We start from the raw sequence: 278,226 nt of genomic DNA, 5'->3' as shown, positions 1-278,226 counted from the left end.
GTGCTTTCATGAGTCTGAGGAAGGCAGGCGGCGTCTGCGGCCAACGTGGAGCAGATGGGCCCCCGACACTCAATCCAGCTCATCACCTCCGATTTATCTCGCAAATTAAGGAAGCTGTGTTTACTGTTAGACATGTGCATTTGCTGTAAATGCATCTGTGTGCGTTCCTGTGTGTCAGGAGGAATAAGAGCAGCGTTTCCAGTTCTTGTCAGAGAGCAGCTCTCCTGGCCTGGAACCTAAAATGTTTTCTTTATCTGTAATCTGACCTTAGAGAGCAGCTGCTCCTTCTGCCGCCAAGTCCTGTTGTTTCCTCAAGTGTGTGTTTGTGTGGCTGTTGCTCCATGTGTGAGTCTGTGTGTGTGTGTGTGTGTGTGTGTGTGTGTGTGTGTGTGTGTGTGTGTGTGTGTGTGTGTGTGTGTGTGTGTGTGTGTGTGTGTGTGTGTGTGTGTGTGTGTGTGTGTGTGTGTGTGTGTGTGTGTGTGTGTGTGTGTGTGGAGTGGGGGTCTCACTGCGATGGTCAACGCTCACTCTACATCTGTGAGCGCCCTTCAACCCTTAACAAGACGTGTGGTTCGAATGCGGAGGAGTTTCAGGCTGTGGATTTGTTACTGTGTTCGGTGGAGGTGTGTTTAACTCTCTGCTGAGCAGTGGGTGGGTGGTTGGGGGGGGGTTGGCTTTTGGCTGCCAGCAGGGGTCTGTTCTCTGCCAACAAGTGTCCCAACTCCAGCAGCAACCTAACAAAGGCTGCTTTTTTAAAGGAAGGGAATAAATCTTGTAGGGTATTGGTTTGCAAACAGATGGTGGTAAATAGGTTCTGCCAGTGGGCTCTGCCGAGACGTTCAAGCACACAACGGGATCAACAGCAGAGGAGACAGATTTGATGGAAATCTGTTAACAATCTGCAACAGGACATGAGTCAGTAAAACTGAGTCATGGAGATGGGGGTGTGCTGAGCTCTGGATAGAAGTAGTGTTGTATGTGATATGGAGAAAAATGAACCTTGATGACAACAAATCATGGTGAATGTCACATTCCTCCGCCAAGGCCCAACAGTCCCGTTAAATCTAATCAAGTTGCACCAAATTTCACACATTCATAGATATCGGCTCCCTCGATGTGCCTGATTTCTTTCGCTCAAGCCCTGTGAGTTATTCCCTTGGTAAAAAAGAGAAAATGTACCAAACGTACCAAAAACAAATTCACATTCAATGTCCTTCCACCAAGTTTAGTGGTATTTTATTCAAGTGTAATCTTGCTTGCAATCAAACAAACCAACCAACAAATGGACAGGAGTGGAAACATAATCTCCCTGGTGGAGGTAGAAAACTACTTTAAAAACTCTAAATCCAAACCAGTGGCAGAAATGTCCTGTTTCTCTACCTTTAAATCTGAAATCTGAAATAATCTGCATTTTCAGTTGAACAACCAGCTACAACAACATAGGAACATAGGACAGAGGATTAAATGATTGATGAGCTGAAAGGAAAATGAACATTGATCCTACATTCATCTTAAAGCCTGACTCCAAATGCAAACTAATGCAGCTTCAAGGTTGTGTTAACCTGTTTGTCATATCAACTTGATAAGAGAGATCAGAACCAGTGCTTGTTGTACTGTCCTAAAGCAGAGTTGGGTGATCTGAGGCTTTTTATGTGATAAATCTCAAAGACGTCCACACAATTTACTTTTCAAGTGGTTCATAGACATTGTTTATATCCTCCCGCTAAAGCTCTGGATGTAAATCCAGAGCTAAACTCACAAACCAACAGAATTATAAGCTGCTAGATGGCTGTGCTGAAATTGAGCCAAATTCTATCAGATGTCTGTATATAGGGTTTCTTTAATGCGCAAAAACGATTCACTGTTATGAAGTTAATAGCATAGTGGATGAGGAGCTGGTGCCAAAGCAGAACTTGATATCAGTAGCATGGTCAGATATATCTATTTGTAAAGATTAATGTTACTATACTTCTTTCTTGGCCTATGTTGCATTCTTCCACCAAGTTTCATGTAAATCTGTTGAATATTTCTTTCATAATCCTTCTTACAATCAAACAAACAAAAGGACAGGTATGAAAACATAACTTCCTTGGCGGAGGTAATTAAAAGGAAAGATCTCAATTTGGATCGTGGATGTGCGTCAAAAGTTATGTACGTTTTTGGGTAGATCGACCACCCTTACCCCCAAGTGGCCAAGCTATACATTAGTGCTTACATTTATTCTTTTTGTCCATTTCATTAAGAATGTGGCCACTTTCATTGTTGTAATTCCATGATTCTGGTCCCACGGTGCAAAAACAACTAGAAGATTTGTGCACCAACCTTTTCTTCTGAACTGGCCTGAGAAAATGCACATATCCCCTTTGTTGTTCTGTTGTCTGGTATTTACGACATGTTTAACGAGTTACATCAAAAAGGTTGTTTTTATGCATCGAGCTCGGGCCGTCTTGACATCATTAAATTTAGAGTTTCTCCGACTTGTTGTGTTGCTTACGAGGAGAAGCCAGTTTCTGGCGGAATTCAGTTGCTTCGAGAAAAACCACAGCTGAATCTGGGAAATATGTAACCTTAACTTAACCTTAACCAAGGCCCCGTCTACACTACTGCTACATGGTTGTTCAGCAATAAACGAGCGGGCAGCGCAGAGTCGAGAACCAACAACAAACATTGCGACAATGGAGAAGGTTGTGTTAATGTATCTCTTAAGAAAAAGACAAAAGCGTCTGTTTGTCCACTCGAGCGGGCGAAGTGAGTAGCTTCTTACCAACCCCGCAAATGTTCCGCTTTTGTTGAAATTTCTTCCTCGTGACCTTTGGTTGTCTTGCTTGAACTATTGGCCACACCGCCCCCTATTGACTTCCGGTGGAACTGCTCCGTTCTGTCAGTTTCACCGTATCCGTAAGCTTTCAGAAGAGGAGCACAAATACGGATTAGGAACGTTTCTGTATGTGTATCTAACGTTGAGCCTAAACGAGTCATTACAAAAACCTAAATTTTAATGATATAAACGCTGTTCTTGCGTGTGGACGAGAGGCCGAAACACGGAGGGAAAAGTTTGTTTCGTAAAATAGTTGCATTAGTTTCCGACAGGTCATTACAGGTCTTCAGAATCAAATAGATATTGTACCTCACCTTCACACATGTCTGGCTTTTCTAGTCTAATGCTCAATGGGCTGCCATGGCTCTCATGGTGGGCTGTTTAATCTCGGTTTCAAATATATTCCTGTGATCCATCCTGTTTGGTCTTAAACCTCGGTAAGTTACACATTGTTTTTTTCTTCCCACCTGTGGACTGGTGAGGAGATGCTGCCAATCGGGCCATAAAAATCTGAGACATGACAGAGTAACTTTGACTCAACGCCTTGCCTCACTTTCAAATTCCACATGTGTAAGTAGAAATCCATGTGGTTGGTCAGTCAGAGAGCGCCATGAGCTCATGTTCAGCGGGAGATGAAAAAAATTGTCATCTCTGCCGTTTATGATTAAGTGTTATTGTGCCAACTGCTGAAAGTCTTGACAGGCCGTGGATTTATTGCTGAAACAAGCAGGCTTTTAGTTTTCCTCCTTAAAAGGGATTTCATACATTCTGTGGCCCAGTTTAAACGAAGGTCTGCGATACAAATGTCTGTAATGGACCTTTCCCTGATTTAGTCTGCACCGACAGCTTTCCTCTGTGTGACCCAGCAGCCTGAGAGTGACTCAGTAGAATTACTGGAATTCACTGGTAGGTTTCTCCACACACAGTCTTGTCTAGGGAGAAAAAGGGGGAAAGGGAGGCAGTTACCGGCGCCAGTAAACACTGGTGAGCTCGTAGATGGAGCTGCAGCAGAGATAAGCCGATTGCTGAAAACAGACTGCAATGCGATCGCCCCGTTCAGGGCTGGGAAAATGGGAAGAGGGATTCTGGTGCATGAATGGCGCCGTTTGAATGAACGGGCGAGGTGCATAGCTCTGCAGCGTTATTTACATTCCTGCTGCACATTGGAATTCTGTAGCATGTTGGTCTTAGAGTCTCATGGCCCAAATCCCAGAAAGTGGGAGGGGAGGTGTGTCCTTGATTTTTGTGTTAAATGTGAGAAAAGCGCGTCATTCAATCAACATCCGAATTAAAGCCTGTCGTCTGGCAAACGCCCAGAGGAGTCACACAAACAGGTTTGAGCATGAGACAACGGCTGCAGCTAATAAACTTACTTGCTTTAAAAAAGAAAAAAAAAAGAAAATAAAAGTTGTTGTCACAAGTTATGTCATTAAATGTCCTTTTTAGTTTGACCCCGAGCTTAAAAACCTGAACCTTACCTAACACCCAGAACAACAAATCTTCCTTTGAACTGGGAATTATTTGGCTTTTTTTGCTTGATATGGTCACTCAGTATTCAAAGTATTTTAAGGTGAATTTTGATTATTGATCATCGAATCAATATTTGTCAGAGCCTCTTTGTATTCTAAGTTACCTGAATAGATTATAGCCAATATGCACCATTTCTCCTGTCAGTGTTTGCACAAGGACACAAGTGGACAGGACAAGGCAGCAGTGGTGGAGGACGTACTCAAACATGTAACTTAAGTAAAAAATTAAAATGTTCTACTTGAGTAAACATAAGTCTGTACTTGTACTAAGTATTAAAAGTAAAAGTATTTGTCGAGTGTAGCTTATATGCAGCAGAGTCTCCTCAGAATTCATTTCAGGTGTTTCTTCACCAGTGATGCGGCTGCAGAAGGAGGCGGGGTCTAATGTTACCTGCCCGCTCTGATTGGATCAGTGGATCGATTCCCCCTCTCATTATTGATTACTTTTAAATATGTTCAAAACTATGTGAACACGAAATGCAATACAGATATTTGCTGATATGTGTCGAGGAGTAACAGTACAGATACATGAAAAATGTACTCCAGTCCAGTAATGAAGTAAATGTACTTAGTTACATCCCTGGCAAACTTTTGACCCGCTACAGCCACAGTGTGTAGTGTGTGTGCAACGTCACATTCAATCTGCTGTGAGTCATTACTATGATATTTTGTGTTCTTGAGTTTCTCCTGCAGACACTCCAGTGCTGCTGATATCAGCTGTTTGAATCTGATCAATATGTTAATCACAGCAGCTTCTCTGTTCAGATGAAGTTCTGGCACAAAGTCCCGATGGAAAAACCCAAATCCCAAAGCTCTTTAAAATTTAAATCAGTTTATTGGAACCCCCCCCCCCCCCCCATTGTCAAACTATTGCCGTCGCATTTGAGTCCATGAAAGTGTCCCTGTGAGTTGATGCTCCGCTCGCTTTCATCACGAAGTGGAGACTATTGTCCTGATTTAAATCCTGTGACTCCGGCCGAGGATGTATTGAAACATGGCTCCGCTGACAGCGCCCTCCCTCCAGTCTGAGCTCTCTGCGCGTCACGAAGCGTGTTCACTGCTGATGTTGCATTCCAGCTGGAACAATCCCACTGTTTTCCAGACCCCAAAGTGGACGCCTAAATTGGACACCCCCCCCTCCCCTCCCTCCGACCACCCTCCCCCTCACTCTCCCCCATACACACACCCCCTTTCTCCCCCTCTGCTCTCCAGCCAGCCAACCAACCAACCAACCCACCCACCCGCCACCCACTCCTCCCATACACGCATCCCCTGGTCTCCTCTCCTTATTTGGGTAGAGACGTTCTGAGCGCTGGGTGGAAGGGAGGGGGAGGCGGTGGGGGTGAGGCAGAGGAGGGAGGGCGTTGGGTTGACACAAGGGAGGCAGGAGGAGAAACAGTGAACACTCGCAGGCTCTTTCTTAATAAGGACATGTCTGGAATTCAGGCCCCTGCTCTCCTCGCCAGCTGAAGAGCCTCTCTTTCGCAGCACCTCACTCGAGCACACTCTTGTGAGCACTCGGGGCTCCATCGAGGTCGTCAGATCCCCGAGCTACACGCTGACAAACCGCGAGCGGCTCTTCACAGCTCGCCGTGCCGACGAAGGTCTGCTGTGTTTTCTCTGCTATAATTGGAGATAAACAATAGAGTGGCTCGGCTGACCCTCCTCTCCCCTCCCTTCTCTCCCTCCTCCTCCTCACTGTACCCCCGCTCTTTAATTGTTGCCCCCAAGCTTCACTGGAGCTGTTGCCCCACAGCACCTGTGCATTCATTAATGAAACACTTCCTGAAACACATTTTCATAACACACACACACACACACACACGCACACACACACACACACACACACACACACACACACACACACACACACACACACACACACACACACACACACACACACACACACACACACACAAGCATCATCTGCAGAGAGGCTGAGACAAAGACGGGCATTTCAAGTTTACTACTACTACTCATTGTTCCTACAGATGAGTCAGACAATGAAATAAACTAAATTACAGTTAATGACAGACTGTCATGAAAGCCATTTGCTAATACATTTAGACTTTATTCGATTTTAATTTTTTTGGGGGGAGATTAGTTCCATCATTGATTAATTATTTGCTTGATTATTCGTCAGGCCAGTAAAATGGCAAATATTCCCTCATCCACATATTGGGATACATGTTTGAGTTTCATTGAATAGTTGATTTAAGTCAAACATTATTGAGGAAATCAAACCTTTTTAGAATAAATGACAACTTTCAGAAGTTTCAGTGTTTCCAGTTTCTCAAATAAGGAGATTTATTGTTTTTACATTGTCTTGTATGGCAACAAACTGAATATCTTTGGGGTTTTGATTTGGTGATTTTCATTTGAATTGCACAAATATCAGAACAGAGTGTTATCAAACTAACCCAAACTCTGGTTGAATATGTAGTTGCCATTGGTTGGGATCCAGCCTTGTGATCTGCACAGATGTAGACGGGTCACTTGAGCCGCTGATGAGTGTTGGGTTTCAGTGTTGAGTTTTAACAGTGTGACCCTCTTGGCAAAGGGTCCGCCATAACCGGTACCCTCTCCGCTAAAATTAGCTGCAGTTTGACTCGGGAGGATATCAGTCAAACTCTCGTTCTGAGTTCTGTGACAACCGAGCATTTCGTGTTGTATGTTACATTTCACTGCAGGAAACAGTGTGTCGCTGGTTTGGTCGACACGTGGACAGAAAGGAAACGTCACTAATCCTGCAGCTTTGCTTTTTCACCACTTTGTTCGCGGAGGATTTGGTGCAACTGCTGCTAACGTGTATCTTTGTAAATACTGACACGTAAACAGAGGAGCGGAGACAAAGGGAGATTTTTTTCTGAGCTGTAATAAACTGCCACGTTTCATTGAACTTATATTTTGTGATTTACATCGGAGACCCTCTTTTCCGTCATGAATATATCCCGATACAATAAAATCACTCTGTTTCACCACAGTTTTGGTGTAATTACACTGTGACATGCGAGCACTACCACACATGCGAGGACCGAAACTTCATTTCTTGGCTGATTTTTACGAGAACCACATTGTTATTATTTTTTGACTCGTGTGCAAAAGAGGTCAAATGTGGCTTTTAATGAAACAAAAAACATCTGAAAACAGATAATGTCTCCTATTTTTTTTTTTTTTTTACATTTTATTATATTTATGTCTAAATGTTTGCATGATTGGATCATTGTAGTCTTTCCCCACAGGAACTCTCGTTTTTTGTACGTTAGTGCATTTATCCATTAAAGTTAAAATGCTGCAGCAGAGACACCAGCATCCTTTGAGGATCATGGTTACCTCATTGACTTCCATCTTAGAAACAATACAACGCTGAAAAGGCAGCTTGAAAAATACTTAAGATCTTTTGCCTGCAGTCAGCCATAAGCCAACCACACTGGAACACAGTTCCCAGACCACAAGAATTCTTTGAGGCCAGTGCTGATTAGTGAGGTCTTTAAACTTAGTTTTATGGAATATCTTGAATTCATTTGGCCGTTTCAGAGAAATTAAATTGAGGAAATTATAGTAATAATTACGGTTAACATTGTTTACTCATGCAAATTTAACGACTGCAATAAAGAAAAGGTCAGAGGAAGACAAAACTGTGACTTATAGATGAACAACATTATTCAAGCTGCATTTTCATTATGTTTGTTATGAGCGAGCACAGTTCTGCTTCTTCCTCTTTGCAGCAAATAATTCACTCTATGTGGATTTCTAAAGGAAAAAGCTCCAAACACACTTGGCAGGGCTGAAGTGGGGAAACTGCTAATTAGGTTGTCGACATAATTGAATTGAGTTTATATTAAATCTCTGCTCCATGTGTTTTTAGTGACACTGCTGGCAGCCTGCACTGTATCATGTACCCGTTCACCGTGCTGACCTCTTTGTCTGCAGGTCAGCGCAGTTCAGTGTGTTGACCTGTCTGCACTGCAGCCACAGATGTATTCCGAGCACACTGGTCCACCATTTATTCAACTTGCTCCACCAACACAAACGGCAAAAGCATTTTCACGCTTCCTCATTCTCGCCAAACGTGACAATTTCCACCTCACAAGAAGGTCACAAATTAATATGACAAACTGTGGCTTGTAATTGTTTTTCAGACACAATCGATGAGTTATACTTTTTCTTTGTTATTCTTCACGTCAGCTGTAATTGATTTATCTTCGAGATTGAATCGCACGACCTGCAGTTCCAGCTGTGGCCACATGGACAACATTGATAACAGCAGTATATGCTGGTATTTTGCGTAATACTGAGAATAGAACTCGCTTGTAATTCAGTACAGAATTTCTGGTTCCTGCTAAAACAATAACTTTTTTTTAATGCTTGACTTTTTTTTGTATTGCAACCCCCATAATATCCTTTTGCTGTACAATTGTGGCTTGTGTGGTAAAGTGGTTTTATTCGGGAAAAATGTAGAATTAGGAGTGATTGTTATTATTTTCCTGTTGGAAAGGAATATATGCTCTTATGTATAACAATGGTCATGTTCTGTTTTGTGTTTGTCAACAAATTCCATGCAAAAACCAAATTTGGTCGTCCATCTCTTAGGTCTCTATGGACTTTCTTACCCTGTCTGTGGCTCTCAGGTCTAAACCCAGTTGTTCCTTCTTAAATGGGTCATAAATATATAAAGTTATTTCCTAAAACCGCTGGACACTCAAACTGGAGTAAATAGTTGACTGTTTTCAGGTGTGTGGTGTTTACAGCATCAGGACGATTTTTGCTACAGTGATTAAGTTACTGTAGTTACCACAATGTAATATGTCGCCATTGTTTTTTTGACCATTGGAAAAGTGTCTTTAAAGAGTCTTATCATCATTGAATAAAATGTTTATTCATGTGACATTGTTCTCCACAGATCTCCCACAGATCTTTTGATATTGGGGCTCGGGGTCGGGCCCAGGGGGAGCCGCCACCATTGCGTCCAACGAGTGGAGCGCCAACGGTAGCCCAGAAGATGGGCTGGACGGGGACATTGATGAGAAGACCATGGAGGGGGACGCCGAGGGCGTGTGGAGCCCGGACATCGAGCAGAGCTTCCAGGAGGCCCTCGCCATCTACCCTCCCTGTGGCAGGAGGAAAATCATCCTGTCAGACGAGGGAAAGATGTATGGTAAGTCGACTGGAAAACAGCCAGAGAAACAACAAGAGAGCAACAATTACATGTAAATCAGTCACATAATGAACGCACAAAGATGAGAAAACCACGCGTTCCCCAGAGACGTGTGGCTGAAAGAAAAACAAAAATTGCCCTAAAGAGAAACTTTTCTTCCTCTTGTGCTCATGTCACATCTTCAACACGGAGGTGAATGTTTTCTTTCCACACAGAACTCTCCTTAACAAGTCTGTACCTGTTGTGCTGTGACCCAGGGGCAGGTTCTTCCAGTTGCACCGGCGCTCTCCGAGCTGGTTTTTGCCGTCCTGAAACCATCTGAGCTGCTCTCCCCATGATTTACACCTGTCTTTTTACTTCACTGTGTTTTTCTTTACAGTCTGTTTTTAATGCCCACTGTTTTATGGCCTCTTTTCTTCCGCGCTACGCTCTCACTCGCCAAACCTGCTTTGTTTTTCTGTTTTTTTCCCCTTTATCGCTGAACATCCTGCGCTCGTTTAACCCCCCACACCGGTATGGCTGGGAGAGTTTTGCCTGTAGGAGACTAGTTGGTGCTGGTTTCTAGAGAAGAGTTGTGTTTGATGCCGGACGGTTCATTTAAATTAGTGTTAATTAGCACAGCGTGCACCGAGACTCTGGAACAAAAACATCACTTTGGCATGCTGGTCTGTTGGAGATTTCAAACATCCACATGGTTTCAGAATAGTTTTAGCTGTTTCCTGCAGCGTGTTCATTAAATTGCAGGTGTTGAGCGCTTAATGTCCTGAAAAACTCCAGATGGACGTTTTTGGCAAGTCCGTCGGTGGAATCACTGACATCCAGGTGTAGGAAGTTGAACGCATTTGTCATTCATTATTTCGATCCCACTTTCCCGTTCCTGTTTTCGAGACAGCACACACTTTCCTAATTAGATTTAGCATTTGAAGCTTTTTTTTTTCGCTGAACAGCAGTTAAAATGTTGATTGACAGGAATTGTGCTGCTTTCTTTGCTGTTTTTCTTGGCTTCGACCTCAACAAACCCCCTTTTGGTTTTTGGGGGAATTATGTTCTTTTCACCATGGTAATTCAGATCCCTGAGGCCACGCTTTGTAGGACTTTCATGCCCTTTAATTATTGTCCATCATGTCTCAAAAACTTGAAATTGATTCCGGCTTCAGTACGACCATAAAAACCATCAATCGTTGGCACCAAAGTCTCAGACAGGATTTAAGAGGCATTAGTGTTTGTTTTTAAAAGGCTGGGTTTTTTTTTGGTTGGCTTCTCTGCAATGGGATTCTTTTGGTGTGATTTCACTGAGATGGAATCTCAACCTCTAATTCGTCACATTTTCATATTCAAGGACAAGCACATACCTGAGATTACTCAGCTACAGTGGCAGCTTCTGAACCTGGCTTAAGTGGATTAGTAGTGAGGAAACAAGTGTGTGAATTGATAAATAAATCAATAATTTAACAGAATAAAAAACATATAATTTGTCAAGTAGTAATGTCAAACATTTGCTGGGTGCAGCAATGACAATTCGCTGCTTATATATTTTGGGATTTGGACTCGATCTGCATTTTTCATAATTTTCTGGTATTTAATGCATAAACAATTGATTGATCGTAAAAACATTTAACATATTAATCAGCTGTGAAATGAATTAGTTGCAATCCAGAGAAACAGATGTGAAAAGTTTTTTTACATATAAAAAAAATTATAAATATCCAAACTAACAACAAGAATGTCACTCAGTAAAGCACATCAGAATCAACAGCCCCCTTATCAAACTATATTTAAATTCACGGAATCACGGTTTTTATTTTGATGCGCACCAAATTGCGCTCACTATATATCAATCTATTAAACATGTCGGATTGTTTTCATCAAGATCCATGAATTATTTTCTGAGAAATTGACAAAATGATAAAAACACCCTTTCACTCAATGTTAAAGAAAGTGAGGAAAGATTCCTGGATCCGGATCCACACCAAAATTTAACGAGTTCTTTCCTGACCTAAACCACATCCTTCCACCAATTGTCGTGGAAATCCGTTCTGTAGTTTTTGCGTAATCCTGCTAAATAACAAATACAGATGAAAACATATCCTCCTTTGTGGAGATTATAATAGTAATGATAACTAACCTAGGTTAAAAACTGAGGAAATGAATAAAAGCAAATAACTAGAAATATAAAATATCAATAAACTTTTTGACTAATAACATGTGCAGTCTGTTTATAGTTAGAATTTTCTTATTTAGTCATGGATGTGATTCATTATATTTAGATTCCAATTTTCATTTTGGGGACAGTTATCGTAAAATAATTTAACAAAATAGTTTACAACCTACTTTAAGCTGAGGGTTTGTGTAAAGACCTGCAGCATGAACCACTGCAGCCATCTTTTAATTAAAGCCCAGATAACTCTTCCAACCCGTGCAGCGGAGCAGTGCAGAGTCCCGAGCTGCGGACATTTGTCATGAGAACGTCAACAAAGAGAGCGGAGCGGCGCACAGACCTGCCGCCTTAGCGACAAACTTTCGGGACCCCTTTTAGAGGCCTGTTTTTTTCGAGAGCAGTAAACACCCTCTCCATTTACACTAAGTCATCTGAGGCTCCGCTGCCAGAGCCAAGGCATGCCCCAGAAGAAGCCCTCTCACAAGGTGATTACCTCAGACATCTAAAAGCTTCCCTGACGTGAGGTTAGGGGAATGTTAACGATTGCACTGTATGTAATACTGTCTACCTTGCAGTCTCAGACTTCCAGTGGCCTCCAAACGCAGGCAAGTCATCCCTCCCATTGGGAATATCACTCTTTCTCTGCCAGGAGTTCTTTTTTATTCTCCCAGTTGGTGGGAAAACCTTTTTTTTTTTGCAAATTTCCATTAGCGCGAGGACTGTTGTATATATGTGTACTTCTCCGCTCCACTAACCTGTCTAGACTTCCCAGCAGCGTTGCCAGTCATTTACGCAGCTCAGGGGTGACAAAGAGTTCAAAAGAGAGAAACGCTCATATTTTTTAATAAACGCCACATGTTAATAATCGCTGCAGTTTGTTTCTGAACATGAGCAACACATAAAGAAGCTAAACTCCAGTTGGTGACGTAATCACAGTTGTAACAGTTTAAACAGGCGACATCTGTTACTGCACGTCAGCTCCTTGTTCTTAACGCACTCTGCTTTATATCATAAGTCCGATGTATGTTATCAGTATATTGTGCTTGTGCACTACAGCCTGAATGAATTGCATTTTTCTGGGCCGATGCTTGTGATTACATGAGGCACTAAAAATGTCCAAATCTGATATATTGGCTAATGTATATATTTAAAAAAAAATTAGCAATGACTCCTACAATGTCGTTATCAAACCCATATGATATTTTCCAGTTAAACTACAATTTAACTTGTAAGTAACTACAAAAAAACATTAAACACAACTAAAACCCAAAATGGAACTTGAATTAAGAAAAGAAAATTGACGTAAAATATTAAAATAAATGCACACATGTAAAACAATCATTGAGCTTTTGATTGGCTGGTAGAAGCTGATTTTGCTACCTATAAGTCAGGCTAGTTTTTTCCTTGTGTTCATGCTAAGCTAAGCTAACTAGCTGCTGGTTGTACTAGGGCAGGGCAATAAAACAATAATCAATAATTATCGCAACATAATTTGCATCATCACCAAATTTCAAATTTTCGGAGTATTTCCATACATCATTAAATGTTTTGTATTTAGTATTAACATCAATGTTAGAAGAAGTTTATTTACATTCAAATTCACATTTGCTAGATGCACATAACAAAGATTTCATACATAAGCTGTATCGCTTTAATGCTTATGCCTCTTCTGAGCACATTGAGATCATATAACACATCATTTATAAAATGTTTTGCTGTTCATCAAGTGTCGTTCTCCGTCTAGTTCGTCCCAGCAACTCCTACATTGTGACATTTAATATCCTGATAATTATACATCGGTACTTATAGTAGTTATGAAAACTATAAATGATTTTGATTTGATTAACGGCCCCATCACTCGTTGTGGCATATTTAATTAGAATGAGAGAAAATAAACCTTTGATTCTTTTCGGTATTTCTCATGCAGCGTGATGAACACTCAATTAGAGGTTTAAAATAATAACTGGTACTGGACGTGATGATCTACGGTGTCGTTTGAAGTTTAAAAAAAACAAAACATTTAGAGCATAGCTGTAGCTCCGAGACTTTTGTTCCCGGTAGAGTGAAATAGTTGGCACATATAAGGCCACTACGTTCAGAGGAAGTGTCTTCGAAAAGATGCGTGTGTGTGTGTGTGTGTGTGTGTGTGTCTGAAAAAATGTGGCCTGTCTTGTTCTGCTGTGGGGCTGTGCTGACATGTTGTTCACCTGCGTTTTCTGGCCTCAACAGGTGTGTCAAACCCCGAGCGCACACACCCCTCTCTCTCTCTCTCTCTCTCTCTTTTATTCTTATTCCCTCTCTCTCTCAGCCCTGCAGCTGTCACTACTCTGCAAAGCATTGTGGGTAGAAAGCAAAGCGAGGGAAGATTTAGGTGCTGGAGAGAGAGAGAGAGAGAGAGAGAGAGAGAGAGAGAGAGAGAGGGAGGCCTGTGTCAGTTGTGACCTTTTGAGAGCCACGGCAAGACTTTAACAGCGGGTTCGGTGCCTGTGAGAAAACATGCGTGGAAAAGGTGCAATAGAGGGAAAAGGGGGTTGATGGGGGGGTGGGGGGGGTCTGTAATGATGACTGAGCACGCCTGGTGCTTCCCTGTCAGCCCCCTCGCTGAGATGCTAGGAATGTTTTCAGTCATGGCTGAGCAGTATGTTAGCAATTTAGGATTACCTCAATGTTATGAAAAGGGAGGTGGGGAGAGAGAATAAGGGTGGAGAACGGGTTCAGGGGGAGAGACGGAGGAGGAGGAGGACGAGGAGGAGGAGGAGGAGGAGGGGGGGGGAGCTCGCTGAGGGTGAGGAGAGATTACCTTTTCGCTCACTATCTTCGCGTGGAAGTGGAAAATTCCAGCGGTCATGTAGTGAAAAAGAAAAAGAGAGAGGCGTGTCCCGTCAGGGGGAGAGGTGAAGAAGGGCAGCCTGCAGCGATGTGAGTGGGTGTTGAGCAATCAACCAGGGAATCATGAGCCGCTCACAGAGAGGGAGATGGAAGTGTGTGTCTGTCTGTGTGTGTGTGTGTGTGTGTGTGTGGGTGTGGGTGTGGGTGTGGGGGGGGGGGGGGGGGGGGGGGGGGGGGGGGGATTAGAGGCAGAGGACAAGCAGGGCTGTGCATGCGATTGTCTTGTGTGTCTGTTTGTGTGCACCTGTCATGATCCCCTGCCGTGTGGGTCGGCCTTTTCACCGTCTCCACGACCCCCCCCCCCCCCCCCCCATGTCGAGCCTGAGCTGGATCGCGGCGGCTGCAGAATGACGACACACACAGAGTCTTGTCCTTGATAAAACAAAATTCTGCTGCGTTGTTGTCATTGAGAGCAGCGTCTAAAAAAGTACGATCAGCTAAAATAACCAGTTGCAGTTGGCAAAAGAAGTGAATTTCCAGAAAATGTGCATGTGTCCACCGTGCAGCTGCTGCTTTGAAGTCCCGAGACCGTCTTTTTAGATATCCTGAAGGTTATGATTTTATTTTAAAAGTGAATAATGTCCAGCAGCAGCTTTTGATTTCTTGGCCCCCTCAGATTTTATTAACCTAGAACTTTTTTATTATTTGTTTCTATTGTTTCTATTTCTCTCTATTGTTTAGGACTGGAACGTTTTATGCAAATCATCACTCTGTTGTATCATGAACCAGTTTGTCTGTTTCCTCAAAGCCAGAAAAAAAGTGCAGTGCCTGAGATTGTGACCTTTTCCATTTCAGTTTCCAAGTCATTATATTGTTCGACTTCATAAAAGTTTATTTGAAACTTCTGAACTCAAACACCGCTTATTTGCAGCGCGACTGTACGTCGCATCAAACAAAAAGCAGCGATTTAACATATCACAAAAGCAACCAGATGTTGTGAGAAACTGGAGACGTCGTCTCAGCTCACGACCGCAGAACTTCACCATCCATCAGATGAACAAAACACATTTGTTATTTACCAGGCAGTACAGAGTCATCACTGAGGCCCATGTTGTTATAATACAGGGGAAAAAAGTTTTTAGTCTGCTGTCTAGAAATCTGATTAATTGATTAGAGATGCTGGCTTTGAATAATCACAGAATTGGGCCCCTTCCTCGTTCTGCATTTAACTGGTACAGCTTATCTATGAATATTGCAATCATTCTAATCTCTTTAGTTTGTTGCAATAAATAATAATTTAGCTGTGACAGTTTCTGTCTTTTCTGTGTCACTCCTCAGGGACAATAATGACTGAAATTCTAAACTAAAAACAGATTTAACTTGGTTTCACTCGGCCGCAGCCAGAAACTGAAACTCACAGTTTGACCAGCTCTGTACAAAACTCCTGTCTTTATCAGTCAAACCTTCACAAACGAGTTCACACTGTATCTCCAGTGCGTTGCAATGAGATATGTGTGAAATTCAGAGCAGAGCTCTGCGGTGGGGACGGGACAATATAATGTTTTTCCCTCTGCCCCTCAGCTGAAGAGATTGAGTCTGACAGTTGGGTGGGGGTCGGACTGGCATTGTTCTCCCTCTGCCATCCTCTGCTGGGATGGTCGACAGCAGGTGCTGCTGTCCGTTGAGCGCAGGGTCACACAGTGGTGTTGTTTTGGGAGAAGGGGCTGCTCTGCTGCCAGGTGGCAGTTGTTGGCAGAGTCAGTTATGGCTTTGTGTTTCTTCTGAGAGTTACTGCAGCAGCTGCCCCCCTCTGACTGTCGACCCCCTACCCCAACCTTAATGGCCCTGAGCCCGGCTGTAACCCCTGCTACTCCCAGGGCTGGAAGGAGTGCATAAGAGCATGTGTGCGTTGGCCCGAGCTCTGGCTGTGTTCGCAGGCCTGGGCCAATCAGACTGGCTAGCACAGATGTGACAGGCTCAGAGGAATGCGAGGAATGCGGAGGCGCTGGAGCGGGCGTGTCCATCCTTGGCCCAGGGCGGAGGGGGAGGGGCCACCTCGGTATCGGCAGACAGCTCGGCCCTGCTGGCTGACCGCCGGGCCGACTGGTTGGAGAGCCTGGCGAGGCCTGCGAGCCTGCTGGAGGTGGCCTTCAGTACTTTTATGGTAATTGCACTAAGGGCCTTCTGGAGGCCAAACGCTAAAGAGTGTGTGAACAAACAGGACTTGTTCCTCCTGTCATTATGTGTCTGGGGACCCAGAGCTGTTAAACCCTAGACGTCCGAGACACTCAGTCTATTGTGAGTGTCTGTGTGTGTGTGTTCGAGGAAAACACATCTTGACCAGTTTTCGTTGGTGAAAAATTTTCCTGTCAGCAACTTTGGGAGAGTTGAGGTCATTATTCATAATGATACAGCGGTTCAACCTCTCCCTTTGGCCCCAACGCTCATCCGCAGAAACCCAGTAAGCGTGACTTGGCAGCGAGGAGACGTGAAAAAGACCGATGGACCGACTTTTCCCCCCTCGAGGCAACATTATAATGCATTTTGCACTTCTCACACACTAAAGATGATTTTCTGCTCGAACCCCGGGCCCGCACTCCGGAGCACATGCTCGGCTACTGGACGTGAAGAAGGGACCCACGGAGGCCCCGGGGAACAGCAGCCTGTTCCCTGCACAACCTGTTTGTGCAGAATGTCGAGAGTAGATGTTATGTCATGAAAAACATGGTTCTGTTTTCTAAGCACTCTCTGTAATTAGGCGACGGGGCCATGTGAGCAGACAATAGGGATGTGTGAAACGAGTCGGTGGAAACGTTGGGGGGGGAAACAGAACCAAAACAGAAACCAGCCTTATATGAAACTTTGATTTTTTAAAAACCTCTGCTGTAGGAGACAGAGGTGTCATTGTGGCTCATGGCCGATGGTCAAAGGCGGTTTGCCCTGGGTCTGAGGAGCTCTGGGAAAAGGTCACACTGCTGCTCCTCTTGACGTGACACACGTATTCCAAGGTTTAACTAGAGCGCCACCTTCTGTCCACTTTAGGGTATTATCACTGATCTGTCTCTCGTTACCTTCGCCTATGAGGTGATGTGTCTGTGTCGTTTGGGGAGGCAGATCCGGTCTTTTTATTCGTTTTTCTTTAACATTGCAAGATAGGAGGGTTTTTTATGACATTTTTCCCAAGAAATTATGAGTCAGATCTTGAAGAATAAATCAGATACACTGGGGACTGATATCTATGAGCGTGTGCAAACTGGCTTGGCTTGATAGAATTTAAGATTTGACCCTTGGTAACCATGAAACTTGGTGGGAGGATGCGATATGAGTCAGGGAAGAACACATTACATTTTTGAGCAAATCCAGATCAGGAGGTGGATCCAAGATACATTTTTCTTTAACATTGCTACACAACATTTTCGTTAATTTCTCAGAGAATTGTGTATTAATCCTGAAAAACGTCTGACTTTTTTAAGAGTTAGTATCAGTGAGTTTGTGGAATTTTGTATGGATCCAAATAAAGATCTGGTTCTAGAGGATTTAAAGTTGGTTTTATAATATTTTTTTATAGCTGCTGCATGGAAGCAAATGGGGCTACAAACCTGTAACTACCACCACCATGTAGCTGAGAAATGTGATGTGGCTTGTTGTAATTTAAGATGTGTACAGACTGACATTCTATTTTGTTTTCTTGTTCAGTCTGAGACCTTCTTTTCTTTTGTTTTTTTGGTTGCAGGTCGCAATGAATTGATAGCAAGGTACATCAAGCTGAGGACAGGCAAAACCCGCACAAGAAAACAGGTAAACAAGCTTTACTCACGCTGATGACTGAATTACAACAGTCATGCATGTGTTTGGTTTAAGTTACTGACATCACCAGTCGAATAGTCGTAATAAAAATGGCACTAGATTAATGAAAATGTGTAACTTCAGCAGCTAATTCCTTGTGCCTCAACACAAAATGTCGGTTTACAAGTTGGTTTAGTTATATGTATTTCTTATTGTCAACAAGTCCCTTTAAAAGCCCAAACCAACACTGTTATTAACTGTCTCTCAGCATCATGTGTGAGGAATCAAAATAAATGTCACCACAAGCACTCCATGAGATTTTAAGAGAAAACGTGTGTCATACATCATTTTAATGAGATTTTGGCAGCAGTCAAGATCCATGGGACAAAGCAATAAGATATATCAGGATCAAAAATGTTGTTGTATCAAGTTATTGTTGGTTTTGGGTTTTTCGTGGGATCTGATATGAAGAAAAATATAGAATATCACCAGCACATCCTTTAAATCATCTATTTTAGTTTGAACGTATTAACACTGGTTGATAAAACGATATAAATCATTTTTCATCACTAGCATTATAACAAAAGTCCAGTAAGTATCAATATAATGTTTATACATATAACACATAAATGATCGACCTCAGATTTGTCAAATGTTTTGCTGTTTATCAAATGTTTGTCTGTCACTGCTCATAAAGAGGAAGTTTAAACTAAATCCTTCACTCAGGAGAAAAAAAGTTTGAAGTTTAAAATAAATAATAACGTGATATTTATCATGATCATTATCAATGTTGACTGATGTGAAAATATTTATCTTGTTATCATGTTTAGCCACAGCATGTACTGATAAGAACTCCTAATGTGTGTGTTATTACTGTAAGTGTGTGTGTGATTTTGTGTTTGTGTGAATACAAGTCTGCGCCTGCATGCATATGTGTGTGTGTGTGTGTCTGTGTGTGTGTGCGCGCGCATGTATGTGAGTGAATGTTGTTTTTACGCTCAAAAAACTGTCTCACACCCCTTTAGGTGTCTAGTCACATACAGGTGTTAGCGCGGAAGAAAGTTCGTGAATACCAGGCTGGTATAAAGGTAGGTGCCGCCAACCTGCCTCACGGCAACCACTGACTGAGCGTCCCTTTCCTCTTTGGTTACGGCTTCTCTCTTTCTTTTCTTCCCTTGTCTTTTCTTCTCCCTGTCTCCTTTTCCTCTTCCCTCCTCTTGGCTATTCTTCTGTGCAGGTTTCTAGCCACTTGCAGGTTCTCGCCCGGAGAAAATCTCGCGAGATCCAGTCAAAGCTAAAGGTATGCGCTTCACCGCGGGCTCGGCGGGGCTTGTATAGGCTTGGCTTTGCACTAACCAGTTAATCTGTGCGTATTATCAGTCTCTGTGCTGATGCGAGGCCACTTCCTGCTGGATAAGTGGACGCAAGCTTGGCAAGCAAGAATCCCAGTGTAACAACTAGTTGCTAAAATCTCTGAGAATAGAAAAATAACCCCAGTCCTGCTCTGGTATCATGCATGAGGTACACAGTGCAACAGTCAAAGCTTTTTAACTTCTACCGTAGGTCTGAGCTGCATTAATTATGGGCCCTAATCTTTAAAGTAGAACTGTTTAAAGTAGAATAGTTGATTCTGAAGCTTCTGCCCACACAGGTTGTTATGATGAGCCCAGTGAAAGGTTGTTCAGCTGCATGATGCTACAGCTCTTTCTCTGCCTCCGCAGCAAACTCTACTTCTCTTAGACTTCTTCTTTCTCTAAAACTCGCTCTAAAACCTTTCCCTAAAACTGTAGTTGCTACTTCAAGTTCCTCTAATGTGTCTGTTTGTAATGTCTTTAGTAAAACTGGACATTAATTAAGATTAATCTTTGATTACCGTATTTCTTCTTTTGACTTCCAGTACTTCTGGTCTGTTCATGCTTATTTTATGGTTTTTGCATATTTCCATGTTCTGTACACAGTCCATAAATCAGACACAAGTAAATACAGAGACTTTGTGGCATTTGTAGCGCTGACTTCAACATAGATTAACCCCTTCATGCAGACTAATGCACCTGGTGTCACACCGAGATAAATTAACCAACCTTTCAGTGGTGTCAGTCCACCAAGTTGTAGTTAGTGTGATGATCTACAAGGAAAGGAAACTGATTTCTCACATCACTTACAAATCATCAAGTAGATTTTAGTTACACTTCTTTCCTCTCTGTCCTGTTAGAGAAACTGTGACCGAATCATTCCTGCTCTTATTTACTTTCAGATCATGGAATCAGAAATGTTTGCAGAAATCAAAAACTGTGTGTTCAGCCTTCTTCATCTAATATGTTATAACCAACAGGAGGCAGTGTTGTGTTCTTAAATCATGTTTTATGTACTTAAAAGGGCCTAAAAATGCTGCGCGGTGACTTTGATCTGCTTGAAGGGGTTAATCATGATTTGTTCTGTTCTTTCTGTGACTACTCTTTTTTTGCACACACATCCTCATTCCTTCACAAAACATGACATATTTGATTGGACATCTGTTTGATTATTTATAAAATCATTTTATCCTCATGTGTTCATCTTAAACTTTATTATGCTTCATGATTTCAACTTGGTCTGATAGTTTGGTCACTGCTGTAACTCTGTTCTTGGAGCTCTTAAGCATTAATCATCATGTGGTGCATCTGGTAATGCCGTTGTAGCCATTGCTCTGCTCAGGGATTTACTCGGCATTTAAGTTGATGTCTTTTAAGATCAAATGGCTCGTGGTCATAAAGTAAATTTGTAGCATCAGCTGAACAAACATGAAGGAAAAATGTCTCAGTGCACCAGCCATCTATATACCACACTGAAGGCTTGTGCAAAAATCAACCTCTGAGGATTTGAATTATTTGACTATTTGCATCATTTTCTTTCTGTTGAATTATTACTCAAGTGGTCCCCAGTTATATACAGAATTTTATCAGAAAGTCACAAAATATGTCTTTATCCTTTGCCTTCTTTTGTGCAAACATATGTTGAATTACTTGCAATTATTTCAACATTTTACTCTTGTCCAATTAAATGTTTTTATATATATATATACATATATACTGCATTATTTCAATCATATATGTCGTATTACATGTGCTGTAGACAATTCGGGAAACTTGCTGTATTCAAAAGTAAAAAAATGTGTGATTAATAGTTTGGAAATATATCTTTAATTTACCGTCATAACGTCTAAACCAGAGCAAACTGTTATTCATGGTGTGAATTATGAGTTTTTAAAAACCATGTCTACAGTTTGAGAAAGATAAGAGAAACTTCAGTTGTTTTTTCTCTTATCTCAAACAAAACTCTTAAACTAATCTTAACTCATCGTTAAAACTGCACAGCACTAATGGTTTCTCTCTTTTTTGATTCAGGCGATGAATTTGGTAAGTGAATCCGACTTGTGCAATATGCTTCCCTGCTCCCCTTTGTTTGGCAGCACCAGTGCACTGTCCCCTTGCTATGGCCCTCTGCTGGCATGGCCTCTCCCCCCCCCCCATCGCTATCCCATAATGAAGCAATGCTCAGGAAACAGTCACGCTTTGAACCCAGTGCTGCTGCGCATCCTGCCTGACGTAGTGCAATCCCCCTCAGCCGCGGCCAAAAGCCAAAGTCTTGCTTGCTTTGCACAAGGTGTCCCTTTTTGATTTGGGGTCTCGCTTCTGAGGCATCTGTCTTTCAATCTCAGAATTAATCACTGAATTAGCTCAAATGCATTATTTAAAAAACATTAAAAAAGAGCAATAGGATGCATTTTTAACGAGCGGGGCTCTGAGTAGGGAGCAAACCGCCGCCAAGGCCCAACAGTCCCCATATGAATTCAGAATTAACCTGATCTGGATTTTTATCTGGATCTGCAACAAATTGCACACACTCATAAATATCAGTCCCCTAAACATGCCTGATTTTTTTATTCATCAAGATCTATGAATTATTCTCTGAGAGATCAGCAAAAATGCTGCAAAATGCCCCATTTTGCAAAGTTAAAGAAAGAGAAAAGAAAAAAATTCCTGCATCTGCACCAAAATTGTATGGGTTCTTCCTCGGGTCATGCTCCACCCCTCTAGAACATTTCAAGGAAATCGGATGAGTAGTTTTTCATAATCCTGCTAACAAACCAACACATGAAGATGAAAACATAGCCTCCTTGGCGGATGTGATGAAGTTTGAAAATATTGAAATGAAAGTAAACTGCTCAGATGTGTTTGTAGATGATAAACTGTGCCGTGCAGCGTGGACATGAATCTGTTTGCTTTGTTGTGCTGCTTATCTCATGACTTCCATCCGCATGGTTAAACTTGAATTTGTGGATATTTACTCTCAGACGTAACGTGAAAACAAAACTGCATTCCATTCCAAGCCAGTGCGTTTACTTTATTTATTCTCTTCTTCCTGTGGTGATTCTGATAACACACCTTCACACCCTCAGTTTGAATCGTTGGGTTTACGTTGCTTCATTTTCTCAGTTCTTCTCTTCGCTTCCATGTGTCCAGCTGCTCTTTGAACATCATTAAAACATCAGTGTTATCTTCCATTTAGAGTTTTTATTGAATTTTACGCTAAACCTGAATTTACTATGACTGTTAGACTATAAAATGCATTGATTTTACAATCAGATGTTTTTCGATAGCTGTAAATAGACTCAACCATTAATCATTCAGGATCATGCAAAGCAATGGATACATGTTTAGGTTATGGCGCCACCTTGTGGTTGACTCCCCTCATCTCTGTTTGTAGGATCAGGCATCTAAAGACAAAGCCCTGCAGAACATGGCAGCACTGTCGTCTGCACAGATCGTCTCACCGAGTATGATAAAGAACCACCTTCCGCCGCTGCCTCCTGCCCCCTACCAACAGCACAGAGTGAGACCTCCCCCAAGGAACTGTTAGGAAATATTAACTTTAATTTGAAGCAGCTACTGACAGTTGTTTATTTTTCACTCTCCAGTTCTGGCCTGGTCCCATCCCAGGACAGCCGGGACCCTCTCAGGAGTAAGTAAACCCCCCACATGTTATCTGGTGGGACCCACCGTGGTGTATATTGTAAAGACTGTTGCTATTGACGAGTAAATGCTTAACCCAGTGAGGTTAGGTGTAATGTCAGGTGGGTATTGGAAGGCATGATTAACAGACCATATTTTTGCACACCAGGCTGGTTCTAGATCTCAACCCGGGAAGGCCTCCTGGGCTTGGCCGCTCCAGCCATTCGTAAGTTCCCCCTAGCCGTGGTCCAGCAATGAGCACACAGTACAACTAACTCCTCCTCTACACTGTATGTTACTGTATGTTTCCTGCACTGATGTAAACCAAGCAAATTAACTGCTTCAAATTTGATGTAAACTTAATCTTCTTTTGATAATTTGAGATCAGGGAAAAAGTAAGAAACTCTGCAAATGTTTAATTAGATTTTATTCTTAATTTTGTTGTCATTAAAACCATAATTGATGCTGTTTTGCATCATTAAGAAACAATGAAGCAGGTGGACTCACGCCTAGCTGGTGCAGCAACACATGCTTACACCGAGACACTAACTGGAAGACTTCTATCAAAAATACAGATATATTAAAAACCCCATGTGCCACAAGCATCAGATTATTATTCAATGTCACTATTTGGTTTATATATCGTTGTGTCATCATGTTATTCACTGTCTTTCAGTATCAAAACTTTTGCACAGCCGCCGTACCCAAGCCTATCAGGTCCTTTACCACAGTCCATACCAAGTGAGTATGCAACCAAACATGTGGGTGACCTGGAAATGACAGCGCACGATCACAGTGACTTATTCCTGTGTGTGTTTGTGGGTGTGGGCGTGTGTGTGGGTGGTTCAGGTTATGAGTCCTTGGCGCCTCCTCCTGCACCATCTGCCACAGCAGTGCCAGTGTGGCAGGACCGGACCATCGCCTCCTCTAAGCTGCGGATGCTGGAGTACTCGGCCTTCATGGAGGTTCAGAGAGACCCAGACAACGTGAGTTAAAGCTTCCTGCAGAGAAAGACGTCACAGGAGTTTTTTTAAAGACAATTCTGGTGTCGGACGAGCATCTCTAATCTCGAGTGTCTCATATAAAGCAAAGTCTAAGAAGGGCAGAATCTTCAAATGGTCTATTGTAGAGATCTCATGTCGGAAACCATCAAAAGTCAATGCAGTGTCTCTTTACAGAACTTTTTGCAGCTCAACCTTGAAACTGCTTGTTTCTTTTGTCTCTGTCCACCACAGTACAGCAAACATCTGTTTGTCCACATTGGACAGACCAACCCCTCGTACAGCGACCCGCTGCTCGAGGCGGTGGACATCCGGCAGATCTACGACAAGTTCCCTGAGAAGAAGGGCGGGCTCAAAGAGCTTTATGAGAAAGGCCCTCAGAACGCTTTCTTCCTAGTTAAATTCTGGGTGAGTCGTCACCATCTGCCAGTTTTTAGATGTTCTTGAACATTTGTCTTCCATTATGTCCTTTGGCTTTTTCCTCACATTGAAATCTTCTTTACGTGCAGCGAACACCCATCTCGAACATCTGTCTCACTTTCTCATGTAAAACACTTCAAATGCAAAAGGCGATAGATTAGATTTCATGAATTCATTGTATCCAATCGAATTTCCTCCTCCTTTGTGAAGTGGAAGCTACACGTCAACACTTCCAAAGACCTCTGCAGCTATTTTCTCACAGTGACTCATGGCTTCAGTGACCTGTGGTAATGAAATACAGCTTCTGAAAACCACTTCCTTTTCCTGCAACACAATGGTGTTTGTATTAGTGAGGGACTCTATCTTGAGGTTGTTGACGAGGCTCTGCACAGTACATTGCTTCATCGTGTATGCTGCACTTCACTTCCTGTTTGTCTCTTGCCCGTGTTGTTTTTTGTAACAGAAACAAAAATAGCTGATAATTCTTCAAGGCTATTATGCTCTGATGTGTTTTTGTCTTGTCTGATCTATCTGTCTTTGATCTTATTGTAAAGCACGTTGAGCTGCATGTTATGTATGAAGGGTGCTTTTGTAGTGTATAGAATGTGAGAAAACATGTAATGCTCTCTAATGATCTGATAATCGAACCGATCTCTCATATAATCTGTGCGCTCTGCAGGCGGACCTGAACAGCAGCGGCATGCAGGACGGCCCCGGCTCTTTCTACGGTGTCAGCAGCCAGTACAGCAGCATTGAGAACATGACGATCACCGTTTCAACCAAAGTCTGCTCGTTCGGCAAGCAGGTTGTCGAGAAAGTAGAGGTGAAAGATACACTGAGGAATGTGATCATGGACCAAACAGGACGGAAACTTGATTTAAACTCACTGCTGTCCTGTGTGTGTGTGTGTGTGTTGCAGACAGAGTACGCCCGTCTGGAAGGAGGAAAGTGTGTTTACAGGATCCACCGCTCTCCGATGTGCGAGTACATGATCAACTTCATCCACAAACTCAAACACTTGCCTGAAAAATACATGATGAACAGTGTTCTTGAAAACTTCACCATCCTGCAGGTAAAACACAGTTGATTATATGATTTGATTGTGGAAAGAATAGTTTGGCATTTTTTGGGGAAGAACAAATATTCACTGTCTTTACCGCAAGTTAACATGAAGCCTAGACCGTAAGTAAAGATGGACGACGCGTCTCCACTTCCTCCCATTGTCCAAACTTATCAGAAAAATTATTATTACAGCATCAGTGCCCCATTCACTAACATGGAGGAGGTAGGGTTAGCATAGAGGGGCTGGTAGGCGGATTTTGCTAAACGTGATTACGAGAGTCAAAATGTCAAACTATTCTTTTAACAAATACTAAACAGAATGTGCGACTTCCTGTTTCCCCTTTGACCTTTTTACGTTCTCGCCCTGCAGGTGGTGACGAACCGTGACACCCAGGAGACCCTGCTCTGTATAGCGTTTGTGTTTGAGGTTTCCACGAGCGAACACGGAGCTCAGTACCACGTCTACAGACTTGTCAAAGACTAACAGCTCTTTCAGGGAGGTTTGGGGAAAAGCCAGACACAAAGCGTGACACAATCTCTCTTCGACCAGCTCAACCATCCAGGAAAAAAACCAGAAGAAAACATTCAAACGATGATAGACCGAACTAACAAGGACAGATTCATTCACGAGGAAACAAAAGAGTGATACTCAACGTGCCGACGCGCAAAGAAATTTTTGAAGAATTACGGATTTTTCGAACAACTATAGCTATTTTTTCCATGTGTTCAAACATGCTTTAGATGAAGTGGGTCACTTTTGCCAAGGTAACTGATGGAGCTCGAAATGTTTTTATTGAGGGAGCGAGAATGTGTTTTGTGGGCGGAGAAGAACCCTGATGTTTTCCGAGGGAATACACTCTGAGCAATAATGGAGTGTGTGTGTGCCAGAATGAAAAGGTCGAGACAACAGAACCACAGAAGGGGGAAATCCAGAGCCAAGTGATGTTGTTGCCGTAGGAAAGCAAGCAAGTGCCTTTTCTCCAAAGATATCATTGCCTGCCACTTTGAATTGCCTTTTATTACTACCTCTTGTTTTTAAATGAACAGAAAATAGTCATACAGGTGTATTTTGTCAAAAAAAAAAGAAAAAAATTGGAAATAGGATGTCCGGAGAATTTGATCCGGACTTTCTCCGGAGGTTTCCTTTCACAGACGAACAACGCAGCAGGAGATTCTCCGCTGAGAGACAACACAGAAATCTCCGGAGCGTTCAGGTGAGGGCTGGTGCTGCAGGCCAGAGGCAGGTAGTAACGTATTAATTCCGCTGTGGAGATCTCTAGTTTTTGTTTACAGCCCATCGACACCGGCGTCGGCCCCTCGTCACCAAAAGCTCTTTTGACATTGTAGTCGGTGTCTTCTACGTGTACGGCTTCGCTTCTTCATCCTGAGATATTTGTTTTCTCTTTAGTTTTTTGTTAGAAACGTCATCAACACACCCGCTCGCTCGTGGTGAATCCCTACGGAGGATCTCCTGCTGTGTTCTCACATCAGGTCCTCCAGACTTTCTGCAGAGTTTTCACTAGCGGGCTGACCCGGAGAAGGTCCGCAGAAAGTCTGCAGGCTCTCACTCGGACATTTGCGTTCACACATACAAGCCCCTTCTGAGAATGTCTGGAGGATCTCTGGAGTTCAGTGCATGTCTGAAAGCAGCTAATGAAACATCAGATTCACACCTATTTCGAGGCAGTTTTTGTATTTGGGCACAAAGAGGAACGGGGTGGGATGACTAATTTTCATGTAGCCTGTTGTTTTACAAAAAAATAGTCCCATGTTTTACAGTCCAAGTGTACAGGGAGAAGGTTTATTGTGTTACCGTATTATTAAAGTTCTGCTTTTTTATGTTTTCTTACACAGTAAAAAAAAAAAAATCAGGTCTTACAAGCATCTATCTATAACTGACTTTTGACACTAAGGATGCCTTGTACCATTAGCGGCCTGACGTGAAGCCGAGGCTTTACCAATCCTTACGAGATCCCCTGTTATTTCTCTGTGTTTGAAGACATGTGCTCGGTTGCACTTAAGACGATCCAGAAGTGGGGTGAATCAACAGCAGTGCTTATTTTCTGCCTTGAGTTATGTAGCCTAATTGAAAAGAGAAAAAAAAAAAAGAATTGTTTCTGTACTGTGAGTCAGTGGATGCTAAAGGAATACGTGTTACATAGGAGTGTTTGTTTTTCTGGAGGGGGACAGGGAGGGTGACCTTTATGTTCATATTTGTGATCAATATTAACTCAGCACTCAAACTCAGACCATGGCTAAAGTGAAGAGAAGTGAATCACTGTTTCTTTTGTTTAAAAAAGAGATCGTATGCTGTGAAGACGGCTCATTTGCTTCACCCGTCTCTCCGCGTAATGTGCGGAGAGGCTGCATCCAGCCAGAAAAGTTCAGTTTTGATATTTAAGACATTTTTACACATGAAATAATTTTGAAATCAAACTTAATAATTATTGAGAGCTATTGTCTCTGTGCTGTGGAGTATGACCTTTGATTGTTATTTATGGGGTTGGTGAACAAATAGCGGGGGGGGGGAGGGAGGGGGCGGGGGGGGGGGGGGGGGGGGGGTCCTGGAGATGTATCGATCATTTTCCACTGTGATGGAGAATGTGTAAGTATTGCAGGACTCTGAACTAGAGACAGGATTCACTGTCGTCCCATGAGTCACTGCTGGACACGTGTCTACTCTATGTGGTTCACTGGACAATTTTGCTATAAAGGTTCAAATTTAAGATATTTGTGCGGTGGAATAATTGCACCTGGCTTTGAATGTCATATTTCACGAGCTAGATACAATAACACTCCTCCTCTAGCAGGTTTTCTCAATCCATCTTTTATACAGACATTTTTTTTTCCCCCATTATCAAGATTAATGTTTTGTTGTCTTTTTGACTTTCAGTGTCCGCCATATGCTTCACTGAAAATAATGTGTGACTGTGCTGACATTGAAAATTAATAATGAGATATCTAATGTATCATATTCTGAATGGTGTGGGCGTTTTTTTTTTTTTTTTCGTTTTGTGTTTTGGTTTAAGGTGGTTTAATATTGTCTTTGTTACCATTGTGCATTGCAATTTTATACTTCAAAGTAGAGGTTGGACTATATAATCAAACAAATGTATCTAACAATAAAAGACGCATGGTGCCTTTGGGGCCATTTTTTCCCCCGAAAACTTATTAAACATGTTTGTAAATTTGTTTTTTGTCCACAATTTTTCTTTTTGCACCAACATATCAGAGGCATATAGTAATAAATATTTATATTAGCGTTGTCTTCCATCCTGTTTTAAACTTGAAGCACAACTTTGCATTTATTTCAGGGTTCTCTCTCAGGGTGTTGCACCAAACTCTGGTGTGGGAATTTCAGCTGCAAATTTGTTTTTAAACTTTATCAGCTGTTACAAAGTTGTGCTTTCAAAGTATTTCAAAAATAATTGCATTGGGCTTTAACAAGTGTATACAATAAATTGACCCACAGAGAAAATCTTGTAAATGTAACTGTAAATGTGAATATTCTGGTCTTTTCCATGCAGTTCATCCTCTACAGGGTCACATTTCAGATCATGAGTTTGGTGTTACACCTAAAACCGCACGGGAAAATCTGTAGTCACTGGTAGAAAAAGTGGAACTAGAAAGTACACGAGAGCATGTGAGGAAGAAAGTACTTGAGGAAATGTAAGAAAAGCAAATTTGGAGAACATTCTATAATAATAACATATATAACAATATATCAATTTGATATATTTTTACAATAGACAATTTTATAATGTTTCACAGGTGGAAGAAGTGTTCACATTCTTTACTTTAGTAAAAGTAAAGATTAAACAATGTGTGATGCTTCCTCAGAAATCAATGAGTCTGCAGTTAGTCCAGAATGCTGCCACTCAGCTTTTGACACAATGGAACCATATCAGCCCTGTTTGTTTTAGGATTGATTGAGACCTTTTATCTCCCCACGAGCCTGAGATCCTCTGGGAAGGCGTTGCTGGCCTTTCCAAAATCAAGTCTGAAAACCAAAGGAGGCAGAGTCTTCGTCGTGAGGGCCCTACACTTTGGAACAATCTGCCACAAGAGACAAGAGGAGCAGAATCAGTTTTATCTCTCATCTCAAGACACATCGCTATAAAATGCTTTTATTGTATGATGTCTAAGACCTTTAATATTTGTATCTTTATTTTTATAATTTATTTACTGATTGTGGATTTTATATTGTTTGTTGAAAAGCACTTGGTTGTATTAAAAAAGTGCGACACAAATAAAGTTATTATAATTTCTACAGTAGGCTATTTATGGCTGAATTGTAATGGGAGTACAAGTATCATGAAATGGAAATACTCAAGTACTAAGTAGAGTACACATATCTCAAATCTGCAGGACAGAGAAGTGCATGAGTAAATGTAAATAAGGGTAAGTTAATAATCCACTGATTTTAATGAAGTTATTTTACTGAAGCTGAAAGAACTCAACTTTCCAGAATGAACCGCGCCTGAGGCGGACCCAAACCGGAAGCCAGGTCTTCAAAATAAACGCTTCTATAAAAAGAAGTGGATTTTAAGGATATTTGAAATCCACTCTTTGTACTTGAGTAATCACAAAGCTTATAACCGAAATGAAAGTGATCCACACGTGCACTCGTGGGCTCAAAATGACCTCAACGCGGACACAGCTCGAGCCTCCGCTTTATTCTGAGGGTAAAAAACTCGACCGGAAGTCACGAACGTATACAAATCCCAGCTGACCGGACACCGGCTCGTATAAAGCATCCATGACACCGACAGAGACAACACGGAGCGATGAGAGCGGATCCACGGCGCTGAGCTAGTGTGTTAGCGGTGCATGCTAACTAAGCACATACACTACATTTATAAATAACCCGAGAGGGGGGGTGGGGGGGGAATCACACCAGCACTAGCAGCTACAAGGAAGTGCTGCGGCTCCACGGTCAGAAACCTAACGCTGCGGTGTTAAACCCACTACGGTCCCGGTTCACTTCGGCGGATTCCACAGGTTCGTGAGGTGAGTTGAACCGGACGAGAGATACAAATCCACGAGTGACGGGAGCTGCAGAGTTTAGCGTCCAGCTCCGTGTAAACACACACGGAGCTAAGGGGCTAGCTGGAGTCGAGCAGCGGGCTGGTGACGTTATCTCCAATTGAATAACGGGCTGAATGTCCCAGTTGCGTGTTTAATGGTGGAGCTGCCGGTTCTCTACTGGTTTCAGTGGTGTGCGGGTCCAGCGGAGGACGTGTTCATAAAGCTAATGGAGCAGGTGGGACTTCAGTGTTAGCTCGAACTTTCTCCCCTCATCTACGAGCTAATGCTGCTCAGCCTCTGCAGCTCTGATTCAGATTTTCTGATTTTCAATTCAGATCTCTGCAGCTGATTATTGTTTTCCAGTATCAAATCGTCTGTGGATTAATTTATTGTTTCATATATTTGACTTAAAGTGTCAGAAAAATTATTAATACTGAAACTGACATCTTCTAAATCTTTTATTTTGTGTCTCAAAGTCAGAGGATATTGACTTTACTGTCATGTATGATAGAGAAAATAATCAAATCATCTCTTTTCATAAGTGAGAGAATTGTATTTATAAAGCACCTTTCAAAAGCAAAGTTACAAGGTGCTGTACAAAACAAACATTAAGATAAAAACAGGAAATAACACAATCAAAGAATAAAAACTACACAGAGGTCAAGCAAAAACAATGGAACCTTAAGGACTAGAACAAGACGGTGAGGTGAAGACAATCAAACCCTGATTATCTCTATGTGATAAGATCATCTGAGAACTAAGGTTCACAACAAGAAATATTGTGCAAAAATATAAGACACTAAAAATATAAAGTAGATGTTATGAATAGTTTGTATTCTCTTGGTTTCTATAGGGTCCCATTGTGGTGCCTTTAAGAGTCTTAAATATGTTAAAATATTATGCACTAAAACTTAAATACTTTAAAAAAGGTCTTGATTAGGATAATTGTTCATTTAACGTTGCCTCCCTCATCCTTTTTAAAATAATTTTTCAAGAGAAATGTTTTGGCGGCATGCGTGTGTCGTCTGTGCTTGACACAGGTCGTAAATTAATTTAGTTATGGTCTTAAAAAGTCTTAAATCTAACCAGGTGAAACCTGCAGAAACCCCCTTTTTTATCTGTTAGCTTCTTACAAACCACATTAAACAGAAAACAAATCAATATTAGCCGTGACCAACAAATTCCACGACACCGCTGCTCGTACTTCTCTCTATGGAGACAGTTCTACAGGAGGCCACTGTTACCCTGGCTATGACATGTATTGTCTGTGCAATCCTTTGTGATTGATGCAGCATCCCCTCAGTACTTTGGATGTACACACACAGATGCACTGTACAAGTTAAAATGTATTTAAGTATTTTAAACTCTGAGGGGAATTGTGTGTTTCTGTGCTGTTTTTTTTCCTCTCTGTACTGACACGACAAATAGCTTGTGTTGCCCGTTACAAATCAACCGTTACCTCTGGCATCATTTGCCCCTGGATTCTATTCACCACACAGTTGCTTCCCCCTCTTTTCTTAAGACAGAGCAAAGCCATGTCAGCACTCTGTGTGGGGCCGGCGTATTGTTGCACTCCCAGGAGAAAGGAGGGAATGCCTTTTGACTTTGTCTCCTTTTTTTATTAACTCTTCATTTCCCCACTGCGCTGCACAGCGAGGCCCGACCGGGTCAGCTCGGTTCTGACACCTCATTTATACAGTGTATATTTCTATCGTTCTTTTGCTCATTGCATAGTTCAGTTTACTTCAACTTAACCTCCCACATTTTCACAGATATTTGCACTGTACTTTTTAATCTAATGAAACAATTCAAGTTGAATGGTTGAGATGTTTTTACAGTTATTGGTTAAAAATGGAAAATGTGCTGAATTGTTTAAAGTACAAGAACTGGAGGTTTAGTTCTCCTGTCTGCTTAGTTTGCACTTTTGAAGCTTACTGTGCAGTCTTTAATGTGCACTGTCTCACTCAGACTCGTGACTTATGTGCCCTTTCATATTGTATATTTTTACATTGCATTTTAACCTTTACTTACTAGTTCCAGCTGACTATCTCTCAAAGTCCCTTTTTTATCAGTGTTAATATGTATTTGCAGGATGTGTTCACCTCATCATGTGTCCATTGTGTGTAATGTGGTTATTTGAGATTAGATAACAAAAATCAACATCTAACATCATTTGTATGTGTCTCATCAGGTGCTGAGTCATCTCTCCTGATCTGAAACGACTGATCCGCTGATCTGTCATCATGACGAACACAGACTCTAGCAGGATCCGGGTCTTCTCTCTCAACTGCTGGTCAGTGGCTGTGGTTTGTTTATAATGAACTTTATTTAACAATGCTACAAAGTGCTTCACAAAGAAGAAATAAAACCAGACAAGTGGATAAAATGAGAATTAGACAAAGAAACAGGAGCAGAGAAACAGAATGATAATGATCAAATAAATCAATTAATCAATATAGATAAGAGCTGATATCAACCTGTTGTAAAACCTTTCACATAGTTTGAATAAGAAGCTGGAGACTAAGTCTGTTCAATGGGTGCTGAGCTCCATGTGACCAGCAGTTGTGACTCATTGCACCGTTTTCTGTCTATACAGATGTTTGCACAAAAAAACATTTTCCATTATTCCTTGCTTCTCTTTTCAGGGGGATCCGTTACAGCAGCAAACAATGTTCCCAGCGCTACGTCATGATTGGAGACATGTTGTGCCGAGAAGAGCACGATATTGTCTTACTGCAAGAGGTCAGTGGTGTGGAGCCTCTGAACGGACTTCTCAGCTCATGCACGTAGTTATATTCTGTGTATTCTATATGCATATGAACAACATCTGTGTTTTCTTTCAGGTGTGGAGTGAGAAAGACTACATGTCCCTGAAAAAGAAACTTGCCTGTAGCCACCCTCACTCTCATTACTTCAAAAGGTAAAGCTTCTACTCCTGTCACAGGGTCGCTGTGCAATCGTTTCTCATCTTGTTACCTTTGAGTTTCTTTCAGTCTGTGATCAGAATTCATGAAAAACGTTTCTCCGTCTTCAAAAGGTTCCCCGAAGCCATGTCAGACAAATTTGCTTACATGGCATTGATCCATCTGTAAAACTTAACTGGGGCTCGGGCCACTACCTGACGGATTAACTTTTGCAGCTTAATTCTGTCTTGACCCTCATACCAAGGCACAAGACTGAGATTAATCAAAGGCCCGTCATCCTTAATCCCCTCTGCAGCTCTCAGAAATGTCAACTTCACTACATAAGTTCTCACATCTCTTACAGATAACACCTACTTACCACAGCATAATGCAGATCTACATGCAGACCAGACATGACTTGCATTTGTTTTTTTTCTGAAGCTAATGTGTGTTTGAGTGTGGAACATGTAACTTGATTCTGCTTTTTCTTTCCTTCTGCAGCGGGGTCATAGGAAGTGGGCTGGCCCTTTTCTCCAAACACAGAATCCACGACACATTTCTTTATCGCTACTCACTGAACGGTTATCCATACATGGTAAGTCTGGTCGGGCTGAGGGAAGGGATTTGAACACAGTTTAAAGACGTAGTCCAACTCTTTTCTTCAGTCAGTAGTAATAGTATAGTAATCTGTATTTAAACAGCACTTTTCAATATGTAGATTCCAAAGTGCTTCAGAACGTAGCAATTAATACATATAAGTCATAAATTCATCAGGTTTAAAAGGCAGTATTTGAAATTTTCAAAAATAAATTTAGAATTCTAGTAAAAGGTTCTCGAGTACAAGTTCGTTAAGAAGGAGCCTAAAAGAATTTACTGAATCAACCGATGAATCTTTCCTGGGTAGATCATTCCAGAGCCCCAGGGCCCGGACTCTAAGTACTCCTTTCCCTTTAGTTTTCAACTGGGGTTTTGGGAGAGATAAAGAAACCACTGCCCAAGGATCTCAAGATACAAGTCACTGCCTAAAAGGTCACATGTAAAACACGGAGATAGGGCTGGAGGAATCTTTAAAGTGATGAGCAAGGAATGATTCTAAAACATACTGGGAGATAGTGTAAAGAGTCTAAATTGTCACAGTGCATCACTGCAACAGCAAAAGACAGATAAACACACCAACCTGTGACCAATGATCCACTGTTGTTTTCTTATTTCCTGCTATACCTGATCATTGTATATTTCCTTTTCCCTTCCCTAAATTCTCTTTCTGCATTTCCCTCGTATTCAGGCTCACCATGGAGACTGGTTCGGGGGTAAAGCCGTTGGGATGGCCGTCATAGGCATCGGCAACGTGACTGCAAATGTCTACGTGACTCATGTAAGGGTTCACACCTCACAGCTCTCGGCTCTCTGTTTATTATATGCTGTTACTGATCGATGATCATGGTAATCTCCCGCCTCGACTACTGCAGTGCCCTTCGGCAGGGCCTCCCTTCTTTTACAATGCACTCCCTGGAGATTGTGCAGAGTGCTGAGACATGTCTTTATGCTAAAAGAGCACATGTCACTCCACTGCTCCCGTGGAGCTCAGAGGACTATCATCTGTCGTTGTCATCCCTGAACACCAGGCTGTGACGGTACAGACAGTTCTCCTTTGTGTTTCCTAGATAGTGGAATGATATCAGAGCAGGAGCATCTCTCTCCGTCTTCAAGAACCTTGTCTCTTCTGAGAGCACCTCCCCTTTTTAACACCTCTCACACCCTCACATGACCAACTAGCTCTTACCTTTTTGTTCACTGATCTCCCGCACTGTCTTATTGAGAAAATTAAGCACTTAATTACTTGGAAATATTGATGGTTTAAGTCTATTAATTAATTTAGTCTTTACTAGTGCAGTGCCCGTTCTAAACCTGCCTGTTTTGAATTGGGCTGTTTGCTTGACCTGTGGTGATGTTGGTTGCATCTTTCTGATACTGTAAAAGTGACCTGCACTAACTGAGCCACAGCAAGTACAGACCTGCTGCAGGACTCAGTCCAGAGAAGCCTGAAGCTGCTCCACCGCTGCTGCACAAAGAGCAAAGATGTTTATATATCAAAGTACAGTGAAGCTTGACTCAGTATACAGAATCCAGAACTGGAGAATGGGTTCTCAACAATGTCAATTATGTTGAGATGTCCCCCCTGCTGCTGCTACAGAGCGCTGGTCACCTGTTTATTCTCATTGAAGTTATTAAATGTCCAAATTCTTCCAAATTCCACACTGCACCTTCTCGGAACCTCAGACATCTTATCGCCAAGTGTGAAGGCGATAAGATGAATAGTTCTGGAGATATGCGAGCCACAGACAGACAGCACAGTTTGCATAGTGTCTCTTACATATTCACCACATATCTGTGTTATGTTACTGAGTCCCCTTATCGCTGTTGCAGCTATAGGAGCCAAGGTTGAGTTTGGAGGCCAGATAACACTCTGACCTTCTTTGAGACAGATAGAGAAGACACCATAATGTTATGCTGAGATGAGCCAAGGTTTAGATCAATGTGTCCAATAGAGTAGCTCCATATGAGGACTAATGATGCAATACAATTTTTAACTTGTTAACTTTCTGTACAGCTCGTCAGCCTGGTATCTTGAGAATAAATAATTCCACTGAAGACACCATCCGTCTCTAGAAAAACTGCATTCCTTCAACCTGCAGGGTTTGTCTCCCTGAGGTCTCGTATTGCATTGAAGAGACTTCAGTGTTGTAAAGTGACTTTGGATAAAAGCATCAGCCAAATGAGTAAAAGTAACAGATCAATTGATTCTGTCCCTGTGTATTGACTTCAGCTGCATGCGGAGTACTGCAGAGAGAAGGACTCGTATCTACCTCACAGAGTGGTCCAGGCCTGGGAGCTGCAGCAGTTTGTTCGGTATTGTCTCTTTGCTTCTTCATTCTGCACAATTCCAACCACTGTTTGTTTGCTCTGCTGTACAGTTTGATATTTTTCATTAATTATCCATTAATGTGTTTTTCTGCATCCATCAGGCACACCTCTGCTGGAGCAGATATGGTTATTTTAGGTGGTGACCTCAACCTGCACCCTCAGGACCTCGGGAACAGACTATTGATGTCTTACACTGGACTCCGAGACTCCTATTTAGAGACAGATAAATTTGATGTAGGTAATAATAATGTTCAGATTTAACCAGTATCTTTGTTGTTGTGACGGCCGGAATTCGTATCCGTTATGATGATATTTTACTTCAGTCACCCTGCGTTCTTCAAGCCATTTTTTTGATAAAAAAGCGAGGTTGACCATGTCTTTAATACTCTGGTATCATCCAAGTTACTTTAAAACGTCTTGCATGCACCAACGTAAATATCATGAAAAAGTACAACTGTATAATTTATCATTGACCAGAGTGTATGTGTACAAAGGTGTTTCCTTACGTGTCATTGTTGAACCTTATCTTAAGAAAAATCTCATCACAACTGACAGAAGTAATGGTGAATTCTGCAAAAGTGCGTTGTAAAGATAGAAATTGATTCCTGTTGTGATTAGACATGTTTTTTCTGTTGCAGGGATGTGAGGATGGTATCACTCTAATAGCCGACAACCCTTTCACCAATAAAAAGGACCTTGTTCCCTTTGAGAAAGGAATCCGAATCGACTACATCTTGTTCAAAGTGAGTGGAAACTTTACGTTGACACACCTTGCTTTGTTTTTATCACTTCCTGTTCATACCAATATGTGTTTTTTTTGCAATGTATTTTATTCTCAGGGTTCTCCTAAAACAGACGTTTTCTGCGACTCCATGTCCACCACCAAAGGCTCCGTCGCCGACCAACCTTTCCCGTACTCCGATCACGAGGCTCTGACCGCTGAACTGAGGCTGGAGACCCACACTCCACCTGGGGCGGGAAGAGACAAGAATTTAAAAGACTCTTCTACAGGTATTATTGTTGGTAACTATGCAGATCAGGTGGCATGGGAATGGTTTTGTTTCTTAAATTGTTGGCCCGTCACTTTCTCAACGGTAATAAAATTTAGTTCAGACTTTCGTGCCCCCTCAGGATGAATCGTAATGAGTTTTGTGATCCATTTTGGTCCAGAAGTTTGGTTTATTAGTCCATTCATTTGGAATTAGAATGATTGCAAATATAAGAATGCGACCTACAAAAATACCCTACATTTAGTTTGTAGCTAAAATTTGTTGTTTTACTATCTGCATTTAAAAAAGAAAATTCATGTTTAGATTTTAAATGTGAGCATGTTGGCATTCTGATGTTTACACTTAGCCCATTATTAAAACTGGGTTTCTCTCTGGGGTGACCTTGTGCTGGCCAGTGATTTTAATCCTGTTCAAATTGTTACACCTTCTGTTCACCTGCTGTTTTGCTTTTATCTTTTCTGTTTTCTCCTGTTCGTCCTGTAATTTAAATTATGATATTGTAAAGTGGATTTCTATGTGTCTTTTTTAATCAACTTCTCACTTTTGAGAACAGAGGAAGTCAGAGAGGTCTTGTCATCAACGTATTAGAATATTTTGAAACCAGTACAATGAGCAAGACATCACAAAAGTTCATTACGTCGGCTGCTGTAACATTGTGGTCTGTGCTAAAATGTCATCATGGATTTAATATCGTCCGGAACAATAAGTTACAAGAAAGACGATGAATATTTAATTTAACGTTGATCCTTCCGATCAGAGCTTAATCACAACCTCACAGTGCTGCTAACCTGCTGCTCTCCGTCTTGTCCTCAGGGAAGTTGGCCGAGCTGGTTGACATCGTGACAGAGGCCCGTACTGAAGTCAAAGTCGGCCTGCACTGCGCAGAGAGGATGCGCTACACAGCGAAGCGCACCGGGGTGATGGGGGTGGCTCTGCTGCTCCTGGAGCTGGCCATCGCTGCCGTGCCCTGGTTGGCTCTGGGAGCTGAGCAGCCTTTCCCTTCCACATCCTTCTACCTGCTGGCCGGGCTCTGCTTCGCCATCCTGCTGACCACCACTATGCTGTACATCTTCTACACCATGGAGGTGAAGTCTCTCCAGGGGGCGGAGGACCAGATGAGGCTGGCTGTAGGAAGTCTGCAGGAGGGTCTTCGGGGCTTTACTTTGGCTCAGGCCCTCAACGCCGCGCGGAAGCCTCCAGGGGGTCTCAGTGCATGTAACCCAGAGGAGTAACGTCAGAGCTAACTGGGTCAAAACTGGCTCCCTGTAATGAAGCCTTTGAAATTAGCTTTACGATGGATGTTTGAGGAAGTCGTCGCTCCTCTGAATGTGTTTTTAAGCCCTAGAAATTTAGATTTGTACCGCAGAATGCAGGAGTTGAGCTATAATCGAAGAACGTTTCAGATAGTCGTGCTGTACACAATCATGCTTTGGCATTTTTATACTTTTTCTACATATGTATACATACATATTCGTCGTTAGCCCTTGATTACCTCTAGATTTCCCTCTATGCAGCTCCACAAGTGTTCTTCCTATTAGACAGTGAGACATGTCTGTGCTTAAACGTCATAACGATGACCTACTGTGTTTGTCAAGCCTCAGGCCCAATTTGCATTCCACCCTCCAGTAGTATCATTGGGACCAGTTGTTTCTGTTTTTGATATCATGCTTCCCCCTTTGTGATTTTTAGAGAGTCCACCGCACAATCGTAGAGGGTCCAGACTGTGGGCAGATTTACTTACAGAGGGGATGCACACGAGACACCGACACTCCGAAAGATTTTAGGTTTACATTCAGATCTGTTACATGTTTTTTACTCCGCAGACCAGATCACTGGGAAGTAAAACTTAGAAAAAACGAGGATGCTCAGGCCAGTTTCGACTTCTCAGTGTAGAATATATATAGTGAAGGAGAAGGGGGCACATTTTACCTGCGTATCTCAGTTCTCATGTTCAGTCACTAACACACCAAAGTAAAGCTGTAGGAATGTGCTGAAGATTCTGCTTTATATGCTCTTAACTTTCACTTAATCAAATCGCATGAATTTACTTTACAAAGCATCTTGTGCTGCAGGAATTTTAAATGAATCACTTAATATATCTTACATGTGCATTGCACTTGGTTGACTAAACTGATATACGACTTCTGTGGATGTTTTCTGGGAGACGACTTAATGTACATATCGCTGTAAAACAGTGTTAAGACTCAGCTGGAGACAAACCACGACTGATTGATTTAATATAAATTCTTAATTATAACCTAGATATTAGAAAGATACTTAAATTTTACTATGAATCTTAGAATTTCAGATGATTCCTGATGTTCATTCCAATTGAAAATTGTGATGGGCATGATAATTAAGCAATAATAAAGATATTTACTTACTCGTGCGTCTGGACTGGTTTTGTATAAATGAGTCCACAGAAATGTTCACTGATGCACAACAGTTCCACTCTTTCACCACAAGAGGACACCCTACGATTGACGGGCAACTTTTCAAATGAAAATACTTCCTGCTGACAATTAACCAAACTGGTTCTTTGGCAGCAATGTGGAGATAAAGGAAAGACACTCTGAGGGAGGAGACTCCAAAGTTACCAGATCAAACTGTCCTGTCAGCACATGTACTCCCTCAGGGGAGGCCCATCCATGGGTGTAGTGCATTTAAAATGTTATAACGAATTTAATAAAAAAATAATAGAGGAATCTTGCACACCATTGCACTCAGTCATTTAAGAACATTTGTAAAGAACAGTTAGAGAAAATCTGTTTTTATAAAGTTTTGTACAACTGTTTTTAGTCTGAGTTTTCAACATTGAACTGTTAATGCAACATAAGAAGAGAGAAGGCTTTGTTGTCCAACATACTATAAGGAATAGACGGTAGATACTCTAATTAACTCTTATTGACGTAAGAGAACCTGTTGGTTTGGAACACAGGCCTTGTTACACATTGTGATCTGTTCTGTATCCAGGAGCCACACGGGCAGTGAATCACCATCATAAATAACGTCAATGAACGTCACAAAGTACAGTGCACATCCAAAAATACCAGAGAATAGAATTCACGTGGTGAGCAAACATCAAACAGAGACAACTGAGGCAGAATCAGACATGTGTCTCACCTCCGGGGAGATGAAGGCACAGAAAGAGAGGAGAGAAGACCAGGGACAGACGTTTAACCATTTTATTTAAGCACTGGAATGAAAATACAGAGAATATGCACATTACGCAAAACCTCTTACCACAGACACCACTACACATACTGGGGTAAACTGCAGTGGCAGAGGATGATTACATGAGGATTTCTGTGACGCAGGCAGAAATATGTTTCACATAAATCCAAACAGGACCTGGAAGATGTTCTGTCATTTTGGGGTGAACAGACCATAATAAGTGTAAATGCAGCAGGATGTGTTTTCGCTGACCTCCAGTGGTCGAAGTTCCTGCTTTGCAGCTGCAGGGTTGTCAAGTTTTATTTATTTTATTTATTCATTTCATTTTCATCGTCACAAAATCCCCCCATAATCCATTCGGGTGCGCTGGATTTCTTTGGAGTTGATGCGATGACTTTATATGACAAGATTTTTAAATGTTTTTTTGTCACATCAGGCTTTAAAACTTTTGCTTGACAATGAACAAAGAAAAGAAAAAGTGCCATAAAAGTGTTCCCTGCTTGAATATCAGTGGCCTCCAGACACCTGCAGAATCTGTTGGCCTGTGGGAATCTTTACTCACCTGCTCGTCCTCCATAAAACCTCAGAGACATTAATCACTGAGAGGAAGTGCACAGAGAGAGAGACAGACAGAGGAGACAGACAGAGGAGACAGAGAGAGACATAGAGAGAGAGAGAGAGACAGACAGAGATAGTAGAGAGAGAGAGACATACAGACAGACAGACACAGAGAGACAGACAGAGGAGACAGAGAGAGACATAGAGAGAGAGACAGACAGACAGACAGACAGACAGACAGACAGAGACACACAGAGACAGACAGACAGAGAGACAAATAGATAGAGATAGAGAGACAGAGAGAGAGAGACACAGAGAGAGAGAGACAGAAAGGCAGAGAGACACAGACAGACAGAGAGACAGACAGACAGAGATAGAGGGACACACAGACAGATATACAAAGAGAGACAGACAGATATACATAGAGAGACACAGACAGACAGAGAGACAGACAGACATAGAGAGAGGGACACAGACAGATATACACAGAGAGAGATAGAGACAGACAGACAGACAGACAGACTTGAGAGTTCATGACAGTACACCTCACGTGTTGTTGGTGCATCGTGCGCGCGGGGCGCGGCCTCGTGGCACGGGGCGTACAGGACAAGGTGCTCTTCTCTTTCTCACACATCCCCGCCGCTCCGCAGCTCAGCTCCCGGCTCCAGGCAGCTCAGCTCCGGGTGGAAAACACTGACGAAGAAGCAAAATGACGAGTCTGGATCCGCTGAAGTCCGTCATCTCCATCGGGAACGTGGACGACACGTCTCTCGCGGTCCCCTCCGAGAACCAGTGCAGCTCCGGGAATCAGCGCGTCCTGGAACAAGTGCAGTCTCTCCGGAGAACCAAGTCCCGAAAGTCCACCACCAGCAGCAGCAGGAGCGGCTCCAGCTCCTTCTCCCCGACAAGTGAGGGCCCTCTCCGGCCTCATCCAGGCCCGCACACACACAACCCTGGGGCTTTAATGGGCTTTTACATTTAAACACATGTTGCTCCAAGATGCAGAACTTTTAAATGTGGAAATGAATCTGTAATGCTTTGTTTAGCTACTCCACAGTTTCGCTGGTAGTAATTAGGATATAGATTAAGGGACAATAGAGATCAGACATGTTGTTGCTATAGTTTAGAGTTGTTTGAGTTATGAGCAGCAATAGTTGATTTTTGAAAATGTAGTTTAAACGTCCTTGATACTTTTTTAGGATGTTTTAATTATTTGTAAAAATTTGATTTATACACATTTATATGTATATTTATGTTTATTACATTATTTTCTTGCATTTACAAGCAGATGCCGTTGTTTTTTAGTTTCATTTGAGAACCTTAAAACGATAATGAAATTGCTTGAAAGCTTCAGGAAGTTTCTCATCATCAAAATGTCACTCAGATCTTGCAGTGTGATGTTTAACAGTGTGTTGAGGGATTCATAGACTTACACTTATTCACGTTCCCATTCTGTCTCAATGTTGATGATGGCTGGTTTTCAGATTTTTTTTAGATTACGATCAGATTTCCTACGCTCTATACATCTGTGTGATAACAGCTCATTTCTCTGCAGGCCCTTCCTACGAGTCTGTGTTTGCTGATCCTTTGAAGACTCAGTTGACCTCGTCCAATGGAAGCGTTTTCTTTGGAAACGGCTTGTCGAAAAGGGTCAGTTAAAACGCTTATCAATGCACCATTGGGTTTCAATGCACCATTGGGTTTCAATGCACCATTGGATGACAGTATATGCTCATCGCTGTGCTGTCGTAGAGAGAACTGTGTGACCGAGCCGAAGCTAATGCAAGATTGTTGCTGGGAAACCTCATTTAGATTACAGCTGCCAGTCATGGTTGAAATGAACTTGTCAGAGAAATAAGCCCCAAAAAGTGTCCCCAACAGCTCAAGATGATTTCTTCAAGACAAGTAGCTTCAGTTGCATTTGAATATCTTGACCCTAGTGTTTTGGTCAAGACCGAAATTGTTCTCCGAGCAGCTGATCCATCATTTCACTGTTGCCAATGTCAGATGACTCAATGAAACGTAAAAAATCAAAGCGTTATTCTTTTCTTTTTTTGGTTGGCAGTCAAACATTCCTTAGAGGGTTGGGTCAGTGTAAATAAAATTCTGCCTCCAGCTCTGTTCTGAAACTAACCTGCGACTCCCAGTAGATTAAAAATTAATCTCTGTTTTTCACCTGTATTTTAGCGTGTGGTTTTTTTTACAGTATTGGCACAAGAAACAACCACAAGTTCATGGGTTTGCTTTTTTGCAGGTTAGAATCAGAATCGGGTTTTATTGCCAAGCAGCTTAACACATACAAAGAATTTGCTGTGGTGTATTTGTGCAAGTATAAATATAACAAATATAAAAAAAATTAAAAATAGGAAACTAAATTAAATGTCAAAAATACTGTAAGCACCAGGGGAGGGATTGTTTAGTGCAGTACTGTAAACTACACCGTGTATTGAGAGTCTGAAGCGTTTGATGTCCCTGGATGACCTTTCTAACATTTCAGTCCCAAAAACCTGTTACTTCAAACCTGTTTCCAGATACTTGCAGAGTCTGTGTTTCTTCACCCAAAAATCAGTTCATCCCTCATAGACGCAGCCACAACCACATCTCTCATAAATTAATCTGACTTTGCCCGGCTCCAATGTACATCTCTTCATTTCTGGCAAACCAACCTTCACGAGACAGGACTCATTAGAAACTCATGTTTTCTTTGGCTTTGCAGCTCAGCTTTGAGAAAAGTATGAAACAGCAAGTTGTCAACAACTCCAAGGAATCAACCGTCAGGAGGAATCCAGCAGCCGCTGCCTTTCAGTATGAGAAGAGGAGTTACGCCACCCTCGGTACCATGGCTGTCAGTCAACCCAGCACCAGCCGCAGCGAGCATGATCTGGCCCGGCGGCGCACCGTTGCAAATCACTCCTCTGTGCCTCTGCAGCGATTGCCCTCCAGCAAAGGTACCATGAGGGCAGAGAGGCCCTCCAGTCAGTTTATCGCCCAAGGCTCACGCCAAAGTGTGTACACCAGCAACGGCACATTTCCGATGAAATCCATGAAGCTGTTGAACAGCAGCCAGCCGGATGGGCCCGTAACACATCCATGGCCGGTGGCCCCTGAGGTCACAACCAAGACTAGAGAAGTTTTTGGGTGAGTGGGAACAAGCTAGCTTCATTCATTTCAAATTATATTATTAAAATGTTTCATACTAGACGGATGCTTGGTAGCAGTGACGGCTGGTGAGAATATATTCTTGGGGGGGGCGCACTCTTTTATGTCTTTGCGCCCCCGGAAGAAACATCTTCATTTTACTTGCAGATTATACATGTTACACTCATTCACATTTCATATATAAACATATATTATTACTGTTAGCGACCCCTATTGACTAGCCGCCCTGTTTGGTAGAGCACATACTCAGGCCATATATCAGACCGACGTCTCTAATGGGAAGACTTGAACCACTTCTCTCTGGTGAGCTGTCTGATGTCAGATGGTAGTGGTGATGGTGATTTCACCCCCAGCTAATTTTAGCCAAAACAACTTGCTCAAACCGCCCCCCCCCTGTCGAAGTGACGTACTTGGCTTGCAAAGGCAGTAATTCCTACCTTTTATCAAGCTTAGAATTTATCCCACAAACAACAAGGACACTCTGTAGAGCTCATACCTCCACCAAGGCCCAACAGACCATAATTAAATCCATTCGAACTGGATTTTTATTTGGATCTACACCAAATTGTACACACTCATAAATACTGTATCAATTCTCTGAACATGCATGATCTTTTTCCGGCAAGCTCGGTTAATCATTCCCTGGGAAATCAAGGAAAATTGATTGTTTTGAAGATATTTCGTTCAGTTTTTTTTATGTAATCTTGCTAACAAACAAACAAAAGAATGAAAACACAACATCTTGGGCGGAGAGGCAGTGAACAAATCCAGCGTTCGTATAGATTGTGATCTTTTTTTCTTCCAGGTCGAACGGGAACAGTGGCGTTGCGGACATCACCATGAACGAGGCTGTGTCTTGTCTCTCCAGCAACGATGAGACGCATCAGCACTGCGGAGCTTCCTACATCCAGCACAACACTTTCGTCAACGACCATGCGAAAGAGGAGGTGATTTGTTTTCATATTTTCACCGTTTATCATTTCCATCTCGTGTAACCTGAGATTCTGTGTGGGAACTTTTGAGAAGTGGAAGAAGTGGAGGAAATATCTTACCTGTGTAATTTATCTTCCTGCTAAAATGAAAATTCGGTCATTACCATGTCAATTCAAACTATTGGCCTTTGTCAAGACTGTCCTGTTTGTGAGGCAGAAGTATGTTGTGTTCCCTCGAGGCCCAGTTCACCTTTGACTGTTTGTAGTGTGTCTACACTATCACCTCCGAGTGACCTACAAACACTGCAAATGCCACTGACATGTTTCTTACCTGCTATTTCTCAAAGTAAGCTCAACAATTTTACTCTTTGCAAACCATCACAGAAAATGTAGACTTTGCATTGAACCTATAATTTTAACTTGAAGTTTCTGGCGTTAATGTACAGCTTGGATGATCCAATCACAAGTGGACGGTCTCTAAGTACGTAGATTCACATTAGAAGAAGAAGAAATTCAAACAATACAATGCGTGTTCCTGGCAAACCAAATTGTCCGAGAGGATTTGATGCGTTCATAATATTTCTCTAAAAATGTCAGAGTTTACGTAACGTGTAAGGTTTTTATTTGTTTGCCAGCAAGAATGTGTGTCCTCGGGTCAACTGTGGCTCAGGAGAGGGTCGACCACGAACGATGGTTCAACTCCGGCTCCTCCGAAGTGTCCTTGGGCAAGATATTTAACCCCGAATAACCCCTGATGGCTGTGCTGGCCGTGTAGGAATGATGAGTGATAGAAAAAGAACAAGTTGTATTGTGACATGCTTTGAGTGGTGGATAAGACTGGAAAGGCTCAGCAGTCTATTTAACATTCTTAGAGGATCATAGCTGAGTATTCTGACATCAGAGCTGTCCGCTTGTGATCAAGTCACCAGAGAGAGACCAACGTTAATGTCAAGCATAAGTTCTTTGTGTGGTGATAAATTGTTGTTCCTCCGCTGCGCTAACTCCTGCAGCTTCTTCTTCTTTTCCTCGACTCTCAGGTGTTGAAACTCAACGGGATCCCTCCTCTGGTGGCGCTGCTGCGCAGCCACAATTCTCTGATCAGCGAGACGGCCGCGGCCGCGCTCCGTAACCTCTCCTTCAAGAGCAACAGCAGCAAGGAGGCCATACATCGCAGAGGCCTCACAGAGATCGTGGCTCTGCTCAAGGAAACCGATTCTTTGGATCTGCAGAAACAGCTGACAGGTGTGAGTTCGCTCTGAGCTTCGCAGGCCGACACATGCACATTTATACTGTGCACACACACATACACCTAACTCTGCAAACAAGTCCGACAGAGAGAAACTTGTGTGGAGTAAAACTTATTCCTGCTCAGATCCTGCTGTCAATCACACCGGTGTTTTCGTGCTTCCAGCCTGCTGCCAGAATCCATTCAGTGTTTTTCTAGTGATAAACCTCGAATGAAAATCTTATTATATTCAAACTGTTGTTCTGAGTGTTGTGCTGAAGCAGGAGCTGTTCACTCTATGATGTCATCTGAACTGTTCAAATCACTCGTATAAAAGCCTGTAAATGTCAAAATGAATTCACGGATCTTTGGCACAGACACTAACGTGTTTTCTCCTCAGGTCTCCTGTGGAACCTGTCGTCTGCAGACGAGCTGAAGCCCGACCTGCTGAAGAGTGCGTTGCCTGTGTTAATGGAGCGCGTGATCCTGCCTTACACGACAGGTCCTGACCGAACCAACAGTAACAACCAAGACCCTGAGGTCTTCTATCACGCCACCGGGTGTCTGAGGTAAGAAAACATACAAGCGAGCACTGGATAGAATTTCATCCCCTTTGTCGACATGTTTCCAAACTGCAGAACCAAATGGAAAAGTCATTTTATTCACGTTTATTTATATTTTAGTTGCAGACACTCATATATTCTTTCTTTCTTTCTCCATTTCCTTCTTTCTTTCAAGACTGATACAACACATCTACACATCACAATGGTCAATAACAAAATGATTCAGTATTATAGAGCTCTCTGTTAGGAAATAGTTCCTCCGGATATTCATCTTGTTTGATATGATATTGTCAAAGTTAATACAAAGCATCAGCATCATTCAAACCACATTTACAGGTCGTAACTTTTATCTGATCGACTGAATCTCGGCTGCGGTGTTAGACATCTGACAGACAAAGCTGTAATTTTTGACGTATTTACGTCTCTGGCCGATCAAGATTACTTTTGATTTCTTTTAAGGAACGGTTTAATTAATATCACACCAGATCAAAAATTTTCCTGTAAATCACTCCCTGAAAACTGTTACTCATCAAACTACTGATAAATCCAAGGCAGCGCCGGAACCACTCCTTTATTATCTTCTACCAGAGAGCAATAATAATGACAACTATTAACAGAAAGTTGTATTTTACACTTGTATCATTGTTTAAAACATGAATAAAACGCATTTTCTGTGCTGACTAATAGAAAAAGGACTTGTGTTTTTCTTTTTGAACAGAAACCTCAGCAGTGCAAAGCAAAACCACCGACAGGTGATGAGAAAGTGTCGAGGTCTGGTCGACTCTCTGGTCAGTTACATTGAAGAGTGTGTGGAGGCAGGGAAACCAGATGATAAGGTTTGTTAATCCTGTTCATCCTCTTTCATTCATCGTCTCTGTCTCTGTCTGTGTGTCTCTGTCTCTGTGTGTCACACCTTCATGTGGGAAAAAAAACATTTGTCGTAAAAGAGAGGAGCTGCAGTTTGAAGGTAAACAAACTGCAGCTCTATAGCAACAGAGCGGCTCGTCTTAGTCGCAATGTGATTATGTTCAGTCACAGACTTCTTATTTTATACGGTCATGTATACGCTAATGCACATACGCAGTCTACTAACGCTTGATGTTATACATTGTGGTGGAACAGTAATTCTTTAAATTCTGCGATCTTGAGCAGAAAAACTTCTTTGCACGATAGGAAACCTTGACTTGCTTCTAAATATTCAACCGAACAACTTGTTTTTGTTTTTATTCATTTTCATATCTTATTTTCTTTTGTTGCCATTTTTTTCAAATTACAAACTCCCTTTTTTGTCTAATAGACAACTGTGATTTATTTTCAATATATTTTTTATATATTTATTTTCGATCTCTCTGTTACATCCTATTAATTTGTAATGCATCTAAATATATATAATATATATAGAACACAATGGAATTCAAGACAAGAGACATTCAAATATTTTATTACACATTATTTGGAAGTATTGCAATTTTTTCATTAGATTGCATTATATTGTTCAAATGTTGCTCTTTCAGTTTCCCCTTCTTCTGTGTGTTTGAGTCATTGTTGTTGTGTTGTAATTATCTGTCAGGATGCATTCATTCACATGTGCCCCTATGTTGTGTCGTTCCCGCTGAAACAGTCAGTAGAAAACTGCGTGTGCATCCTGCACAACCTGACGTTCCAGCTGGAGGCCGAGGCTGCGACTCTGTTCAGCAAAATCACGGCTTTGTCCAAGACCCAGAACCGCAGCAGCAGCAGCAGCAGCAGCCAGGACGACGCGGCCCCCATCGGCTGCTTCAGTCCACAGAGCAAAGCTCCAGAACAAGAGGTTAGACAGGGAAACTGAGGCAGGACAAATTATAAGATATATAAAGGATTTAGTATATGACAGCTAGCAGTAGCAGTTTGTCGAGACAAGACCTGTCAGTCTGTCTAGCCGGCAGCTCTCAGTGTGCGTCTCTTCATTCATCCTTTTCCTCAGTTGAACTTGTAAGTTTGTTTTATAAACTTTATGGCAGTTGTAATTATGTTGAGTCTTTGGGCTATAGTGTAAAAAAAAACCTAAGCACAAGGGCTTAAGTACATTCAGGGTGTGTCAAAATCCACGCTAGTTATCTTAAGAATAATACTTAGGAAATCTGAAGATTAAAAACTGAAAGATAAAACATTTTAATATATGTAATACATGCATTGAAATGCTTCAGCTGTGCAATTTTTATGTGTATAAAAATATGAAATGTTCACACAGTATCTCAGAGTTTTCGGAGAACTGTACCTCCTGTTAACGTTCTGCACGCGTGAGTGCAAATATACAAATGTGTGGGACGGAGTGAAAGGTTTGCATTGTGCTGGATTAAGGCCAAAAATCCAGAGTTCTGAGTATGAGTAGCTTCGTCCACGTTGATGAACTGTTCCCTTCCTCGTCCAGCGCCAGTTAGACTACCCCCTGGTTGAGGATCCGCATCCGACCGGGGCGGGCTTGCTGTTCCACTCCAAAACCCTGCTGAGTTACCTGAACTTGCTCGACACCAGCCAGCGAGCTGACACACAGGAAGCCTGCTGTGGAGCGCTGCACAACCTCACCGCACACGAAGGCATTGTAAGGACAAAACTGTCAAATTAAATCTAACGTGAAATTAGTCTGGATCGTAAATATCTTTGTGCCAGTAAAATTATGACTTATATATTTTTTTTAATTGTTTGTTTTGTACGTATTCATGGACTCGGCTTGTTGTTTCCTGAGTTTAGGAGCTGACCCTTTTTTTATACATATACATTCACAGGTCTCCAAAGTAATGGGACACACCATTGTGAAGAAGCTGAATGGCCTGCAGGTTATCGCTCCCCTTTTAAAGTCAGACAAAGCCAATTTACAGAAGAGCGCTGTGGCCCTCGTAGGAAACCTGACCAATAACCCAGGCCTGCACAGCGCCGTTGGTAAGAAGCTTGTGAAAGACAAAACTGTGTGTTGCTTTGTCAAAAAGATCTAAAATACTTAGAGACCACCTATAAAGAAAGTAGATTAATGGTTTGGGTCATTACCCTAAAATCAATAATCTCTGCCAGCAGGTTTACATGTGCATGCTGGTGTGTAACCGCAGTTGGTTTTGCTTTCCTTGTTACCGCAGCTCTTAAATGTCTCCTGGAGCTGGGGGACATCATCAACGCCGGCACAGAGGAAGGGAACGAGTCTGATGACACCCTGTCCATGGTCTGTCAGGCCACTAACTGCCTGGTCATGAAGGCACCTGACATCGGCAAAAAGCTGTTGAACAGGACCACGATAAACTCACTGGGAGATCTCAGCCAAAACAAGTATGGTTACATGTGTGCAGAGAGAGAATGTGCATGCGACTGTGTGTAAATAAAATAATTTGAGATGTGGGAAATACCGATGATTCATCAGGGATTATTATTTGCATGTCTCAGATTTCCACAAGTTAGAACTGATCGATTATGCTGGTTTTCCCTCCTTCTTAGCTATTTACCCAAAACCAGCAAAGCTGCGTCACTGTTTCTCTGCAACCTGTGGTCAGACAAAGATCTACAAAGCTTCCTGAAAAAGGTGAGTTGCGACTTAACCCCGAGTGCCAAGATCCGTCTGGGTCTGGGTGTGTCCTCTTTTGTTTCTTGCCTTCAACTCAAAGTCCACACCTCTCTCAAGTATTTGTGAGAAACGGAGGGAGAGGAGGGTTGACGGATTAGGTGGTGTTCTCACAAAATGCCCAGTGCATGAGAGTCGGGTGCCAAAATCTAAAGAGCTGAGGAATCTCGTCGCTCAGGTTTCGAGGGAAAAATTTGCAGGACTTTGCTTGCACATGCACCGAAGCTAATTAGCATGATGCATTTTCTATACTTCTGTACGTACATGCAGATTTGAACTGCGGCTCGAGGTGAATTTTCACATGAGCGCGGCGCAGTTGAGGTCCCTGGGTCGTCAACGTCTCGCCGACTTTCAAGCTTGGATTAATTGCAGAGACAAAACACTGATTAATATTTAATTATTTTTGTCCCGCAGCAAAGGATGGGAAAGCCTTTATTCTTAAATGACTACACCAAGTCGGCACTGCAGTTGGTTCAAGATGGACATTAGCCGGTCGTCTTTTACCGAGGCAACTCTCCTGCACAGGTCGTACATGCACAGGCTGAGCAGCATCCTCTCTCATTTCATTTTTGTAATCCATGTTTCCATATAATCCACGCATCAGTCATGATTACACAGGCCTGTATTTGCTGTAAGGTGACTCTCTTTATAAGAAAACTGGTGAAGGTTGAAAAGTAAATATAAAATAAACTGTCTTTGCTTGAAGATTTGATTTGCTTGTTTAGGTTTTAAAAGTGGAGGAAATTGTGTGTGATATGGTAACATTAGCTTGTTTTACTACAAATATGAGGGTGACGTCTTTAATTTTGCACAGAAATTGTTTTAATATGATGACAGAAGATTGTAAACTTTGTTTGATAGAGAATGAACACATGGATAATGGAGCATTTTGTATTTGTAGAGCTTATGTGGTTTCTATAAGAGCTATGAATTTGGCTTGATTTTTTTGTGTTTACATTTGATAAAAACAACTCTTGTTGGTGGGATATGCATTTTCATATGTGTGATTGTAAAGTGATTTGCTTGTATTGTCCCAAAAAGTGGCAATAAAGAAATATGTTCTCTTTGAGCTGCAAATGTGACAAAAAGCCTGCGTGTGTTTCTTTCACTTGTAAAATAGAAAAAAATAAATAATAGCTTGGATTTAGATTGTGCATTTCAAAGTATACAAGGCTGCTTTACAAAGCTAGAAAAATAAAAGTAAAATGTCCAACGTAATTTGACAAAAACGAGCCTGGATCAGCTCCCTTCATCGGATTTGCATCAAACTTAAATGATCTCTCTCCTGGCCTGTGCCCAATCCCTCCGCCGAGTGAGGTTCAAATTAGTTCAGTGCTTCTTCCAGAGGAATAAACAATAATGATGGGGTGAGGTAATACATACTGTATGGAGCAGATCATTTGGCAAATGTCACAGTCGCTGGAGTTGCATCGAGAGTTCTATCAACCGGTTGACACCCATCTTGACAGTCGAGTTTAAAAAACGCCTCTGGGCAGATGAGCAGCTCGTCTCTCTGTCTGTTTACTCCACCCTCATCGTTTTTTTTTCTTCTTGCAGCCTATAAACAAGCCGTCGGAGCCAGACGCTGCAGCTGCTGTTGCACTCGGTGAATTATTGGCGATCAGATTGAACCTTGGTTTTCCACAGTTCAAACCACATGATCCACCCAACAGCCACGAGGGACTTGTGGGGTTAAGGGTGAGATCAAATTTAATGAAGGGTCTGGCAGAGCTGCTCTTTTCATTTTACACTGATAGATTTATGTGCCTGGTCATTTATAGAAAACTGGGAATACACTGGGTAAGTCCCCAAGCCGTGACTCAGTGGCTGCTTCGAGACAAAACTGCCAAAATGAAGTTCCCCGCAACTGCCAGTCATTAACCACTCGATCGCCCAAATACACGTGAAGATTATTTTTATTGGCAAGCACAATCTGACATTATTAAAAGAAGGTGGGGCTTTTTTTGTGAGCACAGAGTTGGTGCTCATCATCGTTACAATCCCGACAGTCAGGGGCGGGGAAACTTCTTCTTTTATCAAGGGCCTTTTACATTTTTATAACATTATTCTCGGGCCGTAATGGCTCAAACAGCTTCTCTTTGGCAAAGCATCTGATGTCAGATGGTATTGATGGTGATGATTCCCCTGGTTTTAGACTCTTCTTGACTTTAGACCTTATTGTCCCCTCGGGGGAACTTTGTTTCCACAGCCAGTCGGAGCAGTCCACACAAATTAACACATTTCAACACAGGCCACCCACAGGTCGGACAGTACAACCCAGGAAACATAAACCATAAGAGGCAGTGTATTTGGTGCAGAGGAGATAAAGCTCCTGGTGAAACCAGCTCTTCCTCCCTTGCATCAAACTCACCACTGGTTTAGATTTAGGTCTGTGTTATTGATTTAGTTTTACTGGTGCAGCACATGTTCTAAACCTGCATGTGTGGTATGTGCTGTTTGTTTTGCTAATGGTTATGCTGGTTGCAGCTCTTTCTCTTTCTGTATCTGTGAAAGTCCCCTGCAGTGATTGAGCGGCTGCAAGTAAAGAACCATGAAGCTTCGCCACCGCTGCACAAAGAGCCGTTTATTCAAAGATCAGTGAGGCTTGACTCAGTTCGCAGAACCTGAACTGGAGAATCAGTTAGTCATCGTTGTGAACGCGCTGTTGTTGTGATTGATGTCCTCACAGTGCACTGATCCCATTCATTAATATTGAACATATCACATGTCCAAATGGCACCGAATTTGACACCACACTTCCTTAGGCCCTTAACAAATCAAGTGTGGTGCCAATGAGATGACTGGTCCTTAAAATATTTGGACCAAATTTATTTGGCCGAGAGTCCTGAGAAAAGAGAAAGAACCAAACAAAAAACAGGAGCCTGTTTCTGGTTTGTTAAATAAAGTTTATTTTATTCATTGCATCACAAAATCTGTTAATTAGTCTCTTAATTAGAGTTTTTCGAAGCGACACATTCAGTGTTTGGAATTTAGCATTAAAGTCAAAATCCTGTCGCTAAAGCCATTATAATAGATCACACACTTTTTTTTTTAAATGAACATGAGCTGCACCACTTGGTCTGATCAGTCTGAGATCAGAGACTCAGTGACACCTCTGGATTTCTCAGCATGCACTGCATTTCACAGATAACCTGTTTAAGAGCATTTTATAATATTTTCAGAACCGTCACTTTGTTCTTGCGCGTTCAAGTATTTAGAAAACGTTCAAATTCAGTTCCTGTCGCTCATTGATGCCAGTTTTCCTCACGGTGACGTCAGATGTTACTTCCTCAGCCCTCGCTTGCTCCTGGCGCCCTTTGAACTGAGGACGAAGAGAGAAGTAGTTCAGAGATACGAGCCAGACTGAACCTCGGATGTTCCCTTCCACCGAAAATGTTGAATCCTACTATAATTTTGCACATGGCTGCAAACCTCATAACGATCTCTGGCTTTCAGAGTTTGCATTTCAGAAATTGAATGTATTCTTCAGATGCAAATAAGTCGCAGCATTTGACATTTAAATCATTTAAGGGGAATATCCGAAGCAGAAAGGATATTGTGGACACATCAATTTGCAAATGTATGAGAGCACAAATCATTATCATTTGGATTTAACCTTTTTTTTCCTCATAGTTCAGAATTTGACCAGAATGTGTTTTTGGCACAGGCATATCTGACTGATCAGGAATCCTGAAATCTGTTTTTCATGAGCTCGTCCCCTTAATTTTGATGATTGAATTGTATAAGAAGAGTTTAAGAGGAGCAAAGATGCAAATCAACAGAAAAAAGTTAATACTTGAGACAAAGAACAATGGTTCTGTATTATTATTATTATTATTATTTATTTTTTATTATTATTCTACAATACAAATACCCATGAGTCCTTGCAAGGGGCTCAACCCTCATGTTGGGAACCACCGCTGCACAGAAAGCTTTTCATAGCTGCTGCTGCTGCTGGGAGGGGATTAGCTACCAAATCGTTGACAGCTATCTTTATCTACTGTTGCTACCGATGTACCTGCAGCTCATCTGCGAATCTATGAATCTATAAAACTATAAACACAGGCTGTTACTATGGTTTCCTGAATGTCTAAATATTGACTTACCTTTTCTAAAAGTAATTGTTGTTTGACCTGAAAACTAAAAGTCAAATATAAAGGCTCTATCCCGAGGAGATTCTCGTTGGAAATGATCGATCACTCTTTCCAATATTCCTGCTTAATAAAATCACTGTCAGATTCTGCAGCAGCATCAGCGTCTGAGCTGGTTTAAAGTTTTGCTCCGAGCCCTCGCTGTCACACGGCCTGCGGATCAGGAGCAAAGGATTGACATGATTTGGATGTCAGCGGGGGCCGGTCACTGTTTTATTGTGAGCCACATTATCACTGATGATATCACGTGGCTGCTATGAGATCTGTCAGCTGTCGGAGCTGCGTTACAGCCTGAGACTGAGTGCACGTATGTAGTTCAGACCAGTCTGTCCTTCTTTAAATCCACCTCTCATGTTTCCGCTGCTTTTTGTTTTCCCTGTCCCATCCTGTCTCAGCGCACGTTGGACCTGGAGCAGGTGGAAACTTGGTGAATGTTTTGATCAGAGTTACAGACTCTGACTGAGCACCGCAACTTTCCTTAATGTTTACTTGAATATTGCTTTGTGCCGTTTTGGTATCTACTTTGTAAAATAGTAATATGTTAATTTGCAAAGTCAAAGTGATTCACATGTAAAATACAAATAAAAACATACAAATTGTAGAATAAGGTGAAATCAGGGAAAGCTGTATGATAAAAGTATTTTTTAAGTTTTGATTTGAAGGAAGCTCCTGACTCAATCTGCCATATTTCATCAGGCACTGAGCTCGTATTTCAGAAAGATCTGCAGGATACTGAGGAGTCAGACCATAAGTTGTAAGTGATTAAAAGAACCTTAAAAACCTATTTTAAAAAAACAGGGTGATGTGTTCCAACCTGTTTACTCTGATCAAAATCCTGGCAACGGTGTCAGAAGCCGGTCGACAGGTTTTCTACTTGAAAAGGCCTTTGGAAAGGCCTGTTACAGTAAACCAGGCGTGATGAGAGAAAATTTCTGCTCATCCTGATGATCCTGCATGTGTTAGAAAGCACTGAATATATAAATCATATGAATATTATAACAGACTTACATTTTCTGATGGTCACTGACCCGGTTTCTCAGCACGGTGATCTGTGCAGACATGGGTTTAAAAAACGATGAATTAGTGTTGACATTTAATGCAGCACTGTGTATAATTGGTCATGTTTTTATTAGTTATTAAACTTCATGAATGAAACATGTAAAATCTGCGGTAAAGACTTGACAGAGACCTGTGTTTTACAGGCGATGAGCTGATAAGACAGTTTACACAGAACTGGTGTGACAGCCACTCGTGATTTATTACCTCATACTTCTGCTTCGTTTGCTGATACTGAAGTTCAAATTTCTCCGACTCCAGCTCACGCATCCGGTCCCACATCTCCTTCGCTTTTTCCCTGGAAAAGAATATTAAAGCCTTTTAATTAGAGATGGGGAATATCACCAAGATAAAATCGATGATGCCCAGTGTTTTGGGTAAAGAGACAATCATTAACCAAGGTATGATTGTGTTTTTCTTTTACTTGAGTTTGTCCTCTCTCAGGTGGTCGATGTTTAACTCCTTGCGTCGGTCGTTCAGGATCTTCTTCTTCTTCTCCCTCTCCGTTTGTCTTTTTACCCCAGTCTGTGTCTGCAGGACAGGAGGAGGAGGACACATGTGGTGACATGTTACACAGCATGTTTTTATATTTGTCTATTTTAATGAGACAACAAAATCCTCACTTTGTATCCGGTGAAGCTCAAGTTGGACAGAATCATCTTCTTCCTGTGGTCATCGTCTGCTTTCTTCTTGAACTCGACGTCTTCTTTCCTGGCTTTTTCCTCCTGGTGGGAAAAAACATTAAAGTAACGTTGACATTGTCTGAACTTGAGTAAACTGATTGTTAATATAATTCATAGGGGTATGGGCCAAAGGCAGGAGAGAAAAATGTTTAGTATCACTATGTAAAGGTCCAGTGTGTAAGATTTAGGTGAAAGGGATCTATTGGCAGAAATTTAATATCGAATAATCCTAGTGATGTTTTCACTCTTGTGTTTCATCTAAATGGTATGAATTGTTTCCCCCCCCCCCCAGAATGGACCCTTGATATTTAAATACTTTATATTTACACCAGGAGCGGGTCCTCTCTACGGAGGGCGCCATGTTTTTTACAATAGCCCAGACTGGACAAACTAAACACCTTTTGAGTTTTTATGACAACTGAAGGATCCACAGGTTCTCCTTCATGTTCGGAAGGGGAGGGAGAGGTGAGGGGTATTCAGCTGCGACATGCAACTCCACCACTAGATGTCACTACATTCTACACACTGGACCTTTAAATATCTAATAGCCAGTTTGAAAAACGTGTAGTTTTAGCTTAGTTTATTTCTGTCATTTCAGTGTATTCATAATTCATTTTACAAAACAATACAATTATCTCACACACATTCTATGAACAAATTAACCTTCCCTTTCAGAAAAAGCACAACATTAACACAGATGATCACAACCCATTGGTGTGATTTGATGAGGACCTCAACTCACAGATATTTTGTTCTGTCGCTCTTTTTCTCTCTCCGCTCTGATCTTCATCTGCTCTGATCTCTCCGACCTGCGTTTATCCTGCAACAGGAAACAAAGGGAAAGTTTACACACCTCATACCTGGGACCTACAGACATCACTTTACTGTAGAATCGGGTAATATCGGAGGATAAATGGGTGATTTCTGCCGCAGGACAGTCAGACGTGAACGTACAATGCGGTCTGTGAGGCTGAGGAGCTCCTCTTCCTCCTTCTTACGCTTGTCAAAGTGAGCCTCGATCAGAGTCTGGAGCTCGGTCAGGTCCTTCTCCATTCGTTTTCGGTGAATGTCCTGAGATTAAAACAAGAAGTTATCCATTCTGTCCAGAGAGAAGTTTGCAGGTTTGACTTTAATCTGTCCTGAGATGGACTCACATCAAAGTCCACCTTTTCTCCTTCTGGGATCTTTGGAGCTATCAGGCCGGTGACGAAGCCAGGCCTGAGGAGGACGAGGAAAATTACAACCTGTTCATGTCAGTAAATCTCACAAGGTTGGTCGTTAATACATAAAAAAAAAAGATCTTACTTTGACTTGGGCTTTGCATCGTCTGCAAATCCACAAGGAGAAAAAGCAAAGCATTTTGGAGTGTATGATAAAATAGATTTAAAAAAAGAAACTCACATGCATGAAAAAACTCACATAGCAACATTCTTCTGTCTCACACACACACACACACACACACACACACACACACACACACACACACACACGTAACCTCTGTATTTCTGTCCATACCTCCTTCATTTTCCTCTCCAGCATCTGCTGACAGATGAGAGTCAGTGAAAGGTCATGAGTAGATACACACACACACAAACACACACACACACACACAGACCTTTATCTGCAAATATGTTTAAAAGCTTTCAAAATAAAAGTTTCTGAAGTCTTTAAAAGTCACATATGGTTGTAAAAATGTGATTTATGATCCAAGTGAATTCTAATAAATATCTTATTGCAGACTTGTATCATGGGTTTGATGTTTTTGTTCATCCAATTGTCTGAATCTCACTCTCAGTTGTTTATAACACACCCAGTGTCACACATTTCCCTCATGTCTGTCTCTCATTTAGAGGATTGTTAAGCTGAAATGGGGGAACAGCCTCAAACACTCAGCGCTTGACAGCAGCAGCAGAGTTGAGAGCTCCTGTCAGAGTTGACGGACATATCCTGAAAGGTATGAGGGCTTGTGTCTGTCTGAGAGGAAGCTGATTCAAATCATTGAGACAGATAACTCATGTGTTATCTCTGCCCGGTGACAGAGAAACAAATGACCTCATCCATTAGTCTGACAAAGAACCTACTTCGTTCCTTATAATTCAAGTTTTTGTCATAGTTCACTCGTCTTGTCATATGTCACAGTCGGATTATTCTCAACGGAAAGACACAGAGAGAGAGAGAAAGAAAGATAACATTTGCTTTTGCTTTTACACAGGCATTTGACTTCAGGTGGTAAATGTACCTTTTTAAATCACACTGTGAGACATGAAATTCAAATAATGCATTGACATCGAGCTAAGAATGAGGATGACAAATGTTTTGGAAATTAAATGGTTGCTAATATAATCCTTCATACACGTATAGTGTTTGTCATTAGACTGCAGCGTGTTAGGAATATCTATTTACAGCTGGCATGCAAACATATTAGCGTAAGCAGTACTACCTTCTTCCTCCTCCTCCTCATCTTCTACTACCTCTTCCTCCTCCTCTACTACTTCATCCTCCTCCTCCTCCTCCACCTCCTCTGTTACCTCCTCCACATCCTCCTCCTCTTCTGTGCAAAGCAAGTATGAAGTTAGCAAGCAAACAATGTGACACTCATTATTTCTGCCATCAATATATACTTCTGATATTTATGTTGCAGATCCAAATATGAATCTGGATCTAGTGAGTTTAGACGTGGTTTCATGAGGGGCCTGCTGGGCCGATGTATGAACTCGGCTGAGCGGTGTCTTTTTGTTCCCAGCATTTCTTTCCTCACTGGGGCTTCAGTAGGAAAAAGTGACACCAAGCGTTTAGTCCCTTTGGCCACAGAGGGAAACTCAATCTCTTTCCACTGTTTAGGAGGTAAGCCAACCTGCATTTAGGGGACCACGAGCAGGCATACAAGTGAAAGTGGGCATTGTGCTTGCACCGACATCTGCCCCAAGGTTCTCTATTGAGAGCCTAAGCTGACCTACATTGGTCTCGAACAGAGACTGAAGTCCACACACAAGGAGACAGGTGCTGCTCAGTTGCAGGGACAGCGTGGCTGCACAGAGGCCCACTTGGACAGCCTCACAAAGGAGACAGAAATAGCGGTACGGCCCTTTATCTCCTCCATGGCAGCCCGGTGCACCATTCGAATTGAAAGGACAGATCCACTGGGATGTTTATTCAAGGTGAACTATCTTCAGCCTCAGACAGAGGGGGACTCGCCGAGAGAGCAAAGGTCAATCTGGCAGAAAGGTGCGGCGCACCAGCTGCTTCTACAGTGGCACCAACACGCCAGAAATACAGTACCCGGTGATGAAGCCAGGGGCTTAGCAGATGTGTTAAGTAACCAACAGCGTTTAAACACCAGGCTCAAGCGTGTAAAGCAGGTAACAAAGTGGCAGAAAAGACCCAACACAACCTGCCTATTAAAGTTGATGCATTCAGAGGTGGAGATGTACATTGTTTTCATGGATATTGTTGGTATTAAAGTACATACCAACAATATCCTCCTCTCCTTCACATCGCACACACACACAGAGACGTAAAGAGCAGAGGTCAGCTGTAGCAGTGTGGTTCACAACTGGATTAAACATGAGCTGAAATATGTTTCTGATACATGTGCATGCAGAATATTCACAATGTTCATGCATGTCGTTCTATGGACTACAGATGAAGCAGCTGTGGAGCATCCAGCCAGTCAGTTTGTGCAGTTTGTTTGAATCTGCAGCCTCTATACAACACTGCAGGTATACTCATCTTGCATGTGTGTGTGTGTGTGTGTGTGTGTGTGTGTGTGTGTGTGTGTGTGTGTGTGTGTGTGTGTGTGTGTTCAGTGCACAGACTTACGTTCTCCCCTGAAAGAAGAAAAACACAGCAACAATATTTCTGTTATGACTGATTCCATCGGTGCTGACATCACTTTGTTATTCTCGCTCCCTGCTCTGCAGAAATTAAAAGTTTACTCACTCATATGTTGTGTCTTCTGTGTCGGACATGTTGAGGAGGCAGCACCTTCACAAATGAGAACAAGTCACTGCACGGTGAGGATTAGATTTTTGTTTAAGAAATCTGTTTATCTACCATTTATCCACACACAAGAGAAAAGCAGACACTTACCCAGATAGTGCGATGTGCGCTTCAGATGTGACTCAATTGGGGAATCGTATACTGGGCCCTCCTCTGTTGGCCATAAGCTTTTAAACCCAGTAGCGGGTCACATGGCGGCAAGTCGCCCGTGTCTACAATGGGTGGGCACATACCTGCAAACAGATGGCAGAAGGCATTAAATAGGAGAGGAAAACATGCATTCTCCGTGGACTTGCATTGTCTATTTTTACGCAGCAAAACCTGCAGTGAGCACCGAGGGATTACTGAACTCAAAGGGTTCCAGTGTCTCAGGTCTGGGCTGACGTGGGGGGGGGGGGGGGGAATTTGGAAGTAATCCTTGTAAACCTACTCCATTATGCACACAAACACACAAACACACAAATGCACAAACGCACAACGGCATGGAGCCCCAAGTAAATAAAAAACACATAATTCACTGTAACTTCATATGAACACGTTGATCGCACAAGCTTTACACTTCTGCAGCATCGTGTTTCTGCCACGATTTGATCCATGGACTGGAAGCGTTATCCAGTCTTAATTGAGCCTAATTCCAGTAGCAGGTTGTTCAAAGACAGGATTTTAAAAATAAAACTCTCATTCCTCTGGCTCCATCTCCTGCAGCTTCATCAATTCCCGCACCTCTTCCCTGTGTCCTTGCATGTACTGACGTGCTGTAAGCAACACCCTGCGGGAGCTGCCAAGTCTTTTGATGCTCCCAGTGTTTGTTGTTGACGTTGTGTGTGACCCCACAATGAGGATCATGACTCATCAGAGAGGATGGCTCCGTTCTGGAGAAGGCCACCGTTTTCTTTTTCTTCTGAGGCAAGTTGGAGCAAATTCTCAAGTCACTGGAGACGCGTTCCGCTGATGTCTGCGGTCTTGTCGAAACAAGTCAGAAGCGAGAAGTTTAAATCAGTGACTCAGATGGCTCAATTATATGTTTTCTATGAAACTATTTCAGGTTAGAAGTGTTGCCATATCAGTTAATAATTACCATGATAAATGTCACAATATTATGTTGTTTTTGTCAGTTTTGTTAGTGACGGTTGTGGTTTTAAACTCTTCTTTAAGAGCAAAGAATGACAAACAATTCAAACACTTGCTTATGTGCTCACAAAACACATAAGCATCATATATATAGATATATTAAACCTTTGTTACAGACCTATTGATGAAAAATATATTGTGTGTTTTATTGTTTCTGTTTCATTTCACAGCCCTTAAAACTATGCTCAAAACAATTATCTATAACCTAAATTTAACATTTTAGGTGTTTTCTATTATTGTTTTCCTATTGAATTTTTTATTCTGTATGATTCAATGACAATTGAATGACGAGCAAAACTAATAAAATCACATATTGAGTCTTTAGGGAATTTATGTTTTTCAGGTCAAGTCCTTTGAAAGAAGGATAACACTGCGTATGTACAGGTTGTATATGTTGTATAATATGTCTACAATTACAAATGTTAAGTGTGTGTTCACACCAAACATTGTTGAACAGTGATATGCAGGAGGAATATGTATGTTTTGCATAGTGTGTGTGTGTGTGTGTGTGTGTGTGTGTGTGTGTGTGTGTGTGTGTGTGTGGTAATTCCTGGGTTGTGTCGAATATTTTTCCAGTGAGTGTTTACATACAAGTGAGCTGTGTGTGTGTGCTCGATGAAAACTGTGTTAGAACACACACAGTCAACAGATTGTCGACAGACCGTGTGTGTTTATTTTTGTGCGTTTCAACATGTGCCCTTGTGCGTAGGGACAGAAGGGGGAGTCACACACTCATAACCCAATGACCCAAATAAAATCAAATAATCCAATAAAATCACATTACTAATCACATTAGTAAAGAAACTCTTCACAGACAGGTGCCTAACATTTGTCTGTAAAGCAGATACTTTTACTACTCGCAGGTTTTCAGTCACTGGACAAAACTTTGTGTCTGAGTATTTCGAGCTTGTGTTACTTTACTTGGATCGGACAAAGCTGTGGCGCAACATTAGGAAGTCAAACAATCACAGGAGTCAGATCCATGTACTTAGGGTTACCTAAGTAAGAGTGCAGCGTCCTGATTGTATTGTTGCAAACCCCACCCGTCTGGCACCGGAGTCGGCTAGAACAAACAAGAGAAAGTACTTAGGCCTTCAGCAGTGGGTGAACCTGACATGGCCGCCGCTCCTGACCTGGATTCACCACACGTCTCAGGACTTTGAAGGGGTTTTATAGTGTTAATACACACCACAGCTTTTATACATGAACATGAACATGATGTTGATCCATGTTTTCTTCTTCTGATCTCAACTTTCCAGTCGGTTGGAATATTTCTGTCATGAGCTCATCACACTGACTGTGAGCGGATCCTGCTACCTTGTGGCAAAAATGAGAACTGCAGGAGATGCGTCAAAGCAAAAACATCTGTATTTCATCCTCTGGGATTTTTATTTATTCATCCAAGATTAGAGAGTCACAGATTCAGAAGTAAAAAAATATTAATCAACAGTGTTAACTGGAGTCAAAGAGAGGTCTCACAAAATATAGTAAACACAAAATTCTAATTTAAAAAAGAGTTGCCTCCTGATTGTTTTTATTTATCTTTAGGGAAGCAATAATATCTAATGTGATTTTGAGTCAATGGATCACGTGACATTGAAGCTATTGAAAAATACATGTTTTTTAAAATATTCATATAAAATATAGGACACGCTAACACGCAATATAAAGAGGTGTCTCCTTAATGTTAAGTGTAAAAACAATACCTGATCCAAACTGGAGTCAGTGGGTCACATGACATGGATGCGGCAGGTTCCCCCTGTTCGAACCGGAATTTATTGACGGTCCCTGAGTTCTCTGATCCGTATGTGGAACATCCAACATCAAACTAACTTCAGTGCACTGGCCCATGTCAAACTCCTACCTGATGTGTCACAGTGAGGCGGGCGGTTTAACACCTGGTCAGGCTACTTCATTAATTCACCACCATGAAGCAGACTCACTGGTGTGTGTGTGTGTGTGTGTGTGTGTGTGTGTGTGTGTGTGTGTGTGTGTGTGTGTGTGTGTGTGTGTGTGTGTGTGTGTGTGTGTGTTGTCAGTCCAACACTGAGCTTCAGGCCTGTGTCTCCAGCTTCAGTCTGGTCCTGAAGGATTTTCTCTCCTCTGAGATGTCAGGTATGATCTGCTCCTCTCAACATGGCTTCACTTTTCGCTCACTTCCTTACTGTGTCTCTTCTGCTAATGTAATTTTTTTTTGCAGAGGCTGTCTTAGTTCCCCCCCCCCCATCTGGTACCTGCATACATACATAGTTAAGTGATACTTGATATTTTGGTGAAACTTTACATGCTGCCCTCAAACCTACTCCTCTTTGAGCATCTAAACATATATGACATTATTTTTAAAGGGAGCCCCAGCACACTGATGAGAAGGAGTGCATTTAAGTAAATACTCCATAACTCGTGGACAGAAAAATACTGACGTAGTATTTCATGAGAGAAGTTGATGTTTTGTTGTCTATGGAGTCTGAGATTTTTTTAGAGCTAGCCCCTAGCGGCGCTCCGTGGTATTGCACTTTAAAGCACTTCCCCATTGGCTTCACTTTTCTGTTTTTTTACAGACATATTGATATGATATTGTTTGTTTGCAGAAATACAACTACAAGAAACTTGTATTGCATTATATTTTTATTATTCAAGTTCCACATATTAGGTTGTGTTTTGTCTTTATTTGTAGTTATTAATTATACAGTTCATGGCTTAAATTTGTTTTTAATATATATATATATATATATATGACTTTTACTCCATATAATTAATATTAGCATCAGCCACGAAAAATCCACATCAGTTGTGCTCCAATAATTTAACGTAAGCATGTAAACAAAATCTTAAATCCACAGAAATTACATTAAAACGGCTGATTGATGATACAAAGCTTTTCTGCTTCCACCATTCAAAAAAAGAGAGTCTTCATTTGCTGAGTTTATTTCATGAAGCAAAACACATAAAACATACTGAATATGACAAAGCAAGTAATTGTCTGTGTGACCCTGTGGAGTTTTAGTGTCTATGTATTTTGTGAAAAGTCTCCAATCTGATCACAAGTGACTGTGTTTGAGATGAACGGCAGCTCGTTGATTTTACTGGCTGGAGCCCGCTGCGTCAAACATCTTCTTGCGGCCCTCCATGCCCGACATGGCTTCCACATTCTTCCTCCAGTCGCTCTTCTCCTGCAGCAGGCACACACACAATATGAGATATAGATTTTATTTTAAGTCTTTAACAGTGCAATGGTTCACTGACTTGGAGTAAGGAGAATGTTTCCTCTGTCATTCTCACTCCTCATTCTCACTCCTCACCCAATTCTCCGGATTTTACCCGGAAGTCATATCTGAAAACGGCTACAAGTGTAACTATATATTTTGTTTGCTTTTTTTCTACACCCACCTTCTCTGTGTCCTCCTTCTTGACCGATTTGAGGTTGGCTCTCAGATCCAGAGAGACCTTGTGTTTTGAGCCCAGCAGGGAGCGCAGGATGGCGTCAGCAGAAACCCTCACTCTCCGGAGGCTGGGTCTCTTAAACTTCCCTCGCAGGTCCAGCACCTTGATGTTCAGGTCTTTGATCTGCGGAGGAAGGGAAGAGTGACGGCCTGGTCACACACTAATGCCGACGTTTGGCAAAAGAACCTTTTTGCATCTTGTCCACATGCAAACAGCGTTTTAAGTCTCTAATACAGCTGTATCCGCATGTACATGTAAAACAGAACATTTGGGAAACCATGACGTCGTAGCTCACTTTGCTATGTCCACTGTTTGTTTGTGTAATGAGCTTGAATCAGAGACAACAACAATGGCATCTATGTACCGATTTCTCTACATTTGGTTAGCATTGCTTGGCCTAATTACGTGTTTGTAGCTAAATTTAGCATTACTGCTCCACATTACCGGCATTCGCAGGCATCTGCCCAATATTACCTGGACCACAGTGCTCTTCTCTGGTGTTTGATGGTGTAGAGTTTAGACTTTATCGCCACCTACTGGCCTGGCACGCTTGTTTGAACATTTGTAATCGTTTTTTGTGTTCTCTTCTGCATGTTGATATTTTGTAAAACGAAGGTTGTGTAAACGGACTGCTGCAGTTAGTTAGAGTCACTCTAAAACTGACTTTTCTGCTTATGATACTTGTTGGAATATAACTCTGCAGCTTCTAGACATTGTTTATCGGAGCTTTCTCTTGTTTCAGTCTTTCTTAACTCAAACTCTTTTACCTCTCTGCTGTTGTGCATGACTTTGGCTTCAATGTCGTACCGCTCCTCGTCCACCACGTCTATTTGGGAGTGCAGCTCTTCACATAATGTCTGAATAGAACACAGCAGGGATCAGATGTTATTTCTCCTGAGAAAACTTTATTAGTGACAGAATTTTTTTAGTTGTTAAATAGGAAATTCTACCTCCAGCTCTGTCAAGGACAAGTAACTGATCTGCATCGGGGGAGCTTTCTCCTCCAGGTACTTTGACTTCTCTTCCTCTTTCTCCTCCATCTCCTGCTCCAGGTCCTCCTTCGCCCTGGCCACCATCATGCTCTGAAACATCGCACACATTCAAGATCTAAATCCAACACTTCTGATTTTCTCTTAATCAGACTCTGGTCGTCTCTGTGCAAACGTGACCGAGGACTCACCTTCAGCATGAGCTTGCGTGAGGCTGAGATTTTAGATTTCCTCTGCAAAAAGGAGGATTTTATTTTTAGTCTGACATTTTGTTGACCCAGAGATAATCTTGACATTAATGCTGGTATCAAAGTATTAGATGTCTTAGTCAGCAGTGTCTTTGAAGACTTACCTCTGGTCTGTGGGTCGAGAATAAAGACGGAACGTGATAGACACAGAAACAAGGCGTTAGCAAAAAAAGAAACTTCTATCTAATCATTGTTGTCTTTAATTATGTGTTTCCATAGATACATCTGGTGATTGAAACTGATACTCGTGTGTAAATGGAAAGAATAACAGACACTGGACACTTACACTTTCTCAGGCATCTTGACTATTTGAATTCCCCCTGAAGACAAAAATAAAACCTTTTTGTATTTGAAGCGCTCGACAGTCGGGCCCATTTGGGTCCAGAGCCCCAATGGGCCTTTACCATGGTTTCCACTTTCACTCCGCTACACACACATTCCATTACACAGCCAGTCGTATACTGTTACCAGGAAGAAAACTTGCAGTATATTTATAGACGTGAATTGATATTTTAAGGATCTTTTTTAATCTAGGATTGATTGTTGATGGGCGGATGAAATGATGGACGTGACCCTTTCCCATGTGTTGTTTTTGTTTATCGGTCATTGTTACATCCTCCTCATGGAGCCTGCTGGACACAATCAGCCAGTCACCTCCCGGTGTTGATGGTTCAAACCCCTGCCAGAGAGCCGAGTGGTGGCAGACGGGGAGATGCATGCAAGGCCCCCAACATAGCAGCTACTCTCGATAGATAACGTTTCCCACCTTCACCCCCACTTCTCCACTCGATAAAGACAGATATAGGCAGACTCCCCCAATTCTCGGAACAGAGCTGACCTGACTACTGTTTTTAAAGCACTTCTGACTTTTCCAAGAAACCGACCCCTTGATCAAAATTAGAAAGAGGACAAAGGAAAATATCTACATAGATTTGGGCGATATTGACAATATAAGCTACGATATAAGTTTGTATAACTTATTCAACCTATCCAACACTTATTCTAACCTTTTCTTGAGTTTATCATTATTGACTTAATCTATTATTGAACCTTTTGCCATTTATTTTTCTCTTGATTTATTTATTTGACAAATTCAGCCTTAATTTTACAATTAGTGATTACTGTTCTCTCTGGTTATTTAATCAATGATTATTTTAGTTACTACATCGCGATATTAAACAACGATACAACATTTTACCCATTTTTTTCCGTCCATTATTCTGCAGTTAAATTACTTGAGATCATGTGATATTCAATCCAGACAGCAGGGATTTAAAGCCAGTCATGTAGACATGAGATCAACTTTTTAAATGTTTAAATTAATTGGCAAAAAACTATATTGACAATTGATAAGTAGTAAAAGTAAAACATAATTTGTAGATTAATGAGAAAGTTAATTAGTTGCAGCTAATTTCTTGTCTTTGATTTCAACATGTTTGTTGTCTTATCATCAAATTGATCAAAGACAAAAATAAAAGCACACACACTTGATTATAAAAGTACACACTCTTAACAACTTCATATCTTAGAGGTAATAACTAGAGTTTGATCGACGTAGTGCCGCAGAGACACTTGGTCTTACCTTCTTGTGAAGATGCTGCAGACTGACACAAAGTGATGGAGAAAAGAGCACGGCTGAATATTTATCCCACTTGTCCCCCGTCTTTCCCTTTGTCCCTCCTCTCAATCACAAGGAGACTGAAATAGAAACGACACACACAGACACACACACAGACACACACACCATGGGAGAGGGTGGTCTCAGGATTACGGTGATTGTGATGCTCGTGTTGTGTTGACAGATCATTGCTTTCTGCGTCTTTATGATAATGTGCGTGAACTTTTATTGGTGCCAGGTTCGGGATAAACTTCTATCTCGTCAGCCATCACTTCATTGGTTTTCAGGCAGTTGTTAATCTGATTTTCATCTTTTACATGGCAGAACTATTTAAAGCTCTCGGTAGGATCATCTCAACCGTTTGTTCTTGCCAACACGCCCCCCCGCTGTGTTTACAGAAAGTTCAAGTGAAAGCCCTCTTTGTTTTTCCTCTAAGTCGAAGCAAACTTCAAGCAGCCGAAGCCAAACGGCCTGTCCTGTCACTGTGGATGATTTTCTGAGATTTTCTTTGGCTACTGAGAGAAATATTGGAGATGTGCTCCGTCGTCCCCCCCCTGAGACTGCAGGGCCCCCTTGCTCTGATTAGGATAATAGCTGTAGACAATGCTAAGCCATGGTTTTAAGGCAGGAATGCAGTTTCCAGTGCACATTTGGCCACGGCCGCGCAACTAAACATAGTGCAGCAACATGTGATGCTGCCACTCTCCTGAGTACGTACACACGCTTCATATCGGCCTTCATTAGCGCTTCTCGGGAACCTATGTCCATCATACAAGGTCAATACGTCCCTGAATTAATCCACGAAATCACCTGATGTTTGTGTTAAAGATTTACTTGTGTTTGTCGAGCGCTTTCAAAGTCGGTCACATGCTGTACACGGTAAACTTTGTAATGACACAGCAAGTTTGATCGACGTAATCAAAGCAGGCGCCCGACCGATTTGCGTAGACTGTTTATCAAGATGGACGACATGTCTCCACTTCCTCTCACTTAATATCCCAGATGCTAACGCCACCATCTTGCACATTTGGAGCCTGGGTCTGTGCAGTACAGTCTCCATTGGTACGTTGTGCCCGTCGGTGGATGCTGCAGCGCCTCCTGCTGACAGAGGACGCAGTGTCAGCCTCATGAGACTAAGAGGCGCACTTCTGAACTGCTAAACCTGCTGCTATTTAGTACAGTTTCATATTTACAGTGTGTCACTGTGCTCTTCCATAGGAAATACAGACCAACAGTCTCTGCAGTGAAATAAATCTGTGGATAAGATTGTTTTTTACACTGTCTGCAACCGTATCACCTCATTATTCTTTTATAGGTATAAGTTAAATGGTAGAAATTTGCAGTAAAAGTTCTCTTGCTGAGTCAGGACTTTAAACTCCCTCATATACTGATTTGATTCATGACGCTGAGATCCAGGCTGTTGGCTCACGGCAGCTGATTGTAATTCCGCTGTATATATGGCAGCAGGATTAACACCAGGGTTTGCTGGACTGTCTCTATAGAAACTAACTCGTACATACAGATGCCTGGGGATTATAAAGCAGTTTGCAGTGAGGCGTACCTTATATGTGAGAGTTTGCTGGAGAATTTAAAATGCGTACGTCAGTTGAATCATGTTGGGGTGTAATGATGATGACAGAGACCTATGAACCCTATGAAATAGACGGTCTTTTGACGATTTTGCAACTTCTGTCTGCAAACCTTTGCACATTAATGAGGAAACAAGTTGGAACTGATTGCAGATTTGTAAAATGTTAGTATTTAAATCAAATGTCATATATAATCTAATTAATGAGCTAATTTGCTTCAAAACTGATTTTCCTTGTGAACACACTGTAGGTAAAAGAACAATACAAACTTTATTCTTACAGCACAGTCATCCCACCCTGAGCAGATTGTCTCGGATGGATTTTGGTGTCTCTTGCTGCCTTATTTGGATATTAAGTTTTTATTTTAAAAGAAACTGCTGGAGCTATAATGCTGCAGCTAATACAACAGCTGACATATTATATGTAGTGCCACACAGTAGATATTCTAATATAATGTAGTATGAAGTGCTTATTGGAGGTAACTGTGTGTTACTATGGGGAGCTGAGGCAGGGCAACATTTGAAGCTTATATGAGATCAGACACACAGGCCTCTTTATTGCCCTCTGGTGGGTAAAAGGCTCAAAGGCTCTAACACTCATCTGCCCTTGGTGGGTTGATATTGATGCCAGGATATTTAATGAAAACATTATGCCATTATTTGAGGATGTCTGCAAGGTCGGAGATGAAAAATTATTTTCGTTCCACTTATTTAAAATCCAACAACTTGGAAGCTCTGGAACAGCAGATCTGAGGTCTTGAGTGTAATACCCAGGTTAAGTCAGATTGCTTTGATATTTAAAATGTAATCTAATCTGAGAACTTTGGGATTAATTCAAAGTAAAACATTGAAAGTATTGAACCTTATATTCTTGAATTCCGCAAATATTCCTTCTTTTTCTTTTGAAACATCTCAAAACATGAATGCAATTAAAATGCATCTCACATCGTTATCTAGTTCAGTGGTTCCCAATATTTTCCTTGTCAGGGCCCCCAGATAGCTTTAGCTTCTGCCCGGGGGCCCCTTTTGAAAACCCACTGACAAATGTAATAATACAACTTCATATGTTCATTAATACAATAAGATTTACATTTGTATGTCAAAACTTTAATCATTCCTTTAGATTTCTGTTTTCTATTATAAGTATTTAGAGGAACTGCTGCTGCTTGAACCTATAATCTTGATTGAAACCTGCCACAAGGTGGAGCACTTCTCTTATCATGACAAAGAAGTAAAACATAATCCAGCCATAATCACAATGTAATCATTGACACTGTAACTATTACAAATGTAATCTGGGCTGATTATGTTGCTGTACCCTCATTATGTAATCCTCTTTTACATGTAATCCATTACTACCACTGGTGGACTAATACCTTTCAACTCTGCATAGATCTCAGACTTTGTTTTGATGTTGATGAGACTCATGTTGCCCTCGGTGCCAAATCAAACAGCTGCCCCCTCCTCCTCCTCCTCCTCCTCCTGCTCCTCCTCCTCCTCCTCCTCCTCCAACACCACCACCACCGCAGCTGCCTGGTACTCCGGTCAGCCTGCCAACTCCTCGGCTCAGGCGGAGACGGGGCAGAGTACTGCAACTCCCTTGTTCACCACAACAGCTGGCATTTTGCTCTGTGTGATGATGATGATGATGGTGATTAGATAAAAATAACAAACAGGCCCAACACCACATGAATGCACACAAACTGATTTCATCCCCTCAGATCAACAACAAGAGCAATTGTGTTAAGGAGGCCATCACAGGGAATTAGAGCAGAGCCTTGTTGTTGTGTTTGTTTCCAGATATTTATTTTGTGCCTCAGAAACAATGCATATTATAAGACAGTATCTACATTATTTGACATGTAAGGCAGTAAGGAGGGAACAGATATGTTTTATCTGTGAGTGAAGCAAGACGCGAGGCTGCTGGTCCATTGGTTGATCCTGAAACGTGTCTGTTCCCACTCACAGACACAAACTCTTTCAGATATTAGTCAAACTCAGTAATTGTTCAGTTCTGTTACAGGGTTTCCAAGGCATCTTGAAAAGTCCACTATACTGTCTCATTTTGAAGGCTCCTTCAAACGTGTCCTTCCATCCCAGAGAAACAAAAGCTCGAGGTATGACAGACCATTTTTTAAGATGTAATGGTGCCGGCTCCTTCGTGGGTCATGTAGACCACGTCCATTGAAGTGTGTGTGTGGCCCCTATGGAGACCTACTGAGAAAACTTAGCATTTCGAAGGTTATTCTCTACGAGGCATCTTCACCTCACCTTCAATCATAGGGAAGCTAAAGTAATTCTGGGACACGGATATTTTCTCTTATCTGATGAACTTGTTAATCTTAACTTGACATGGGCCTTAAATTTCATTCATTAAGGTTTTAACAGGGTCTTGAAACGATCCTAAAATGTTAAACTTGTTGAAACCTGCAGAAACTCTGTGTTAATACAATGTAAGTGTCTCTTTATGACCATTTTCTATTCTAAGATGGAGCAGGGTTAATATTTAAGACTCAGTGTAAATAAACAGAATATGCACATCCAAACCGAGTTAGATTTCAGTCTGTTTCTTTTTTTAACCTACTAAATTAGACTCTGTTCTATAGCAACACACAGTAAAGAGCTGGTGAACAAACAGCTTCGTATTGGCTTTTGTGCCTCTGTTGTTCTTTCTGTAGCTGGAGTGAAAGTGCAGAGTGAAATAAAGACAGACAGGACCGAAGGATCCTGGAAGCGATGATATGGAAACACACCACACGTTGGTGCCCTGTGAGCCGAGGCTTCAGGCTTCACTGGGAGTGAGCCAGAGCTCCTGCACCCTGACCGAAGCCGAAGCCCTTGGGTCCAAAGTTCTTCGCGTAGCAACCTGTGAATGAAAAGACGGGGAATGAGAAACACTGTGGATAATAACACAGTCTGGCATCTCAATTAAACACTACTGAGAACGTAGATAAAGTTCTACTCAGTGGTAAACTTCAGTTTGGAGAGAATCACAAGGTTTGTGTTGATGCCTGTTGGCTGATTGTAACCCCTGATTGGTGCAACATGCAACTTCACCACTAGATGTCACTAAATCCTACACACTGAACCTTTAAGTAATTGAGAGCAACTGTCTCTGCAAAAACTGAGGCAATGGAAAACTGAAGTTAAAGTCATATCTTGATTTTCCTTAAAGGATCATACGAGTAAAAAAAGAGTTCTGCATAAGTGTACAAAACTGCAGATTGTACAATTGTGTTAAATGGGGAATTATATTTTTAGATTTCTATATAATTTTATACATATATAAATATCATGGCCTAGTGGTAACATTTAATTTTTCTTACCAAACGTAACTGTCCAAAACCCAAAGATTTTAATTTGACTGTCGCATATGACAAAGAAAATCCATCACACATCCATCCAGATTTGTCTTTTTAGATGAGACATGAATAACCTCTCATCAAGATAATTGCCAATTAATTTTCTGCCCATCATCCAGGCTAATTGAATGATCCACCAATCTCTTCAGCTCTAGTTGCTCCACACAGACCTTTACAGTAGACCTCCCCGTCTCGATCAGCGACGGTCGTGGACTCCAGCCCTTTGCCACACTTGGCACAGCGAAAGCATCCTTTATGCCAGGACTGAGCAGAGAGCAAATGATTAGATTCAGGTAGAAAATACACAGAGAACGATCAAATCCTCCTCGTCGTGAGAAGGAAAGTTTATCAGATGATTCTTACGTTTCCTCCTCCGATAACCTTCTCCGCTGCGTACACTGTTTTGCCACATCGAGGACACACGTCTGAGCCGCCTGCTTTCGAGGCAAACTTGGAGGTGTTGGGGTTGTTTGTCGGGCGGAAAGCAGTTTGTCTGGCCACAGAAATCAGAGCTTTTAATGAACGGAAACAGAACAGCTGCAAAACATCAGCTTCATTACATTTAAGAGCCAAAATCATTGTTTCATTCCTCATTTGAAACAAGAGCCCGACCAAGGTGTCTATAATGTTTATAATGATGTTTACTTTCTTAATTCAAGTTCTATTGTCCTTATTTAGTAATATTTGTTTTTATTTATAGTCATTTATAATAAAGTTTATGGTTGAACTGTTAAATTGTCAAACCTCAATTACATTTCTTCATCATAAGAGTTTGATAATATGTTAGGAAACATTGCTATTAAAAATAATAAGTATAATTTGCCATGGTATCATACATTTTTTACTCTTTAATGTCGGCATCAGCTCCATTTCAATAATTTCCCAAATTGTGATCAATAAAGTACATTTATCTATAAATCCATATCGATCGGGCTCTATATGAAACTTTTGATCCAGCACCTGTAGAAGCTTTTTTCTTTTCGATAAATATATTAAAAAGTTACTGTTCTCTGTTGTTAACACTAATTGGGAGAAGTGATGTTTTGCTCACTCTTCAGGTTTGATTCCAAGTCCCTCTCCTGTGTCCATGCTCAGCGTGCCGGCTCCACCTCCGAAGCCGTAGCCCTTTGGCCCATATTTCTTGCCGTAGCACGACTTGCAGTAGATCTCGTCCACATGTACAGCCACTGTGGTGCTGTCCAAGTTCTTCTTACAGACCACTTCACACAAAGAGAAAAGGGGGGGAAAGCACAGTTTATATGTGTAAATCTATGATTATCCCTTCCCACACTTGAGCCCACGAGTTTCCACCGTGCAGCAAAGAAAAAGCAATCCATGACTTAATTCCACAGATGTTTCGCTGTGTCTTCACCACAAACTATGCATGACATCTTTAAAGAGGAAAAATGGCATAACCACTATGTGCTGTGCCTCGGATTAATGCTTGTGCAGTGCTGGAGAGGGAGGGAGCACTTCTACCTTCCTCTGCCATATAAGGACGACCAAGCCTCTGTCACATGCTTCGGTGGATCCAAATAAGGTCAAAGATGTGTGAGTGAAAACCTGTGGATGCTCACTTTCCTTCCCGCGTGCCAAATACCCTGCATTCCTTCCTGCCACCTTGTGATTCCACAGTGGTGAAGAGGAAGCGGTGGACGAACAAAGCGGATTGTACCTGAGAACCGAAGATACTTACTGCACAGAAAACAGGATTTGTGCCAGCTCTTGCCCTCGCACTGCACTTCCTCAGCGAAGTAGACGGTTTTCTGGCAGCAGCCGCACTTGCTTCCTCCTCCGAAAGGCATTTCTGTGAGAAAGGGAGGAGAGCACGGCTTGTGTACATTCTCTCAGTCACTGTGTATAGTGTTACTCGGCAGACTGAGGCCATCTGCGGAACTCGAGGCTACACACAACAATTCCTATAAAAGGAGAAGCATCCGTTTGCTATGATGCGGAGCTCCTTTCGTCCCTGCAGCCTGCTGGCATCACCTGAACCCAACTATTCAAACCTGATTGTAAAATGCAAAGTACCAGTGTAGTTTAGATATAACTGAACTACTTCAAACAGGGAAAATGACATAATCCATTGATTTTAAATTTGCAGTTTAAGACAGTTAATGTTTTTATATGGAGATGAAGTCATGTAGCTCAGCCGGCAGCTGTCATCCACATATATATTCATTAATATACTACTTTGCTTTGGATAAACAGGAAATTCCCTGCATTTTATTTTGTAATCGAACGATTCTGACCTCGGACAAACCAACAGGCTCCAGACAGATCTGACGAGTTTTATGATGCTTTTTTAAAACAATCCTTTAAAAACAGTGGTAAGAAAAAAGTTTTTTAAGGACTAATATGGTGATAAAAAGTTAAAGGTTGTACTTTTCTATTCAAAACTCTTGTTAGCAGAGCAGAGGCACCTTTTCAATGGTTGTTTCCTGTCTGATCACCTTCCTGTTGATGCTTGGAACAAAGTTTGCAGCCTGTGCTCCAAGACAATAACAGGATATATTCCAACTTCAAGGTCATTCTTTTTTCAAATGAGCTCATTAAGTGAACATATAAACACACACACTTCAGATCAGATCCTGTGGCTGTATGATATTTGTGTCTCTATGATAAGTTGTTGTGGATCCTTACAAATGTAAACTGGACTCTTACCTGAAGTGAGGCGAAAGTCTGCAGGTTCCTCTCTGTGGCCGTTGAGTGATAACGAGAGACGAGACACTTGTGTGATGACGAGAAGTGAGAGAGGCAGAGTGGACACGCACAGGCTGCACTGAGGGAGGAGCCGGGGCCACGGAGTCAGACGGAGGGAGTGAGATGTGGGAAGGAAAAGGAGGAGAAAGTTGGTGAGAGGAGTCACTGATGGGTGGGTGGGGGGGGGGCGGGTAGGAGAGAGATTCAGGAACGTCACTGTGCAGAATTAACTTGAACTTTTAACAACTTCCTCCTCTGTCAAAGTAACTGCTGTTTATATTTAAGTCTGAATGTTTTTGTAGCAGGAGGTTTTCTGATTCGGCCAAGTACGACTGCTCTGGAAAATATCGAGGAAACTGTTCAGCTCAGATTGACACTTGCTGCAGCCACAGTCTGTTCTAGAAACCACAAGGCAACTTTCTCTTTTAAAGCAGCATAGGGAATTATTTAAAAATCAAGATTTATTGCCAGATGCAGTTTAATATGCAAGGAGAAATTGGGGACTAGCTCACCTAGGTGCCCCCGAGACCTTGTTGCATATTAAACCGCATCTGTCCATCTCAATAAATGGCCCAAAAATATCTTTAAAATAATATTAATAAAATGCAAGGAGAAAGTAACAGCTGTGGATTTGAAATATGAATGCTTTGTAATTTATTAACCCCCCATATGCACCCGGGTGATCACTTAGATCTGTGTGTGAAGATCTGCTGGTTATTTTCCTCTTAAGTAGCGTTTGATAATTTTTCTCTTATTTCATCTTTAATTGAATGTGTCTACATCAACATTACCAGTTTATATACTGTACAATTTTTTTTTTAAATCAAAAGGCGTCTTATTTCAGAGGACGAACTAACTCTGCAAATTCATATATTTTTAAACTCTTTAATCAATGTCTTTCATATTGAAAATGGACCAAATGGCTTCGTGCAAAGTTATGAGTTCGGTTGGAGTAATGAACCCAGAGGATTCAACTCTGAATTCAGCTCTAGCTGTTATTTCCCTCAGGAGTTGGTGGAGATCAAATCAAAGCAGAGTAAATATTGGACTTAAATCCATCAAGTGGCCAGAAACTGAATTTTAATGTTGCGTGTCGGCTCCGTCCAACTCACCGTATCAAGTTCAAAGGTGAAAAAATGTCAACATTATGTTTAACTTTTGTTTGTGCTGCGCCCGTGTGGCCAAAAGCATCACTTAAGGTTTTCATTTGCAGTCTCCGACCCACAGCTCCTCCATCGACAGGCCCCCCCGGTGAGGGTTTTTCCTACTTGAAGCTTGTTGCTTCAGGGATTTTTCTTTTCCTTTTTTTTTTCTGTCCGTCTGGTTTTTAGCAAGTTAAACACATGATCTGTTGGAATTGAGGTCAGATGACTGATTTGGCAAGTCAAGAGTATTTCACCGTTTGGCACCAGAAACCCTCCTCGTCCTGCTGTGTTGTGTTAAATTTGTGTGACTATGTTGAAAAGAGAACCACAATTCCTACAGCTCTCACCAAATATGGACGTAAACGACCTCGAACAACCTTAAGGCTGAAATGTGACACCTTCCTAGTCATCGAGGGCTGGAATAAAAACCATGTTCTGTTCAGCGAGGAGCCAGTCAGCTTGATAAGAGTATTTGTAAATGATGTCTGCCTTTAACCACATATGACATTTTCTCCTGGTATTTCCTGCAGTTGTGTATTTTTCTGTTTGTCTGAGGGGTAATATGAAGGCTTTGTCCTCGTGAAATCACTCTGGGACGTTGTGTTAAGACGCATCTATTCTCTACAGACGCTCCTCCAAGTCCAACAACCATAAATAAAGGAGAAAGTACGAGCAGCACTGATATCTAGAATTTACCGCCTGTAAATCTGTCCAAAAGGAACATTTAATAAACCATCTGGCTGCTGCCTTACAAGGTAATTTGATGTCTATTTGGACTCTGTGAGAAACTGTGACCAGACAGTTCACTACAGATTGGTGTAGGGTTTCAGAGAGGTCAGGTCAAACAGACACTGTTTACTTGACACATATTTTGCATGTTTTTGTCTGACGTAGCTGAAGTCATCTGTCTGACTGCTCTGAAGATGACGTTTGAATTAAACTGAAGTTTCCATAAACTTCCCCACTATAAACCAATACTTTTTACTGTGTATGTGTCTTCACATGTTTTATTGGGATATTTCATAAAATCTTTTTTAATTCATGATGTTTCTATTCAGATTTCATTGAAATGTTAGTCAATCAATCAAATTTTACTTTTATCCATATTCAAAAATCACAATTTGCCTCATAGGGCTTAACAAGGTGCGATATCTTTAACCATTAACCCTCGACAAGCATCTGCAAACTACAGCACATTCAAAAAAGGAATGATTGAGAGTTTATGTTATGTAAAACCTTAAATTACAACTGTAGTCTCATAAAAACAAGATGATAGTCTTCAACCCTATGTGAGACGAATTTAAGCAGAGATCAAAAACATCCATGCACACAGATCTTTGCCTTTGGCTCGATTCTTCTTATATGGAAACAGGTAACTTTAATCATCATTTTGGTTTAGAGGCTTTATTGCTCACGATACGATTTATAGTGTGAATACTTGAGAAAGTTAAAGTTCTCCCCAATATCTAATGTCATCCTCTGGCTGGATGATTATAAGAAAGTAAGTGAAAGTATGTGCATAGTGGTATTTCACACGTCACTTTTCCTGATGTATAACTGCAAACTTCTTTATGCCTTTGTGTCGTTCAGAACCAGTGGCTGGAGGAATGATGTTTTTTGGGTTGTCTATCAGCCCCTCCCTTTTTTTCGAACACAATATCTCAAGAACAACCTGAGGGAATTTCCTTAAATTTGGTACAAATGTTCAGTTGGACTCGAGGATGAAGTGATTTTGCTGGTCAAGGTGGCTGTGACCTCACAAAACACATCGTTTGCATTGGGATACCTCAGGGACATGTCTAGGGAATTCTTTCCAATTTGAATGATTATATTTGGGTGGTCAAAGGTCATGGTGGCCTCGCAAAACATGTTTGTGTTTGTTTGTTTTTTTAATGAAAATTTTGTCCAGTTGTAACTTGGACTTTGACATCAATCAATTAGATTTCAGTAGTCAAAGGTCACAGTGACCTCATTCGAGTCTGGGAAAAACGGTTGAAGGAGGCCTACAACCACTTGTAGCCTTTTGTATTCATTGTTTTGCCATGTAATGTTATATGTAAAAGCTGTTTCCTTTCTTACTAAATATTAGTTTGTAATTCCTGGTGTCTGGTGCGTGCATGTACTGTAGATGTGGAATACTACTACTACTGCCAACTGCATCGTTGGCATTTTTCTGCTGATCTTTTACCCTGTGACATTCAACGATTGCACGGGTTCAGGCTCCCTGTCTTTCACACTTTCATCACGCATGTGACCTTTCTGTGATTCTGGACGGATGGGTGGTCACTGCTGCTCTCCAAAGCAAACCAGAGTCTCATGCGATCCGGAGAAGTTGCCGTGTTAAAAAAACATACATGGACGTTTGCACCTCCAGCTCGGCTCAGATATCTCCCCACATGAGAGTGGAATCAGGAAAGGTGAAACTGATAGCGTGTAGTCGATAGCAGGCGGGGAGGAAACGCCATGAGAGAGTGATGCTGCTCGGTCCGCCTGCCTCGCTCTCTCCAAACCCTGCAGGCTCTTCACCATCATAGGAAGAGACAATGATGAACTCAAGAAGACTATTTATAGCCCAGCGTTTGGCCAACAGTAGCCCTGTGTCTCTGCTCGGTGGACATCCGCCTTGGCTAGTAGTGTAGTATATGTACACATGTGATTATGCTCATGAGAGAGAGGGAGGGAGAGAGGGAGAGAGAGAGGAGTGACGGAGACTCAGTGGATTTAATCCAGAAGAGAGAGGAGAGGATAAGAGGCAAAGCCTGATAAGAGGCAAGGGCTGGGCTGGGCTCTAGTCCATCCATCAGTGTACGCAGGAGTGCTGGCGGCTGGTGGGAGTCTCATGAAGGAATTCGGCACCGTCTCTTTTTGTATTTTTGACCTGACTTGAAGCCAGGACTCCTCCCGCGGCGATGTTCTCCACTTGGCAGTGTTTCCCACAGAAGCTTTGCCAAGTTGTCAGGTGAGGAGGAAGAGCTGGGAGAGGTGAGACGACTTCACACTGAGGATGTATTTTCAACTCGGCTGTCAGAGTGTGTGAGCTGGTGTTTAGTCTTAAATCCACTGGGGCTGACGTCCATGCCTTTTGCTTCGGTTCAGGCTATTTCAGCCAGAAGAACCTCATGTAGCCTCATTAAGCAGTTTGAGGGTGCATGTTGTTTTTTTTAACTTTAATGTGGAGCTCGGAAAAATCTGTTCATTAACTATTAATTACTTGGCAGCTATTCTGGTAACTGCTGAATCATTTAACCCATTTTTTAAAGTTATAAATTCCACCTTCTCTAAGGTAAATATCGGTTAATTTTCTCAGTCAACACTGATATTAAATCACATAAATCTCATTAAAACAAAAAACATTAAAACGGTTAACTGTTTTTTAGCGATGTGCATATTTGGGTTTTGGAGTCGGACAAAACATTTTAATATGTCGGCTTGAATTCTGAGAAACGTTGATGGGCAAATGTATCAGTTTAATTAAGAAAATAATCTATAAATTCTGTGACAATCAAAATAATACCTATGAGTTGCAGCCCTAATTATTTAAGAATTTCACAATGTATGTATTTTTTTAATAAATGGAACAAAATTTGATTAAATGTTTTTTTTCTTGTGTTAAGGAATTTACGTGACAACTTTGTTTAAAATCCACATTTTAGCAATGAGGGCTTGTTCCCTCCAACAAGGAGATCATGTTTTCATCTGTTTGTTAGTTAGTGAGCACGATTACACATAAACTACTGGACTTTCTTTGACATTATGAGATTATGACTAAGAGGCATTTAAAAAAAAAGAAATTGTGAATATCTAAATGAATGATACAGATAATTTGATGGAAAACAAATCTGTCATTTAGGGGATTTATATCAATGAGTGGGTGCAGCTTGGTGCAGCTTGATTGATGACTGTAGAGGTATGCACTCTTCTAGAGTCCTATCCAAGCCAAAAGCAAGCTTCTCTTACACAAGTAGCCAAAAGTGTTTTAATATTTCAATGAACTGGGTTGATGATATAAAAATAACCCTTGATAAACCCAATTTGGTAAATTTCAGGGGGATAAATGGTTTAATCGTGTTTCCCGGCTGAGGGAGTGTGTCTGCATGTCTGAGCTGAATGACCCTGCTTCATCAAGCAGCAGTTAGACGGAGGTTAACGTGCTTCCTGCTGACTCCTGCCTTGCAGTGCACTCTGCGCTGTGGCCACAACGAGAGGTGGAGACTTGCAGTTTCATGAATTAGTCAGTAGAGGTCACAGCCAGGCAAACATTTCACCGGAGCGAGGATGAGACACACCCTGGTTTCTCTGCCTTGCTGTGCTTTGGTGTGTATTACTCGCTGTAAGCCGCTCTGATGCAAAGAGGGTGAGGAGGTTTATTAGCTGGAGCAGGACGTGCAGGCGTCAGAGTGGGAAGTGCACGTTTAATCAGCTGTGGGAATAGGGCTGAGGGATGAAGGACTTTGCTATCAAGTCATTTCACCCGGGCTGTTTGTACCTGTGAAGCTGATGCTTTATCTCAGCACCTTTTAATTAAGATGTGATTATGTTCAGCCTGTGCAATGGGATCTCATTCTGGAGATAGACATTTGTATCTGTCAAGGTCAGATGGTGTGTGTGTGTGTGTGTGTGTGTGTGTGTGTGTGTGTGTGTGTGTGTGTGTGTGTGTGTGTGTGTGTGTGTGTGTGTGTGTGTGTGTGTGTGTGCGTGTGTGCGCGCGCGCGCACGTGTGTGTGTGTGTCTCTGTGTGTATGCAGATGAATTACACATTTTTGAGTATTTCTACGTCCGGCCCGTCCAACGTCTCTGACTGTAATCCTCACTTATCTCCTGTCTGCGCCTCAACATGCAGGATGGAGGGCTCCAATTTCCAAACTGCCTCAGTCTTTAATCTCTCCTCATCAACTGTAGTCATCCTGCAGAGAGCTTTAACTTCCACCAGAAGCAATTTGCTCAAACGTGCAAGAGGGGATAGGACGTAACCCTTCATCACGTCCACCGGCCTCCTATCTTCACACCAGTATGCGTGTTGCTGCATTGCTCTTGGCACACGTTCAATTTGGTCTGGATCTGCCACATGTCCTTGGCCTGCACTGATCCTGCCTTGTATGTTGATTGTCTGAGTCATTTTCTGTGATATTTGGCCCCACATCACCATGGGGGGGGGGGGGGGGAGTCTTAGTCACAGTTTGTAATCCCCAAACTCAAAGATTACATGAGGAGAAAGCATGTGTGTGTGTGTGTGAGCCCATGCTGTCACCATATCCCAACTCCTGTCACTCTTTTTTCCTTGTGCTGACACCTCTCGAGTTCGCCCGCTTTGGCCCAGATTCACAATGAGGGCCGTGCCGAGCGAGCCCTGCGCCCTGTAGGCAGCCAAACGATAAACATGCAGTGACAATTCAAATCAGTCCAGTTCACTGGCTCTGGCTGTGACTCAGGACATTTTGAGCGCCGGGCGGAAAAAGATGCAAAGCTGGAACTGTGACGAGCAAAGAGAGAGATGGGGACGAAGCGAGAGAGCGAGAGAGAGAGAGAGTGGAGTGTGATGCGGTTTATGAGCTTCTCACCAGGTTTATGTCCCAGTTTAAGCTCAGCACTTTTGTTCAGAGACACTCGGCCTCGCTGGAATGGTCCATTTGCAAGTCAGAGAGAGAGAGTGAGCGCCTGCCGGCTAAGTAGACTGATCCACAGGCAGTAACTGCAGCAGAGGATCTGTGTTAGAGTATTGTTATGCAAGCAGGAAGGGAGCAGTCCCACTTGGAACCAGGCGTCGGACAGAGGCAGGGATGCTCCGGTCCTCGCTGCTGCACGAGCTGGAGGCTGCTGCTCACTGTCCCATCTCTGTGTTTGCATATGGCACAGTAGAAATACACGTGTCCTGGAGCCGCTGCAGAGTTGGGACGGACTGATGGACACTTGAAGATACTGCTCATCCTTCAGCTTGGCCTTTTATCACTAAATGGTCCCAGCTTCCTTTGCACTTAAGTTTTCTCAAGCTTCTTCTGGGTAAGTTTGAGTTTCTTTCTGAATACTGTGGATGAATAATGTTCATGTTAGACGCCATCATTTAAAAATGTGGATTTTAAATAGTTTTTTATTGATCTTAACTTTCTGCTCCCCCCAGAGTGACCTTGTTTAACAAACCCAGATAAACAGCTGAACCACTACAAGCGCATCACACTGTAGTATTTGTTGAGCATGTGAGCTGCCGGGCGACACAGTCCAAACACCGCGTCTTGTGGTCGACGGAGTATTTCTATCATGTGAATGGCTGCAGGCTGAGGGAGAAGGCCTGAAGGGACCCGGGGACACACGAGCTGCTGAACTAATTCCTGCAGAGACTTTTATTGTCCTGCCTGGGACCGGGAGTCATGTGCCCACTAATTGTCTGGGATATGCTGCTGACTCATACCAGAGGCTGCCGCTGCACCAGGCTCACACACTCACACTGACACACTCACACACTCACACACTCACACACTCACACTTTCTCACACACATCAGACTGAGATACAGTCGACTGTGATCATTCCTGTGTTTGATGTTCTTATCAAAGCCCTGAATCAACACGAGTTGTTCACTCGCTGCTGGAAGCAATTAATTCCTCTTGAAATATGCGGTTTCAGTGATGTTTGTTTTTGAAAAGATGATTCGGATGATCACAATCTTTCATCCCAAATCCGTGTTGTGGGTGGAATCATTTGAAATGTCTCAGTGGTAAAATGTTTTTAATCCGTTTCGTCCGCCAGTCACATACTCAATCAATATCTCCACCTGAGGAAATTCCCTTTAGATTTGACATAAACGTTCAGTTGGACTCCAGGAAGAACTTGTTCGACTTTGGAGGTCAAAGGTCAAAAGGTGAAGGTCACTGTACGATCACAAATCACGTTTTGGGCCGTAACTCGATACAACGCGATTTAACACAAATGTCATTTTTATGTCCAAATAGTCAAAGGTCAATTATTTAAAACCGTTACCAGAACCAATGGGAGGAGATTAGCATCATATTTCCTGCTGCTTGACTTGTTGGCTGATGCCTGTAACTGCAAGGTGGTAATACTAGTAGTAAAACTAACTTTCAACGATTTCCAGTGATACACTATCACTAACATATCGGTATCAGCGTTATTTACCGACGTGACAACTTCAAAATTTACATTATAAATGATAAAGATGTATAAAATATGTATATTTTCTTTTCCAGTTCTATATATTTGGCTGTATTTGTGTTTTGTTTTTATTAATGATAAAGTTTATGGGGAAACTGTAAAACATTGAAGCTCAATTACATTTCTTTGTCAAAAGTATTAGGGTCTATGTTGTTATTCCAATTATTATCAATATTTTATATCATCCAGCATGAATTTGTTTCCATCAGTAGGCAACATTTTACTTATTTAAAAAAACAAAACTGCATATACTGCGCTCGACTGGTTGACTGGTGGTGTGGTGCTTGTGTGGGTTTTCTGGTTTTCTGTGTGTGCTCCAACTTCCTCCCACAGTCCAAAGACATGCAGACAGGGGTTAGGCTGGAGACTGTAAGTTGACAGTAGGATTGAACGTGAGAGTGAATTGTTGTTTTTCTCTTTATGATTGATTAGCTCCAGCTCCCCCACCCCACAACCTTTAAAAGACATGAGGTATAGATAATGGATGGATGGATGGATGGATGGAAAGCTGCATTAATTGATTCCTCGGCCTCTTATAAACCAGAGTGCTGCATGAATGGAAGTCTTGAACTGATGGGGGCAGTCGATAAAAAGTTAGGGGATCACCAAAGTCGGTGTCCTGTCATAGATATTAATGATATTCATGATATTTCACTGGATTAATGAGGAAAGACACGTTTTCAACCAGGCGTTCACTGTCATTTACTCGGTGCTCTGCTCCTGATGCATTCACTTCAGTTCTGCATTATGCTACAGCTCAACCCTCACATGCACTAATGCACACAACACAGACCATTGAGTAATTCAATTCTACACAGGGAGACCATGCACGGCTCTGGGAATACCACTAATGGTGGGTGATGTCACTGCCAATAGAAACACATGTATCGTGCATCTGCAACTTGCTGCCCTTTTGAACTTAACTCACTTCAGTGTCGCTCTGGATTACGGTGCAACAACACAGATTCAGTGTCCTGTGGTGAGACAACATTTACTGAAGTGGTGAAGAAAAACTGCTGAGGGCATCGTGTTGTCTTTTCCCACGACACTTTCACAGCTGCTTCGATTCTTTGTTTGCTTCTTTCTGAAACCGAGCTCCTGCACTTTGAACACATAGCTGATTTCAAATTGGACCTATAATCAGAGTGATTACGATGATTGTGATATTACAGTGTGTGCGTGCACTGCGATGTTATGATAGGATGTTTCAAATAACTGGAGGGCATTATGTTCAAAGAGTGAGTTTGTTTTTTTTCTCCGCGCAAATGCCACGTCTCAGTGTGTCCTGAATTACACTGTGTGTGTGTGTGTGTGTGTGTGTGTGTGTGTGTGTGTGTGTGTGTGTGTGGTTTGGAAAGTCTCTTCCAAGTAGCAGACACGTTCCACCTTGGCTAACCCAAAATGACATGTGTGCCGTCCTTGGAAAACCCGATCCATATTTTATTCAATCCATTTAAAGCTGTTCTACATTATTGAACGTTCAGATGAAAACTTTGTCAGAAATCAGAGCGAAGATGAGACATGAAGGGAGAATGTCAGGGGCCACTTGAAAAACATCTGAGATTTGAGAATAAAGTTGTGATATCAAGAGGATAAAGTGAAAATTAAGTTGTAATGTTACGTGACTAAATTTGAAATAAAGTAATAATTTTATCAGAATAAAGTTGCAACTTTACATGAATAAATCTGCAATCAATGAGAAGAAAAGTCATAACATGAGGAAAGTGGAGCATCTTCTTTATTCTGATTAAATTATGATGTCTTTCTCATATCATGACTTTCCTATCAATCACAGCTTAATTCTCCAAATATTACGACATTATTCTTTAAATGGTATAAAATACTCTGTCGTGAAATACAAATAAACTGTGGCAAACGATTTTGTGAGTGGCCCCTTTTAATAAATATATAACGCCCTTTATTTGTTTTTGCTCGGAGTGCAGTCGAATAAAAATATATAAATCATTTGACTTGAACTCAGTCTTCAGGTTACAATTTGTGTCACAGTGAACATCTTGTCAGTCGTTGAGTGACATGTCGAAGTCGCTGCGTTTCCCCCGGAGAACTGACATTTCAGCTCAGCTTCTCCCCCAGTGAGCAGAAGCTGAGCTCAACCACATACCGGAAAAAATGTATTTCATCGTCTGACAGCCGCAGTGGAGGCTCTCCGCTGCTGGAATGTGCCCGAAACAGTCGACTGTGTGTGGAGTTAAACGGTGTCACCAGCTTCACAGGAGGATGAAGACAAACTCTGAAAACCCGGATGGGGACGTTGGTGCTGAGATGACAGACGACTTGAAAGCTACGCCACAAAATATAGAGATAATTGTAGATGTGACAAGAGCACAACTATTTCCTTTTTGTTGTTTTCTGTGGAATATTTGGTTGCAGATGAGAATGTACAGTTCTCCAAGTCTTGTGTTTGTATTTTCGTGCATGATGGCAACAACTTATGTTTTTCTCTCTGTAGCTTTTCACCTTGTTCCAAGTTCCCAAAGCCCTTCGTAGATCTGATTTGAGCTCCACTGAATTTGATCCCACATTCCTGTGAAAACCAGATACGCTCAGTCACTCACTTGGAGTCCTCGAGTCAGGGAAAATGCTGAATAAGGGATTTTTTTAAAGCTGATTCTTATCCACAATAACAGAACAGCTGTTACCCACAGTGCAACAGAATTTGGCCAAATTTCGATTTCCCAAAGCTATAGTTCTTCCTACAGTTTTAACACATTTTTCTTCACCTCAGACATTAATGATGGAAGAGAAATGATGCCGATGGGAAAGATCGTTAAAAAATGAGGGAAAAGTGTAAATTAGTCAGATAACGCTAGTTAAGGCAAGGAAACAGTTATGCTGTTGTAGTTATCAGCCTTTGATGGGTGTGACATGACAAGTAGGAGCCCAGTGAATTATTGAAGAGATCCTAGAAACACAAGTGGAATAATGATTTTTATTTTTCACTTTTCTGAAGATGGCAGGATAAGAAGTTTTCTTTAGTGGAGGTTTTCACTCTCCAAGCGCCCTTACATCTACATCTTTATAAATCCCACACAAACTTTGTGAAGGGAAAACATATTCATCAAACACAGAGTGACAGTGTCAGTGTAATTACAGGCAGACGCAGTGTGGCTGTAAACATGGTGAGATTTGGACAATGCTGAAGATGACAGATCGTGCAGGAGGTTTGTTCCAAGTGACTGAACCTGGAATATATGCTGATTCAACACGACTCCGCTGGAGATAATGTGCTTCTTAAGATGGACATGTGTGTGTGTGTGTGCGTGTGTGTGTGTGCGTGTGCGTGTGTGTGCGTGTGCGTGTGCGTGTGCGTGCGTGTGTGTGTGAGACAGATGGAAAAGGTCACATTTCAGTTGGTCACTTCTGATTCTGTGGTGTTAAATGAGTTCAGTGGTTTCACTGTGTGAACCATATGGAGCCATATGCATCCAGGTTTTCACTCCAACCATTTGAACTGCTTTCACTAAATAGTTCCTGGCTAAAGGTGTGTGTGTAAATATCACTGTAGTCAGATGCTTCAGACTTTGATATGAAAGTTACATATATGTCATAGCACACTGTTTTCAAATACTGCATCAGTGTGGCATACAATAGTGTTTTCCATATTTCTATGAGGAAAAAGCCTGTGTTTATTCTGTCAGTCACCTCAGTGTCGGCTCTGGAGATGAGCTGTCAGTGACGTCAGCAGCAGAGATAAGAAGAACAGAAGAGGAGACAAGTTCTCCATCTTTATTTAAAGTCCATGATATGCTTTATATGCACAATATAAACCTCTGTGAACCACACACGAGCAGAACTCTTGAACTGATGTTGAACAGCTTTTGTTCACACAATCTGTGGGACATCTTAAGGGTTAAATCATTATTTCCGTTATTTGACTTTCTCCCATATGTCATTGTTCCTATTTTTTGGTTTAGATCTAGACAAAGAACACACACACACACACACACACTTGCTAAAGTTTTTTCTTGAGAGCCAGAGAGTGAAAAATCTTGTTTTATTTGCTGATGCATGAACTTCGTCACTTGTACTATTTTTGTATAGTTGTTGCTGCTGTTTGGAAGCTTTTAGATTGTATTTCCATTTTCAAATGCACTTCTCTTCTCCTACCTGTTCTAATGACCCAGTTCCACATACAGACTGATGTTTGATCAGACAGCAGCCCACACTGACAGACTCATCACAGCGCTGCAGCGTGCTGTGTAACATGTCTTCCTTTTCCCACACCAGCCTCGGTTCACGTCACAGAACTGTGTCAGTTGCATAAGAGCAGCAGAGCTGCAGCGGCAGGTTGTTTCAGTTTGCATGTGGGATTTCACAATACAACATCGGCTGCACAGCTTCTCATCCTTCTTCTGATCCTTCAGGGGAAATGTCTAATTTAGTTTCAGGTTGAAAGAAATTATTTATGTCAAAGCAGCAATGTAACCTGGGATATATATATTTTTAATATGTGAAACAGCCTCGTTGACCCTGTTTGGCTGTAAACAAGACTCTGCAAGTTTTAAATGGTTCAGTTTGGGACTGTGAACAAACATTCAGAAGTAAATTGGTGATGGGAGCTTTTCAGAAAAATGCAAACCAGCACTTTGAGGCTTATGTTTCTTTTAAAGAAAATCAAGTCACTGCAGATTGAAATGTTTAAGTGTCACAGCTTGAGGCAGTAAACAGCCATGTGCAGTTTATGTTTATGACTAAATGTTGCAGCTAAAAAGATGTTGCACCAGCACAGAATGTGCCTCAAACGTGTAGGTCCCTGTATGTGTGTTTTTATGGGTTATCTGTGGTTGTAAAACCGGATCTCCAGGCTGCACCTGGTTTATTGCACGTTATGTTTTGTCTCTGGTGATCAGATGTAAGGAAAGATATTAATTATTAACACCAGCAGGGGTCCAGGTCCAGAGGGTTGGGAATCGCTTCTAAAATGGTGAATCCACAAAGAATGATGAGATGAAAATGCTGCGGCAATCTGCTCTTGTGAGGGTGGCACAGTGGTTAGCGCAGCAAGGAGGTTTTTGGTATTTATTGATCGTTGTTGTGATCCATTATAAGATCAATAAAATCTCTCTGCGATCACAATCGTGCTTCTCAGGTCTTCGATCATTAGTGAACGAATTTTCTAACCTTTTCAAACTGTATCACTCGGTCACAGGTGCCTGAATCGGTCTCTCCTCTCACGGCCTTACTGACCACAGTTAATCACATAAAGTGACTTATGAGGTTTAAGTCCCTGTAATGAGCCGACAGATTAACTCACTACACTAAACGCCCACTCTAATCTTGGGTGCTTCACAAAGTACAATAGGCTTTAATTAAAACTACAATGTGTTAGTGTTTAATAGTTTTATATTAATCTATCAAATAGTGTTGATCAGCAGAAATTAGAAAATGAACGATGGGACATGACGGATGGTGATGACAAGACAGATAAATATGATTTAAGCCTGTACACACACACACACACACACCTTCATGCTATGAGATGTGAAAAGAGCTCATGGGACCAAAGCTCGGTTCTAATGAAGCAGACCCCCCCCCTGTGCTCCCCCTTCTCCCCCCTCTTTCCTGCATGGTCCTCCTCACACACTGGCTGCTTTCACACCAAGAGGACAACCTCTGCGACTCATCTTCTTATTTTTTATTCTTTTTTAACAGTTGTGACAGAAAATGGTTACAGAAAACATTTCATGCAGACTTTTTTTTTGGTTTGGATGTGGTAAACTGGAGCTCCGAGAGTGAATCCACACCCCTTCAGTAGAAGACACGTATATGCGCGTCCTCGTTTAAAGTAATAGCATTTCTACCGTTTTAAAGAATCTGCTCAAAGAGGAGAAGAATCTGGACATCCTGCCGGGTTTTTTGGACATGTGGCTTTCCATAGAGGCGGCGATTCTTTTCTCGACCTCTGGTTCTTTACGATAAATGGAAAGCAGCAGCGTTTCTGGACAGTCCCACATCTTACACAGGTCCTTGAACACGGCCTTGTGGAGGACATTGATTATATCTGGGGACATGTCTAAGTCAATGTCTTGGACTTCGGGCCATGTTTTTTCAAACAGGTATTGAGTGAGGTGTATTGATTCGTCACACAAGTTCACTTTGGACTTTGCATACACTCGAGTGACGAGCTGGTCAATGACGAAATTGACATACATCTTTTTGCGGGGCTCTGCCCGTTCCGTTGCACTGTTGATCTCTGAGACCGGAGATCCTACGATGGGCTCAATCTCCATTAAAGCGGAGGTCACCCTCTTGGTGTAGTCACCGGCCTGTTTTGAGAACCACCAGTTCATCAATTGCAGGAAATTGATCACTCTCTCCTTTATGTCCGCGTACATCTTTTTGTGGGACTTAGGAACAGACACTTTCGTCACTTCAGCTGTACTCGCCACTAAAATGTCAGTTGTGACGTACCTATAGAGGACATCGGTAATGACGGGGGCGTTTGCAGGTGAAACTCTGTACTTGGTCTCTGTCAGAAGCAGAGACTCCACACTATCCATCAGAGACTTGACTGACTCACTGCTCGGGACTTGGGTCTCCTTACTGAACTTCTTCCTGACTTGTGTCCCCATCTTGAGTATCGATGCTGTGGCCAAAAACTTTGCAAAAAGCTTCTTGATCCTCTTCCCCACTCCTTTCCAAAACTTCTCGTGGCTCTTTGAGGATTTGGAGCCTCTAATCGAATCAGATGATCTGAAGCTCTCCTCTTCACTAATTATCTGATAGATTTCATCTGCAGCAGCTTTAAACTCCAGAGAAGATTCAGATATCAGCCCACTCAGGTCAGATTCTGACATTTCGTCCACAAGGGGCTCGATGATGTCGCTCACCTCCTTCCCGATGATTTCCTGGACGGTCTCACTTGTCCTATAGTCACTGCTGCGGACTGATGATTCTGAGGATGTTCGTCTGTCAGAGCGAGAACTGCATGATGAAGAGTCAGTGCATGAAGAGGTTGGTTTCCCCCTAGGGAACTCGTTTATAAGCTCCAATGTCTTTTGACTGCGTTGTTTCGGCTTGAACGAGCCCTCGATGTCGCCGGCAGATTTCTTCAACACTTTGCAAACACAATTGACCATTTTCTCAAGTTTGTTGGCTGTGGTCTGGTGACACTGTGGCAGTCTGGTGGAGCATCCGCTGGTGGAGCATCCGCTGGTGGAGCATCCGCTGGTGGAGCACTCAGACCGGCGGGAATTGATCCTCTCTGTCATCTCCTCTGCAACCAACTCAGTGAGTTGATCCAAACTCACAGACTTTTTTAAGCTGCCCGGTGCTAAACTCTGACGGAGAGCGTCTCCCAGACTGGACTGGATACTCTCCGCAGTAAAGGGAAAGTCGTTGTGTCCATGTGCTGTGATCAGGTCTGAGGACACAGACAAAGTCATGTTCAGAAAAAGTTCTGCCAACAGAAACCTTGTGACGTTGTCCGGTGTTTCTGATTTTAACAGTTCCCACTGCTCCGCAGTCAACTTGGTATAAAGATCCTCAATCTGCATGCGAATAGTTTCAACTGTCATGCTGGGAAGCTCCAATGCATTAGATGTATCCATGGTGAATGTCTGTATTGCAGTCTCCTCCATATCTGGGTTCATGTCTATTTGATCCGTTTCTTTCCACTTAGCGCTGCTGACCAAGGTAGTACAAAACGCCCTTGATATGGGACATGAAGGGTATCTTCTTCCAACCATAAGTCATATAGACACATCAAAGACATGATAAAGAACCAAAGACAATTTTAAAGATCTCAAATAATGTTGAAGATCAAAGCCACAAAAAGATTGTGACTCTAATAGAAAGCCCGGCCTCTTGTTCAAAGACATTGTTATTTTAAGGGCGTTTTCAGTCATGAATTGCGGAGGATGTCCGAGCCTCTTCTTCTTCTCTGTTTGGTTTATTGGCGGGTAGCAACCAACGTCAAGGTGCATTACCGCCTTCCACTGTGTGTTGAACCCCCCCGCACAAAATATTTTATAGAAGAGTCAGTGGAGCATGTAATGCTTCACTTTAATAAGTGTGTTCAAGAACGAGAAAAGCTCAAGAGGAAAAGTGCAAAGCAGAGAGGAAGAACTAAGCTTGGAAATAGTAGTTACCTTTGGAATAGGGAGTATGTTCCATTAGCTGAGGGAGACAGGATTGGACAAACTGATTTAATATGAGCTAGATAACTCTGATATACACTCCAACACAGGAGGTTGTCACCCGCCACTCAACTGAACGAAGGAGAAGCTGTCAAATATCAATGGTAATAAGAGATACGCTACCGAATGGGGAAGAAGAGGAAGTAGGATATTGACACACACAGTAGAGGGCGGTAAGGCACCTTGACGTTGGTTGTCACCTGCCAATAAACCGAATCAAGAAGGAGAAGAAGACTTGGGACTGGACTTTCTCTGGCGATCGTCTTTCACACGTGAAGAACGCAGCAGGAGGTCCTGTGCTCAAACTCTTAAATTCAAGGAAGCACAACAACGAGAAACAGAAAGTAAATCTGGACGAGTTGTGTTTCATGCTGTACTTTTCTTAAAATAAAAATACAAAAACAGATCAGAGATCAGGACTCATTTCTGAGGGGTGGGGTTTTGGTCCAGTTGTCCACAATGAATGAAGATCAATGCAAAGTCCTCGTAAGGACAGCTGCACAAAGCTGCGAGTGTTTGAGAGACTGGTGGCATGACACTGGATATGTTGTGTAGACTGCACTGGCATCAGCCATGCAATCAAAAGAATCACACACACACACACACACACACACACACACACACACACACACACACACACACACACACACACACACACACACACACACACACACACACACACACACACACACACACACAGGTTTGTTGCAAGGCGTGACACATAAAGCCAGCCCCTCTCCTCCATCCTTCAGTTCCTGCCTTGGTTTTGAAGTCACTGAATCTCTGTGGTTGTTACGGTCTTGTTGTCACCAAAAGTTTCAAACACCTGGCAGAGATCACACACACACACACACACACACACACACACACACACACACACACACACACACACACACACACACACACACACACACAGAGGAGTGGTGTGGCTGAGTGCTGTAATTACATTAGAATGTCTGATGGATTGAACAGGTTCCGTCTGACTATTATCGACGTTGGAGAGACATTTAACGTGATTATGAAAAATATTTCATTCTATAACTGGAGTCCTCCAACATTTGGGGTTCAAACACCTGACATGTTACAGCTCCGGAATATCAATCATTTAGAAAAACAGCTTTCAGTGTTTGTGTGTCAGGGAAAAACAGCAGCTCCTTGATTCACTTTAGTTTGGCTGTAATGTAATCTGTAGCCGGGGGGGGGGGGGAGAATTAAAACATAACAGTAATCAGATTACAACAAAAATAGATGTGTATATACATTTTGGGTTCTATTAAGAACAGAAAAAGGAGGTTTCTTGCAAAAAAAATTGTTAAAAATAGTGTTAAAGTGTTAAATAATGGTTGTAAATGTCTTAATTTATTCTCAGTTGAGTGCCGTAATGAAACGACACATTTTAATTGACTACATCTGGATTTTTATTTGCCTTTAGTTTCCATTAATATTCTCTGCCACATCTCGAGATGGTAAAGAAATTGGAAAGAAAATCCTGGATCTGCCTCCTGATGCTAAATTTCAATGGGTTGTGCCAAGTTTCTTTGTAATCCCGACAGTAGTTTTTGAATTATCTTGCTTAATAAAAAACATATAAACAAACCAATAAGCCAATAAACACAGGGTGAAAACATATGTTAAATAATGTGTAGCTTTGAGTTTCCAGCTGTTGTGTGGTCCAAGTTAAACACACAGCTGAAAACCAGTGTTGCTGGAAGAACGGCTGAATCACAAAAGTGCAGGTTTTAGGCGTCAAAAAACAAAAGCAACACAAAAGCCTGAACTGGTCTCACCTGACAGTAAATATGCCTTCAGCCAAATGTAAGAAGAGCCAAGCTTTACTTGTGTCCACTTGTGTGCTCATCTGTTGACATGAGTGTGTTGTGTGTGTGTACATGTGTGTATGTTTAACACAGTGTGCGACGCCCTTAGTTAATATTCGTCCTCCACAAAAAAATCCTCTGCAGTGAAGCTGGGACACGGGAGGAAGGAGTGGAAACGAGGAATCTGGGACTTGGTGCTATATATAAAAATTAGATCAGGTCTCTTGTAAAACTAGAAAGTCCGATGCTCTTGAGAAAATTGAGTTATGTAGACGATGATGCACTTGTTCACCTCATTTTATCTTCGGCTAGGATGGCGAGAAAGTGGAGCACAAGGAAGAATCAGAATTAAGTTTTGTGTCTGCAAGTGAAATTAAGTTTTTTACCATCTTTTCTTCTTTATGTGATGCATAACAATTACCGGAAGCATCATGAAGCCTGAAAATCATCGACTTTATGATGATGCTTTCCAGATTTAGACTGTCTTGTGTTTTTTCTCTTTCAAAGTGGTTTTATAGCATTTATTAAACTGTCTCTTCTGCTGTCGTACGAGTGCATTATCGGACCATTTGTCTCGGCAGAGTGGAGACTTCTCCAGAGTGAAATTGATCCAGCGTTTACAGGCTGTTGGTCTGAATGAGCATCCTCAGTCAGGCCCTCATTATGGGATCTGGGGTCAGTTTTAGCTCCTAGTAACACAAGGCTTTTGATGATGGCGTGTTACAAAAGAGGCTCAAAGTCACATTCACACTGTGACGGAGAAATTAGCCTCGGGGGGGGGCAAACGAAGCATGATGTCACCAGAGAAACACGGACACACCGGTCACTGATATGTCTCTGAATCACTGTAAACTGCACCACGCTGTTGTAGCTCGTTTCAGTGGAGAAGAAGTTAGTCTGCGGTGTTTCTCCTCATGTCCTTGCTTTGCTGAAGATGACTAATGCAGGATGTTTATTCATTCAGGTAAGACTAAATAACATCTGCACTTATCTCAGCCTGTCACTTTAGATCCACAGAAACAGGCTGGAGTTTTTATTTTACTTTTTTTGTTAGTATCAGGTTGCTCAGAAATCGTATCGTGACATGATGATGATCCTGTTGCAGCTTTCTTTTTTATTAGCCAAAGTTCTGTCCTCTCCATTAAAAGTAAAAAAAAAAAAATATATATATATATATATATTGTCTCTTATTGCACTGAATATTAATTTCATTACTTAATGTGCAATTGCATTCATTTTCCTCATAGAAATGCATACAGATAAATGTGGCAAATAATTGTATATTACATTTGAAATTGATAAATAGATGTTTGTGTGTAATATCTACATATGTATGTGTGTGTGTGTGTGTGTATATATATATACAGAATTACAATTTTTTTGTATAGGCCTACACTATTAAATTCAGGACTATATACAAAAAGTATGTTTAGAGTGTAGATACATTTTAACAAATACTTTCAGGGTAAAATTGGATTTGTTTAAGAGTTCTACATTTTGAATTTATACTGTTTCAATAAGTCGTAACCTGGTTTCCTTAGAATAAGAATAGATACTTTCGGTCATGGTCAGCTTGTAGTTTGCTGTGGGATATGGGATTATGAAGGGATGGAGGTGTCGTTGGGGTTGTGGAGCTCTGTCCCACCATCGGTCTGGACGTGTGCTTGGCGGTGAGGTGCTGTGTGCAGGGCCGTGGTGGGGACAGCCGGTGTTGGCAGGGCCTGAAAGGAGCCATTCTCCTGCTGCCTGTGCCAAGTGGTGTCAGTCTGTCACTAGCTTTCACAGCACGTTTCACACTGGAGGTTGTGGCTAAAGGACCGGGGACAGATTAGGCAAAGCTGTTGAAACATATGCTGTGTTTTAAGATGCTGCTGATGCTTTCATTGATTTTCTGCAGCGCCGTTTGATTCCTAATCTCACTCTCAACATAAGATTTAAATGAATTTCTCTTTTTGTCCTTATTTAACCTGTGATTTTTTTTCTTTTCTTAAATTCCTCAAGGTGACTTTTACAATGTTCGACAGTAAAGTTTCACTCACTTTTCTTATCTCAGCATTTGTGCCATGTAGAGAAACTTGAACCAGTGACAACTCTGGTTCTCAGACTTTCAGGCTACTTTGATGTTGATGATGCACAGAAGTACAATGCTCCTTCCCCTCAAACCATCTTCTCCTCTTTCCTCTTTCCCACTCACTCATACTCACATTCAGTCAGTAGGTCGTGTGGTTAGAAGCCCTCTCTGCATGAGGCAGACACCCTGGGGTCCACAGCTGTTTTACAGTATTTTACACAATGGAAATCTGCAAATGAAAGCTTGTTATCCATAATGCAAAATACAACACGAATACATGTCTGCATCCTCCCTTAAGAAGGTGATTTATATACAGACAGGGTGACTACAATTTCCGTTTAACCGCCATCGATATTTGCATTGTTTTTTTATGATTTTTGGATTTAGCAGAAAATCCATTTAGATTAAAATAACTCTAAACAATGATCAACTCATATTTTCTATGTCTGTGTTCGGACTTGGAGAAAAAGTTAGATTTCTTTTGACAAATAAGCATATTTCTTCTTCCTTGCTAAAAGTTAAATGAGGAAATTGATGCCACTCTCATGCAAGGATTGCTTAATATGAAGCTACCGCTAGCAAGCTAATTGGCGTAGCTTCAAACCAGTGGAGATGTAAATGGTCGCGACAAAGACATTTTTAGTATTCAACTTCCTGATTCTCCATTTTAAAGCAAGAAACAAACTTTGCATAATGTTTTGTATGTTACAATAAGTGCACATGTGTCTGTTAGACAAATAAACAATTACCTTAATTCATTGTACTAATGGCAGAATGGCTCTTTTGGAAACCATTTATATTTCTGTTTTGTCTGAAGAGTTTTTCCAAATCGTTTAGCTTAGAGCATAGAGCTCACAGGGGGAAGACATTTTGGCCGGTCCTAACTTTTTTAAAGGGCTGTTTGATGGTCAAGACTTGGTTTAGGATTAGATTAAGATTATGATAATGACAAGGGTTAGGCATTTAGTTGTGATGGTTAATGTTAGAGTAAGAGGCTGTAGGGAATGCATTATGTGTCCTCACTTTGATACAGTACGTGTGTGTGTACATACGAATGAGAACTGTGTATTTTAAACTGTTGCAGCATCCTCTTTGATTTTCCTGCTCTCTTTTCCAGACCTCAGTCCAGTGACGCTCACCAACCATGAGCGGTGGAGTGAACATCAAAGTCACATCCCAGAGCCAGAGTGACGCAGATGTCAGCTCGAGTCTCCGTTTACCCAGAAGCATGATGCCACTCTCCAAGATGGATCCCAAACTGCACAGCAGCGGCCTCCCCAATCCTACCCTGCACTATCAGCACGCCACCAAGAGACGACCTTCCTACTCATCGTCCTCGGTATCTCCGGGTCCTGCCGAACTGCTGAGAGGTGCAGCTTTAAAGAACCATCTGCTGCAGCAGAAGAGCAGCATGTTTTCTCACAGAAGCCCAGCGTCTACAGAGCGGACTGACGGAACGTGCTCGGCATACAGCAGCCCCCAGATACCGAGGAGGGAGGTCCAACGCTCTAAAGACACACTGGACCTCCGCGCCACCACGCTCACCCAGAAGGCAATGCGCGACCTCCAGTTAAGACGACATGCCAACAAGAATTGGACCTTTGGACATTGTCGTCTGAGGAATGTGGACAACACAGACGTGAATGATTCCTCCTCGTACCGGCTCTCGGCGAATGTCCAGCAGGGCCACGGAAGAGGACGTCACCTTTTCCCTCAAGGTGCGAATGGGAATGAGATATCGGGAGTCTCTCCAGGTGGGATGGGATACTTCCAGAAGGACATGAGAAACATTTCCAACCAGGCGGTGGAAGCTTGTGAGGGACACCTGTCAAGTGACAAATCAAAGTCTTATCATCAGACGTTCAACATGCCACGCAGAGCGAGTGAGCCGGGGAAGGTCAACATGGCGGCTGTTGCTCCCTTTAGGTTCAGGTGAGGGCAGTGTTTCCCCTTTTTTACGACGGGAGGATAAGCTCTGCTGCACAGAGGGCAGTTTATTTTAGGACACACTGAATATGATGCAGCCTCGGGTCATCCCATGCTTTTTCTTTTTATGTCGCCATCTGTTTCATTTTCCACTTTTACTGCCACTTGATCACAATCCAGTCTGTTTTTTGTTCCTCTATTATCCATGAAAGCTTTGTGTTTGTGTCTGTTCCTGCAGGTTTCAGGTCCACGAGGACACAGACGCCTCCCTGGACAACCTGAGTGACTGCTCCTCTGACTCCATGGAGGTCTGCTGCGACGATCTTGGTAAGTTTGTCTGAATTTGATACTGTTGATCTTTTCATATTGGGACAACAGACACACATGGTGCTGTAAACCAGTGGTTTTCCAACCTGCCCCATGGGTTTGCAAGATGTCTGAGAAAAACAACAACATGTTCATAGTTTCTTTGTAGTTTAGAGTCAGGCTATTGTTGTGAAGTCATTGCCTTGTGAAATACTGAAAATTGTTATTTTCAGCCTCTAGAAATTATTCATATTAATAATTCTGAGAAGGAAAACTTTGGTTGAAATTCCTTACTTGAGCTGTTTTGAGAGTCCGGAACAAGTCTGGACAACTGGGTCTGGACATTCTCTGGACTTTCACCTATGAAGAATGCAGCAGGAGATTGTTAGGATATGACACGTTCACAACATGAAAATGTCTGGAGCGTTCAGGTGAGAGACGGCGTCTGTGTAGAGCAGCAGGAGCCAGGACATGACGTGTGAATAACACTGCTGGAATCACACGTTTGTGTTTACAGCACATCAACGCCGGCGTCGGCCCTTATTGTAAAAAGTTCTCAAATCTTATACGTTATCTTTCCAAGTTGACATCCTCGTTGGCATCTTCTACATTTATGACACCTCTATTACATCCTGAGACATTTGCATTCTTTTTGTTTGTTCGCTCGTGGTGAATTCTTCAGACATCAACCAGCTGTGTTCTCACGTGGACTCACTTTGACATTCATCAGAGTTTTTACTTAGGGGTTGTCAGGAAAAATAGAGTAACTGACTTGGACATTTGCGTTCTCACGTACACAGCCCCTCTGGATAATTTAAGAACATTCTCCTGAGGTCTGAAAGCAGCTTAGGCGTTAAAGGCCCTGGAAACATATTTTTTGGAGACAACCTCTTCCTCTCAGTGACGGGAAAACTATGTGAGAAAGCCAAATATTTCATCTGATGGAGCCCAGTTAGTTAGAGAATAAGCAATTCTTAAAGTAAAGTTTTCAGACGCCAACCATAAACTGCAACGTCCTTGATCCGTGTCCATTCTGGGATGTTCAACGTACGTCACTCCCTTACTTCCTAGTTTCTGTCAGATATCCAGTAAAGACATAAAATTCACCCCCAAAAAAAATTTAAAAGAAGTGTTTACAGCTCAGAAGGAAAAGATGAAGGGTCACTCACATGCATGGCTTAATTCCTTCATTAAGGGTTCACAAGCCTGACAGGTTGAGAACCGCTGCTGTAAACCCGGTAGTGAAACCTAGAGGTGATCATCTAGGATCTTAAATTTTAATAGCGGGCAGTTCATAATGTTTAATCACTCTGTCGACTTACAATTTTATTTTTTTTGCTCTAAAGTCCTTTCAAAAGTTCTTGTCCTCCTGCGGTGTCGTTATATCAGAACAAACTTCTTCACACAGTTCACAGGGTTCAACCAGTTGTGCAGAACACGTTTTTTTTCTTTCCAACTGTATTAAATTGCATCCTGTAACGGCCGAGCTGTGATACGGCTGAATGTTGACACTGGGCTCTGTTCAGTGTGACAGTTGTTCTCACCAGAGCGGCTGCCAGCTCCCAGCCAGAGCTGCGTACTGTACCTACCACCTGTTATGTGCATCAGGACTTCCTGACGTACTTCACTTCTTTCTTTATGTGCATGTGGGAAAACACAAGATTCTTGGCACGGGGCACGTCTCTCAAATCACACATCCGCGCCGTTAACCCTGCGCTGCCTCCTCATTGTTTCTGTGTCTCGGCTGCAGCATCGGACTCAGGTTTATGTTATTAATTGTCAGAGTTTTATGAAACATTAAAAGCTGAAAGTTTGGTTTGTTTTCGATGGCTGCAACAATCCTGTGCCTTAAACATCATGGTTCTTAGAAACTCATACAAACATGACATGTACAAACCACTGTATATAATAACAGCTATCCAAAGGTGTCTCTATCACCCCCTGGTGGCTGACTGCTGTATCTCCATGTCAGTTAAATTATTATAATTTTTCTCAAAGATGGTTTCTGTCATTTTACTTAGTTGTTATCACTCTTATGTCAGTTCAAGTGCTCATCATTGGTTTTAATTAGTTGTATCATACAATAAAAACGGGTTGAAGCATCATGATTGACAGCTGGGACTGACTCATGATTGGTCGAGCTCGGGTATTGGCGGGATCTTGCCATCGCGACTCCACCCCCTGATTGCTCCTGAACAGACTCTGGCTCCAAACTGTCATGGCTGAAGTGGAGACGCGACGTCCATCTTTATAAACAGTCTATGCTACACACACACACACACACACACACACACACACACACACACACACACACACACACACACACACACTCACTGTATTTTCCTTGTCAGTATGTCATTAGCTAAACTCTGAGTATGTTACTCAGTAATGCTACTTCTCCGTCAGCAGAAGACACAACCACAGGGTCCCAATCAATTAAGTCCAATTAGGGGGAGATTACATAATTAACGATCTATTGTAAATAAGTAGTATTGATTTAGGTAAGTAAGCACACACTGTTGCCTCAGTGGTAACAGCTGTGACCGCGAAACCAAGTTAATACGTAAACATGTTTGTTGTGTGAGTTCACGTCAAGAGATTAGTAGATATTTATCCAAAGGCTTTGTCTTGATTAGATGTTTAAACTTCCTGTTGGAGAAAGAACAACTTAATGTCAGACCTCGTAGTAAATGATCTAATATTAACCAGTCAAACCCCAAATGCACTAGTGTTCGTCTTTCCATTGTTAATGAGATCTTTCAGATGGACATCCCCAGAGCTGCTATCATACAGGGAAAACATGAAAAATCTAATTAAATTGTGGTTTGACGTAAATTCAGCAGCACTAAAACACTACATCTCAGAAATTGGTGCGTATTTATCGTCCCTAATTTTAAAAATGAGCTCATATAAATGCACCAGGCTGTTATATAGCCCTCTAACTGGCTTCTTAATTATCTTAATGACTGTGAGGGCCGAGCGCCTCCCGGCCAGCCTCCTCAGGGAGAGCGAGAGGCCAGAGACTGAGTGGTCCTTGGCGGAGGGTGGACAGACGCGGGCGCTGAGAGACTGAGTGGTTTGATGGGAGGATCGGCTTTCACCTCCTGTCTGGGAGTTCCCCTCGTTCCTGCCGGACAGACCTCAGGGGCGCTTAAATTCAGGTTTTGACAACAGGGCGGAGAGATGTGTCTTCGTGAGCTGTCATCCTGCTTCAACAACAAGTTAGCTGGAAAATTATAGGTTGTTGAAATGACAGTTCCACTCAGGAGAAACATCTGCACAAACAGCGGTTCAGTCCGGGTCTCTGGGGCGAAATCTGGCTTTAAAACGACTACGGTTTCAGAAATAAGGGAATTATTTGCCAGGATTAATGCAAGAGAGCAAACTAATCATTCAAGCAGTAACAGTCAGAGAAGTTGGGTTTACCTTGTAGTTTTGTGCAGCTTGGTTTAAAAAAATATCCAAAACAGACCATTGCTTTGCACACCAAAGGGATTTGAGTGAAATAAAAACACTGTCTTCATCCCTCGAGCTGCTCACATTCCAGCCAGCACATTGATCCCATTAGATCTCGATTCAGAGGCTTTTGATTACCACATGAATCGAACAGCATGCGAAAAATTGCTTTCAATACTTTGCTCGGCTCTCAGAACATGTGGCACGTTTACGTCGTTGTTCTCCCTGTGCGTCTGTGCTCTGAGCACACGTGGAGGTCGTCGTGATGTTTTCAAAACTATTGCATCATTTGCAGCTGAGCAGCTCCAAAGTGATTACATGCGCTGTCCAGGGAAAATTCATAGCACACAGCTGTGCAACACACACACACACACACACACACACACACACACACACACACACACACACACACACACACACACACACACACACACACACACACACACACACACACACACAGAGTCTCCATGACTTCAGAGAACATTACGTTGATTGCATTGATTTTCTTGCAGACTTGCTCTAACCTGAACCATAAATACTACTTGCCTAGCCCTAACCTTCACCCTTACCTAAACCTAACCTGAACATAATCTCAATCTCTTAGTCATCACCTTAAAATGTGATGACTAATGTTATAAAATAAAAAGTACACACACACTCTCCAAAACCTTACCCCTAACCAAATCCAAGTCTTGATCCTCAGGCCTTTTGAGTTTGTGAGAACTGTCTAAAATCTCTTCACATCAAAGCTTTTGAACCAGACATATAAGACATGTCACTCACGCACACACACACACACACACACACACACACACACACACACACACACACACACACACACACACACACACACACACACACACACACACACACACACACACACACACACACACACACACATATAGGATTACTCAGATGACCAGTTGGAGAGTAAGGATCAGCCCCAGATGTGAAAGCAACCAAATGAAAGATCCAGCTCCACCCTCGTCTCTCCTGAGACCTGATGGTGGTTGAATGTTTCTGCAGAATGGAAACAACAGTCGATTCAGGAAAAACTAAAAATTTCGGATTAAATTATGGACAAACCCTGAGGAAGCTAGAGGCACAACTGTGCAGATGTTTAGCATGTTCACTATCTTAGTTTGAGGGGGTTCGCATGCTAACACAGCAATGGGTGATTGGAATAACATTAAACACTTAATTCTCTAGCTGATGTCTGAACAAATGTTTCCTCCATTCGGTCAAGTTTGAGATGTTAGCATGGTAACACTTCCTTATAAACAAAGTATGGTTATGTCTGCTTGGAATTAGTTTGGCAGGTATTTGGTCAAAAGAAAACGGATGATGGTGCTAGTTGAAAAGTCAAGTGATGCCAAAGTCTGTATAAATGTCTTATAGAAGTGAATGGCAATCTATCTAATAGTAGTTGAGACAATTAACAACAACAAAAGAAAAGAATCAGGCTTAAATAAGTATTTCAGTCTGGAACAATTAATATGATTAGAGAGATACAGAGGGATACAGATTATTGAGCCTACAGAATTCCATCGCTGTAATATGAACCTAACTCGTGAGAAGAGATGCTTGTCTCATTTATATATGATATTAACTTTATGTATAGATGCCATTTTGAAAGCAGTTAAAGCACGCAGGAAATTTGGCATGTCCGGATTTGTTACCATGTGACTCTTTAAGAAATTTTCCCTTCCCAAAACAAGTGAGCTATTCAGTGCCTCATGGGGCTAAGGTCAGCGATCTGGAGTCAGCAGGGGAGCCTAGGACCTCGTGATGAGGAGAAACAAGACATGACATTGTTACCAGAAAACAAATTGCCATATCAAACAATCTCACTGGTCCATGAGCCACCCCAGGTGCCTTTTAAACCCAAATAAAAAAGGCAGTGGAGTGTGATGCACAACCCACTGCAGGAGTGTGGGAGTGCTCCCCTCCTGGCATTGTAGGTAACAGGTCAATCATATCCAGTGGATGTGCCCCCATTCACCCAGGCAACGTTTGCTTCAAAAAGATAATAGAGAAACGCATCCAGAAACACTGGCGTTGGGATATTTAACAAAAGAAATTCCTTTTCATACATCCATGATAACATGTGGGCTGTATCGCAATAGTTTATGGAAAAGGTTAATGCGTCTGTGGCAGCTGTGTTTGTGCAGAGCAGTGAGGTCTGGTGCAGAAGAAGTGCAGGCGATGAGAGAGGGTGGTTTCCATGGAGCGGCGCTGCATGCGAGCGCCGCAGAGCCTCTTCCATCCTCCTGAGAGACGGCTGCTTGGAACTGGCTTAAAAAGATGATCACACTCATATGTCCGCAGAAGACCCTGCACAAAACGGTCTGACTGGATTCTCAATTTAACACAGTCACATGTGTGTCTCTCTCCGTCTGTGTCTGTATATGTGTCTCTGCCTGACTTGAAGATATTTCCAACGTGTGGTTTTGGGTGTGTTACGCTGGCACATCTTGTCGCTCGCTCAGTCTGCTGGAGTGAAGTCACCCATTCGGCCTCTTCTCTTGCCAAGTTTTCTCTCTCTCTCTTTCTCCTTTTCAAGCTGCAGTCAAAACTCAGTTCAGTATGCATCAGTTTTCATTAACGTCACATTATATACGTGAATATTGATGTCATCATTGCTGGTATTATACGAGGAGAATACAGTTATCCGTTTAAAGCAGGGCAGCACGCTGCTAATGTTTTAGTGTATGATTTATCCAGCTGCAAATCTGGAATTGATACGGTAAGAAAGCTCAGGGAGGATCAAGAGATAATCTGGATGCTCCAGTGGCTGCAGTGACACTAACAATGCTGCATGCTATGCTCTGTCATTCCATGTCTTAATGTTTATCCATTCACGCATTAATAACTCCTCCACATCACAAATCATGCATCATGTTGAGCGTATTGAACAGCGAGCACTGGAGGTGAGGGAGGGGGAGGGGAAGAACAAAGGACTCGGAGGAGATGGTGGGAAAACATGGTGTGTTAGAGGAAGAACGGTGGCTGGTTTTAAAAGCCACAGATTGATCCATTTTCTGATCGCCCCCCCACCCCCCCTGCACTTCATATATTCTGCTGAGATGCAGCAAAGCATCTCTAAGAGAAGGAGGAAAAAAATGTGGGAAGGAGGAGGGAGGATGGGAGGGGAAGTAGGAGGCGAGGGAGAGGCAGCAGAGAGCACAGGGAGGAGGGAGCGTTGTTGCGTCTGCCGGCGCTGTCATTCTGCTGCTGCGCGGTTCGACGGCAGGAGGGTGTGCTGAAGGGAGGAGGAGTGTGGAAAAAACTGAGGAAAGGAGAACAGGAGAGAAGGAGAGAAAGGGAGCGCCTGGGCAGCACTGCAACAGCTGCAGCCGCAGCAGCCTGTCAGAAGGACGGAGGGAAAGGAGGCAGAGGGAAGAAAGAGAAGGCTGCAGGATTGCCTTTAAGGAAACATTATTTTTTTTTGCATTGGAAGAAGGGTTTGTGTAAGGAAGCCATATTTCTCCCCACTCATGCTTTTCTATATGGTCTCATGCAGGGGGCATGCTTGGAAATAGTGTGAAAGGCAGAGAAGGAGATTTGAAAATGGAAAGGACGGATAGCACAAAGGCATACGGCCAAGCAGATGGCAAAGGAGTTGGTATGGCAGCGAAGAGGGCAAAGTCTGGAGTGCCCCAGAGCACGCAGCGGGGTGAACTGAAGGTTTACCGGGTGGGTAGCTCCGAAGGCAGGATACCGGTGCCATCCAACCTCCGCAAGCAGAGGTCTATGACAAACCTGGCTGTGCTGACCGATGCTGAGAAGAAGTTGCATCTCTATGAGCCAAAGTGGTGCGATGACATGGCCAAACCTGGAGCAGGGCAGACGAAGATGGGCAAGCCAAAGACAGCAGGAGGTGGCCCCGGTGCCGGAGGGGTTTCCCCTCTCTCTCGAAACCTATCCAAGTCGGAACATTCGCTGTTCCAGGGCAAACCCAAGCCCTTCAGCCCTCTGGCTGCTCCCTCTGCCCTGAGCAAGCAGAGCCGCATACCTCGTGGTCCTTATGCCGAGGTGAAGCCCCTGAGCAAAGCACCTGAGGATGGAAAGTCAGATGACGAGATCCTCTCCAGCAAAGCAAAGGCCAACGCTAAGAAACAGGGAGCTGGTGCTGGAGGGGAGTCCGGTTCCAAAGGCCAGGGGGAGGAAGGGGGAGACAAACCCTTCCTGAAGGTGGACCCAGAGCTGGTGGTGACAGTGCTGGGCGACCTGGAACAGCTGCTCTTCAGTCAAATGTTAGGTGAGTACAGCACAGCAGTCTTGATACTACCACCGTTATAGTATGTTTGGCCGCCATGTGCTACTAAGCGAATGCCACTGCTTCCCAGTGCTTCTCAACGTCGGCATCACGCCCCCTTTAACACAGCCATCACACGGCACCTGCTTGCTGCTGCAGACCCACAATTCCCAAGGAACGGATTTTATGCAGCTGAACGACCGTGGGGGGAAAAAAACAGGAAGACGTCCTCATTGTGCTTGCAGAGCATGCGTTTCCTCTTATTATTTGATTGAATGCTGCCTCAGCTTGGCCTTTTCAATGAATGCTCAATGGCTAGTAGAATACCGAAGCTACAATAATGCTCCATTGTTCCTATTCCTGCAGGATGTCACTCAGGTGGCTGAGGCTGTGGTGGAATGGAATAGGTTAAATGTGCTTGCTCTCAAAACATCGCTGTCTGATTGCATGAAAGAAATCCTGAAGGCTCGTGAATAACCACCAGCGACTGATCTTTTCGAGGCTCTCGTTTGTTGCAACATGTGCCGATGCACTCAAGGGTCCATCCGCTGCTCCACGCATGCTTCTAGAAGGAGATTTGAAACATAGCATGCCATATTGAATTCATTTCAGGCACACATACACATGTTTAGCCTCCTCCTCCCATCTCCATTCATCTGTAGAGCTCAGTCATATGGTTTACACCCTATATACTGCAATGGTGAAAAAGAAAATGGCTTTCTCTATGATGAACCTGACCTAGACCCCAATAAGACTTTATGAATATGACATGATTTCGATCAGTTTTTTGTTTCGTTATTTTCTGTGCATATCAAAGCATTCTAGATGCTACTTTGTCTTTGGAAACCTAAATTCAGTGTTAACCAAATGACAATCAAAGGTCAATATTTTGATATCCGGGCCAATAGTCCGTCTTCTGTTCGCCGTACACTGTTTACAGACTATTTTCTTTTATCATAGGAGTCGAATGTTTCTCCACACAAAATTCAAACAGTGTTTTAGGTTCAGACAACATTTTGGATTATGTATATTAACAGCTACCTTCTAATGAATGAAGATAAGCTCATAGCAGATGCATTTTCGTCAATATCCTCAACCCCTCTTGCTATTTACATGGATTGTTTACCTGCAGGCAACCAAAGTCTGCTCAAATGCGATTGGTCAAACTAAAAACAGAAACCAGAAGCTTCTGGCCCCAAAATCTTGTCCCTACAGATTCCTTATATTCACATGCAGTTTGTAGAGATTATCAGAATGATGCTTTAAGCTTCAAGCCCAGTTTTCTTCTCAGCTTTTCCTGACGTTATTGGTTATTTTACACCTCAGATTTTATTTCTATTTTCCAGACTATTTAAATAAGGAGGGTTGATTTATAAACTTCATGGCTCTGGTGTCTAAAGATACTTTCGACAGATGCTTTTCAAACATAAAGAACTGGGATATTCGGGTGCAACATAAGATCTCATCCACTGACACTTTGCATTTCTTCATGTTCCTATCACTATTCACAATTATGCTTCAAACAAGTCATATAACAACAAGGAGCATTTCATGTACCATTCAAAAATGTGTCATTCCATGGCTTCAGTATCATCAGGAGTGCATGTTCCCTTTTGCATTTTAATGAACACATCTGCGATCTAATCTGTTATCCACGCTTCGTTAGCCTATGTGGATGTCTATCACTCATTTTCGTCACAGTCAAAGCTATGCGAGATGTTTAAACGCTACAAGACACCATGGGCAGCAGCATGGAATCATTGCTCGTGTTTCTTTGTGATTTGAGTTTAAAACCACAAACCAAAAATTTCCAGGAGCCCTGCAGATTTCTGCGCCACACCCACATCTGCTTTATTCACCTATAATTGCAGAAAATTTGCAACTGAATGCCCTGGGCCGTCACATCTATTCCGCTCAATGTATTGCATTGAGCTCCATGATGTCTCCCCCCAAATCAATTGAAAGCCATTATTTCTCAAAAAGACGAGTTCATCATCCTACTGAATAATTTATCATCATTTACGATGATAATCCGGCGCGGGCCTTTGACACAAGTCAAGTGCTTTGTGCCCCTGAAAGGAAGAAGACTATGGAAAGAGAACATTTTGAGGGAAAGAGAATGGCAGCACTGATTATTGACAAGGAATGGAGACACGTATTTCTTTTATTTTAATAATAGCTATGTCATGTATTCAGTGAAGCATGTAGTACAGCAATGAAAGCTGTTATTATATTAGAGTCGACTTCCCCATGCATGTGCTGACTGTACTCGTACAGTGGGCATGCCTGTCACTGTAAATAGATCTTTTTATTCATACGCTGCTGTATATTTAAGGCCAAGTTAATGCTGAATGTCGACCTCTGCTCCTGCAGTACATCTCATTATGAGCTTACTGAAAGGATGCCTTTATAGCTATAAATAGAGGCTCTGTTGGTTTACCGACATGACATCAAGAATGGTCAACGTTCCTAACAGGCTCCTTTATTAAACTTTGTTAGGTTTGTGCACCATGGACGTCATACAACACTGGAACTCTGCATACCGCTGCCTCAGCACGAGACTCGCCTGCAGATGCTTAATAAAAACAAAACCACCTCTTTAAGATATAGGTCGAAGTTTTCCGTTCTTTATTGTGCAGCAAATCCTGTTTAACTCCTCCCCTTCATGTGGAGCAGTCGAGTTTGCACTGGGAATAAATCAAATCACTTTCCATATTTTTTCAATGATGAACGTACTATGACAAATATACCTCAGGTTATTAGGACGGCAGAGTCATATCCACTGAGACAGCAGTGGATTAAAGTGGTGCAGGCAGCAGTACTCATGGAAACGCTCTTTTTTTTTCTTCTTTTCTCTAGACAATGAGGAAATGAGCAAACCTCATTTCAATGTAATTGTATGTGATCTGTCATGCAAGATGTCCACAAGCAAAGCACTGGCCCTCAGAGACTGTATATAGACTCAGAGGAAAACACACTCCTCCTGCGGGACAAGGAATAATCATAGAGTTCTGCAGGCGTGCAAGGTCACAATGTTGACTCTCAAAAGTCAGAGCGAGATGTCATTGTTAAGTATTTTTGGATTATGTATTAATTGGATAACATGGAGGAAAACGACATGCAGCCTCAGATCTAAATTGTTAATTCCTCTCTCTCTCTCTCTGCTTCTTATTACTTGTAAGAAATGTTATGCAAGAAAGAGAAGTTGGGGTGAGATTGAACAGGAGCACGTAGACTGTAGTCTTGTTTTTATGATCAGCAACAGAGATAAAAACACAAACTGATATGAAAGCATTTAGATAAAGAGGTTAAATGCCTTCTCAAACCAAACCAAACCAAACTTGCAGCCACTGATCATGCAGCTTGCAAACATGTTTTATAATTTTTGTGTGTGTTGGGTTATGTTATATTTTCTTTGTAACAATGTATTGTGGCCTTTTTTTAGCTTAGAAAAGCCTAACTAGGGACAGGGATTGCAAATAAGCCTTGGCTAGATATCCTGTCCTATCCTACAGACGTGTACAATTTTCTTTCAATCCGGTTTTAAATGTTTCTCTCCATATTCCCTATCAAAATAACAAATGTATAAAAAAATCTGAAATGATTTGATGCTACTACTTTCAGGAAAACTTTAGCCAATGCTGCAACACAACAGCACAACACAACATGGACCAGTGAGCCATTTTGTCTGCAGTCATTAAGAGCTGAAACTATTTATTTTAAAAATACTATTTTGAATATGAACTGTACGAGAGGTGAATTTAAAAAAAGCAACCGCCCACTTTTGGCTCCTTTGTGAACCTCTGAATGTTTCCTCTTATCGCAGCCCACACACTAGTTTCCACTGTATCACCTGCTATTGTGAAAAACTCTTAGCTACAAAAACTTCATCCTCCTCTGAAGCAGCCTTTTTTCTGTTCTGTTTCTGTTCCTCAGTGAAACGAGCTTTACAACAAACTGTGGATAAAGTCTATCTGTGTTTCCCCGATCATCTTGTTTATTCATGCAAATTATGCTAATGTAAAGATTTAATTGGCCCAACATCAAGAACATATAATGCTTTTCTAAGGTTAATTATCGAGGGCCTCTGACAATATTCGAGACTAAATGCTGCTCGACTTCCTTCTGCCTCTGCTCTGTGTAAATATGGAGCACTTCATGTGGTGTTGCATCATTCATGGGTCTTTCCCGCTTTAGATCTGCTTCAGTATTCTATCCAGGTTTTTCCTGTCTCTGTATTTGAGGCATCACTGCAATGCAGGGTGCCAGAGGACTGTCATTCACTGCACAGGAAGCACATTGAATACAGGATATAATGCTAAATATATCCAATACAGATGTAGCTATTCTTCCCTGAATAGAATAAGCAGTATTACAGAATAAGAATGTGATTATGTGGATGTGATGTGATCGAGTTCAAGATTTGTATCCAATATTTGATTGCAGCCATTATAACATGATTAAATTGTCCCTATAATGGTTGAGTAAAGGAAATACCATAGTTTTGGTGAGTTAGAGCACACGTCGCAATGCTTGTAGAAAGAAAACTTGTGTGTGAACATAAGAAAGTCAGCAAACAAGAAATATAAACATCATAAACTTAATTTCTAGTTGAAAGTTGTCGGGGGAGGAGACACTAAATTACCTCTCAATAACAGTTAAGAATCTTACAATAAAACCAGATTAACCACCCTCGACGACTATTGAGCACATCTCACATATTTACTGTTTATCATTTATTCAATCGCATTGTGAAAAACAAGTGGGCAAAATGTTTTATTGATTTGATTGAAGGAAGTTGCTGAGAAATACTGTGGATGACGCTGATCATGGAAAGACAGCAAAACCCTGTTAGTGTCCAAAATCGCTTATTATTTCTGCTAATAATCCCATAATGCAACATTTGTTAGTTATTCTGCAAAATTGTGATTTATTCGTTCATTTTTAGCTTCATGCTTGTTACACCATGAACTGATCTTTCTGTTATAAGGAGTAGTGGATGAGTAAAGTGGTTTGGGACACAGCCACCGATATAATTCGATTGGTGGATCTTTCTCACGATAATTTCAAGATTTTTTAACCTGACCTGTTGTTCTTGTGCACTTGTGAATCAATTTGCAAAGATTTCTGTTCCGGGGGAAAGAGCACGGGTTCAATAATCCCAGAGTCACAGTTTAATAGTGTTTGCTTCTGTCCAGCTCAGAGTCATGAATTATAAATGTCTGTGCTTGTCAATATTGTACATGTACAATACACAACTATATTGTATTCTACTAAGATGCACATGCTTCCAATAGACTTAATTGATAGTTTATTCTCTGTCTGAAACCATAAATGTGAAGTCTTTGGAGTTTATACTATTAAAATCCGTTTATATAAAGTTCTGGAATGAACAAGCCCCGGTTTCTTTACACACTGGGCCCCACATGTCTACTTCTAGTTTTGCATAAGGGGTCAGGCATGTGGTTTGAATCTGTTTATTGTGTGTGTGACACTCACAGTTCACACCCTCTAATTATTCCAGCAGCCTCTTATGATAACACCACATTATTTGACATACACTCCCCTGACATCATCGCCTCTTCTGCAGCTTTTTCAGTTTAATGCACCGAATGTAATGTCTCTGCCTGAAGGCGTTTTGTCTCCACACACTTCAGGGGGAAAACCCCACCTCCTCTCGGATTGTCTCACTATCTGCAGCTAACACAACAACACTCCTAATTGTTCTGTGTTATTGAGGTGATATGGTCGCGACCCACTGACTGGACACTTTACATTGCACACAGCTGAGGTGTGGTGAAATGGCTCTTATTGCTCTGACATCACACTCTACACATCAGAAAAATAAAAGCACTGTACCTGACATAAAAATACCTCAAAAGAGATCCTGGTGTGGCATGAATACATCCCCCTGGTGGTCGAGTAGGTCGCAGTCCACCTTTCAATATTAAATTTTCAGGATGTACCATGTCAGAGCAGAGGGGGGTAGAGCTGGAGTGAAGCGGCCCATGGAGTGGGATTAATCTGCCTAATGATGTGAATGTACTTTGGCTGCGCGTTTACAAGGAAGACACCTGTCACATCAGTCCAGACACGAATAATACGAGCATGTGCAGCCAATAAACCTGTGTTTTCCGCATGACCTCTCCTAAAACGCACACACACACACACACACACACACACAGTAAAACAAAGCAATACTGCATCTTTTATAAACGTTTGCTGTGCATGACTGACCCACAGACCCCGAGTCTCAGAGGAAACGGACGGTGCAGAATGTCCTCGACCTTCGCCAGAATTTGGAGGATACCATGTCCAGTCTGCGGGGGTCCCAGCTCAGCCACAGGTAACTGCACTACATCTGCATTTGAATATTGTGTGTTGTTCCTCAATGGTGTGTCCCACGTCCCTGGTTAATATCACGTTTAAACCCCAGCAGTTCATGTTCTGTTGATAAGATCTTAGGTTAAAACAATAGAACCAAATGCTGTGTATGATTTAACCCAAATGGAAACAATCTCAAACGTTGATCTGGCTCATTGGATCGATACATAACGCAGTCATGTGTAAACAGACGCTTGGAGACTGGCCACCTGTTGCCATCTGGCTTCCATCCTTCTCAAACAGCCTCTTTTTCTTGGTCGTGACCTCATTCCAAGGCATTTATCTGTTTGGCTCACGCAGGCGAAAGAGGCCCCCCCCGGCATCCATGTGTTGCAATGGCCACAACATAATCAGACACTGGCAGAGAACAAGTCTTTATTTCATTTGGACGTTTAACCTTGGAATGAAAAATGCTTTGTTTAAAAAAGAATAAAGGGGAAAATTGATGCATATATCGATGTTATCTTACATTCCAGAGCATTTCTGCATTAACACCAAATCAGTTATATCTGTGATTTGAAACAGACTGTGTTCACACAGCGTCGTCCGAATCTGCCAGAGATATGTTTTGAGTGTCACCGTTATATATCTGTCCCGCAGAGACAGACATTTCCTCAATTTATCATTTTTTCAAATATTGGTATTGACCTCTAAAATGTAGCTTTAATGCGTCATAGCTTCTACAAACAATAAATACAGAAAAACTAATTACTGTGAAATATTGGAACCTTACATTCGTGACATTGGCTCAACAATGTTAATAAATGCTTGAAGAGACTGTAAATATCAGTAGTCATCATCTTGATCATTCAGACGATTCATGGACAAAAGTAAAATTCTCCCCCCGTCACTTTCCGTACTGGCACCACTTGGCCTCCATATGGATGAATTATCCATCAACAATGGATAAAAATACCCACATGGTCGTAGCTCGTGCAATATTTATTTGGGTGAGTTGGTACATTATGTAATCAGCAGACCCAGAAGACGCTTCCAGCCATTTGGAGGACATTTCTAACCCCGACCCTGATCCACTTACTGGAGAGAATTGGGAAAACTGGGATGCACGTTAATGGCCGATGGTAATAGTGGTGTTGGTATTTGCAGCATCGCTAAGGACTGCGGACACGTAAAGTGGAAGTCCTTGGTGTCTGCTAGTGAGTGTGACACAGATGCCATGTAAAGACAGATATCAGGTCGTCTTTGTCTTGGGGTTCTGAGATGCCACATGTCTAGCTTCAGGCCCTGGAGACAATATGGCAACTGCTGTGTCTGACTCAACAGCGACTCGATGCCACTAAAGTGTTTCTGACGGAGAAAGAGAAATGTTTTTTTCTCTGGTCTCATCCTGTTACATTTTTAATCCCGCCAAGAAGTTTTGGTCTGTGGTTTTTTGTTTGTCTGTTGGTTTGCAGACTTTTTTGCAAAATCTACTGGACGGATGAAACATGGGGGAAGGATGTGATGTAAGAACCCAAAAATGTTTGGTGCAGACCCGAATCAAGGGGGCGGATTGTGAGATGGAGGATTTGGCGACATTTTCTTTCATTTCTTAGAGAATAATTCATGGATAGTCATGATAAAATCAGACATGTTTAGGGGACTGATACATATTCATGTTGGACAATGTCGTCTAAATGCCTCAAACATGCAAAGGTAACACGGATCCTCCCCCCATGTGTCTCTCCAGCTGCCTGGAAAGCAGTAACGTGGGATATGACAGTGACGAGACCAACGCCCGCAGCATATCCAGCATGTCCAACCGCTCCTCCCCTCTCTCCTGGCGCCACGGCCAGTCCAGCCCCCGTCTCCAGGCGGGCGACGCCCCGTCCGCCACAGGTGGAGGATACCAGGGGAGTAAGGCCGCCTCCCAGTACACGGCCCACACGATGCCGGCTCGCACCCCGGGCCGCCTCAGCAGCGCGTCTCGCATCGAGCTCATCGAAGGCCTGGATGACGGCGACCTTAAGTCTGGTTATCTGAGCGACAGTGACCTTCTGGGAAAGAGCCTGCCGGATGACGATGACGACAACCTGGCTAACGGGTAAGACGGTGTGAGGATAAGCATGGGTTTGAGCCTTTTGTTACCATGACGACGTGAGCCAAGTAGGGACTGCAGGGCGGCTGGATGCCAGTTTGTCCTCTCAGCCTCTACCTTGTGACTTTGAAAAGGTCAGCGGGCAGTTCCTGTCGAATTTCATTTCACTCTCGGGAGTCGAGCTGATTGACCTCCTGCTGTTACTGCTGGATATTGTGTCATGCCACATTTCTCAATCTCATTTTTATCATTCAACTGGTGCCAAAAACTTTTGTGAAGGGAATTATATTATTCTATCATGGTGGGTTTGTGCTTTGTCTTTGACATCTGACTTGTTGCACTTGGCAGGCTCATCAAAGAGCTTTCATCTGCAGTCTGGCTCTTTAAGGATTTCTCAAAGTGCTCATGACAGAGGCAGCTTTTTTCTTTTTTGCTGACTCTGACTGAATGCCGAGAGAATTTATCAGGTTTATACAAAGGAGTATTAGGGCCAAATCAAGAAAAAGAAAATTGTAGATTTCAAGAATATGTACATAACATTGCGACAAGAAAGTTGCTAAAAGTAAAAAATTACAAAAATGAAATCAGAGAAGAAAGTCATAATGTTACGAGAATAAAGTTGTAATATGTGGTTTGCTCCTTCTTCCTTCTGGATCCAAAGTCTCATTGATTGATTCTTTTGAGAAACTTTGAAACCCCTTTGAATAAAACAGATGCAATCAAGCATTTACTCCTCCACACAAAAGAGGCAAATTCCTCTAGGTGCGTGTGGCATCAGGCCGAACCGAAAGAACAACCTTCTGGTTAGAGGATGACCGGCTCTATCCCATGATCCACAGTTACCTCCAGATATATAGCAAAGTATGACTTAATAACACGCCACCCATGCCTCATACAGGCTGATCCTCTGATATCCCCACTCTAACATGACTTCTCATAAATTTACGACTTTTTCTTGTAATGTTACGACTTTATTCTTTTTCCTTCAAGTGGCCCTGATACTCCGTCGTAGGTTTTGCACAACAACCGCCCTCTTGCCTCTTGACTGCGTCTGAATCTTGTGACGACTTTGTCAACAGGTACGGAAGCAACAAATAGTTTAGATCAGACGTTTGACAATATTTTGGTATTTTTCGTGCCACATCTTGCAGTCGCTCCCTTTTGCGCCTCTCCTCCCTGCTCTTTGCCTTCACCCTTTCAACCCTCCTCCAACAATCTTTTGTGCGTCTTTATCTAATTCCCTCTCTGAAGTTGACAACTGACAGCGAGCGTCAGAGGGAGAGAGGGAGAGAGGGAGAGGGAGAGGGAGAGAAAGAATCCAGGACAGTTCTCTGGTGTGGTTTAGCAGCTTTATCTCTGTTGCACATGCAGTGGGATTTAGGCTCAGCCCCTAGAGCGCTCACCAGGGCCTGCAAGCCGGGTCACGTTCTTACTACAGAGCGCAGTAATTAGAAAGAAAAAAAAAAAGATGACACATTTTACACGAGAAGAAATTAGAGCAAAGAAGAAAAAGTGTCGAAATGAGGTGGGTCAGTTTAAGTGAAGGGCTGTAACAACTGGGAGGATAAATGAAGGAAGGAACGAATGAGAAATAAGAGGAGTTCTACATATCTAATGATTTTTTAGAAATCTCTGTATGTGAACTCACAAATCTCTTCATCTTATCAGCGTCACACTTGGTCATGTGTTTTGTTCAAAGCCCAAGCAAGTTGAATTTGGGGCAATTTGGACATATATGTTCTATATTGATCAATTTTGGATTAGCAGGTGACCAGCGCTCTGCAGCATGGGCAGCTTGGGCTCATCAACACAAGTGACGTTGTTGATAACGACAACTGATTCTCTACTTCAGGGTTCCGTGTACTGAGTCAAGCTTCACTGAACTTTGAATAAACAGACGAGCAGGTCTGTGTGCAGCAGGGATCTGTGAACTGAGTCCTGCTGCAGGTATTTTCTTGCCACAGCTCAATTGCTGCTTTAATAGTTTGATAGAAAGCTGCAACCAACATTACCTCAGGCCAAACAAACAGGTCTACAACGGGCACTGCACTATAGCTTCAAAGAATAGAGAGAGATATCAAATAGAAATGGACGATTACCTCCATGTGTACAGGTTTAGCTTTTTGGGAGCAGAGAAGTGAAAAGGATCAACTCTGATGGGGTCGGGATTAAATGAGGATTTTGTCATTATGGGTCCGTTCCTGCACAGTAACATCCACGCACCCGAAATCCACTTAAATCTGACCTGTATTTTGTCCTGTTCCTCGCCACCGCCGCTCTGCTCTGATTCAAATTCATGTGTGTGAGGTGAACGTTCAACCCCCCCCCCCCCCTCCCCCTGCTTTACAACACCACGGGCAACAGAGATGCTAATCATTTTTACGTAACCAGTTTATTTATTTATTTTCAGAAATGCCTTGTCATGCTCAGAGTTTGCCGCCAATGCCGACAGTCCCCAGACTCGCCGATTGTTACGGCTGATCCCGACATGAGATTACCACCATTTGCAACAAGAGGATTATGGGTGTGTTTGGATGCATATGCCATAAAAATAACCAGGCCAAAACTGACGGAGATATAGAAATACAGCTATTTTCTCTTTGACTTGTGCAGCTTGCTTGCTTTTTCTTTCAAGATAAAACAGATCTTTTATGCTTTACTGTTTGAATTAGTTTCAGTGGAAGGTACTCCTTATCATTTTTGCAAGAATGCTGGAATCCTCTATATCAAGAGTTAATCCCACATCATAAATCCTTTTGGTGTAGATGATGAGCTAATCTTTTTTTTTTTTTTTCTTTTAAAGCAAAACCAACTGCTCCTGCAAAGTCTGGTGATACATTTGCATTCCTACTGTACATCCCCCTGTCACACATTCACAGCTCGGCTCATTGAGAACCATTAGTTACGAGCTCTCGGAAAATAGATCAGGCTCCTCCTGCGTAACCATGGAAACCAGCTGGAAATAGGCTGTTAGGGAGAGGTGCGAAATCGGCTCCCTGTTTTACTACAGCCCCACTTTTAAATTCTCATACATTTCATTGGATTTAATTATCTCAAATTAGCCCCTAGCATAATGAATATAAGTAGAGTGGGATTGTTTTCAGTCTAGTATGCTCGGATAGTTCAACAGCTCAAACAGTCTGGAAAGCCACGGTGAAATAATAACATGTTGTTGATTGTCTCTTTTTATATGAGACGGTGGAGCAGAATGTTACAGCGGCGCATCACCCGTCGTCTAATGGATATTGATTAACCCACAGCAGACGGCACTGGCTATAGCTAAGGCTAAATGTATTCACGCTGACAGTAATCACTGCTGCTGTGTGTCAGCCTCATCAATAACCTGAGGCCACATACATCCCGTCTTTCCATCGGAGAACAATGGTCACATCTCCACAGCGACACACAGATTATTGATGGTCGGGTTCGTCCCAGTTAAAGGAGAAATTATTAACGAGGCCGTATATATATATAGCCCTTCTGTTGCTATTGATCTGTTACCAATTGTTATCATTGTAAATATGTTGTAACATAATAAACCATAAATACCTGAGATAAATTTCTTGAGATAAACTTTTTAATATTTGATAATCAGATTGATAGCATAGCAAACATTTCCCCCTTTACAGATATTGAACTTGAACACTATTACGTGATTTTTCACCAATAGGGGCCTGATACACTCAGTGGCCACCGTATCAGATACAACTGTAAAATCGAATTTAATCCAAAACGGCTCAAATAGCCACAAATTGCTGCCTGTAGAGATTTCTCTTGATTAGTGCAGCTCATTCTGGCTTCGACCAATGAGCTGAAAGAGGCTTAAATCTAGTAGAGCTGCAGAGTTTATTTGTCAGTGATTCCTGGGTTCGTAACACATTTTTATTAGATATTGATTCATTTTTTGCATTGATGAAGCCTTAAAAATTAGTTTTCTTTGTGGCTGTGCATTATAGTGCAAGAAAAAGGGTTTTATTATGTTTTGTCCACCTCACTGATGCATCCTAATATAATGAGATCCATTATATTACCGTTGAGTTGTATCACTGCGTCTTTAACACTATTTACATTTTTAAAAATCTAATTCAACGTATTTATCGTTATAGGCCAGTTGTATTAAATTGCACTATGCACAGCGGTTGCTATTTGTACGGTCGATTAACAGTTTCCTGTCGTGGAGAACTCTTTACTGTCTGTACCAACTGACATTTACAGTATATTATTACAATTATTCATCATTCTGCATCTCCCTCATAAGCCTGTCTGCTTGAATCACTGGCTGGCATTTAATGAACTGGAGACCTCCACCTCTCAGCGAGTGAGTTCCACGTGTCGGAGGAATGTCGAGATGGCTTCTCATCTAGCCCCCAACACGTCTGACCACGCCAAGAATCATAACCGTTTCCTTCGGCTACATTCCACACACCATACTGGCAAAGGTCAACCATCAGTCATATGATATCATCCGACTGCGAGCCATACTTTAAGTGCTGGTTTATGAGCGGACCGGTAATCACATTTTATTATTGGTGTATGGTTGACTTTTTCCATCTCTGGCATACAAATTATGACTCGTATTCAGCGTGCAGTGTCATTTCTGTGGTGCTCAGTCAATCACGGTTGATGTTTTACAGGCACTCCACTGTAGTTTAAGTAAGAAGTTTGGTTCCGGTTGATTTCCTATGTCTAATACAGATGTTCCCTGGCAACATTACTTGTTTTTTCCATAGTGTCATTTAGTTGGTGGGATGAACACGAGCCTTAATGTTTGTAACAGAACACAATAATTTCACAGGAGGACCAATATGCATCTGACAGATTTATGGTTTATCTTGGCAGGTGAGTAAGTGTGAGAGGTTGGAAGATATGAATGAAAAACAGGCAGATACCTGTCAGTATTTGGTTTAGATCCAAACTCTTGACTGAGGATGGAAGCAGCGAACGGGGCTTTCCTGCATCAGAGAGCTACTGATGAGTGCAGAGCCTCTTAAACAGCTCAGGAGCTGCTTTACTTCAGCTTTTGTTCCACAAAAATGTTTTTAGTTCATCGATCACTCTCCGTACCTGAAACACTAGAACACTAACACTTAGTATCGTTGTGTCAGAATAATCCATAACGGGTCAGCGCTCTTAAACCAAAACAAGTCACTGAAAGGAGCTAAAATGGGGGGAACTTCAGCCGATTATCACTGTTTAAAAAGATGGACGACATGACAGCGGCCCAAATGTGAAGCCAAAGCGTCTATATCGCCCCCTTCTGGTTGGCTTTATATAGTTCATAAACCCTGCCACCTCTATGTAAGTGACTGGTGGTATTCGATGGGACCTCGATACCACGGCTCCGTCCCCTGATCGCCTCGTATCTGAGATATTTTAGCTTCATTATTGGACAGTGGGAGGAAGTGAAGAGGCAACCTCCATCTTTACATACAGTCTCTACATTTAAACATCTATTTTGACAGAGCCAGGCCATTGTGTCTTATCTCTAATGTATATGTTGCTATTGTAAGGAGATATTTTGTCATAATATAACATATAAATATAAATTATTTGGCTCCAGCTCCCCCTGCAACCCTCAACAGATAAGCAGTATGGATAATGGCTGAATGAAATGGATGGATATTGAATATGCTATCGATATGATGGAGAATATAATTTTTTTTACGAGAACCACATTAAATGGTTTTACTGTTATCGTGTTTTTAATCTGGCAAATCCTCTCGATCCCATAACGGCAACCATATGCTGCTCGTAGCCTCACACATGACAGGGGACAAAGCACAGTTTCATCACAGCCGCTGCATACAGATTAGACACTGTGGGAAAAAGAAATGGTGAAGGTGAAACAAAATGGCTCGTTTACTGTCCTGCTCTCCTCTGGGTAACCGAGGGGTTTCGAGGTAGAGGACTAACACGTATCTGGGGAGATGTGGACTGTACCGGCTCGTGTTTCTCTATTGCAGCACACAGGCAGCAGCAATGCAGTGCAGAGAGAGAGAGGAGCCTCGTTCAGCAGCATCACACCTCTGATCATGCGGCAACATGGCTCGGGATGTGCTGCCATGGCAACCGGCTTCCACTGACCCAGTGATGGGCTGCCTTGTGTGTCAGTGGGATAGCTTTTGAACCTCTGTGTGTGTGTGTGTGTGTGTGTGTGTGTGTGTGTGTGTGTGTGTGTGTGTGTGTGTGTGTGTGTGTGTGTGTGTGTGTGTGTGTGTGTGTACATTGCTCGCTCAGAAAACATAGAAATAAAACAAATAGAGAATGAGAGGGGGACAGAGTGACACTGATGGATTGACGCAGAGAGAGACTGGTGTGAAGCCGGCATGCTAACCACCTAATTACATCGTTGTGTAATTGTCATTGTGGGGGTGAACCGTCTGCCTGACAAGCTATTGTTTTTAATTTCCATTTGTGTCTTGTTATTTCCCAGATTAACAGTAGCTCTGCTTGTGGAAAATGATGATCAACCAATTCTTTCCTGAAATCTCTTTACTGTCCTCACGAGCACTGCATTGCTCTCTTTCCCTACATTAGCTTAGTTTTCTCTTCAGGCAATGTCATTTCCATGGTAACAACAACAAAGCTTTTTAGTGAGTGGATGTGTTAAAGTGCTCAGCGTGTACAGTATGGACGTGTGCATGATTTAAAAATACAAATATTGGAATACTTTACAGCCTCTATCATGGAAACTGTGCTTATCGACAAACGACACAGAAATGGTTTGGTGCAGTCATCTGATCTTGGATCTGTGCCTCTGGCTGTCTCGGTTTAATTTCCTCTTCCTGCCTGTGTTAGACCTTCGTTCAGTCACTGGGAGCGACCATGACTGATGAAACCCCACACGCGTTCTGACCCACTTATACTCATCTGTACAGGAACCGGGCTGTGGCCGCCCTGGTCCACTTTACTGAGACCTGGGCTCTGTCCTTTATGGGCTGTGGCTCAGTTAGAAGGGGATGTGGTTTTTCTGGCCTCTGAATTCTATGCACACTCACGGGAGGGGACACACATTATTACCTCAGACGAGAAGATTATGTTTTTGTCTTTCTTTGTCTGTTTGTGAGATTTTTAGCAGGTTTACACAAAAACTTCCCAAAAACACTTTGTGGGGAGGGGTAGCTCCATGACCCAAAGAAGAATCAAATCAATTCTGATGCGGTCTCAGTTCAGAGGAAGGATCCAGGAATTCTTTCTATTTACTTTGTTTAATATTGCGAGATTTTTCAACATTTTTGTTTATTACCCAGGGACTCATTCATAGATCTTGATGAAAACGATATATTTAGGAAACTGATATCTATGACTTTGTTAAATTTGGTGTTGCTTCATTGAATTTTAGGGAACTTGACAGAGGTATGCACTCTATGGAGGGGCATTCTAGTTTGTTTGATTGTTAGCAGGGTTACGCAACAGTTGCTACACAGTTAACCACAAAACTTGATGGAAATCACAATAAAAAATCTTGTTTTGTGAATTTAAATGTTGGGACTGTTGGGTCTTTGCGGAGATATGTGCTCATATTAGTAACATTCTCTATTTTTTTTATGTTTCCTTGGAGCTGACATTTCAACGCGGTCGAAAACTGAGCAATAATAAAAAGTTCCTCCCCTAGATCCAGCTGTGAGTTACTGTTACACACAGACCCCCAAGGTCATCAGCTGTAGCACATCTGGGGTCAACATGGAGCTCTCCCTCCCCAACAAAGGTCGGAGGAAAATACTAGATCCACGCGTTACCTCACCGTCACCCACCCCCTCCACACCAAACCTGCCCCCACCTCCACTTGCATCCTCCGCCACATGAATAATGGACCATTACAGCTGCACCCCAGGGTTTGTGAATCATGCCTGTATCATGTCTGCGTGTGGTCACCAGGTTGTGCAGTCTGGATTCCACCAGTGTATAATACTCAGCCCCGGGTGGAAAATATGACACAGCTGCAGTTTTTTTTCCCCACAATGTTATGTTTTAAAATATAAATCATATGGAACCTGCTTAATCCAGCGTTACCCTTTCATATCTGTGTTTGTTGGAGTTGGTACAGGAATGTCAGATTATCTGCTTAAAGTGTGACTGCGCTGGTCTGTGTTTTTCCGATTAGTTGTTGCTTTGAGTTGAACTTGGCTCTGCTTCAACTCTGCGTTATCTGAAACTGCACGACTCAGACAGCGAAACGGTTCAAAATCCAATATTTAAGTCCAATATCAATCAAGTTATGAATCTGGCTGAGGGGAGCTGAGGTGAAAAAAAGACGAAATAATACACCATTATGCAAGAACAGCACAATATTCCAGACTATCGCGCTGTAAATGTGTCTGACTGTTGGTCTCAGGAGGAATTTTTGCATCAGCTGTTTTTTGGGCTACATCTGCGTTGGGGGGGTATTTTTCTGTCTGAGGTCGAAGGAGACTGCATGTGCATTTATTTTTTCCACTTCGATAAACAGACGACGAGTCCATTTCCCGGGCCCTTGCGGAGATGGATGGGTCGGTCGGTCCCAGGCACGGCCGCTGATGCATCTTAGAGCTGTTTACTAGAATGATTTAACTCCCCAGTCCTATTCACCTGGGTGTGTTCGTGCACGGAACAGTGACACTGTGCATGGAGAAGATCAGAGACGTGCTCACACACACAAAGCTTCTCTGGATTCTCTGGATCATTTTTGAATGAATAATAATAAACAGACATAAATCACCGAACAGGGTTTTTTTTTTCCCCTGTGATGCTGGTTTTCTGAAACAGTTCCTGTTCCACTGAACTAAAGTGGAGGAATGTCTCCTTCTGAGTATCAATGGGGTTGAAAAGTACCATTTTCTTCCAGAGCATGTAGAGACCCAACTTTAACTCACAGAGCCTCCTGCTGGATATCTGATGTCATGACACCACATAGAAACAGCAGCACAGATCAAATCCAGATTCACCACCTTATTTTAACCTCCTGTAAGATTTACACTTTTGGATTTGGATACTGAATTCATATTTTATGACTGATATTGGAAACTTTAGCATTAAAAGCTATTGTGGTTCCCCCCAACTTTTTCTTCTTCTTCTTCTTCTACTTCTTCTTCTTCTTCTTCTGACCTCAGGCTGTTTTCACAGTGCAAACTAAGCCTCTCTGATCCAATCAAGATAAATCCTAATGCTGCAGTGATTCTCAGAAAATACAGTAACATGCCCCAAACTTTGTGGCAACAGTTTGACGAAAGCTTTTCTTTTCTTTTTTTTTTTTTTACACAACATTGCTCCCCATACACGCACATCCCAGTTTATGTTCATGTTTCATGTTAAGAGATTGTCAACAGTCAAACGTAAAACCTCATTGTTCACATAGCAACATACTTTAGGTCTCACGATTTATAAAAAAACATGTTTTCATCCTGCTCTCTGTTGAAAATTGACTCTTGTCTTGGGCTTTTGCACAAACAAATTCGAAAACATATATTTTTAAAGGACCTTAAGAGAACTTGAGATTTCATGTCTACTTATTTCCTACAATATATATTTTAAATAAATTTTAGACTCGTGTATTGCATCATAGTTTACAGCACCGGGGGGGTGGGGGGGCACAACAGTAAAGGTCAGATCATGAAAATGATTTCCTGTCTGGTGCCCTCAGTAAACACAGTGAAGGTCCTCATGGTGTTTTAACTCCACCCTGATGGGCTCAAATCACTGTTTTTCCACTGTGTAAATACTGAGACCTGGTGATGCATGGTCACACAAGTCAATGACCTGAGCAAACATACTTGGGATGTTTCTGACACAAGCCTTGTGGTTATCGGTGTGGAACAGCTGTGACTATACAGCACAAACATGACTTCAAGCCTTTTTTAGACAAAAGTGTGTTTGGCAGCTCCGCGACTCGGCCGAGATAAACAGGACACGTGAAAAACAGGGTTCCTTTCCTTTTGTACTGTAAACTGTTTACTTCAGTCATCTCTATTGGCAGATGAATGAGCGTCCAGAAAAAAATACAGTTTGGAAGTAGCCAGGTGGTGTTAAAGCAGAAATGTCTGTGAGCAAAAAAAAGAAAGAAGCAAAGCTCCTTCTCGGATTTTGATCAGAAGAGAAAACTAGAGGCAGACACAACAAGCCTGTATCAAACCATTGTCTCAGTCTGTTAAAGAGACGTTGGAAGAATTTGTTTGTGTGCGAATCTCGTACACACACCAACTGCAAAACAGCTGTTTGATTTTTCACAAAAAGTAAAAACCACACTCATCTAAAATTCCATTGAAGCTGACTCTGCGTTTGTATTACAAAATGTGGCTTGATGTGGAAAAGCCGAGAGAAAACTGTGAGGCCGAAACACCACAGAGAAGAAAATAAGTTTGTACTGTTCAAAAGTGCTTTTGTTGTTGCCTCTGCCAAGGAGGTGGTTTTAACCCCTGTCCGTTTGTTTGTATGTTTGTAATTGCAAGGAAGAATACACACACAACAAAAAAAGAAAACCTCAACAGATTACCACTGAACTTAGTGGAAAGGATGCGGTTTGGGTCCTAATGAGCATTTTTCCACATTTTTGTTGATTTTCCAGTGAATAATTCATGGGTCGTGATGGAAAAAACATGTTCAGGAAACTGATTCCTCTGATTGTGTGAAATTTGGTTCAGCTTGATCGAATTTCAGGGTTCTGTTGGGCCTCGGCCGAGCTTTCCACTCCACTAAGTGCCATGCTATACTTGGTTTGTTTGTAAACAAGAGTATGAAAGAACTACTGGACAGATTTCCACAAAACTTGGTGGAGTGATCTGGTTCAGTAAAGAACCCGGTACGTTTTAGTGCAGATCCGGATTAGAAGGTGGATCCATTGCGGGATAGGGATTCTTTTTCTTTGTTTGTTTTTGGACATTTTCACTGTTGCATGGACCTTGATGGAAAAAATGAAGACCCATAAGGTAACTGATATCTATGAGTGTGTGCAATTTGGTGTAGGTTGGTTAGGTTGGTCCTGAGCGGAGGTATGGAATCTCCTTTCTGGTTTGTTTGTTTGAAAGCAGAATTATGCAAAAACTACTTGACAGATAGTCACGAAACTTGTTGGAGGGAACAGGTTTTTTCTTTAACATTACGATTTTCAACATTTCAGTTGATTTCTCAGAGAATAATTCATTGATCTTGATTTAAAAACAAGTCCAATGAATTGAATTTAAACGTGGTTTCATAAGAAGTGGACTGTTGGGCCTTGGCAGAGGTAAGAGAACCCTTCTAGATTTCAGTATTTTTGACTTTTTTGGGAATGGCTCCTGTAAAATGAAACGAGGATTAGGTTATGTACGATCTTTTCTTCCTACGTTTTGAACCTAAAAAATAATTCCAGCTCGACTCACCCTGAGCTGACTGTGATGGAAGACGTGTGCTGGGTGTGTGGGATCTCTTTTGGCCCAGGGAGGCTTTTACCTCCTGGAGTGGTTAGTTTACAGAGCAGAGGCTCTGGTGAGATCATCACCGTGGGATCTGTTCCACTGCTAATGAGAAGGGGAGGGAGGTTTTCCAAGGCTACTCATGCCTCACTGGAGGTCCTCGTGTCATGTGTGGTTTCGTGGTTGCCCTTGCAGTGATTCAGACTTTACCTTAAGCTGAGTTTTTCCAGCTCGGCCACAGAAGGCAATGTGTGAAGAAAGAGCAGGTTTTTTTTATTTTTAGGGACATCAATTATGGTCATCATCTCTTAAACATAAAAGGAAGTCTCATGCTTGAAAGGTCTTTTTATGAGCTTTTAAATGTGTCTTCTTAAAGTTTAAATCCTTGAAAATGACCTAAAAAATCCTTACTTGACAAACGGCCAAGGCTATTTTAATCTCAGAGATTTATTTCACGGCGTTTGTTCAGCTTGAGATGGACCCAACACTGTTTACATTGGATCCGGTGAGTTTTAGTGACTCATACTTAAAAACAACAAGAAGAGAAAGAGACACTGCCAAACAACCTGGAAGAAAGTTGGTCGTAATATCCGTTAATATCTGCCCAGAGCTTTTGGCTGAAGTGGAAAAGTTGACTACTTAAGGACCTGATTTGACCCTTCTGACAACCGCGGGGCCGTTCTCAACCATTTTCATCTTCCTCTTCCTCTTCTTCTTATTCATCTACCTCTTCATATTCTTCCTCTTCCTCTTGATCTTCATCTAAATCTTCTTCTTCTTCTTCATTTTCATCTTCTTCATTTTCTTCTTCTTCTTCTTCTTCTTCTTCTTCTTCTTCTTCTTCTTCCTCTTGATCTCATTCTTAATCTTCATCTTCTTCATCTTCCTCTTCCTCTTGATGTTCTTCTTCTTCTTCTTTTTCTCCTTCTTCCTCTTCCTCTTCATCCTCTTCTTCTTCTCCTTCTTCCTCTTCCTCTTCTTCCTCTTCCCCCTTTCTTCCCTCTGCTGTCACGGGAGGGGCGTGTTGTCTGCCCAGTGGCCGGCTGCCTCTCCCTGCTCTCCGGGTGAAAGCACTGAGGGTCTCGGTCTCTGGCAGCGGAGGATGTGAATTTAAATGTCCGCTCACTGAGGATCCGGGGAAGTTAAGTTCTCTCTCTAATGAGCGGCCGTGTTTTCCCGGTGAAGGCGTCAGCAGCCAGAAGGACTTTGCTCTTCACGTCAAGGTAACGAGGATGTTTTACAGCTGCGGGTTGATATGATTCAGCGGCTTTTTCTAACGGATCCGACGGTTAATGGCGGCGAGTAATACATTTATCCTCTATTTCTCTATCAACGCCTGGTTTTTAACGTTATAGTAAAGTAACGTTAGCCGATTAGATAAACGTAAGTAGAAGATTAATTCGGCTTGCTTGACAACATTTTTGGTGTTTTAATAACGACGTTACACTTAATTAATTAGTTAATTCTCTGATTTTACAGTGGAGTTTTGTCTCTTTTCAAATTATAGTAAAGTAACACTAGCCTACTAATTAATTATAGATAGACTATTAATTCGGCTTCATTCACTGTGTTTTCAGTGTTTGAATAACGACATTACACTGTAATACTTTGATTTTACAGTGGAGTTGTTTTAAGTATTTACTTTTAAGTCAAGTAACACTGGCAGATTCATTAAGGATAAATAGATTAATTCGGGTTATTGTAATGTGTTTGAATAATGACATGACGCTGATGAAGTTGAATGAGATTTATATGTCGACACCCTGGTTGACACTGATTTGGAACTAAAACTGGATAATATATATAATCTATATATCTGTGCTGACAGATTTTATGGATCTGTATAATAGTGGATGTCTCCACCATTCAATCAGCCATAGACATGACTGTGCAGGAGCCTTGTCTTTATGGTCCTGATACACAGAGAGTAAACCCAGAGCCAGAAGTGAACATCATACTGAATCCTTCCTGTGCACTCAGACATTATTAAATCTGCTTTTATAGATTAATACTGATCTGGTTTCAACTTGTCTTTATTCTTCCGCTTGCTCCATCTTTGCTGTGTCTCCCACAAATCATACCGACAGATTTGTAGGACTTTCCATGCAAAATACTTAAATGATAAAGAGCTGTGGCTCAGGAAGTAGAGCGTCCACTATAGCCAGACGGTTGGTGGTTCGATCCCCGGCTCCGAAGTGTCTTTGGGCTGCATACTGACCCCGACACTGACGACTGTTCAGTGATAGAGAAAAGTGTTGCACATAGATTCACTGTGTGAAAGGTAAAACTCTTTGAGTGGTCATGAAGACTTGAAAAGTAAAATAATGAAATCCTAAAAGAGATGAGAAAAGGATAATGATAGAATGCCAAAGAAGATGTGAAAGGGATAAAGCTAAAATGAAGATACAATAATGAAATGCAAGAGTAAGTAAAAAACAGAGGTAAAAAGTTGCGTATTAAAGTGCAAACAATTCTACTAAAGTAAGTAAGTTGATGATTCAATAAGTAAATCAAATAGAATACGAGGATTATATCTGTAAAAACAACAATGCAGTGATTCTTGCCATAGTGGCAGCCAGCTTGTGTGTGTGTGCGTGTGTGTGCGTGTGTGTGTGTGTTTTCACTGATGCTGATTGCAACGTCTCCGACCTGCTCCACCCCACCAATCATCCCCAGATTCTTCTTAAATCACAACATTTTCACTGCAGCCCAACTCAAATAACACCGTGGACGCACAAATCAGAGAGACGTTGGAGTAATGCCACTGAAAACAAAATTTTTAATTGCCACCCTATGCATGAAGAATGCACTTTGCTGGTGCGCTCCCACCCTCTCGCTGTCTGGATTTCCCCCCCGAGAGCTGACAGTTTGGCTCGTAACGCCGACAGCCCGCAGGCCCTCCTGCCTCCTCTCGCGCTGACATCCCTGTGGGGTTTATTCATGGCCGCTCCGTGGCTCCTGACAGAGGTGGTATTGTTCAAACATACCACGAACATCTGCACTCAATGTAAATCAAAACTTATTCTCCTTATTGATGGTATGTGAGAATATATAAAAAAAACATTTAAAATCAAACATTTATTTTAGGTTTTTTCTTTTTCCCCCTTCTCATGTCAAACTTTCCCACTGAGCTCATGTATCTGTGGCCGCAAATCTTTAATATATCAGAGTTTTCAAAGCCAGCATGAAGTGTCAGCGTATACGCGACTACAACTCAAATCCAGCCGTGTGATTAAATCCAGTTCTGAATGTGGACGGGGCCATTTTTGTCTCCCTGTATTTTTCTGTGTAGCTCCGTGTTCCGTGCCTCTGCTAATTACAGCCTGCACAGCCACAAAGAGCATTTTCATTTCAGCGGGGGAAAGTGAGGAAAAGGGGGAAAAAGAACTGATCCAGCTCAAGCAGCGACTTTGCATTTAAAGGGTCTTATTAATGTACCTTTTTCCACTGTGCTGTGTTTTTATGCGCCAACACAAATTTGATTACCACCCGTGGTTGCCAGAAGAAATGATGGGGGAGCATAGTTACACAAAACCCAAACTGGACGTGCATTTATCTCACAGGAGATATAATTTTTAGACCCAACGAGGCATTATTGCTCTTCTAAAGCGCATAAAAATGTTTTACTGTTTCATTGCAAACTCCCCTTGGACTGCGAACTGTAATGTTTCGGTTGACTTAGAGGCTGCAGCTCCAAGTCTGCATTCTAATTATCTTTCAGTATGAGTGCAAGTAGATATCTGATGCCCCATTGACCAGTTTTGTTTCCACTGTGCCAGGACTATCCGTCCCTGCTTTGCTTCTTCAACAGGCCGCTCATTGCAGCATCTGTTTCAAGGCGATGTCGGGCGATTCAGGGTGGATGGAAGGGTCAGGGAGCCTGTCACTCTGATTTCTCTGCGTCTTTAGAGACCAGCAGACTGCTTTCTAAACCCCCGAACTGTCAGAACACATACTTTTTTACTCGTCATGATTTATCTGCACATCCTGTAAAGATTCTCTTGAAGCTACAGTTAAAGGTGGCCGTCGTTTGACTTTGTTTAAACATGGCTACATTGAGGTAGTATTCTCGAAACAATCTTAGATGAAAATGTGAAAAAACTTGAATCCTACTTATATAGATGTTTGGGGGCGGATACTGATATATAAGAGTAATTGGCAATGATTCCTTAGACATCCTTATCAAACGTTTATGACAAAGGCTTTATATTTTACAGTTTATTGGGCAAGAGGTTGGGTCTATAGAACTTGAATGAAGAAAACGTTTTATTAAATAATGCAAACATAAATGCATCTTTTCTGCATTGTTTATTCTGTGAAATAAAAGTTTTCATATATACCAATGTATCTGTTATAGGCTCATATCGGACACTTTTATTGGCCAATCGATAAATCGTTACGGCTCGAGAAAATACACAAAGAAAAATAAATCTTCTTCCTCCCATAATGCAGCTCATTAATGATTCAAACAGGATGTTCAGACAAATGGTCACAAGTTCAAATTACTTTTTTTTTCTCATCAGCTGTTATGATGTAGACAGTTGGCTGATAAATGACTTATGGTTTATCTCAGTCAAACTGAAGTGTCCACTCCTGAAGGGTTTGTTCGCCATATGTCCTGGAGCTCTGATGTATGAGTTGAACCAAATCAAAGCAGCTGCAGCCATGTTGGAATTACCTGCTTGTTTGAGCACGTGGCCTCCTCCATAGACAACTTATTGCAGACAGATGGACGTATCACTGCTGCAGCCAGCTTTATTTCATCCCTCCCAACACATTTCTGCAGCTTTACCTACTGCACATTCACCTGGTTGTCAATTATTTGAATTTGTTTTGCTAACTTGTCATCCATGTATGGTTTCAGCTGGGACGAGAGCAGCTCCATAAGCAGCGGCCTCAGCGACGGCGATGGTTCGGACAACCTCAGTTCAGAGGAGTTCAACGCCAGCTCCTCTCTCAACTCCCTCCCGACCACGCCCCTGGGCTCCAGACGCAACTCTTCGGTCATGGTGAGCTGAAATACTGTCGCTCCAACGACCGTGTGGTGACGTTTCCTTTTCCTTCGCCTTGTTTTGTTTGGAAAAAGCGGTAGCTAAAGAAAGTGATCTGCATTGTACTGTGTGTTAAATGTGAGTTGACAAAGGGCCACAGGAAGAAGCCACAGACCTCACCTCTGTCATTACGCTGGAACGACAGACACACACAATCTGTCACAGTGCAAAACATCCACTGCACAAACACTGAAAACGGAAGTAGGAGACATCTTGGGTTCAGTAGATTTACTCTAAAAGAACAATAGTTTATTATTTATGGTTCCACGAGGGCGACACCCAGTGGCAGGAAGTATTTTGTTTTTGGGTTGTTTGTCCATTCCAACCCTTGTGAACACAACATCTCAATAACGCCTCATGGGAATTTCTTAAAATTTGGTACAAATGTTCAGTTGGACTCAAGGATGAACTGATTAGAACTTGGTGGTTGAAGGTCAAAGGTCAAAGTCACTGGGATCTTACAAATCACATTTTCGGTCTTATAAACACTTAGAGGGAATTTCAGATAAACTGATTGGATTTGAGGGATACAATTTCAAGGTCACGTTGTCCTCACAAAACACGTTTTTACCTTTAACATAATATCTCAAGTGCCTTTAGGAGATTTCTTAAAAATCTGATCAGTTGTCATTTGGACTCAAAGATGAACTGGTCAGATTTCAGAGGTCAAAGGTCACCGTGACCTCATGAGTTCGGGGGAAAAAAACATGTCGATTAAAACTGCACTGGCAGACGCATACAACCGCAGGGTGGAGACTCTAGTTATAGATTGTTTTTTTTAATGAGGAAGAAAAAGTAGATGTAATTATAAATTTTGACTTTTAACTTGGCGACTGAACTTTCTATGTGAAGAAACCACAAGACATTGTAAAACTTGTCTGGAGGAGATCTTAACATTTATTTTAGATTCACTTTTTCAACAGTGGTAGTGGCTCCTACCTTGCTCCCAGGTTATTACAGGCAGATTGCTCACTGGGAAGAAATGAACATTAGTGGGACTCAATGAGCCATCTGTCGCTCTGGATCACATTCATATTGTGCCAAGAAGCAGCATGTCCAGTTTTGTCCCCGATGCTACCTCTTCAATGCACCACAGGGTCTTTCTCTTGTAGTGCAGCCTTCTTTTATTGTGTCTTCTGCACAGAAACACATTAAAAAATATATAGGCTTGACTTTTACTCTATTTTAAAATTTTCAGTTTTATCCCCCAACAAGCTGATTTATCTCTGAAAGTTTTGAATCAATAAACTTTTTTGGTTTTGTTTTCATTTTATTGCTTTCTTTCCTTTGTCTGTGTTTTTCTTGAATCCGCTCTGGGTATATCTATCTTACTCCTTCCCACTGGAATGCAGCTCAGATGAAACAAAGATTACAGAGCACAGCCAATTCCACAGATAACACGGACCATAACTGAAGGTTACCCCCCCCTCTCCTCTCTGTGCAGCTCCGCACTGATGCAGAGAAGCGCTCCATGGTGGAAAGCGGACTGTCTTGGTTCAGCGAGGATGGCAAAACCATCCACAAGCTGGAGAGCTGCAGCTATGAAACGGGGAGTCTCAAGACAGAGGCCCCGAGCAAGTGGAGGAAGAAGCCTCCAAGCCTCAGTGAAGATCAGGGGAGTAAAGGGGAACTGAAGAAGCCGCAGAGTTTGGGTCAACCAGGGAGTTTCAGGAAGGGTCGTAATCCCCCTGTGGGCGTCACCTCCCCCATCACCCACACATCGCAGATCATGCTCAAAGTCGCAGGTGAGATCTCATGATAACATGTTGTCACTTTTCATCTGCATGTTTATTTCTCTGTCTTTTTGTCTGATGTTCCTCTCATATTCAAATTCCTGGTGGATCACTGCCACTGTTAACTTGTTTTATCTATGGAATCTATGTCATCCATTATGTCTTTGTGTAACGAATCCAAACATAAAACAGAGTCTGTTTGTAGAGCAGCCAAACCGGATGTCTGCTTGGTGTCAAGATGAATAGAGAAGTGAACCCCTAAGCTCAAGCCAGGTTTTGATTTGTAACACGCTGCAGTATACTGATGAAAAAAATTCACCATGAAAAACCATTTTATTGTGGAAAAAAACCCAGCATGGCCCAAAGCCATGTTTCTTCCGAGGCCTGCAAAAGCCAGTGACTGTACAGAGACACTGTGTCTGCTGTCTACATCAACTACATTTATTTTTATGTCCTCTAATCCTCAAGAAAACAGTCCTTGATTAAATAAAGGGGTTTAAATTGAGATCCAATATCAACATTTTTCTTGACCTTCATTTTGCTTAATTTCAGCTTTAAAAACAAGTGATTATATAATTATTTCTGATTCTATGTATTTTGGCAGCAGGATAAAGGGAAAAAACGTACTTAGTGGATGGATTTTTTTTAGGCAAATGCCAAGTTAACAGATTCACATAAGACGTCAGATGTGTTGCTTTATTTTACTTTTTTAACTTTAATAGTAAAAAAAACCAACATAATTTACCCTCTTTCTCTCATCTTGTAATGTCTTATCCAGCTCTTACTTTTTGAGAGAAATGATGTATGACTGCTGATTAGCTATTTCAGTCTATGCATTCAATATAATTTATTGAGAACCTAATGATGCATTCATGTGGCCTAAGAATAATCAGAAAAAATTGTTTGTGACTGAGAAAATTCGTGGGAACACAACGTCAAATCAAAACAACAACTTGGAAAGTTGGCAGACATATTTGGTTGGCGAGTTGCTGACGTCATCACTTCAAAACCAATTTATATCATTTTACATCTCTAACTATTAGCTTTTAAAGTGAGGTTACACTTTTTTTTACTTGCAAGCACCAGACTTTTTAGCCAATACAGACGTTTTTATTATAACTTGTATACGTTTATTATTTGTTTATATGCTTGTCACAGCTGATACTCTTTGTTTGCTTAATATGCAAATAATAATAACAAAGGTGTCTTGGAGTTTTTTAAATGCTCTTAACACATGAAAGCAGCTTGATGCAGCTTATCCTCATTGAAATTGTAAATAAAATTGCCGTAATGTTGTTACTTAACCAGGCAGCTTTGTTCTTTCTTTATGCAGCACCTAAAAGTGAGAGGCCACTCGACAAATCCAAGATGTCCATTAAAACTGCTGGTCTGCAACGGTCTCGCTCCGACGCTGGCCGGGATCACCACGGAGAGCACCGCAAGCCTCCGTCAGGTTTAGTTAAACCCTCTGCTGGAGCGTCCTTTGGGTATAAGAAGCCACCGATAGCCACTGGCACCGCCACTGTTATGACAGCAGGGGGCACCACCATCTCCAGTGGCTCTGCTACCGTGGGGAAAATCCCCAAGTCCTCTGGCATCCCTATGAAGCCTGTGGGAGGAGGGATACCAACAGGTCGGAAGAACAGTTTTGATGCCAGCAGCGAGCAGAACTTCCCGGGGCCAATTGCCCGAAACAGCATTCAATACCGCAGCCTGCCTCGACCGGCCAAATCGAGCACGTTTAGTGTGATTGGTCGCCCGTCAGGTCGGCCTGTCAGCGGCACCATTGACCCCGGCCTGTTGAGCCTGAAGCCTGTGCCCATGGCCTCCGCAGGCCCCAGGCTCAAAGAGCTGAGTAGCTGCGGCAGTAAGATGTCGACTCGAACCAGCACAGGCCCGGTGAACCAGACAGACCGAGAGAAGGAGAAGGAGAGGGCCAAGGCGAAGGCTGTGGGCGCAGACATGGACTGCGGCTCCCTGAAGGGAGACGACACTCGGTCTGGGACGGCAGGGGAGTCCACTGTCAAACTGCACGGCCTGAGACGGACCAGCAGCGGCAGATACCCTGAGCTGTCTTCACCCACCACACCAAGGTCTCTCATTTACATTCTGCTTTAAAGGGCCATTCCACCTGAATCACAAAAAATGCACATTTTCTCACTGACCTCTTGTGGTGTCTTGGCTTGTGGGAAGTTTTTACTTCTAAAATATTCAACAGCGATTTGTCTTCCCACAGACAGTTAGTCTAAACAATCCAGTGAACTCACTGTCTGTATTTTTCTGGATCTACTTTCTAAAGAAACAGTCCAAAATATTGTTAATGTTGCTGTTTAATTTCCAGGCAGACATCTTGGATTCAGATGTCAAATACAAACACAACTAGCTGCCTCAGCATGTAGGAGTAGATGTTAGAAAATAAGATTTTGGGGATTTGGGTGAAAGAACAAAAAAAGAAATGAATAATACACATCATACACATGCTTGAGTCAAGTGATGATTTTGTTTTGAACATCATTACCCAGGACATCACCTTAGTTTCTGTTTTTGACATCTTGTCTCTTCTGTCTGTTTTCCTAGAATGCTGCACACGAAAACTCTGGGTCGCCCCCCCAGCCTGGCTCACCTGGACAAGGTTAACTCGAACAGCCTTGACTCCTGCGTGACCATTCATGACCTCCCACCCAAAGTCCCCCCGTACTCCAAGCTTCAGGACTTGGCTGGTTCCCACACCGCCGGCCGCCTCACCCCGAGCCCAGCGCCCATCCTCCACATCGATTCCCCCAGCTCCTACACCAGTGACAGCCTGAGCCTGAGCGGATCCCCACTGCTCTATCCCAAGCTGATGCACCGCAGCATGGAGTCCCTGCCCCTGACGATGAGTGTCCCCTGCAGTGCGAGGTTTCTCACAGCCGAGAGGCACGATAAGCAGGAGAGGACCACGGGAACCTGGGGGGCCGGGAGCAGAACGTCCCTCAACCTCACTGATAGGCAAGTCTTGGAAGAAAGAAAATGTGATTCTGTCATTTCTTGTTTTATTGTACTTTTTATATGTGGTAAGATCACAAATAAGCATTTTGGGCCTAATGCAAGAACACATTTGTATTGTTATCCTAAATTTCACGTAACACTACACGTCAGAGAACGCTTCTATCTTCAGAAAAGTGTGTAAATGACGTGTAAACATGGTGAATGCCACAGATTTGAGCGATAGCAAATTAGCACAATTAATGCCCCAATAATCCCATCAATTACAATGCAATTACTCTTGGTTTACTGCATTACCACACAATATGTAGAGAGCACTTACGACTGCAATGACAGAGTCAGAACCACTTTGGAACCTAACAAGTTCTAAATCACTCGAGCCGCACAGGAGACATTTTCTTTTTTTGTAATTCAGAGTTTATTATTTTTTGTTGCACAATCAAGCAACTCAAGAAGAAGAGTCCACTTTGTCCAGGAACTCTTAATCTTAATCCCCCAGAATTAAAAAAAAAATACATTAAAAACATAAATAAATGAACCTTGGATCTGTCATCCTCACGTCAATGGACAACAGCCAGTGTTTCAGCATCAAGCTTTAATCTTCTTGGCAGTTCACAGACATCCACCCATATTTTATGTGCCTGTTCTGGGAACAGAAAGTCTGAGCTGTCGTTTAGAGGATGAAGGTTTGTAGCCACTGAAGGACTGAGTTCGTCAAGATGGCCCAAATGATTTCCTGCCAAAGAAGGGTGCCCACGCAGTGTGTATGAAAGTGCCCAGTGCGCCACATGGACTAGATTTACAGGAAGGATTAAAAAGCCTTGAGATTTGTGCAGGTCTTATGACAAATCAACATGATTTTAACACTTTTTTTCATTTTTCATTTTTACAGCTTGCAAGCGGACAGGAACACCTTGCCGAAGAAAGGCTTAGAGTACGTCCGAACAATTCAGATTTCTAATATCTCCCACCGTGATGTGTCTTCAATGGTTTTAAGTCAAAGTCACCTCTCTTCTCTCAGACGCTACGGCTCAAGCCTGTCGGACAGTGATGGAAGCAAACCGGGCAGGCGCCACTCCCACACCATAGCTGGCATGACGGAGAGTGACAGCCCCCCCCAGCTGCCCTCTCCCACCCGCTTGCTCCACCCCTCATCCGGCAAGGCTCCTCTCACCAACGTGGGTGAGTCTGCCTGCTTCTTCACTCTGGCTGCCAAGTTCTAAAAACACTCGAGCTCTGAAACTAATGAGACCTGAGATCTTTGATAAGCCATCCGTCTTATCGTAGATAATTACCCAGCAGAGAGGTATTGAGTTCACACTCGGGGGGGGGGGGGGCATCCAGATAACTTTTCTGTAGTTTATAAATGTTGACACAACAATCTGTCATATCCAAGTGGTGAAGTGGTGACCAAATAGTTTAATATCAGATACAACCCTGTGAAGATGATAATCCTGTAACTGGACTTAACTTAAAGTCTGAATTATGCAGGAGATCGAGGCAGTAGGGGGGGGGGGTCAAGTCAGTCTATATTTAGCTCTTTGACTGTTGTGGAACCAAGGAGTTGCCTTTCGCAGAGTCATCAGAATGAGGCTGCCACACCTAGGTGTAAGACTTCTGTGTGTGTTTCTCTGCAGCGCTGCATCCTCCAGTTTAAAAATGTGTCTCCATCTTACCAAATGTGTCTCTTTTGTTGGTAGTTGCCCCAATTTCCAGCGGCTCTCCGAGGATCTCGCGCTCGAACAGCATCGGCCCCCCCGGTGACTCAGCCGGTGATCTCTTCGGAACCTCCCCCCTGGGCAGCAGTCTGTCGCTGGCTGACCGGCCAAAAAGCATGATGCGGTCGGGGTCTTTCCGTGAACCGGGGGATGATGGTGAGCCTTCCTCAAGTGGCCTCCCTGCAGGGGAGTCGCCCAACATGGCCTCACATGAAATAAAGCTGGGCACACAAGCCAAACATCAGAATATAATTTATTTTAAGTGGAGAGGAGTCTGTGTGTCATCGTTTTAGATTAAAAGGGAGTTACTCAATGACCTAATCTGTGATTCACATGTAGCCATCACAACAAACCACCCACCAGCAACTTAGAAATTGAATGACGTAAATATTTATAACTTATTTTTCTAACACAAAGTTGATAATATACCAAAGTTGTGTTTACATTGTGTGTTGTTCTTAAAAAGGAACTTCTTTAAATCGTTATTAGAAATCATATCATGATATCAATGTTTATCTTAACTTTCTTACAGTACATGGCTCTGTACTGTCTTTGGCATCCAATGCTTCATCCAACTATTCCTCGGTAAGAAGAAACTTTATTTAATCTTATTGTCTTTGTTCTTATTACTGTTGTTATTGTTGTCATGGTCATTTCTCAGGCCCCAATCTCAGTTTCCAATCTGCTCAGAGATTTCTTATTGCCACTTTCCATTATGTTTTATGCCCTGTTGCCTTCTATTTGAAAATGTGTCCACTACAGCTAATATGTTATTAAATGAATTTATCTTCAGTCTCCAGTTGGTTACCAAATACGTTTATATTACCTATTTCAAGCTTGTATTTCACTCTTGTCATCTCTATGAAACTTCAGTATTGTCCGTCTCACAGTGGGTAAGTAGTAAAAGTACTAAAATGAACTCTCTTCATTGTTTACCATGCCTTCATTAGAATGAGGAGAGGATACAAGGGGAGGTAAGGCCAACGTGCCACAGCTCTTTCACCCACTCTGCTTTTCCTCTGCTTCATCTGTCAGTCATTTCCTGTCGAACCAGGTCCATCCATCACATGATGTTATCAGCGCTGTGACCACCGATCTTTATCTCCGGAGCTCATAACTCAGTTCCTTCTGTTTTACGTCTCATATTCTTTGTCCTTCAGCGCCAGCCGCTAACATTTAATGAAGTCATTTTCAGACCTCGTAAAAATTCTCAGCGCATGAGGAAAAATCCATCAACATCCCATGATCGTAACATTTTGATTTGGTTTGGAATGTGTTTACCTTGTTTTTGAATTATTCCTCTTTTTTAATAAGGAGCGATACCTTCCATAGTTTGTTGTTTGTATATTTGTGTGTTTTGTTTTATTTTATTTGACCAAACAACACATGTAACACATTCCACTATCACATTATCACCATTAAAACCCATGTTAACATTTCCAGCATCTCAAGCTCCTGTTTAATATGATTTGAATGCTCATACTGCTCAGACTCACTTTGTAAGTTTGTCTGCAGCAAATCCGGAAGCTGAGGCGCGAGCTGGAGTCCTCCCAGGAAAAGGTTGCCAACTTGACAATGCAGCTCTCTGCCAATGTAAGTAGGACTTTTTTTTTTTTTTTAAGTGACTTGGACGCACTTTTTATCAGAGTGGTATGAATCCAAAATGTAAATTAAATGTCCTTAGAGTCAGTATTTAACGTCAGGGGACATTTGGAAGGAAGGAGGAAAGGCCAAGGTGTTCTTGGTAACTTCAGGAGTTGTGCACGTCCACACAGGCAACTGGACTCGCTGGTGTTTCTGGAAATTGTGAGAACTGAAGACGCCTTTTTGATGAGTCATAAAACGTCTTCAAGAAACACACGAGCAAGTCCAGCTGCTTATGTACAAGTGCTGAAGATTCCATGACTTCGCAAATTATTTAGGATCCATCATCTCGAGTGTCGCAGCAAACATGCCGTGCTTCCTGTCGTCTCGCTGCCTGTCACCTCTGGCCACTTTTACTAAAATCCTTTATCCCTGATAATTTGATGGATACTCATTTAACCTTAACTCTTAATTTCACTTTTAACCCTTTATTTCTATCTTCTCCTCCTTTTTCTATTTCTCTCATCGTGCCGCACATTTTACTCATTGCCTTTGCCTAACTTCCAACTAACCTGTGTGTGTTTTGAACACATTAATGAAGTCTATCTTCATGTGTGTGTGTATTTTTGAATGTTTTTAATGAGAAGCTTTATCACACGCCTAACGCCCCTGTCCCTCTCTTTTACCCTCGTGGCCGTATTGACTACTGGACTCGCTGCTGTCCCCCCGCGCCCCCTCCCGCTGACCCGCACCTCTGGATGCTGGGTGAAGCAGCTTGGCCAGGTTTGTTGGACTGCTGCCCTTCAGAGCGCTTTCTGTTGCTTCCCTCGTGATTCTGATTGGACGTCAGGCTGACGAGTTGCTGTCACACATCTCTGCTGAGGCTGACAGTGTGCTACAGTCGAGCCTCGACGCCTACCTTGAAGCATGTTGACGAGGGCGAGAGCGAATGATTATTCTCATTAACCAGTAATCTGTCCTCTATTCTGTCTGTTATTTATTTGGCCTGTAAAATGTCATAACACAGTCAAAATACTCAACATAACACAACTTCAAATTTCTTGTTTTGTCTGGTCTTCATGCCAAAAGTCTTACAATGTTTCTTAGGCATAAAACACTAAACAAAGACAATCAAGAAAATGCAGATGAACATTTTTTGTTCTATTTTTTAGATAAATATGATAGAGTACATTTAAATGTATTAAAAAGAGGTGAAGACACCCAGGTCAACCACACAACAGGTTTTCATTAAATTACCAAAATAAAAGAAGACATAAAGAGATATGAAACCAAATTAAAAGGAGACTCAGTAGAGCACACAACTCTCCCAAGGCCCAACAGTCTCCTAATGAAACCACATTTACATTCTCGAGATGTGCACCAAATTGCACACACTCATAAATATGAGTCTCCAAACACACTTCAGTTTTGTGGGGGTGTAAACTTGCTCACGAACAAATTAACACACAAACCGATAAGCATGCAAAGGTAAAAAGAAGACACTGAACCAAAAACCTAAAAAAAACACACGCCATCATCGTCAGCGATGGCATCTTAGTCTAAAGGTCAAACATGCTGCAGGAGGTTAAAGAGGCTTGTCTGACTGTACCACGCTGCCCCTCCTTCACCACCATTACCCTAACCTCCTCTTTCATCTCTGACATCATCCACAGCTGTCCGCCACTCCATCCCCTCCCTCTCCTCCCCGCAGACGGAGACAAGCCATTTGTGTGATGTGCTCTTGAGTGCGAGACTGCAGAGTGATTTTTATTCAGCCGGTGACTCATACCTGTTTCCTCTCTCGAACACCCCTATCTGTCTCTTTCTCACCGCCTGTCTCTTTTCCCTTAAAGGCCAATCTGGTGGCAGCATTCGAGCAGAGCCTGGCGCTGATGACGGCGCGCCTGGAGACCCTGTCGGTCTCCTCGGACCAAAAGGTATCTCTCCGATATCATGATGCTAATGGTTGATGTGCTGCCTGTTACATCCATGACTGTTTCCTTTTATATGTTAAATAAATACATTAGAAAAAGAGTCCAGAACACTTGAAGTGAACATTGGGGAGGGGGGGGGGGGCAAAATCTCACAACTCATTAACACACATTTAAACAATGTTTAATACTGTATAGTAATTCTAATGTGTGCTTGGTAATGTGTATTTTATATAACTTTATATATTCATTTTTATATTTTCAAAAATACAATTACATAAGTATATCAAATTATATAACACATTAGGGCCCACAATGTTTAGTATTTTATTGTATTATTTTTTAAACCATGAACAGAAATATATGCATTGCTATAGATCTATGAAGACAAGTACAGTTGTTTAGGCAAAAGGTTTAACAAATTGGTTTTGATTGATCCTTCACTAACCTTCTCTTCAGTCATCTTTTCTCCTTTCCTCCCCTCTCCAGTCATCTCTCCTCTCCTCCTCTCCTCTGCACTCTTCTCCTCTCTCCTCCCCAGTCATCCCTCCTCTCTTTTCTCCTTTCCTCTCTTCTGCAGTCATCTCTCCTCTCCTCCTCTCCTCCTCTCCTCTGCACTCTTCTCCTCTCTCCTCCCCAGTCATCCCTCCTCTCTTTTCTCCTTTCCTCTCTTCTCCAGTCATCTCTCCTCTCTTTTCTCCTCTCTTCTCCTCACCAGTCATCTCTCCTCTCTTTTCTCCTCTCCTCTCCAGTCATCTTTTTTGCTTGTCATCATAGCATAACAGTTTTATTATTGTTATTCGGCCAGTTTACAATTCAGTTTATTTGACCATATTTTAACATTGTTTTAAGATCTATAGCAATTCAGTGTATATTTGTTGAGGTCAAAGGTTTGCAAGGTGTGATAACTTCCGTGTTGTCACCAGCCTCTCAGCCCGACCAGCCAGCCCCATCCGAGCGCAGATAGTCCTACCACAAATCCCCACCTCAGAAGCATCTTGGTTCAGTTACCCTTCTACGAGCTGACAGGAGGTCATATCGATGTTTCTGCTCTTCAGGACTCGGAGCTCACTGAGCTGAAGGAGACCATCGACATTCTGAAGACTCAAAACACAGAGGCCCAAGAAATCCTTCATGGGGCTCTCAGTGATGCAGACATCACGCCCAAAGGTACATGACATGCTGAGGAGGAAGGGTGTGATTGGAAATTTCAAAAACCTTCCTCCCAATATTCAATTTGCTCTTGTTTTCAGAGCTGGTGATCAATCGGCAGAACTCGTCAGAGAGCATCTCCAGCCTGACCAGCACCACCAGCCACTCCAGCATGGGGAGTCTGAAAGAGCAGGAGGCCAAGAAGAAGAAGAAGAAGAGCTGGGTGAGGACTCACGGCCAGACGCACAAGTGGTGGTCACACTGATTAGAAACACTTATATATAAGAGTTTGGTTAGACTATTGGTTTGTTGTTTGGCGCGCCAGAGGATTCGGGGTTTACCACAGCAGGAGTCAGCAAATTGTGTTCTGCAAAACGTCTCACAAATGCTAGAACACATACATTTGACCAACAATTTGCAGCGGTTGAGGAATCACATGTTTTTCTCTTCAGAGCATCACAGAAAGGGATGAAAGTGGTGGAACCAATTTTCGAGTAATTCTCCTTGTTGGGTTTTATATTAGGGCTGGACGATTAAACACATCAATAATAATATTCACAACATCATCAATAGCAATAAAACATTTCAACTTATATAGATATGTTGCTTATATATTGTGTGAACACAGTGAGGGGGATAACATTTGATCAGATCTGTTTATCAAGTTTTCTCTGCTCATAAAACCACAACCTTCACTGAGGAGAAACAATCGGTCTTTAAACATTAAGGAAATAATCATCTGACGTCTGTTGTGATAATTAATGACATCAACTTATAATGATGCTTTTATCTTGATTATTATCACCATATCACACACTTTATGGGCCTGTGTATCCTTGTAAAAAGGACTTATCGCAAAGTACAACAAATACCGGTGGGTATTTGTTTTGCAGGTTTTGCAGAGTTTGTTCATGTTTGATCAGATTTTCATGGCAATCCATTTGTATTTGATCAACAAATTAATCAACGATTAATCAAGAGTTAATCTAATGTAGTAATCGTCTTGATTAGAACTACGTTACCAAGGTTAAACTACTCACATGATCAATATGTGCAGGGAAATCCATCATGACACACTTTCCTCTTTATAAAGGTATGAAATTTAAGTACTAAAGTGAAATTTAAGTACTAAAGTGTTTATACGTAGCGTGTAGCTGAGATGTTTTCTGACCTTCTCTGTGAGCAGTGTAGCTCAGCGGAGGCATTTGATGTGAAACCTTCAGTCAGCTGCTGTCCTACTTTGTGCTCCTGCATGCGCACATGTGTGATTCTCCTCCTATCTTGTTCCCGATCTGTTATTAAGTATGACTCTGGTCTTTCCTTCATGCTGCCCTGCTTTTTTATTTTAGGTCTTTGAGGTGAGTGATGTTGCTCCAGCAAATAAAGCTGTTAGTCCCACCATCACCACCCCCCCCATCCCCTCTCCCCCCGTCTCCAGCTAGCACTTTATGAGTCATACTTGTGGAACACTTTCTGTCATACGTGTCTTTTTAAATGTGATTCATCAACTTACTTTGTGATGTGCTCTGAATTCATCAAACATGAACCGTGTATTGATTTAACCAGCACGTCATTTAACCTTCATGTAAGTGGTTCAATGAAGATGAGTCTTTCTGTTGAAGTAACTTTTACATTGAGATGGTTTTCATCGTTTTGTTTTGTGGCTCTCATTTCATTCACACATCTCGTGCACGTGTGCTTTAAAAGTTAAATATTAAACCAAGTTATTGCCTCAATAATACCTACTTTGAAAATGTTTAAAACTAAGTGGTTACATAAAGAAACAATAGAACAACGTGTCTGAAGAAATTTAATAATACAAGGTGATTCAGAAAGGAAACAAATGTTGATGACTTGTCTCAGATGCAAAAAAAAGGCTCATCTGACAGAAGCAGCTCAACACCAATTCTTGTGTGTTACAATCTTCAGCTATATTCCTCATTGTAACCTCACTCTTCTCTGAGCAGTTGCGCAGCTCCTTCAACAAGGCCTTCAGTAAGAAGGCGGGTTCCAAGCCGTCGGGGCCGTATGCCGACATCGAGGAGATCGCCACCCCAGAGTCCTCTGCACCTTCCTCCCCCAAGGTCCACCATATCAGTGACGATCCCTCAGCCACAATAAGATCCTCGACCTCTGCATCATCATCCGGGTAAACCTTTAACTGCAGTGATTTTTTTAAAAACTTGATAGAACAGGAGTTTACCATGTGTCATCTGGTGTTATTGTCAGTAAATGACTTCTGTGTTCATTTTTTGAACTGAAAACTCTTGAAATGTATTATTTTTCGTCTGTCAGTCTGCTGCTCCACGCTGCCTCCGCAGATCTCTAATGTGTTCTGGTGTGAACTGAATGTGTGCAGACTGTGTGAAGGAGGTGATGAGGAGGCGGATGACAAGGTCGTGACAGGGCTGCGTACAGAGCTGTGGCAGAAGGAGCTAAAACTGACAGACATCCGCCTGGAAGCTCTGAGCTCTGCTCATCAGCTGGAGCAGCTGCAGGAGGCCATGAACGGCATGCAGGCAAGTGTCATAGCTTCCTTTTGCAATATTTTTATTTTTAGATTATTAGATTTTTCTCACAAAACGTGGTACTGTGCTGAAAAGGAAGCCAACATTTGAATACTCTACTGTGGGCAAAATTGATTGTTCCTGTAATGTATTTACAAATTTAGATTTCATGATGGATTATATGTAAAACTCATCATTTATTGCCTTTATTGCTGTAATTGTTTTTAATCATTTGATAGAGATGGTAAGGTGATGTGTGAACACTGCTGTAACAGTTGTGATTTGGTCTGTAGAAGACAGTGGAGAACCTGAAGGCTGAGAACGACCACCTGAAGACGGGTACTTCGTCCCCCTGTCCGTCCCCCGGACCCTCCAGCTCCGTCTCCCAGTCCTCAGGTCTCGCCACGCTGGAAGGTTCCTCGCCGCGACAGTCGGTGGCCTTGCAAATGCCAAAAAGCTTCAGCAGAGGGCTGAGTGAAGGGGGCTCAGGTAAAGTTAAATCCCTGAAAATGTAGACTTGCATTGTTTTTACCAGTTTGGTAAAGATGAAGACACTGTGGTAAATGGTACTTACACACACAGGACAACAGGTAAATGTATGTAGATATTTAAAGTTTCTATCTTCTGGCCCGAAAATGTTGTCCCTCGCCTACAGATTCTATCTTAACACCCAGAATCTGTTTATAGAGATTAGTAAAAACAGACATTGGGTTGCATTTTAACCATTTTTCTAATACCAGTTATTAATCTGTTCTATTTAGTGCGTGACAATCACATCATTTGAAAATTAAGCTTTTATTATAAATGTTAGATTTCCTACAAATCCTCTTTGGTTTTCTCCTGTTTAGACGTCCACACTGCAGAGTCCCTCAGCCTTTCCTCGCAGAGGGACGATCACCGTGTCCGGGTGGTGGTTTGTGTTGCGGACCTGCACGTCTTCAAAGATGTAAGTCTTGTACTTCCTCACTTTCATCACACTTATAATAAACATGATTACAAACATCTTTATCCCCATTTCTGTACCAACAGGAGGTGAAACAACAGGATTTCTTCGTGGGCACCGTCCGGGTGAACGGCAGGATGGACTGGACCATGCTGGACTCGGCCGTCAGTCAGGCTTTCAAGGTGAGACACTGCCTCCGACCACTCGGTTCAGTGAGATCTGACCAGGAACTGAATGTACAGTGTGTATCAAGCTTGATCACATTTGTGTTTCAGCTGTCACGTTAATTTTAGCATGTCCAACAACTGGGCAGTGGTGAGGTTGTAATAAAACGGACAAAGATAGTTTAAAAAGTATTTAGATTTACCGTGACCGTAAAGAATTTTATTTACAAGGCTCCAGTGAGTTGCTGATTCATTTCCCAGTGTATATGGGACCTAATAAACCCAAAGGGCTCAGGAGCAGGAGCTTGTAACCCTCGTGCACAGACCATGTTTCTCCTGGGAGACCTATTAAAGCTCTGAAACGTCACATTTGTCATGATGTTGTGTTTTATTGTGAATTTATATTAATTCTTAACAACATTCCGGTTCTACAGTTTTATTCTGTTCTCTTTTCTGCCCTTTTCCTTCCAGGTGTACATAGCCAAAGTTGATCCCACCTCCAGCCTGGGCCTCTCCACCGACTCCATTTACAGCTACAGTATGGGCCACATCAAGAGGGTGCTCGGAGGAGACGCCCCTGAAACGCAACCCTCTCGCTGCATGTCCCGAGGCCCCAGCAGCATCACCGTGTCTCTGAAAGGTTTGTGAAGACGTGTGACACGTGCAATCAGACTGGATTTAGGACTGACACTTTATTTCATGTAGTCATGATTCAAGATTGAAGAAAAAAATACGCAAAAACAAAATGCAGAGTATGAAATAAATATAGTTTTGTTTTTTTTAAATCAAAAACCTACTTAGTGACCATCTATTCTAAATCTACTGTATGTATGGAGTGTTTAATGGACACGTTTGACACGTGTACTATTCTGGAATCCGGTTGTTCTTGTCGTCACACTTTTAAGTCTGTTATGAGAGGAGAGATATTTGAAGAGGCAGTTGAGGGGTCTCACCAGGTAACTGCCTGGAGCGAGTCCAGTGTCACCTCTAATAATACTACAACAAATATCTTCATTAAAAGCTGCATCCTCACAGATTCACTTCTCATCACATTGATGTTCAAGTGTTAATTCTCCACATAGTTTGGTTTTAATTAGTTATTTGACGCTATAAAAACGGGGTGAAACGTCTTGATTGACAGGTGAGACTGACTTATGATTGGTACGACGCGTGGATCTGCACGACCTTGCTACGGCGGCTACGTCCCCCGAACGCTTTTGTGCAAGGTGTTGCTCCAAATGCATAAGAAGTATCCAGGATATTTCTGGCTTCATTTTTGGATAGTGGGAGGAATTAGACACCAGTCGGCCATCTGTATTTACAGTCTACACAGTCAGAACGTCTGCATCAGCTGTTTAGTGCAGTGTTCATGCAAATCCTCATGTCTGTTTGTTTACCACAGCAACGGCTGCCGTCTGTACGTCACGTTCAGTATTACTTTACAACTCTTTTCTTTTTATGTCAGTATGTGTTTACGTACATTGAGCAATATAATAGAAATGTGTCGCAGAAACTCAAATAACCCTGCGGCAGCTGATGGACTCATTAATTCAACAACATAAAAATATGTTTTTCTGGAAGTAGGCATATTAGGTAGTTATATAAATTTGGTTCTATTATGCATTCTGTTGTAACACTACCAGTAGAGATTAAATGTAGATTATAGACAATATTCGCCACAGTAACAGCAGTGTTTTGATTTGTGAGGAGCACATATGTGGAGCCCATCAGTGATTCTAAACTCGAGCTGAGGTTGGGGCTTGGCAGTCGACCCCCCTCCGCACCTTCGCACGCAGGAATGCGAGAAGCGAAGTGCTAGGAGAGCTGGGAAAGCAGCGGCAGCCCAGACAGAGCTCTGGGTAACACGATCCCAGTGTAGCCAGGCCCAGCTGGCCGACCAAACCTCAGACTCACAGGCCCCATAGAGGTTAAGGCGGCGGAGGCCGCACAGACTCACTACACACACGCAAAGTTATTTTCGGAGCAAAAGTCTTGAGCTCCATGTTGCTTATGAAGGACATGGGAGGTGATATCGATCCGTTCTCACAACATCTTCCTGCCGTCGCTCTTCCTGTTTGTAGTGTATAATCTTTAACATGGATATTAAGATGATTCTGAACAAGCAGTTAAATATCAAGTGTCAAACTGGACTTCATCACCAACCTTAATATGTCCTGGGTAGTTAGCAGGTAGTCATCAGCTTCATTGCTTGTTACCGCGCCGGTCATTCTCACTCTTCCCCTCACTATGTCCAGGTTTAAAGGAGAAGTGTGTGGACAGCCTGGTATTTGAAACGCTCATTCCCAAACCAATGATGCAGCACTACATCAGTCTGCTGCTCAAACACCGCCGCCTCATCCTGTCCGGGCCCAGCGGGACGGGGAAGTCCTACCTCGCCTCCCGCCTGGCCGAGTACCTGGTGGACCGCAGCGCCCGCGAAGTCACCAGCGGCATCGTGGTCACTTTCAACATGCACCGCCAGTCGTGCAAGGTGAGGGAAACTTACATCTCTTAAGCATCTGCACACCCAGTGGTCCACGCAGTCGACTCACTTCTGTTTGTCATCTCTCGCTTTCTCTCCTCTAGGATCTGCAGCTTCATCTTTCCAACCTGGCCAATCAGATTGATCGAGAAACCAGCACCTCAGAAATACCGCTGGTGATCATTCTGGATGATGTTCACAATCCTGCCTCCATCAGCGAACTTGTCAACGGTGCTCTCACCTGCAAATATCACAAATGGTAACCTCCACATTCGAAAATGACTGGAAAATAATAAATAAAAATGTATGAGATGATTATTGATTATATAATTGTCTGTGCCTCTCTCCTTTCAGTCCTTACATTATTGGAACAAGCAACCAGCCAGTGAAGATGATTGCAAACCATGGACTTCACCTCAGCTTCAGGTTGGTGAAAGAAACAGCTGTGGATCTATTTTCTTCTCCTGTACTGTTTCATTTGTGTATTATGGTCTGTGGATAAATTCCTCTTGATTAAACTGAGATTCGATTTGAAGCTGACGGTAGAATAAACCAGTCAATGCAATAAAAGCCTCTTTAATCTAGACGATAACAAAGTGGGCGTTAATGTGTTTATGTATATAAGTGAAGTTTGAATTCATATAATCAATATTGCAGGGAGCTTTTGTAGTTGTACCAGTCTTTAACCAGTCCTTCCATAGGACTTTAACTTAAAGATCGTGTAAAGCAAAGTTAGTCAATTGTCTCTTAACATGCTTTACATGTCAGAAAGTTGTTATTGAAAATATGTAAAGGGAAAGGGAACAATGTTGTACTGAATTGTAAAGTTTGACCGTTTTACAGCATTCCTTGGTATTCATTGCATATTGTTCTGTGGTGTGACAAACTCAGAAAAGACATTTTCTAATTGCTTCACACGGTCTTTAAAGTGTGAACTGTTGATGTGAGGGATAAAAGTGTAACTAATGCTGTAGGAGGCTAATGCACCCGCCCACTCATGTTCACACTCACAGTATTTGTATGGTTTATATGACTTTTTGCATGTTACCTCTCATTTTCTAAGGATGGTGACCTTCTCCAACAACGTGGAACCAGCCAACGGCTTCCTGGTGCGATACTTGCACAGGAAGATGATGGAGTCGGAGAACGAGAGGAACCTGACCAACGAGGACCTGATCAAGGTGTTGGACTGGGTCCCCAAACTCTGGTATCAGCTGCACGCCTTCCTGGAGAAGCACAGCACATCAGACTTCCTCATTGGTATGAAACACGACTTCAGGGCTGGACAGGGTCGCTTAAACTTTATATCTGTGACTGGTGAGTTTCCCTGTGTCCTCACTTCACCTTTGTTCCCCCCCCTTGTGTCCTCAGGTCCGTGTTTTTTCCTGTCATGTCCGGTCACAGTGGATGAGTTTCGATCGTGGTTTATTGATCTTTGGAACCACTCTATTATCCCATACCTGCAGGAGGGGGCCAAGGACGGCATCAAGGTGAGTAATGGCAGGTAGTGAATCCAGAAAACTGTCCCCAGGTTGCATTAGACTCTGTCCTCAGGGAGAGCTGCTGGCTTCCCTTTCACAGGAAATGTTGCGCTCTAATTTTACTGTTGTGGCATGTTGTGACATCTAAGGTGCACGGCCAGAAGGCGGTGTGGGAGGACCCAGTGGAGTGGGTGAGGGGCACTCTGCCTTGGCCATCCGCCCAGCAGGACCAGGCCAAGCTGTTCCACCTTCCTCCCCCCAGCATCGGCTCCAGCAGCCCCGGTCAACCCCTCGAGGAGAGGCCTCACAAGGAGACTCCGCCCAGCTCCATGGAATCCGATCCGCTGGTAAGAATCTCACGCGTTTCGTGATAATCTTTTAAGAGTCTTGTCAGAATTATTTTACTCAAAACTCAACTGGATCCTTGCGGGTTTCTGATTTCTCAACTCTTCTCTTCTCTGTTGTAGATGGCAATGCTTTTGAAACTTCAAGAGGCTGCCAATTACATTGAATCCCCAGACAAAGAAGATCCTAGTCTGCCTAAACTTTGAACACAAAGCCCCAAATCAAACACTCAGCACTTCAGATCTTATTTTTCTGTACGCTGCACGGACACAGTGCACATACAGGAACGTGTGAACCCTCAGAAAATGGTTGTCCGGGGGGGGGGGGGGGATTTAAACTCTCATTTCCACAGTAGGTTAACAATGAAGCTGGGTTATTACAGATCCTTTTAATATGTGCAGTATTTTCAAAAACTGCTCAAGCGTTGAATGAAAACTTATATATATTCTATAACTTCATTACATATTTAACCCTTTATTAGCCCTCCGTCGTGTCAGATCGGTGCTAATAGATCACCAGGAATCTCATCGTCTCAGCACTTAAACTTCAGGTGATTTCTGCAGCAGCACACACACGATTCATCCTGCATTGTGACCAAGTGCATCATGGGATACGGTGTTCCTGTCAACAAGCGCTGTTCTCATCCAACGGTAAAAGACAAAAAAAGAGTATGACAGCATGCCAGAAGCTCCTGTTTGTTGCAAAGTGCTCTGGTACATATCTAGTGTTAAAGTCTCTGAAGGCCAAACTTATATATGCAATCCTGAACTTCACAGCCCAAGCAGGTGAAACAGATAAAATGCCTTAAAAATATAAGACATCAGCGTCGGCTCGACTTCAGCAGAGTAAACTGGTGCTTTCATCGATATCATCCCGGCTGAAACAGTTATCTCCTCGACTCTATGCTTTATTTATTTCAAATTATCATTTTTATTTTACACAAAGAAATAGATAAACAACAACGTGGAATTATTCTTTAAGTTGACACATATTTTAACATCTACTTGTCAGGTTTCTAAGTTTGGAAATTGAACTTGCTGTCATACTCTTTTACATACAAAATGTTATTTATTTGCGATGTGGGTTCATGGGATTGTCGTACCATTCCAACTTCTTAATTTAGTTTCTATTTAATTGCTTTATGTTTAAACAAGTTGTCACCAATGTTGCCATATATATCAGGTATTAGATACTTATTACACAGGGATAATACATATACATAACATAACAAACACCCGATTGAGAAAATGCTATTTGAATCCAATTCAGATTTCTTACAGAAAGAGTATGGTGTGTTTGATTCGAATCTTTCCCCTCATGTATCAGAGTAGTAACTGTATATATATAATGTACATACAATCAGACATCACAGTTATTTTATCTACCATTAGTTGGTGCAAATATCTAATATACTGAACCAAATACTGTACTTTAATCATGCGTATTGATTGTCGAGTAAAGGGTTTAAGTTTAACTATAAAAAACAGTATTAATCCTCCAGTAGGTGCTTTTAAAGGACGCCTTAATACAAAGCTCCTCCGCAAAACAAATGGCTGAGAAGAGTGACTTTTTATGCCCATTCCATGTGCAGCAGTTCACACACACTCGTCACTCATGCTTTTCTCATCATTTAGGTTCGTACGGTGCTCTTAAACAACGTCCCAGACTGTTTTAATGTCAAATAAAGGTTATGTAGACTTTCAGGGTAGCTTAGCGAAGAGTTTTCGTGTCTTAGATCAGTGAAACGCTGGTGAAGTTGATCTGGATGATCGTTTTTTCTAAGGTGACTAAGTGTTGAGGACATTACGTAGATGCAGTGAGACGTTGTGTGACGCGTTGTGTGGTGTGTACGCCCATGTTGATGTCGTGCATATTCTAGAACATTCTGGGAGCGCAACACAGAAACACAGAAACAAAAAAAGTTTAAAGAGTTAAAAGAGGAAGATTTAGACACTTTGTAGATTTTTGTAAAGAAGCCGTTATCGGGTAAATGACAGATAAAGCTTATGGTTGTGGCGTCGAAAATGATTCATCTGTTCATCACAAACTACACATCAACCCTGTAAATGAATGTCAGACCACTTTTAAGACAGCTCGATGAGAAAGTTTCAAACTTTAAATTGTGTCTGAGCTGCAGATCGCTTTTTTTTAATTTAAATGCACAGATAGAATATTGCCGAAAAAAACTTCACGCTAATCTGCAGCTCTGATTGGCTGCCAAAAAAAAAATGAATGAATGAAATGCATTACAGAAAAAAGAAAAAGATGCCAAATGATGCCGTTTTAGAATCATTTCCGTCATTGTAAATATTCCAGGTCGCAGACAGCGTCACCCTCCACGATCTGTTTCCGCAGGTCAGCAAAAGCCATCGTCCGCCTGTGCTTCTCATCTCATTCACTGGTTGTTGTGCCTGTTGCTTTTGTAGCGGTGTAGCTGTGATTTGTGTTTGCTTACTAGTGCATCGGGACTATGCAGCAACTTCTACTGGTGTTAGCGGTCAGCGAATGTCTGAGCTTTGACGAGCAAAAAAAAAAACCACGGGCGTGTTTCCATCCGGTCTGTCTTTGGGTTCTCGATTTGGACCAAGGTGCACCATGGGATAGAAGTGGGGAGAGTAATATACTGAGCCTTAAAAAAATGGAGGAGGATCCGTTTTGGCATCAAAGAATCAGCTGTTTGGAAGCTGTTATAACGTGTTTCGTCTTTATGAATGACAACAAAGTTAATGCAACTGGTCAAATGACGATAAAGAAATTAAAAAAATCAAGCAATGAGCCTGATGTAGTTGGCAAAATGAATCTGCTCTTCACAGTTAGTTGATTTTCAAGTAGAATCAAACCCGATAATGAGGTAAATCTAATATCTTCAGGCCAATACAGGTTGCTGAATAGTCATATTTTTGCAAAGCTTGTTGTGGACTAAACTATGATTCCAATAAAAAGCTGTTATGCGGTATCTAATGTCACTGACGTGCAAATGTTAGGGGTTTCTAAGTGTTGTAAATGCATGTAAACCTGCTGTGTGATGAGGAAAATAAAAATGTTAGAATTGACGTATTGTTTAGGAAAATCACTCTTGATGATGTTTTCCTTTTTAATACTCAGATATTTGATATTTCTTTTTTTTTTTTCTTTCTTTTTTTTTCTAAAGAATCCTTTGTAAAACTTAATTTCTCTATTTTGTACAGGGCATCATTGTAAAGATTGTAAATAGGTCGGCGTTCTGGATGCGGCAACAATCATTGAGGAGGAGAAAAAGAATATCACTGACAGAAAGGTTTATTTCTTCAGAGTTGGGTCCGATACATGGATAAGGCTTGTTTGTCTGAAGACTTTCATCCACCTATCACTGTTTGTTGGAATCAATAAAATTCATGTTATATTTATTCTGCGGCTTCTTGTGTGTCGATTTTGAAACTGTGGCGTATAAACATATATATAAATATATACATGACACAATTAAAGCAAATAAATGACATAACAAATACAAGCTTTATAAAAGTCAATAATGCACACTTATTTTTAGATACAGGCTATAAATATGTTTATATGCATTAGGCTATATAGATGTTACTCTACTACATATAGATATATCTATACAATATTCACAATATATATCGTATAATACATATCTATATTGTAATGATGTATATTTTTGCTCATATATATTTAATTAGGAAACAAGTCATGAATTTTATCACGATATACCATGAAAGCAATAATCCTTTCATCCCTAGTGTATAAATATATATATATATATATATATAATTCATATTTTAAATATAAACATATTTTTGGGGCCTTTATTGGACAGGACAGAGTGTTAGTGGGGAACCGCAGGCCAGAATCGAACCCTGTCCGCTGCAGAGGCGTAGAGCCTCATCATTGGGCTGCAGCTCTATCAGCTTTATTTAATTTTTGAAGCTTACTTAGTGCTTAATGCTAACTTACATGAAAAGAATCATGGGTAAAAAGTAATAACCATTAAAGGCCTGTAATAATATTATCAAATAATTTCTTTAAAAGTCCAGGAAGGTTTGATCAACATTAACATAAAAGCAGAAATAAAAAAAAGAAAAGTCTATATCTCAGGATTGTATTATATATAGATAAATATTTTTACGTGTATATTTAATGAAGCTGTGAAGTGAATGTAAAGAAGTAGTTAATGATGCACTGAGAGTTGATGAGTGGGACGAACAGAATGAGTCATACATGGTGTCCTGTGTTCAGAGGCCTATATCTATTACATGTGGAGCAGCAGGGGCGGAGCTTCAACCGGCTCAGCCCTATAAGAGTGTCCCCCCCCTGCACCCGCGGTGGAATTGGACTCACTTTTTTCGGACTTACCTCAGTTGGGAATTAGCTGCAACCTTCAACATGCCGTCCAAGCCTGCCCCCATCAAGAAGGCGGCCAAGAAAGAACCGGCCAAGAAGGAGGAGAAGGCTCCAGAGCCAGCGCCCGCACCGGTGCCCGCACCGGAGCCCGCTCCCGCAGAGGCAGCTCCCGCAGAGGCAGCACCCGCAGAGGCGGCCCCAGCCCCCGCTGAGGGCGAGGCCGCACCTGCCGAGGAGGCCCCCGCGGCCCCGCCAGCTGAGGAGCCCAAACCCCCCACCCCTCCACCCGCTGATGGTAAATTAACCAGAGCGTATAAACCACATCCACCTTAATGTTCCTGGTTTAGTCCCGGTGCCAGGTTATCCATTACGCACAAGCGCTCGTGCGTAAAGGTGGTAAGTGCCGTAGCTGCAGCCATCGTTATAAACCACAATACAAAGATAAAGCTGCATGTTCCTGCATTGTCCACCTGCCTGGACTCTTCAGGCTGCATCAGATGAGAAAGTCACTCAGTCACTGACGCGCTTTTACAGCAGTGCCGCGAAGTCTGTGCGCCCTGTTCCCTCAGTGATAAAAAGTAAATATTAACAAGCCTGGATTTACCAACGAGCAGTGAAACACTTGTTGTGCTCACGTTACAAACTGATGTGTGACAACAACTGTTTCATGACAAAAACAACAACTTCCTCAAAATCAAGATTTTAAAATTTCCAAATTAACTCTTTAATTTTGATTCAAATTCCCTTTTATAGCATCTTGAAATGTCATGTGAACATTTTAAAAATGTTATATTTGTACTAACATCTCCTAACCTCTTGTATCAGCTGCTGCTCCTGCTGCTGCAGATGAACCCGCTGCTGATGGTATGTTAAGACCCTCAGAGGGTCTCTCTCTCTCTTCAACCCTCCCTGACTCCATATTTTTTTTAATTGAAATGTTAAAATTGCCAATTTTACTTTATTAATTTAAAAAATATTAAATCCCCTTTTATAACATCTTGAAATGTCTCTTAAACCCTTTCAACATGTTATGTGTGTGCTGACATCTCCTAACCTCTTGTATCAGCTGTCGCCCCAGTTGCTGCAGAAGAACCCCCCGCCCAAGGTATAACATGACCCTCAGAGGGTCTCTTAACCCGTGACTCACATTTCTGCCAATTTTAACTTCTTCTCTCCATTTTTAACATTTAAATCCCTTTTATAACATTTGGAAATGACATTAAAACCCTTTCAAACATGTTATATACTGACATCTAACTTCTAATATCAGCTGCTGCTCCTGTTGCTGCAGAGGAACCCGCTGCCGATGGTATGATGCGTGTCTCTCTCTCCACTCAATCTTTCTGCTCATTCTGATCATTTGAACAGATTTAATTCTATTTATAACATTTTAAAAATGAAATCAAAGCCCTTTCAAAATGTTATATATCTACTGACATTCTCTAACCTCTTATATCAGCTGCTGCTGCTCCTGCTGCTGCAGAGGAACTTTCTGCTGATGGTATGATGTGACCCTCAGAGGGTCTCTCTCTTCACTCCTCCCTAACCAATTTTACAATTGAAGTTTTGAAATTGCAACATTTTTAACTTAATATATTTATTTAAACATATTTAATCGCTTTTTATAACGTTTTGAAATGTCAATGAAAACCCTTTCAAAATGTTCATATATCTACTGACATCTTCTAACCTCTAATACCAGCTGCTGCCCCTGCTGCTGCTGCTGCAGAGGAACCCGCTGCTGATGGTATGATGTGACCCTCAGAGGGTCTCTCTCTTCACTCCTCCCTAACGTACCCCAATTTTACAATTGAAGTTTTGAAATTGCAACATAATTTAACTTAATATATTTATTTAAACATATTTAATCGCTTTTTATAACGTTTTGAAACGTCTTCTAACCTCTAATACCAGCTGCTGCCCCTGCTGCTGCTGCAGAGGAACCCGCTGCCACAGACGCAGCTGAGGCTCCTGCTGATGGTAAAAAAGATGAAGATCACATGAGCCACAACAGATCTGATGCTATAGAATATTACTAAAGTTTGACCCTTCAACTCTTAGAGTAAATCTGACAACACGTACGGATTCCTTTCTAACACATCGAACTCAGTCACACGTACTATCACATTGTTCAACATGTCCTATCTGCTTAATGCACAGTTGATTAATATCTAACATTTAATAAAAGCCGCTGCCGCTCCAGCCACAGACGAAGCTGCTCCTGCTGCTGAAGCACCTGCTGATGGTAAAACCAAACTTCCAACGTGTTCCTATTCTCTGTTCTCTTTAGTGGCTCTAGATTCTGGTTCTGCCGTTTCACCTGAATTGGATAAAAAAATCCTCTGAGTGATAAGATAAATCCATGAAGCCATAAGACATGTCTGCTGTTTGCTTTGCTTTACTCGTCACATGCTGCCAATAATAACAATAATGCAAATGCTTATTTAACATTAGCTGAAGCTGCTGAGGCGCCTGCACCAGAGGAGCCTAAAGCACCCACCCCCCCACCACCTGCACCCGAAGGTAACGCTCCATTCAGAGGATGAACTCCGTCGCAGTGTGATTTTCCCCTCCATTGTTTCTTCTCCCCTTCTTTTATTTCAGTGTAAAGATAAAGAACTGCAGCATCCTCCTCTTCTCAGCTCCTGCCCCTGAATTTGATTTCTGATTGTTCTGGGACTTTTCTGCCACTCGCAGGTATCAGTGGAATAATTGTGTATTTCCACGGTTTCCTGCAGAGCCCACCAGCGTTCCAGTTGAGCTGTTTATCGAGGACAAGAATGACACGTCTGTGACCATCATCTGGAGCCAGCCGGAGAACGTCGGGCCGTCTGGCCTGGACGGATACAACATTGAAGTCTGCAAGGATGGAAGTAAGTGGAACTGTTGACCAGGTGCACCGAGCACAGAAAGAGTCAGATATTAGTACAAAATGCCAGCGGCCCTTTGAGTTTTATTTCAAAGCTTTTATTTTGAAGCTGATTTAACGTTTTTGCATTATATCATTAAACAGTATGAATGCTTGGCACCTTGGCATTTTAACTGTACTCTGGAACATGTTAAATTGCCGGTTTAATGTGGGTCAGCGGTATATCGGTTGCAGCTGTCCCTGAAGTGTCACTGGCAGAGTTATATCCTGAGCTACCAACCTTCTCCCTACAAGGAGAGAAGGCGTTTCAGGAGCTGCTGTGGTCTCACTGGAGGTCCTGCTTTTAGACCAGCCCTATGCTAATATCAGCAGCGGGTCAGTGAGAGCTGGATTTAGCAGACGGGGGAATGTTACAACAAACACCACAGAACAGCAATTTTCACGTCTAGTGCAGGGAAATTGTTTTATATCGTTTCTATTACGATGCGTAACAACTTTACTGTTCACAAAGCTGCAAAGCAAGCAGCACCGAGTGTCTTAATTAGTTTGTTCTCAATCCCTGATCTGTATGAATCTGAATCTTTTCCCGCTCTTTCTGCACAATTAAAATCAATAAAGAGACGAACCCGTCGTCTGACTTCACTGTGTCTAACGTTCCCATTCAGCCGAGGACTGGAAAGCTGTCAACGAGGACTTGCATAAGTCCTGCCGCTACGTCATCAAGAACCAGATCACCGGTGACCGCCTGAAGATCCGCGTGGTGGCCCTGAACGCCGGCGGCCGCAGCCCCCCCTGCGCCCTGCCCGAGGCCATCCTGGTGAAGGAGGTCGCTGGTAAGAAATGTTTTAGGGATGAGAGAAAATGTAATATTTGTGCTGTCATTTAACCAGTGACTTTCATTTTGTTGGTCCCACACATTGAAACTGAAGTGAGCAGCAGCTAAATGAGAGATACGAGCAGATTCATCACATACACATGTTATATATTCTATTAAATAGGCTACACATGATGAGCATTAACAAGATAAGATACAGGAAAGACAGGAAAAAGGCCCTTTTATATGAGTCAGTGATAATACCAATAGGAGTATCAAGTCTAGAAAATAAATCAAATTTACCGTGCTAAGTATTTACAAAAATACAGGTGTTCAACACAGCTTTCTCTATGTACACCATGAAGCACTGAAATACTAGTATAAGGTACTAATACTACATACAAATTTGTACTGAGACACATAAGTGAGAGAACAGGCTGTAAAAGTCATTATTTGGCCATTTTCTCTGTTTAATCTTTACAATTTCATCCTCAAAATCTACAACCTGGGTCTGGTTTCACCTCCTACATGACAAAAATTGTAACCAAACCCCAAACAGGTCTAACTGTAATGGAAAAATATTTTTTTATTTAAAATGTGACCACAGGTAGAGGAGAAAGACAAAACTCATAACAAACCGAGGTTAATGTGATGATGACCAGTTTAATCCAGCTATAAAATAACAGTTAAACAACAATACAACAAATATGAGTCACACCATTCGACTGAGGCCCCTGGTTTAAACTTTATGGGGCCGTTTATCACTGGAAAGCTGCTTGTAAAATGCGGGAGTCAAACGGGAACATCTCAGCCATGTGTTCCTCTCAGCTGTCCGTGTCCTGTTGGCACATACCTGCCACGTTAACGGCATAAAACCCTGGTCTTCTCTCTCGTTTCCACTTTGAACTGGAACCCTGATCCACCCGGGGGGGGGGGGGGGGGGGACAGTGCGATAACTCCACACTTGTTAAGTTTTACTTGATTGGGTTCGGCTTTGCAGTGTTAATCGTGGGCAGTATATCTGAAGTGATTTGTGGTAAAAAATGATGATTGGACCCCGAGGACTTTAAAAGGAAGGAGCTGCGTTACTTTGGCACAAATCGTTAGTTGTGCGTGACGGAGAGTCGGGCGGGAAACTCGATCCCTGCTGAACTGGAAACATTTCAACATTCAGGTTCATGTTCCAGCTGCTCTGCTCCACATCGGCCACATTTAGACCTGTGAATGCTTTCGTGCAAAATGACCACGAAGGTGCGGGAAAAATATCTGGGATGACCCTGATGTTAGCACAGATTTTTCTGCTTGGGTTCGTGATCCCTGCCTGAATTCATCTTGAGGGGGGGTGAGGGGGTGGGGGTGTCAGAATCCAGTTCCACAAGATAGACGGTGGCGAGCAGGTGGGGGGGGGGGGGGCGAGTGGAAGGGGTGGATGGTAAATTCCAGAGCATCCTGTCCCTGAGGAGAGGTGGGGCGGCGGTGGTGTTAGGGGGTCGCGTTGGGGGTCGGTGGGTTTGGATCCAACTTCTCAGGTCACACTGGATCTCATGACACGTCCAGAGGTTTCATGTTTATTTTGAAACATGCCAGAGACTTTACAGGTGCAGTTTTCTTTGAGACTGATCCACATGAAGGAATAAGCCTGAACATGTGCTGGATGTACTCTCATATAGAGTTGCACTTTACTTTAGTACATTTAGTACAGTCTGTTTCAGGTTTTATTTACAAATACAAGTTGCTGTGGTGTGTTAGCATAAAAAGAAAAATTGAAAAACAGTGTAAAATATTGATAAAACTAGAAACGAGAAAAAAAACAAGTGCGATATCAACGGTAGATATATTCAATTTGACGTTTGTGCAGTGTGACCTTTATTGATCAAGTTTTATATTCACAGTTGCAAGTTCTGATGTTGGTCATTTCTATGATTTGAATTTGTTGTGATGTGAGTGTGGGGGGGGGGGGGGGGGGCTGATATACTGAAGCTGCTTTATTTAGAGTCCTAAAGGTTCCTAAAGGCCTCAGTATCATTTCACACGTCTCAGTGGCTAATTTCCTTTTTTATGTTTTATGGGCTATTTTGGGCTTTTTACAAGCTAATACACAGTGGGGGGGGGGGGGGGGGGGGGTTGTTGGCAGCTGAGGGTCTGGGACATGCAACAGGCATTTTGCAGGTATACAAGATAAATATATCGACCGACTGAGCCACCAAGAGCAGTTACTGACTTTGATATTCTAATAATTGTTACTGTCCATCAAGAAGTAATGTTCAGCACTTATGTGAAGGTTTAAATTTCATGTGTACTTAACTTAATTCATCAAGGTGAACACAGACTCACAGTAAAGTCAGAAACAATAATTATCAGGATTTTAAAAAGTTAGTTCACCAAAACCTGATAAATCATTACATTTATTATACATATACATTATACATACATTTATTTACAGGTCTTTTTCAGGGATTAATAAATTGGTACGTTTCCCTGCAGGAATAGGAAACTAAACAAGTTCAATTCATGGAAGTAGATGCAAACATTTCATACAGGAGCCTCAACTTTTGTTGATGTCTTACAAACCATCTTAATGTACAAAGACTGCGTTGAAACAAAACTTCATCCTCTGGTCTGTGACCAGGACAGTAAACGTTCATGAGAACTCCTGCTGTGTTGGGACAATCTGGACAATATTCAAAAGGCCTGAGTGGGACTCGTAAGACAAACTGTCGCTTTTAAAGCCAGTTAAACCACAGAAAGCCCCTGATGACACCAGTGAAAGTTCCCTGACTCAGATGGAATTAGTTCTGCTCAACATGTTCATCGAACAGATCTGAAATCCTTCACTTTCACTCCACAGATATTTGAATAAAAATCCTTTCTGGCTTCGTTCACAGATGAGATGTGGAAGCAGAAGATAAAAGTGCTGATTAACTAACTGGTTGTCTCACCCTGTGTTTTTCTCTCTAGATCGCCCCAAGGTTCGTCTGCCTCGTTTCCTCAAGCAGAGATACGTCACCCAAGTCGGAAACAAGGTCAACCTGACAGTCCCCTTCACAGTAAGCCGAAGACCACTGCATCTCCTTGTTCCTGCAGGATTAACAAAACAACCTTGCCTCCTTGAAACACACATGTCTGCCCCCTCCCCTCAAGGGTAAACCCAAACCTGTGGTCACCTGGACAAAGGACGGACAGCCCCTGGACGCCAAGAGGGTGAACGTCCGCACCAGCGACAGAGACAGCATCCTGTTCATCCGCACGACCGAGAGAGACGACTCCGGCATCTACGAGATGTGCGTGAAGGTGGACGACTTCGAGGACAAGGCGTCGCTCATCCTTCAGATTGTCGGTGAGGAAAATGTTTTCGCATATCACCAGATGATAGTTTTAAACTGTAAGGTTGGATACAAGGATCAGTGCTTTGTCCACAGAGCTGCCAGGACCTCCCGCCACCTTGAAGATTATTGATACCTGGGGCTTCAACGCGGCCCTGGAGTGGACTCCACCTAAAGACAGTGGAAACACAGATATTAAAGGCTACATGGTGCAGAAGGCCGACAAGAAGACTGGAGTAAGACCTGTTCTGCTGTAATGTGTTGATAAATCCCACACTTTAAATCCTCTGCACCTTATTCATCACTGTGTGTGTCGGTGTGTGTGTGTGTGTGTGTGTCACAGGACTGGTTCACTGTGCTGGAACATTACCACAGACTGAATGCCACCATCTCTGACCTCATCATGGGCAACACCTACAAGTTCAGAGTGTTTTCAGAAAACAAGTGTGGACTGAGCGATAACGCTGCCCTTACAAAGGGGGAGGCCGTCATCCTGAAGACAGGTACGTCTCTCCGTCACCGCTCCTCAGGCAACACGTCAGGACGCCATCCGGTCCTTTGTTCAATCAGCTGTGATGTACTGAAGTCCCCTCTGAAGCCATGGGCTCACAAGTCCTTCTTTTTAACGGATTCTTATCTTAAACTAGACGGATGGAAATTCAAACTTCAAATTTCATCCTTGTCCTTTCGAAACAGTTGATTTTTAAAACATAGTTCACTTTCAAAATACCACGAAATGCAGTAAAAAAGCTCCAAACGTTTATTTTGTTTCAGTTTGAATTTGACAAACTTTATTTGAAAAGAATTGTATCATTTAGCTGTTTTCACTGACAGATAAATGTGCAATATTGCAGCAATGCAACAGACCTACTGTAAAAAAGGGAAAGTAAACAATAATAATGATGATAAAAGGTTTCTGAGAACTGATGCACACACAATGTGCTTTAAACTAAAACTTAGCCAAGGCCCAACAGTTTCCTTAAATTCAATCCAGCTGCACCAGATAACAGACAATCTTAGATATCATTTAATTATTATTTTTAAATCAAGATCCAGGAATTATTCCGTGAGAAAAACTGTTCAAATGTCACATAATCTCACAATGTTAAATAAATTGATAAAAAGCTGCTTCTGGATCCGCACCTTTGTCCAGATCTGAATCAAAGTGAAATGTGTTTTGACTCATGTCGCATCCTTTCACTTAATTTCATGGAAATCCGTTTGGTAGTTTTTGCAGAATCCTGCAGTCACACAAACAAACCAACCACACAAACTGACAGGGGGTGAAAACATAACCTCCTTTGTGGAGGAGATAAAAATGACAAACTAAAGACCAGCTGACACACAGATCAGCTGAGCCTTTGCAGAAGCAGTTGTATACTGGGTTGTGTTTCTGCTCCGCTCTGCAGGTATCGACTACAAACCTCCCAACTACCAGGAGCACGACTTCACCGAGGCTCCCAAGTTCACCACGGCCCTGAGCGACAGAGCCACCACCGTGGGCTACAGCACCAAGCTGCTCTGCTCCGTCAGGGGAGAACCAAAGGTGCAGCCGCACTTCTGTTTTCATACCTGAACAATGTGACGCCGATTTAACAGTTCAGACTAAATATTAACTCCATTACCTGAGCAGTTAGGACCACTGAACTGTATTGTCTCTGATTGTTTTGCATGTTTTAACCCTGTATCTTAAAGTCTGGCTTCCAGTTTTGGAAATTTTTTTAACTATCAAATCTCAAACTTTGCATGTCACAGCTGACACAAAAATAACTTTCACTTTCAGAATTTTAATATTTGAATTACAGATGTGCAATATAATGGTTTGACTAAGTCTTTTCAAATTGATATGTATGCATTTTGCAAACCAATGGCTCCCTGAAAAGTAGAAATAGAGGAGAATAGAACGGAATATAATAGAAAGCCTTTATCATCATTGTACATCATTGTACAAGTTCAATGAAATTAGAGAAAAATAGTTTAAAATCCGACGAAAGACACAAAAGAATAAATACCAGACTAATAAATGCAGTTTTAAAAAGTAACTGAATCTTTAAAGTATGTCTGGTAGTTTTGTAACTAATAAAATCTCCCAAACCAGCGGCCATTGACATGTTAAAACTGTTTAAGTGCCTTAACTGTTGGCAGGATCAACAGTAACACCAGTGGTGCCAACAAGCCAATCCTCACTCTCACTTCTTGTCAGCAGCTTAGTGATGGTAATAAGGTTGAGCCTGGACTTATGAAGAGCTTTTAACAAACTCCTCTCCTCCATCACTGTCAGTGGGATCTTCATCTGACCCTGCAGGCCTCATGTCTGAGCCTCTCACCTCCTCTTCATCCTCCTAATCCCACCAGGTCCCCGACAGGACAGTGGGATAGATAGATGGTTGTGATTAGAAGGCCAGAGTTGGTATTCTGGTCTTTTGAAGCAGGGATGGGAGGAGAAGGGACCGCGAGGGTCAGCGGTCACATGTCTGACATTCCCTGCTGGGCCCCAGGGGGTCCTCACCATGTCAGGGTCATTAAAACTCCCACAGTGTGGCGTGCGCTGCGTGTCCCCTTCAATCAACAGAGCGTTTGTCGCCAAGTGGCACAAACCAAAACAGAAACAACCCTTATTTATTGATTAAATGCCTTCAAATAATTGCTGGAATAAATGTTTTTCTACAGCCCAAGGTTCAATGGATGAAGAACCAGATGATTATTGGAGACGACCCTAAGTTCAGGCAGATCTGCGTCCAGGGCATCTGCTCTCTGGAGATCCGCAAGCCCGGTAACTTTGACGGTGGCGTGTACAGCTGCAAAGCCAAGAACGAACACGGAGAGGCGACTGTCTGCTGCAAACTGGAGGTCAAACGTAAGTCAGCACCTTAAATGTCCATTCCAATGTCTACAGTTTGTTTATGGCTGTAAACATTAGGTTTTGCTTGGTGTCTGATCACAAATAACTTTTCTGTTAAACAGAGGCAGCGGTTGTGGATGCACAGAAGAAATAGGTCAACGTTCTCATCATTACAGGTCAGAAATCATTAGGATGATATTTTATCACTACATTTACAAAGTAAACCAATAAAAACTGCATTGATGAATCTAAAAAACAATCATCTAGTTAAAGTATCCACCTTTTAAACCGTAATTAACTTTATAAACATACAGTTCTACGCTGAGAATGTGCGTGGTAAAAGTTTGCATCGGGTCAGTCGGTCTAAATGAGTCCCGAGGTGACATGTGCCTCCTGCGTGACTTGCTTTCCATACATGGACGGCACTAAACTGGGAAATGGTGGCCTCTGCCACTTAAAGGGTGCGGGAGGTAGCACCCATAAATTACATCTCTGATGGCTCCTCGTGAACTTGGGTCGGAGACTTAATCACATTTCCTCGACTCAGCAGCAGCAGCAACAACCTCCTTTAAGCGTTTCACCTGCAGGTTGCTCTCTGAACACGAGAAAACCTCAGAGGTTTAATCTGTTAAATGTTGCAGTTTTCTATCCGTAAAGATTTATTTCTAATGCATGTTTTAAAAAAATACAGGAAAGCATGTTTGCATAGTTTGAGTTTTTTCCCCCTCGTGTGATTCTGGATTGCTGCCACTGAAGCGACTGCACCTCTGACTGTGTGTAACACCTGTTGCTGTTATTTGTGCATCTGTTGCGATCCCAAATTAGGAGCAGAAGGAATGAGGCCTTTGCAGCATAAGGTGCGTGACACTTTTAGCGTTTCTAAAACCGTCTTCCTCAACGGCGACGAATAAAAGAGCCAATGATGTTTCCTTTTTCTCTCACAGGACGGTGCTGGATTCCTGTCAGAACATGTATATATGGCTGGTGACCACGCTCCATGAGGGTTGTTGCCTGTGACCTCTTGACAAGTGTTGCCCGATGTTGTGATGGACGTTTGTTGTCGCTTTGTGCCTTTTCATGTTATCAAGTCCACATCCATGTCCACTATCAGCTTCCCCCCCCTGGTTTCCCACCCCGTCAGTGCAACGAGGCGAGAGTATCACAGCATGAATTCACTGTTCCTCATTGGAGATCTACATATAACATCGACGTGTTTTTATCAATAAATAATTTAATTTCTGGTTTTGTTGTTTTTCAATACGGTGTCTTCAGTAAATTGAAATCTACAGCATGATTATTTGAAAGCTTTAATCGTTATTATCAATAATTTAATCCGTAAAGAAGAGACAGTTACTCAGCTTGAGTTTATTCAGATTCTTTATTACATAGTTTTGGTTTGATTTGACATATTTTAGGAGATATATTGAAGAAGGTGAAAGAAAAGAATTTTAGACTTTATTTAACACAATTGTAATTTGTAATATATTATAAAAGTTTCTTATATTTTTATAGAAAGATCTGTGTCATTAGGAAATATAGACTCCAACTAGTGGTCACTGTAGAACAGGTCAGTCAAAAATCAGTAAATACATCTACAGTACACAATATAGCTTATATTTATTTGTATTAATTAAGATTATTTTCACGGAAAGTACATATACAATTCAACAGGAAATCAAATAACAACTAGTAACATGTTAAAAACAATTATCATGACATGGACAATATCAATTATGTAGAAGCAAAATACAAAGAAATATCAGCAGAAGACAAACATTAATTTTGATTCTTTTAAGGAAAACAACACAAACACATAAAAATAAGGTCAATTAATAAGAATAGAGTATCTAATAATAAACGAGTGACAATGAAAATGAGCTCGGCCTGACAAAATTTGAAGAAATCAATTTTAAATCAGATAGCACCATTTTTAAACACTTTTCAAGCAAAGTAAAAGATTAAAAAGAGCAGAACAAAAGAGGTCGAAGAAATAAAAAGGATAGATCTAATAATAAGTAAATTGAAGGAGTAAAATAAAATAGTTAGAAATGTGTACAATATTAAAATACAGTCATGGAAAAAACAATAGATTCTATAGAATAGTTTAGTTAAAGCCTCCAGTGTGAACTTTACAGAATAAAATGACCAAGAATTAAAAAATGTATTATCCTACAGGCCTGGAAGCTTCTGTATCTGCAGATTGATTTAATTATTTTCCACCACAGTTGGACTCGGTGGCTGAATTTACGCAGCCCCTCTTGGCAGCGGCCCCCTGAGAACCTGGATGACAGCGGCACAATTCATTTGGCTCGAACAGACCCAGGAGTACACAGCAGAATGCCAGCACTTCCATAATAATCATACCAGTCTATAAGACTGATCTTGTAGCTATCTTGTCCCGGAGTTCGTGGCATAGTGATAAGGGGCCGGATGCCAGAGCCTTCCAGGTTGCACAGACACATGGGTTCACATGGAGGCTGATAAAATTAGCTGCAGGGCTCCGTCGTACCCGGGTTATTTTAGGAAGTGGATCGTCTGGCAAAATGTGCTTTTACGTTACCTTAAAGAACGGAATCGGGGAAATGAAATTCATAAATTAAGTGGAGATATAATTTAATTCAAAAGGATGAAAATCTACCTCCCATGACCCTGAAGTCTGTTTTGTACGAGAATAAAATACACCAATAGTATAACTGTGTGGAAACATAAAGGTTTGAATGACCCAACTCTGCAGTTAAAGCCATGAGGAAGAAAAACTCATTATCCGTCTCCTTCGGCGTGGCTCCCTCTACTGTCACAATCAAGCAGCAGCATGTGCAAGCCTCTAAAAAGGGCGAGAATTAAGAGTCACGTCGCACGTCAACAACATTCAGACGCTGCTGCTTTAAAAATCCAAAACACGGGGATGTTCGCTCCAGAGATCAACGGCAAAGCCAACTGTCCATTTGATTTACAGTGTTTTGAAATGGATCAACTGTTCCCTCTGTGTCACTTTGAGCCGCACGGTGCAGCGTTAACCCGCGGGCTCTGCACCATACTGGGTCTCAGGCCTACTTCTGCTGGGTCCCTGGATGCTGACACGCTGCAACAAGGTCACAGAGCGAGAGACTTCCTGTCTAATTTAGGTCCTGCTCCCAAAAAAGGTTTCAAACCTCCAATGAAAACCACAAAACCCCGGGACACAGAATGTAACTGCTCATATTTGATATATTAAAGTATAGTATCATATATTCAAGTTATGTTTGAATCGTATAATTCAGTTTGATGTTGATGTGTGTGTGTGTGTGTGTACATGAGTGAGTTTGTGTTTATATGATTAGTTGTTCTTCTTTAGATGGTTGTAATGGTCCAACATCACAAAGATGTCGATCCCCTGACTCTTCTGTCAGCGCCACCTGTAGGTCAAACCTTTTAAACCGTCAGACGTTCATGTTTCCCAGAGGATGAAGCTGTAATGACTTTAGTGATCCCCTGACTTCTCCTCTACTGCCACCATCAGGCTGAAATGTGTGCTTTTGAGTGAAATGTCTCAGCGCTGGTGAGTTAGATTCCATAACAACATGTAAACACACTGTGGGGATCTCCTGGACCTTTGGGCCTTTACCACTGTCGGAGCAAAACTAAGATTTCATCAGACACTTTAGTTAATGAGAGAAAACCTGAAACCTGATGACGGTGTGTCTGTCGTGGAAGGACGTAGCACGGGGCCAAGAAAGACGCCATTAAACTTTGGCGCGGATCTGGACAAAGAGGCAGATCTAGGAAATTTGATCACTGTCTTTGACATTCAAAGAATCTTTTTTTTAAAGATTATTAAAACGTATTTTCATGGATTTGAGGTGTGTTTAAGGGACCTTTGATGTTGCACAGTTTAATGCTGTTTGACTGAATTGAAGGGGGCAAGGTGCAGGTATTCAAGTTTTCATGCCTTAAACTCAGATGGTGAACACACCTGCTCAGAGTATTGGTTCTCCTTCACGTTCAGCCTCACAGAGCTGCTGCAGCCTTCAGCTGTGTTCCCGTGGTTTGTCTCCTCCATCTTCATTTTGTGTTTGAGGCTCATTAGACTCCGAGCTTCACCTTTATGAAACCATACAGCTGCTTCAGGCTCATACTCCGCCTCTCATCCCCATGAATGAATCACCTCGGCGTCTCTGTCCCGTCTGTTATGATTTATTGCTGCGAAGTCCACAACAGGGTGATCACCGCAAAATATCCTCTGGCTGAATAATTAGATCCTATCAAAAAGTTGTTCTCTCTGCTGCACCCTCCTCCTGCAGGGAAATGGTCGCAGATGAAACAGAACCGGATGGAAAGTTCATTTATTAAAAAAAGCTCAACGTGCGGTAGTGATGCAGCATCTCTGCCTCGTGTGCTGGTGTTGCTTTAATCGTTGGTAATGCACTGATTGTGATGTGGAGGCTGCTCCGTCAAGGGTAACGCCAAAGGTAATGAAATGGTGCGTCCTTCTTGAAGGGAGCTGAGGTTTTGGCAACATTCCCTGAGGGTTTAATAAGTGTAATGGTGGAACTGGCACTGTTGTTGCTTTTCATTAATGCAAATGTTGCACTGCTAAATCAGCTGGGTAGACGCTCCCAAGGCACTTTTTCATTCGCTGCAAGTTACGGTGGAGATTGGGGCGTTTCTCTTCTGTTTTGAAACCATTCAGATGCTTTAGATGTTGTTTAATCTCACATATTTCACACATTCACCTTCAAACTGTGGTTCCGTGTGTTTCATGCTGCCTCACAGTGGCTGTATGTGATTCTCACAAACCAGCACAACCTGTGTGTGGATTTCCCAGGAGGAGCCTGCAGCAGCAGCAGTGTGATGCAGCTCTGCTCGTCTGTCCACTGGAGGAAGTCAGCTCCTCTATTGATTCCACAATGAGATGCTGTGAAGTAAATTTAATTAAAATTGAGGCACTGGATTGTTGTGAGGGTGGGAAATAAAAAACCCAACAGACGTGTGTGTTTTAAACTCTTACATCTTTGTTCTTCTTATGCATCATCGCACATGAAGAATCCTTAAAGGAAACATGAAGTATCAACTCGCTGAACTGAATCATTTCTCCGCTACATTAAACACATTGCACATCTTACTACTGCACACAGTGACTCTTTGACTTTTACACCTCGTGGTTAATTAGGTGACTTTATAATCTGCGTGTCCCCTGATGATGCAGGAGCAGTGATCTGTGTCGCTCCTGCAGCTCCTCTTTTAAATCATTCACCACTCACACGTTCATGCATATTAACAGGAAAGAGAGGAACGGGTGGAATTTTTTTTTTTTGTGTGTTGCTACTGTTGAGTCGGATGCTGGAGCTTGACATTTTACTGCTGCTGGAGAAAAGCACCGACAACTTCCCATCTGCTTCCTGCCTGCTCCTGTACTGCAGCAAAACCAGCCCGAGCAGACCAGTAACAACCCTCCTCTCCTCTCCTCTCCTCTCCTCTCCTCTCCTCTCCTCTCCTCTCCCTCTCCTCTCCTCTCCTCTCCTCTTCCTCTTCCTCTTCCTCTTCCTCTCCTCCTCTCCTCCTATCTTCTCTGGTCCTTACACCTCATTGCACTCAGGTCCCTGCACAGCTCCCTGCAGCAGACGAGAGGCACAGGGACCTGCAATCTAAAAAATCTGTGAGAGCTGCTGCAGCCTGCTTGTTGCCATCTGTACCTCTCCTCTCACCACTCATCGATTCCCCCCCTCCTCCCCTTGCACTTCTCTCCATCCCCTCGCTCCCTCTCTCTTTTTTCCTCCCTTTCCTTTCCTCCTGCGTCTCTTTCTCAAAGCTCAGCACTCCCTGCATGTGTGCCGGTGCTGGGGGTGAAAAACTGATGGAGCAAAGAAGAGGAGAGGAGGAGCAGCGTTGTTAGTGCGCCACAGAAAACCTAGCCCCCCCCTCCTCCTCTGCCCAATTGATGACAAGGAGGGTTTTTATTGAGCTGCTCCTCAGCCAATAAGGGAACAGTGCCGGGAAATACAGCAGTGGAAGTGCACTGGCTCTGATGCTTGTGCTGATTTCAGTGTCAGAACAATGTTAATCTGTGTGAGTGTGTCTTGATTTCTCGTCCGTGCCCGGTGTGAATGCACCTCAGCTGCAGCCTGAGCCCAGAGAAGTCCTGTGTGTGAGTGTCAGAGGAGGGGAGGGGGGCTCACGGACAGAAACAGACCCCACAGGAAGGAGTTCTGCAATGTCTTTTGAGAGTGGGATCAACCAAAGTGCAGCTTGTTGAGATTTTTCCTTTGCTCGTTCCTCCTGTCAAGAATCTCTCCGGCCCTGTTCTCTCATTCCAAGGGAGGCAGCACATCTCTGTTCAAGGTAAGATGCATCCTTTTTGTTTCTCCTCCTCCTCTCTCCTCCTCCTCTTTTCCAGAACAGCTCCATCAGTAACTCAGGCGTTGCTGTGTGCCAGGTTGTCACAGAGGCACCTAGCCTCATTACACACATGCTGCTCTGCAGAAAGCTCTGCAGAGAGAGAGAGAGAGAGAGAGAGAGAGAGAGAGAGAGAGAGAGAGAGAGAGAGAGAGAGAATAAATGGCTCAGGGGTTAATTAGAGCAGACGGTGTGTGAGCGCTCTGCCAGTCGCCTTCTCATTTTTATGCAGAGAGTGGAACTTTTACAGCATGCCGGTAAGTCCTCATGCTGCGTAGCATCATGTAGTGCTGCAGTATCATGTTACATAATAAAACAAACGTGTGTGTGTGTGTGTGTGAGGGTAGAACTTAAGATGCCAATTTATTAGTAAAACTATTTTCATTGGTTTATTATAGGTGATTACACATTCAGATCTTTTTCTTTTTTTTATACCAACATAGAGCTAAATGTGTTCATGAACAAAAACAGAGACATAGATGGAGAATAAGCTCCCTCATGTTGGCACGTTATGATTTTTCTTTCAGTCTTTCTTTACTGTTCTCTCTCCAGTGTGTCAGTGTGCAGATGGATGAGTGGGCTCACTGCTCCACAGTAACAGCTCTGAGGGAGTGTGTTGCAAAGTAAAAATGTGCTGAGCCAGCAGGAGTGAAGGGCCCACGTTAAAGAGCCTGCAGAGCTCGCTGTGCTCACATTGGTCTGTGTTGTCTCATCAGCAGTTAACCGCTGCATTAATACAAGTCACGTTGGTTCCTTATCTCTAAATGCTTTGTGAGCAAATATTCCTATAGTTCACCGCGATGGAAGATGTTTGCAGAGGGCTTTTAATAATGTGCATGGAAATTTGGCGCATTACGGCCTCTGATGGACACTGATTACCTGCAGCTGAAGCATCTTGACTTTTTCTTGTCGTGTTTGAAAAGCCTGTCGTCCTCATCTCCTTCTGTTTTTCCAATTGATGAAGAAATGTTATCACAGATACAGATGTGCATGTTGGTACTTGAGGTTAACGGGCTGATTATGATGCAGTGGTGAGAAGAGATCATGTGATGCAGTGGTTTCCTGTCCCTGGGGACGTAATGAGTACATGGCTGGGATACTCCTGAGTGTGTGCGTGCGTGTGTGTACGTGTGCATGCACCAAATGAGGACTTCCTTTTGGCTTCAGCAGAGGTGAAACAAGGCATGTGTGTGTTGCTGCAATGTGTCTCACACACTCCTCTGTGCTGTAACGTGTGCACTTGACTTGGTGCATTTTTTATGCTGCAGTAGATGGTTTTTTTTTCAGGTTAAAAGTGAGACACCTTCAAATAGAAGATAGTACAGTGAATATAAAGTGAATGTGTGACCTAATAATGTAATACGAGTGCAGGGTAAGGTGCATTAATCAATATGCTCTATAAATGTCAATTATTTAATCACTTACCTCTTTTACTAAGCGTTAAGTAAGTCTGCTACTGATATGGCCAATCAAAAAAGGCAGTGCAAGATATTAATTGCAAGAGTTCGAAGCAAAATCCCAAAGTGCAAAGAGTCCAATAAAGTATTTTTAAACTGTCTTGCTTATCGATATACGTCAATTTAAAGGGTAAATGTCATTCTGCATATATCTTTGTGTTTTTCTGCTGAATTCGTCCAATGAGACAGGATCTCTGTTTTACCGCCTGCACCTAGAGTCACAAAAATATGCGAGCACACATCTTTTAATCCTCGATGACGCTCTATCTGTGGAGATGTTGGTTTATTACTAGAGGCTGATATTCCCATTGGCCTCGGTCTCACTTACTGATCAGCAAAATGGTGGCCAGCTTATCAGCTAAAATCTAAGTTCCTGGAATCATTACAGAGAGGTCACGAGTCTCACAGCTCTCCCTTTCTTTCAAACCCTTTCTTTTGTATTGTTGAACTGGGTGAATGTTAGCCTAAATGCTAACATCAGCATGTAAGCATTTCCATTGTCGGCTAAGGATGTTGACGTCAGCATTTAGCTTGATGCACCACTGTAGCTTACCATAGACTGTAAATAAAGATGGATGCCGTCACTGGCGTCTTGCTCCATTGACGTCATTCAGAGCTTTTTCCTGTCATTTCCTGCCAATACACACACACTCGACCAATCGTGAGTCAGTCTCAGCTGTCAATCATGACGTTTCCCCATGTCATTAAAACCAACCAAGAACGAAATTTACCAGAAAAACTTGAACATGCATCATTGTGATAGGAACTACCTAAAACTACAAAGATCATCCCTGAGAAAATTTTATTTGACGTCTTCTGCTTTGACATTTTAATTTGGTCCGTGTCTCATTCATTAACAAAGAGGAGGCTGGGTTTATCACCTGCACTGCAGCCAGCCACCAGGGGGCAATTGAGATGCTTTGGCTTCACTTTTGGGGAGCTGTCATGTCGTCCATCTTTAGATACAGTCTATAGAACTTTATCATGTTGTTGATTCAATTTTAAATTGATAAAATCTTTTTTTTGTACTTTTGTGCACAGTAATCCACACTCAATAACCAGTAGTGACAAAGTGAAAACATGTTTTTAGATTCTTTATTTTTGTTGTTTATTTATTGAAATGAATGTGTTCAGACCCTCTTTACACCTCAAAACGTGATCAGGTGCATTTTAGCCATTTACAATTAAATCTACAACATAATAAAATGGAAAAGTGAAGGTCTCAACACTTTCTGAAGCCAGTTTGGACTCTTGTGTCAATTTATTTTATTTGTCATTCAGTCAAATGTATTAGTTTCTTGTTGTCAGCACACAACTTCTCCATGTTGAATACAATATATGTTTGCTTGGTAACATCCTCCTAAACCCTCCAGGGGTCCACATTGGTCCATACACCTACCACTGATCATCCCAATCTGTTCACCGAATCTAAATCAATAATGTTTTCCTTGCGGTTGTCGGTTGTTGCAGTCGTCAGGACGCCACGCTTCAGCCCCTTTGAGTTTCCACATTACAGCTGAAGAGAGGTGTGCCCCCCCCCCCCCCCACCGAGCTCTTCTGATGCTCGATGGCTCATGAAATGGGATTCTGCTACTGCAGCCTATAATCCTGTCCTGACTAAACTGAGATCCTCATTCACAGGCTGTCAGGTGCATCATCATACACGAAGCACGCTGAAGATGTTTTTCATTCAGACTGTACACACGACGTCTGGATCATTACTAGTAGTACTACAGTCGGTGTGTATACGCAGTAAAGCCAGGTCATGAAATGGGATTTCACGATGTTTTTTGTGTTGAGAGACATTATTGATAGCTGTGATGTTATAGGAGAGTACCTGTAGACTTTGATAGGCCGTGCAAGTTGCTGAACCATTATATTGTGCTAATGCTGCAGTGCATTTTCTATCCGTTGAACGCCATTAGCACGACACCTCTCCGCCCGAGGGTACAGTGGAATAGAGGCGATTTGAGGCTCGACCTTCCGTGAAAAGAGAAACGTATCCACCTCTGTCCCTCTCGGTCTAAAGTGCATTCAGACTTGTGAAGAACGAGGAGAACAAACCTTCAACTGCTGGCAGTACTGAGGTTTTTGTGGTGAGCCAGTGTCTCAAAAAGCTGATGAATGAGTGGAGAAGATGCAGCACGACACATCCAACAACAGAGGGACAGAGGGTCGTAACAACTGGGACAGAATCTGTTTGACTTTATAAACTGTTGAGGTCAAATATATGAGCGGTCAAGAATGAAGAGAGAAAGACTGGAGACATGCAGGGACATGGAGAAAAGCTTTTTGAATTGAAGCTGCACTTTAACAATATTTTGGATCATGTGCTGGTCCTCTAGTTTTAGCGTCTTTCAGCTCATTGTTTTGGTTTTACAGCCCACGTAATTATGTTTATACACACTGTATTTAAAGATGGACGATGTGATGGCTCCCCAACAGTGAAGCCAAAGCATCTCAAACGCCATCTGGTGGTTGCATATTAAATTTTTCATTATCCCTGCGTCTGCAAAATTAGTGGATGGGACGTGGACTAAAAAGTCAAAATAAACGTATGATACATTCTTAGTAATTCTTGTCCAACTGAAGTATGTTCAAGTTTTCAGGTTAGTTTGGTTTTAATTAATAGAAATGTGTTGAAACGTCAGGATTGACAGCTGAGATTGCCTTGTGATTGGTGGAGCATGTGTATTGGCGGGACTTTGCTACCTCGGCTCCACCCCCTGACCACCACTGTACAGGCTCAAGATGGCAGCTTTTGTATCTAGAATATTTAAGCTTAATTTCTGGATTGTTGGAGGAGGTGGAGACACGTCGTACAATCTAAAGTTTGCAACTAGCTGGTGAAGAATTTTACTTTCCATCATATTGAGAAAAAGATAAATGATTATTTAAATTTCCACAATTACAAAATGCAATATTACATGACATTGTCTTGTGCTTTATTTGCCTCAGTGGAGACGATGCTCCTGTCTCTGGTGCCTGTTTCAGTCCAACCACTGCAGAGGATGATCAATACTCCTCAGCAGATCAATGCTGAGTGCTTCAGGAACAAATTAATATTTTTAAGTACTATTTCCACCAGAGGGTGAGTCTGTATGTGAAATGTTGAAGCTTAGGCAACAGTGTTTTAAGAAAAATATCAATATTATAACAATGTCAGAGTACTTTATACTTATGGAGTGATACAAGTACATTGTTATTGCCAACAAATCTACTTGAATGATCAAAAGTAATATTACTACAAGTAATTTCGCACATCTCTATTTCTGTGTCTCTGTAAATTAAAGAGTTTATGTACAGTGCTCCCTACTGGTCATTATGAGTCCTGCACTCTGAGCTGGCTGAATTCAGAGGCTTGTAGACCAGGAATTATAATAACATTAAAGTAACATTATCTCCATCTACTTGTGAAATAAACAAAATCTTACATGAAGTTTCTAATCATTTATAACAAGAACCAAAAAAAATATTATATCGACACATCCAGCTCTTGTATTCACGCAAAGTAATGAGAAAATGAAGATAAATACTTAATTAGCAAAAGTCTTGGAATAAACCTGATTGGAAATGCGTCCAATTTCACAATAAAAGAGGAGGAAATGTAGGAAGTCGGGACAGAAGGATCGGATAATTACTGACTGAACTTACGGCCCCTCTGGCTTCTCTTCACCCAGAACTACTCTGTCATGTTGCCCTAGATCTGTGCCACTGGGCAACACATCCTCCATTAGTGGGGAGATGTATCCACTCCCTCTTCTTTACCTCCTCCTCCGTCTCTAAATATCTCTCTCTCTCCCTCTCTCTCTCTCCCTTCTGCTCCTCCGCCTAAATGCACCAAATATCCAGCGCTAGTGAGTCCGGCTATTTTCAGCACCAGAAGGAGGGAAAATGTATGTGTGTAGACAAACATATCTTGTGTACTTTGTTTATTCGTCTTTATGCTATTACTATCTACTGTATTTAAAGATAGTCAAAGCGTCTCCTCCCACAATTAGGCCAAAATATCTTGTACTTGAACACCGCCATCTTGTGCATGTGGGGCTAGAATCTGCGTAGTGTCATCCGGAGATGGAAAACCCGACGATGCACGTCCTTGACCAATCGCAAGTCAGTCTCAGCTGTCAATCATGAGGTTTTCACCCTGTTTTTATAGCATCAAATACGTAATTAAAACCAAACTTATAAAAACATAAAGACCTGAACATACATCAGTGTGATAAGAACTCCTTAAAGTGACAGAAACCATCTTTATTTACAGTCAATGAAATGGCTATGGCGGCTAAATAACAAGGAACAATCATTGTGGGTGTTTGTAACATGACGACCACAAAGACACTTTGTCAGATTGTGTCGTGAACTGTCCAACTCTCTGGCCAATGAAACTCTTTGACGTGATTGTCTCAGTTATAGTTTTCGCCATGCACCAAAGGGAAAATAGCCGTGGGCGTCATATTTTGCTTTTTAGCAAACAGATGTTGATGAACTCGCAGGGGAAATTAAGAGGAAAGACATAACTGCAGTTAATTACAGTTGTTAGTTTTACTCCTGTGATCAGAAGTGTTTTCCTCTTCTTTCATCATGAAAATCAGCGGTAATCAACCAAAGTGTGTAATGGTAACGTCCTGGTGATGGACCCAGGAGAGTGTTCGGATTGAAGGTTCAACTTTTTAACACTTTTAGTTGTTTCTGGTCATTTTCTCACAGCCAGTTTGAAAAGCTGACATTAGGGTGACACATCTCCTGCTGTGCTACACTTCGTCATCCTGGTTACGTTCAGCTCACACGTCTGACTCAGGCGACTCGTCCGCTGATGTAGCACCTGGTCAGCCTCGGCCCTGAGGAAGGACCTTCAGCTCACACAGCATCTTCTCCCACACAGGTCGGGTTCTTCCAATGCTGATGCTGCTAATACACACACTGAGTTGTTGAGCTGTGTTTAAAGATAAATGTGTGTGTGTCTCAGTCCCTCATTAACGAGTCCTTATCCTGTCGGTGGCGTTCAGACACAAACAAACTCGCTTTCACAAAACGTGTAAATAATTTCCAGTCGTGCATTTTTACATATTTTGTGTTCCAGTGTGTGTTTATTGCACCAGGATGAGTCAGAGCCGTGGTGTGGATCACTCATGTATTGTTAATCCTTGTTGAAGCAGCAGTAGAGCTCCACATCACAAAGGGATAAACTCTGGATCACAAATCATAAGCTGATTGTGAATAAGAAGAATTTGTTGAAGGTTTTGGCCTTTTAATTAGATGTTTTTGAATTTCATCATCCTCATCCTTCAAGTTCAGTTTGAATAAATCAACACAGTGGCTTTGATAGACCTTATCAATGGCAGACACTCGGTACAGCAGGTTAATCAGGGTGCGATCGATTCCATCAATGATGGCTGCACTTCAATGGATTTGTTGGATTTCAGGGACCTGGGAGAGTGTATGATTTCATTAGATTTATCCTCTATTTAACCAGGAAGTCCCCAGAGTTAGACCTGGCCACATTTCAAGTTTACAAAATTATAGAAGTAAAGAATATAAAAAACTGAATTAAGGGATATAGAGCATGTTTAAAACGGATAAGAGACAACAGATACATGTGACACCATGGTGTTTAGGAGTAGCAACTGCAAATCTTCATTTTGAAATCTCCCCAGAGAGATAAAATCCCTGTGAAACTTATCCAATGACCATTTTCTGAAGGTTACTACATTACCATGGCGAAAAATAGGAGAAAGCTGTTCTACCAAGTTCCAAGCGAATCCTGGATCCCCGGTAGAGAGGACATCGAGTGGAGCAAATATGATGTGAAGGAAGTTTGCTGCGTAATATGGTTTTATTAATAAAAGTACAAGATGCCGTCTCATTAGGTTTTAATGGAGGACAGGAAACCAGATCATGAAGTGCACAGTGATATAATGGGACAATGACATGGACGATGGTTCAGTTGATCACTTATTGATTCTATTTCCCCGTCCTTCACTGACGAGAGAGACACTGTGGTATCGTCATGGCAGTAACTCGGTTACAGTGAAAAGCTGCTGTCAAAGCACAGTAGTTAGATCTGACAGCCATCTATCCACTCACACTCACACTCACACACACACACTGACACACACACACGCACACACTCTCATACTTCCTTAACACCCAGTCACTGCTGCAACAGAGCCAACTCTGACCATATGCTGCTCTCTGTTTACCACTGTTTATGCTGCAGTAATATCTGGCCAGTGTGTGTGTCTGTGTGTGTGTATTTGTGCAGATATCTTTGTTGAGCATTTTGATCCCACAACATACAGAGAGGACATTTTAGCCTGGTCCTCACTTTCTGACCCGCTTTTTATGCCTGTTTCAGGGTTAAGACTTGGTTTTAGGGTTAGAATTAGGTTAGAATAGGTTTGGGTAAGGGTTAGGCAGTTAGTTTTGATGGTTAAGGTTAGGCGGCTTAGGGGATAAGAAATGCCTTATGCCAATGAATGACCTCATGTACGGGTGTGTGTGCGTGTGTGTGGATAGAGGAACAGGATGAGAGTCCAAACAGAATAGAATAATACAGAATAATAGAAGAAAAAGAAAAGATGAAAGCATGGCAGGAGAGGAAGGAGTGAGGCATGGCAGGAGATGGAGGTAGAGTGCGAGCGGCTGACTGTTGGACAAACTGCCTTCCAGCTTCGCATTTCTCTGTGACACCCCTGCATTGCAGCACTCCCTGCAGGAGCTCACAGGGTGCAGTCTTTTCCACATCCTCCGTGCTGCCTCACAGGAGACAAATCACTCTGACCAAGTCGTCCCAGCACAACTCGGCAGCGGCGCGCGTCGGGACCAGCTGTCGTCTTCGTACGTGTCGGTAATCAGGGGCTTTGATAGTGGTGCTGTTGCTCTGATCGACGTCCCAGTGCAGCACTGTCCTGACTCATCCTCTCCGTGAAGAGAATGACTATTTGAGCGGAAGGGAAAGGTTTAGTCATTCAAATGCACTGGAGTATCCCACAATGCACCGGGTGTCTAAGGGTTACTGCTTCGGTTGATGCTGAAACTGCGTTGTGACCTTGCACTAAACTCTTAAAGCTGCTGAGTCAGGAAGTCAGGTGGGGAATTATCAAACCAGGTCAGGGACATAAACTGATCTACTGAGCACATACAGGAGAATGAAATACCATTACTGAAACAAACTTATTATCCGGCTGCTATTAAATATTGTTTCCACTGATAATGATCCTTTTATCCTCATCTTGTTCATGACCAGTTTCGGATCCTGTGTGGAGTTTGCATGTTGTCTCTGTGTCTGTGTGGGTTTTCCTCAGTTACTCCAGCTTGAGTGTAGGTGTGAATGGTTGTTTGTCTCTATATGTTGGTCCTGTATTACACCCACCTCTCGCCCAACGCCAGCGAAGATTGGCTCCAGCCCCGTAATGACCCTCAGAGGAAAAGCGGTATGGATAATATGTGTGGACGGATATTGACGTCATCACCGAGCTAAATTGTGAACTCATCAGCAAATGGGAGCTTATTCACTCATTCAATCGTTCCCAAGCAACATCGTTCAGTCACAGTTTACCACCAGGTCAATGAAAATCCTACTTACTGTTTTTTAGCTCACTATTAACTCCTGAGGTGAATATCTGGCTCTGGGTCTGTTTGGCATCTGCTTGTGATCAGGTCGTGCACAGTGGCTTTTCATAGATTCATCATCGACAACAGTTCATTTCTTTGGATGATAACGCCTCTCTGACAGCAATGAGTGAACTAAACCAAGTTACGGTGCGGACAGAGAGTTAAATACTGTGTTTTTCGCCGATTTTGCTGTCATTTGCCATGTTGAATAAAAATAAATTATAGCAGATTTAGAGTGAAAAAAAGGGTTGCTTTTTAGATACTAAGGTTTCACAGATTCAGCCCAGTTTTATGTATCTTTATATTTTTAAGGTATGACACCCTAGTGTAAAAAATTGCATCATTGCACCAGGTAATAACACAGATCAGTAGAATATAAAATCTAATACACTGATGTGAAGGTTCTATGAAGAAAAGCAGTTATTTCATTGGAACATTAAACATTTCAGGGTTTTTACACATTTGGTGATTAAATATTGTAGTTTTTCTATTTTGTGAGGGTTAAGATTAATTAAAGTAACTAGTTTAGATTACTTGAACTAAAACTTCAGAATTTATATTATATTTATATTATATTTAGATTTATTTTGGACCAAAAAATAAATATTCATTGTAAACCAGTAATTATGCAGCCTTGGTAAAATTTCATTTCACTTAGAATGACGTGGTTATTCGTCTCATATCTGATATGTATTGGATTTCTGTTGCCATTGACGAATGGGCTGCTCGGTTTGGCCGTCCGCCATCTACATTTTATCCATTTTCCCTGTTTGCAATTTATTTCACAATCCACCTTTGAGGGAATTAAGTTATTGCTGTTGCCAAGTAGATTTCTCTGACAATGCAGATTTAAAGTGAGTGCTGCTGTATACATTAGAATTAAATACCATAATTACCGACTGTAAGTTTCCATTGAGGCAGCACAATGAATGGTGCAGCTCTGCACGAGTTACAACCACTTCATCTCTTCTTGTGTTTTACTGTCTCTCTCTCTGTTAAATAATGTAGAACCAATTAAAATAAAAATCAGACGGAAAGTAAAAGTAAAATTCTACAAATTCATAAGGGAAATGGAGTTTCTTTTTAAAGCTGCTGTCAGACATGCCCTGAACTCCATGTTGTGTGAACATGTGTGAACGCAAAAAGGCAAAGTGAGAGGCTCCGGGTTCATCTGCAGACTTTCTCCGCCTGGCTTACTAGTAATAAGTTCGTAGAAAATCAGGAGAAATCTGTGAGAGAACACAGGGGATTCACAGTGAGTGTGGGGGGGGGGGGGGGGGGGGGGGGGCGTTGATGCACAAGATGTTCTAACATGCACAAGATTTTTACAGAGTTTGTTGTGATAAGAGCTGAGTGTCAGGGAGCTATAGAATTAATATAGCACTTCCTGCCTCCACCTGCTGCACCCGGCTGCTCCACCTCTCGCCTGAATAACGCGGAGGATTTTTGCTGTTGATAGATTTTGTAGTCGTTGGACAAACCAGGCTTTTGTTTCCCCCTGTCTGAAGTCTGTATATTAAGCAATGGTGACTGTTTTCAGCCTCATTTTCCCAAAAATATATAGACTGGATATGAGGACGGACAAAATGACAACTCCCTAAAGTGAAGCCAAATCATCTTGATCACCCCCTGGTGGCTGGCTGCAGTATAGGTCATAAACCCCGCCCCCTCCATGTTAGCAGACAAAACATGGATCAAATTTAAAAAGTCAGAGTACATGTTTAACTTTTTACGTAAATGGTTTCAACTTTTTTAGGTGTTCGTGTTTCTGATAAATGTCGGCAACCATATCTAGGATATTTTTGCTTAATTTTTGTTCAATGGGAGGAAGTGGAGATCTTTCATAAATCTGTGATACAAACGAACATAAGAGGGGCATCAATTTTCACCTCTGACTCATAAAATGTCCCACTGTTTTAAATTAAGTTTTCAATTCACTTTTACTGATATAACAAATCCTAATTCCATCTCACCTTCATCTTTAACTTCAGGTATCTCTCTCCTGGGGCCATAAATTCTCCTCACCTCGCTACCACAGTTCTTCCACACGACATCCTTTCTCATTTTTATGTTGTCTCCTCACTCCTACTTCAGCCCACGAATCCACTTCAAACTTTTCACTTGTGCAATTTCGTTTTCATATATAGATGGCAAGGTCATTTAAAGTCTGTCTCAGAAAAATGTGATAAAAGGAAAAATCACTTAAGAGGAAAAATAAAGAGAAGCAGGTGAAAAGATCCAGTTCAATTAAAGACCTTGGTGATTATTTCTGTCAAATGCATGCGTCACTTTCACTGTTGCAAAATTCTTTTCAATAGATGAAGCCAGGTTTGGTGAAATTATTCAGTACAAACATCTCTGGGCAAACCTTTGCAGTACACTGGTGGAAGAGAGAGAGAGAGAGAGAGAGAGAGAGAGAGAGAGAGAGAGAGGGGGGGGAAAGGATGCTGCTCTGTGATGCAGCAGTTTTGTAGGAGATTCCTGCCCCCCTCTGGCCGGAGCAGCTCATTGCAGGGTAGAGTGCAGGGAGAGGAGCCACCTCTCACAGCGGCTCCTGACAGCTGCTGGATGAAAATGAGCACACAGAAAGGTATTTCCCCAAGGAGAGTGCAGAGGAAAGGAGGATTTCAGGAGAAGACCAGGGGAAAAGAGTGAACGCTGGGATTGAAAAACGGTTTAAATATGTACAGAAGTAACTACCTGAGGGGCGTTTTAACGCATTTGCAGATTTTAGAGCAGTGTGTCACGCAGAGGTAAAGCAAGGCCGAGCTGCAAGGACTTCCATTCTAATACCCAGAGTTTCATTTTAAAGCCTTCACACACACACACACACACACTGTGTTTGCATTGATTCTTTGTCCACACATCAGTTGTTTCCATGATGTAATGGTTTTAAGCTCAATGTTGTGGGGTCACATTTGTTGCTTTGCAATCTGCTCAATTCCAATCATGCTTGACGAGCCTCCTGGGAGATCGGTGAAAGGCAGACAAGTTGACCTAATCATCCTCGGGTTCACTTGTTCGTTTTTTGAAAAGGCTTTAACCAGCGAGGATCCCTCCGGAGCGTTACACCGCACTTCTGAGATCAATTGTTGCGATCCAATTAATTGCGCGAGCTCGGCGTGATGGCATCTGTGGAGCCAGCACACCCTGAAGAGTTTCTCAGCTGTCCTACAATATCTCTCCTACATAATGCATCTCTGATCTGAGCAAACTACGACCTTATTCAAATGCACCCCCCCACCCCACACACACAAACATTACCCCGACCCTGAGGATTGTGCATATTGATCTTTTACAACTGCCCTCCGATGCTCGACCAAAGAGTGGCATGCTGCAATCAGTTGTGTGAGCAGCATCATAAATGAGGTTTTGGGGGTGGGGGGTGTGTGTGTGTGTGTGTGTGTGTGTGTGTGTGTGTGTGTGTGTGTGGGGAGAAATGGGTTGAGAGGCTGCACGCATTACATTGAGGGAGAGACAGAGGGGGGAGTAGGGAGGTGTGTGATGGGGGAGGGTGGGTGGGTGGGGGAGATGGTGTGCGTTGGAGGAGGAGGCGGAGGAGGAGGAGGGGTGTAGTGCTGCAGTGGAGAGAAGTGAGAGGAGACTGCAGTCTCTGTTTATGGGAGAGATCAGACTATGTTGCCACAGCTCTGAGGAGCCGGAGCCCGAGCAGTGACTGATATTGGATGGGCCGCCTGGTGAAGGGGAACACCTCATCTGACTGGTGAGCTTCTGGTTTTGGGGGGATATTTTTAACATTTGATATTTGACATGCAGGGATTCAAAACCGCTCAGCAGGTGTAGAACATGGCTGTGAGGGATGATCGGCTCTGCACGTTCAAAACTAAGTCAGTGATGATACTGTAACTGTAGCACTGTGACCGCACAGCTCTGTATCTGCACATCATGTCTGAGCCTCTTTCTTGATGATACAGGGATGAGCTGCAGAAATCAAAGACAGATAGGGACAGAGCGCTAATGGCACAGAGCTAAACACTCAGGCTAAAACAAACGACTGTGCTTCAGTGTCTTTGCATTCAGCCTCTGTCCTCGTCACAGGGAGAACATGCTGAGCCGATGGAAGTTAGGGACTTGAGTTATTTCTCTCTGTGTTTCTCACGGCTGCCGACATGTTTCATCAGGGCTGATTGTAGTTGATGATTCTCCGAGTGACGATACAGACACGAAACCACGTCACATTTCTAGGAGGGACCCCTGCTGCAGCTCAAACTTTAATCATAATCATCACACATCACAGCAGGGCAGGCGTTCACATCGTGAGCGTGTACCCAGCGCTCAGGCAATGACTTGACACTGGCCTTGAGCCAATTGGTTATTTGATTGGCTGGTCACCTCGGCTATAGGCAGGTTTATGCGGGCAGTTCTGTGTAGCTGATAGACACTATCAAGATTGCTTAGCAACAAAGATGTGCTGGCCCGCTGCACACAGGCCTCTACTGTACCGAGAGTGAACAGCAGGCGTCTGACCACAAAATCCAACCTGTTAGAATGAGAGAATCACTGAAATACACATGTTTGAATAGAATATTTATTGATCTGTGGCCTGTGAGTCGATGGAGACGATGTTAAATTAAGACTGTTTGGCCACAAAGTCAGAAGTCTGCCGGCTCACTGTCATGTTATGATACAGACATCCTCACACACACACACACACACACACACACACACACACACACACACACACACACACACACACACAGTGAGCGTATAAGGACACATGTTTTCTCTATTGCTAAAGATTCACATTCATTTTTTTTATTTGAAACGTAAACTTGTGTGTTTGGATCTGGGAATTATTTATTGTCCTTGTTTGTACATCTATCTTAGTGAGGACACTCATCGACATAATGCGTTCCCTAGCCCCCCACCCTAACCTTAACCATCACAACTAAATGCCTAAGCTAAATCATATTCTAACCCTAACCTCAAAACCAAGTCTTAACTCTCAACCAGCCCATTGAAAGTGGTTCACAAAGTGAGGACCAAAATGTCCTCTTGTAGGTTGTGGGCGCAACATGGTCCTCACATAGATATCTGTACAAGTACACACACTTACACAACCTTGTCATAGTGAGGAGCCTCATAATGCGTTCCCTTATCCCTTATCTTAATCTTAACCATGACTACTAAATGCCTAACCCCAACCCCAACCTAAACCTAATTCTAATCCTAACCCTAAAACCAAAATCTTGACCCTCAAACAAGCCTTTGAAATTGTGAGGACCAACATAAATTTAACCAAAATTGGAAGTCACAACTATAGATATGTGCGCACACACCCACACACACGCACACAATTTTATGTACACTTTCATTTAGTATTTTTGTGTCCATCTACCTCCACATTGTACTTGCACTAGTCACGGTGATGATATAAAACCAGTGAGACTGAATCACTTACTTTTCTCTAGTTGCAATAAAAAAAATGAATTTCCTAACCTTTTCCATTAAAACACTTTTCTTCCTTTGGGCTTTTCACTCTGACGCAAGCGTAAATGAACTCAGAAACATTAGAGCGGCAGAACAAGAACATTTGCCAAGTTGCCAGTTATTCTTTAGCATTAAGTTGAGGTGGGGGGGCTGGGGGGAGCATGACAGCATCACAATGACTAGAAGTTCCCAGAAATGCATCACACTGCAATAAAAAATATTCTTACTCATAGGCTTTAAACAGATGAACTGTGCTTTAAATATCCCCATTACTGTCTATTTTCAGTAATTGAATAACTGAGCACTCGAAGAAAATAATTCTCTCTCTGTGCACCAAAATAAAACGATTCCAATTTAATCCAAAGTAAATTGATTTAAAGTTGTCAAGTGCTTCCAGTTATCAGCAACATATGATTTTTTTATGTTTTGAGGGTTAAGAAAAAAGAGAAGCAGGCCGTATTTGGACCAGTGTAATGACACCTTGGCGCTCGGCAGTAAATGCTAATAGTGTGATGGTGTCACTCGTCTTAATGCAAAGAGCAGACAGAGAATAAATTGTAATGCTCACTCGAGGCTGAGAGGTAAATTGATTTTGTCGGCTGTTTGCGGTGGATTAAATTTCCGGAGGCAAAAAAAATAAATAAATACAGAGCGTTGTGAGGAAACACTTGTTGTATTAGTCTCTGATTTGTGGTGAGAAGGATTCACACTGCAGCTTTAATTGCTGCATGGATTTGAGTTTATTCCACCTCTTCTACCTCAACTAATGAGTATTTCTATTATCGATTGACCTGCCATTCGTTTTCTCCACTAATGACTTAACCGTCTGGGTTATATAATGATAACATTTTACAGAGGTAGATGAGCATCCCAGTTTCCTACAAAACACAAGGTAAAAACTTCAAATTGCTTACAACTGCTAAGATGGCAAAAACTACATAACAGACAAAAATGATTATTTAAAAAATAATAACATGTTCAGTCAGTCAACAGACACATTTTTCAGCTTCAGGTAGTCAAATATTTTTGGTAAATAGATTGAATTCATTTCCCAACCGCTATTAAATATGTGATTCATAACCAAGTTACCCACAAGGGAGAACATGTTAACTCCACAATGACAATGGAAAGGTTTGACAGTTGTTCCTTCTCGCTGAGAGTTTGATAAGAAAATCTTACCTCTGTCATGTCACTATGTTAAATATGGAGCTATAGCTAGCCGCCATTAAATTTAGCTTTAAGACCAAAAGTATCATCTGCCCACCAGAACCTCTATAGCTCGATAATAAACAGTTTAAATATATTTGTGCATTTTATTATCCTTTGGACAGGCTAACTAACTAACTAGCTAGCTAAGCTAACAGCTAACTGTCTGCAAGAGAGGGGATTAGCATATTTCCCAAGATGTCAAACTTTACCTTTAACATTTGAATCACAATCAGCCTCTTTCAAGAGGAACATCCTTAACTCTCTCCAGGTCTGCACTGGTAAATCATCATGTCATCTGCATAGTGGATGTGTTTAGTCTCATGGGCTTTTATGTCTTGTAAGATTTTCTCAGTTGAGTTGATGTGTGTTCATTCACATGACTCATGACTTTGCTTGTGGCTGATTGTGAAGGCGGAATGATTTAAAATCCACTCCTGTGTCTCACAGTAGCTTCTTTGCTGCTGTTGATCTCAACATCGCTCAAGAAAATGGGATCATTCTTATCCATTAGTGTCTTAGTGGAGGAGCTATGATGTATTAAGTCTGAACGTGAAGAGCTGAGACAACAATTTCAACACAATAACCATTTAGTATCTGTTCTGGAGCTTCACATGATCTTCATTGTTAGTCTGAGTTTGCAGAGTTGTGGGTATTCAGATTTCCTTTTTTCTCAGCAAGGTTTTTTCTTCCATAGTGAATTAAAAAGCTGCAGGTTCACATGAAAAGCATTTATGTTGGACTGGAACTGGAGTTTACATCTTTCCTTTCCTTATATCAGTTGATAAATTAGTGATTTAGTTTAAAATATCAGAAAAACTGCTGAAAAGTACAATTGATCTTAAAGTATTGAATTGCATCCAATTTTATCTAATCTAATCTAATTGCATTGTGTCGTATCAGAATGTATCGTAACATATCAGAATGTATCGTTTTGTATTGCATCATATCGTATCTACTCTAATTGTATCGTATTGTATCATAATTGACTTGAAATCTACAGATGTATTAAAGTTATAATGATACAAATCAGAAAACATCAAACAAATCAGAATAATGGTCCAGTTTTCTGTGCGTCCACTAATATTAAGTCTTTCAAATTAATAATTGTTTCTGTGCTACACCATCCTGGTCTAGAATTAATTTAGTCTTCTAGATTCTAGCACAATTCAGTAGATTTCTGTAACAATAATCTTTCACTAAGACTTCATTCCAGTCTTCACCTCTGTTCTTATAAACTAAACCATAACAAACTGTTACTGAGTTTGTGTGCTGACTTTCATTCTCCCTCCCTGTCTGTCTGATCTCTGTGTGTCTCAGGGACGCTGCACCTAGTCTTTGACAATGAAGTTTAACTTGTTCAGAAGGCCACAGGCCGTGGCGGCCGCGGAGCCCACCGGTGCCACCGGTGCCACCACCACCATGACCATGGCGCCCAGCCCGGCGGTTATCTCCACCACCGCCCTGGACATGTCCGGCTCCAACAACACAGAGATCAGCAAGAATGACATGTTTGAGGAAATCAAGAGTAAATTCTTGAATGAAATTGATAAAATCCCATGTAAGCAATCTCGCCTTGACTTCACAATTCCTTCTCAGATGCAAAAGTTACATTTTTTTTTGGAAGTGAAAAACACCATAGCTACCATTCAATTTAAACTGTCCCTCTGTTGTTCTGACACCGGCAGTGCCTCCATGGGCCCTGATTGCCATCGCTGTGGTGGCCGCGTTGCTCATCCTCACCTGCTGCTTCTGCATAATCAAAAAATGCTGCTGCAAGAAGAAGAAGAACAAGAAAGGCAAAAAGGGCAAGGACGGCTTCAACATGAAGAACATGCAGGATGGCGAGGTATGTCGCCTCGTGCTGAAATGTCATCGTAACGGGAAGATGATTGGATGATGCTTTACCTCTTCTCTTCCACTGTGCTACATTCAATTATCTACTCAAATGTTTATCATCAATTATGACACTTATTGATGAGTTTTTTTATATTCATTAACCAAATTTGATCTTTCACCAGCAGCTCTTTTAGGCCAGGCTGTAGAGGACACAAGGAGAGCTCCCTTCCCCTACTCTCATTTGATGTTGTTGTGGTCGTTTAATTGTGTGATGTATTCCATTGTGGCCCGTGGTGAAAAATGACACGCTTTGTTACCAGGTGGCAAAGAATAATGAGGACCTTGAGGTGGAAAGTTTCATTTGACCAGTCGCCGAGCACAAAATGCTGCATTTCACAGCGGATGAAAGCACGAGACCTGCAGGAAGAATTTTTTTTTATCAAAGTGCCGAAAATGTTGGGAAATGAAGAAACGATAGTAAATCCAATGATTCATTTGAGGTCAAAGCAGCTGACATCACCACAGATTGCCTCGTGCTCCGGTGACAGTTAATTAAGACAATCAACAACTTTTGTCCATGATGTTAAAACAAGTAAAAAAAAACACTCGGGTGTCATTTCTCATCATAGCTGTGTTGGTGGTGTTGTTGACTGCCTCTCTTTTTGTAGTGTGTTTGGTGTCTTGTGAGTTGAATCTCTTCCTTTCTCTGCTCTCCTCCTTTCTTTTTCCCGCTTTGTGTCCGTCTTGTGTGTGCCTCGTGTTTCTTGACTGTGGTGGACTCCCGCTCTACGGTAGGTGGATAGCTCACGTTGACGCTCTCTGGCCCCTCCCCCGGGGCGGAGGTGGGTTTCATGGAATGAAAAGTCGTAGCTTCCTTTGCATTTTTTCATTTTATTTTGAGACTGATTTTCACTTTTTTGAATTGAGACAGCTTGAGAATGTAACACTGGAAAGCTATGATGTGCTCCATAAACCCCAAAGAGGAGAGTCTAACACATTGTTCCTGGGACAATGTAACTGTAACTCACGCCAATATGGAAAGTATTGGACTAAGAGATGATATGCAAGACACTTTTAACACTATTAATCTGTGCATGTGATAAAGGGCATGGTTGGTTGTTTGGGAGACATGGAAACGATGATAAAACTGCATGAAGAGCCCAAAAAAAACCTTTGATTGTAAAACTCAAGGAGGAGGCAGAACGTGGAGACACTGGATGGCCTGAATAAAAAAGAGGACAAACACTTTAAAGTCAAGGTCGCCTCGGCATTGACACTTTTACTTACCTGCAGGAATAAGAGCGAAACAACAATAAGACTCTACATTATTCAAATAGTTGTCTGTGCCCTTTGATCCTGATGGGACATTTATTGTAATGATGTTGAGCTGAGAAGACATTTCTTGAGTGCCTCATACATTTAGAGGTGAAACAAGGCATGCAGATTCAAAAAGTTCAGGATTATATTCCTGAACTATGAAGGTAGCGAAGGTAGGTTTAATAAAACAGCAAATTTCAATCCAGCTAAAAGTTTGAAAAGGATAAGGTTACTCCAAAGTCATCTCCTTTCATGGAATAATATATTTACCATTTAATATGCATTGGTATTTGCTGTTGTGAGCTAGTTCCTTAGGGGTTTTCAGCCAAACACTCATCGCCTTGTTCATTTGAAGTTAAGCCCTTGAAAATTAGCCGTTTGAAAAACAAGCGAGCGATGCTAATATCCGATATCATGGAAAAAACCCTCCTAGTGGAACTAGCATGCAATGCCTCCACTGCCTCTGGCTGTCACCGAACTGCACAAGCATGTCAAAGGAAATGCCCAGTGATCCCAAAAAGGCTGAAGACAGAGGTGTGCACAATTATCCCCAAGTTTAAACATGTATATATGTGTTACCAGTAGCGATTTCTCCCCTTGTAAATGTTATTATCATCAGGTGCTGTGCAGGTAAGCAGTGACCAAAACATGTATCTCCCATGTAAAAATAAAAACTCCTGGACTTCCAGTGTCTGTGGCATGCTGGCTGCTATAGGAAGCCCTGTATCCAATCCTGAGTCCCTGACTTTTAACATTGGGTCTTGTTTTGCTACCTTCAAACCACAGATACACCAGGACGATGACGATGACGAGGGAGAGACCGGTTTGACAGAGGAAGAGAAGGAAGAAGAGGAGAAAGAACAAGAGAAACTGGGGAAGCTGCAGTACTCTATAGATTATGACTTTGAGAACACAAAGGTCTGTGGTTGTCACATGTAAACGCTTTAAAAGAACTATAGACATTTAAAGAGGCGTAGTTGGTTGTTTCTTAAGATTAAAATTTGGTATAACTACATATGTTATATTATTGCATATATGTTATCGTATAGATTGCATTACATTTGTTTAAGTTTCATCCGCCTGAGATTCTCCTACATTTTCAGCAATAGTTTGACATTCTGAGAAATACACCGATTTGTTTTCTTGCCAGGAGTTAAATCAAAAGATCGCTGTCTATCATGTCTGTTGGATAAAATACCATGTGAGCAGTTAGCTTAGCTTAGCATAAAGACTGGCTCACAGATTGTCAGTAAAAATGGATGACACAACAGAGCCTGTGGTTTAGCAATCACAGCGTGGAGCTGCGGTATTGAAGTCCTGTCGATACGTGTGCTCGACCAATCACAGTTTAGTCTCAGCTGTAAATCATGACTTTTCTCCCCATTTTTTAATAACAAATAACTTGTAAAATCAAATTTACCGGAAAAGCACCTGTTTGATAAGACGTAGCTAAAATGACAGAAACCATCTTTGTGAAAAATGTATTTAACGTACACCTTGACTTTTTAGTCTGTGTCCCATCCACCAACATGGGGGAGACGGGGTCCACGACCTGTACTGCAGCCAACCACGAGGGGGCGATCAAGATGATACAGTGTATGGTCAATCTGCGTATGAGCTATATCAGGCTAACTATAACTTTAGAAGATGAACAGATTGTGTTTTCTTCTGACAGAGTTCAGGCTCGCTGTTTCCCCCTGTTTCCAGTCTGTATGCTAAGCTAAGCTAGCCGGCTGCTGGCTCTAGCTTTATATTGACCAGACAGACATTAGAGAAGTATTGATCCTCCCGTCTAACTCACAGCAAAAAAAGAAAGCAAATCGGTGTGTTTCCCAAAATGTCGCCCTATTCCTGTAAGAGCTGCTTTGTAAAACCTCAGCAGAGCAAGACAATGATCCTTTGTCACAGAGAGACTGAATTATACTAAGAGGATTAGATATGCAACAATTCCAGGTACGGAAAAACAGAAAATACAGCTGTAATGGTCTCAGCAGCATTTAGGCACAGAGGCAATGAATAAATTCCTAAATGCTTTAAAAACAGAGCAGAGACTAGGTTTTTTTTTTGTCTAGTAAAATCTACGCCTTTGACGCTTCCCTACTCCACATCCCGCTCTCTCCTCCGCATGCAGGTCACGGTCGGCATCCTCCAAGCTGCAGACCTCTTGTCCATGGACTCGGGAGGAACCTCAGATCCTTACGTCCGAGTCCTGCTCTTCCCCGACAAGAAGAAGAAGTTCGACACCAAAGTGCACAAGAAGACGCTGAACCCCGTCTTCAATGAGACGTTTGTATTCAAGGCGAGTTTCTCACGACACATTAAAACTACAAGACACAAGGAGAAACATGGATGAAACATTTATGTGATTGTGAGCAGACATCTTAACCCCCTGACTCCTTGTCCCTAATGCTGTGTCAGTGTAATAGCTGTGACACTGTGTCTTGTCAGCTTTATGTGGATGTGAGTACGCTCTCAGTGGCCTGTGCAGCCGACACGCTGCTCTTTCCTGTCCTGGCTAATAAGGTCCGCAGAGACCTTACTTGAGGCTCTGAGCGGCGCTGGAAGCTCTGCCTGTCTGCAGAAAAACAAATCCTCTCCCTCCTCTCAGGCACAGACACGTTCACAGTCACGGTTATTGTTTCACTGGGAGATTTATTTCCCTCGGCTTTATTTGAGAGAGTTTCAGTCAGCTGGAGCATGTCATCTTTTCTAATATCTTTAATATCTTTTTTAAGATGATTGAATCCAAGTGATTTGATTTGTATTGTAAGAAATACTACTTGACTCTAAAATGCAGTGGGTTATAAACACCACAAACATATATTAACATTATGATCAATTTAACTTCTGGTTTTTACCCATTTTTTTAAAAGAAAACTGGACCAACCAGAGCTAAATCATGGCAACATGTGGTTAATATATAAAATGGATTTGAAATATTTGTTATTAACTTTATGAAACATATATTTTAAATGTACATTTTCCATGTACTCATTATACTTGAAATATTTAATTCCCTGTTACACACAATACAAATATGTGGCTCAATATGGCACCTGTTCTAACTAGGTAACTTTATATACTACCCATGGGTAAAACCCCACCTAAGACAAAGCGTAACTGTAGATAATGTTCCACACAGTTAAAATCTACTTTACTTTTGGCAAGTTTCTCAACAGTAAAATAAATAACACCAACTCTAGGTTTAAAAACCTGTTTTAATAACCTGCTGGCACTGAGTAAAGTAAAGTTCATGCTATATTTACCCAAACCAGGTGACTTTTAGCCTTTAGTCAAACTGTATAATCACTAATTGAGAAAATAAGGCATCAAGGTCTAAAACAGTCTGTACATTTTTCTTTCTGGATCAGGTGCCCTACGAGGAACTTGGTGGGAAGACACTGACGATGTCTGTTTTCGACTACGACCGATTCTCCAAACATGACGTCATTGGGGAGGTGAAGATTCCCATGAACACCATCGACCTTGGACGGCCGATCGAGGAGTGGAAGGATCTGGAGAGCGCCGACCAGGAGGAGGTGCAGCGAAGAGCCACACTGAATGAAAATGAGCGTCGAGTCTGTTGATGATCTTCATGCTTTTCTCTGTCAACAGATCCTAAGAAAAGACCGATGTGAACAAAACAAACACACTTACTCCTTGTTGGATTCAGTCTTTTCATGGGATTTGTTGACAAGAAAAATATATGGAGCAACTCCATCTTTAATAGTTTTTGGATAATTTGGTCAATTAATCAATTAACAGAGATTTCTGTTTTACAGTAGTAAAATAAGTATTCTGTTTCTTACTGACATGTTCTTTCTGCTCATATTGGTATAATATAAAGTATAGTTTAATTTCTCCCAATATCTTTGTTAACTTCATCACACTCATCTAAGTGAATGCTGGGATTTTCAGAACTATCTTACTAGTGTAATTTAAGATTTTACTTAAACATGTACTTGTCATTTCTGTCTCTTCTCTCGGCTCAGCCTGAGAAACTCGGAGACATCTGCATCTCCCTTCGTTACGTCCCCACCGCCGGAAAACTCACCGTCTGCATCCTGGAGGCAAAGAATCTGAAGAAGATGGACGCCTGCGGATTATCTGGTAGAGAAATGTCACATTCACTGCAGATGCTGTGAACAGAATTTACATGATGCTAGTGAGAGGAGTTTAGTCTCCAGTTTTTGTTTATCTAAAACAGTAGTGTTGAACAAAATATTTACAAACACAAAACAAAACGGAAAAATACATCTTTTCCCACTTAGATACAAATCAAGCATCAAGTGAAACATGGCTTTCCTTTGTCGCAGTCACAATCGTAATCTCCTCTGTCCAAACGTACAGAAAACTTGAATTAATACAAAAAGCAATCAGGCTAAACATGTGTTACTGTGAATCTTAACATGAGTGAAAGATAAACTGATCTGGAGAAGACCTGAAATTGCAGATGAAACATATTCCTCAATATTTTAAGCAAAATGAGTGTATAGGGTCTGGGATTTGAAATTTCTTCTTCTACCAAACTTCTCTGGGCTTATTTGGTTTCTTAGGGCCACGACTTATTCACGATCAATATTACAAAAGGCAGAGCGATGCATATTTTTAACATTATAAACTCCTTAGAACTTAAAACAATAAGCAGCCATGAGCTCAGCTGCCAAACACTGAAAAGATATTAAAATGATCTCAATAATCTCAATAATGACAAGAATTGATTCCCAGAAAGCAGGAGGAGGTTTTCCGGAGAAAGCAGAGTGTTTCCAGGTGTCATACCAGGCATCATAATAAAGAAGGTCAAGTTGAAGAGAGAACTACTTATGACGGCTCAGATTCAGCAGAAGATTCCCTGTTCCACGGTGCAGTGACACCTCCACAAACAAAATGACCTTCATGGAGGAAAAACCTTTTACTGCAACCTCTCCACAAAATTCATCGTCGGAGGTTTTAATGTCTTAACAAGCCTGATCGATTTTAGAAATAAGTCCAACAGACTGATTCAGTTAAAATTGAACTGTTCAGCCTCAATGAGCAAAGGCGTGTGAGTAAAAAAAAAAGGGGTAGAATTACAATTGCTGAGGTGGATCGATCAAGCTTTGGGTTTCTGTTCCAGCCAGTGGCCACGAGCACATTTCACTGTTAGAGTTTGTCTGTAAAAAAGCAGATGGCTTGTACAGCAGGATAATGATCTGAGACACAACTCAAGATCCACGACGGACGACCTCCAGAGACACGAGCTGAAGGTTTTTGCTTTGGCCCTCACAGCCCTTCAAACTTAACTTCATGGAGAATCTGTAGAGCCACGACGGCCCCCAGAATTTGAGGCTTTTTACAAGAAAGAATGAAAAAACATCCCTCAAACAAGACTCTTCGTTGACAGCTTTAACTTAAACTTTAAACTTCAAATGATTGAATACTTGAAATATGTAAGAAATGTGTGATCTTTGTGTAACTTTATCCCTTTTAGAAGTCAGGTCATCTTTTACTCTGTTGGATATTCCCGCACCAGTTTTGCCCTGGGAACCCCAGACACTCTCTTGCCGCCGTGCATATCATTTTCCGTCTAATTATTCCAGAAATCTGTCTGTCTGTATGTGGAACCATCCATCTTGTTGGCTTCACACTTGGCACATGTATTGTTAAAAGCCCAAGAAAGTGCAGTGTCGATTATGGTGCAATTTGGAAATGCAATATGTAAAATCTTGATAAAATTATGATAAACAGGCGGCTGGGACTCATCAACATAAGTGACGTTGTTGATTTTAGAACGGGCACTGCACTAGTAAGTAATACAATCAACGGACATATGAAAATCTTGCCTTGATGGTCTCTGTTGTTGATCATTTCGATGCCCTTTGCAGATCCTTATGTGAAGATCCAGCTGCTGCAGGGGGGTAAGCGTCTGAAGAAGAAGAAGACCACGGTGAAGAAGAACACCTTGAACCCATATTATAATGAATCCTTCAGCTTTGAAATCCCTCTAGAACAGATGCAGGTACAGTACAAGTCAAATCTCATCTTTTGGACTCCACTGATATGTAACAAAATACAGCTGATCTGTGTCTCTCTCCTTCAGAAATATCTTTACAATCAATCTGCGCTCATATTTTGATAATGTGACGACTCAGTAACAGAGAAATCACAGAGTCTCTCTCATGTCCTACTCAGAAAATCTTGGTGGCGGTCACGGTGTTTGATTATGACAAGATCGGTAAGAACGACGCCATCGGGAAGATCTTCGTGGGCAGCAAGGCGACCAGCTTGGGCCTGAAGCACTGGTCCGACATGCTGTCCAACCCCCGCCGTCCCATCGCCCAGTGGCATCCATTGCAACCCGAGGAGGATATCGACGGTCAGCTGGCATCCCTGGCGGCCAAGAAGTAACGTGCTCCACCGACCAGCTCATGCACTAACTCAGAAATCCAACCCCCCCGCCCCTATTTTGCATGAAACCCATGACTTTAACACACGGTCATGAAAACTGCTCAGCAAAAAAGAGACGTCGTAGAATCCCCCCCCCCCCTCTCATTTATGGTTAAGTCGGAAAAATAAAACAGTTTTTAAAAATGAATCATCACATCTCACACATTTAGCTGAGAAGAGTTGCCATCGAGTTACGGGGGTGACCGGCTCCTGAACGATCGAAGAAACATAGAAACTGATTCGTAGGGTGCTGTTCACTGGTCGAAAGTCTCGGTGGAGACAATACTGGAAATAAAGCTTTAGTTTAGTTGAGCATGCTTTACTTACCCCCCCCCCCACCCCCCCACTGCTCTGCATACACCACACCCAGTATTGTATCCTGCTAATAAGTGTGCTATAACTTGCAATAGAGAGTACTGTAGTATTGGGCTATTTTCCGCACAGAGTGTGTTTAAGTGATGCAGAAAAAAAGAGTTAATTGAGAACGGATGAGGTCATCGAATGCATTTACTGTGAATTCGATACACACGGTAGAGAAGTGCACAGTGTGGCACCGGGGACGCCGCAGCTATCTGATCTCTGTCGCTTGTTCTGTGTGTCGCCAATGGAGGCATCGTCTATGCATTTAGCTTCGACACACGTCTTTGTGTCTTCAGACAGATGTAATGTAGGACAGGAGTACATGGGTGCCTTTCCCTGATATGTGACACTTTGAGAAAGGCGGCGTTTAGTGGAGAAGGTGGGGGTGTGGGGGGTTGGGGGGGGGGGGGGGACTTTTATTGTTCAAAAGTCGTCAGGGACACTGTGAATGTGCCATCGGAAATGTGTCTTGAGCTGCGTCGACCACTTGGATGTAAAAACCCGCACTTACCCGCAGGGAAGGTCAGGACACTGTAGGAGGATTACCAATGACGTTCAAAACAGTTGTGACTTTGCTTCTGCATTCTGCCGACGCTTCTGAAACACACCTCTCGCTTTTTATTTTCACATCCATTCAGCGCTCTGTGACGGATGTCGTAGTTTACACACAAACGCAAATAATCGGTGATGAAACAAAGTGAGCATTTTCCAGATGTTTTTATAGCGAACTGAGTGTGAAACGTAAGATGTGACTGCACTTTTTAAGAGAACGGGAATTCAACTACAAAGCGAATGTCAACGCGGCTCAAAGTGCTGCATCGAAACACATTAAACAATAAACATGTCCAGGAGCATTTGCTTGAACCAAATAGAGCCGCAAGAATCGCGCATGTGTCTCACACACCTCACAGTAGTCGTTTAAATCCCATTGATCAGACACAGGCTTTGTAAACCTGGAGCCAAAGTGCTACACTCACTTCATCATAGATTTACTGTGTTAGTGTGATGTGCAGATGCATGGAGGCAAAAAGGCTTTAGAGCAACTGAACACCGGGTTTAAGAAAAAGAAAATACAAATCTCACTACCGCATTCAAAATTTAAATGATCTTATTTGGAGCCATCTGTCTAAACTTATGTGGAAAATTTCCTTGTAGTTTTAATGTGTAGTTCCACAAGTTTGTTTTTTTTTCAGTCTAGTGGAATCAAACATAAATCTTCAGCTGTTCATTATTAGATAAAACCTCCCAAAGCAAAACATATATTCAAGTTGATTAAATTGTCACTTCTGGATAAAAAAATAATGCTAATTTCGTTTAGAAACCAGAAGAACTACAAATACCACCCTGCAGTTGGATGCCTCCACTAACCAGTGCAGTCATATGATATCACTGTGACCTTTGACCTTTGAACCACTGAAATCCAAAAATGTGAAGAAATCCCCTAAAGACAGACTGGAGACATCAGGTTCAAGAAGACAAAAACATATTTGTGAGGCCACAATGACATTGACCTTTGACCTCTGGCTACCACAATTAAATTAATGAATCGTTCCAGTGAATGTTTGCACCAAATTTAAAGAAATTCCCTCGAGGTGTTCTTGAGAACAGGATGGACACACAACCCCAAAACATATTTCAATGGTGTGGAGCCATAAAAAAACACATGAAAACCCCATTTATTTCGGTAAAATGAACGAGAAATGGGATTTGAATTGGTGGGATGTGAATCTTTAGAATATATATCGTACTGCACAGAACACGAGTCTGACAAACTGCTGCAACTGAGAGTTTGAGCAGAACATTTCTCATTAAAAAAAATCAGACATCCTGCATTTTTCGGTCGTGATTAATGGAAGATCTGACAAAACCTACAGAGAAAAATGGAAAGAAAATATTTCAGCCATATCTAATTTTATATATTGAAGAGTGTTTTAAATGATAAACAAGCCATTTGACCATGAGATGAAAACGTTGAGATCCTCCGTCCAATAGATGATGTGTTTTATCATCATGTGATCCATGTGAGAGAAGATGTGAGATTAGAAGCTCAGCAAACTACACAATGTGTGTAAATGAAAATAAAAACGAGGTGTTCAGCTGCTTTCTTTGCCTCCGTATAACCACCAGAAATGAAAAGTGAGTGTAAATGAAGGGAAACAGCAGCACACACTGTCCGGTCCACCCACAGTACTTCTGCTATATTACTATCAACCCCATGCATCGCTGCAGATTTGTGAATAGGCTACAGCATGAATTTACAAGATGATGTAAATAGCAGCATGTTTTAAAGAGGAACCATTATTATATTGTGTATGTGTGTTTGTGTTCTATGTCATTTTTGATAATAAAACAGAGTAAAAAAAACCTGTATGCACTGACTGCAAAGTGTATGTATTTTTGCTAAATGGGACTGAATGTACATGTCTGGATACTTCATGTTATATATGGTTCACGGGCTCCTTTAAAGCCTGGAGTTATAGCAGGGTTGCTTTATGTGTCATGTGTGAAGATCTGTTTCATTTTTCTCACAAAACTGCACGAGTGTCTAAATTTCCCTGTCATTGCTTGTATGTGTCCTCTGTGCTGAACCCAATGTATCCGTGTGCTCGGGCTACAGGTCGTGTAACTACTGTTCATTCCTGCTTGCACTTGTTGTTCAGTCTGTCTCGGTCGCTGACCAGCAAACTGTATAGATTTCAAAAACAAAAAAAACAAAAGAGGAGAATATTTGCTGGCTCCTTGATTTTCTATCTCAGTGTACCGTAAGTGTTTCCTTCATTTACTCCTGCCAGATGAGTGTCGAGTCCCAGTTAATCCAATGTAGATATACAGTCGATGACTTAACTGACTTGTGGCCCGTTCTTTTCCTTTTATTCACCCTTTATTAAACTGTACCTTTTCAACATGTCGCCACTCGAATAAACCTGCTCTCAGCTGTCGGATCACACATTAGAAGTGAGTGAAATCAGTAATTTGCATCTAAAAGTAACCAAATCCTTTTATTTTTTTACATTTGTGTGAAATATCATTACTGGATATTATTGATGTCGCTCTCTCAAGTAGCTCCAGTCTGATAATTAAGCAATCAATAATCTTTTTCATTACAAATGCCACTGTATGAGTGAACACACAGTTTAAACGTGCATGCTCTGTGAGATACGGACGCTCTATCAATCATGACATCTGATGTGGGGATCTGTTTTCTCCGTCCGTCTGTCCATGAAGATGAATAATCACAGTGACAGTCCATCTCTTAGAGTAGAAGGTAGTATGTGTCTTTAGAGTTTGGAGGAAGAATAAACCAGGCAGACACATTTACATTTTAGTATCGAGAAGAAGATTAATTTTCACATTTAAGTTCATGACATTACTTTTCTATAGTGTGTGTAATGTCTTAAATCCTTTTCTCGGGATCATCCAATATACTCACTCTCATCCCGTCTATCTACACATGATCTATAATCTCCATTTTGTGTAATTTGTGTATTTGCAATAAGAACCCACTTGACCCTGTGTTTGTTGGTTTGGTGTAATTGTTTGGGATTTAGTGAATGGACTGTATGAGTTTATCCATTTTCTGCAATGCAGGCAACAAAATCCCAGTCTTCCCGGTCTCACGCGCTCTCCTGAGCGCCGAGCCGACCCATTCAGTGCAGAACCACATTCGCAATGCAATACTGCCGACCTGCTGCTTCCTCTCTAGTCACCCTCCTCTGGACGCACAGTAGCCATGATGCAGAACATCCAAAGAGACGACTGTCATCACTCACTTACTGAGCAACACAGACTGCTTGAACTCGACTCTCCCTTTCTGTCTTGATGTAGACGTGTGTCAGTAGTTGTGCCCTTTTTGTGAACTGCATGATTTATTTCCTTATAAAATCCATGTTTTCCAGCAAAGGGGGAAACAAAAAAGACGAAAAAATAAATAAATAACTGTACTCATATATCACTCTGTAGAGCTGAAGGGAACCAAAACATGGGAAGTGGTCAGGGCTTATCTGTGTTGTAAAAAAACTGTAATCATAGGAAATAAAGGCATTTTAAGTAGCCTTGTCCTGTGTGGTGTGTAAATGGAATGAGAGGCTGCTTTTCCACTTATGGCCAGTGGGTGGCATCATACACAGCAAATGTGATCACAGAAGGAGGAAGACAAATTAAAACACAACACGTCTGCATGAGATCAGGTGTTTAACTCAAGTTTGGTTTATTTGGTGAAGAATATTTATTTAAATAGATGTATCTCTAAAAATGTCATAATGTTTGAGGGAGTTGAGGTAAATTATTCTTGTTGTACATACAATATTTAGCTATCTATAAATAATCCAAATTAAATATAAACAGAAAATAATGTATCTATCCGGCAGACATCCCATGATAATTTTCAGACAAGTTCACGCATAAATTTAACGAACAAAAATCAACCTGCAAGTTGCTCATTTAAATAGCTGAAGTCTATTCTTGACTTTTATTCTTGGATCCCTGCCAGCTGGTGTTTGCCCAGTTGTCATGGAAATATGGATCTGCAGATTTACTCCAGTTACATTTGAATTGATGTTGGTTTAACCTCAGAAGATGAGCTTCGAACTCTTGAACTTGGAAAACAGCAGAACAATCATGTGATGTGTTTAAAAGCGCCAATAGCCCTTAAAGGGATAGTTCACCCAAAAATATAATTCACTCATCATCTACTCAAACACTTCACCCACCCCTCCAGTAGATAATGAGTGAATTTTCATTTTTGGGTGAACTATCCCCTTTAAAGGTAAGGTCATCAATTATTATTTCTTGTTTCAAAAAGTCAAAAAAACAACGATCGTGACTTCATAACAGATTGATATTTTACATGTGAGTCTGATTCTGTCTTGGTGCTCCCAGTAGGTCAAACACAAGGCATATTTTTCCTGTGCTACCATTCTGCATTTTGTTCAACTGATTGTTTTTCACGTTGCAGGTTAAGGAAGAGAAAGTCTGAATCGAAAACGAAACGACGCTCTCCCACGTTTCTGAGAACCACAGCTCATCCATCATTCGCTGCACCTGATAGCGCTGAGCCCGACTTTAGGGTCTGCATATGGTAGCGGGGCGAATATTGCAGTTTCCATGGCAATACCTACGTGGCCATATACCTGCAGTATTTTGTCTTTTTAAGTATGCAGGGATATTCTTGATAGGACTCTGGAGATTTATCACTTTTCCTGTGGGTGATTTGTTCCTTTAAACACAGAGGAATAAAAAAAACAGAAGACGTGGTCATGCTACATTTGTCTTTATGTAGAAATATTTAAAGAATATACAGTATAAAATGCAATTTAATGTATTTTCCTTCAAGCAGTCTAACTTCTTTAAATACAGTACATTTGGATGAATGTGAAGAATGGACTAACATTTACAAAATGACTCATAAATATAGACAATCATTCTTCCGGGGGATTCTCCTTATTGATAAACATTTAAATATAGCTTCTGGTGTCGTGTTCTTCTCTTCCATCTTCTCCGTGTCTCACTTGGACAGTTTAGTGATGACACGGATTAAAGCTCCATTTTCATCCTTCAGCCTCTGGTTCTCCATCTTAAGTTCTGCTTTAACCTGAAGAGAGATAATAATGATTATAACAATAAATGATGCCAAAATATCTCCTATACTGGTACAGCCATCTTGTGCTGGTGACATCATTTGGATTCTGCAGAGTAGCGATCGGCTACTAATTAAAACCAAACTGTTGAACATACCTCACTGTGATAAGAACTACTACAAACGACTGAAACCATATTTCGAAACCATGTATTTGATGTGAACTTTGACTTCTTAATTTGGCCAATGTCCCATCCGCTAACTTAGAGGAGGCAAGGTTAATGACCTGTTCTACGGCCAGCCAGCAGGTGGCGATCAGGATGTTTTGGCTTCACTTTTGGGGAGCTGTCATGTCGTCCATCTTTATGCACAGTCATCAGAAGTCACTTTAAACACTAAATTACCAAAACACCAGCCCACGCTTATATGAAATGTGTTACATTTTTGCCTTATGATAACATTAAAAGTAATTTTATGGGTTAAAAATCAGTTAATGAAGGGTCGGTCGTAAAAAATGTTGCCACCTATCCAACATCTTAATATCAGGTTCATGATGTGTTACACTCCTGCTTCAATACAATGCTTTCTCTTGCATTCACTATGTAGTAGATACACACTTGAATTTCTGCTTTGAATTGATAAAGATGTTGATCAGTTCAACTTTAATGTTACACATAAATATTATTAGAAGAATTGGATTTGGTTAACAGCCTAAAAGTATTTCATAGACACATGATACAAATGTTTATTTATTCAAAATGTAATAATTTAAACTGTTTTGAGGCCTCATCCAAATCATCTGCTCCAGCTTCATCTGGGCGTTTTATTATGATAAAAGAAATAAACAACACACACACGCTCGCCTTCACTGACGCACAGACCCAATTGGACCACAGTCGCTCATTTGAATACACATCACAGTGCTTCTCTGTTGTGAACGTCAATTTCCCGACCATGTTTGTTTAAAGCTCTCATTCACAGATAACAAGAGGGTTTTGTTTGCGTCCTCTTGGGCATGACACAGCAGACATTTGTGAACGTTAGACTGCAGATGAATACTGATGGCTCGCTCGCTCGCCGCCGCGTCAAAGTGCTCAAACATTCCACAGCCAACGGGGCATAATGTTGACGAATGAAAACCGCTGTAGACAGAGCCGCTAACACCCTGGCACCAAGTCCCACAGACACTGATTTGATTGTTTGTTGTTTCTCTCGTTACAAACGAGCTCCGCTTTGTCCCCGGGTGAAAGAATCGTAGAAAATTCTTAATTGCTACCATTTTTAAATGAAAGTAATTTTTGAAAACGTTGCTTTACCTTCAACTGGTCTTCCATATCTGTTATTCTCTTTTTAAGACTCCAGCTTTCCTATGAAGAACAACATTCAATATAAAGAAGATTCAGATGAATAAATGAAGATACGGAAAAACTGACAACACTTTGCTACGACTACACCCGTGGAATTTTGGTATAATGCTGAGTTCATACCTTCCTTTCTGCCTCGAGCACAGTGGAGCCACAATCTCCTGCTCTTCCCTTCTGCAGCAATGAAAAAGTATTACAAGAAAAGATTATAGCACAGTGTGTTAAAGCTGATGTGTCATTTTAAATCTCAGGTGTCGGGTATGAAATATCCAATATACTTACAGTCACACACAGGAACTATTATGAGTGCGGTGATTATTCCCAAATTCAGTCCTGACAGTAATAACACTGCAGCTTCATTGTGAAAATGATTTATTTCATTCAGATTCCTCTATTATCTGATTTCTCATTAGAACATGTGGAAGATATTTCTTCAAACACTGATGATTTAATTTATGACTCACAGAAAATTACTTTCTCAGTCGTCTCCCTTCAGCAAACTTTCCCTTTAGCTCTTCCCAGACCCATGAATCTGAAAGGGGCAGATTAACTGTTGACAGCAGCAGATATGTGCAGTACCTGAACTCTCTGCAGCTGGTCCTGGATCAGGACCAGTTCCTGTTTACTGGTTTCCAACTTGGATTTGAGCCTTTGATTTGTGGACAGGGCCTTTTCATACATCTACAAAAGACACACTTGTTAGGAGTTTGACTGTTTTAAGAGATAAGAAGAGAAGATAGGGTCGGGTAAGATGAGATAAGATGAGATGCGATAACATGAGATAAGATAAGACAAGACAAGAAAAGACAAGACAAGACAATATGAGATGCGATGAGAGAAGAGAAGAGAAGAGAAGAGAAGAGGAGAGGAGAGGAGAGGAGAGGAGAGGAGAGAAGAGAAGAGAAGAGGAGAGGAGAGAAGATCAGACAAGATCAACCTTATCAATCCCACAATATCAATACATTTCACAGAACATGTTTAAAATAAATAAGTATAAAATACTATATAAAATTTCCCTACAGCACACAGATTAACAAGCATGGACATCAACACTGCGACGGTTCTCACTGGTTTAATGGTTATTTTCATCATTCATCATGAAGGTAACAGTTTTGGTTGCTAATACACAATCCTAACAACAATTTAATGGATTGCCATGATATTTGCTACACAGCTAGATTAATATCCACGGTGCCCTCGTGAATCATACTGGCTTTAGTCGTCTTTTTTTCATCTATCACCAGTGTGAGGTTCATGTTTGTGTTTCTGAGTGTCCATCAACATTCCAGCTGCAGCACCTGCCTTTTTATAGTCATTGTTTTCTGTCTCTTCTACGGCCTTTTTCCTCGCGGACAGTCGGTTCTCTCTGCGCAGGAAGTAGGACTCGGCGTGGTTCGTTGTCGAGTCGTTGGAAACATCCGACGATCCAGACGAGCTCAATCTGAAAACACAAAACAGGTATAGAGCATTCAACACACACGACCACATTCTTTTTACATGTAATAATTGTGTGAATTAGATTAGAGGAAACTTACCTTGACGGTCTTTCATGCTGAAATAGAGGAGACACACATTAGAACTATAGGTTTACTGACCAAAAATGCAAATAAACAATGATAAAGTAAGTTTTGTAATGATATTCCTGATTATCTTCACTAAGCTATTTTAGACAACACCATCATGGCCCCATCCTGGATTCCAGCAGATGCCCATTAGTGCCTAAGTGTTTGTGTCTCACACAGTTTGACGTCATCATTTGTTTGACAGGCTGTTTGGTCCTGACGTGAGATTTATTAAGTACGATGTGGAATCAAATCCACAAATTAGTTTTTTTTTTGGTGTCCTGCTGAACAAACACATACCACAAGCGTACACTCACTTGCCCTCAGGATATATTTTTAATACTTGAACAACATCAGTATTAGGTGACAAACTGAGCAGTAGTGATACTAGGAATCGACGCATTTCAAGTTTTCCTAGAAAAGGTTTATGGAGCACACAGAGTCCAGTTATAGGGGAGAGGAAATGATTCCTTAAATAAACCGACAAGCACAGATAACCAAACACATCCAAAAAAGGTAAAAGCTCTGGCAGTGGCATTCGCAATTTGCTCATTATTGCCTTTTAAAGTTAAAGGTATGTGTGCTGACAGATTTTCAAACATCATTTCAGGTCTGTGAACTCAGCCGGCTGATACTTTGCTCCAAAGACTTTTGAAGTGCATTTAAATTCAATTAGAACGAGCGCTGTCCTCAGAAGAACAACACTGTCAGTTGTTTTGGCAGCTGCCCCCAAATGACATGTTATTTTTAAAAAATACGATCATGTCTGTAATTTCCAAACATTAACCTACTTATTATAATCACCATAACAACTTAAAGTCTTCGACCTCACCTTACCTGTTTGTCTGTTAGTTAGCGGGACAAGACAAAAAAGGACCTGACAGATTACTATGATGTGTTTTAGTGTTTGTATGTTTTCTTCTGTTTTGGAGCTAATCAGATGTTTCTTAGTTCAATGTCTCACTAAGAAAAAGGTTGCAAACACAGATTAAAAACCCATTGAAAGCTACAACACAAGCTTCTCGGTTCTCAGCCTTTCTAACATGGCTCCGGGATGAAAATGTCTGTCGCTCCACCACTTTTTCCCAGGTTAAAATGACTTAAATTAACTTAACACCAAGTTAAAGCTCGCGAGGCATAAACACATTCTTCCAGGCCATCATCACCCTGTCGTCTGTTTTCAGTAAAGATGCTCATTACTGCACAAATGTTGACTTCACACAGCTTGGCCTCGGTGTTTGTTTGACAGGCCGTCTGGGCGTGATGGGAATAATTCTCTGCTACAATGCAAGTGTTTAGGTTTTCAGCCAGGCAAGCAAGCAAGTGGTGCTGGAAAGGATTTGTCCTTCTGTCAGTTCATGTGTCCACCACTTTGGTCCAGATATGAATATATACAAATATTTGAACACAACATCTGCTGCCATTGTCAGCTATCTATCCATCTATTTATCTTTTTTTCTTCCTTCCTTCCCGCCGTTACATACTAAGCCAGGATATAGAACATGCTAATTATTATCTGCTTTAACATCTGTGTGCTAGTATTGTCATGGTGATGTTAGCATTAAGCATTGAGCCTAAGCACAGCCTCCCAGCACCACTAGCATGGCTGTGTACCCAGTATTTCTTTCAACGCTTTATATAAAAGACACAAAACTGACGATGAGACCAGATTTAAAAAACAAACACATCGCAAATTAGTGTGTTGGAATATATTGTCTTTAAACCTGCTCAGCACATCATCTTTTTCCTTGAATATAATGTATTTTCATTTTACTAATCAAACTAATATGACTCACTCTTTGCATTTTATTGCATCCCTCACTACAAACAATCAACATCTAAACCTATAAGAAGTATTTATCTTTTCTGTAACATTAGTATCGCCAGATTATTACAAAGCAGACTGGTTGACCACTGCTGGAATATTTACATGCTGGACAAAATCTGAGAGACAAGTGGATTTCTGCAAAGAAGAAGCAGGGATTAAAGTTTCAGGCACACAGTGTAAACACGGTGATGTGCCTCTGCTCAGACATTTACAGATCTCTGGATCTTCCCCAGACTCTGATGTCAGCTCCTTTGAGTCTCTCTCACTTTGGACACTTGGATGTGCTGGGTAAACGGTCACTAATGATATACAGCACGCAGACTTTGAAGAAGCTCTGGTTTAGATTAAGGGACATCACATATAAACAGATGCTAATGGAAAAGCAGAGGGTTTTTTTTTTTTAAGCGTTGTCCAATGTATGTGAATGTATCTCAGTCGCTAAGCTGTGCTCCAGCCTGTCTGTATCCCATGGGGAACTTCTGGTCCTCTGACCAGCCATTCCCGAGTGGAAAATTTGAGCTTCCCGTAGGACTAGCAGAGATAAACATCCATAAATACTGCGTCTGAGTTCCCAGCCAGTCCTGAGCACTCTATCCCTCCTTCCCTCTGTTCTATGTCATCCTGTCTTTCGCCCCTGCTTTCTTTCTCTCACTCTTTCTTCTCCCTCTCTTCCTGTTCGCCCCCTCTCACACGCTGACGTCGATGCTTCCCCATTTATCTTTCCCCAGTGGATTCTGTAGTTTACATAAACAGATATGGCTAACTGCAACTTTGCCTAGATTAAACTTTCAAAGTTTTGAACAACATCATGCAGTTTAATTTCAGTATGTGAGTGTAAACAGGCCTTTAGTACCATATACAAACTTCTGGGATTTGTCTCTGTGAATAAGTTTGTGAAGTTTAAAGTTGTTGAAAACCCCTGTTTCATCTGATCAGCATGAACAGTGAATGATTTGATAAATAATCCATTGATGAACAAAATCATCTGCAATTATTTCCATGTGATTGTCAAGTACCAAAGTAACTCTGATAATATCATTAATACTGTAAAGTGGATTATAAGAGAACATTAGTCGATTAGTCTCTAGAGGTCATGACTTCACAGCGTTTTCAATTGATCCTATAGGTCAAATAATCCACCTACATGAAGACAAATACAAGTAAAATCAAGTGAGACATGTCCTAAGTCTCTCTGGCACAGAACTACCACTGTGGCTTGTTACGTAGCCATTTGTTTGATAGTACTGAAACTTTAATGCTGCTGTTTGCATTATGTCAGCTTTGGCATTTCCGCTCAATAAACAACAAGATGAAAGACGATCAGGCCTTACCCTCAGGCTCCTGGTGGTGGCAGCGGAGGAAGTCGGGGAAGAGTCAGAGAGCGACTTTTTAATGTGCGGCCGATCTTTGTTGTGAGAAAGTAGAGATGACATCGCTCCCGAGCTGCTGAAGCCACATGCAGCTGCAATGTAACGTGGTCCAAACTACAAGAACTTTAAAAAAAAAAAAGTTAACCACTTCTTCTTAAGCTAAAAGAAAAAAAAAAAAAAAATCAAAATAAGATGTTGATGAATTCATTTATCATCAACGGATATGAAAGTCAGATGTTTCCTTATAGTCAAAGTGAGCTGCTCGAGTGTGATCTTCATGTGATGGTGAGACATTGCATATCTGATGAGAGTAAAAAAGCAGCACAAGTGTGAGAGCTCTGGAGGAAGTGGTGGGACTGAGCAGGAGGCGGGCTGTGGTGCATGTGTGTGTGTGTGTGTGTGTGTGTGTGTGTGTGTGTGTGTGTGTGTGTGTGTGTGTGTGTGTGTGTGTGTGTGTGTGTGTGTGTGTGTGTGTGTGTGAACACAAGGATTTGACAGCAGCATTGTTCACATGGGCTCTCAAGGGATTTGGTAATTTCACCAAAAATAGAAAAAGAAAAGCATTGTTAAACACTTTATTCAAGATGTTAGGCTTCTATTCAAGTGAATATGAAGATCTTGATGTTATCAGTGTATGAACTGTGTATGAAATGTCTCGAGGTGATGCAAAGGGAAGTAGATTCATTATTTCAATGCTAAGGAAGTGTTGTTACATTAGGTAACAAAATGTTTCAACAAAAAGGAACTAAGACTGTTCGAAAAGTTCCAGCAAGTGGCTGAAACTGCACCTGAAAGTAGAAGTAAGATTAAGAAGTAAGATTAAGAATACAGGTAATGTGGGTTCATGTTGTGGAAAGTGTACAAAACAATATTCCAATTCTAAACTTGGTTCTATTATTCTATTCAATTCTAAACTAAAGTTAGCTGCATCCTGGTAACTTGATATTTCTTAAAACTTACCATCATGAAATAATCATAAAACAGATCCCTCACCCCCACTGTCACATTTGTTGCTTGTGTTTCATTATTGTGGCAGTAAACAGGCACCACCTGCTGGCAGAAACTAGCACTTTTACCTTTTCACAAAAAAAGTTAAAGACAAAGAGAACAGTATGTACTCAAGCTATAAACTATAAATAACTATGCAGGTAATACACATGTACTTTTTACTGCAAGCTTTAACGACAGTTTCATTTATTCTCACAGCTGCTATTTGATACTGTAGCCTATTTTTTATTATGTCGGTTGTAAATAACTCAACATAATGAAATAAATCTTAAATCATGTATGCCCATAACTTATTTTTTACATGATCTAAATGCCATTTGCCGATTCTGGACCATACAGTAAGTTTGTTGAAATAGCTTTACATAAAATAAAAGGTTATTTGTTGCATGAAAAATGGTTCCAAAGATTCGATATGGGACTTTAAAATCAGAGTCACATGAACAAATCCTGGTGGACTGCATCAATTTACAGCCAACATTGGACTTTCCATAATAAATGTATTAACAAAAGGACTTATAGCAACAATAATTATTTTAGAATATAGGGCTATAGATAGTGAATATCACTTGTACATTTGAAGGTCTTCTGTACCAGGTGCTAGTGGCCACCAGCGGATGTTAGGGACATAACTTCAGTTGTGCACCTTAGCGTCATCAAGTGTTTTGATATTGTCTTCAGTGATACAGGCCGAACTTGAGGCTACGCTGACGCTAAAGGTGAATCTGACTGGCTACTGGTTTCTATGGCAGCACTATGAAAGCCATGTGGCCGCACAGTAGATCACACATCGTTACCTTTATGCTTTTTAAACTAAACACTGTCCCCGTTTTAAGATGGAGACTACGCCTTGTATGTTCTACTGTGATAATTGATGCCAGTTGATGTTAGTGACATATCTTCAGTTGTGTATAATAATAATTATAATAATAATAACTAAAGATAATTAGTAGCATTATTAGATATTATAATCACCTTTTGGGCTCATTGATAGTGTAACATGACAATTAGATTGGGATTTGGGACATACTAAAAACAACAGGCTTCATTACTAGTGTTAAATTACCTAGGGTAATATTTCACTACAAATATGAATAGGCTACAAACTGCTAGTGACATAAAGGATTTTAATCACTTCACTTCCTCTTATTTTGCCTAATCTTATTTTAAAACAAATAACAACGGCCGTGATCTTATTTTGAAAGGAAAGGACACAACTTCCTTGATATTACCCTCTTCCTTCTAAGAAAGTCCCGCCCACTCTTAATTATCTGCGCAGAAGTCTCCTTTACGGAATCTTGTGTTTCATTTAAATTCGTGTTTTTACAAGAAAGTAAGAAACAAAGTCCGTTATTTTCAAGTTTCGTATCGTTAAGAAGACGAGTCTGGTGGAAAACAAGTGATTGTAGCTGAGCTTATTTACCTGCCGAGTCACCTGCTGAGGTTTAATGGAGACTCTGCGGAACAGCACCGTCACTGAGGTGGAGAAACACCGGAGTTTCCATCCTTCTCCTGGACGGTGGTACTGAAAACTCCCAACTACAACATGGAGGTGTCATGGCAGCAGCAGAGGAGGAAGAGGACGCACCTGCAGAGCTGAGTCTTCTTCACTGGATTAACTCAGGTGTCTACTTTTCTGAACCCTCTGACCTCCAGTCATTAAGTGGATCTCTAACTGCTGGGTTGTGAGGGGCCATCAGACCAATTCAGGTTAAGAGTGATACTAAGGTGCACAACAATATGGCAGCAGTTAACGATTATTTTTATTATGTGCGTAAAAAAGTTAAAGACACCAAAGGATTCAATTAGATTAGATTGGGTCAAACTTTATTGTCAGAATCTCTTCAGAAATTTGTCTTATACACAAACAGATAACATTGGACATTTAAAAACAAGTGGCTGAAGTGCAATTCCTTTAACATTCTACTGCCCAGCCCTAAATGTCACATAGTATATTGCTAATACAAGCATAATTTATTAAGACTGGGTAAACTTGAACCATCACATTTTGGATATATTTCATTGATTTATTTTTCCCCTTGAAAGTTGACTTAAGTTTGTCGTTGTCATGTTGCAGACCTTTTTATTCCAAGCAGCAACAGGCTCATAATTCATTCACACCACAGTTCTCGTCTTCCTTAGTTTTTTAAACCAATTTATTGTAAAGTACCAGCAATGGCCCCCGCTCTTTATTTGAATGGACACAATGCATTCACAGGATCTTTCTCGCATAATGCTCCAGGAAAAGTTCTGAATAAACAAGAGTTGGTAAAACTAGGAACTGCAACAGCTACTGCAACGACACAGAACCTCAGCATCTATTCTACGTTCATGTTCCATTTCTTTGGAAAATGACACAAGCTTAAGTTAAGTTTTAATTTCACAGTGTAATGTAATGGCATGCATACAATACAAAGAAAGCAGGGGCCCTCTCATGAAAGCATTACTCAATAGTGCCACTAGAGGTCATTAACTCCAAATGATACCTTCAAGGATACATAATTGTAACTTTAACTTTGTCTATGCTAAAGAGTTGAGATGTTTTAAGTAGTTTTTTATGTACTTTATAAGCTTTTATAAAGATTAAGGAAACAACTAAACTATATAACATGCGTTTTCTTGTTTTTGTTTTACGCTATTTAAAATATAAGAGAAGACTATAACAGATGTAGTCTAATTAATTCAAAACGCTGTCGGGAATCTTTCCGGTCAAGTCGCTGTTCAGCAGGTGCAGGTCTTCACTCTGTAAAGAAACATATTTTTTAGCTTGTTTCATCTACACCCTGTTAAAATTAATTGTAATGTAAATATTACCTCTGACACTCAGGATCATTGAGCACTCGGCTGACCCCAGTTTGTTCTCAATAACGACTTTGTATTCGCTGTTGTGTTTGACTCCGACCCTCAATATGAGCAGGGAGCAGACGCCGCAGACGTTGGTGATGTGGTAGTTGGTGTTGGTGTTCAGGCTGATGTTGTTGCGGTACCATGTCACACGAGGAGCTGGATCGCCCTTAACGGCACAACTCATGTGACACTCGTAGCCTTGTGGAGCCGTACGCATCTTCAGGGGCACGATGAATGCTGGAGCTGCCTGGAAGTCCAGGTTTTTTTTCTTTGGCATGTTCACTATGAACTTTTCTGAAATACAGAGAAATGCATAAAAGCTTCACAGAATTGTGTTGGTTGAATAACGAGTTTAAACATGTGTCCCTGAGACATTTCCCCTAACTAGATGGATAGCTGTTTAGTTCTGGCAGCATCCACTCGAGCCTCAGTTCTTCTAAGTTCTATAACTCAATGAAATATCTGCTTAAAAGTTTCTTACCTCCACCAAGGAGATTATTCAACCCTGTGCGTTTGTTGTTTTTTTGATTCGTCTGCATGATTAAGCATAAATTTCTGAAAGCATTTCGAACAAAACTTGGTGGAAAAAGGGGACACGGGCCAAGAAAGAACCCATTCAGCCTTGGCAGAGATATATGCTCTATTGAGTGCCATTCTACTTTTTCTCTTGTCTTTCTGTAAAAAAGGTTTTTATCAGCCATGTTCTTTTGAAATTAAAATCTGAATATTTTGGCCTGTGTTGCTTCGATTTTCGTTTTTTGTACGTCTATATCCATGATAACAGAACTACTGTTCTAAGTAGGATGCAAGCATAGAAAAACATGATTTAGCGTCTCTCTGATTGAAGTGGTGACACAAACCTTTTTCCTTTCTGGTCTCAAACACAGGGGGTTCAGAGGGTGTTGAAAGGCCCATGTCGTTTTTAGCAAACACCCTGAAGTGGTACTCCCATCCAGGCAAAATGTTGACAACTGTGAACTTGTTGTTGAAGAGGTTGTCCGCCACGGTCCTCCAAGTGCGCTTGAAGGAGTCCCGTTGGGAAACCGTGTAGTGTAGCCTGTCGTCCCTCTTCTCGTCTGGAGAGGGAGACCAGGACAGAGTCACTGTCCCTGGGATGTTTTGGACCAGCTCCACTGGTCCTGGAGGCCTGGGATCATCTACAATCCGATGTAGAGACACAGTCATACAGAGTCCTGACATTACAGTCTCAGTTCATTTCAATGTGAATTCCACCCAACTGACTATAAGGTTATGGTGCTTACTTTTTATTATACTGTGGCAGTGGGATGTAACAAAAACATTGTTGGCTACGATAAGTATTTTGCTGTCTTTACTTTGTGTTGACCTTGGCTTGGTTGGAGTGTTGAGTGCTAAAAATGAGCTGGAAACTTTAACCAGGGGATTTGCAACAGCTGGTTCAGATAAGAGTGTTTGCAATATTCAGAAATGTTAAAATATACACTATATTTTCGTCTTGGTCTTCTTTGACAGATTAAACTGGCTCATCTGATTCTACAGACCATATTTGAACACCGAACAATGATAATGATAAATAAAATTCTACTTTGTATAAACTGGTGGGATCATAGTCCAGTCACATTATTACTCTTGATTGGAGTCAGAATTGTAAAAGTGGCTCCATTTACCTGTAACTCTGATTTCAACATTGAAGCTCTCCTGGCCGACCAGGTTCTTGACGGTGATGGTGTAGACGCCGCTGTCGGAGCGCTCGGAGGTGGGGATCAACAGCTGAGAGCCTTTATCGGAGTTGGTAATTGTCACATGTTTAGCCACTGGAATACCATCTTTTAACCAAATGATCTCTGGCAGTGGGCAGGCCTGTAGACATTGAGATAATATCAGATTAATACATTGATAAAGATGAACATGATGTTGATTAAACATTAAAACAATACAATATATTCTCCACTGAACCTGTTTGGAGGGAAAGCTGAAGCAAAGTACCTCGAAGTTGATGTTCAGACGGACTGTGTTTCCAGATCTCACCACCACAAAGGTTTTCATGTTCCTGTCTTTAAATCTTGGCCTCACTGCAACGATAAAATACAAACTTTAATGTTTAGATTCTTCTTGTATTTATACAATTTACTAAATAGTATAAATGTACTTTTTCATTGTGCTTGAAATAATATTTAAGGGGAGGGAGGAAGAGGAAGTTACTACACATGACATTTACCACCTTTATAAATTTAGACCAGTTTCCGATCATGTGCTTGTTGTGATGTATTTTGCTCATGAGTATAACAGCTGTCAAAATGTTCACATTACTCTCTGTTACTGGAACCTATGTGTTTTCCACAGTGATGCTAGTTTCCCTCCATTGTCGTGGTGTTCGATGCTTTAAGAATTGTTTAAATGAACTTTGAATTAGAACTTCATTGTTGTATTTGTGCTGAAATGTCCAAAGTCCTGATCTTTCCTGTCTTTTCACAATCCCACTGTTTAACTCAATCATCCACAGATTTTGAAGAAGTAAATATTGTATCTTGCTTAGAAGAATGAAGAATAGCTGTTATACAAACTATTGTCTTGGTGCAGAGCTCTACTGTATTTTTACAGTTTTAGTGTGTAGATGTATTTTGGAAGGAAAAACACATTTGTGGGGACTTCTGAATATTTCAAACAAAAAACCAAACTATGAGAAAGTGTCACAGTCTCGATTTAAACTTCACATCCTCTTACCGGGAGGGGGCATGGCAATGACGTACTTGTCAAAGCCCTGAGGTTCTCCATCACCTCCGTAATTGGTGGCAATTACTCTCACCCAGTATGTGGCCATCGCCTTCAAGCCAAGCACAGTGTAGGAAGTTAGAGTAATTGGGACGGCGTTACAGCGGCTCCATTCAAGGCATTCTATCAGTCTAATCTCCACATAGTATCCCTGGGCTTCATCCTCAACCCCTTTCACTTCTCTGGGTTTAGTCCAAGCCAGTGAAAACGTGGTGTAGTTGGAGGATGTTAATTTCAGGTCTGTGACTCTGCCTGGAGGTTCTGAAATGATAGTAAAGTCAGGTTTTATGGCACAAAGAGCTACAGACACTGTTGTGTTGAGCAGCACTATAGGTTATCTTTCGATTATTATATTTTCATTGTAGACAACCACAGGGAAATATAAGATTGACTTACTCATTGGATCTCTTGCAATTACTGTGTCACAGGGAATACTAGGATCTCCAGCACCAGACAGGTTGATAGCAGACACTCTGAATTCATACGCTGCCCCTTCGAAGACGTCTTTCACGGCCAACTTTGTATCTGGAGAGAAAGGAAGATGTGGTGATCCTGTCCCTAGAGATATCAATTTATTTATGCTGATTCTCACAAAATGAAACCAGTGGAAATCTTTTTATAGAAATTAAAAAACAAACATTTTAGACATATTTTGAGCAGTATCCTCATGGATGCAGTATTCAGTTGTAGTCCTAGTTTGAGGAGGTTGATCTTCCCATAAGATCATATCACGATTTAGTAACAATCTCTAGAATTGGGATTCTACATCTGTTCATCCTTTATTCTGAATCATACTAGTTGCATACGTGCATGTAAATCCCTCTGCACACGTACAGATTCAGGGCAGCCCCTCCCACTGATAATCTCACCTGTAATTGGCCCTCCTTGGTTTACCAGGCTCCAGTAATTGGTGCCTTTCTTGTTCCTTTCCAAATTGTATCCCACTATTTTGGTTCCTCCAGTGTCACAGGGAGGACTCCATGCCAGGTTGATGCAGTCTTTAAAGGCACTGATTACTTTAGGTGCTGCTGGGGCTCCTGGATATCCTGTGGGGGGGGGACATTAAATTCTGTCAGCTTTGATGAGGTTATCTAATGCTCTATACATCTGATACAATTCCTGTATAGAAATCAATATTTAATGGCTAAAGGCAAATGTCAAGATGAGAGTCAATCGTGAATTTGAAACTTATTCATTATATAGTATCTTTTGAGTATTTTCTCAAAAGATGTAAAAAAAAAAGAATTAATTGTTTGCTTGTTTACTCTACTTGCTTCCCAAGAAGATGCTATGTTTTCATTTGAGAGTAGCTAAAATTGCCCTTTTGGAATTGCTAGCATTAGGCTCTGAACTAATCCTTACGCAGAACTCCAGCAGCTATGTCCTCTGTTTGCAGGTAATCACTGATGCCTTCTGCCGTCTTGGCTCGAATCCGGTAGCAGTATCTTCTTCCAGGGTCCACGCCTGAATCCCTGTAACTTGCATCGCTGCCACAGATCTCGCCGAGATTCGTCCATTTACACCGGCCCACTTGTTGGCGTTCTATGATGTAGCCGGTGATTGGGCACCCACCACTGTCTTTTGGTGGTTTCCATTTGAACTCCACAGATGTCACAGCACTTTCCACAATGTCCGCAGGTCCCTGTGGTGGTGTGGGTTTGTCTAGTGACAAAATGATAAGGAATCATATTGTGCTACAAGAAAATACCCAAATTATATATTTACAAAGTCTCTTTATCAACTCACCTATCACAATAAGTCTGGACGTTGCTTCTGTTGTGCCAAATTTGTTTTTGATTTTGATTTTGACCTCTCCACTGTCTTTCCTTTGGCACTTAGTAAGGCGAAGTTGGCTTTGAGTAGCTGATGTCTCAGTTTTCACATTGAGGCCAGGCAACAGCTCGTCATCATCCTTGTACCAATGTATATTCATCGGGTCTCCACCTGAGAACGTCAGCTTCCATTCAGCGCTTTCACCTGCTTTTATAATAACTGGCTTTGTGAAATTAACCAATGCATCGCTGTCTATTTGTGGCGGATCTGGTCAGAGAGTAAAAACGGAAATTGTCAAAACCCTGAACCCCTTTAAACTAATGCAAATCATTAAATTATATCAAATCAAGTGACTCATTTTGATTCTGACCTTGAATATTAAGTGTCGCTTCTGATTTGCGTCCCTCAGCCTCAAAGCGGTACACTGCTGTGTCGTCTTTTTTACAGCAATCAATTATCAACTTGTGACAGGCCCCATCTTTGATGATTCTTACACCGTCTCCATTGGTTAACTTGTCAGAATATTCACAAGACAAATTAATTTATTCAATGGATTATATGTATTTTTACTAAAGTGTATTATATGTACTTTTACTAAAGTGTATTATATGTATTTTTACTAAATCCACGGGTATGCATTGACGTGGTTCTGTACAAACATAATCCCTCTGGAGCAGTTGACTCACCAGCTTTCCATTTTTGTACCAGCGTCCCTCTGAGGCGTCAGTGCTTAGTTTGCAAGTGAGCTCTGCCCGTTCACCAATATTAGCAACAGTATCTGACAGCCCACTCACAAACTGGACACCTCGATCTGCAACAGTAAGAGCAAAGTCAAATTTAAGTTTTCTGTTGTTGAACTTCAGGTCATTGTGAACATTTAATTGGAGAGAAAATCCAAAAATCATAAATAAAGATTGGAGCAGAGAGTCTTTCTATTATATCTGTGGAGGAATAAAACCAGTGCTGCAGAAATCGGTCCAGAATGGTTTAGGCGTAGCAAACCTCAACCTAGAATTTTTCTCTGACTCTCGATGATAACAGGCCGTTATAGCAAAGCTGACAATATATGCAGTTGTAAGACACCTTAAGAGCCCTGGAATTAAAACTACCACAATGCAATGGAGGCTCTTACCTGAAACAGTGTCAGGAACCAAAGGACCAGTTCGTGATCGCTTCTTGTTCTTATCATCCCCGTCGCCCATATTGTTTTCATCATCTCCATCTCCAAGGAGGTTCTCGTCTCCTTTACCTCCATCAGTCTTAACTCCAGATAAATCTTTCGATCCATCACTACACCCGTCACCAGAACCCGCTCCTCCGTCCCTCAGAGCGGCTCCAGCTCCTGAATCAGCCGAATCTTTTTGATCCTTTGCTCGATTGTCTTTTCCTTGTTCCAATGCAAGTTTAGTCAAATCACCCTGATCCCCAGTTTTGATGCCCTTACGACCTTTACCGCCGTCTGGATCAGCTGAAATATAGACAGCATGAATTCTTTATTCCGTTGGAACTGTTTGGAAGCCTTTTAGAATGATGTTATAAGTAGTTACACCCACCTTCCACTGTGAGAGCAGCACTGCTGGAAGTTATCCCAACGATGGCATAATATTTTCCATTATCTGCCATTGCACAGTCTTTGACTCTTAATGTGTGAGTGAGTTTGTCCTCTGAGACGGTGATTTCATATTTGTCCCCATGTTCGAGTGACGCGTCCTGTTTTGACCAAGTGATTCTGTTGAGCGGTGTGGACAAGACGCACTGAAAGACGGCGTCCTCGCTTTCAACGGCCTTTGCGTCCTTGATCTTGGCTACGAACTTCACATCAGGCACTAAAAAGAGGAATAGAAAGTTCATATCACCGCCTGCTAATACAAATATCCTGTTTTATTTACAGTAGAACATTAAGCTTTACCTTGAAAGTCAGTTGTCAGGACATTTGCTTCTTCTACATCAACCTGGTAAAATCCAGCATCTTCTGGTTGAGGGTCATTGATGCTGAAAACATACTTTGTCCCAGTTTTCTTGAGGCTAGGGTTTGAATTGTCATCATCACCATATGGCACCGATTTCCCATCCTTTTGAGAGACAGGAAGTCACACATTTGTTTAGTTTTTGAGCTGTTATTAATCTTTAAACAGAATACTTTGGAATATCGTGGAATTTGAACCCACCTTGTATACATGAATATTACTGTTGGGGTCCAAAAGTTTCATGTTGAAGCTGAATTCCGCTCTCCCGTTAGGTTTCACTTCTATCTGTTTCACATCCTCCAGCTTCTCTACAACCTGCGACAAAATTTAAAGTATGCATCCTTAGATCTGGCTCAATAAAATTAAAATGCAAGCAGCCTCGAACACAGCCTTGGATATTTACTTGTTAAGATCCACTCGGCTGTAGCCTCAGGGCAAAGCTAACGTCCATGAAAATCAAAAATGTAAAAGTTTCAAAGATTAACTCGTCACTTCATGAAAATAAAGTTTTATTCTGAGTGCAGTAAAATACTTCTTTACAGACTGGTCTTAAAAGACTCCAGATTCTCTATTTCAGCTCTTTTAGGTAAAAGCTATAAACCCTCACTCCAAAATATGTGCAAGTTTTTACTCATTGCTCGAAACCTCACCAAGAAGTATATGAATTAATGTGCAGTTGTTATAGTTGTTCTTCTTCATGCAGTACCTTTGCCTGTTCGTCTTCCCTCTCTTTTTTCATCTGGTTGAGTCTCTTCAGCATCCAGCGGAAGTCAGTCACTCCAAAGTCCAAACAGATTTTCTCGTAGTCTTTTCTTTTTGCACTGAGAAGCAGCTCCCAGAGCTTAGGATCAATTTCTCCCTCTTTCTTTGGTGGAAGTTGTTTTTTTCTGGTGACAACACTGGGGGAAAAAATAATAGTAGAATGTTTTACTGTGTTTACAGCATTAAACGTTTAACAGCCAAACTTTGCCATGAACTCACGTTTTCTTAAGCATTGATCTGAAATCCAGTGGTGCTTGTCCATTACCTGAAAAATAAAAAATGCAACCACATATCTCTGTTCAGAAGAGTTTCTTTGAAACCTTAAAATGTAGGAAAAGCAAACAAACAATAATTTTTTTTATTACTTTTTAAAATAATTCTTTGAAACCATAAAGGTCTTTTCAACTAAAGCAGAATATTTAATTATTACACACTGAATTGCTCATCTGTTTTTTATTGTTACACTCAAAACTAATTAATTTCTTGCCTGCAGGAATCAAAATAAGTAATAAGTAAGTAAGAAAAAAAATAATGAATCTTGGACTGAGAACCATGCACTGTTACAAACACAACATTCTGCATAGTTCTGTTATAAACGTCTTACCTGCCTGACCCTTCTTCTTTAAGACAACTAGAAGAAAACAAAATAAAAGGGAATAGTCATACCCACAGTATATAATATTGGAGTTTAATTTAAATTACCATTCCTATTGATGGTAACTAGTAAATCTGTCTTGTACCTTCTTTAACATTGAGTGTTGTGGTGCAGACAGCGTTTCCATACACATTGGTGGCGAAGCACCTGTAGGTGTCAGCTTGGTCTAGTTTGACTTTCGGTATCTGATTAAACAGAAACAAAATCATTTGAAGAAACATCTGTCCCACTGACGGGAAGAATTAGATCATCTGTCTGATTTGTTTTTCTCAATAATAGCAGTTAAATAAAGTCCTGATCTCATACAACAATATATCTCGTATTTTGAAAGTGTGAAAGTATTTGTTAATATATAGTAAGTTGTGCATTTTATTTGAGTACTCTTTTCTCACCTCTAAATAGTGCTCTCGAGCTCTTTCATCATATCGGGTCTTGTACTTTTCTGGGTCATCAACTTCCCCGTTCTTGCGCTCCCAGGTGACCGTCGGTGCTGGCTCTCCGCTAACCATAGCTTTTAAAACTGCTTTTTTACCTAAAAGAATAAAACACAGTGAGCCACATAATCCTAATGCAGTTATAAGTAGTAGCTGATAATGTTATTAGAATCTTTTTTTTTTTACCCTCTTGTACAGTTGTGGCCAGTGGCTTGCGTGTGAAGTCCGGTGTTGACTTCCCCAGAGGCACTTGCTCAACACATTGAGTGATTACAACCCCAGGAATTCTGGACTGTTTCCTGATCGCCACTGTTAGGACCAGATATTGATAGTTTGATAATCATGTGATAAACAGAAATCATACATGCTTCATGTATTAAACAGTTTATATACATTATTCACACTGTAAAACTTCCCTGAGCCGAACCATTGGATTGAATATAGTTCAAAATGTCATCCCACCAATCAAGTCTCCATTTTCCAAATAATTAAAATACAATTTTAAAAATATTTGATATAAATTATATCCAAGATTTGCAAGAAAAAATTACTTAATATGATTTCTTGGTAACTTCAGATGGGGATGAGTAACATCTTTACCATGCAGCTGCAGTTACAACTGTGTCTCACCAGAGGGCAATATTTCCTTTCCTTTTCTCTTCATCTCAATCATCAGCCATGACATCATGAGACCTTTTAAATTTTGTGAACTGCTCTGATTAAGTTGTTTTTAGGATTAAATTATGTATTTATCTCCATTGACGTGTGTTTTATATAAAGACGCCAAAGTGACAAAAGTGAGAGAGAGAGTGAGGGAGAGAGCTGAAGTGTCATCAGCCGGCTGTTGCGTACTTGTGCAGCTGCGACTAAAAACAGCAATACATCTCTGACTCACCTCCAGCCCGCGCTGCAAAAAGTATACGCAATATGCAAAATTAAAGTCACGCGAGTGTTGCACACTCCAGTTCTGTAGGAGGTCTGAGCCTAAAAGTTGTTTGCCAACCGCCATAAAGAAGCTGAAAAATAAGAAGATATCGCAAGTGTCTGTGAGATTTCAAGTCTCTGGAATCGCCACTACAAAATTGTATGTGTGTGGTGTGATGTTCTGGCCAAATGGTCCAGTGTGTCTGAAGATTATGAGATAACAAATGGGTTAAATCTGTTTTTAAGATTGGTCAAAAGTTGTAAATCCTCTAGTGTGCAGCGGCACTCGGGCTTTAGCGTTTGAAGCCATTAACACTTCTTCTCTGTGGTTGTGGAGACGGCAAAACAGAGGAAGGTGTCACATTTTTCAGCCCTTTTCTCCTCTAACGTTTCAACTGTAGGATGAGTCACAGCTCAACACTAAGCTCATCCAACAGCTGTTAAAATCACAAAACTCCAACTGACCATCTGTTACTTTTTTCTGCCCGAGCATCATACCTCATTATGACTCAGAGCTGCTGCTGGAGTCACCTCGGGGCCTGACGATTTCAACACACCGCCGCGGCTCATAAATAGGTCAAACAACTAATTACCAGGCAGCTATTTGCAGAATCGAATGCATCCTGTAATCATGATAGTTTACCGTTTTAAACCGTATGCATTATTCATTCATAGGATTAGGATGTTTGTATTGCGGCACTTGTTTTTCACAATCTGGTGAATCAGGGCTGTGACACAACTCAACCACACTCATACAACTGCTCAACAAGTTTGTCCACATCTGTGCACGTTTGAAATTTGAGTGATGCCCTGAAATCACTGATGGGACTTTAAACTTTTAAAGGTTTCATAGCTCCAGGTTTAAAAACAAGGAAAAAAAAAGTGAAGGTTCACAATCCTGTCAGGTTTTAAATGAGAACACAAAAAGGAAACGTGGATAAAAAACAAAACAAATGGAAATCAGATCCTCTCTGAAGTGAAAGATTTGCTCAGACAAATATTAAACTCCAGCGTTAGCTTCGTGTTTCACTTTCTGTGTGAGCAGAATTTAGATAAGTCTCCATCACTTCTTTTTCAGTAGGATTGAATATTCATCAAATTTCATGTGTCATTTCTCAAGGGGTTGGTTTAACACTGGTATATCATCTGAATGCAGGCAGGATTATCGTAACCTTGTTCCTCGAGCATTGATTCCCGTGTAATCCAAGTGTGGTAGGACAGCAGTGGCTTGTTTGCTTCTGCATACCAATCGCTTGTGGAGGAAGTGGAGGCTGGAGCACACCTTCAGTGAGATTGTGTGGGCTGTATAAAGCTGACATCTTTTTTCATAAACCACTCTGAGCCACCAACACACGAGGCCTCTTGAACAACTGTGAATGGTTTTCAGACACTGGTATAGTGCTTCTTAGAGGTAGAACATGAGAGGTGAACACTCCTTGTCCTTCAAATGTCTCCACAGGAAACTTCCCTCCAGTCAAGTGGGACTTTTGACATTAAATTAAGTTCCAATGTTTTGGAGTTGGTGCGGTAATAGTTTCTTTCAGTCTGTCTTTGTTGCATTCGTAATTCACCCACTCTCACAAAAGCCTTTTCATGTATTTAAGGGTGTTTTCACACCTGATGGTCGGAAACCAAGGCTCATGTCTTTGTTGCATCATTTGATCTGATTAGTTAAGTTTTCACATAGAAGTTTAGAGAGTGGACTTAAGACTTTTGCAGAACATAAAAACGTTCTGTCGTCAGCACCTAGATGTGCTGCGTCTACCTTTCTTGACATTGATTGGTTTTGAGAAGGTTGTGCGTCAGACATTGGCTTGTTGTCAATCAGGCTATTGTATTCACTAATGTTTTTGAATATTGGCATACAAAAAGTCGTCTTTCCTTTTTTATTTAAGAATTAACCTGTGCAACCTGTCCTCATCCTTCAAACTTTGTATCATCAGAGGCGCAGACTGCAGGACATCCTGTGAGCCGCTTCTTTTTCTTCTTCTATCGTTTAATGCTTTCTCAACTTCCTGCAATCGGTCCGAAATCTCTGAACTCTCCAAATTGACTTACTTCCAATAATCCAAATGGTGTTTCCTTGATCCAGACCGATAAAATTGATCCAGACCAATAAAACTGGTTTGTTGATTCGGATGCTGGAACCTTTCACAACAGTTTTTTTTTACAATCGGACTAAACTGAAAAGTTGGAAGGTTCAGACCAAACAAGGTCGATGTGAGAGCCCCCTACGACTTTGTATTCACATGCGTAAAAGTTTAACTTGTGTGTAAATGTACGTATATATGAGGGACGGTCTTTGTTTGAACTGTTTATGTAATTAAAGATAACAGCACTAAACAGTAACACATAAACAGCCACTTACCTACGGCCTTTGGGTCCTGCTTTTTATTCAACATTGCAGCGTTGTCAGTTATTTGTCATATAAAAGCCGTTATCGCTCCCCAGCTGAAACACAAAGAAAAGCTGTCAGTGCTCTGTGCGTTGTGGTTGATGGTTGTTTGCACTTCTCTGTGGCAGGCATTTGAACAATGAAAGGGTTCCCGTGAGATATACAAACTTTATCATCAACCCATAAAGTGCAACAATCAAAATGGCTTTCAAATAAATGTTAAAGAAGGAAAGACTTATATGCTTCACTGTCCTCATATCCCTTTTATGGGCCCTGTGGCAGCGTTTCTCCAACCTTTTGGGTCACAGCCCTCAAGGCTCTCATGATATTAGATGTTATTGTTATTGCCACAGTTTTCATTTATATAGCAGAAGAGCACGTTACTGTAAAACAACTAAGTGATACAGGAGGCACAAGGTTAAAAATTGTCTCAGCAAATGATTTTCTTTATGATTAGTACCACTACTACAAATTCACAGCATCAAGTTACAGCATCAAGGGGATAGAAAAATAGACACGTCAGTAGAAAAGTAATTAAGTAATAAATAAGTGAGCAAATATATATACATGGAAATAAAGGATTGCACATAAGACTGGTCAAATAGGCATAGTTCCCAAAAAGGCTTAAATTTGAATTTATTATTCATGTATTTGTTTATCACCCAAATTTTACATAGCAATTAAATAATGTAGGTGGTTATGATGTTGTGGCTAATTGGTGTTCATTGTCTGAAGTGTTCTCCTTGGCCTCACAAGCCATTGGTATCCAAACATTTGAATATTGAACATTTACAAATTTTGACTATAGACCATTGGAGTGTCAGCACTGCTCTTAAACTGTTTTATTTCTGGTTTCGAGATGAACTGGTTTTAAAATTAGGGCAACAGCTTCCCACCGACCTGCATAATGGGTTTATGGGGACACTAAGCTTGATATATTGATCTTCTGATGGTACTGTATACTTTTGTTCGGCCTGCTCACACTTTGCAGACAACTCATCCAGTTCCTGCAAAGTGTTTTAGGGCTTTAAATGCACTGCCTCACGGTCTGACTCTAAGAGAAAGCCGCTCTTTGCTCAGAATAACAATTTGACTTCTGACTCTTTCACTTAGTTCTGGGGCAGTTTTCTTTCTCCCTATCACAACACTACTTAAAGCACAGGTGAACACTGGCTGCAGTTACTTGAACAAGCCTCTGATGAGTTAATACAATCCACACGAGTGTCATCTGGGTGCATGCTTCAATGGAGCGGACACAGCTCAAGGAAACTTGACCTTGTTTATCGACCACTGACTGTCCAGGTGAAAAACCTATAATTTGACTGCTACCACGACACAAACAGCAGAAAGTGTCCAGACCCCTTTGTGCTTTTCACATTTTGCAATCCTTGCAGCCTTAAGCTGAAATGTGTTTTTCTTCCTGCTCATAACGCAATAACGCTTAATGACAAAGGGAAAGTAAATCGTCAGAAATGTAAGAAAAACTAAAATATCAGATATACAGTTTTTTATTATTTAGACCCTTTACCCAGTACGTAGCTGAAGCTCCCTTTGCAGTGATTATCCTCTCAAGTCTTCTTTGATATGACACCACAGGCTTTGCACACCTGGATTTGAGGATTATCTTCTGTCATTCAGATTCACTCACTTCAGATCAGCTTGAATAGGGGCCGTCCGTGTGCAGCCTTTTTCAGGTCCCTCCAGAGACGTGTGATTGGGTTCAAGTCAGGGCTGTGCGGCCACTCAAGGACATTCACAGGTTGTCCTGACCCCGAAACCACTTCTACATTATTTTGTAATGTGTGAAATATTTTCTTAGCCTTCCCCAGATCAGTGACTCGAGACAATTCGGCCTCTAAGCTCTGCACACAGTTCCTAAATCATCACGGCCTCTCAAAGTCATATTGAATCAGGTGGACTCCATTCAAGGTATAGAAACATCTCAAAGATGATCGACACGAGGCACCTGGGCTACATTTCAAGCAGTGGATGTGAATACAAAGAGATATTTCAATATCTGATATATGTACATATCAGTGACATAAGGAAAAACCAGAATAGATGCAGAGGCATGGTTTGATGAGTGTGGAAATGATGTGAATCGTATGCTCTGAGTTTCAGGCACTAGATAAGATAAAACTCTTTTAGCTTTTAGAAAGCAGTTCCATTCTTTCTGTAGCGTTTCAAGGGACTCGAGAAATCAAGGTCAAGGCAGATAAATTCTATTCAGATGGCAACCATTCTTTAATCTTTCTTTAATTTTTCTCACTGTCCCTGTATTTATGTATATTGATGTATTATGTAAGATAGATATGACTAAATTTGATATACTTTTGCTTCAAGATGACTCTAATGGATTATGCACAAGTATACATTTTAAGTCGATAGACCCCCACTTGAAAGTATAGTCAAGGTTGCATGACTCAACTTCTGTAATGGAAACTCGACCATTCTTTTGCTGCTCGGGTCATGAGAACCTATAGGACACCCAAAAAGGGGTCATGGGCCAGGGATGGCTGGGCCGGGTAAGACTCCCCCTGGATGTTCTCCTCATGTATCATCCATGTCTCTGTATGACATCAGTCTGTCAAAGTGTGGATGACTTGTCTCCCTGTGTGACCTGTGCAGACAGTTGGAGACGCGTTGGGAAACTGTAAAAGGAGAATGTGAAATCCCACCTAGTGGCTGACTCTGCCTGACTGCCTGTGGAGTCAAGTGGCTGTGCCAGCAGTTTAACTGCTCATGATCCAAACATAGACGGGAGCAGAATGTCTTTGCATCAGTCTGTTAAGGCAATGCAAATATCTGTCAATTTTGTTTATGCCACAAATCTTTTAAAATTGTTTTCCATGGTGATTCTCTTTGGACGCTACAAGCAAACGACTGCAACAATACACTTGAAACTCAAACTAATCTCCTGATAGAACGTGTAGCTTCCTCTTGTGTTTGAAAGTGACAAAAACATCGATTGTTCACTCTATTTAAAAAAAGTGACAAAAACCATTCCAGGGAGTTTTAGATACATCATTTAATTTAACCAAGCCCTCAGCTATAAGCAGTAAACTAGAGATGACTTTGACCTGCTTTCGTGTGTCAGGACTTGTAGGTCCGGTGCCAGTGGATGGTAATTACCCAAAAAAGTGTCAGTGCAGAGTATTTTTAATCTCTGAGTCAGTTGGGTAATTATTTTAGTATCTGCAGAGCCGAGAGGTTAATTAGAGCAAAATGGGCTGAATATCAAGATTATGGCCATAAGGCTTTTTATGCGGTTTAATTTTTAGAACCTCAAGTGGAAGAGAACATTTGGAAAAAAGAATATTTGACCCTGAACATTTCCAAAAAAGCTGGTTTTGATGTATCACACTTTTGTGCAAACTGATCTTCGGCTCCTGCTAAATCCTTTTTCTAGTCACAGTAACCCGGTTGAAACATGGCACACAGTTGAGATCTTTGATGTCAGAATTACAGGATGATCTCAAAAGCTTCATTTATACTTTTCTTTTGTGTGAAATCAAATCCCTCAACAGTGGATTGAGATGATCTCGTAGGCGGCTTCTCTCTGCCTGTGACGGTTCATGTAGTCTACAGTATATTCTCACTCAAGCAATTAACATTTTCACCTAGGTATACAAAAAAGAACAATATCTGCTTATCATAAGAATTAAAATTGAGCAGAATTAAATACTGACAACATTTTATCCCTTTAACCCAACTATGCCAGAAAGTTCAGTAAATCAAGATTGATTAAACTGAAAAAATTAACTAAAACCTCCTGTACTGCTCCCTCATTTGAATAATGCATTTGACTTGAACCATCCTGAATGAAGGTTCCAACCACATCATTAAAATGTTCTCCTTGATCTCTATTTGCCTCATTCGATGAAAATTATTCACACCGGTTGCTGAATAACCAAATCGGACTTACTTTCCGTTCTTCTACCTTCCGTTGTCCGTCTTCAGCTTGCACTCGCTCGCGCTCTCTATCCCGTATTTCAAAGTGGCCACCCCCTTTTTGTCTGGTTGTTGGATGTGCATTGAAAATCCCATACATGGCTGAAATGTACTTGGTAAAACCCATATTATGGCAATGGTAAAAGGTGGAGGTTCATCTTTCTTATCCCAATGAAAGGGATCACTTTGCAGCTGACACTGGAAATATACTATGACTGTTCATTCAATCTGTCATTGGACACATCCCGTCGAGGTTTTCCACTGTGACTGTTGACAATATAAAAATGCCCGCAGCATCATATATTAATAGTTGTATATATCAGTATCCCCACCTGTCATAAAGGGATGGAATCTAGCAAAGTATCACTAATGTCATTCTCATTAGTGATGGATATATCTGCACTTGACCTTCACGGTCTAGACTTCGCGAATGGTGGATCCGCCTTTGACTGGCAGCTTAACAAGGTCTTGGGTAATATGATCGATTCCCCGTGGTCTTCATTGGCCAGTTCACATCAACACGAGACATTTTATTTGGTAAAACAATCTGCGGTAGATATGAATGAATTGGCCCATACAATTAGCCTCTGAACGCATCAACGGAAATTCTCGCAGCACCCGTTTGGTATTTAGTGAGTCACATTGTGGTGGCATTATAAAAAGATGGTTACTCATGATGATGGTGTTGTTGTTGTGTTGTACTCAATGTTCTGAGCAGTATTTCGGGTTCATCATTGTCAAAGGTTAAACAAGCACAACTCATGGACACACGTTGAACAGTCACCTCGACCTCATAAACGGGAAGGAACTGCAAGAAAAGCTCGATGACACCAGAGGAGAATAAACATGGAGATCACCCCTGACCTGAACGAGGAAATGAGGCAAGTACTCAAACATAAAGCAACAACTGTGCTAAATATCCTCAACTTGGCTGCTTCACTCGACTCTTAATTGTGAATATAATGTCCTTAGTAGGCATTGGATATATGTTTAGGGTTAAAGGTTATTTCTGACCAGACATTTTGACCCAACTCCCAACTGTATATATATATATGTGAGTATTTTATAGAAGCAGTTAAAGATGTTGGTTAGATCTTTTTTTTGTATGGTTATTTGACTGTTGATATGAAAATAACTACTTTAACATTTGCAGTCAAGGATCCTCTTATAGATAAGTTTACTGGGCAGCTCGGGTGGATATAAATGGAAGAGAGTGAACCTGGATCCTTCGGGCTCAATGCAGTTACTGCCATGTGCGTGGTGTCATGGGCTCAGAGACGAGCTGCTGGTGAATTTAGTGAAAGATGTTTGCACAGTCAAGCCTCTTTACAAAAAAGCACAGGAACACCGATGTCAGTTTGTTTGATTTATTGTTGTTAGAAGCTCATATATTTGACAGATGTCTCAATTATTTACTAAACAATTAACTACAGTAACAATTACGATTCATTTGCATTTCAAAAAAAAAAAAAAATCATTTTAAATCATTTGATCTGCTTTTACCTGCTCAATATGTATCACCGGCTTTCAATGCAGTCTTTGCAGTAAAACATTCAATTTTCTTACTTTCCAGAATCTCAGTCGGAGGAAAAGTTGCTTAAAACTTTTTTGCCATTTTAATCTGTGGAGAAAAGGCAGGAATAATGATTAGAACAATAATCATAGCATGAACGTCTGAATACAGAAATCTACTCTTAGGATAAACCTTACCTCTAACAACAAGTTTAGTGGAACACTCTGCCTTTCCCAAAGAGTTGACCGCAACCACCTTATATTCACCACTGTCTATTGGCCGCACTCGGAGGATATACATGGAGCACACTCCGAATGAGTTGGTGATGTAGTAGTTTTTGTCTGAGTTGATGCACACGTCGTTCAGGAACCAGGATACCGAGGGTGTAGGACTTCCCCGGACAGCGCATGTCATGTACAGCTGATAACCTTTAGGTGGAGCGTGGACTTTGAGAGGAACCAGGATGGATGGGTGCCTCTCAAAGGAAATGTCCTTAGAATTAAATCCTTTCGAACTTACATGAACTTTAAGGGAGAGAAAAAAACAGACATTTTTTATTTAGAAATTGATTGTTACTTAAAATGCAAGATGTTACTGTGATTACATGATGAAACATTGCTGAAGAGGGGAACATCCCACCTCTGTTGCTGTTGGCGCCCCATGTTGGTGACTGAGACGGATCTGAGAGGCCAACGTCGTTCTTGGCGTAGATCTGGAAGTGATACTCTATCCCGGGAAGGATGTTGTTGGCTGTGTATGTGTTAGCGCTGAGGCGGTCTGCCATAGTCCTCCACACTCTGCTGTTGGAGTCATGTTGAGATACCACATAGTACAGGCGGTCGTCGAGCTCCTGGTCGGGAGAGGGCGCCCACGATACCACCAGTTTGCCGTGGACCGTCTGCTCCAACTCCACCGGTCCTGGAGTCTTGGGTTCATCTAAGTACAATAAGAAGCAGGTTATACTACTGAGAGAGGAAAGAATCGTTTTCTAAACCTTTGTCTTATTTGAATTATTTTTCCCCCGAGTTTTGGGGAAATGGTTTTATTTTCCAATTGACACCGGGGTGCCAATACATTTGTGTTTTTGGCATTTAATAGACAAAATGTTTCCCACCTAATACGAGACATTAACTAATGTTCCTGAACAGTGGAACACAATGAGGGTAATTGAAAAAAAATCTCATTTCTAACAGCTACAATCTTCCTTTTAAAGACCTGAGGGTTATGAAAGTTACATACCGTTAATTTCAGCACAAAATAATTTCCACCAGTAGTTTCAGCACATAAATGCCACTTCTGTTTTCATAGTCTAGCACTCTGTTACTTGTCCTTACCTGCGACTCTAACCTCAACGTCAAACGAAGCCTCGCCCACAGAGTTTTTGGCTGTGATAGTGTAGATGGCTGAATCTGACCGCTTCGATGAGGGAATGACAAGCTGAGACATTCCCTCTGTATTAATGATATCGATCCACTGGGATAATGGCTCATCCTCCTTCACCCAAGTGATCTGAGGTGGAGGCTCAGCCTGGAGATATTAACGTCAGATAAATGAGATAAAGTGTGAGACATAAGCAGTCGCATCACAATGTGGTAAACTCATCACTCAAGACATGACATGGCTGGATTGGGGCATAAAATCCAACAACTGGAACCGACTGATGGATTTTAGATTTACACCGAGCAGCAAGGACACTGTATGCAAACCAGATTTTGGATTTATTCATACCTCATAGCAGATTTTGACCCGGGCAGAATTTCCTGCTCTGACGACAATGAAGTCCTCTGGATCTTTGAAGCAAGGTCTCACTGAAAGGAAAACGCAAGCTCACAGATTATGAAACGCAGACAATATGTGGTGGGACAACAAGGTTAAATCATTGATGTGCACTGTGAATATGCTTTTGTACGTACTGTTGGGATTCTTTGCACACACCATTGCAGAAGGAGGGCTTAGATCTCCAGATCCTGACTCGTTGATTGCCGCAACCCTGAACTCATACTCCGCTCCCTCCGTAACATCTTTAACAGCGAACTTAGCATCTAGATATAAGATGAATAGCACAGCGAGGACAAAAGTCAGGGGAAAAGGAGCATTTTTCGCTGTCATATGTGATATGTATGCTTTTGTTTCTGACCTTTGATAGGTTCGTTGAGTGCATTCAGGGCCATCCACTCATTTGTGTCTTTCTTTCGCTTCTCTACTTGATAACCGATGATCGGTACCCCTCTGTCGTCCTCTGGAGGGGTCCACGTCAAATTGATACACGTCTTAGAGGCACTCACCAAGTTGGGAGCACCGGGTGGACCAGAGAGTACTAGGAAATGATGAGTAGTCTTATTAATCATGTAAGCGCGTGTTTAATGATTAAGAAGTAATTAAAGACACGAAATGCATTAAGAACTCCATGGTGTTACTCCCTAACCCTTGCACAAATAAATCCTCTGAGATAAACCTGTTTTTATTGTGGGATTTCTACAACAGCTGAATTGTGTGACAGACAATCTGAAGCCATCACAAAACCTATCTAAAGACATTTTCATTTATTACAACCTGAGGGAGATTATCATGGGACTTGCTGAGGAAAGCTAAATGAGACTTCTTCTTTCCTGCACTCACTCATTATGCCAGCCATAATGCTGTCAGCTGTCTCCAGGGCATCACTGAGGCCCTCAGGGTTCTCTGCGTGGATACGGTAGTTGTATTTCTTTCCATGAGTCACATTCCTGTCTCTGAAGGAGGTCCTGTCAGCTAAAACATCCCCAAGTTTCATCCACAGACTCTGTCCTGTCTGCTGTCGTTCGATGATATAGTTGGTGACAGCCGAGCCGCCGTCGTCCTTTGGAGGGTTCCATTTGATCTCGATCACAGATGAGGTGGTTTCGACGGTCTCCACTGGACCCTCTGGTGGGCCTGGGCGATCTGTCAGAACAACACAGTGTAGCATTTTATATGCAGCTCACACACTGGTTCCTAGTAAGGTGCAAGTTTTGTATTAGATTCCTTGATTTTGTACCAAGCACGATAAGCTGAGATGTGGCCTCCACAACTCCAAATGGGTTTTTGAGCTGTATTTTTATTTCGCCTGCATCTGTCCGCAGGCAGTCTCTGAGGAGCAGGCGGCTGTGATTGGGCTCCTTCACGATCTTAACTCCTCCCCCATCTTTGATCTCGGTGCCATCCTTAAACCAACTGACCATCAGAGATTCCTGAGGAGTGTAGGGCATCTTGAAAGCAGCATTCTGCCCCACTCTTACTATCACAGGTTTGGCGAACTTGTGAAGGTCGTCCGGGTCAAATTCCGGTACATCTGTAAAGCAGAGAGTAATTAAGTTTAATGCATTTTGCAGCAGCCATTTCGTACATGTTCTGCAATTAAGGGAAGAAAGTAAATCATACCTCCTACAGTAACCTTTCCTTGTGTACTCTGCTCCCCTGACACAAAGCGATAAAGTCCAGAGTCGTCATCTGTGCAGCTTTTAATTGTCAGCATGTGAGAGGTTCCTTCTTTGGTTATGCTGACCCTGGCACCTGAGTTTAACTAGCAAATTAAAAGGAAAAGGGAGACCTTGAAACTTTTCTGTAATGCATAACTTAAATTTAATGAAGTACTTGTGAACACCATTCCAGAGACCATTTGTTAATTTGCAGTTTATACTGTTGTGATGAAATATATCACGGTTTAAAGATTGTCTTAGTGATACACTTACTCTAAATGAAAGTGTGAGATTGCAAATTGTAAGATAGTAATGACGTAATATGGTAATAACAGATATTCATGGACTTGACCTGCTCTCCATCTTTGAACCAGGAACCATCACGCTCCATGTTCATCTTCACAGGTAATTTCGCTGTCTTTCCACGAAGAAGGTAGTTATCCGAGAGTCCACAGGTGAAGACGGGCTCTGGACAACGTGAAACAAAGTTACCCTTTTCTTTCCAGGACCATCATACTGAAGCTACACAATTTGGTTATAGTAATCAACCTTTTATAGTGATCAATTTGTCCCGGGACAAAAGTAATCACTATAAGTGGTTTCCACTGTATTGGAAAAAGTCAATATCAGTCGGGGTCTAAACGTCATTGTTGTTTTGCACAAAAGAAAAAGGTTAATGATATTGTATGCAGTGCTAATATAGTGCATAGTTTACATATTAGATCAGGCTGTTCTGTTCGTAAAGTTGATGTTAAATACAAATGACCGTAAGAGGCAAGTTAATGATTTTAAAATCAAACATAATTACTACAAGCAGCAAATATAAAGTTTTTGCAAACCTTTTCAGAAACCCAGTGGCCTAAAGCAAATCTTTTAGTCTTTGATTAGTCTTTTAATATCGGCGTTCTTGTTTGTTGCTCAGAGGTAAATATCTGGCATACCACCTCCTGCAACTGCCTGTGGTGGATCACCACCAATGGCTTCCTCAGCTGAGTGGATAACAGCAATAACAAGAGTAAGTCACGTGAACGAGCTTTGTTCAGTCACCTCCTCAGTTTTGTTTGCACCACTGTCTCTCTTACCTTCTACCAAATCCCCCGCTGCTGTCGGTGGTTCATCTGAAGGACAGGCAGTTTGTAAACACATCTATTTATCTCGGCTTTAAGTATTAATTCATAATACCTTCATAATACCGCACTTGACATTGTTATGACCATTTTCCAAAGTATGCCATTATGTCATACGTTTTTGATTGTGTTTTTCAAGGTTTTGGAAAGTGTTATAAAGAGTTATTTTAAGACATCTTAATGTGTCTGGGGGGGGTTTAGAAGTCAGCTGGCAGTGAGATACAGGATCAATGTTAAGGTCATGTATGTTTTACAACTGTCCCAACCAGCCTGCACTTATGTCTCATGATAATGGTATCAACAACAAGACCAGACATGACCTTAAATGAGATGGATCACATAACTCGGGTATGTTGCAGATCTCAAAATAGCCTCATGTGCTTTGCATAAAATATTTAAACACATTTAAAAGCACTTGTAATCCTATGTTATCAGTCTTTTCGCAATTATTCATTCATACATCTCATCTAGTAACTGTGATATAAGCTTGAATTGAAATTTAAAAGAATAAATTGTGAATGGAGATAATAAGTCTGCATTTATCAATTCCCTTCTTCCAATGTTTTAATAAGTTACAGCCTTACTCAGTTTGAGTGAAATTCAAATCAGCACAATTAAATCTAAATTAGAAAAACAAAATCGCTTGTTTAAATCCTGTCATTCATCTTTAACTTCATGCAAAGCTTATCTAAACAGTTTCTTACCTGTGATCACTTCCCCCACAACTGGTGGAGCCGATGTCACCACTGCCGGCTCGCTCACTGTTTCAATCAAACATTACAACTAGTTAGTGGTCACCATTATCAGCAAATCGTCATATTAAGCATTACATGCAAATTGATACAACAAAGATTAAATCTCAATTAATTCTTTATTTAATTCATTCATTGTTTTGTGTATAAAGTGACTGTATATAAATAATACATGTCTGTTATATTTTCTTATAGCCTAGGCTGACTTCTTTAAATTAGCTTATTTAGACACACTGAAATACAACAATCTTGATGTTTCCTATGGTTTGTAAAGTTAAGAAAATATATACAATAGTTACAAAAATCTGCTTAAAGAGAAAGGCAGGAACTAAAATACATTAAATAGGATTAAACACAATAACAATCCTGTTTAAAAAAAAACCTTACAGCCTAATTCTTACCTGGTTCGGGATCTTTTTGTGCCTGAGCTGCAGGAGCTGCAGGAGCGGCAGGAGCGGCAGGAGCTGCAGGAGCTGTAGGAGCTGTAGGAGCTGCAGGAGCTGGAGGAGCTTCAGGTGGAGGCGCAGCAGCGGCAGCTTCTTTAGCAGCTTGAATCTGTTCCTTTCTTTCTTCTCTTTCTTTCACTAGTTTAACTTGTTGTTCTTGGGCCACTTTCTGCAGGTCCACTCCAGCTCCTCCAGCCCTCGTTGTTTTCCTTGCTGCTTTTTTCCCCTTTGGAGCATCTTTGTCAGCTGATTTAGGAAAAAACAAATTATTTGCCATGGGTTTACATTTTAAAATGCCATAATATGACTGGACCCAGCCACATTTTTCTCAATATCACTCCCTTACAAACTTGATTATTATCAGTCAGTCTTTTAATGGAGTGAATCTTACCCTCAACAACAAGCCATGCGTTACAGGATTTTATTCCTGCGCAGGCTGAGTAAATTCCTTTGTCCACCACCATGCAGTCTTTGACCACCAGTCTGTGAATGAGCTTGTCCTCTGAAACCTCGATATCGTGCTTGTCCCCTTGTTCCAGTGGCATATTCTTGCCAAACCACAGAATCTTGGCGAAGGGGTTTGACAGGACACACTCGAACACAGCATCTTCTCTCTCCTTTGCCTTCACTTCCTCAAGTTTCACCAGGAACTCCACCATGGGGACTTCAAAATAACAAGTTATTAGTTTTATATCAATAATATTATCAACATCTACATAGAAAAAACATTGTTTTCCTTTGCTTTAATTAAGGTTAATAATTAACTGTATGCAAGTATGAAACTTACTTTTAAATTCAGTAGAAAATATATTCACATCCTCTACATCCAACTGGTACAGTCCAGCATCTTCTGGCATAAGGTCCCTCATACTGAAAACATACTTTCTCCCCACTTTCTTGAGGCTGTGCTTTATCTTGTCTCCCAACTCCTTTGTATATGGAACCATTACACCATCCTACAGGGGAAATATACAAGAAATATTCACTTCTGGGTTCATGGTTGAAATTGAGGGCGACTGCTCCTGATTTCTTTGGGGTGACTCCCCCAACCTGTAATGCGGTGATATGTAGAAGGGCGGCTGGACGTGTAATTGTGTTTCCACACTAACCTTGTAAAGGAAGATGTGGCTGCTCGCGTCAATAAGATCCATGTCGACCTCAAAGGATGCGGAACCATCTGCATTGACTTGAATAGGCCTCAGGTTACACAGTTCCTTGATGAACTGGGACAGAAACGGAATAAGAAATAAGTATCAAGGGGAAAGAGAACTGACTTTACCTTCTGTTATCGCAGCATGTGTAGTCGATATCACGTCTCATAGAAAAAAGCAAATCATCAAACAAGTGTCACAAACCTGAGCTTGTTCTTCCTCCCTCTCCTTCTTCATTGCATTCAGTTTCTTGAGCATACATCGGAAGTCAGTGATTCCAAACTCTGCACAGATTCTCTCGTAATCTTTCTTATCAGCGCTGATTAAGAGCTCCCAAAACTTCGGATCATTCTCCCCGTCTTTTTTCTCAAGTTGCTCAGACTTGGGACGGATCTTACTGGAAATTGAAAATAGGATGAATCGCTTAGACAGTCTTGTAAATCTGTAGAAGACACCGTTAGTATAGAAGCTCAAACGCACCTTCTCCTCTTTAGCACATTCTTAAAGTTTTCTTCAGTAACTTCTGCTGTTTGTTGCTGGTTCTTCTTGAAACCAACTAAAGGCAGAAAATAGGAGAATTAACTTTATCATACAGTGTTTTTAAACAGCCTGCTGAGTGTTGAGCATTGGAATGAGTGGCCTACACCAAAGGGTTTTCAGTCGAGAAGTATCACATTTAGATAAAAGTGTAAATCACCTTCTATCATATTTCACATTACTTTTTCTTTTGCATTGCCAACAAGTAGCCCTTACCCTCAATAACATTCAGTACGACCGTGACCGTGGCTTGTCCATATTCATTTTTGGTAAAGCATTTGTAGATGTCAGCTTGATCCGGCATGACATTTGGCATCTGAAAGAACCAAGACATGCTAAATATAATGGATATAATAATAACTGTGTTAGTTGGTTTAATGCAAAGTAACACCGCTTCCACATTTTCTGTTTATGTACCTCCAAAGGCTCAATGGTCAAGCTGAAGTAGGTTAAAGTGTCACTGGTCTGTGAGCAGTTAAATGTTTCCAGTGTGTGTTGATAGGACTGACTTCCTTCAGAATGTAAAAAAAAATCAAAGTGATGGTCTGAAGACCAGGATGACCTTGATGCTATTTATTTCTCTATAATTTTCTCCATGCTGCTGTACAGTATCAATGCGATTTGATAACCCCATATCGCTTGCCTCAAATGTATGCTCATTGGAATTGGCATCGTATTTGGTCTGGTATCTTGAAGTATCAGACACATCTCCATTGTTTCGGCCCCATGTGACAGTTGGCTCCGGGTCTCCGGTGACAATGGCTTTGAAAAAGGCAAATTTCCCTGTAAAAAAAGATAAAAAGGTCACCTCATGTTCTAAATCACCTGGAAAAACAGTAGTATGATTCTTATTAATATACACAAATACATATTATAGCTTACACTTTAAAAACATAGAATTCGTGGTATGATAACACAATAAATCATTTTTTGTTGGTGCTGTTTTTACTCCAAATCAGGGTGAGTGTGTGTGTTAAACTTTATCCGACTCTTTTATGCATCTAGGTGTTGAATGTTGCAAGGCTGTGCTGCTAATGGCCTTTCACACAAATTCATGGATTAAACCATTATGCAGAATCATGTAAATTCCCCCTTGGAGTATTTTGTGTTAATAATGATTCTGTAGCAGTCAGTCCTACCCTCTTGGATGGTCAAAGCAATTGGCTTGCGGGTGAAGTCTGGGTGGCTCTTTCCTTCTGGCAGGGTCTCAATAAACTGTGTAATCATCACGCCGGGGACTCGAGATTTTTTCTTGAACCCCGCTGTCAGTGGAAAATGAAGCATCAGTGACACAATACATTTGGCACTTAAAACATCGAAAATAATCACCATGATTATATCCAGCCGTCAATCTGTTGTTGTTTTTGTAAATCAGATCATCACTCGCATAAACAATGTGGAGACCCATTCTAATACATGACATATTAGAATGTTTCATGTTACTCAGTTAATCGTCACTTGGATCTCAACGGTACATACATGTGGCTCTGGTGCAGTAGATGAGTCTTGTGTCAGTCGACATTTGCATTTATATTACGTTTATCTGTTTAACCTTTTTTCTTGGGAATCCATGCCTGATATTCAACCTGAGAGCAGATATGTAGTGATGCATCCACATATCTTTGCACAGAATATATGTGCACGTAATGTACAGCATACTGCAGATCAGCTTTTCATGCCTTCAGCAGTATGGAGATAAAAAAAACTGCTGTTGATTACCATTACAATTCTCTGCATCTGGACCTGATAAGGCACACGGGAAAGAGCATGTACAGCACACGTCAACATGGTGTTAGAATTAGATTATGGATTGACATGAAGTAATTCAACTGAGAGACGAGAAAATGCTGAAGAAGAATGGGTGTATACCTTATATATACAGTCTATGGTGTATACACTGATGTCTTTACTGTCACTTGCCAATATACAAAAATACATGTGCTTATGGGTTCGGCTGTCAAGTATTATAACTCCTCTGCTGTTCAGTGTACAGTCTTTTGATCATTCTCCAATTAGTCTTCACCTACTTTATAACCTCCCATTGGCCTTGAATACACAACGTGCAGTCAAATGGTTTCTGATGGAAAAATTGTGGACTTTCTGAAGAGAGTTTTATTTGAATATTACTATAAATTACGAAAGCAAATGCTTTGTGACAGAGTAGGAGCCTTGATAATGAACCAGACTCAACCATTTGATGCATCAAACAGATACATAATTCCACAAATTATGACAAGTCAATCTTTCAAAATTTTCTTTAGATTGATTCATTAAAGGTTCAGTGTGTAGAATTTAGTGACATCTAGTGGTGAATTTTCATGTTGCAGCCGAATACCCCTCACCTCACCCTCCCCTTCCAAACATGGAAGAGAACCTGTAGTAGCTTCAGTTTCAGCCTTCTATCAATTCTGTTTGACTTTGACCAGAAAATGTGTCTTCTTATTTTAAGACGTGTTAATTGAAGATGTGAAATATGATTTTATACATATTTTGCACACACCTAATATGGCTTTCCTAACTGCAACTGCATCCTAAGATAATCAATAATAAACATGTTGTAAGTTAGTGTAAACTGTTGTTGTTATAATAATTATTACAAATGTTTCCTTTTAGATTGAAGGTTGTTGGATCCACTATTTACTTCAAACGATTCTCAGTTTTTCCCTTCAGGTTCAGATTACAGGCTTTATTTGGTTGCTTGTCACTTTCGTGTTTGCTAATGGATAAAAGACCAAAGATTAACTTCTCACAATCTTGTTGTTTCTTAAAGACTCCTGCAGAAAATAAGATTAGTATTCAATGTTTACCTTGGCCAGATGCGGTCCCATCCATCAGCTTGGCTTTTCTAAACATCCCGGCTCCTTTGATTTCAAGATTGATTTAGAGATTTCTTCGGAGAGATTTCTCCAACTATAAAAATAGGATGGAGAAAGTATAAGTACATTAGTTGCAGCTCAACTGATCAATTCAAATAGCAGGAAAGATGTTTTTCTCCTGAAAGAAAGAAAATCTACAGTAGACTTCCAAGAGACACACAATTTATTCAGGAGGAGATTTTAACAGAGAACTCCACTTCACAACCATCTAAAACCAGTGATGAAAATTTGAATAATTAGAAAAAAATAAACTTTGGCTTCATCTATCTTCAGTAAATGATTTTAAACCACATCATCTAATCATATTCTAAATTATTCTTTACTGCAAGACTCAAGAATTTACTTCTCAATCACAGTGTGGGTTCAGATGTTATTCTGTGGTGGAGGTGAGTGTGAGAATCGCCTGGAGCTAGAATATATTTCCTGGCAGTTCCTTCCCTGTACTGTTTATTCTCCTCACAACTAAATGTTGCTGACGTTGTCTGATCTCTTTGCTCTGAATGGATTCCTCCTCCTACAAGACCAGTTACAACTATAACTGAAAAACCCATGACAGGTGTTTGGGTTTGTGGTGGTAGTGAATCACTGGATTGTGCATTTTACATGAGCGGCAGAGTTATGCGTCTCTGATCTAATAGGAGAGCAGGGTGTAAAAGCAGTACAGCAACCAGACTGTAATATAAAGCCTCAAGGTGAATAAGCAAACAAACAGACACATGCTCTCACAGACTAACTGACTGACTGACTGACTGACTGACTGACTGACCAACTCACTAACTGGCTTTATTGTCAGTACTGGAGTGTCTGTTGCTTCCCGCTGTAAGTTTCCAACATGAATTCAAGCTAGAGAACTCGACTATACTTCTTTCAAATGTAGATTCACCGGCACATTAGCTAAACCAGATTGTTGGACCAATTTCATAGTTTTCAACAAACCACTTGTTACAGTGTTGACCATTCACACGTCGAAATTTCGATTTGTCAGCCGTTAAACACCTCTAACCCTCTTGAGTGTTTGCACAAACCCAGCAGCTCCCAGTACAGCCGCGTGATAGTCTAGAGTGTCGATAGCACACGGCTGTTGAAAGATGAGAAAAGTCGATTGTAATTTGATAGGTCACATGCCACATAAAACTGTTGAGCATCTCATCTTGAACATCTTAATAGGCTTGTAAATCACTGATGACACGAGTGGATCGTACAGAGCTGGATCCTGCTCACCACATCATCTATATCTGTAATCTGAGGCCGAAAGAAAAACATGTAATTGATATTAATTACACCCCGACTCTTGATAAATAAGCTTTAATTACCATCTTGCTCGGTTTTGTCAATACAGCAAAAATCTGTGTTTAAGTTTGTTTTATAATTTCCAGCGCTACAATGTGATGAAAAAAGTTTTGTCCCAATTAGGCTGCGACTACACTTGGGGTAAATAAGAGGAGCACTTTCCATGACTACAAATTGCATGCCTTTTTAAAAAATGTCTTAAACAGAGGTTGCACACAGTTCAAATTCTAGTACTCATTAAACATTTGAGTTGCACTTTCAAGGTTTAAAACTTGCTCCGTGTACTTGTCTTCTGACACGGTCCCACGCTAACGGCCCCCTTGCCGTGAGAGCTGATTTTTTATGGGTTTCATGTGACCAGTGCTGAAATATAGCACGGGACGGTGTGCGCAGTGACTCGAGAGCATCATAAAAATGCTTAAAAGGAAGACACAGCCAAGGGCATGTTCCAAAAGCATGTGGCTATCTATGGAGATGGTGCTGATGATGTGCAGACGCTGACAGTGGCATTTTTTTCTTAATTTGGGTTATGTTAAGGGCCCCTCTTGCCTTTTTTGGTTTGTAATCAATATTTTTCAGTAGTAATACAGAATAATATAACCCAGAAACAATTGTGTTGTGGTAAATATAGAAATATATTGAGTTTGAGAAAGGATGCTCCTAAAAAGTTACATTTTTAAAGCTTTTAGATGATTAAAAAGACATAAATTTGCCAAACGACTGTAATACTTAAATACCTTAAACGTCCCTTAGATATATAATATAATTAGTTTCTAAATATTATTGAAATAATTTGAGTTGTCACATTTACAAATTAAAGTAGTATTGGTAAGATATGGTGACCACACAAACTGCTATTGAAAATGGCCTTAGTGTATTTTTACATTTTCTAAATTATAGGAAATTAGCAAGACGACCTTTTGAATTCTAATTAACATCAACTAAAAACTGTGAAATAACAAAAAATAAAAACACATTTGTACAGAGCCACAAAATTAGGAAATATATATAATAGAAATACTGTACTATATCAGATCCCTTGACAGTCCAGGCAGTTTAATTGCGTTTACAGGCAGACACTTTAAACACTTTGCCAAATTAACTATTATAATGCTTGGACGAGATGTTAAGAGTGCATCAGTCGCAGGATTAGTTCTTTGTGAAAGACTGAAACCAACTTTCAATAGTAAAACACCTCCATCTAAGACTGGTGCAGATTGTGAGATGAATGATGAACTTACCTCGGTTCTCCTGTGATCCTCTTCAGTGGACGGCTTCCTGGTCTGATATTCGAGTGTTGCCTCCGATGCTCTACAAGCCTATTAAACCCTTACTGGAATGCCAATGACCCCGCGACAAGCACCCACGTCGTCAGACTTGGTGCCTGCCAAGAAAGGGGATTGCTTTTTTGTTTTTGGCATAAATCACAACTTCTAGCAACGGGGGGGGGGGAGGGAGAGCCAAAGCCTTACTCTGGGATGACCATGACCTCTGGTTGAAAAATGCTTGATCAAATAATTTTTGTTTTTTCCGTTTGGAAAATTGAATTAATCAATTTTAGATATGGTTATAAAACATAGGTCCTCTGTTGTGAATTATACTGGTTGTAAAAAATAGTTTTTATTTGACTGTTTTTTAATATTCTCTCCTCATGGTTGGCATCCTGATCCTTTAAACTAATCATTTACAACTATTGATTATTGCTTTCACTTATTAAATCTTGGCAAGTCAAATGTTAGCAAGAGAAATGTTTGTGTAGCTTTAAATTTGACTTTTAACACAAACACCTTTTGGGTTTTTCGTCTTTGTTCTGATTTGTCAGTGTCTCTTATGTAAGTCAGTGTTGTCATAAGACGGAGCTGCTGAGTGTTGACAGCCAAGTATGCCCGTATTGACACTCTTGTGAAATTACAAGAACAACAAAACTTCATATGAATGTTCAGACGCGCTAATGACTCCTATTGTCTAAAAATACTTTGTGTTTATTGCAGCCTTGAATAGCAACGGTGACAGAATGAGCAATAAGTGTGATCTCATAGCGTCATTTGGCTGCAGACGTGTCTTTGGAGCGGAGTTCTTTTAACGTTACGACATTTCTTAACCTGACACACACCAGATGGTTTGTCACATAGAACCATCTGGGAAAGCTACATAGGAAACTGATTGGAGAAAATACAGACGTCGTTGAAGCTAATTGGGATAAAAGTTTCATCTTAATCTTAGTATATTTACTTGTTACAGATTGATACAATCATTAAAGCCAAAAAGAATAGTGAATTAGATATTCCTTTCGAAAGATTTAGTTATTTCACCATTTTTGTTCACCAAATCCTCCTCTTCTTGCAGTGGAGGAATACATGACCCTGGTTGAGAAGTTCATAGATTGGTATGCTAGCAGCCACCTTCAGCTCAACATCTTGAAAACCATAACCTATATTTATAAAGATGGATGACATATCGCCACGTCCTCCCATTATCAAAAAAATTAAGCCAAGTTATTCTGGATATGCACCAATGGATCGACTTGGGTCAGCTTTTCCTTGTAAATGTCATTGATTCATTGTTAAAACAACATTGTTAAAAGGTAAGTTTGATTGGGTGGAAGTTTCTCCAAGGAGTCACAATTATCTCCTTCCAACATGTTGTTACTTATTGCTATTAGCAAACTTTACTTTCTTGGGTTGCAGGTTGGATTCACCTGTAACACAATGTACCACATTACCACCATAACAGTGACACAGACATTTTAACACCAGGCTTATGAGAGAATAAATAGCAGCTGGAAAAAACGAATACATTTTAAATAAGGTGTTAAATAAACAAATCATTGTCTTATCTTTAAAAATTACTTTTTATTTTTCATGTCACAGAAAAACAACTTTTCAAGAAGAATAAATTGATTACACACTTTGAGGGCATTTATTTGCATGTTATTGGTCGTAATAACAGAGCTGTGGTCAGTTTAGTCAAGATTGTGTGTGCGCGTGCGTGCGTGCGTGTGTGTGTGTGCGTGTGCGTGTGAGTGGATATTTCAAGCAGTGTAATAAAAGTGAATGCGAGGCACAGGAAATATGACTGTTCTCAGGCATGGGAAGCTGATATGAGGAGCTTGATGTTCTTGGAGGCTTTTATTGCAAAAGGTCACTGAAGTCAGGAGCTTTGAATTCTACCATAGAAAACAATGACAAAACAAGGAATGTTATATAACCCAACGCTGCATGGACGACAGTAACCTCATCTGTGTCTGTGTCGGCGGACTTACATTTTTCTATTTCTATTTCTATTTATTCATTGCAGCAAATTGAAATACTTCTTTTACTTTGTGTGTTATTGGCCTGTGGTCAGTTGCTTCTAAAAGCCAAAGCCAAGTACAGTCAACTCCCAGTGAAGGGCTGTGTCAATAACAAGATGCCAAGTGGCTACTGTATAATGGATAATTTTAGTCTGTCGCCGGACCCTTGCACAGGAAGATGTGCAGTTGTTTGCAAGGTTGCGCTTGCAAGTCATGCACAGGAATTTTTTTTATCATTTATGACTTTCTATAATAGACTCACATCATCCCCTGAAAGCGCGCGAACACATGTTCGCCGTAAAAGAGAAATTTGAAGCCATGTGACAGTTGGCAGAGCGGAGGCGGCTCACGTGAAGTTATAAAATGAAAAGACACGATATATTTACCTCCCAGTGGGCGACAGTTACGTGCCAAACTGAATGTAACTGCAGCAGACAAACCACTTCATATAGTCAAGTACTTGTAAAGCTTTGGGAAGGAAATTATATATTCTTAATTACTTGATAAATGTAAATATACAAATACAAAAGAAAAGTATATCTTAGTCCAATATAAACAAATTCAGCTTTATATTGTGATATTTTCACTAGCATGCTGACAAAAGTATTTATCTCAGAGTATCTTGCTCTGCATTGAGTGACAGACTCATGACTGAGTTCAGGTTGAAGTAAGACACTGCAGTTCACTTTGAACAGGTTTGATTTTATTTACATTTTGGAAAAATCCTTAATGATGAAAACATTACACATGAACACACAAAACCACTAAATTTGTATGATCAAATTGTCAATTCTCCAAGAGGTAGTTACTTCTGAAGAAACAGAAAAATATTCTTGTTCAGAAAACAGCAGATGGAAGCTTGTCACAGCTCAAGAAAAGAAGAAAAAAAAAAATAGGACCATAAATAAACATGTTTGGGTGCCGGATTAGCATTTCACTAGTGTTGAATCCCAGATGTCACGTCTCAACCTCCTCACTGCGTGTGGAGAATACATTTAGTAGATTTCCCACTTGACTACGACATTTGTTATCGCTTCCAAACACAAAAAGTCTATCTTTTAACCTTTATTTTTCTCATCAGAGTTTATTTAAACACATTAATACAATAATTCACAAAAACACTGATAACTGGAGGTTTCAAATGGGCAAATCCTTAATTTTCCGTTATTTTCCACTCGTCTTCAGGATGTCAGGACCGCAGCTTCATTCTGATGTGGAACGGGAAGAGAAGGGCGTTGTTACAACATATTCAGCCAGAGGATCAGAATAATACTCCAATGTGATGTGTTGGATTTTCTTTACCTTTAACAACAAGTTTCGTTGTGCACTCCACTCGGCCCAGATTATTTTCCGCTGCGACTGTGTAATCTCCACTGTCCTTCGGCCCGACTTTGAGGATCACCATGGAGCAGACCCCACAGGTATTGGTGATGTAGTAGTTGGTGTTGGTGTTGAGGCTGATGTTGTTCCTGTACCAGGTGATATGGGGTCTGGGATTTCCCGTCACTGCGCAACTCATGTAGCACTCGTACCTCTCTGGACTGTTGTGCGTTTTTAGCGGAACGGAGAATGACGGCGGCGTCTCGAAGCTGCAGTCCTTAGAGGCAGGGATGCTCACAGTAAATATTTCTGGGATTGTAAAAGAGAGAGAGAAAAGTTAAAAAGATGCAATTGATAATGATCAATGCAGTTTTCACTTCGCGATTGTCTTATTCACTTATCTCAATTCAGTGTGTATATGTGAGGATGCAACATTTATATGAAATGCTGTTAGTTTTAACGGTGCTTTGCAATCTGTTGTACAGTAAAAATGTGAAAAAATGAATTGCGACAAATCGGTGGAAGGCAGTTTTCTGATTATTCTTTGAAATGATCACTCTTACTTTATTATTTTTGGTATTGATTAATCTCCCAATTGTTTTTTTCTCTTTAAATTATTAATCCTATGAAGTGTCCATCACAACCTCTCAAAATAATGAGGTCAGATGCAGCAAATCGTCACTTTTTAGAGGCTGGAATCATTAATAAGGGCTGCAAATGGGGAAAATTGACCAATAACAGGTTTGAGATCCCAATGTGATATGGTCAAGTCTTGTCCAAAAAATTGTCGTTTAATATTGTGTTGATCAATCAGTTAAGTAATAGCTTACATTTTTTACTACACAATTTTGCAACACCGTCGTTTTAACCTGCCTTTCGCTCTCTTCACTTCCCACGTTGCTGACTCAGAGGCTTCGGAAAGCCCCATGTCGTTCTTGGCGTAGACCCGGAACTGATACTGTCTCCCCGGCATGATGTTGATGGCAGTGAACTTGTTATTGAAGAGATGGTCTGCCATGATTTGCCAGGTACGCTTCACGGAATCCCGCTTGGTGATCATGTAGTGCAGCCTGTCGTCTTTCTTCTCATCTGGAGACGGGGTCCAGGAGACTGTCACTGTCCCCGACACGTTCTCATCCAGCTCCACGGGGCCTGGAGGCTTGGGGTCATCTAGAAACGTGAAGGAATCCAATGTTTAGTATCTTTATGCATTATGTTTCTGCTGGCCACAGAGGGGAAGCCTGCATGCGCACAGTCGTTCTCTTTCTGAATGTTCCCCACATGTTGCTTAAATCCAAAGCAAATTCAGACTATAGTGAAAAAGTAAACACCTTTTATTTCTTTATACACTGTTTATAGTCATTCTTTAGTTACCATTGACTTTTTTTGCATAAAAATCTATAACTTAAATAAACAGTGTGTAAGATTTAGGTGAAAGGGACCTATTAGCCAGAATTGAATACAAAATAATCCTAGGGATATTTTTTCCAGTGTGTTTCATCTAAATTGTATACGTTGTTGTTTTCTTTACCCTAGAATGAGCACTTTATATTTAAATACTTTATAATCACATCAGAGTGGGTTTGCTCTAGGAGGCCGCCATGTTTTTTTACAGTAACCCAAACTTGACAAACTAAACACCTTTTGAGTTTTTGTGACAACTGAAGGTTTCCACAGGTTCTCTGTAATGTTTGGAAGGGGAGGGTGAGGTGAGGGGTACTCAGCTGCAACATGCAACTCCACCACTAGGTGTCTACACATGGAACCTTTAAACTGCCAAATATTTTCCTAATCAATTGATGAAATAAAGCAAAGGAGCAGAAGATATTTACATTTGTGAAGCTGAAGGCATTATCTATTTGGCTTTGCTGGAAGTGTGACCAAGCATTTTGCCTCTTTCAGAAACCTGAATGATTATACATACCTAAATAATGTCAGCTCCACACAACCTTAGCTACATATTTCACTTTTATCTGAAGGATAAGTTGAATTTTTTTATTCAGTGTACCTGTAATTCTTATCTCCACACTGGAGGTTTCTTGACCAACAAGGTTCTTCACAATTATGGTGTAGATTCCGGTGTCCTGGCGTTCTGATGAGAAGATCATTAGCTGCGATGATGTGTCCGTGTTGCTCACCGTCACATGCTTGGGCACAGGCAAGCCGTCCTTGAGCCAATTAATTATTGGTATTGGAGAGGCCTGTCCACAAGAGGAGATACACAGCTTAAACCTGGGTTGATACTTTTATACTTATTCATAAAATGTTTAATCTGCATTTTCGACGGGATATTGACTAAAACTTTTGTATGATTATTATACTGGACCTGAAAGTTAAAGTTGACTCGAGCAGCGTTCCCAGCTCTCATTACAATGAAGTTCTTTAGTTTTTTGTCAGTGAATTGAGGTCTCACTGTAACAATGTAGGAGGAGAGAATATTAGAGAAAAAGCGATTTAACGATGGTAAAATGTGTCAACGTTTGACTGTAGATAGTTAATTGTCGACTCAGTGTCTGCTGACTCACCTGGAGGTGGCATCGCAATGATGTAGTTGTCCAACTCTTGAGGCTCACCGTCTCCACCCTCATTGGTGGCTACAACTCTTACCCAGTACATGCCCATAGACTTCAGACCCATAATATTGTAAGAGTTGATAATGATTGCACTGGAGTTACAGCTACTCCACTCTGGGTTTTCTGCTGGTCTGAGCTCCACGAGGTATCCTTTGGCCTCATCCTGGACCCCTTCCTCCTCGGTGGGTTTCGACCAGCCCAGAGATAAGGTGGTGTATGTGGAGTCTGTCACCCTCAAGTCAATGACTTTACCAGGGGGCTCTGGAAGATTCAGTTGACGTGTCAGAAAATGAAGGAATTCAACAATAAAGCGGATTTCGGCCTGTTACTCACTTTTTGGATCTCTTGCAAACACGAATTCGGTGGGTGCGCTTGGTTCTCCTGCTCCAGAAATGTTGATTGCTGATACACGGAACTCGTACGCGAAGCCTTCAACAACATCCTTTACTGCGTACGTTTTCGCTGTTGACATGTAAAAATAAAGTCCCACTTTACAAGTTCGGATCTAAAATCAAGCCTTTAACAACCATAACACTGGAGATAGAGTCAATGAATGTGAAATGTGACTCCAATTAACCTTTAATGGGCTCTTCAGGCGGGTTGACGAGGCCCCACAGATTACTGCCGTTTTTGCGTTTCTCCACGTTGTATCCGGAAATGTTGGTTCCTCCGGTGTTAGTAGGTGCAGGCCAAGCAAGATTGATGCAGTCTTTGAAAGCACTAACAATCTTTGGCACAGAAGGAGGACCAGGGTAAGCTGAAACAACGAGGAAATGGAAAAAACGGTCACTTTTCAATTAGTTTATTAAAAAAGACCACTTGCTTTATTTGAGACTCACCCTTTGTCCCTGCCTGAATGTCGTCTGTTTCCATCATTTCACTGATGCCATGATCGGTTTCAGCCCTGACATGGTAGCAGTACTTTCTGCCATGATCCACATCAGAGTCCCTGTATTTGGGCTCTGGGCCAATCTTGCCTAGTTTTTTCCAGCTGTTGCGGCCGATTTGCTGTCGCTCCATGACGTAGTCAGTGATGGGGCAGCCGCCGCTGTCTTTCGGAGGCCTCCATTTGAAGTCAATGCAAGATGATGAACTTTCAATTATATCCGCAGGGCCCAGGGGTGGGGTCGGTTTATCTATAGTAACACAAAATAATAACTGTACTGATGTGCATGACTTTTATACAAATTAAGAACATGCAGTATCTAAGATTGCAGCTTACAAACCTAAGACATTAAGCTGTGTAATGGCCTCAGCTGTCCCACATTCATTTTTAATCTTAATCTTAATTTCTCCTGTGGTCCTGCGTTGGCACTTGGTGAGAACCAGACGACTGTTTGAGGAAGATTTTTCAATCTTGATGTTGGTGTCCTCAAACAGCTCCTCGCCTTCGTTGTACCACTGGATCTTCATCGGCTCCCGGCCAACAAATGACACATTAAACACTGCCTCTTTCCCAGATTTGATCGTGACAGGTTTTATGAACACAGCGAGGTCATCTGTGTTTATTCTTGGAGGATCTAGTAGAAAAACATACGTCTTTGAAAAATGAGAAGAGTATTGTACACGTTTTCACAGTGGTCGCCCTTTTTCTTTTGCATCTGATCACAGTACCTTCAATAAGTAGCACAGCTTCTGTTTTACGCCCATCAGCTTCACATCGGTACTTTCCAGCATCCTCTTCTTTGCAGTTTTTGATAATTAGTTTGCGATAAGTCCCGTCTTTAACAATACAGACGTCATCTGTAGCTGTTATCTGTAATGCACACACAGGCACATACGTTAACACACCTAACTCTAACAAGGTGGAAGGTGAAAGCTACAGCTCCATCATCTCTTAAATCCCTCACCTCTATCCCTTCTTTGTACCAGACTCCATCACATTCCTCACTGCTCAGTCTGCACACCAATTCTGCATCAGTGCCGATGATGGCGTTTACATCAGAAAGTCCACCGGTGAAGTAAACTCCAGGGTCTGAAAGAAAGGCAAACTTTTAATTTGGAACAGAAAAAGTACTTAAGATTATGTAATGTACTATGTTCTGAAGCCGCTCACCAATGACTGTATCAGGAACAAGTGGGCCTGCCCTCACTCTCTTTCTTTTCTCTTGACTAGGCTGCTCTTCTTCTTCTTCTTCAGCTTCTACCTTTTTCTCTGGTTTTGAGGGAGTAGATTCAGCTGCTTCGGACACTTCCTCATCCTCCTCATCCTCCCCTACAACTGTTTCTGCACCTTCTCCCTCTTCTGCCTTTGCCTTTGCCTTTACCTTTGCCTTTGCCTTTACCTTTGCCTTTGCCTCAACCTTTGCCTCTGCTTTTGGCTTCCCTTCGGCTTCGGCTTCGGCTTCTGCTTTAGCTTTGGCTTCGGCTTCTGCTTCTGCTTTAGCTCTAGCTTTGGCCTCTTTAGCCGCAGCAGCAGCGGCTGCAGCCGCAGCAGCAGCGGCTTGTGCCTCCGCTTTTATCTTTGCAATCATCTCATCCCTCTCTTTCTGTACCTTGGCATTTTGTTCTTGAGCTATCAACAACAGATCAGCACCACCACCACCACCTGCCCGGGTTGTTTTGCGAGCTTTCTTCTTTCCTTTTGCTTTTGGATCATTGTCCACTGATAAAAAAAAAAAAAGATAGACAGTACCAGAACCTTGTAAAGACGTATTGGGCATTTTTTTCATTTTTGATTGACTAGTGTTGAACAATAGGAAAAGATACAATTTGACAAATGTAAACAGTACCTTCCACTATAAGCCAGGCACTGCAGGATGCAAGTCCAACCACTGCTGCATAGATTCCTTTATCCAGTGGCTGGCAGTCCTTCACCACCAACGTGTGGATCAGCATGTCGTCGGACACAAGGATGTCATATTTGTCCCCTTGCTCCAGGGGGGTATTTTTACCCTTCCAAGTGATCTTTTTCATAGGTTGCGAGATGAGGCACTCGAACACAGCGTCCTCTCTTTCCTCTGCTTTCACATCTTGCATTTTAACCAAGAATTCTAAAGGGGGAACTGTAGGAAACACAAAATTACGGGTTAACGTGAGATCTGCTAACATTTACGTACATTTTAATTCCGTAAATGATAAATTAGGATGCATTATCTTACGCTTCAAATCAGCTGAGAAGATCTTAATTCCATCAACCTCCACTTCGTACAATCCTGCATCCTCCATGTCGACACCATTCATGCTAAACATAAACTTCTTTCCCACTTGCTTCAATCCGTGTTTTATCTCTGTTTCAGCATCAAAAGGGATCATAATTCCATCCTGTTCAAACATATGAGGTCATACAAATGCATAATAATGTATATTGTGTTGTATATATGTCACATTATATGCTTTCATCTATTAACTAGTAAGAACATATTTAAGATGAAACATCTCACCTTAAATAAGAAGATTTTGCAGATGGGCCGTTCAACTTCACACTCTGCATCACCAGTAGGTTTCAATTCAACGGCCTTCAGGCGGCAAAGTCTTTCCACCACCTGTTGTCCAATAGAAAGTTATTTGAATGTTGGTGTTCTTGTATTTTATGCCACTTTATTATGAGGCTGTGTCGGTTTACATGAAGATGAAGTTGAAACACACGTTACCTTTTCCGCTTCTTGCTCCTTCTCTTCCTTCATCTCATTTAGTTTTTTCAGCATCCAGCGGAAATCAGTGATACCGTATTGTGCACAGATGCCCTCATAGTCTTTCTTTTCTGAACTCAGCAACACTTCCCAAAACTTGTCATCGATTTCTGGTTTTTCCTCCTCTTTTGGCTCAGTGTCAACCCTCCAAAAGGATGAGAGCATAAATTACTTTAAGGTAATAATTATACATAGCAAGAAAAAACTAAGTAAAGTTTGCCCTTGACGTAAATCACAGCCATACTTACATTGTTTTCAAGGACTTTTTGAAATCCTCTGGTAGTTCTCGGACAGCTGCAACACAACAAGCAGCACGGTTACAGTTTTAATTCAGTGCACGATTGACTGTGTTATTATAAAGTAATTATAGTGTGTACCTGTTCTGGATTGTTGCAAAGCTTTACTCTTTTTGAAGCCAACTGAAATGGAAAGAAATACCTTCAAGTGAGACAGATGTAATATATCATCATAATAAATTAGTTTGGATTGAATATATCCTGAAATAGAAGCTAGTGACGCACCTTCAATAACATTAAGGGTTGCCGTGACAATTGCTTTTCCAAATTCATTTTCTGCCAAGCACTTGTATGTGTCGGCTTGATCCACCGATACATCAGGCAGCTGTCATTAGATGCATGGAGAGAACATTTTACTGAAGTTGTTTAGTTGTTGTTATTTGAAAGAAGCGTTCTTAGTTACACATCGTCATGACCTCACCTGTAGCTGCTGTTCACCAGAACCTGTATCGAAGGAGATGTTGTACCCTTCATCAATTTCTCCATTGTTTCTCAACCAGGTCACTGTTGGTGTTGGTTTTCCAGTAACTACTGCTCTGAAGATCGCCAGTTTTCCTACAGAATCGGCAACGATATTATCTTAGAAATCGGCACAGTCGAGTGAAATGAAGTTGAACACACGTATTTGACTTGACTTTACCTTCTTGAACTGTCATAGCGATTGGTTTCCGAGTGAAATCTGGCGTGCTCATGTCTTCTGGTAGTTCCTCCACATATTGGGTGATCATAACTCCTGGCACGCTCGACTTCTTCTTAATTCTCACTGTCATTAAATGAGACGAATGGCATTATTTACAATTGATGAAGAACTTAAAGAATCATTTGATTGAACTACATTGCTTTAAGAACGTTTCCAACAAATTGAATGATCTTGCAACTTGTTATTTGGCAATGTGAAGTGAAAATCTTTTTTTTACTCACCCTGCCCTGGAGCAGTTGGCTCCTCATCTTTAGATTTGCGTATCTTAAACATCTTGACAACAGCTTCTCTGTCAATGCACAGGTATTACAAAAACACTGTTTAGTTTGCATATGCATCATTTACTCAGTCTTTATTTTGAAAATTCTACATTTATGTAACAGATTAATTCGTTCCCATGTCAATATGATGGGATTTCAGGGTAATCTTCATCTGATGGAATGTCTTGGCCACTTGTTAAACTCCATATGAATTCCCATCTGTCGGTCTGAATCTCCCACAGATGGTCTGAATCTGCGCTGGCTATCGCTCACCACTGTTTAACTTGTGGATTAAGGCAGCTTGCTTACTTTAACAACCTGATGTTAATGCACTTTTAAGTAAAGCCTGTCCTTGGAGGAGACAGCATAGATGTAAAGAGACACGATTTATTCATTATTCCAAAAACAGAAAGTGTGTTAAATAATATTTCAGTGTGAGTTTTATGACGAGACGTCGCTGCTTAAGAGAGTGAAACTTATTTTGAGCAAATCGTGTAGAGATGCATGAGTTAGTAATTCGATCTGTACTATAAATGTAAGAATTCCTGAGATCACAGAGTAGTTGACATTCCTGAGTGACTGGCCTAGTTTTGCAGTCAGTAGGTCGAGGTATGTGTGAACCGTCTCTCATGACTCAATAAGTGGTGTAAACAGCTGACATTTGTCACAACCCTCTCTGTATTAGGTGCTGTTCTCTTCCTCCTTCACCTTTCTGAAGAAATTAGTTCATTAATTAGCAGATTTCCTGTTGCTGGTTGAAAGTCATAGTTTATAGTTGTCTCATTAAGTCAAAGTTGTAGAGATTATAAAACATTTTAATGACCATCTTAATCACGTTAAATGGCTTATTGTCATTATTGTTTATGCAGCGTACATGACAAATTATATTATATTAAATCAGCAAGCACTAATTTAATTATTTGTACTACAAAATATCTTAAAAACCATGAAAATGCTAATATTATACTGAAATGTGACATGTGATATAGAAAGAAAACTGTTTGTTTCTGCTTAAAGTATTTTTTAAGTATATTTATAACCAAGATATAATTTGAGAAGTAGAATTTGACCTAGAAAAAAAACTCCATGTTTAAATATTACTACTTCATACAGAATGTTGGATGCAAACATCTTATTGTATCCTGAATATAAAGTAATGAGACCACTCGGCCTTGTCTGTGTAAATCGTACTTACTTTTGATGATCTCATTAGTCCACTGACAGGAGCCTTTTGTTTTGGGATTATATTTGATGGCCCCTTAAACTATTCGCATTAAATTTAATAACGATTAAAATAAGACCCAAGGTTCAATGGTTTATTGCCTTATCACCGTGAATATTTTTGAATTTGTCTTCGTCAGCTTAGTTAAACAAACACATGAAAACCAAATTAGCAGAACCACCCACTCAAAAGCATGTGATACATCAAACAAGTGTAAAACAGATGCAATAACAAAGGGTGAGATTCAGCTGTTAACATAACAGTGCATTTATTAAACAATGAATCAAGTTAGAATAAAATTAATAAAATATTCGGAGTTCTGTCAAGTACCCGCATAGTTAACTGATTTGTACATGGTGCACTGCTGTGGACCTATATTTTTAGCTTTCCCGAGGGTTTTATGAGTGAACTGATTTATGAATAACCTGTCAGGCCCATGTATTCAATTTCTGAGCTCCATTTATTAACAGCACAGTCTTGTGCTCTTTTTATTGTGCGGTAAAAAGCTTAAATATAATACCAAGGAACAAAAGAAGGAGTGATGCATTAACTCAATAAGCTCTGACAGTTTGTGAAAAGCAGGTCAAATAATCCACACTTATCACAGTTCAACTTCAGAGGAACTGAAAATGTATAAATTGGTGTCAATATACCATTTGTATAAGATTTCTGACTTGCGTTAACTCTTTAGATGTCAATCTAAGATCTTATATAATTTAAAACAAAGTGGATATTACATGTCAACTGTGTGTACATCAAATAGGGTCATAGAATATACACCTATCTAACACACATTAGATGATAAAATGTTGAGGATTTTCTCATATCTTCATATCTTTAATCACATTGTTTGATAATGATGATGTGTACTTACTAGTTTGCCAAGTAAACTGCTGTGTCTGAGTTGGGTGTTGCCAGGTTCCAGCTGACTCCAGAGTGTGGGCTCTCGGTTTTAAGAGGCAATAAAACCTTTCAGAGACACGCAGAGCCCCTGCTTTTTCACTGTGGCTCGTGCGTATAGGTTTACTTATGTGCATTTTGGCCCTATGGTGCCATAGGCTCTTGAATACGGGGCACCAGAGGAAATGCAGCAGCGAAGCTCCCTAATCCCTCCCTCAAAACTGGAATTGAAGCTTTGCTCCTGCAGCAGGGTGCTTTCGGCTGCCCATGGGAAGTGACATATAGAAGTGGCTCACCATTAGCTTAATTGCACATGTGGGCTGCCTGATCTTCATCCCAGCATTTAACAAGAGTAAGTTAGGTTAAGTGTCATTTCAATTTCGATTTATTAGCTCATTTCATTAATGATTTGTGTTTGATTTTGTGTGTTATACAAATGTCAGAGTTAATGAACCCTTTTTTTCATATGTTGGAAGCCTGTTTTCAAAAGTAGACACTTTGCATGAATGTTCTCACTTGTTCACTGACATTGTTTTGGACAAAACAAACAAAGCATCAATATGATACTTATGATCTACACTTATTTTGAGTGTGGTTAAACCCTAAACAGAACATAACCAAGTTAGCATTTATTTTAGCATTGTAATAAGCACTTCTCTTGGAAACTGAGTGGTGTCATCCTACACTGGTCAGTCGTGGTTTAGCCCAGAGTGCAAATGTTGACCCTCTCTTCTTCAGTGACACTAAACTGGGACTAATGTCTGACCCCACAGAACTTCTCCGAGAGGTAACACAAGAAGACTGAACATAAATTACTCCCATAAACCTTCACGGAGGTGAACAAGTGAGATGAATTCTCTTATGTAACACTTTATGTTTAACCTAGAAACCATAGCCATAATATGCTAAAGCCACACATGTATACAATCATAGCATTTCTATTCATTTTTACTTTTAACTGTTTTGTTATGTTTATAAGTGAAATGTCGATTTCAAATTTCACATCACGATTGCAGTACAAAATATTTATTCAGACCAAACCCACACATTAACTTTCTGACATCACACTAAGTGCCATAACAAACAAACAAGCATCATACAAGTTTTTCACGTCAGGGGAAGATCCAAGCATATGGAAAAAAAATAAAATTTGCAGCCAGTATCTAAAAGTGAATTCAAGGACCTGATAGTTCTATTAACTTTAGGCAAACAATTAAAATAGCACATTTAAAAATCAATAAATATCTGCTACACAGTTTATTAAAATGTGCAAGATTACACGTTAGTATTTCTTTCATTCCATTTTATTGAGGTTGCACATTTGAAATCAAAACAAACAACACATTTGTGGCTTTTACCTCAGCAACAATCGTTTGATTCAGACTTTATTCTGACTTCTAATCTATCCACATTGACAGATCAGGCTTTACTCATGTGAATCTCCCAAAAAAAAACTGGTTCCTGTTTTGGGTTTTACAGAAATCCTATCATCTTCATGATGTGTTGTTTTATTCTGAAAGAAAAATACAAGAGTTATTGGATTCAGATTCCAAAGATCGTCACCGTAAAACATGAGAAATCATTTATAACACGAGTAGACTTTGTGAAGATTTACCTCTGACTGTCAGTTTAGTGGAGCACTCTGCCCTCCCCAAGGAGCTTTCTGCAACAACCTTGTACTCGCCCATGTCATGGGATCCGACCCTCAGTATGAGCAGAGAACACACGCCACAGGTGTTGGAGATGAAGTAGTTAGTGTTGGTATTCAGACTGATGTTGTCGCGGAGCCATGTAACATGAGGCGTGGGGTCTCCTTTCACAGCGCAGCTCATGTAGCACTCGTACCCTTGAGGAGCGGTGTGCAGTTTCAGTGGGACCAGGAACTTCGGAGCGCACTGCAGATTACAGGTCTTCGACTCCGGCATGGTCAAAGTGAACTTATCTGTTAAGGAAAATAAAATGCATCAAATTAGAATAAATTTCCTGTTCAAGGCAATAAGGTGGTGCTACAAAGACATTTACTGTTACAGTAGAAATATAATTCACTCCTTGTTCCAGTGCTAACAGAAAATATGATGGTCTCAAGATTAGTATTGGAATTCTATGGGTAGCCCTCATCTCACTGGTTTAGTTCAATTTTATTTTATAATACTTAATTTGGTGTCATGCTTGGACAAATTCAAATCAAAACCCAAGTTTTTGACCAGATTAATTGAATTAATATCAATAAACACTTTTCATAGAGAGTTAACATCAGTGGAAATCTGTACTTTCATGCAATTGACTAATGAGGAGGCCTAAAGAATTATTGTATTTCTCCCAGAATGTATCCCTGCATTATTTGTACTGACCTATGCACACTAAGTGGTACACTTATGGCACAGTTAACATACATGGCCTTTATCTTTTCAAACTGAAAATAGTGATTTCATCATCAAACATTGTTATGATACATGCATAAGGAAAGAAAAGACACAGACAATTCAACTTTATTTGTAGCCTTGGTGATTAGTCAGGGGCGGGGGAGTTTAAAAATGAGTCTTACGTTTTTTGGCATGAATCAGCCACTTTGTTGATTCCGACGGTTTGGACGAGCCCATGTCGTTCTTCGCATAGACCCTGTACTGGTATTCCCGGCCTGGCAGGATGTTGCAGGCCGTGAATTTATTGTTGAAGATGTGATCTGCGATGGTGTGCCAGGCTCTTTTGTTTGAATCCCGCTTCATCACCATGTAGTGCAGCCTGTCGTCACGTTTCTCATCTGGAGATGCGTCCCATGAAATCGTCACGGTGCCGGGCACGTTTTCATCCAGCTCCACAGGACCGGGCGGCTTAGGTTCATCTGGAGTTGAAACACAAAAGGTTTCCCCCGTCTTTTTAGTCTCTGTGTGTGGAATAGGACTTATTTATCGAGGAAGAAGGGACAGTATTTTGCCAGTCTCACCTGTGACTCTAATTTCAATGCTGAATGTTTCTTGGCCAACAATGTTCTTGACGATGATTGTGTAGATTCCGGTGTCTGCGCGCTCGGAAGACGGAATCAGGAGCTGGGATGTGGCCTCTGCATTGCTGATGGTCACTTTTTTAGACACGGGTATTCCGTCTTTCAGCCAGATGACCTCAGGCCAAGGGGAGGCCTACAAAACAATGATTTTGTCAGATTCATCACAAGAGGAAATTTTGTTCACTATATATGCACACTCGTGGATATTAGTCGTTTGAATCACTGTCTGGATTACCTCAAAGTTGATGTTGATTCGAGCGGAATTTCCGGCTCTCACCACCATGAAACTCTTGATTTTTGCATCTGTCAATCGTGGCCTCACTGGGTGAACGGCAGGATGGAAGGAAGGTCATTAGCTGGAATTGTTTTTTCGATATTGACAAATGCTTTTTGAATGATAAACAGCAAATCTGAAAAAAATCACAATCTCACTGCAAAGCTATGAAAAAGAAATATACAGTAGTTGTGTTATTTGAGCCTTAATAGATTTTATTACTAATCCAATTGTAGCCACAAACATATTGGTAGATGTTCATGTGCACACGTTTGTTTTGGTGTTTTGTTTTATCTCTTTGCGAACGTACGCATCATATCGAGGTTTAATAAACCATATCAGCATTTTAATCCATTGGCACCCATGTTTAATGATATTTAACGATAATTAAAATGCTCAAATGAAAGTAAAAGAAGAGCATTTTAAACTTAATTACTCTCTTTGCATCAATTTAGGTTGAATACTAAGTGCAATAATACAATCATTTGAAAGGACTCTTACCAGGAGGAGGCATAGCGAGGACGTAGTTGTCGAGTTCCTTATACGGTCCGTCTCCTCCATCATTAGTGGCATGTACTCTTACCCAGTACATGGCCATTGACTTCATGCTTTTCACTGTGTAGGAAGTCATGGTTGTTGCGTTTGCGTTGCAGCGATCCCACTCTGTGTTTTCTGCCGGTCTGATCTCCACAAAATATCCCTTGGCTTCATCCTCAACCCCCTCAATTTCCTTGGGTTTGGTCCAAGACAGGCACAGGGTTGTGTAGGTGGAATCTGTCACTTTGAAGTCAATGACGTTACCAGGAGGCTCTGCAACACACGATTCACAGTGAGTGCTGAGATTTGCAGGTTGTATGAAGCGTGAGGAGGACAAAATCACGACTGTCATAATATTTTATCGATGTCCACCTACTTTTAGGGTCTCTGGCAAACACAAACTCAGATGGTGAACTGTATTCACCCGCTCCAGAGTCATTAATTGCTGCCACACGGAATTCGTACTCCATGCCCTCAACCACGTCTTTGACACCATAGACCTTGGCTGTATAGAAAAAATAAAATAGTAAATCACACCCCATAGACACACAACACAGGAATGACATGCATTGGTTTGTTGTAACAGGCTGTATCTCAACATGAGCAAACTCAAATATTGAAGAGTCACCTCTGATCATTTCATCGGCTGGGTTGACTTGGCCCCACAGGTTGCTGCCCTTCTTGCGTTTCTCAACGTTGTATCCCAGGATATTAGTTCCTCCGGTGTCGGCGGGAGGAGTCCAGGAGAGGTTGACGCAGTTCTTGAAGGCGCTGACAACCTTTGGTGCCGATGGAGGAGCAGGGTACGCTGTGCACACAAAGAATTGGGATCTGTGATCAGGCCTATGTCTAAAATTGGTCACTTAGTAGGATTGTTTTCAAGCAATGTGGGGAAATGAATTGTGAAGTTGGATGAATATAGTGATGGATTAATACTGTATATCAAATAGATGTTGAGACCTTTGTTTGTAACTTAATGGAATTTATAACTTTAATATTTAGACCCTCACGTCAAAATGGCACTGCCAAATTCAACTAATCATTTTTGAGATGTAGGTGAACAATTTGTTGTTGTTTCAATAGCTGCCAAAGCTTATTTTGTGTTTCTTCCTGTGTTTAATGTTGGTTTAACTTGTCCTTTATATTAAAATGACCATTTTACAGATGACACAACTTCAATTTACACATTTGAGATTTACCTTTTGTACCAGCTTGAATGTCTTCTGTTTCCATCAGCTCACTGGTGCCCATTTCAGTCTCCACTCTCATGCGATAGCAGTACCTCCTGCCATGGTCTACATCAGTGTCCTTGTAATGGGCCTCCGAGCCAATTGGCCCCACCTTCTTCCAGGTGTTGCGTCCGACTTGCTGCCGATCAAGGATGTAGTTTCCTATCTTGCAGCCACCACTGTCTTTTGGGGGTCTCCACTTGAATTCAACAGAGGAGGAGCAGGCCTCAACGATCTCCAGAGGTCCCATTGGGGGAGTAGGTTTATCTTAAAAAAAAAAAAAACATGCATCACATACACAACATTAATCTTTGCCTGATGCATTACCCAACTCTGCAACTTTCTGTGTTGGTGCATGCAAAACAACGACAGAACAATGCCTGTAGGTCTTTTCTCTCTTATACGTACCCAGGACAAGAAGTTGGGTTAAGGCCTCAACAGTGCCGAACTCATTTTTGAGTTTCATCTTGATTTCACCACTGTCTTTGCGCTGCAGCTTGGTGAGAAGCAGGCGGCTGCACCCCTCTGTGTGCTCAATCTTGATATTTGATTCATCCATTAGCTCTTCACCATCGAGGTACCATTGAACTTTGATAGGATCCCGTCCAATATAAGGTAATTTGAAGATTGCCTTTTGTCCCTTTTTCACTGTGATAGGAGTTATAAATGCTTTCAGTTCCTCAGCATCAAACCTCGGTGGATCTAAAAAATCAGAAAGACTGATATTTTAAGCAGTGTCATGTATGCATATACGTAAATGCATTATATAAACATTAGATTGATATGCAGCACTCTTAAATGTCGATTTCCATCATGACATTGACCTGCATGGACACGCTAATGAATGATTCAAGTCCTGTATGCAAGGAAGTAACACATATTTTTACCTTCAACAAGAATGATGGCCTCTGTTTTACGTCCATCTGCTTCAAATTTATATTTTCCACCGAATTCCTCTGTTACTTTGTGAATTTTCAGCCTGTGGAAGGTTCCTTCTTTTGAAATGGTTATACCCTCCGATGATTGAATCTTAAAAAAAAATGACACAACAGAAATAAAATCTTGACTAAGGCTCTGACTCATACAAATATGTGATAATCATCGATACCTCTTTTGCCATATTTATGTTAGAACATGCAGATTATGACTTCTTTTGACTCTGGGCTTACCTCTTCTCCGTCTTTGTACCAGCTTCCCTGACACTCCTCTCTGCTCACTTTGCACTCCAGCTCTGCTGCTTCTCCCATAATGGCTTTGCAGTCCGAGAGGCCAGCATGAAAGTGAACTCCTGGATCTGAGGATTGATCAACCAGGCAAGTTAGCCAATGCACATATCCCACAGCTGCAGCTTGCATCTGCATACAAGCTGTTGCTCCTCAGCTGTTTCAGGTTTTTGTAATTGTGTCTTTAGTTACAAGGACTATATTCGTTCTTGTATGGGTTAATGCAGAATATACACATTTGGATTTAATCCAAGTGTGTACACACTTACCTCACTTTTTAAACAATCATCAGTTTGTCACCTTGTAGCATGTATTTTATTATTTACCTTTATAAAATACATGTTTTAAATGTAGGTTTGATGTCAAAACACATTTGAAGAGATTATACCATCCAAGTTTCTAAGGGATTTAAAAAGAAGAGTGCATTTCGCAAGTATTTTATGCTTGAGGAAGATTTCTTCTTTGGTCTGTAGCTTGATTGTCTTGTTTTGTCCTTCTTCAACTTGAAAGTCTGCAGAGTTGTAGTCCTTGCACAGCTCATACGAATGTCCTCAGCGAGGCGTTCAGATGACTCTTTAAAGAAACATGCACTCTGAGTATATAATACCTCATTCAGGACTGACCGATCCTTGGTCAGTGGAAGAGAACAATCATTTTGTCTATTTAACGTGAATTCAGTCTTCAATGTGAAGAAACTGCGTTAGAGCATGGTCATCCTCCGAGGTCAGTCCGACTGTCGTCATCCTCGAAATATGCAAGTGTGTGTCTACACACAGGCTGTGGTATCAAGAACCCGGTCGGTTCTGCAGTTGTTAACTCAAGAACCTCAATGCACCGACTCATCCTGAATTGAATAAGGCAAGCGACATTGTTAACATAGGCAAACAGAGCACAGATGCATTAAGAGGTTACTCATACACACACTGTCGGCAAACACAGTACATAACAGACAGAAGTGGACACACAATAAACTGCTGATATCCAACCTGTAAGTCATAAAATAATATACCCAGTGCTGTACTAATCTCTGCAGAACATAAGACTAAAGCATTTCTTATTTTACCATTATGACCATTAAATAGTCGTACGATGCGCTATAGACACAAATTATTCGTGCATAAAATGTAATTAGCATTTTTACAAGCAGTCTCACTGTTAAATCCACTCTTGCTGAGCTGTCGGATCATTGTAAGAGGCCATTTGAACAATTAGCATTAGCAATCCTGCTCAGGGGTCACACACTTTTATCTCAGCCCCCGAAAGCACCGAAAAAGTCATCTGCTCGTCGATCGACTTTGTTCAGTGATAGTGCTTCCCATGCAGCAGTTAACACAGAGCCCGTAGTCTTACCACTAACTTTCTCCTCAACCAACGCTTGCCAGCCGCAGATGGCTCACCACCGTCTGCACCCCTCACCATTTCCAGCAGATGCATCACTGCCTGCCGCTGGCCCAGTGCCATTATCACCACTGGCACCACTCGCTTCTCAGTTTTGTTTTTGTGCTTTTCAGTTTTAAGGGATATCATCGTAATTACCATCAATCCAAAGTGTCTCATTTGCTGTTGGATATGCCGTACAGATAACATGAATGAGAACAGTAACAGTAAGAATTTAAGTGTCAACATGGAGCATGAAAACAACAACAACAACAACAACAACAACAACAGAACTGACATCAACAGAATGTTCATTTCAATGCAGAAAAAGGAGGCTGGTGGAAAAGGTGACATCCAACTGGCTTTTCAAAATCAGCGCTGTGATGGCAGAACTTTAATGTTACTGGATCAACTGAGGGGGTTTGTTGATTTTGCTATTAATAGTCTCATTGATAAATGGTATAATTTTTTTTAAGATATTTTTATAAAAGATACCTTATTGCCCCATGGATACCTTTTAATAAGTGCTGATTTTCAATTTTAAAAGTATTCAATAATCATTGGACACGAGTTTATGATATAGTTAATTGTGAAAACAATTTTTTTCCCCTCAAAAATACCAAACCTCAAAATCTATTATCAACAGGCATCTTAAATATTCTCATCTTGAATTCATATTTAGGTAAATCACCTTTTCCACTTTTGTACCCTTTATACAAACTACATCTATTTAAGGTTATACATACAAGACTTTATACATTAAGATAGCAACCAATAACACTTTTCTGTTTAAAGATGCAATGGTTTCCCTCTGTGTGTGTGTATGTTGTTATCTGAACTTCTCTGTTCTTGGTTTTAGTATCTGGTCATGTTCATGTTAGTTCATGTTAGTGCACATGGGTCCCTCACTCTCTTACCCAGTTAAGATTGGCATTGCTTTCAACACCTTTCTGAGAACACAATGGGGGGGGGTGGAGTGTTTGCAGATGCTAGTGCGACATATAGCATCTTGTATATATAACCTTTAAACAAGGTACATTACTCAACGTGTTTGCAAACGGCAGACGTGTTACACACAAATCACAAATATAGACAAATATCTATATTTATCTACTTAAAGGATTAACAAAGGACACTTAAGCTTTGCATATGTAGTGAGCATATACTACTGTGTGTTTCAAATATATAGAGAAAGACTGGTTAAATTATGTTTTATTAATCAATGTTGACTAATTAGGTTTAATTTTCTGCTAATAGTTAGCATATAGTTAATGAGGTAAAGATTTAAGCCCAGGGAGAGAAAACCATTTGAGTAATTAACACAATGGGTTAAATGAGAACCAGACTGCATTGCACTTTTAAATGTAGGTTTTAGAATTACAAGGGTTTTCATTAATTATGAAATATAACTTTAACCCATGCTACATATCCTAGATAAACTTCATTCACTGAGTCTCGATAAGACCTTTCTGGGATAACTTCATAAATTCACCTGGAGCTTTAAGTGAATCGTACGATCAGCAAAGCGGAGAAGTGTGGAGCTTTGTAAAGTGTCAGTTGTTTAATAAGTTCAGTGTAAATGGGAAATGCAGCTACTTCTAAGTTCGGAAGATCTTAGAATTTTACCAAAGCTGCGACTTTCCCTGATGACGTTAATGGTCAGTAAATCGTCTACAACATGCGACCTCTGACATCTCTTACCAACGACAGGTTCTTCAACTTCCACAATTCTCCTTTTTGAACGTGTTCCTTTCTTCCCAGAATTTTCACCTTCTTGATTTGTGGTTTCGTCGTCATTATTATCTCCTAATAATAAGTCATAATAAATAGCAACTTTATACAGTCTGTTATACAATGATTACAAATGTAGTAATTTACTGTCATGATATACTCTTCTTCTCTCGAGGAAGTATATTTAAGATACAGATTTAAGATTGATAGAATAAGAGGAATCTGACACGTTACAGAAAAGACAAACATCAATAAATGACACATACAATTGTAAACATTAAGACAACATCGACAACATTGTAAGACATCAACAACAACAAAACGCATACATACCTTCTACTCTTCCTATTACTATTAATCTTAATGCCTTTTAAAATTATATTTCTCTATTAACACCTTATATTGCATTTCATCCAGGTAAGCATTTCTCTCATTATACATCACAGTGTGTATTCATTTCTTACCTATGACTGTTTCTGGAACAAGTGGACCCTCTCTCACGCGTTTCCTGCGTTTTTCTTTTCCACCTCCTTCTCCTCCCTCTTCTCCTCCTGCTCCTCCTGCTCCTCCTACTCCTCCTACTCCTCCTACTCCTCCTACTCCTCCTGCCCCTCCTACTCCTCCTTCTCCTCCTTCTCCCTCGTCATCAGAATCTTCAAATGAATCGTCTTCATCCTCAAAATCTTCTTCCCCACCTCCAGCTCTTCCGCCAGCCGCACCACCGGCTCCTGCTTCAGCTCCTCCACCAGCTCCAGCGCTTCCAGCACCACCGGCATCACCGACACCAACGGCACCTCCAGCACCATCTGTACCAGAGCCTGCACCACCAGGACCACTGGCCCCTCCAGCACCATCTGCAGTGGAGCCTGCAGCACCCACGTCTTTTCTCTTAGTTTTCCGTTCAGCTCCATCCTTACCGGCTGCTGCCTTCCTCGACCTCGCAGCAGCCTTGGCCGCAGCCTTGGCCGCAGCTTTCGCCTCAGCTGCTGCCTTTCTAGCTGCTTGTGCCTCCGCTTGAGCGATGGCTTCTGCAGCTTCTCTCTCTTCTTGAGCCTTTTTGGCCTTTTCCAGTTTTTCTGCCATTTCTTTCTGGTATCTTTCCTGCTGCTCTTTAGCTATTCTGATCAGTTCGTCGTCGTTACAGGCTCCAGCCATAGTAGATTTACGAGCTGCCTTCTTCCCCTTGTTGGCAGGCTCTTTGTTAGCTATAAAAGGTAATACATCAAATGTATTTAGATCATTAGCTAAATGTTGAAATCAGATTTATCCACAAAACATTTACAAATGTTGCATCTGCCGTTCATACTCTATAATGAGCATTTCCAAAGGTAGAAAAAGTTGCAGAAGAAGAATTTTCTCACCTTCAACTACAAGCCAGGCATTGCATGATTTGACCCCGGCCACAGCAGCATAGATCCCAGCATCCAGAGGCAGACAGTCCCGCACAATCAGCTTGTGGATAAGCTTATCTTCAGATACACTGATTTCATGTTTCTCACTCTTTGACAGCGGGGCGCTTTTACCGTACCATATGATCTCGTTCATGGGGGCAGTCAGGACACATTGGAAAAGGGCGTCCTCTCGTTCCTCTGCCTTGACCTCATGTATTTTCACAGCAAAGTCCACTTCAGGTACTGCAGGTTTTCAAAAATGCACAAAAAGAAGGACAGATGGACAATTAGATTTCTTTCATCTGTCCTATTCTTCTTCCAGACAACATTTAATCAGTAAATACTTGAAAGTAAGTGAATGTATATCCAATCTGACCTTGACTCACCTTTAAAGTCTGTGGAAAATACATTGACGCCCCCGACATCCACCGAGTAGAGTCCAGCATCGCCTGAACCTAATCCTTGAATTTTGAATACGAATTTCTTGCCCACTTGTTTCAAGCTATGCTTCGTGTCATCGCTTTCATCGGTGGAGAAAGGAATCATGACGCCATCCTGCAGGATTCAGAGACGCATTCTCATCACACATAATTAAGAAAATAAATACAAAATGGCAGCAGGTAGTTAATGTCCCACCTTATACAGGAACAGTTTGCTGGCAGGATCTTTGAGGTCCATGACCAGCTCGATTGTTGCACAGTCGTGGTCGTTGACCTCGATGTGTTTGAGCGTACTGATATGTGTCACAAACTAAAATAAATGAAACACAACAACAAGTTACACGGAGGAGAAACGGGGTCTGTCTGTCCAGTTCAAGATTGACATCAAACACTAAGGAAACCGGTGGTGTGCAACATACCTCCGCTATCTCCTCCTCCCTCTCTCTCTTCATCTGATTGAGTTTCTTCAACATTCCTCGGAAGTCGGTGATGCCGTAGTCAATGCAGATCTGCTCATAGTCTTTCTTGTCTGCGCTCATCAGAATCTCCCAGACCTTCTCCTCCGGCTCCATTTGCTTCTCCTCCCGCGTTCCGTCAGGTTTACTGCAGCGGGGGGGGATTTCATTTATTTAATTTTATTCCACTGGAACAATATTGATCCATAGAAAAGTCACTGGTGGAATGGACTGGCAAAAAATATACGGAGCTATTTATTGTAACAGCTGAGTTAAAGGTTCAGTGTGTAAGATTTAGATGAAAGGGATCTTTTGGCAGAAAATGAATACGAAATAATCCTAGTGATGTTTTCACTAGTGTGTTTCATCTAAATTGTGCGACTTGTACTTTTCTACCCTAGAATGGGCCCTTTATATTTAAATACTTTATATTAACATCTGGAGCGGGTCCTCTCTACGGAAGCTGCCATTTTTTTTTCTGTAGCACAAACTGAACACTTTTGAGTTTGTATGACAACTGAAGGTTACCACAGGTTCTCTTTCATGTTTGGAAGGGGAGGGTGAGGTGAGGAGCATTTAGCTGCAACATTCAACTTCACCACTAGATGTCACTAAATTCAACACACCGAACCTTTATTAATAATTATTTGACTCACCGTTTTTTAAGGCCTTTTCTCAAGTCGGTTATATCTGTGGAACCAGAAAAAACAAAAAACTGTCCATCACTGAATGACATCATGAGACATTAACAACAATTTAAACCTAAATTCGTGGTGGGCAGGACTTTGTCTATTTCTTTTTAATGAACTTAACTTTTGAGCTTAAAGCACAAGTTACTCATAATCTACATTTACAGTATGTGAAGTGAGCAAATCCCAGGGAAGGATCCACACGCTGTCTATGAAACGTAACTCAAAGGACATTCATTTCTCTTAAAGATACAGTATAGAGCTGTAACATGGGTCACAAACTTATATTCTCTATTTCACAAAGGCTCAGTATTTTCATTAACGTTACCCCAATGCTGTGATCTAGGTAATGGTGCATTTAACTTACTGCTACTTGTGTTTTTTAAATACTGTTTTGACAACAACCAAGCTTTGAATACATAGACCGTACTTATTAGAAGGTCCATTGTTGTGTTGGTTCGTGATTTGTAGACAAAAACACAGAATATCTACAGACTAATCCTTTAACAGAGGCTTAATTGAGAAAGGATTCCAGAACCCAGACCCCTTAAGTGATCCAACTTTACATTGAGCTGTTTCCTTGACTTTGCTCACATCCAAGAAGAACGCTGGACTAAGTGACAGAAACAAAGTGATTGATTACACGCACTCTGGTATAGATTCGAGTGATAGTCCAAACTTTTCATTCAGTTTCTAAGAGAGCCATTCATTTGTGTCAGTACACAGTGAAACTACTCTGATGTGACAGGTGAACGATGACAGACAGATTTTTTCCAATAAATCCAATTAATGAATAAAACGTCACATTGTTATGAGAATCGATGGGCTAATTTGTAGCACCACCCCAAGTATTGATATTTTTGATGAAAACGTGTATTTGTCTTTGTCCACACCTGGTTGCCCTGTTCCTTAAAGTGTCATATTTTTTATAACGTGAGAAATTTACAGTACTTTTAATTTCTAGTTTGTCTGCTATTGGGTGTCTGAAGAGGGCAGGGGCAGTACAGCCAACAAACACAACCCGTACCCTCTGCTCAAACTCAAAATGCATTTGAAACCTCACCTTTTCCTTGTGTCATTTGAAGTTCCTTGGTCTTGGAGAATCCAACTGTGAACAAACGACGTCTTGATTTCAATCATCTGTTTGTCACAGTTTAATTATGCCATATCCTGAGGAGACTATTTAATACAAATATTACCAAACACACTAGAGTGATCCTTGGAATAATAAGGAATGTACCTGCAATAACATTCAAGACAACAGTGCAAACAGCCCTTCCATGTTCATTAGTTGCAAAACACTTGTAGGTGTCGGAATCCTCCGGGGCAACTTTTGGAAACTGTTAGAAGGCAAAGACAGAATTAATGGCATCATCAAAAGAAAGATGTAGAACAAATTGTCTTCCTTTGTACCAGTGCTGCCAGCGGAGCTTACCTCCAGCGTGTGTTCCTGAGATGCATCATCGTACTTCTGCAGGCACACGTCAGGGAGAAAAGTGAGCTCTCCTTTCACCTTGCTCCATGTCACGTCAGGAGTGGGAGTTCCCACTATTTTGGCTTTAAAGACTGCAAGTTTACCTGGAATAGGACAAAGTGAGGATTTCCTTAATAGTGGCAAAGTATTCATGGCTGTATTGTAAGAAAGAAAATGTTTTTTTCACTAAAATTTGGATTGATGTAGGATTTATGTGGAAATACACTTATTGGATTTCATTTGTTTCATGTAAATCTTTGACTTTTTTTGTACACTATCAATATTGATAGTATTGAGGGAAGAGAGAAATAGGGGATCACATGCAACGTCCCTATCTGGGCATTAAATTATTGTCTGTGCTTTAACCCACCAAGGGGCCGCTTTGTTCTATACTTTAACAGTATCTTCACAATTTAAGGAATTTAACCCAGTTTCTGTTAAATCTCAATAAGGTGTTCTTAAGTTTTGATGGAGACTTTCTATCCAAAGAGACTTTTTATGCCCCACTTCTACAGGCATTGGGAGCAATTGGGGAGTCAGTGTCTTGGTCAAGAAAACTTGGGAGTGAAGCACTAAACTTTACAATGAATGACAATAATATGGAGATTATACTAAACCACCGAAGATTCCCCTGTCACCTGTATGTCTGTAGGAATTTGTTGATTACATTTTTGCAGTCATATGAATTGAGTGAATTGAGGAGTTTTTCAATCCTAAAATGAGTCGTAGAAATAGTTCTCTACTCTTCCTCTCTTAAGTCTAAATGTTGCTTGTTGACATTTGTGACTGAAGTCAAAGGGTTTGGCCTGTGTTCGGCTGTGGCTGAGCAGTAGAGCGGTCGTCCTCCAACCAGAAGGTCGGCGGTTTGATCCCAGTCTTCCCTTCTGCATGCCGAAGTGTCCTCGGGCAAGATGCTGAACCCCGAATGGCCCATTATAGAAAAAAGTGCTGCCCATTCACTGTATGAATGTGTGTGTGAATGGGTGAATGGCAAGCTGTAAAGTGCTGTACTGTGAAGCGCTTTGAGTGGTCATCAAGACTAGAAAAGTGCTATATAAATACAATACAATGTGCTGTGATAGGAGAGAGAAGCATAAACGCTTTCCATTCCTCTCAGTGGCATAAATATTTACCCTCTTGAATAGTCAGAGCGATGGGTTTGCGGGTGAAGTCTGGAGTTGACATTCCCTCTGGAAGTTCCTCCTTAAACTGCGTTATCATGACGCCGGGCACTTTGGACTTCTTCTTGATGCCTAATCGAATGAAAACACATTGAAAATGAGAAAAAGAGAATAATGTGTGTGAGATAAATGGTCACAAAACATGATGCACAGTGAGCAATGCAAGAGAACAACACACACAGATGTTTTTATTCAGAATATTCATTAAAACGGAAAAAGTAATAATGACTTAATTTCAGAATCCATTTTGATGAAGAAAAGAGGCTTAACAATACTATATTCAGGTTTAGTGAAGACGATAAGTACACAATCCACAACCCAGACAAGTGACGCAGGAAACATTTGTCAGTATAAACGTCACACATAGTCACATTCATTTGTCAAGAGTTCATTTGGAAGACGGCGACATGTTTGTGAATAAATGCAGACAATAATTGGAACTTGTTGAAATGTCTATGGATAAGAAAAGACAAGATAACTGTAAAGGTCCAGTGGTTAATTTGATCATATGCATGATCATTATCTCTATAAAATGACTGACATGTAAAGAGGAAAATCCGAAGCAAGTGCAAATGTTCTGAATCCCGTTAACATGACCTGCTGTTGCCTGAAATCTGACCTCACCAGAGGGGGCTTGTGTGGTTGCTCTTGTATTCTGCAAAAACTCTAAATCTATCCTCGCAAAAAAACACACAATACAAATGAGATTACATCCCCGCCCACACTGCTTCCTCTGTGTTTTGACTTTTACTCTTGACACTACATCCTTACAACAAAGTTAGCACGGAGCTCTCCCACCGGATTAGCAGTGCTCGTAATGAGCAGCTCACACTGTAAGAGCAACAGTGGGGTCAGAAGTCTAACAGCTTCCCGTGGGGACTTCCTCTCTCTTATTTATGCTTCGATATGATTTTCCAGAAGTGCAAAACAATTTTTAAGCAAGTTTGAAAAGGCACATTATGCTAACTGTTATTTAATGATGTACTTTAGAGTCTAACACCTCGTGGGCCTTTTTTTGTATAAGTCGTGAGTTTGATCCTGATATAAACATGCACGCAAGAGTTACTTTATTCATGTAAGTAGCAGGCCCTTAATTCATAACATTAATGTTTATGTTTTGTTGAAAACGTGAACAGAAACCGAGTTATTCAGGATATGTGAATATTTTTTCTCTGTCTTGTGAGTCTTTGCAAAAAATAGTTGGTTAATTTCCAGGAATCAAATAAAATTTCAAGGTAATAAGCAAATTGTATCCATAAATTGTTACAATAGATTAAAAATAGTAGTTAATTTTAAAAAAACGTAAAACTTTCTCATCCTTCAGTTTTCTTTGTCCCCACATGACTCCTAAAGTGCTTTGGAAAGATGAGCAGCAGCATCAGTTGCAGCCGGGACATTTAATATATGCACAGTGGTGATTTATTTTTTATTTTTTGCAAACTAGTTCAGAAAATATAGTTCAACCAACTCTGGATAATGGGGGTCGCATGTCTTATTCTTGCTTCTTCACATAGTTCAGTCAATTTTCTTGAGCCCTCGAAACCTGAAATACCTGTTTAGCTAATTTAACTCACACATTGAGGTATTTAAAATATGTGTCTGTGGAATTGGGCATTGTTGCAGAAAGTCCCCGAACCCCCGAAAGAACCAACATAAACTAACCCACAGAAATCTCGAGGAGGGCATCACCAAGTGCTGATCACAGGGGTTCAGCTGGTCCAGGGATCCCTGGTCGTTAATTATTTTCACTTGGCCAGAAAGACCTGTAATAGGCAGAATATTAACTATAGTATATAGACTTATATAGACTTGAGGATGCCCCAGCGTTTTGCAGTCCGAAGCGGATCGGGGGGTAAATTGCTTGCAGCAGTTGCTGAACAGGATGATAACATCACATGGATTCTGCCACTGTTAACAAGCTGAAAGGTAACACTCTGGAACTGCGAGGATGACACAAACATCGTTAAAACAATGTGTTTACGTGGAAGTATTGATCAGCCTATTAATGTAGAACAGCAATTAAGACTGCATAAGTAAGCCAGGCATTGATTTCATGGGTCAGTCAGCAGAAAGTTATTTATGGGGTGTTATCAGCATAAAGTTGGGATGAAAAGACTCACAGGTGTCATTCCTGAGCAGAGTTAACAGGATTCATACTAGATCCATTTTGTGTACAGCGGCCGTCAGGTAGATGATACTACGAATACAAGGTTTTCTTTTACAAAACCTTGCAGCTAACTCATAATCGACTATTTTCAATGTCCCTGCTTTATTTTCTTGTGTTTTTACATCGTGTTTATTCAACTAATTATTAGTAGCTGGTTTTCACAACTTAACTGATACCAGAAAAGGAAATCCTTCAAAGTAAATGATGGCAATTTTGCAGTTTGACAGGAATTAAAGCAGATTATATAAACTCTTTCCCCTTCATATTCATGTTTTTAATTTATTCTGTACCGTACGACTTATTCTGAGGTCAGTGAAGCTAGACAAATACTGACTTGTACTCGAATTCCTGAATTAACCAAACGCGGTTTCTATCTGTGTCAGTCGTGCTTGTGTCAAGTGAAGCCATGGAGGGTTTAATTTTAGTTTTAAATCACAGGATGAAGGAGACACATGACACTCAACTGCAGCGCCCTCTAGCAACAGCCTGCAGCTCGTGTTCATACGGAGGTTGTTGTGAAGTGTCACAACGAAGTGCGTCTGTTGTGACACTGAAAGCTGAACCATCCATTTCGGATGACACCTTTCAAGGAGTGATGAAGACCACATCCTACATGCAACTCAACCAACATGGAGTCATGCACTTACAGAAGGGAAATCTTTGGTGTGATTTCATTTCTTTTTTTTTTTTTTTGCTCGCATACCTTTGTCGTCTGGTTGAACTCCTTCAGAACCGTCGACTTAACACGCAACGTGAGAGCAGGAGAGGGAACAGGACAGTTAAATATGAACCCTGACAGAAGCCCCATGGCAGGTTGGAACTTCGACAGGATTACGGACACATAATTAACACAAAACACCACAATATACAGTGTATAACCCAGGGATGGGAAGCACACACACACAGACACACACACAGAGACACAACTTAAGCAGAACAAAATCTAAAGAGACATCACACGATCAAATGTTAGTCAGGGTCAAAACATATAATGTAGCAATACGGTTACCGCAGCATCTGAATCATCAGCCTTGGCTTCAAGCTCGCTCAGGCATTTCTTCACCTCAGGATGATTCCTGCGCAGTGCTTGAGAGAAATTATGTGCAGACATAATTTGTAGGAAGTAAATTTTAAATGAGCCTCCATTTTGTCTTCTGCTCGGGTAACGACAGCGTTTCATTTTCAAGTTCCTCTTCAGTCGTGGCGGCTGCTGGATTGATCCTCCGTGATGATTTTGTCGTGCGTCAGCTCACGTGTCAGCGCTGTTCTTCACATCCACTCTCAAGATTCTTCGTCTTGACATCAAGAGTTTTCTTTTCTCCCAGCGTGGTCCCGTTCAGTAATTACAGCCTCTTTGCGTCTCGTTCTCTGACATCACTGACGCCTGTGATCATTTATCTGACCGACATCTTCACAATCACGTCCCCGGGAAGGAGAAGTTGATCAATGATATGATCAGTGCTCCTGGATTTTCTTTTCTCAGGCAGGGAAAAAAAAAAAAAAACTGAGTATGTGCCTTTGTTGGAAAAACATCTTTGCTGTTGAATTTTTTTTTGCAGTAATTTGATTTTTCCGTTATTTGGACTGATTCCACTTGACAAAAAGAAATCGTTGCAGCAGAAATGGTCTTCAGTCAAAATTCTTGGGGATTCCATATCTTCAAAAAAGATTTTCGGTGTGATACACCGACCTCATGTTTTCTTTGATGTCTTTGTTATCTGATGTCTCCATCTTCTTCTGACTTGCAGGTGGGTTTTTTTGTGTTTTTTTCTTGGCTGGTGGTTTTTCTCACCGAAAGATCGGTCATCAAATGAATTCTGTTCATCATCAAACCTCAGACAAACAGGGAATTCAGCTGCACTACCAACCCTCGACTGACCTAACAAGACTCATTCTGCACTTACCTGCCTGCCCAGCGGCAGTCTGGTCGGTCACCTTTGCCTTCTTCCACATCTTTGCGTCCTCTGGAGCTCTGTTGATTCACAAGGCTCTGCAACAACAACAACAAAAAACAACAGAAGATAAAAGAGTCAATCTTTTAGCAGAGCATCTAAATGCGCGGCTCAAAAGCAAAACAGTGAAAGGGACATTCTCTCCATATTTTGAGGTGTCAGTCTTTTTTTAGGTCGGTCGTGCTTTTATTTGCTCATTCTCTTTTTGAAACTTTAAGCGGATGCCAACTAAAAGGGTCGAGGGTTTAAAACCTTTGGAGGGAATTCAACATCTCTTTAACACCCAGATGAAACTGCTCCTCTCCACCAGTGCAGTTGCTCTGACCAGTCAGTGAGCGGCAGCAGCCAGTGGCCTTTACAGTAACTCCTGGGCTTGATATCCACCTTAGGAATCCTTTTCAAGAATGTATTAACTAACAAGCAACTTGCTTGAAGCCTTAAATAAACAGGGCGGAGGCTAAAGTACTGCAGCCACTGCCCTGTCCTGACTAATATCAGCCAATTTATATCTTTACAAGTATGAAGATGGAATAAATAGAAGCTGCCTCTACACAGGCTTCAGAAAACTAAAAGCTAAAAGATGCAAATCCAGTTCTCCATTCACTTGATTTTAATATTTATGACGCACATTAATCTAAAAATACACATTCACTCTCCAAATGGAGGCATATTTCAGCCCCTTGAATGTGAGAGGGAAGCATTTGTTCAGCACCATCATTATGTAATTTGCAAGAAGTTACCAGAAGAGTTTTACATAAAACCATCGAGTGTAATGTGACACTGACGTGGATCTGAACTGACTCGTGTTGCACTTGCCTGTACGTGACTCATCTCTCTGTAAAGAAAGGTCACATGCATCACTTTATACCTTTTCTATATTTTGTTCTTGTAAAATTCGACCTAATGACTCAAGTTGAGAGGACTTGACTTCATTCTAATTGGACGAGGACTCAAAGTGGGAGTGGTTATGAATGATAAATTCATATTCTTGACATTAATACTTTGCAAGTTGAGCAGCTTTTCAGAAAATACTGTTGACATCCACGAGGTGAGTCCTGCTTGGGTTCTATGTCGATGGCTAAGTATGAATAACAAAATTCAATTCAGAAAAATAAATATATAACTAAATAGACAGTTTCCCTAAGTACATTTTTCCGCAGCTACTTAAAAATACTTGATTTTGTATAAGATTATGGGTATTTAAATTCATATTAATATAATATTATTTGCTTTTATACCTTTTAAAACTTACTCATACAGAAAAGAACGAAGCCAAAATACTTTTGTGTGTTTTACATGGAACTTCCCCAATTACTCCATCTAATGTTTCTCTGAGTTGATCACATCTGCCTGTTGTACATTCCGCTCACTCTTCAGCGTGTGCACTCTGTCCACTCCTCTAAACCTTTAAAGACCTTGAAATCTTCAGTAAATCGTATTTGTAGTAAATCTTTCATGGGATCAGGGGTGAGTTAAATGTTAAAATGTTAAAAGTGAATCCTTAATCTTAATCTTATCAGCTAATTAATATCAGATAATTGTACGGTGCAGCATCCTTCATTGTGATTTACAGGAAAAGCCTTTAAATATGTAGAAAATAGTCCATAACAACATCCAAATTTGTATCGGTGACGACTTCTCTCTTTTAACTCGGGACTAGAGTTCTCCTCAACACCCTCTGTTCAATGTTTCACCTCGACTGTTTATTCTCGCCTGATGACCCACTGAAAATAAAACCAGTCATCTTGTAAAGTAAGGGTTTTATTTTTAGTTCGTACACATGCTCCGGAATATGTTCAGAACGGTTTCTGTGCTCGGGCGGCAGCGATCTTGGCTCTCGGCACTGAACCTCACAACACATATGGTAAAAGCAAAACAGCCTGCAACAGGAGACAGTTTGGCAGGAGGCCCTTTGCATTAGAGGAAGCCCGCCCACTGGATGGTTTGCCATTTTAGCCGATTACATTTATAGTTTGATGTTTGGCCGAGGCTCTGAAGCTAGCTTGTGTGGGAGAGGAGACATATTGGACCAAATATCATAGATGCTAAACATCTCTCCCAGTCGTTGTCCCTGAGATCTGAAAGATCTGTGCTGCAGGCTGCGTTACAGTTAACACTTCTTCTTGAAGGAAGGACTGGCTGTCACTGCAGAATGTGCATCAGATCACTAAAGTTATATATATATAGACTGATAGTAAAGTTATATCTATAAATATGATAAATGAGGATGTTTTCCTCCCAGGATGTTGGTATCTTAATTTCGAAAAATTCTTATTGTTTGTCAACTATTTTGAGTTTGTCTCTTGTAACTGCTTCCCCATCAATCTTGAGTGATTCGGTGTTTGATTACTTCTGTCTCAGTGCCCGGTCAAACCCTGCGGTGTTTGTGATTACACTGTTTAATGCGCCGGTGGAGTTCCCTGAAGTTTGTAAAGAAAGAGGCGGCCGGGGACGCTGTGCAGCAGACAAACAAATTGCACCTGATGTGTCGGTGGTACGTGACATGTCTCTGTGATCCCCCCCCTCCCCTCAATGTGCCCATCCACCCACAGATGTCTGCACGGCTGACCGCATACTCCTGAAACAGCATCTCCGTCTTGTCTCCTCGCCGCATTTCCCCACGTCACAGACTGCAGTTGAGTGTTCGAGACAGAAAGTGGCTTCGACCGCGTAACGCACGAAACCAGGCGTGACCACAAGGCCCTTTGGTGTCGAATGAGCGCTAATGCTGCTATTTGAACTTCCCCCGGGGGAACGGCACATTTGTTGAATTGCTGTATGAGAGCTGACAGGTTGATGCATTGACTCCTGTATTTTCAGTGCATAAGAAATGCTTCAGCCTTAGCGTGTTGTGTTGTGTTATGTTATGTACGGCAGTGTGTTTTCATCAAGCCGTCTTTTTGATCGATCGTGTCATTTCTGCACAATTGCATTGCAGATAATTGCTTTCTATGACAATATATGTTTGCAATTTTTGCGATGTGAAGATGTTTTTTTAAGGAGAACTGCTACAGTACCAACCACAACGCTGTGTGTTCCTCAAATGTTGAAAGAAAACCTTCTTTCTGCCAAAGCACATCCCCCCCCCCACCCCACCCCCTTTGAAATACTCCGAATCTCAGGCTCCATATTGATTTGAAAGCTCCGTCTAAAGTTAGTCATCAGCCAGCAACCTCGCAGCTCTGACCTCACCGCCGCCATCCAGCTTCCCAGATTTAATACCATGAAATTCAAACTGAGAAGCCTGCATGCATCACTTAAGTGATTTCATGCAGAAAACCAAATCTTTGTCCTCCATGTAACAAAATCCTGCTGTGTTTGAATGTTTATCTCGATCATTAATACGGTAACATGCTGTAATTTGAGCAACTGAAACGAGATAGCACATAAAATTCCATTTACTGTAAGTCACTTTATTGCTCCTTTTAAATACAGCACGTTCAGCCGGAGAGGAAAATAGAAGCAGGTCTTCATTACACTTGAGAAACTACAATTTTGTTTGTTTTTTCCCGGCAGCCACTTGTGCACCTGCTCACAAAGTGCTGTCGTCTTTCCGATGCTAATGGCGACGTTTACGCAGCGTATTTACCCTGACGTGCATTTGCATGGGCTGACCAACAAGCAACAGGCTTTCTGTCATCCATTTCCTCTCTGATCAGTGCATCTCTCACCAGCCTTTCACTTCCAGGGCCACCTACCTGCTCCCGGTCCTCAGTGCTCTCAGCTCTGTTCCCTGTTCCCAGTCTGGTCACCCTGTGCCGCTTGCGGATTTCTTTTTTCTTTTTTTTCTTTGCAATGTAATAGATCCTTCCAGCAGTGCGCTGGTGCAGTGCTTGATGCTCCTCTACTGCCTCGACCCAGTGACTGCCAAATGCTGTTTAGGCTTTTTTTGTATTTGCGGATACTCCAAAGACATTGGAGGGTAGGTGGGCGGCGAAGCAGGAGGGTGGGGGGGGGGGGGGGGGGGGGGGGGGCAGAGGGAAGGCAAGGTCAATGAGCAGGTTAAATACCCGTTAAAGAATCATTTGTTTCCATAAAACAGATGTGATAAGTTACTTTCTTTACAAGCTTTGAATCTAGGTACGAGCTCACAAGCCTAAAAACTTGTTTAAAAATGTTTGATGTTAAAGTTAAATGTCCTGATTTGCCCTGAAGGATTCTTCGTGAAAATAAAGAGGTTGAAGCTTTGAGTGCAACCACACCGATGTTTTTCTTGTTGTTGTTTTTTGCAAGACACATTTTATAAGAACACTATACTGGACAGGAGACAAATGATCGATTGGCCACATCACAGTTGATCAACATCAAACCAGTACAAGCTCTCTGGTTTACATATATACAAAGATTAACACCTGTACAAAGTGATTTTTGACATAAAGTGAAAGCAAAAGTGTGCAGACCCCTTTGAAATATTAATTACTATCACTCTCATGTG

The 278,226-nt window shown here is 41.4% G+C and overlaps 14 protein-coding genes across 50 annotated transcripts in view; 6 read left to right on the top strand and 8 right to left on the bottom strand.

The window, feature by feature from the left end:
- Positions 1-26,410, top strand: part of tead3b (TEA domain family member 3 b) — a 31,152-nt gene extending 4,742 nt beyond the window's left edge. The window contains exons 2-14 of one of the 6 annotated variants that reach the window (XM_034585245.1): positions 9,251-9,505; positions 18,226-18,290; positions 19,516-19,578; positions 21,662-21,673; positions 23,025-23,150; positions 23,236-23,279; positions 23,439-23,495; positions 23,946-24,010; positions 24,119-24,255; positions 24,505-24,678; positions 25,370-25,513; positions 25,610-25,762; positions 26,123-26,410. In XM_034585245.1, coding sequence (XP_034441136.1) covers positions 9,382-9,505; positions 18,226-18,290; positions 19,516-19,578; positions 21,662-21,673; positions 23,025-23,150; positions 23,236-23,279; positions 23,439-23,495; positions 23,946-24,010; positions 24,119-24,255; positions 24,505-24,678; positions 25,370-25,513; positions 25,610-25,762; positions 26,123-26,236 — 1,278 coding nt within the window. In that variant the 5' untranslated portion in view covers positions 9,251-9,381 and the 3' untranslated portion in view covers positions 26,237-26,410. Of the gene's footprint in view, positions 1-9,250; positions 9,506-18,225; positions 18,291-19,303; positions 19,367-19,515; positions 19,579-21,661; positions 21,674-23,024; positions 23,151-23,235; positions 23,280-23,438; positions 23,496-23,945; positions 24,013-24,091; positions 24,256-24,504; positions 24,679-25,369; positions 25,514-25,609; positions 25,763-26,122 lie in introns of all 6 variants that reach the window. The other 5 variants (XM_034585241.1, XM_034585244.1, XM_034585240.1 and 2 more) reach the window with 5 other exon arrangements.
- Positions 26,411-30,469: 4,059 nt separating this feature from the next.
- smpd2b (sphingomyelin phosphodiesterase 2b) lies at positions 30,470-40,003 on the top strand. 3 transcript variants are annotated; one of them, XM_034585899.1, is made up of 11 exons: positions 30,470-30,753; positions 32,972-33,073; positions 33,426-33,522; positions 33,624-33,700; positions 34,185-34,278; positions 34,969-35,058; positions 36,511-36,593; positions 36,710-36,842; positions 37,247-37,351; positions 37,448-37,619; positions 38,432-40,003. In XM_034585899.1, the coding sequence occupies exons 2-11, from the start codon at positions 33,024-33,026 to the stop codon at positions 38,848-38,850; spliced, it is 1,320 nt and encodes a 439-aa protein (XP_034441790.1). In that variant the 5' UTR covers positions 30,470-30,753; positions 32,972-33,023; the 3' UTR covers positions 38,851-40,003. The 3 variants fall into 3 exon arrangements, with proteins under 3 accessions (XP_034441790.1, XP_034441789.1, XP_034441786.1); XM_034585898.1 differs by having other exon boundaries at positions 30,470-30,765; positions 32,989-33,073; XM_034585895.1 differs by having other exon boundaries at positions 30,471-30,762.
- Positions 40,004-41,916: 1,913 nt separating this feature from the next.
- LOC117760990 (plakophilin-1-like) lies at positions 41,917-51,903 on the top strand. Its single transcript, XM_034584500.1, has 13 exons — positions 41,917-42,258; positions 42,906-43,000; positions 44,067-44,488; positions 45,315-45,456; positions 46,479-46,683; positions 47,067-47,235; positions 47,948-48,065; positions 48,851-49,039; positions 49,640-49,810; positions 49,995-50,148; positions 50,340-50,526; positions 50,692-50,776; positions 51,230-51,903. The coding sequence occupies exons 1-13, from the start codon at positions 42,060-42,062 to the stop codon at positions 51,302-51,304; spliced, it is 2,211 nt and encodes a 736-aa protein (XP_034440391.1). The 5' UTR covers positions 41,917-42,059; the 3' UTR covers positions 51,305-51,903.
- Positions 51,904-53,700: 1,797 nt separating this feature from the next.
- On the bottom strand, positions 53,701-60,943 carry LOC117760991 (troponin T, cardiac muscle isoforms-like). 3 transcript variants are annotated; one of them, XM_034584502.1, is made up of 13 exons: positions 60,795-60,943; positions 60,645-60,689; positions 60,525-60,532; positions 58,221-58,247; positions 58,011-58,032; positions 57,860-57,923; positions 57,660-57,776; positions 57,448-57,525; positions 56,646-56,747; positions 56,447-56,553; positions 56,230-56,320; positions 55,975-56,015; positions 53,701-54,137 (listed from the first exon to the last, which is right to left on the bottom strand). In XM_034584502.1, the coding sequence occupies exons 2-13, from the start codon at positions 60,671-60,673 to the stop codon at positions 54,098-54,100; spliced, it is 726 nt and encodes a 241-aa protein (XP_034440393.1). In that variant the 5' UTR covers positions 60,674-60,689; positions 60,795-60,943; the 3' UTR covers positions 53,701-54,097. The 3 variants fall into 3 exon arrangements, with proteins under 3 accessions (XP_034440393.1, XP_034440394.1, XP_034440395.1); XM_034584503.1 differs by having other exon boundaries at positions 53,870-54,137; positions 58,221-58,244; positions 60,795-60,942; XM_034584504.1 differs by lacking the exon at positions 58,221-58,247 and having other exon boundaries at positions 53,870-54,137; positions 60,795-60,940.
- A 3,803-nt stretch (positions 60,944-64,746) lies between these two features.
- On the bottom strand, positions 64,747-69,102 carry LOC117760992 (troponin I, slow skeletal muscle-like). Of its 2 annotated transcripts, none has more exons than XM_034584505.1 (8): positions 68,096-69,102; positions 66,800-66,833; positions 66,618-66,624; positions 66,457-66,498; positions 66,227-66,358; positions 66,044-66,133; positions 65,209-65,399; positions 64,747-65,011 (listed from the first exon to the last, which is right to left on the bottom strand). In XM_034584505.1, exons 2-8 carry the CDS (start codon positions 66,811-66,813, stop codon positions 64,843-64,845), a joined length of 645 nt encoding a protein of 214 aa, XP_034440396.1. In that variant the 5' UTR covers positions 66,814-66,833; positions 68,096-69,102; the 3' UTR covers positions 64,747-64,842. The 2 variants fall into 2 exon arrangements, with proteins under 2 accessions (XP_034440396.1, XP_034440397.1); XM_034584506.1 differs by having other exon boundaries at positions 64,916-65,005; positions 65,223-65,399.
- A 2,413-nt stretch (positions 69,103-71,515) lies between these two features.
- On the bottom strand, positions 71,516-75,896 carry csrp1b (cysteine and glycine-rich protein 1b). The gene is made up of 6 exons (XM_034584507.1): positions 75,746-75,896; positions 74,778-74,888; positions 74,133-74,301; positions 73,445-73,574; positions 73,252-73,345; positions 71,516-72,585 (listed from the first exon to the last, which is right to left on the bottom strand). The coding sequence occupies exons 2-6, from the start codon at positions 74,884-74,886 to the stop codon at positions 72,509-72,511; spliced, it is 579 nt and encodes a 192-aa protein (XP_034440398.1). The 5' UTR covers positions 74,887-74,888; positions 75,746-75,896; the 3' UTR covers positions 71,516-72,508.
- Positions 75,897-79,696: 3,800 nt separating this feature from the next.
- On the top strand, positions 79,697-153,335 carry nav1b (neuron navigator 1b). Of its 18 annotated transcripts, none has more exons than XM_034584482.1 (33): positions 79,697-79,888; positions 97,257-98,071; positions 98,304-98,392; positions 112,329-112,431; positions 114,160-114,513; positions 130,738-130,882; positions 132,369-132,669; positions 133,991-134,750; positions 135,235-135,645; positions 136,535-136,576; positions 136,664-136,824; positions 137,343-137,516; positions 137,893-137,945; positions 138,311-138,334; positions 138,876-138,953; positions 139,719-139,727; positions 140,798-140,881; positions 141,802-142,045; positions 142,129-142,250; positions 143,377-143,385; positions 143,995-144,176; positions 144,387-144,546; positions 144,828-145,023; positions 145,383-145,480; positions 145,561-145,659; positions 146,113-146,281; positions 147,897-148,132; positions 148,228-148,382; positions 148,478-148,549; positions 149,187-149,383; positions 149,495-149,613; positions 149,754-149,951; positions 150,072-153,335. In XM_034584482.1, the coding sequence occupies exons 2-33, from the start codon at positions 97,284-97,286 to the stop codon at positions 150,153-150,155; spliced, it is 5,916 nt and encodes a 1,971-aa protein (XP_034440373.1). In that variant the 5' UTR covers positions 79,697-79,888; positions 97,257-97,283; the 3' UTR covers positions 150,156-153,335. The 18 variants fall into 18 exon arrangements, with proteins under 18 accessions (XP_034440373.1, XP_034440374.1, XP_034440372.1 ...); XM_034584483.1 differs by lacking the exon at positions 79,697-79,888 and adding an exon at positions 79,895-79,911; XM_034584481.1 differs by lacking the exon at positions 79,697-79,888 and adding an exon at positions 82,456-82,926.
- A 926-nt stretch (positions 153,336-154,261) lies between these two features.
- Positions 154,262-165,377, top strand: mybphb (myosin binding protein Hb). 2 transcript variants are annotated; one of them, XR_004613864.1, is made up of 12 exons: positions 154,262-154,582; positions 157,026-157,160; positions 157,822-157,989; positions 160,929-161,017; positions 161,112-161,307; positions 161,390-161,529; positions 161,637-161,796; positions 162,703-162,839; positions 163,964-164,150; positions 164,258-164,311; positions 164,961-164,992; positions 165,080-165,377. XR_004613864.1 is itself a non-coding variant. In XM_034585717.1 (11 exons), the coding sequence occupies exons 1-10, from the start codon at positions 154,330-154,332 to the stop codon at positions 164,287-164,289; spliced, it is 1,497 nt and encodes a 498-aa protein (XP_034441608.1). In that variant the 5' UTR covers positions 154,262-154,329; the 3' UTR covers positions 164,290-164,311; positions 165,080-165,377. The 2 variants fall into 2 exon arrangements, 1 of the variants encoding a protein (XP_034441608.1); XM_034585717.1 differs by lacking the exon at positions 164,961-164,992.
- A 4,699-nt stretch (positions 165,378-170,076) lies between these two features.
- On the top strand, positions 170,077-196,283 carry LOC117761528 (synaptotagmin-2-like). 5 transcript variants are annotated; one of them, XM_034585497.1, is made up of 9 exons: positions 170,077-170,453; positions 187,559-187,799; positions 187,927-188,087; positions 190,181-190,312; positions 191,526-191,693; positions 192,766-192,933; positions 193,387-193,504; positions 195,259-195,419; positions 195,494-195,532. In XM_034585497.1, exons 2-9 carry the CDS (start codon positions 187,583-187,585, stop codon positions 195,515-195,517), a joined length of 1,149 nt encoding a protein of 382 aa, XP_034441388.1. In that variant the 5' UTR covers positions 170,077-170,453; positions 187,559-187,582; the 3' UTR covers positions 195,518-195,532. The 5 variants fall into 5 exon arrangements, with proteins under 5 accessions (XP_034441388.1, XP_034441387.1, XP_034441383.1 ...); XM_034585496.1 differs by lacking the exon at positions 195,494-195,532 and adding an exon at positions 195,566-196,283 and having other exon boundaries at positions 170,080-170,453; positions 190,190-190,312; positions 195,259-195,392; XM_034585492.1 differs by lacking the exon at positions 195,494-195,532 and adding an exon at positions 195,566-196,283 and having other exon boundaries at positions 170,080-170,453; positions 195,259-195,392.
- A 5,150-nt stretch (positions 196,284-201,433) lies between these two features.
- On the bottom strand, positions 201,434-210,441 carry LOC117761007 (protein phosphatase 1 regulatory subunit 12B-like). 3 transcript variants are annotated; one of them, XM_034584542.1, is made up of 8 exons: positions 210,320-210,441; positions 207,841-208,002; positions 204,655-204,671; positions 204,422-204,560; positions 203,699-203,800; positions 203,243-203,293; positions 203,072-203,122; positions 201,434-201,770 (listed from the first exon to the last, which is right to left on the bottom strand). In XM_034584542.1, exons 2-8 carry the CDS (start codon positions 207,940-207,942, stop codon positions 201,684-201,686), a joined length of 549 nt encoding a protein of 182 aa, XP_034440433.1. In that variant the 5' UTR covers positions 207,943-208,002; positions 210,320-210,441; the 3' UTR covers positions 201,434-201,683. The 3 variants fall into 3 exon arrangements, with proteins under 3 accessions (XP_034440433.1, XP_034440432.1, XP_034440434.1); XM_034584541.1 differs by having other exon boundaries at positions 207,841-208,015; positions 210,320-210,440; XM_034584543.1 differs by lacking the exon at positions 210,320-210,441 and having other exon boundaries at positions 203,243-203,290; positions 207,841-208,240.
- Positions 210,442-211,239: 798 nt separating this feature from the next.
- LOC117761005 (immunoglobulin-like and fibronectin type III domain-containing protein 1) lies at positions 211,240-220,048 on the bottom strand. Its single transcript, XM_034584538.1, has 21 exons — positions 220,032-220,048; positions 219,725-219,824; positions 219,589-219,615; positions 219,200-219,249; positions 218,929-219,121; positions 218,424-218,537; positions 218,165-218,327; positions 217,809-218,081; positions 217,388-217,723; positions 216,942-217,066; positions 216,626-216,767; positions 216,234-216,522; positions 215,845-216,149; positions 215,352-215,528; positions 214,879-215,007; positions 214,435-214,743; positions 213,697-213,782; positions 213,378-213,570; positions 212,592-212,888; positions 211,699-212,025; positions 211,240-211,627 (listed from the first exon to the last, which is right to left on the bottom strand). Exons 4-21 carry the CDS (start codon positions 219,244-219,246, stop codon positions 211,623-211,625), a joined length of 3,510 nt encoding a protein of 1,169 aa, XP_034440429.1. The 5' UTR covers positions 219,247-219,249; positions 219,589-219,615; positions 219,725-219,824; positions 220,032-220,048; the 3' UTR covers positions 211,240-211,622.
- An 8,648-nt stretch (positions 220,049-228,696) lies between these two features.
- igfn1.4 (immunoglobulin like and fibronectin type III domain containing 1, tandem duplicate 4) lies at positions 228,697-241,854 on the bottom strand. Its single transcript, XM_034584540.1, has 23 exons — positions 241,714-241,854; positions 239,114-239,216; positions 237,446-237,568; positions 236,950-237,089; positions 236,523-236,622; positions 236,250-236,325; positions 235,974-236,166; positions 235,728-235,841; positions 235,406-235,574; positions 235,010-235,282; positions 234,574-234,864; positions 234,125-234,181; positions 232,646-232,761; positions 232,256-232,397; positions 231,873-232,166; positions 231,476-231,778; positions 230,994-231,173; positions 230,770-230,898; positions 230,585-230,664; positions 230,191-230,383; positions 229,496-229,792; positions 229,054-229,380; positions 228,697-228,964 (listed from the first exon to the last, which is right to left on the bottom strand). The coding sequence occupies exons 2-23, from the start codon at positions 239,157-239,159 to the stop codon at positions 228,960-228,962; spliced, it is 3,648 nt and encodes a 1,215-aa protein (XP_034440431.1). The 5' UTR covers positions 239,160-239,216; positions 241,714-241,854; the 3' UTR covers positions 228,697-228,959.
- A 2,616-nt stretch (positions 241,855-244,470) lies between these two features.
- LOC117761008 (immunoglobulin-like and fibronectin type III domain-containing protein 1) lies at positions 244,471-252,355 on the bottom strand. Its single transcript, XM_034584544.1, has 22 exons — positions 252,226-252,355; positions 252,007-252,140; positions 251,811-251,910; positions 251,667-251,708; positions 251,538-251,583; positions 251,251-251,434; positions 251,041-251,142; positions 250,759-250,921; positions 250,390-250,662; positions 249,714-250,262; positions 249,508-249,632; positions 249,272-249,413; positions 248,884-249,177; positions 248,497-248,793; positions 248,235-248,414; positions 247,991-248,119; positions 247,610-247,918; positions 247,411-247,496; positions 247,093-247,285; positions 245,958-246,254; positions 245,067-245,393; positions 244,471-244,972 (listed from the first exon to the last, which is right to left on the bottom strand). Exons 1-22 carry the CDS (start codon positions 252,353-252,355, stop codon positions 244,968-244,970), a joined length of 4,107 nt encoding a protein of 1,368 aa, XP_034440435.1. The 3' UTR covers positions 244,471-244,967.
- Positions 252,356-255,953: 3,598 nt separating this feature from the next.
- Positions 255,954-277,671, bottom strand: LOC117761004 (immunoglobulin-like and fibronectin type III domain-containing protein 1). 3 transcript variants are annotated; one of them, XM_034584535.1, is made up of 25 exons: positions 277,490-277,671; positions 273,744-273,829; positions 269,625-269,744; positions 268,453-268,595; positions 268,258-268,357; positions 268,081-268,125; positions 266,985-267,018; positions 266,293-266,476; positions 266,070-266,183; positions 265,820-265,988; positions 265,404-265,676; positions 264,507-265,247; positions 264,013-264,117; positions 260,881-261,005; positions 260,599-260,740; positions 260,120-260,413; positions 259,682-259,978; positions 259,111-259,290; positions 258,859-258,987; positions 258,447-258,755; positions 257,907-257,992; positions 257,612-257,804; positions 257,213-257,509; positions 256,283-256,609; positions 255,954-256,180 (listed from the first exon to the last, which is right to left on the bottom strand). In XM_034584535.1, exons 2-25 carry the CDS (start codon positions 273,790-273,792, stop codon positions 256,176-256,178), a joined length of 4,461 nt encoding a protein of 1,486 aa, XP_034440426.1. In that variant the 5' UTR covers positions 273,793-273,829; positions 277,490-277,671; the 3' UTR covers positions 255,954-256,175. The 3 variants fall into 3 exon arrangements, with proteins under 3 accessions (XP_034440426.1, XP_034440428.1, XP_034440427.1); XM_034584537.1 differs by lacking the exon at positions 264,013-264,117; XM_034584536.1 differs by lacking the exons at positions 273,744-273,829; positions 277,490-277,671 and adding an exon at positions 271,335-271,960.
- Positions 277,672-278,226: the final 555 nt, after the last annotated feature.

Source organism: Hippoglossus hippoglossus, chromosome 5, assembly GCF_009819705.1.
Source record: "Hippoglossus hippoglossus isolate fHipHip1 chromosome 5, fHipHip1.pri, whole genome shotgun sequence".
Classification (NCBI taxonomy): Eukaryota; Metazoa; Chordata; class Actinopteri; order Pleuronectiformes; family Pleuronectidae; genus Hippoglossus; species Hippoglossus hippoglossus.
This window is presented reverse-complemented; position numbering and strand designations above follow the sequence as displayed.

Excerpts from the sequence above, each read along its gene's own strand:
- igfn1.4 (XM_034584540.1), bottom strand. The coding sequence starts at position 239,159 with ATGTTTAGAAAAGCCAAGCTGATGGATGGGACCGCATCTGGCCAAG. Across the intron at positions 235,842-235,973 it reads GGGAGGAAGAACAAGCTCAG|TTCATCAAGGAACTGTGTAA; the intron begins GTTTGTGACACT and ends TTTCTGTCCCAG. Across the intron at positions 232,167-232,255 it reads AGGAAAGGTTACTGTAGGAG|ATGTACCGGAATTTGACCCG; the intron begins GTATGATTTACT and ends TCTGCTTTACAG.
- LOC117761008 (XM_034584544.1), bottom strand. The coding sequence starts at position 252,355 with ATGACAGTGAGAATTAAGAAGAAGTCGAGCGTGCCAGGAGTTATGATC. Across the intron at positions 252,141-252,225 it reads CGCTATGACAGTTCAAGAAG|GAAAACTGGCGATCTTCAGA; the intron begins GTAAAGTCAAGT and ends CCGATTCTGTAG. Across the intron at positions 249,178-249,271 it reads AGCTGTGCTACTTATTGAAG|ATCCTCCAAGAATAAACACA; the intron begins GTACTGTGATCA and ends TTTTTCTACTAG.
- LOC117761005 (XM_034584538.1), bottom strand. The coding sequence starts at position 219,246 with ATGGACAAGCACCACTGGATTTCAGATCAATGCTTAAGAAAACGTGA. Across the intron at positions 216,768-216,941 it reads GGTACAAAAATGGAAAGCTG|TTAACCAATGGAGACGGTGT; the intron begins GTGAGTCAACTG and ends TATTCTGACAAG. Across the intron at positions 215,008-215,351 it reads CCAAGGAGGGCCAATTACAG|ATACAAAGTTGGCCGTGAAA; the intron begins GTGAGATTATCA and ends CTTTCTCTCCAG.
- nav1b (XM_034584482.1), top strand. The coding sequence starts at position 97,284 with ATGAGCGGTGGAGTGAACATCAAAGTCACATCCCAGAGCCAGAGTGAC. Across the intron at positions 112,432-114,159 it reads GGGTCCCAGCTCAGCCACAG|CTGCCTGGAAAGCAGTAACG; the intron begins GTAACTGCACTA and ends GTGTCTCTCCAG. Across the intron at positions 138,335-138,875 it reads AGGAGAGGATACAAGGGGAG|CAAATCCGGAAGCTGAGGCG; the intron begins GTAAGGCCAACG and ends GTTTGTCTGCAG.
- LOC117760990 (XM_034584500.1), top strand. The coding sequence starts at position 42,060 with ATGACGAGTCTGGATCCGCTGAAGTCCGTCATCTCCATCGGGAACGTG. Across the intron at positions 42,259-42,905 it reads CAGCTCCTTCTCCCCGACAA|GCCCTTCCTACGAGTCTGTG; the intron begins GTGAGGGCCCTC and ends ATTTCTCTGCAG. Across the intron at positions 50,527-50,691 it reads GGAGATCTCAGCCAAAACAA|CTATTTACCCAAAACCAGCA; the intron begins GTATGGTTACAT and ends CCTCCTTCTTAG.
- LOC117761007 (XM_034584542.1), bottom strand. The coding sequence starts at position 207,942 with ATGTCATCTCTACTTTCTCACAACAAAGATCGGCCGCACATTAAAAAG. Across the intron at positions 203,801-204,421 it reads AAAACAATGACTATAAAAAG|ATGTATGAAAAGGCCCTGTC; the intron begins GCAGGTGCTGCA and ends TGTCTTTTGTAG. Across the intron at positions 201,771-203,071 it reads ATATGGAAGACCAGTTGAAG|GTTAAAGCAGAACTTAAGAT; the intron begins GTAAAGCAACGT and ends ATCTCTCTTCAG.
- mybphb (XM_034585717.1), top strand. The coding sequence starts at position 154,330 with ATGCCGTCCAAGCCTGCCCCCATCAAGAAGGCGGCCAAGAAAGAACCG. Across the intron at positions 161,530-161,636 it reads AGGCCGACAAGAAGACTGGA|GACTGGTTCACTGTGCTGGA; the intron begins GTAAGACCTGTT and ends TGTGTGTCACAG. Across the intron at positions 164,151-164,257 it reads CTGCAAACTGGAGGTCAAAC|AGGCAGCGGTTGTGGATGCA; the intron begins GTAAGTCAGCAC and ends TCTGTTAAACAG.
- csrp1b (XM_034584507.1), bottom strand. The coding sequence starts at position 74,886 with ATGCCTTTCGGAGGAGGAAGCAAGTGCGGCTGCTGCCAGAAAACCGTC. Across the intron at positions 73,346-73,444 it reads AGGTTATCGGAGGAGGAAAC|TCCTGGCATAAAGGATGCTT; the intron begins GTAAGAATCATC and ends CTCTCTGCTCAG. Across the intron at positions 72,586-73,251 it reads CGGGGAGGTCTACTGTAAAG|GTTGCTACGCGAAGAACTTT; the intron begins GTCTGTGTGGAG and ends TTTCATTCACAG.
- LOC117760992 (XM_034584505.1), bottom strand. Across the intron at positions 65,400-66,043 it reads TCATGCACAACAGCAGAGAG|ATCAAAGACCTGAACATCAA; the intron begins GTAAAAGAGTTT and ends CTTCCTCCGCAG. Across the intron at positions 65,012-65,208 it reads GAGAAGGTGGGTGTAGAAAA|CTGCAGGAGAAGAGCGACTG; the intron begins AAAGCAAACAAA and ends TGTGTGTGCCTG.
- LOC117760991 (XM_034584502.1), bottom strand. The coding sequence starts at position 60,673 with ATGTCCGACACAGAAGACACAACATATGA. Across the intron at positions 57,526-57,659 it reads TCAGCCTCACAGACCGCATT|GATAAACGCAGGTCGGAGAG; the intron begins GTACGTTCACGT and ends TTCCTGTTGCAG. Across the intron at positions 56,748-57,447 it reads AGCGACAGAACAAAATATCT|GAGGAAAAAGCCAGGAAAGA; the intron begins GTGAGTTGAGGT and ends TTTTCCCACCAG.
- LOC117761004 (XM_034584535.1), bottom strand. The coding sequence starts at position 273,792 with ATGTGGAAGAAGGCAAAGGTGACCGACCAGACTGCCGCTGGGCAGGCA. Across the intron at positions 265,989-266,069 it reads GCAAACTGTTCCTGTATAAG|GATGGCGTCATGATTCCTTT; the intron begins GTGGGACATTAA and ends TGAATCCTGCAG. Across the intron at positions 258,756-258,858 it reads GTTTGCCAGAGACCCTAAAA|AGCCTCCTGGTAACGTCATT; the intron begins GTAGGTGGACAT and ends CGTGTGTTGCAG.
- LOC117761528 (XM_034585492.1), top strand. The coding sequence starts at position 187,583 with ATGAAGTTTAACTTGTTCAGAAGGCCACAGGCCGTGGCGGCCGCGGAG. Across the intron at positions 188,088-190,180 it reads AGAACATGCAGGATGGCGAG|ATACACCAGGACGATGACGA; the intron begins GTATGTCGCCTC and ends TTCAAACCACAG. Across the intron at positions 191,694-192,765 it reads ATGAGACGTTTGTATTCAAG|GTGCCCTACGAGGAACTTGG; the intron begins GCGAGTTTCTCA and ends TTTCTGGATCAG.
- smpd2b (XM_034585899.1), top strand. The coding sequence starts at position 33,024 with ATGACGAACACAGACTCTAGCAGGATCCGGGTCTTCTCTCTCAACTGC. Across the intron at positions 33,074-33,425 it reads GTCTTCTCTCTCAACTGCTG|GGGGATCCGTTACAGCAGCA; the intron begins GTCAGTGGCTGT and ends TTCTCTTTTCAG. Across the intron at positions 36,594-36,709 it reads GAGCTGCAGCAGTTTGTTCG|GCACACCTCTGCTGGAGCAG; the intron begins GTATTGTCTCTT and ends TGCATCCATCAG.